Genomic DNA, 209866 nt, shown 5'->3' with positions numbered 1-209866 from the left:
TGGTGAGTGACAACACCCCGGCAGCACCGGGGTAAAGGCGAGAGGTTTCCTGCCAGAGGGAGCCTTGGCCAGAGCCTTCCCAGCTCCCGGGACACAGCCCTGGGATGTGGGGTTTGGGAGAGGCAGGGCACTGCCAGCTGCCACCGGCGGAGCTTGCTTCCCAACCTTCTCACGTTTGGTCTCTGAGAAGTCATTCCTGCCTTGGGAGAAGGTGCTGGCTGGCTCTGCACCTGTGAGGAAAGGGAAAGCCAGGCAGGGGTGTTGGGGGGAGTGGGGCAGTTGGTCAGGGGTGTTGGGGGCAGTGGGGCAGTTGGTCAGGGGTGTTGGGGGAGGGGCAGTTGGTCAGGGTGCTGGGGAGTGGGGCAGTTGGTCAGGGGTGTTGGGGGGAGTGGGGCAGTTGGTCAGGGGTGTTGGGGGAGTGGGGCAGTTGGTCAGGGGTGTTGTTGCCTCACCCCGCAGTGGATTGGGAAGCAGCAGCCTGGGGCCACCAGAGGAGCTGCAGCCCTGCCCAGGTTGGTTCTGTCTGGGGGTAGAACTGCAGCAATTGCAGTAAATAAAAGGTTCTGTGTTCCACAAACAAGGAATGGGCAGGGAGAACCTCCAAGCAGGTAACACTGCAGGGAAATGATCCCTTTTCACAAGGATCCCCAAGAGCACAAGTGTGGTGAACCCTTGGGGAAAGGAGGGAGGAGGTGGGGAACTGGGTGAATGTAGACACTCATTTATGTATAAATGTGCTATAAAGTTAATTGAGCTGTGCTGATGTTTCCCTGGTTTGAGGTGGTCATCTGCCTGTTTTACCCCAAAAATGGGAACTCATTCACCAGTGTATTCTATTTTTAAGGAAATGCTGTTGAAAAGATGAATGTTAAATTCTGTGGTAATAAAGGAAGTAAGTTCTGTGGTAACTAGGAAGTCAGACAAATTTCCCACAGCTGGCTTTGGGAGTGTACCAGGCTTTGGGCTGTTTCTTGCACAAGAGCTGAACAAGGGTTTCTGCAGAAACCTAATGAAAAGCAAATTCTTGGGCATTTTATGCCTCCAAATAACCCAGTTTTGATGTGTGTCTCCCCAAACCACCCCAGCTGCCTCTGAGGCCAGATGGAGCTTTCAGTCACTGACCCCAGTTCATCAAATTTTTATGACATTTAATCAGATAACTTGCCCCTGGCTATTTACGCTGGAGTAGCTCCTGCTTTTTTAATTTGAGTGGGATTTGGTGTTTAATCTCTTTTCTAGGACTCTGGTCATCAGAAAGAATTGTGCTGAACCTCACAGAAATGAGGGAACTATTTTGTTTGGGTAATTAATTTTTCCCCCCCTTAATAATGTTCAGGCTGTGAAAAGACTGTAACTTTTCTCAAGGGCAGGAGCAGAAGGGGGTTAAGTGTGACTGGGCCCAGATCCAGCACCCCCCCTGGGCTCAGGCTGGCTTCTTGCTGGGATACAGGAGGGGAGAGGGTTTGTTTTCCCAAAGCCTGTTAAGTAAAGCTATGTATTCAGCACTGTCCAGCTCCAGCCCAGCTTTCTGGAAATCCTGTGTACACTGGCTTGCCTTCATTTATTTTTTTAGTCAATTAAGGGATGGACTTCCCACCCTGAAAAGGCCCTGGGGTGGGGCAGGGCTGTCTGCCCTCGGTGTCTGGGCTCACCGAGGTGCTGCTGCTCCCCGGGCTCTGCACAGACCCTGCCTTTCATCCTGGGGCACAGCTCACACCCCCAGGGAGCTGTGGGGGCAAGGGGGGCTGCAGCCGCACCTCCCACTCTGTTCTGGGACAGAAATGACTTTCTCCCATCCTCCCTGCCTGGTTGTCCGTGCTCGGGGTGGGCAGCTCCGGGCTGGGGCGGGTCAGTGCTCTGCGGGCAGGGTCTGCCTGCTGCTGCCTCGCTCTTCCCGGGGCCAGAGAGCCTGACAGGCCCTGCCTGCTCCTGGGTCATCCCCGGCTTTACTGCCCCACATCTTGCCCTGCCCACCCTCTGGCTCACCAAAGCCCTTATGCACAGAGAGAGTCGCACTTCTTACAACCATCACATATTCTTCCAAAATAAAGCGTGGGGATGATACAGAAGCCAAGTTCTTCATTATGTTCTATATGTAAATGCAGTGCTACACTTAGGACAGCAGTGTGTTAGGAGGACAGCAGTGGGGCAAAGCATAGTGCTGACAATCCCTGTAGGTGACCATCTGAAGTGTCCCACTGTATTCTCTCTCCTCACTTGTTTCAACACGTGGTGTATTTCTGTCAGAAGCTGCCTCTCAAATGTGGCATTTTCCTACCCCAGGCTTCATGGTTTCCCCCTAGGAGAAGAGGCTTGGAAAGACAAGGTGCAAGGCAGGAGTGGTGCTGGGCAGTGTGTATTGGGCCAGGACCCTACACAGCCCCTGGGGGTTGTGGGTGCTGCTTCCCCAAATGCCGGGGAGGAGGGAAAGAAAAAGCCTCCTAGGAAATTTCCACAATAAATTGATAAAGCAGCATGTTTTGGACTGCTGTGGGCAGAGCTGGCCCAGCACGGCCTGCAAAGCCAAAGCACGTGGCTGGGAGGGGCTGGATGCACCAAGAGGCCACCTGGCTGCAGGATGCTCTGCCAGCACTCCTCACCCCTGCTCTCTTGGCTGCTTTCTTTTCCCCAATAAAACAAGGCTTGTGCAATGGGTGTCTGTATTCCCTGCTGCTTTTGATCCTGCTGGATAATATTTGGAGGTGGCTGAGCTCCAGGATGCCCCTGGCACTGGTGGTGTGGGATGCAGTGGGTTTGTGGGCTCTCCACATGGGAGCTCCGCAGGGCTGGAGCCTGGAGACAGGATTCCCGACCTTGCAAGAGGGGATCGCTGCTCACAACCATGGAAAGTGTGTATTTTTAGGCTGACCCTCCTGGACAGCTCCCCTCACATGCCTGCCCTACCCTGCCTGAGCCCTCCCTACTCCAAATTTGGGGTGGCCGGGCTGGGTGCTCCCAGAGGACACTGGAGCAGCTCCGGGCTGGGTGCTGTGGTGACCCAACCAAAACCCACCGAGGCTGGGGAGAGGTTTCTCTGGCTCCGCCAGGCTCTGGAGCAGCACTTCATCTCTCTCTGCTGCACTTGAGTGCAGAGGGGTGTCGCTGGAGGTGCCAGCAGAGACACGGGCGGCCCCTCCCTCACCCGGGGCTGTCCAAGGCCGGTGCTCCCGGCCGGGCCGGGGGGAGCTGGGGAGCAAAGCAGGATGCCAAGGCACACACGGGGGTCCCGGGGGCTGAGCCGGTGCATTCGCAGCCCCAGCTCACGCCTGGGAGAGGCGCACGGGGTAGGTGACCATGTTGAAGCTGTCCCAGGCGAAGAGCTGCCGCTCGGAGGGGTTGTAGTCCAGCATGCTGAGGTAGCGGAAGCGGTTCTCGAAGGGGATGCTGAGGGCCCGGCTGGCGCCCGTGGCCGTGTCGTAGGCGAAGTTGATGGTGGCATTGGGGGCCGAGTAGCTGCTGACGGTGTAGAGGGTGCCGCAGATGAGGAAGGAGTTGGCCACCCCCCGCTTGCGGATGTTGGTCTCCCAGGTCCGGCGGATCTCCAGCGTCTGGGGGTCCAGCTTGGAGAGGACGATGGCCCCCCGGGCACTCTCGGTGCTGTAGATCACCCAGAGCCCCGTCTCGTCCACTGCCAGGTCGATGTCGGTGTAGCCGCCCCAGGAGTAGGGGTACTGCCCGTGGTAGCCGGCACCGGGGATCTCCCTCTCGGCCGTCACGGTCTCTCCCCGCAGATCGTAGCGGGCCACGGAGCGGGAATGGCGGGGCTGGAAGAAGAGCCCGCCGCGGTAGATGACGGCCCCCGTGCTCTCCATGGGCCGCGGCAGGATGTGCACCTTGGCGGGGTAGCCCCGGGCCAGCTGCTCGGCCTCCTCGTACTGGAAGAGCTGCCGCACCTCGGTGCCCACCGCGTCCACGCGCCACGTGGTGTCCCGCGTGAAGGGGGGCACGGGCTCGGGGTCCTTCATCCACACGCCGTACTTCCCGGCGATGGAGTCCGCCCGGCCGAACACCACGGGCTCTCCCACCCACACGAGCTCTCCGCAGCCTGCTCGGGACAGGAGGGCAGAGAGGGGATCACCGCGGGCCCCTCGGCGGGGCCGGGCGGTGCCCGGAGCTGCGGGGCGGGGGGGTACCTGAGTCCGCGCCCCCCGGGCGGCCGAGCGCCGTCTCCTCCAGCAGCCGGGACACGGGAACCTCCGTCCGCTCCGACTGCAGCTCCTGGAAGGTGAGGGGCTGCGGCTCCCAGCGGGGCGCTGCGGTGGGACCAGCGCAGCGTGAGCAGGGCTGGGCCAGCCCCCCGCACTGCCGTGACTGCCCCCGCCGCCCCCGGAGGCTCCCTGCCCGACTGCTGCCTCCCGCAATGCCCGTGTCTCCTCGGTCAGGAGCCTGGTGCCCCCTCCCGCTGCAGCAGGGCATATCTGTTGCACCCCCCTCCTCTCCAAGAGTGTGGTTTAATTTTCCTTCGGGGAAACTCCTAAACCTCCCTAGACTAGTGCCCTGTGTCCCCGCTCTGCTCCAGGGCAGGTGAAGGGACGAGGAAGGCTCTGGCTGACAGCGCTGCTTTAGGGGGTGTGGTGCGATGGGCTGCGACCCTCCGGTAGGGCTGAGCCCACAGGGTGCCCAAGAGTGGGGAGCATCAGTGGGTGCCCCACACGGGGGCTGCAGAGGGACCTGCCCAGCGCCCGTGGGGTGCCCCGGTGCAGAGCCGGTGGTAGGGCCGCCCGGGGGTCCCGGTCCCGGTCCCGGCCCCGGCACTTACCCTTGCCGGGGGCGCGCAGGGTGTCGCGGCCGGGCCCGTCCCTGCCGGGGGGGCAGCGGCCGGCCCGCAGCCGGGTGATCTCCTGGGCGCTGCTCTCCAGCCGCCTGCCCAGCTCTTCCTTCTCCCGCTCCAGCCGCCCCTTCTCCTCCTCCAGCCGGGCCTTGGCCCGCAGCAGCTCCCCGTACGCAGCCTCCAGCCGCACGGCCCCCGACACCTGCTGGGGCTCCCGCGCCCCGCCGGGCCCCGCGCCCCCCGCTGCCCGCTCCCGGCTCTCCAGCCGGCTCAGGCGGGCGGCGAGCGCGGCCAGCTCCGCCCGCAGCTCGGGCACGCCGCCGGCAGCCTCGGGGCAGGCGGCCTCGACGGGGCTGGCCACCGTGAAGGAGTAGGTGCAGTGCCCGGCGCCGTCGGGGGCGCGGTGCAGGAACGCGGTGTCGGCGCGGCCGCGCAGGGCCAGCGACCCCCAGAGCAGCAGCCACAGCCCCAGCATGGCCCCACACTCTGCGCTCGCCGGCACCGCCGCCCGCATTTATAGGAGAGGGTCGGGACGGCGGGGGGCGGGCGAGCAGGAACCTTCCAGATGCCTGCGGCGGCACCGGCACTGCCCCCGCCGCCTCCCCGGGGCCGCTGGCCGCGCTCGGCGGCCGCGGGGCCGTGCGCCAGGGGTGACGGCGGGGGCGAGGCGGGCGGAGCTGCCCCCGCCGCGGGCGGGGAGGATCCGCCGGGCGCTGATGCGGAGCCCGCGGGGGCCGCGCGGGGATGGAAATAGGGATGAGGATGGGGACGGGAATGGGAATGGGGCCGAGGGAGCCGCTCCCGGCCCCGCCCCCTCCCGGCGCGGCCCCGCCCCGGGTCTCGCCCCGCCCCTCGGCAGGCCCCGCCCTTTCCCCGCCCCGCCCATTATCGGTAGCTCGGCGCTCGGCGCGGCGGGCGGAGCGCCGAGGTGGTCGATGTGACGGCGGCCCCTCCGCCGCACCGGCCATTTCCCGCCGGCCCGGCCCGAGCGCGGGCACCGCTCCTGCCCTGCCCTGCCCTGCCCTGCACTGCCCTGCCCTGCCCTGCCCTGGCCTGTCCCCTCCCATCCCTCCCCTTCCATTCGTCCGGGCCCACCGGTGCGGGTGACCCGGCCGCTCCCTGCCGCCCCCTCCAAGCATCCCCAGCCCGGCCATGCCGCCCAAATTCAAGCGGCACCTGAACGACGACGAGGTGACGGGCTCGGTGAAGAGCGAGCGGGTGAGTGCCGCCCCTGCGGGGTCCCGGGGGTGGCCGGGCCGGTGTCCCCGGTGCGGGTCCCTGGCCGGGGGTCCCTGTGCCGCCGCACCCCGCGGGGCCCGGGGCGCTGTGACAGCGGCGTGCGGTCAGCGAGGGGCTGTGCGAGCATCACAGTGACCCGGGGGGAAAATCAGCCACCTTAGGGGGAAGGGCTGCCCTGAGAACCTGTTGTAGTTCCTGTGCTCCGTGTCCGTGAGACCCCGCTGTGCTGCGGCCTCTCGCCCTTGTGCAGAGCTTGGCACGGCCGTGTCCTGGCTCTCCTGCCTCGCAGCCGGCCGGGGAACTCGTGTGAAGCCGCCCTGGGTTTACAGCTGAGTTCTTCCCCTGTCGCCAAGGTCCTCTGACGGCCCAGGCTGTGGGTACGGGTCACAGGGGTGCAGTTGCCTGGGTTAGACACAGCGGGTTTAACCTGACGTGTTTGTCCTGCGGTCACACTGTGCTAAAACTCCGTTTAGACCGTGGCTTTAAGTGCTGCTGCAGCTCCCACCAGCTGTCAGTGAGACCACCGCGTTCCAGGAGCGCTTTGCTCATCTTTGCGGGAAGCAGTGGCTGGAACTATTGCAGGGTCTCAGGCTTAAGTCGATCGAGGAAATGTGACAAGGATGGAAATATAGGGGAGCTTTGAAATAAGAGCATCAACCTTGCAGGTGGGGGCCTGAGTTTGTGCACAGGGGAAGCAGCAGCTGTTGGTACCTCAAGGACCGCAGTTGTGTCCCTGGGCCCCTGCCTTCAGTGTGGCATTTCCCCCTATTGACTATTTTTGACCCTGAACTGATGTTTCAAGGAGACCTAAGCTCCATTTGGAAAACCTGTGCTGCCCTGATAGGAGAAACAAACTCTAGTAAATGTCTTAGTCCAAAACTTCAGGCTTCAGTGGGATTGTGGGGTTGCTCTTAAAAAGCAGCCTTTGGACCATCTAGTGGGATCGGCAAATCTGAGCGGAGCAGAGGAGCTGTCAGACCACTCTGCTTCCCTGCCCAGGGAGCCCAGAGTTTTCCTTGTGCTTATCCTTCTTACACCTGCTCCTGTCAGGTGGCTGGAGAGACCGTGTCCTCCAAAGCTGGTGTGGATCTGACTTCCCACATGGATGGGATGGCACAGGGTGGCTGTGAGCAACGCTGATGTTTTTTGGGTGCAGGGCTGGGGACTGTCCCTTGAGCAGAGAGGGCCTTCCTGCAGGCAGAGGATGCTGACTGCATCCTAAGAGCTGGAAATGTGTGTGAAATGGTGGTTGCTTATTGTTTTTAATGTGTTTGCAGAGGAACCTGTTGGAGGAAGACTCAGATGAAGAGGAAGACTTTTTCTTGTGAGTTCCTGAATGGCTACTGTGGGGAATGCAATGTCCTGCCTGCCTCCAGCTCTGGGACTGGGAATCAAAACCTCTGATTCCTTTGGGATGATCTCCCAGAGCCTTGGCACTGAGCATGAATTAAGTCCTAATAGGCGTGGTCTCTTGTAAGATGGGGTGTCCCATTTATCCTCAGACAGGGGAGGGACTCGTGGGAGCTGTGAAAACAATCCTTCATCCACAAGGCGTGGGTTCTCTCTTGTGTATCTTTTGAGTCTGGTTTAAAAACATGTTTTCATTGTATCCTCCATCCTGACTGATCTTTTCTGCCTGCAGGAGGGGGCCTTCTGGACCCAGGTTTGGACCCAGGAATGACAAGATTAGGCAGTAAGTTGTTGTTCCTCAGTGTCACGCAGATAATAATTTATTCTAGTGCTGTGAGCCCCTGCTGCTGTCTTACCAAAGTATTTCTGTGTAGTTCTTAACAGGAACATTCCTTGTGCCTGCTTTCTTCTAATTGTTATGTCCTACCCTACGTGACCACAGCTAAAGGAAATCTGAGATTTGATGCAGGGTGTCAAGAAACTGAGCCATGACAAAGACAAAAGGATGAGATTCTATCACAGTAGCTTAGTGGAGGTTCTGCAGCCCTTGCTGGGCTCTGGTGGTGAGCTGTTCCATGCTTTGGTGAGGCTCTTTTTCTAGAGCCCTGAACTTTAGCCTTCACTAGCACAACTTTTTATTGGTTTGTGGCTTTTTTTCTTCATCCTGTAACGTGCTCCTGAACGTTTCAGGAAAGCAATTGGACAGGAACGCACCAGCACCGTGTTTTTTGGGCAGCAGCTGGTCCTCTGGCCTCTTCTCCAGATAAAAACCTGATAGAGGTGACCTGGAGATGAGCAGTGACTCAGTGGGGTCAGAGCAGCTGGAAAACAGGAAACTATTACAGCTGGAGGAGGATTAGGGCAAGAAGGAAGGAGTGAACACACTGGATCCTCCTCCCATCGAGTCATTTCCTGGAGGATGCTTGTTCAGGGCTCCAGTTTTCCCTGCCCTTTGCTGTGAGGGATGTGGTGGTAATTAAAAGTGGGGGGACACTCTCAGCCCCCTGCTTTGTGTCGCCCTGTTTCCTTTGCTGGTCTCTGTGGAGCCAGAACAGGGCTCTGTGTGGGGAGTGATGGCTGAGCTGCTCAGACTGGCTCTGAGTGTGGCTCTCCATGAGGGCTGTTTTCCATGGCAGGAAGATGCCGGTGCAGCTCTGGGATGACTCACTGCCAGCGTCAGCAGCAGGCAGTGCCTGTCTGTGCCCGCTTGCCACGGTACCTGCAGGGCTGAAGGGCACTCAGATACCACAGGCAGGGGAGAGGTCACTGTGCCCTGAGTTTTCAGGGGTCTGATCCTTGGAATAAGCCAGAATGGATAAAGCCTCCCTTCTAGGGCGCAGCCAGGCTGATTGGGAGTAAATGAGGTGGAGAGGGGATAATGTCTATCCCTTCATCCTCCTCTGCTGGAAAGGAGTTGCAGTATCTTCTGCCTTCCCTGTGTGCTGGGGAAAAACAGGAGCTCTTCTCTTCCCACGGTCTTGGCCTGGCAGAGAGGAGTGGGGGCTTGGGTAGAGGACGGCACAGCACCTGTGGAGGGGAAGGAAGATGAAAGAGGCATTCAGCCAGGAACTGGTGGGTCCAGAGGCGTGATGTGACTCATGCCCAACGCCCCTGAGACTTGCCCACTGCAGAGATTGCCTGGATAGTGGACCTGGAGCGGAATACGTCTCTTGGGGTAGCAAGTGGCTACATCTATCCAGTATCTAGAGCATCTGTTATAGAACAGTGTTTATGTTCTGCTCTCATCAACGCTGATTGCTTTGTTTAATAAGCACTTGTGTCGTGCACTCATCACCTCTTGTCATGGAGCTCACTGTTCAGTTTCTGATCTTGTGCCGATGAATCGATGCCTGGTCTCTCAATGAGCCAGTTTGCTCTGATTTCAACAAAGAAAGGGTTGGGCTGCTGCTGAAAACTTGTAAGGAAAAGACATTTTAAGGAGGAATTTGAGCATTTGGAGAGCTGGGGCATAACTGGGCAAAGCTAGAGAGCTGTACAGGGCTGGAGGAACGAGGTGTGAAGGCAGGCGTAAAAGGAAACTGGATGGAGGACTGGGGAGAGGAAGAAGTGACGGGAGCAAAGGTGTGGAATGTGTTGAATGTGGGGGTCAAGGCTGGAAATTTTTCCTAGTTATCATTGGGAGCAAAGGGGCTTGAGTGAGGGTGGAGTTTGGCGGCAGAGACCCTCGAGGCTGGCTCAGCTGTGGGGAGCGCTGCCAACCTCGGAGGGGAAGGAGGTGAACTGCAGTCGGCAGCAGTGGCAGGAGGAAGTGTCAGTCCCCTCCACACTGTGTTTCCTCCTGATGTGTCTGGAAGCTGCTTGGTTAGGGTAGACTCTCCTCTGGTAACTGAGAGGCCACATGGGGTCCCTTGGGCTCCCTCTGAGACCTCCCATTCCCAGGGTGGGCTGGAGCTGAAAGGCAGCTTTTATCCTTTTCCCCAAAGTTACCAGGAACAGGTAAGGGAAAGCCGAACTCCTTTCTCTGCCTTTCCTGAATGTGTGTGTGAGAGCTGTTAGTGCCCTCTCAGGGGAAGGTGGGGTGTTCATCTTCCACCTGCATTTCTCTTATTTATTCTCTAATCACAGGCCATCTTTTCAAAAGCACCACTAAAATCACCCCCTTTTCTGCACTGCTTGGCTTGTTTCATTGCTGCTGTTTGTGCTCTCTGGAGACTGTGTTGTTGGATTCAGGTTCCTGCTGGTGCTGAGGCTCAGCACACCGCTGGGGTATCCCAGGAGCCAGGTCTTGGTCCCTGTGATTCCCTGGTTGCTCTGCTGGGGGTGCCCAGCATCCCTGGCCCCGGGGCTCAGATTTGGTGGCTCTGCCTTTCTGCAGGCCCTGAGGAAGGAGAGAGTTTGAAGAATGGTTTGAAGGCAAGAGTTGACAGCAGCTTCCCAGGGCCTGGCTGTTCATAGCAGCTGGCTGGTTGTGCAGCGGGCCCCAGCCACAGCGCAGGCTTTCATTTGGAGGTGATATCAAGACCATGTTTACAGGAATCCTTGTTGGAAATAATCCTTTCCATGACTGAAGGGCTTCAGGGAAGCACAGGCAGCTGTTTTCCTCACAGCTGGGACGAAGCAGCAACTTAAAGCCAGGGATTTGTGGCATGGTTCGGTGCTGATACCCTGTTACTGAGCTGTGGCTCAGGGAGTTCTGTGCAGTGCTGGCCTCCTGCCTTTGTGCCTTCCATCTGCCCTGGCTCTCCAGCCTGTTCCCTCTTCCCCGGGTTACCGCCACGATGAGGGACGTTTGGGTGTCATCTGCACCCAAATGCACAGAACTGTTAATGTGGCTGGGGTGGAGAACAGAAGTGTGTCATGCTGGCTGTAAACAGGCAGCCTGGAGATGAGCAGCAGCCTTGGGCAGCACATCCTGTGTGTGCATGGCCTGTTCGTGGCATCTGGAGAATGCAGCAGCACTGTTGTCAGCCCAACACCCTGACCAGCCCAGGGAGTTTTCAGTGTGGCCAAAATGGAAAGGTTTATTCCTCCCACTCTGGCACAGCAAAGCACAAGAAAAGAGGAGTCTAAACCAAGCTCAGCACTGTTGGGTCTCCTGCTGCTTTGACAGTATATTCTTGCTGTCCTTGTTAAAAGCATCATGTTTGCAGTAATTAGTAAGAAGGAGGGTCGCGGGAGATGTATTGTATGCTTTTGTCTTTCTCCCTTTCCTGGCAGGTATTTATTGTATTTTATTTCTCTTGGAAATCTGGCTAGAGTGAAGCACATGAAGTGTATGTGTCCAAAGCCAGTAGCTCCCTGACAGGAAATATGTTTTGAATTAGAGGATTCATTCCCTCTTGCCAAATAAAGCAAGAAAATATTTTCTTCTTGATTCTTCTTGAGTTTCCAGCCTCGAGCATGCCAAACTAGTGGGAATTTTTGAATTTGTTCTAAAACTGCTGGGCATCTTTCAGCTCCCTCCTGGTTTTTGTTTTGTTTTTTTTTCCCAGGGTTCTCTTTTACACCCAATGCCAAAAGGTATCGATTGGGCTGCTCAAATGCATCTGTGTTTCACGGAGGTTCAAGACCTCAACATTTGTGGGAGTTTAGAAACCTTGGTTTCTCTGTGCCTCCATTCTCCACCTGGGAAATGTTTTGTTCTCTTGGGGACATTTAACAGCCAGCCCAGGGTTTGGGAAGGGAGCAGAGGCTCTTGGTGTTCTGCCAGCAGCTCAAGTGAGAAGGGAGGGGATGCTGAGGTGCAGCACAGTGAGGGTCTGTGCTCCATAGGTCTCTCTCAGATGGTGGTACCCACCATAGCAGCTTGAAGTCAGGTACCTGCCCACTTTGCCTCCAACACTTTGGGGTGTCCCAGGACTGCAGCAGCATCTCTCCAGGCTCTGACCTGTACTGGCAAGGATACAGGTGGTGCTGCATTGCTCTGCACGTTCCTGGATGCACCATAACCTTGCGTGCTCCCACTTGTTACTTGTACCAGGATAACTTGGTTACAAATCTGCTGTAGGAGGAAATCTCTACTTCCAAGCCAGCAAATGATTTTAGAAACATTTACATACTGCAAATGTAGACTTCTGCCTGTGAAGCCGATGTTTAAGGCCTCAGAGGTTTTGCCAAGTTGGCTCATCTGGGGCAGCAGATGTTTCTGCTTTTCCTCTCTCACCCCAAGCTGGAGCTGCGTTGCTGGCGACTCCGAGCTGGGATTTGTGCCGAGGTAAGGAAACCCCCCTGCAGAACGTGCCTCCTCCTCCTCACCTGCTGTCCCAAGGATGGGCCGTGGGGCTGCAGGGGGTGGACCCGTTGCTCCACAGGGCACTGCCACGGGTTTCCCAGGCAGCCTCAGGCTGTGTCCTCAGCGCCACCTCCCGCGCCTTCCCAACGGTGGCAGCTCTGCCACTCACCTGTACCTTGTGAAACAAATGGTGGAGCAGAACGGGCTCCTGGGCACGAGGTAGGTTCCTGCTGAGAGGTGTTCAGGGATTATCCGTGCCCTTCCCCTCCAGATAAGGAACTCCATCGCTGTGGAAGGCGGGAGCTGCCGCCGCACGGTGTAGGTGGGTTCAGAGAGATGCTGCTCCCACGGACTCTGTGATGCAGCACAGGGAAGGCAGGTTCCTTTCTGCTGCTGTCCTAAATAAAGCAAATTTTTCTGTGTGCTGCTGGAGTCCAGCATGTGCCACATGAAGGCTCTTGACTCTGAAATTGGTTTCAGAGGGGTTGCCTGGCTGTTCCACCTCTGGGAGCCGCAGTGCCGTGGTGCTACAGAGCTCAACCTGAAGGGCTAAGATGGGAAACCCCTTCATGTTCAAAAGTCTGGAACTCTTCCTCGAGCTTTCTGGGGAGAAAACAACCTTTTAATAATTCTTCTTGCCTGCTTTTGGAACTAAATAAATGTGAGCAAGGCATATGCATTTCCATTGTGACCACTCTTGCTTGTTGCAGCTGCTCCTGGTCGGCACAAGTGTCTGCTCAGTGAGAGGCAGGCAGCTGGCAGGAGAAATGGGTCAGTGTGAACCTGTGCCTCTAATTAGTTAATTAGAAGCACGGGGGCTAGGACAGAGCCCTGTTCCTGGTGCTGCAGTGCCCCATTGCCTGGCCTTGGGCCAGTTGCTCCCAGTCTGCCTTGGCCTCAGTTTCCCAGGCCACGGGGGAGGATCTGCTGTTCCTGTCGTTCCGAGTGCTCTGAGCTCAGGGTAAGGTGAAGAGCTGCTGAAGGGGCCTGTTTGTGCTGCATATTTAGCTACTGCTGGATGTATTTCAGTATGTTTAAAGTGCTTAACCGTTTTTAATCGAGGCAACCTAAGCCATCAAACCTCAGGTTGCTGCAGAGTGAGTGGCCTGGAGCTATTTCTGTTTTGTTGCCCTGTGTGTAGCGTTGCCTCCAAGATCCTGCCGTTGCCATTGACTTTCTGGGAACGGTATGTCTCAAACAATGTATTGTATCCCCAGGGCCTCAAGGAAATTCTTATTTCTTTCTCCAGGAAAATAGACGTGTATTAGCTCCAAAGTACAAACCAGAATGTAGCAGTATTTTTCCACCAGGAAAATTCTTCTCTCTTGCCAGTGTGGTGTTTTTTAACTGGAGTGAATAAATACATTTTTAATAACCCACCGGGTGTGATTTAGGCTACTGTTCACTGAAGTGACTACCCACAGAGTTGCATAACCTGTGAGAAGATGAATTATAGCTTGGTTTAGTTCATGTCAGCCATTCCTTTGCTGTCCACTTGATGCCCCTGGCAGAGTGGGTTTAATTTAGTAATTCAGTTTCCAGAGGGGGAATGCACCTTGATTTGATTTCACCCCAAGTTATTGAGCAAAGGTGTGGAAAGGTGGAAAGACAAGGCGTGGGTTTTATACTTTTTTCCCCTTTGTGAGCTCTTCTGCAGCAGAGTTGCCCACCACCAGCAAGCAGTGCCTTTTCCTACTGTGTGTTACCCTTTCTGCTGACTTCCCAGTGTTCTCTCTGAGCCCCTTGTGTTCCCTGGCCAATCCCAAGATTGCTGGAGACACCCCATGGCTCTGGCTTCCTTGGCACCCCATCGACCTCTCTCCTCTGTTGAGCCCTCTCATTTTGGTGGGTGAGCTCTGAGCTGTGATGCTCAGCCTGTGGTGCTCAGTTCTTTCCCTCACACTGCCTGTGCTCTGCCCCAGTGTCCAGAACCAGGTGGACGAGGTCATCGATGTCATGCAGGAGAACATCACAAAGGTGATCGAGAGAGGCGAGCGGCTGGATGACCTGCAGGATAAATCAGGTGCGACCCCAAATGCAGCTCTGCTGGCCTGTTCCCCACATCTTTTCCTAATGACAGACCTGGGCTTGTATTTCTGTCCTTCCTGGGAGTGGTGTTTCACAGCCATGGGCTGCGGATCCAACTCTCTGCCAACATTCTTTCCACCCTCACCTTCTGCTGCTCTGTGCAGAGGTGTTAGTTTGGGGGCCTCTGTGTGCTGTGATCTAGTAGGTCCTTCAAGCAAAGGTAGATTGGTCTGTTTCCTGGCACTGTCCACTGGCTTGCAGAGCAAATTCCTTACGACTTGTCTTGTGTGTGCTCTGGTGAAGGGCGTCACACTGGCACCTGCTGGGGCTTTGCTGAATCACGCTGTGGTTGGGTCTTTTCCCTAACACTGAGTTTATTGCATAGAACTCAGTGGAGTTAGGAGTGGGTGCTCTGACTGTGTGTGCACCACTGAATCACCTCTTTCCTTTCCTTTACTAGACAGTTTATCAGACAATGCAGCAGCTTTTAGCAAAAGAGCCAAGCACCTCCGGAGACAGATGTGGTGGCGAGACTGTAAGGTGAGCCAGAAGGGGGGGTGGGTTTGTGAGAGGGTGGTTACCTGCCTGCTCCTGGGAGGGGATGGAGAAGCTCTGCTTTCCAGCTGAAAAGATGCTGGAAGGCAAAGGCCTCCTCTTGGGTTAAAGCAGGTGCCCCAGGCACCCTGTGTAACATGCCTGTGTGCTCCCCTTGCAGATGAAGGCGATCATAGCGATGGTGGTGGTTATCCTCCTGCTCGTGATCATTGGTGAGTAGCTCCAGATCACCCCAGCCTTGTTTGGCATTGAAATATTCGTGGCATTCCATGCTGGGACACCATGGTGGTCCTTGTGCCTGGGGGAGTGCACCTGAGCCGCTCCATCAGGCCCCACTCTGCCTTAAGCCATCCTAAGTGGTGCCTGTGGGCCACGCTGTGTTCCTTCTCTGCAGGGCTCAAACCGAGTCCTGCTGACTCTGACCAAAGCCAGCATCGCCCTGCCCACCTTGTACTGAGCCAGGCTTGGCATTGACTGATGCCAAGGCTGGTGGGAGGAAATGGAAAAGTTTCAGACCAAAGCAATGTCTTCCAAAGGCATCTCCACACATATCAGCCATCTTGCAGTGAGCCTACTGTCTACAAATGCTCTTCCCCTAAGCTGCTTCATTGTCACCAAGTAGCTATTTTGGCTTTGCCATTGGTCCCTTCCCCTGCCCTCTGCCCTTCCTGGAGCTCCCCAGAGCACAGATGTCACTGCTTTTCCTACCAAACAGCTAATAATGACCAGAATGTGCTTCTTCCAGCAGAAGTAATTCATCCCTCTGCTGCAGAACGATGTGCTCCAGGGGTCCAGGCAGCCCAGCACAGCAGCTCAGCCCTTCCATGCCACTGGGTCTGGAGGGTCTTCCTCCCACTGCAGTGGCCAGGGCATCTCTGCAACTGTTCATGTTCCCTCAGCAAAGCCCTCCCGGCCTGTTGTCCTTCTGACACAGCCTGCAGCAAGAGAGAGGCAGAGCTGGCAGCAGGGTGGAGAGAGAGAGAGAGACTGATGGAAAATCCCATCTGGTTTAATTTTGGGAAGCTGGAAGGAGATGAAGGTGACAGGATATGTTGTCTAGTGTGTGTGCAGGCAGCAGATTGCTTTAGCTTGAGGTTGGGAACACACTTCTGCTTGCAGCTGCTCAGTGTTTGTCGCTCCAGAAGCAGGGGGGGCTGCCTGGCAGGGCCGGGCGTCGCACACGACGGTGGGTGGTGAGAGCTTGTTCCTTTGTGTCTTCCAGTGCCCATAGTACTGAAGTACCGTTCCTGACAGGGCCGCTGGAGGCTTCGCTGGAGCAGCCTCTGGGATATCCAAACTGCTGTGTAATTTAAGTGAGATATCTGTATATAGCTTTGAAGTTGTTTTTCTCCCGGGAGCGAGGAGGAGGAGGAGGTGGCAAGCGGCCAGTTCTAACGGTGCATTTTAGGAACTGCCAAACAGCCCTTTTCCGGTCCAGTACCTGCTCCTCCTGTCAGACTTATTTTTTATAACAGAAGATTCAGATCCCAAATCGCCTGTTTTGGGGAATTCTGGGTCTCTGGTTTGTGGAGCTGGCTACCTGCCACTACAATCTATCTGTATATATGGTTGAGTTGTAATATTAATAATAATACTGTTGGAGCAGCTCCCTGCTGTGGAAGGCAGAGGGGACTCTGTCCTTTAATCAGAGATAAGGAGGGGATAAATGTCTGAAGAGAAACATACCAATATATTACAGGAAACTGGCTCTTCTGTGAACTGCAAGGGTGTTGTTTCTCTCAATTTAAAAGAGAAAAAAAAGAAATTGGGTTTTACAATCCAGAAGACTTTCTGGTCCTGCCATGGGAATGCACAAGCTCGGTGTTTTCAGTATTGCTGCTTACAGCTGTGACTAAAGACATTCCAGTAAACCTATTTTGGACTGTACATGTGGAGTTTCTGCACGTCTTATAAAGTTTTGGAGGATATTCAGGGCTCTCCACGGCCGGGAGTCCCTGGGAATGGGCTGTTTCTGTGTTTTCTTAACCAAAAGCAAGAAGTGTGTGTAGGGCCCAGCAATAAGCATGATTATGTACAGACACAGCAGGAGAAGAGCAGCTCTCCTGAAACCAGTGCACAGGGAATGAGCCCACTTCCTACTCAGAGCCCTTGCCTTCACACTATGGTCTCAATCCCAATGCCAGCCCATTTTCCTTCCTTGTGATCCAGTGGGGTGGGGGTTGTTCTCAGACGTGCTGGGTTGCTCAGGGAGCTGCAGGGGTCCCTGTGCTGGGATAAACAGGAGCTGAACTTCTCCATCCACGGGTGGGAGTGTGGGGTTTTGGCTGTCTCTAGCCTCGGTCTCAGGTGTTGGTAGCACTTCTGTCAGCCCTTTATTTTTGGGATCCTTGTTCTTTCCAGCCCTGAGCCTGTGACTTTAGCTGAGCCAAAATCTCAAGGTCTCCTGGTTCTGTCTTTGCTCTTTTTTATGAAAGAAGAGTTGTCCTGCTTAGCACATGCTGGAAATCATTCTGGAGAGGGGAAATGGTGCCCCAGAGAATTCCCAGTGCCATGTCCCAGCTCCTCTTCTGAACCTGCCCCCAGGACCTTGTACTCAGTTTCCACCTGAGTGGTGGTGCTGCCCCAGCAGGGAAGGGGATTAGGAGTGAGCACAGCAGGCTGGAGAGCTCGATGTGATTACAAGCTCTGCTTGCCCAGCTGGAATATAAATAGGGCTTTTCCCCTCTCTGAGCCCTAATCTCTCCCGGTGGGAACCAGAAAGCCAAGCTGGGTTTTTCCTCCTAAAGTATAGGCTGGTTTTAAGATCATGCGCCCAGTGGAAGAGACAAAAATCACCGTGCCTGTGCCTTTGGCTACTTGTCTGAGTGCAAGGGATCAAGAACGTGGATGAAGAAGGGACCGTGTCTGTCTCCAGGGGGCTGCAGATCTCGCTGAACTGTTGGGTACCATGTCCTGCCAGCTGGGAAGTGAGTTAATTTACTCTTGCTGCTGGAAAGTCCTGCCAGTGCCTCTGCCTTTCTCTCTCAGCCCCGTCTCGCCTTTGCTGCTGCTGCCACTGCCACCCACGTCAGGACCTTGGTGCCTCAGGATTGGGTGAGGACTTCAGATCCCTGCTGGCACCAGGTCTGGGCAAGAGAAGGGGTTTTGAAGTTGCTTGCTGGAGGCAAAAAGTGTGGCTTTAATACTGGACTGAGGGCCTTGGAAAGTGGGTGCTGATGGGATAAAGTCTGGACCAAGCCCACTCCAGGCAGCCCAGTGCAGGCAGCAGGCTCTTGCTCGGGGAAAGATGGAATTCCTCGACTTTTTGCTGGAGAGATTTTGCAGCATTCCCAGGAGTGCCCCTGAGATGCAGGGCAGGGAAAGCTGCCACAACCAAGGCTGTCATTGCACCTCCTTGAGTTGCCAGAACTGCTTTAGGTTCGAGTCACTCCATGCTGGGGTTGTCCTGAGCACAGACCTTCCCAAGGGACCAGCTCTGGCTGGGAGAGGCACCACCAGCAGCAAACCAACAGTCCTGGTCAGAAGTTTCACAGTAATAGAACTTACTGAGCAACTTTTATAGATATTTTTTTTTCCCAAGGTTAGAAATGTCTGGTCTCAGGGTGGTACAGAGCAGTCCTCCTTGTGCTCCTCTGATTCTGTGGTCTTTACACTGCAGTCTGTGCTGTCCCATGCTGGACTGGTGGCAGGGAGAACTGCAGTGAGCAGAAAGGGTTGTTTTTTCCAGCAGTGTCTACAAGCTTGGGGGTTGGTTTTCACTTGGGAGACGTTACGAAGGAGGTTCTACAACAAAAACAACTCCTTCACCCAAGTGTGGGGTCTGTTTTATCCATTCCCTCATCGTGCAGAAGACAGACCGTCAGCTGCTGTTTTCCACATGATTGCTTTTGTACAGGGCATGGCATCTTCTGGCTGGAGCTGTGCATTCCTCCTCCCGGGCTTGCAGGTGTGGCCCGTGTGATGAGCCCCTGGGCTGCCCATGCCCGAGGGCAGGGGGGCTGCAGGGATGGGACATGGAGGGAGAAACCTCCTGTCTCTGGCAGCTGGGCAGCCCAGGGGGAAAGAAGTCCCTCCTGTGGAGTCCCCGTGCAAAGCAGGGGCTTTGGGGGTGCTGGCAGTGAGGAGGGCCTTGGGTACCACGGTGGGAGAGCTCCCAGGACCTGGCTGCTGCTTCCCAAGGTACTGCTCCCCACCAGTGCTGGGCTGCACTGACCCGTCCTCCAGGGCTCCACACCGGCCCCACGGACACCTCTTGCCTGCCGAGTCCAGGCGGCTTTGCCACGGCTGCCAGCTGGCCCTGCGGTTACCTGAGGTGCAGGGCAGGGAAAGCGGCCTCAACCACAGCCATCTCTGCACTGCCAGGAGGCGCCAGAGACGGGTGTGGTCATTCCGTGCTGGGGTTGTCCTGAGCACAGACCTTCCCAAGGGACCAGTTCTGGCTGGGAGAAGCACCGCCAGCAGCAAAGGCAACATCGACGGAACTTGATCGCTCCGACACACGAAACCAGATGTCAGCGCAGAGACGCGCCAGAGGTCGGGGGGGTGAACAGCAGCAGTGCTTAGAGCACCACCCCGTGCCCGATTCCCCCAGCGAACATGTGGTTCTACTCCAGGGAGAACAGGCAGGGGACTCCTCGGGCCGCGGCCGCCAAAGGCCGGCGCTGTCAACAAGGGCCGGACCGTGAGGGCCGTGAGGGGAGAGGTTACCATGGCGACCCGGCCCGCCCTCCGCGCGCCTCTCGCGAGACCCTCCGGCCCGGCCCCGCGCCCGCCCCCGCAGGGCTGGCAGTCCCCGCCTCTCACTGGCGGACGCCTTTCCCATTGGCTGAGCCGCGCGGGGATGGCGGGGCAAGCGCCTTTCCTATTGGCTGGGCCGCGCGGGGATGGCGGGGCAAGCGCCTTTTCCATTGGCTGGACGCCGAGGGGCGCGGCGCGGCCGCGGGCGCTGATTGGCGGTCGGGCGCGCGCGGCGGCCGCGCGCGGTGTCGTCATGGCGGCGCCCGCCCGGCGGAGCGTGGTGTTCGTGACCGGCAACGCCAAGAAGCTGGAGGAGGTGCGGGCGGCGGGGCCGGGGCTGCGGGCGGGATCGCCCCCCTCTCCCTCCCTGATCCTTCCCTTCTCCCTCTGCAGGTCACGCAGATCCTCGGGGACTCCTCTCCCTACACGCTGGTGGCGAAGAAGATTGACCGTGAGTTGCCGGCGGGGCCGGGCGGGACGCGGCGGTTCGTCCCGTCCCGGCCGTCTCCTCATCACCAACCCCTGTGTCCGCAGTGCCCGAGTACCAGGGGGAGCCAGACGAGATCTCCGTGCAGAAGTGCCGTGAAGCCGCCCGGCAGGTCGCTCTTTGCTCTCTCCCTTTTCCTGGAGGCACCCCCGGGGAGGGATATTGGGGCATCCAAACCGGCCACGAGGGAAGCCAGGGGTACATCCAGCCTCGCCTGGCCTGGCCTGGCCTGGCCTCACCGCACTCCCATCGCCCCGGTTTGTGCCGGGTGATGGTGAATTCTCACCGATGACACAGTTTTGGCAGCCCCGCTGCGGCTCCTCTGGTCTCCTGTGTCTCTGGAGCAGCAGGAGGACATGGCAGCTCCTTCAGTCCAGCCCCTGTGGCTCCAGGACACAGCATTTGCTGTCAGCCTGAGCTTCCAGAGCTGCTTCTGGGATGGGTGTCTTAAAAGAATCAAGTGAGAGCTCAAGAGAAATGCAGGCTTGCCTCCAGCACATGGACCTTCCCTTTCCTTGTCCTGCCATTCCCATCCCTCAGGAGGGTAGGGGGTGTTCAGCTCAGCCTGTTTTTCTCCATGAGAAGCCTTCCCTACTGTTCCTCAGCCACTCTGGCCTGCCTGGGGAGAGCTGGGGTCAGGTCGTGTCTGTCTGGTGTGTGTTGGAACCTTTGAGGTCAGGTGGAAATGGGAGGATGGGACAGAGCCAGGTTTGGGAGCAGTGACTTTTCTCTAGGGCTGATGTTTCCTTCCCTTGGGCTTTTGCTGTAGGTTCAGGGACCTGTTATAGTAGAGGACACCTGCTTGTGCTTCAACGCCCTGGGGGGCCTGCCAGGACCCTACATGTGAGTAGGAGGGAAGTGGCTTCCCCTTTTGTGTGCCAGAGTTGGGAGCAGAGGCTGGCAGGGTGGGCTCAGTGGAGGATTCTCCGTGTGCCAGGAGCAGTAGGGGCAGGGAGGTGATTCCTAATCCGTGTCCTGGTCTTCATCCTGGACCCCAGGGGCTGGACTGAGCTCCTTGAGCCCTGCTGGAAGTCACAGAGTGGGATGAGACACACAGACCTGGATTGTTGGCTCTGGCTCCCAACATATGGTGCCTACATGGCACTGAGCTTGGGAACCTGTCCACATAGCGGGGTCTGTGTCATGAAGGCATCAAGCCTTTCAGCAGGATTCTGGGATGAGTGGCTGTGGGTCCTCATAGGAACTGCTTTAATCCAGCAAATAAAAGAATTATTGCATTACAGTGGAGCTTCTGTGATGAAATACTGCCTCATCTCCTGGAATTAACTTTTAGTGTGATTAATTCTTCCAAACTGTCTCTGCTGTGCTAAGCAGACATGAAAGCTTTATGTTGTGGAATAGAATCATACAATATCCTGAGTTGGAAGGACCCACAAGGATCCTCGAGTCCAACTCCTGGCCCTGCACAGGACAACTCCAGGAATCCCACCATGAGAGCCTTGTTCAAACACTTCTTGAACTCTGGCAGGCCTGAGGCTGTGACCCAGTCAGCACTACAGCTGGGTGTAAAATGTGAACAATTTGTGTTGAGAAATGTGTTTTGGCATGGCTCAGGAGTAGGCACTGGATTATTTACATAGACCCCAGGACTGCTTTAAATCAAATACTCCAATGCTGTTTTCACTGTGTCACAGTCACTTTAGGAGCTAAATCTGCCCTTACTGGTAAGTAGTCCTGAGGTGATCTGAGCACATTGAAGAGGGATTCAAGGGGCTTTGAAAATGTAGGCAACAACATCTCAAGGATGCCTATATTTCTGAGAGATAATAGCAAAAATTAATCTTCCTTCTCCCCTTCCTCTTCAGAAAGTGGTTCCTGGAGAAACTCAAGCCAGAAGGTACTGCCCTGGTGTTACTGCTCTGCCTGTAACTCGCTCTTTTCCCCCTGAAGTGGATCCCTGTCCATGCTGGGCCTGCCCAGCCTGCCTGCCCACCACACTGCCCATTTCACAGCTGATTCCTTTCCTGCCTGTCCAGCTCTGTCTCTTCACATTCTCTCCTCGAGCCTGTTCTGTGCCCTCCTTCCTGGGATGTTGTTTTCCCTGGCAGCTTTATCCCTGGATTCCCAGACTCCTGCCTCTGCAGGCTGGCAGCAGGGCTTGTGGGAACTTCTTATTTGTCATCAGTGTGACCTGGCAGACCTGCTGCTCCCCGTGGCTTCAGTGCAAACCTCACTCCACTAATGCTCCCCTCCCCTCCTCTGGTGTGCAGTGACTGCCTTGACCCCACAGTTCAGAGTGTTAATCCCATTAACATGAGCATTAATCACTCTAATTCAGAGTGGGCTTATTCCTCTCTGGTGCTGCATTTTGGCTTCCTCTCCCAAAATCGTAGCAGGGCCCTGCAGCTCCCACTGTGAGGTCTGAGGCTCTGGCTTCAGTCGTAGGAGGGATCCCGCCAAGAGCATCCCTGTGCCTGAGCTCTGTCACCTCTTGCAGTTCTTCCTCTCCTCGGTGTCTGGGAATGCGGTGGGGAATGTTCCCTCGGCCCGTCCCTAGGGGGTGTGCTGCGCTCCGAGCGAGCGGCAGTAACGCCGGGATCCTCCTCTCTGTCTCTCTCAGGCCTGTACAAGCTGCTGGCTGGGTTTGAGGACAAGTCTGCCTATGCCCTCTGCACCTTCGCCTTCAGCAGCGGGAACCCCGAGGAGCCCGTGAGGCTGTTCAAGGGCCAGACCCACGTAGGTGGTGTGCCTGGGGAAGGGAACATGCTGAGGGGGGAGGGCTGGGATGTGATATGTGCCAGCACTGGCTCTGCTGAGTAAAATTTTAGTGGCTCCTGGGTCACTGAATGCCCTCAGAGCTTCTCAGTGTTGGGAACAAGCTGAGGAAGAGAGAGGGTGGTGATGCTGCAGCCCTTTCCGCAGTGGTACTTGCTGAGCTCTGCTCCTCAGCCCCTCATCTCCCTCTGACAGGGCTGTGTCTGAGTGCAGTCGTTAGCTCCGTTATTTGGAGGGGTAAAGGCCCTGCCAGGGCAGGGCAGTGTCAGTTTGGGGCTGCTGATTCTGTCACAGCCCGGGGAGGTGCTGGGAAGGAGCACAGCACGGTGCAGAGCCTGTGGGGGCCGTGGCTGTGTGCAGCTCCTCACCTGTGTTTGAAATGTGGCTGCAGGGGAATTGCTGTGAAAACACGGCTTAAGGGGCCGTTTTTGCTTTCTTGTGGCAGGGGCTGATCGTGGAGCCCAGAGGCCCTCGGGATTTTGGCTGGGATCCCTGCTTTCAGCCTGATGGCTACAACCAAACGTGAGTGGTGCTTACCTACAGTTCTTTATGTAGGGCAAGCCGGGGTGAGGGTGTCAAGAGGAACTTGCTTGCAAGCAAGGGCATCAGGGAGAAAACGCCTCCTGGATCTGAAGGTGGTGCCTTACAGGGAACCCCTGGATCAGGATGGGGTTGCTGGCTCTCCCAGTGTGTCACTACAGATGCCTGCTGAGCCAGGCAGGGAGGCAGTGAGCAGAGGGGGAGCTCTTGGTGACTAGGGGGCACATCCTGAAGTGTCTCTGCTGCTGAGACTTGTGTTTTCTGTGCCCTGCAGATACGCTGAGCTGCCCAAGGCAGTGAAGAACTCCATCTCGCACCGATACAGAGCACTGAGCGAGCTCTCTGCCTTCTTTCTTGAAAGCAACCCGACAGAGCACGGCTCCGGTGCCAGCTAGCGCCCCGGGCTGGGGGCACCCCGTGTCCTCAGATCACAGAACCCTTAGGGCTGGAAGGGACCTCTGGAGATCATCCCGTCCAACCCTCCTGCATGTCCATGTTCCACACAGCCCCGGGAGAGCTCTGTTCTGCTGCGGGCTGCCATTAAAGCTGCTCCTTTAGAACCCACCCGTGCCTCTCTCCGCCCCGTTCCTGTCGCCGTGGCGGAGCCCGGCGGGTCCGGCCTCTTGGAGCCGCACGTTTGTGCCTGTCGCCCTTTCTGCCGGGGGATTTTGAGCAGTGCCGCGATCGGGGGGATCCCGTTCGCCCCGGGGAGCCGGGATTGGGATCGGGATCGGGAACGGGGCCGGGCGGGGCCGCCGCGCGCTCCCGCTGGCCAATGGGAAGCGGCCGGGGAGAGGCAGCCAATGGGGGGCCAGTCCGCCGGCCTCGCGCGCGGCGCGGACCCGGAAGCGGTCAGCGCGGGGCCACGTGGGGCGGAGCGGGTCCCGCCATGGAGCTGCCTGCCCCGCAGCCCCGCCGAGTTCGGGGCCGCGCCCTACTGGGACCGCTTCTTCCGACACCGCGGGCAGCGAGCCTTCGAGTGGTACGGGGCCTTCCCGGAGCTCTGCCCCGTCCTGCACAAGTACGTGCGGCCCCGCGACAAGGTGAGAGCCCCCGTGCGTGCCCGGCGCCTCGTGCCCGGGCCCAGTCTCCCCGGGGCTCCTTCTGGGATGGTTTAGCATGGAGAAGAGGACGTGCAAGGGTGATCTTATCGCTCTACGGCTCCCTGAAAGGACGTTGTAGTCGGGTGGGGTTGTTGGGCTCTTCTCCCAAGCAGGACGAGAGGACACAGTCTCAAGCTGCACCAGGGGAGGTTTAGGTTGAACGTTAGGAAGAATTTCTTCACACAAAGGGTGCTTAGACATCGGAATGGACTGCTCAGAGAGGTGGTGGAGTCCTCAGGAGGTGTTTAAGGAAAGACGGGATGTGGCACTTGGTGCCATGGTTTAGTTAATATGGTGATTTTGGGTCACAGGTTGGACTCAGGACACAGGTGTGATTCAGTGTGTCAGTTCTGTGCCACTGTGTGTTGACGCAGATGATGTGAAGCCCCCAGTGTGCCACATCAAGAGGAGAGACCCCTGGGTTGCTCTGGCCTGGGGAGCTCTGGTGGGTAAAACACCCAGATCGTTCCCAAAGGACATGCAGCAGATCCATTGCTTCTGTGCCCATGTGACTTTTCTCTATGGAAATGTTGTCTTAGGGCCCACAGAGTGGTTTTGCAGGTGCTGTGGGTGGGGTTTTCACACAGGGCTCGTAGCCGTGGCTGATATTTGCCCATCAGGTGCTTTGGGGGTGCGTTCCCAGGGGTTTCTCACCATCCCACTGCTCCTGTGCCTTGCCCCAGGTGCTCGTGGTGGGCTGTGGGAACTCGGAGCTGAGCGAGCAGATGTACGATGTGGGAATGTGCGAGGACATCGTGAACATCGACATCAGTGACGCCGTGATCTGCCAGATGCGGGAGCGGAGCGGGAGCAGGAGGCCAAAGATGAGCTACCTGCTCATGGACGTGCTTCAGATGGACTTCCCTGACGCCCACTTCCAGGTGGTCCTGGACAAAGGCACGCTGGATGCCCTCCTTACTGATGAAGAGGAGGCCACTCTGGCCAAGGTTGACCAGATGTTTGCTGAGATCAGCCGGGTCCTGCAGGTGGGAGGGCGCTACCTCTGCGTGTCCTTGGCCCAAGCCCACGTGCTGACGAAAGCGGTGCAATACTTCTCCCAGGAGGGCTGGGTCGTGCGCGTCCATCAGGTGGCCGGCAGCGGGGACAACCAGCAGTTCGTCCTGCCGGTCTTTGTCTATGTCATGACAAAGTTCAGGAAGATCCCTGGCTCAGCACCACAGATCCTGGAGATCTGCCCCGAGGAGCAGGACAAGCCGATGCGGGTGGAGAGCGTGGAGCGGCTGGTGGCAGCGGTGAGGGACAGGCAGCATTACGCCCTGCTCTGCAGCCAGCTGAGCAAAACCCCCTGCAGGGAACAGGTTTCCCTGGATCTGTGTGACAAGGAGAGCGGGAAGCCTCGCTACACACTGCATGTGGTTGACAGCCCCTCGGTGAAACTTTCCCGGGAAAATCGCTTTGCCATCTTCATCAGTGAGTACAGCCTGTCCTGCCTGCAGTGAGATGGTGCTCCAGCCAGGAGCTGCAAATGGCCAGCCCTTCAGGCCCTGTTGAGTTTGGGGCTGGAGAGGGAAATAACCCACCTGTGGGGGGTCTGGTTGTTTGTTTAGTCCTGGTTTCGTGGTGGGATGTGTTTGCCTGGTGGTGCAAGCAGAGAACTGGCACAGAGCTTGCTGGCTGCATCTCACAGCAGAGGGACACTGCCTGTCCCACCTCCAAGGGGGTGATTCCTGCCTTGATGCTGGTGACAGCCACCACAGCACATTGCTGCATGAGGCCAGGGTGCAGCGATGCAGCCGGGAAGGCGTCTCTGGTCTGTGTGGGTGTCCTGACTTGCAAGGCTGGGCTGCTGGAGCTGCACTTGGGCTTCTGTGCTTGCACCTCACAGAGACGTGCCAGGCTGTGCCAGCAGCACTGTTCCCTCCCTGCACACCTGCAAAGCTGGGGCTTAGCACAGCCTGGAGACAGGTCTTGAGGCTGTTGGCCATCCCTTCGAACGAGGCATGGCTATTCCAGCCTCCTGCATGAGCCTGCTCAAAGCAGGAGAGCTCCTGGCTCTCTTGACGGTTGCAGTGCACGGCTCTAGTCACACAGTGGTACCTCCTTACGATGTCTCGCCATTCCCCGCGGCTCCTGACCCTTGGAGGTTGGGGTGGTTGCCTCTGGGACCAGGAGCAGCTTGGGCTGATGGCATCCCCTTCTGCAGTTCCACAGGGCAGAGAAACCGAGTGGCTCTTTGGCACGGAGGAGGGGCGGAGGCAGCTGGCCACCAGTGCGGGCTTTGGGCGCCTGGTCACCGTGGCTCTTCACAGGGAGCAGCACTACGAGGGCATGGCTGGCATCCAGGCCGAGCTGTCAGGGAAGGTGATGGAGCTGGCCCCGCCGGGCCTCCCTGCCCGGCAGCAGGTGAGCCCCCACTGCCCAACCCCCTGGATTGGCTTCCCTGAAACCAGGGCCAGGCTGGTTCTTTTCCAGCAATGAATCCCTCTTCTCCAAGGAAGACCAAGCTGCCGGGTGTGAGCTGGCTGCCTTGGTGGGCAGAGACTGGCTTCAGGTGTAGCTCTTCCCAGTTTTCCTTCCAGCTGTCTACCTTTGCTTGGAGGCAGGATTCAGTGTGAAATCCTTCTCAAAAAGCTAGCACTGGGAGAAGGCCATCCCGAAACCCTGAGAGCAGCCTCTTCTTAATCCTGGCTTTAACTTCTGTTCATCCTGTCTCCCCAACTCCCCAGACCTGAGCTCTTGCAAGAAGTCATGAGGTGTTTGTTCCCTGTACCCCCAACAAACGTATGGGAGTGAAGCCAGTGCAGGTCCTCAGCTCTCCTGTGGCTGCTCCTGCCTTGTGTCCGCTTCATCCTGGTGCCGTAGTCAGGACAGTGGGAATGCCAGGCTCTGGTTTTGTAGTCTTTCCTTGCTCACAGCAGCCCCTGTCATTCCTGCAGGTGCCCTTCCTGTCCGTGGGAGGGGACATCGGGGTGCGGGCGGTGCGGCATTGCGACACCAGCCCCCTGAGCGGGGAGTACGTGGTGGAGGACGTGAAGGGAGACGGCACCTGCTACTTCCGCCGCCTCATCTTCCTCCGCAACAGGAACGTGGTGCAGTCGGAGGCCCGGCTCCTGGCTCCCACTCCTCTCTCAGGTACCTGGGGCGGCCAGGAAGGGGCAGCGGCCAAGGCTGATTTTTTTGGGGTGACAGAGACTGAGATTGAGGAGAAAGGTAAAAGTCCTGCTGGGACCTGCCTGCCTTGTCCCTGAGCAACTCTGGGAGTGTTTTCTCACTGTGGGTGGGGCAGGGCTGGGGGTGGCTATTCCTCAGAACCCACCCCCTGCCTCCCACCTTGCCTGACCAGCTGATGTCTCCTGTCATTCAGGCCAGAAGAAACGGAGGAAAGACAAGAAGAAACCCAGCCCCGCTGAGCCACCTGCAGCCATTGACAAGAGCTACCTGTGCTGTGAGCACCACAAGGCCATGGTCGCAGGGCTCTGCCTGCTGGGGGGCCCCAACCCCCTCCCAGGTGACAGGGCCGGCAGTGAGAGGCTGTGCTGGGGGCAGGTGCGCCTGTGTCCTCACGCCCCAGCGCCTTAGCAATGGCTTTTCTGGCCCCATGCACCCTGCCCGAAGCGGTGTGTGGAGGGTGGGTGGGATGAGCAGTGGGAGCAGGGCATGCTGGTGGCTCACTGATTGTTCTTCATTGGCAGGAGCCTCGCTGGCAGTGCTGGTGGTGGGGCTTGGCGGTGGCAGCCTGCCCCTCTTCATCCACGACTACTTCTCACAGGCCCATGTGGCCGTGGTGGAGATTGACCCCTCCATGCTGGAGGTGGCCACGCGCTGGTTCGGCTTCTCCCAGGGCGACCGGATGCAAGTGCACATCTCCGATGGCCTGGACTACGTGGCCAAGCTGGCGGCTGAAGGTACCTTCCTGGGGAGCATTCTGGGTACCCCGACAAGTCCAGTGGGTGACACGCTGGGGATTGAGGTCCTGGGCTGTTTTCACCCCCCTCTTCCCATCCCTGCCCATCTCCTGCCATGTGTCACAGTCTCCAGCCTCACCAGGTCTCTGCAGCTCACAACCTGTCCTTGCCAAGTGTGCAGGGGACCTTAGATTTGCTGCCTCCCTCAGCACCAAGGGCTGCTGCTGTGGGTTTCATTTGGAAAGAGAAACCCTAGGAGAGAGAAGGGACCCCATAATGTGGCAGAGGGGATGTCTGGACCATCCCATTTGTTGCCTCCCTATCGTGTGTGGTTCACCTCTGTCCCCTGGGATAACAGCTCTCTGTGCTTCCTCCTGCAGCCCCAGCCCAGTATGATGCCATCATGTTCGATGTGGACAGCAAAGACCTCACGGTGGGGATGAGCTGCCCACCCCCAGCCTTTGTGGAAAAGCCCTTCCTGCAGAAAGTTAAAACCATCCTCAAGCCAGAAGGTAGGAGGGGAGATCTGGCTGTGTCCCCATGGCCAGGCTGGCTGGCTCTGTGTGGAGTTGGGGCTGTGCCACCGTTTCTCATCCTGGAGAACAGTGGCCACAGACAGCATTGCTGCATGGCATCTGCTTCTCCTGGTGGCTCCTGGCTCCGAGCGTTTCAGTGGGTGTTGTGCCAGCAGGGTGGAGCAGGTGACCTGCAGCACTGCTGGGTCAGGCAGGCTGAGACATCCCAGGGGGCCAGGAAGGGTTGTTGGAAGCAGAGGGTGTAGGCGGTACCTGAGAACAGATCGTGGCCACCCCCGACCCATGTGGCAGCAGGGACGTGGAGCTGGGCCAAGGGTACCGTGGGGATGCTGCTGCTCCTCGTGCTGCCACTGGGGAGATGTTTGCACCATGGTGGCACCGACTCAGCTGTGTTCCCACGGGGAGCAGGGTGGTGTACACAGGCTGAACTCTCACCCCTCTCCTCCTGCTGCAGGAATCTTTGTGCTCAACCTGGTGTGCCGTGATGCCCAGCTGAAGGAGTCTGTCCTGGCCACCCTCAGGGATGTCTTCCCGCTGCTCTACACACGTCGCATCGAAGGGGAGGTCAACGAGATCCTGTTTTGCCAGCCCAGTCCCCAGGGCCGGCGGGACCCTGCAGAGCTGGGGGCGCGTGCCCGGGCGCTGGAAGGGGCCCTGCGGGAGCCGGGGCGCCCCTGGGACAGCTCGTACGTGCTGGCAGACATGCTGCAGGCTGTCAGGATCCTCTGACAGGGGCTCCTCAGGACGGGCTGAGATGCTGCTCAAGAGAGTGCTCCCTGTGTGCGTGCCTTGGTCCCGTGGCTGGGACTGCCACCCTTGGGGACATGTGCTGGCCTGGGTCTGCCTGAGGGATGGAACCGGCCTGGGAAGGTGCTTCCTGCAGTGGCTCCCCAGGAAGGGGTCCAGGACTGAGGAGGGCTGTGCAGCCCAAGGGCCAGCGTTGAGCTGGTGAGGAGAGGAAGGTGCTGTGGGACTGACAGGACTGGGGGTTTGGGTCTGTCCCCCATTGTTTCCCCACTGTGGGAAAAACATCCCTCCGACCATCTCCTTCCCCTCCATCACAACACCTTCCCTCTGATGCTGCCTCTCTCTGCATCTCTGTGGAGCCCCAGCCCTGCCCCAAGCCTGCTTGTGTGTGTGTGTGGGTGGGCTGTGAGAATAAAGTGCTCAGGGCTCCTCTGAGGCCTGCAGTGCTTTACTAGGGCTAATTTCTGAAGCACCCACACCATGGAAAAGGTACAGTCACCTCTGCACCTCAAGGACATGTCCTGGGGACAGGCAGCTGCCCCTTAAGCACCATTGTTCCCTTTCCACTTGCCCTCTCCAAACTGGACCCCGCTATGTTTTCACTCTTCTGCATCTCTCCAGTTATCACCACTGAACTCAGACCTGTAACACCCTGAGCCCCCAAACTTTCCCTCCCCTGGGCCAGCAGGGACCAGCCCTGGGCTTGGGCCCCTGGCCACTCCAACCTGCTCACCGAGCTGGTGCGGGTCAGCCTTCCTGCAGGATGAAAAGGCAGCAGGAAAATACCCATTGGAGTGTTCTCACAGCACCCCATTCCAGCCCAGACACCTCATTTTGTCTCTCCCGAGGGTTTCAGAGCCTGGTTTCTCCCTGGGAAGTTTTAAGTTGAAGACCTGACCTGTGTGTCCTGGCTGGTTACAGAGCAGGAGACCCGCTGGTGTTCACACATTCATCAGAAGCTATTTTTGGGGGGCTTGTCTTTTTCCCCTGCAACAACTGGTACCAAAATAAGTCTGAGGCATGGTACCATGGACCAGCTTGCAGACAGCAAGTTGAAAACCTACTCAGGCACTGTGATGCTTTGCCACTGATCCTGCACCCTCACTCCATGCTCCCTTCTGCCACTGCCAGCCTGAGCCAGGACATCTTTCTGGCAGCAGCTTCCCAAAGCACACTCCACGACCTTTCCACAGCCCAGGGAGGTAACAACACGCCAGAAGTAGCTCAGGAAGGGATCTCACCTAGCCCTTAGCATGGAGGCAACAGCAGCTGTGTCTTGGAGCCATCTCCCACCTTTGCAGCCCATGCACCCTGTCCCACGGGGGTGCGGGGCGATGTCATGCCCCTCATCAGCCTCTCCTTCAGAAGGACCCAGCTCTCCTCCGTCTGGGAAATCCTCCTTCACTTAGAAAGCAAAGTGAGGGGGTGCATTAGCCTGAGTGTTTGCAGTTCACCAGCTCCACGGGGCCATGGAAGGACATCCCAAGGGCTCTCACCCCAGTGAGGACCCTGAACCAGTGGGGACCGTGGCCACTCCACTGATGCAGGAGATGGGGCTGTTAATGCCCAGGAGACCCCATGTCAGCTGTGCTGACAGTGAGCATGTCCCCCTGACAGGCCCCTCTGTGCCTGTATTTTAATTTTAATTTGCCAGCAGGTTCTACTTCAGGAACCACTCTTCAGATCCCTTCTCCCATGCCACCTGCTTTACTCCCCTTCACACAGAGGGACAAATCTCTGCCCTACTTCCTCCCTGGGCTGGCCTGCTTCTCTGCAGAGGGAGCAGATGCTTTTTTTACTAAGTGCTTTTGATGGTTCCCAGGCACAGGAGAGCAGGGCTGGCCTGCTCCCTGCCTCAGATAAAGGCTGCCACCATGGGTAGGTGCCCTCTGTTGCTCCCCAGTGTGTTCTCCTCCTCCTGTAGTGTGTTTGGGGCAGCTCACGGGCAATGGGAGAGACAAGGCTGGAGCTTGAGCTGGGTGCAAGTCTGCCTGCCCCCATGCGCTTAGTTTGAAAAGCTTCTCTGTGATGAGCACTGCTTTGAAAGATAAATATTATACACCCAGCTTAGCAATGGCAAATTTCTCAACTGGAGCAGCAGTGCTGCGTTTAGGCTATTTTTAACTTAGTGTGCAATTCTCAACATAATTCCAACGACATAGGTTTGTGTGTGTGCCCTTTATTTCACCAAAACCATCTCCTTTCTTCCCCAGGAGCTCATACAAAGGCTGCCTTCATCCCTCCCTTGTCCAGTCCTGCCTTTCTGTTGTGCTTCCCAAATGCTGCGTAACGCCACATCCTGGTGGAAAAACAAAAGCCATCTATTAGAAACAATGTAAGGATGAAATCTCAGCTCGTTGCAGCTGTCCTTGCAGCTACAACTTTGGTCTGGAAATAAATTTCAGCTGGAAAACTGGCAAATTCATGAGTGCTGCAAATACACGAAATCCTCCTCTGCAGGTAAAACCCTCCAAGGCTGGAAAATTGACACGTAGTAAATATTTCTCTGCTGGCAGCCAAAACGTGCAGCAAACATATATGTTTGGCAACTGTGTGTTCTGTTGAGTGTTTTGGCAACATACTCATGTTTGCATCCCTTACTCCTCACTCGCTTCCTTTGCAGCGTAGGCACGCTGTAAGTGGCGGGATAGAAACAAGCTCTGCTGTCACTTAGCAACCTCCACTGGCGCCGAGATGTTGATTTCTTCCTTTCTGGACTTCCCAGCACAAAAAAAGAGACCTGTGCATAACTCCTCCCATGGCTCAGGTTGAGGCTGTAGCCAGCTGGGGATGGTTTGGTGTGGTCCGGTCCCAATCCTTGCCAAAGCATCGCATCCCTGTCCTGCTGCCACTCCAGTGAATGAGACACAGGGAGCTGATGGGCCAGCCCTGGGATTCCTGATGTCAGGTGGAGGGATGCAGCCGGCCATGCCCAGCCATGGAGGCTCTTTGGCCCCGGGGTGACGGTGTGGGCAGGCAGCTGGCAGGGCAGTGACACTAAGGCAGGCAGAGTGGGGTGCCACACAGACAGCCCGGGTGGTGTAACCTCCTCAGGTGTCACAACACAGGTCCCTGCTCTGCAGAAGGACTGGCAGTGGCTGGGCTCTAGGGAACAGGGTGGAGGTGGATAGGGGACATAGTGTCACCAGCTGAAAGTACATCAAGCAGCTGGGAGAGATTTTGCAGTAATGAAAGCTTCAGGGACAAAGTGCTGAGGCTGATTCCCTTCACCTGGGAAGAGCCTGGCTGCCTGGTGATGCAGTTGCTGTCCAGGCATGGCAGGGTCACTGCACAGCAAGGGCTGCAACAGCCACCTCCTGGAGGATGGAAGCATATGGGAAGTGTTTTGGACATGAAATCTTCCCTTGGGGAAGCACTTGGCTTGCCTGGCTTTGTGACCAAGGGAGCAGAGATGCTGCCAGGCTGCAGTGAGGGAGTACAGCTCTTTCCTGGGGTGCTCAGAACAGCCGGGAAACATCTCTGCAGGCTGCAATGCAGCACAGTGCCCTTTTTCTACCCTGGAACTGCACGCACCCCACTAAAGAATGCAGCTGGAGGTCACAGGGCAGGAGAGAGAAGAGATGGGACAGAGATTGGGTTGTCACTGTCCCACGATCAGTGAGTCAGCAGTGCCCCAGGCTGTGGGGGGAAGGCAGAAAGCACATCCTCTTTACAGGGAGAAATGCTGCAGCCACTGCTTCTAATCACAGCTCTGAGGCCGCTCTGACTTTTTCACTGGCTTGAATTCTCTCTTTTGCAGCTTCAAGGTCTGCGCTCTGCTCCTGGCAGATTACACAGGCACAGTGCTGGCTGGCACCGTCGTGCAGCTCCGCTGCAGAGCCAGGGGCTGCTGAGAACCTGGGAGCTCCCCCTGCACGGGCTCCTTGCCCACACCTCCCCCTGCTCTGTGCTGATCAGCTGCCTGAAAAGCTCTGCAAGACTCTGGGTTTGAAGCAAGAAGGAGGTGAGGAAGGTCCCTGGGGAGAAGAGCAAGTGTGAAGGAGCCCGCCTCTTCTGAATTCTTCCTGGGGAGAGGATGCGGCCTCCTCTGTGCTCTGCTCCCCACAGAGTCCTGCCTGCTCTCCTGGCAGGGGATCCTGCCTGGCTCTTCACTGCAGGAATCTGCAAGTGTCTGCTCTGATATTTTATATATAACCCATTTTTCATGAAGGGAATTGCACTGGTGTGTGTTTATAAAGCAGCCTGGGGACCTGATCCAAATGTCCTCAGCTTTAACGTCACGCTGCCTGGTTAGGGAGAAGTGTCTGTGGGTAAGTTTGTGGCCTTGAATGCTACAGCTCTAGCCTGAATAGCCTGAAGCCAGGCTATTTTTGCCATATATTTTTCTGAAAGTCATGGCAGGACAAACTTGCTGTCTGTAGGCTTGATCTGAAATGCACTGGAGGCCTTCAACAGGGCTAGGAGCCCCTGGCCAGGCTGTGCTGGAGCTGGTGACATCTGACATCAGACCACGCTGATGGAGCTGGCACATCACCCTGGGGAGCAGGGCACCCTTACTCCTGGGCTAGGAGAGGTGGTCAGAAAAGGTTTCCTCTGCTTGCTGAGCCTGGCACGTGGCAAAATGAAATGATGCATATTGTGGGGCACAACTGAGCACAAGGTAAAAGGTTGTGTTTAGCTGGTTAACTGGTGACCAGCTCTGTGCTCCCGAGGGTCACACTTGGTGCTTCCCCAGAAAACAGTTTCTTGCATGGCCTCCTGACACTGCTTTGGGTCTTATATTTCATGGTTATTCATTACATGAAGCTTTGCAGTGGTCTCTGATAGTAATACCCCTGTGTCCTTTAATTTAGCCACTGTGAATCTTGGTAAGTTCAGAAAGCCAGGCTGGGCTCCACACGGGGGTTGGGAACAAACCGTCCAGAGAAGTCAGTCAGGAAAAGCAGAGACCTGAAGGGCGCTCGGGTGCCCTTCCTCTCTCCTTCACCGCTCTCTTGGAATTGTTGGGAAAATGAGCACCCTCATGATAATAGGGACATGTATAATGAAAATGTTGGTGCTTTTCCCAGAAGGTGGGAAATCTGTCCTTGGCTGCTTGTGGTTTTTTTTCTGTGGGCAGAGCGGATTTTTGTAAGTGATGGAGTTGCGGGGTGAGTGTGGTGATTTGACAGCTTTAACTCTGCTTCACCAGACAAAAAAAATTTGGTTTGGGAACTTCCCAGACGTGGGGAATAACTCAGACTTTCCCTAATCTAAGGTGTTTTCTTAATTTATTTTAATTTAATCATGGAAGCAAACAAAGATGTAATCTAAAGACTGGAAAGGAAAGGACAGTTCCCAGGTTATCAGTTTGAAGGTGTGCATAGTGCTGCTCCCCAGACATCGTGCCTTTTCCAATCTTCATTTGTCTCCTGTGGAGATGCAATCCTATTGCCAGGCTGCTCTTCTACGGATCTTAATTATTTCATGGGGGCAGCACAAAGTGCTCTGATGCTCAGACAAGGTGGATTTGGCCAGAACATGATCCTGTTCTTCCCAACTTCCAGCCTCCGTAGAAACCCGTGAACTGGAGGAAGGCCAGGCAGCTACTCTAGTGCCTCCTGGCATAGCCTGCTTTCTCAGGAGTGGGGAAAGAAATAATCATGCTGCTAATTGGCATAATTATGTCAATAACTCCCAGGCCCCATGTAGACAGAAATGATGGTGAGGCTTTTCCCAGACGCTGTGATCCAACTGCAGTAGCAAAGCGCCTGCGAGAGAAGCCATCCCTGCATTGTGCCGATTAAAAACTGTTCATTTGTTTCCAGAGTTTAAAGTTGGTCTGTTGTAGGGAGTCACTTTTTACACTTATTGGGAGCTCTGGCCAAGAAGTTTTGATGATCCTCCAGATCATTAGTCTCCGTCAGCCTGCAGGATGTTCACAGTTCCCTTTTGTTTTGCTTTTCACGCTGAGTGAGGCCAGTGTCTGGTTTAATACAGAGGATAACTTTTATCGCTGCAGGACTCCAAAGCCTGCATTTCAGATATTTTCATGTTGTGACTGCTGCCAGTAATCACAGATAAACCTCATCTCTGTTGTTTGCCTGAGCTCTAAGCTCAGCCTCAGTGTGTGTTTTTAACTGAACCCACTGCAACGACCCGACTTGGATCTTGTTGTTGCTTCCCAGCCTGTTCCTGAGCGATCCCCCTGCTGCCAGCCCTGCCAGCCCCAGCTCCTTGGGCCTGCCCTGCCATGGCTCAGGTGAATGTGTCTGACCTGCCAGCTCTCCACCCACGGCTGAGTGTCCATGAGGTTTGCCAGGGACACTCACGTGCTGCAGGGATGGATCGTGGTTCCTGCTGCTCCTGTTCCCATCACAGGCAGCAGCCGGGAGGAATTCAGCCACTGGGACTGCTCCAAAATTCCCCGCTCCGCAGATTGGGAAGTGCTGAAGCCAGCTGTCTGCCAGGTCCCACGGTGGCGAGTGGAACCTGGCTCCTCCATGGGCTCCCAGTTTGGCCCCCTTCCCAGTCCGGTGACAAAAGTCATCGAGGAAGAGGGCATGGAAACCTCTCCTGGGTGCTGGAGGGTGCCACAGTCCTGTGTTCGGGGGCTCTCAGGGGACACTGCAGCCGTTTCCACCAGCAGGAGTGGGTGACCAGCCGGGTTCAGGGCTCTCAGGGCAACCCGATGGTCTCATGGTCAATGTGCTGACCTGGGCAAAGTGTGCTTCTTGTGCCTGAGGGTCCCAGCACCAAAGCTGGCTTGTCCTTGGGCAGGGATAGAATCACAGAATGGGTCAGGTTGGAAGGGACCACAGCGGGTCATCTGGTCCAACCTCCTTGCATAAGAAGGGTCATCCCAGAGCACATGGCACAGACTGCGTCCGGATGGTTCTGGAATATGTCCAGTGAGGGAGACTCCACACCCTCTAGGCATTTGTTCCAGTGTGTGGTCACCCACACAGTAAAGACTTTCTTCCTCATATTCAGATGGAGCTTCCTGTGCATCGTTTTCTGCCTGTTGCCTCTCATGCTAGTGGTTGGCACCACAGAGCAGAGCCTGGCTCCATCTCCTTGTTACCCCCCCTTTAGATACTTAAAAATATCTAAAGCTGGGTGTACTTAAAGTGCTGGTATCTAAAGCTGGGATGAGCCCACCCAGCCACCTGAGTTGTCAGTGGGGGCTCCAGAATGCCAGGAGGACCCCATGGATGCTCCCTGGGAGCGGCTGCCCTGGGCCAGTGACCAGTGGGAGGCTCTGCTGGTGTCCCCACAGTAAGAGCAGAGAGGACCCCACCACCACCTCGGGCTCCCATGGCTCAACCCTTCTTGGTGGTGTTGCAAAATGTGGAATACATAATAATTCTCTTAAGAAAAGATGTTCTTTGATGTTTAATCTCCGTATACTTTCAAGCCTAATCAGCAAAAAAGGAGCTTTAATCTGTGAAACAAATAGCAAGCGCTAAGTGATGTTCTGATGTTAGAAAGATAAATTACTTGTCAGTAGAATTGCCTTGTTAAGGTTTAGGGCTCAACATATTTTAGTGATCTCAGACCTAGGGGGAGGTTACCAAAGCTTGGGAAGAAGGATGTACCGCTGATAGTGGACACAAAGAATTTAGAATTTATGGGTTACAAGGACATTTGGCAGAACCCCGAAGATGAGGAAGAAACTAATAAAGACAACTCAGCAACTGTGCTGAAATCATCTCTGACTGGGTAACAGGTAATTCTGGCAGGGGCAGATCCCAACCACCGACTCACAGACCACCAATCCAGGAAACCCGCCAGCTCAGAAGAAGAGAAAGACGGAGCATGTGGACTAATTAGCATGAGAAACGAATCATTAACCCATAGAAGATAGAGTACTAGTTAACAAGAGAACCAGCCAGCTTGTATCCGATGAACACTGATGCCGTTGTTTGCTAAAATGTGAAAACTTTTGGTAGGTGTCGTGAATGGCTTTTTGGATTTGTCACTGTAAATAAACGGCACACCTCGACTCTGTGCGTGGATCAGCCTCGTGAACACCGGGGGAAAGGACGGATTTTGGGACAGCAGCGGGACCCGCACCGGGAGAGGGCGTGGCCTCCCCACGGAGGCCCCGCCCACAGGCCCGGGGGAAGGGGCGCATGCGCGGTGTGCCGCCCGTTACCTGTCAGCGGCGGCGGCTGGGGGAGGCGGCGGCGGGATGGAGGGGCTTATCCCGCTCGTCAACCGGCTGCAGGACGCCTTCGCGGCGCTGGGCCAGAACTGCCTGCTTGACCTGCCGCAGATCGCGGTGGTGGGCGGGCAGAGCGCCGGCAAGAGCTCCGTGCTGGAGAACTGCGTCTCTAGGTGAGGGGCGCAGGGCGCGGACCCCCCTGTACACACACACACACACACACACACACACACACACACACGCGCGCGCGCGCGCATCACAGCCAGGGCGCGCGCCCTTCCCAACGGTCCCGGCGCGCGCCCCCCCCTCACAGCGGCGGGGTTGGGGGGGGGGAAGCGACCACAGGCGGGGATGGACCAGGCGGGTGTTTTTGAGGGGATATTCGCAGGGGCCCCTTTGGCGGCTCCGACATCCCCGCCAGGTGTGCTCGGTCCCCCCCCACCCCGGGAGTGCCGCGGGGGTGGCGAGGCGGGCCCTGGCCCGGCGGTGCCCGCGATGCGATGTGCGCGCTGCGGGGAAGGCGCCGCGGCTCCGCTGCGAGCGCGTTCGTGTTCCCGGTCTGTGTGTGTGTGTGTGTGTGTGCGTGTGTACGTGTGTTGACCGCTGTCCGGGGGACACACGGCGTTTAAAGCCCCCAACCCGAATTTCGGTGGGGCGATGGCGCTGGGCTGCTCATCCCGCCCATCCCATCGCTTTACAATTCGCACCGTCCCGACGAGCCCGCGGGTATTGGAATCACAGCGGCGTTAAGGTTGGAAAAGACCTCCGGGATCGCAAAGTGCGACATTAGCATCGTTTCTAATGATGGAAATGGGGAGCCTGGCGGTTCAGGTGCTGCTTTCCGACGGGCAGGCAGTGCCTCTGGAGATGGCCCGAGGTAAACACGGGCTTCACGTGCTGATAAAGTTCCTGCTGCGTTTGCCGCAAATAGCTGCGGGCTCCCGACGGGAGGGAGGGAAATGGTGCTCCCGGAGCGGAGCTGAGAGCCCAGCCTGGATTATAAGGTCAAAATACTGGGGTGTGTCGGTGATTTAGGAATTTTTATGTTTGGAGGTCTTCAGTGAAGGTAATATTAAACTCCGTGTCGCTCCGCAACCTGGCCATGTGTCAGGCTGCAGCAGCTCTTGATATACAGTATAAAAATACTGTACAGTTGTTCTTCATCTCTGGTTCAGAATTTGTTGTGTTAAATGTCAGTTCTTTCTCTTCATTATTCTTGAAAACTGTAATTAGCTACTGGTGTTGACAGTATTGCCAGTCTCTCGAGTTTGGAAGGCATAAATGAGATCCCCAGAAAGCACAATTGGTCGTCAAATTACTACCGTTTTCTTTAAACAAATCCTTAAAAAGTAATTTGGTAACCCTTTCACTTTTTGATCTGTGTGTCCACGAAGCTGTGCAAAGCGTGTGTTCTGAGGAGAAAAGGCATCTTTATCTTTCTCGTCAGTGAGGATATTCTGGTCCCTGTGGAAAAGCCTTGACTGGGGTGGCACGCATCTGGGAGAGGGGCTGTGCTGTGTAATGGGCTGTGCGCTGATGTCGGTGTTTGGATCCAGCTGTGCTGATCTTCGTGCTCCCAGATGCTTGTTATTGCTCCTCTGCCGGAGGGAGCTGCTCCATCTGATCCGCAGGTGGAGCTGTTCCTTTGAGCGCAGCGCATCCCTCCCCGGCCGCCTGGGTGCGCCTGGCTGGAGCAGAAGGTGGAAATGAGCGGTTTGTGCTGATCTGGCCCGTTTGAACAAGAGGTTGGAACCAGCTGCACAAGTGAGGCGCGGGCATTTCTGGGAAGAACTGTGAAGGAAAGCTAAGGGCAGTGACTTTTTCGCTCACGTAGCCATTCCCTGTGTAGCCCGCAGACACTGCAAGGGAGTCTCTTCAGAGAAAAGCTTACAGGCTCCTGTGAAACACCAGAGTGTCTCTGTCACGTGGGATCTGGAATTTGGATTCTGTCAACCCGGTTCCAGAGTTCCACATCGTTGTAGCTTCTCGAGATCCAGCCTGAGCTGATCTGTAGTCCCTCCCTACTTGCAACCTTGGAGCCTATTGCAGAAATGACATTAGAATGCATTGCTTCAAAACTGTTCCGTGTGCCTTTCCTCTAGATTGAGTGAGTACGTGTGGTCAGCAGATGTGCACTTGCTAAGCTGTGACAACTTGGTTGTGAACCCTCAGAACCAGATTAATAAATATCCATGAGATCGGAAGAGGATTTTCCTTGTCAGATCAGCAGGCAAATGGTCTGTGTCCCTCTTTTTAGTAAAGCCATAGGGTCTGTTTTTATGGGATAATGCAGCTGCTTTCTGCAAACGAGTTTGTTTAATCCACATCTCTCCTAATATGTTTCATAGGGGTAGCAAGTCTCCTTGTGGAGATGTGCTGCGCTCATTTCTCTTTGTCGGTGATTCGTTTCATGCCCTGTGATTACCCACACAGGAAACTTCGACTGACAGCGACACAGCCTTGAAACCGACAGCAAAATAAAAGAGTCCTTGCATTGCTCTCGAGTTTGAGCAGTAATTCCCATGGGGTTGTTTTTAGGTTTTTTGGGATTTGTTTTCTTTGCAGTTGTGGGTTTGGTTTTCTTTACCACATGAATCATTACCGTTGGTAAATTTTGAACTCTCAGCCTTCAGGGAGAGATTCAAGAGCTCCTCTCTTCAGGAATAGCTGTAATGGGTATGAGGAAGGCATGATATCCCCCCAAAACCTGTGGAGGGCAGGGTCTTGCTACAAACAAGTTGATAACCTCAGTATTTGTTAGTGGAGCTTTAGTGAGGCTGGTCAGGTGGTTCTGAACTCTAGGACTATTATTATAATAACTCAGGTTATTATTCCCTGCTGCCTGTAGCCACGTTGTGCCTGTTTCAGTCTTCCATATGGACTCTGATTGTGCAAAGGTTGCTTTTCTCCACTTGGACAGTGGAATCCTATCTTCTAGCTTGCAGGTGGTATCAGAGTTGGAGTTTCTTTGTGGAGCCCAGGAAGCATGGTTGATATTGTGTCACCCACCATCCGGTTTATGCACTGCCATCATTTTTCAGAGGGGTTTTGAGGAATCTGGCTCTGGCACAGTTCTGTGGGCTGGCAGATGGTCTGGAAGTGGGATCAAGGTCCTGTTCTTTCTCAAGCTGCTGAGTGACGTGCATCCATCGCTGTCCCCAGGAGAGCACCAAGGCTTGTTTAGGTGCATGCAGTGTCGTTAATAACTATCAACAGTTAGGGAATATTTTGGGGTTAGTTTACTTGTGATCTGCATTGGCGGTGGTGTCACATGAGGATGAATTGTGCATGTTTGTCTGCTCCAGGAGTTGTGTGACACCCAGAACTACTTGTGTTGTTGTAGGCTGGCTTTGAGCAAAGCTGGAATGGGGCACTGTCAAATCTCCCAATGTGTCCATTATTGTTGCTATTTGGATTAGCATCCTCTAAGATATTTGGAGAGTTTCCTCTTTACTTTTTGCTCCTCTGTAAGAAGACAGTGTCTTTTGGTAGTCAAGGACTGTTTGAAGGTTTTCCTCTCAGGATTCTGGTTATATTTAGATGGAAACAGAGATTCCAGAGAGCACCTGAGGACAGCAGTCGTTTCCATTTATGGGTTAGACCTTCATGTGTTCATAACTGGAGCTCATGGCACTTGTTTGAGGAAATGGGATTGTCTGAAGAGCAAATGTTCTTCCTACCTGCTTCTCTTTGTAAGAGAAGTAAATGTGCTGTGAAATGCTGGGCTGGTGTTTGAAGCAAACGATCCAGTGCAATATTGTGGTGGAATTTGGTGGGAGAGAGAGATTCAAAAGTGCAAAGGGGAGTCAAACAACAAATCCCAACAGATGCCAATGGGAGACAGGCACTTGGCCTGCTCTTACTGCTGTGCTACCGAGCACTGCAGAGCCATGAACTTAGATGTTGTTTGTGCTTTTTAAACATCTTGCTTTTGATAATAATAGGGTTACTTAAAAGAAAACTAATGGCAGGAAACAATCCCTAGAGACTGTATTTGGAGAGAAAGCACTCTCTATTATTTCCTATATCCAGAGGGGTGTTTAAGATAACTGAAGGCACAGACTGCAGGCTACCTTGTCAGGGCCTCTTTCTTCAGAAATTAGAGCCTTGTTTTATTCTTAAAAATAGCGAGAAATTAATAATTAGGTTTCCAACCTGAAAGCTCTTCACTTCCTTCCCTGCTTAATATAATATGAACTGCATGTGGCCAAATAATTGTTTCATAAGAGATGTGAAGTCCTGATTGTAAGCCTGTCAGTCATAATCAAACAAGCACTTTCGTTTTAAGAGCCTGAGGTCTGATTGTATAATTCAGCTTTACAGCTTTTTGATCTGAGACACTTCTGATAATCTTAGGGCCATTGCATGTCGTGTAGTTATTTATTATGACATATGTACTGATTATATCTTTTTCAAATTACCATTCCTTGTGTGCTCAGCTTGTTCTTTTCTTGCTTGAGATGGCGGTTGTGAAAAGACTGCGTTGAGTCATTAGGAGAAGAGACAGGACTTTAAATCTGGCTTTTAAAGCAGAGGATTTCTCCAAAGAATGTAGACACCTACTTAGATTGGATGCATCCTGGGGGAGAGGTAGTTAAAATGGTGCAGATATTTTATTCTTTTAGCTACTGGGCATTGTCAGAAAAACTTTTTTACAGAAGATTCTCCTGTTTTGTGAAACAGGCATGAAAAGCTGAGAAGTTGGAGATACAAACTGAAGTGTGGTGCTGTGTACCCTTTTTTAATCTTAACGATCTTCTGGAAATGAGAATCAGCCACTCCTTTTCCTGACTAATTAAGCCATTGTACAGCTTTGAGTACAGTATTGAGTGTATTAGCCTAGTTATCAAAATACTCCGGTGCAACAGAAGCAAGAATTGTTTCTGGGTATTTCATTAATTAGAAACAGTAGCAAATGAGACAGTGGCTCATTTGGGTTTCTTCCCTGAATAAGTTTTTACATTTACACATTGCAGAACAAACTGGCTGTTTAGATGGGATACAGGTGGCCTAGTTTTGTCCTTACATGTAACTCCATTGTGGACTTAAAGTTAATTTTTTTTTCAAGTCTTGAGAGTTGATATATACAAAGTAAAGCAAGTAAGTAATAAAAAACAGACGTGCAAACAAATCTGCTGATTCCCCCCCACCCCCATGTAAAGTACTTTTTTTCCTCTAAAACTACTTTGAGGATCTCTTATTTTTTAGCATTTAAATCTTGCCAATTGAAATATTTCTTCTATTTTAAGAAAAGCTGTGCTCTATAACGAGGCATAGTGTAGGGAGCTCTGACCTATAATCTGGCATTTAAGTTCAGTGTATCAAGCAGTTTACAGGGATTCTGAATGAACAAATAACACTTAACCCTTTTGTAAAGTATACTGTGAGAATGCACAGCCTTACTTTAACTTCAACATACTATGTATGATTTGGGTATTGGAGTATTTAGCGAACACAAGCGAAGTGTTTGAAGTCTGAGACCCAGACTTCAGAAAAACCTCAAAACCCTGCAAAAAGCAACGTTCAGAAACAGCTCAGTCTGGTCTCGAGTGCCTTCTGAGAAATCAGTGCTGTGAATTCGGTGGCAGCTGTTACTGGGAGTTCAGTCCATCAAGGTGCTGAAGGTGACTGCACTCCTCTGATGTTTTTCAAGAACAGTCATCTTGTGAGAGGTTTGTAGGGATTTTTTCTTATATGTATTTTTTTTTCCCGTTGGACCAGAGGTATCCACTTAACTTTTCCTGGTTCTTTGTACAGAGACACTTCTGAAAGTTCAACAGATTGTCTAACTCCCTAGGCTCTTGCATAATATAAATCCTGATATTCACTGCCTTCAAGAAGGAGCCCATGCTTGGGAATTTGAAGTGTTAAAGTCAACAAATAACCAATACCTTTGTTGTCCTGCAGTTTCTTGATGGACATTGCTGCTGCTTCTAGTCCTGTCACTTTCCTTTGTAGATGAATTAGCAAACAAAGCTTTAGAGTTTAGATAAAAAGGTGTTAGCAATGGGATTGTTTGGGCATTCACCAGTAAACATGGGCAGTGATGCTGCTATGGTTGACAGCAGAAACATAGAAATGTGTAAGACTATTCTCTACCACTCATTTACTGTATGACCTCAAACTGGTTTTTAAACATTAGCTGCATATGTATCCACACATGCCTTGAGTCTTCACTTGGTCTTAAGTTGCTTCTATCTGCAAAAAAGATGTTAGCGTATAATCTTAAAATCAGCGTGGGATAACTGCGATTGTAGTCTAGAACTTGCTGTTATGCATTTCTCTGCTTTGTGTGATGGCTGATTTAGATTCCTCTGTGGCATCAAAACTGAGTCTTGGATTCTGCTTTGAATCCAGCTGAGATGTAGCAGTTTCTCATCCCCAAAAGGGATCCTTGCTGTTGTTTAGTTTGTGCCTCTAACAGCTTAGTCATTGAGAGAGATCGTGTTTGTGGTTTGCCATCCATCAGTTGATCACTGAGCAAATTGATGATAGTCCTTTAAGTATTTGTGGGTTTCTTAACCAGTGTCTGCCTGGATTGCAAGCACAGAGGGACAGAGGCCTTTTTTGCTTTTTCTGATTTTGTTTGTTGGGTTGTTTTTTGTTTGTTTATTGTGTGTGTGGAGTTTTTCTTAAACAGTGCATAATAATAATAATAATAATAATAATAATAATAATAATGCCTTCCAGTAAATAGAAGCCTGTGAACTCACCTTGTTTGCTGTGCTCATGTGTAAGGGCTTACTGGGAATCCTTTTAATGCTCTATGTCTGCAGTGCAAAGCCTGTAGTGTAAATATGCTGAGAACAGGAAAGGAGCATTATTTAACTGTGACCTTGCATCTTTCTCTTCAGCAAGTCGCACCGCGATGAACAAGGCAGCATTATTGAACTAGAGAGCAGCAAAGCCCCATTTAACTGCGTGCTGGGCTTTGATGTACTGCCAAGCACTGTTGTCTGTGATAGCCTCTGGGGTGTAAAGGAGAACTGTAGTAGTAGATAAGAGGGGTTTTCAACCCAAGTGTCTAGTGATAATGTCAGCTTTTATAATTTGTGTGTGGAAGTTAAGCTTTTAATTCAGTACCTAGCATGGTATTCCTGCATCCTAGCTCCTGTGCAAAATCACCAAGGTTTCATTCTTCAGATATGCGGGAGGTTTCCTATTTGCTGTAGTACAGATAGATTTCTCCTCCTAGATGGAATCATCAAAGCCAGGCTAACCTTAGGCCCTCAGTACATTGTTTGCTATGGACGCTGCAGATGTCTAAAATTGCACGTGCATCAGGGGTGCCCAGCTCTGCAGGGGCTCTGAAGCTGTCAGTGTGTGACTCACCTGTGGATAACAGACAGGGCTCTGAGCACGGGAACAACGGAGAGACATCCCTGGTCTCTGCTGTGTGACAGTGGGGAAATGGGCTCTGATCAGAGCTGCTGTTCAGCAGCCAAGCTGGAAGCTGCTGGAGAAATCTGAGCCCAGTCCATCAGAGGCAGTGTTGTACCCTCTCGTGCTCACCTGTTAGTTTGTTCAGGTGCTAAACAAATCTTGATAGAAGATCCTCAGTGTCTGTCAGATCTGGGAAATAGGCTGGAAAGCCTCAGGAGTTTGGGCTGAGACCTCCAGCATTATGACTATGTTCTGGGAAGCAGCAGCACAAACCACTGTTTCGGTCAGAATTCTAGTATAAGTCTTTCTTGTGGTAATAATTCAGTTTCTGGTGAGCAGAGAGATGGGAGATGATGGCTGATACTAAATTTCACTATTGAGCTGAGCAGACTTTACACTGCCATGGACAATATATTCATTCTCATGTATTACAGGCTCAAAGAAGGATAAATGGGCAGGTAAAAAAGGATAAAATAGCTAGAGAAGTTGAGAAATTTGAACCACTTGTTTTGGAAACAACCCCTTTCCCCCTTTTTTTCTGTAGTTGTCTTCCTGTCTATAAATTCATGCTCTTTGTGCTGCAGTTCCTGTTGTGTATACATCTGGAGGGAGTGCAAGAGTTGAATCCAGTTACATTCCAGCTCTGCAAAATGATCTGAAATATCTTGTCCTGTGTCAAGAAGAGTAATTGTACAGCTTAACACCTTGTCCACTACAAAACAGAGAAATGTATTTTCACAATGCTTCTGAAGGGGCAAAGTTTTTTGGCCTTTACTAGGATGTATCACAGCTGATTGTGTGCTCTGCCACAGTTTAAAAAGTCTGTATTGATGGACCTGAGTTCAGGACAGTGGGATTTGGGAGGAAGGGCAGCAGCTTATTTTGTCAAGGTTTTTGAGAAAAGCACTGAAATCTAAAAGATTTTTCTCGACAGTGTATCCAGAGGTGAATTATTTGCTAAATGCTATTTATGTAGTAGTTAGCTTCATGTAGGTGATATACCTGCAGTGTTGGGATATGTTATTTTCTTTCTCATCCTTGCAGTCAGATTTTTGTTTATCTCTGATATATCTGATTATGTTATGGAGGAAAACATTGTACTCAAATCTTTTCTAAAGAAACATTGTTAGTAGTATTTGGCAGCTGGGAGTGATTTTAAAAAACACCAACAGCCAAGGTCTGTTTAGAGCACTGACAAAAATTTAAAGTGAGTACAGAATTTTTGTAGAGTTCGTTTCTTGTGTTGAGATGCTGAGTCTTGCTGCATTAGTATTCATCCTGAGAATGGATGGGCTTTTATGCACCAACATCCTATGCAAATTAGTCCTTTCCTAAAAGCAAACATATCTGATTAGGGAGAATACAGTTGTCCTGCAAAGTCTGCTTTATTCTTTATGACACAAAAATTCTGAGAATTGTTGGGAGGTTTCTTTGTATTTTGTGCTTCCTTTCTCCCCCTTCCACCCCCGCTTGGAACTGATGGAGAGCACCGTTGGGCAGGAAATAGCAGAAGCTTTTGTAAAATCTTAAAAGAGAAAGAGGAAAAAGGGCATTTTCAGCAATGGAATCAGGATGATGCAGCAAAGTGCTGGATGCCTGCCAGGGAGGACAGATGCACTGTGCATACAGTGCCTTGCCCACGAGGCTGCACATTGGCAGCTCCTCACTGTTAGTACAGCGAGCCCACAGCCCGGCACAGCCACTGCAAACAGAGCACTGTTCATCTCACCACTCCTGGGGCTGTGCCCGGCAGGTTTGGCGAGCTGAGTATGGCAGTTCTCAGTCCTGGAAGTGTTACTGAAGCTTTAAAATTTTCTATCATGTAAAAGACAATTTTTTTAGTGCTAAGAAGTGCATGTTCTCTCCTTCAGTCAGTGAACAGACTTGCTTTTTCCTGTGTAGAACTGTGATGTGGGGTACTGTCACTGCTGTCACAATACAGCATTACACTTGCTCTAAGAAGGTCTGTGCCTTCTGAGACTTCCATTCAAATGTCCTGTACTTTGGAGAACCTGTTGACTCCAGTCATGTTTAATGGAAGGCTTTACCACTGGGACTAGAGCAGTTTTTGGCCCTGATTTTCTCCATAGCCCTGTAATGTTTAATGGGGGAGATTTAATAATTTCTAGCTGATGCTATTGAGCAGAAATGACACTGCTTCTTACAGAAAGCATCTTCTAGATCCAAGAGAAACATAATGACAGTGATTTCTAAGCCTGCTTTCTCTGCAGTCTTCTGCATGAAGAGGAAAATCTCAAGCATTGCTTTCTCACCTTAGCTGTGCTCAAGCATTGTCACTGAACACTTTGTCATGGAGATGCCCAGCTAGTGTGACTGAAATCCCTTGCCATTTTATTTGAAGTTCTTAAAGGACCTTTCAAAAATACTTCTTTTCTTATGTTTAGAATTAATGCTCACATATTCCCATAGTTAGGTCTGTTTGGGTAGATGATTTTTTTTTACCATTGCCCTCTGGATTTTTGTATAGTTGGTCTCAACTCCATTAGGGACTCGGGGAAAGGAGAACCAAAGAGGCATTTTAGGTTGTAGGGCTGTGTAAGAATTCAAAATCTTTATTTTTTATGTTTCTTTATTCAACTTGTGTGCTTACCTGAAAGTGATGGATAGGATAATTGGGGTGTCCCTGCTTTGCTATTCAGATCCTGTAGTTCAGCAATGGTGATGAAGGACGGTGATGGGTTGGAAAGTGGCTTCTCAAAGACGCCAAGTTTATCTATCCTGCTTGAGAGGAAGAGATAGTTAACAGCCCTAGGAAGTCTGGATTCTCAGTTTCTCCTCTCTAAAGATGTGCCTGGTGCTGCTCCTGGGTATTGGACTGTTTGATTGAACCGGTTAATTAAAATGATCTCTCAGTTGAGGGAAGATTTACCTTGAAAGAATGGTTGCTGCAAACTGAGACCGAACATGAACTAAGCACCAAAGTGTCATGCTCAGGATGCCAGCCATCTATGCTGTGTGGTTTCCAAAAAAACACGGGAAAGATGGATATAGAGCTTTGGGAGCCAATATATCTGAGATCACTAAAAATTCACAGCCTCCTAATACATTTAACTTACCTAGTAGGCCTAATTAAGATAGGTATCATTGGTCTTCAATAAAGAGAATTAATTATCTTGTATAACTTTGTGTAAAGCCCTTGATGTTAGGCTGAGGTTTTGCAGTCATTGAACAAAGCTGTGGGAGGCATTTGATGGACAGACACTGTGCCAAAACAAAACACATTTACAGTTCTGTGACTAATTGAAAGGAGGTGAGGGATCAAGTGGTGATTGATAATAAGAATTGATCTCATTGGAGCCAATGAGGAACAGCACGTATAGCCAGATATCAGTGTGATGTAGAAAGAGATGTACACTACTGTACTACTGAAGAAAAAAAAGCTACATGGTTAGGAACATCAAAGCACAGCAGAGACAGTGCCTGAAGGCTTTTGAGACTTTCTGAAAATGTGTCCTGGTGTTATCTTTGTACTGTCACTTGGAGGGTGGAGGAATTGTGCTTCCAAAGCCACTAAGAATAAATACAGTGGTGTCCTGTGTCAGTGATAAACCTTCTCAGAGAAAGTACTTAATTCCTAAGCAGGCCTCTGCACAAAAGGAAAATTACATTTGCCATCCCATTGATGTACCTTGTTTTGTAATGGTCAAAAGTGAGTGAAGGATCTGTTGCTGAGTCCTCTGCTGGGTTGCTGAACACAGGAACAGATGAGACGGAATGACCTGCAAACAGGTCTTCAGATGTATATTTTTACAACTGAGAGTTCTCTAGTTAGAAATTGACTGGGTTTGGTTCATGAGTTTTAAAAAGTGAACCTGAGGAAAGAAGTTAGAAGTTATTCATGACTCTCTCCTTCAGGCTTACACCGGACTGTGCTTTTTCCTGGTTTTTTTTGGTTGTTTTTTGTTTGTTTGTTTTTTTAGCACTTTGCTTTGAGGCTAAATGTGATAACTGCAAGAAAAATATCATAAAAATGCAAGAAAAATGAAAGCCTTTTGAGTGGTTCTGTACGTCTTCCACAAACTGGGAGATGTTGGGCTGTCCAGGCATGTGTGAGTGTTCCTGGGAAACTGTGTGGTCTCTTGCACAAGATTTGACCGTTCGGCTGCCAGGGATGAGCCACAAGTGCTCCTGGTGTGCCAGGCTGGAGTTGTGTGAAACAATAAACACTGTTGGAAAAAGGCCCAGGAAAACTGTTGACTTTGGGCATAATTGCTTCCTATTGCAATTAACGCTGCGTTGCATTCCTTAGCAAATCTTGGGAATAAAAGGCTGTGGGGAATGCTACCACAGCACTGTTGTTCATAGCAGTTGCTGATGGATCATGGGCTTTCTACATCTGAGGGCAGGTTGGGGTCTTGGAGTGGGCTTAGGATTAGTGGAAAAACTTTTATAAAGAATGTTATCAATGTTGTTTGGCAAAATGAAATAGCATTTGTGCTCTTCTGTAGGAAAACTATGGTGCTTGTCCTAAGCCTGAGTTGTTTCTACCCTTCTTGAAAAACCTGGAGGCTTTCTCTTTGGAGGAAGTTCTGATTTTTTTTTTTTTTGACAATTCATCACTATCAATTTTAATTGTTCATAGCTCTTTAATTAATGCAGTTGCTGTGTAGTCATTGACATCTTCCTCCATTATTTGATTTCCCGGGTGCTCCCTATGTTTTGTATGGGTTTGTTATATTGGTGTTGATGGAAATTTGTTGGCATTTATCCTCTGTGATATGGACCATGTAACCGATTAAAGTACAGAACATTTCTCAGTCCTGAACTGGCAAAGTAAAGCAAATTTAAACTACGTTTTGAAAACACAATTAACTTTCGAGTAGTGATGCATCATCACTCTTCACACAAATGGGAGATTCTTCTGTTTTGTCTTTTTTAAAAAAACAAAAACAAAAACAAACCAACATAATAAATACTGTTAGTGTGCTAGAGATCTTCTAAGTGAAAGCTCTTGTCCTACCTGGAAATCCCCGTGGAACACATCATGTTTATATTTTCTCTGTTTGATCTGTGTCCTTTTCTTTGTAAGCTTAGTCCTGCATTATAATGAGACAACCTCACTGAAGGAGCCCGTCTCGTTTGCTTTTCAGCCTTTCACTGCGGTTTTGGCCCTTCCTGAGAATTGAAAGGCGTTCCCATCTCTTCCATGAAACTCTTCTTAAAAAGCTCAAACTGGCTTGTTATTGTAAACTACTAAAGTGTTGCTGTGGCCATTGATAAATTGTTTCCTCATCCTTGTGACATCAGTTTAAGAGACGTGGCTTTTAGCCAGTCAAAATCAAGCTATTATCTGTTACCTTTATGAATTAATCAAACGTGTCAGTAGATCCACCTCTCCAGGTCTGTGATACTGGAAATGAGCTGTAGTACAGAGTGAAGACAGCACAGTTTATGTTGTGCAGTAAGACATGAGTAATTTCATACCTTTTAGAGTAAATATCATTTGGCCCTGAAAATACCTTGCACTTGAAAGTATTTAATGGTATTCTAACAGATGAGTGCATTCTAAGATTGAAGAGTTACTGAGGGGATGTTCTGGCAGACCTGCCTGCTGCCTTCTTATTTGCATTTGATACACTCAGCGCTGACCAGGCCTTGCTGACACTCTCCAAACTGTCCTGTCACCGTGGTGCTGCTGCTGCTGAGCTGGTGCTCTGCTGTCAGCAGAGTGCTTTGTGCTCAAAATGCTCTGAGAATAAAGATGCAAAAGTAGTTTGATTCTTAATGCAGGATGAATGTCTTTTAAAGGTGTACAGCTTTCATTGCCAGCTTTATTCTTGCACAGTGTGTTTCTTCCTTGTTTCCTGCACCTCATCATCGTGAAGTGTTCCTGCAGTTGTGCTCACAGGTGCTCACTCCCCCCACCACAGCAGGCAGCCTTTTCTCTCCCTTGCCAGTGCCTTTGAACACAAATTCCCAGGCATGTACCTTTTCCTAGATGGGTTTATTTGCAGCTGCTTCCACTCTGATGTGATTTTTCTCCCAGCTCTCACTAAACTTACCTGTATACACCGACCAAAAGGTGTGGAAGAGCAGCTCTCTCAGACCTGTCAGAAGAATATTAAATGTGTCACCAGAGCATGGAGGGGCATCGTCCTTTTGGTCACCCTTTGAGACTTGGCTGGGTGTTTCTTGTTGTATTTCTTGCTGCTGTTACTTCTAAAAGATGTGGGGCCATTTCTAATACAGAGGGTTTATTTTTAGGAGCACTAACAAACCCTGTGGACAAAGCTTTTCTGTTCCAAGGGGAGTGGGAGAGGACCTGCATCCTGTGTGTGGATGTCAGACTAGGCATTTCTGCAGAAGCAGTTATACAGAATTTAATCTGATTCCCCTGCTACCAGAATTGTGCTGTGGTACTGTGTTGCTGTTCTTAAAGAAATACAAGTTATATTTCGGATTTGTTTTACATTTCCGTGTGTGTTTAAATACTCACTTTTTTCTAGAATTAGAGTTTAGGTATCTTATTTGAGCTGTGCAGGGAATGCACACAGGTGCTGTTACTTTGTGGCTAAAGCTGAAATTTCAAATGTTTTAAAAAAAGTAAAATACCCTGTGGGCAGATTTATGAATTTAGTTCAAAGTTTCTTTCACAGAAGTAAAATACCATTTAGTAGTTAAGGGGAGGGGGAATTTTCTCCCTGCAAACCCCTTTTTTCCCCTCATTCTTTGACTTTTCTCCACTTCAAACTCTGCATTTGAAGCAGAAACCTTATATCCTGCTGCTGCACACTTAGTTGGTTATGGGATCAGTACAGTTCTCCCTCTCACCAAGCAGGAACCTCTGCTCATGCTTTCTTGAACTTATTAGAGAGGGTGAAAGAATGCCATCATCTTTGGACATGTTAAGAGGATGTTCTGAAGGGGAATTGTTGTCTTACCTTTCTCTGTGATTTTGCTGCTGAGGAAAGGTCAGTGTTGCATCCAGCTGGGGGTTGCATTAATACAGTGTTCTTTATCGCTGAGTGTGCTTCGTCTGAAGCAGAAAATCAATAAGTCTTTTCAGCCTTTGACTCCCTGAAGGATTTTTCTGCCTCGGGTGGAGCTGTAGAGGACACTGTTTTGGGTGATCAGTTTGTCCTGAACAGCAATTAATTTTAGCTTCTTGATGGGAAAATAATAATAATAAAAGTAAATCAGATATTAAATGCTTGAAAATCAATGTTTGAAACTACAGTCTCAATGGGTTTGCTCCATCCTGGGCTGCTGTCACTCCAGTGCACACAGAAGTATGAGTATATTACTATTTTCTCCATTTCCTCATGAGAAAACATCAGTAGATGGCATTTCACTGAGAGACAGGTTTCTCTCCATTAGTAGGTACTGAAATTATGACAGACCTATTTGAAGGCCTTTGGCTTCTCCTTAAGCTCATTCCTGTATCCTGTTGCTGCCTCAAGTGTTGTAAAGCATTGCAGCAGATTTAAATCAGCATGCCTGATGTTTTTGCAGTATCATTGTTTCAGAGATTACTTAAATTCCTAATTAATTGTACTTTTGCCTGCAGGTCTGTGTTAAAGAAGTTAATGAGAAAGTTAATGAGCTAGCCGGTGTTTGAACAGCCTCCCCTTTCATGGTGTGCTTTGGTTTGCAGAGTAATCCCGCTGTAAGTGCACACTGACAGGTACTGAGAAAGGGCAACACTTCATTTAGCTGGAAATTACCGTCCTTGTCCTTTCATTCAAACTGAAGTGATGTGGGGCAGAGCTGACAACTGGTCTCGCTCCTCAGAGCCTTAGAAATGCTTGCATATGTGATTATTTTTTATGTTTTTTCGATGTCTGGATGTTATGTTAGGAAGGAAGTCTTCAGAGCCCGTGTCACAGGTAGAGTTGTCCTGTTTCTCTTCTGCAGGCTGCCAAAGCTTTTACCCTGCTGGTGCTACTCGTGCAAAGAAGGTTCACTGTTGTTGCATTCCCGAGCCCGTCCTGACTTGGGACTACTCAGACCCAATATCCTCTGATTTGCACAGATAATATCCTGAATATTTGTGTGATTTATTTTTCATAGGTCTACTCTCTAGGCTTGTTTTAAACCTTGTAGGTTTGTGTGCTGTCGTTACAGGAACTGCTAAAATCAGGCATCTGTTAAGCAGCACGAGGTGTGAACAACAGTTATAGCAAAAAGTCGTTTCTCAGGTGCCTTGAGCAGACACATCTAAGCAGTTCTGACTGAAGGGCTGACAGGGCTGTATCTTTCTTCCTTTGACTCTTGTCCTTCTTCCCACCACTCCCAAAGCCACTGCACATTCCTGCCTCACCCTTCATCCAGGCACTAACACATATGACAGCACGGTCACCCCGACCAGCTCTGCCATTTGACTGAAAATTTGTGCCCTCCCCACTTGCTGCACTGTCTGTTGACCCTGAATTTTATTCATCTGGAGATGCTGCTTTGAAGGGAACACTCTTCAAAACCTCTCACTTAAGCTTTTCTCATGGTTTTTAAGAGTTTAATACTTATGGCAGCTGGTGAATACCCTGAGAAAAAGGTATTTTATTTTGCTTTGAATTTCTAATCATTAGTTTTGCCACTAATGATTGGTTCAAAGTTTTTTTAGGGTTTCAGTTGCATGGGGAGTCTCCCTATCTTTGGGAGCATGGAAGGGTCATATGAAGCGTCATGATCAGACAGAGTTGCTGTCTTTGCTTCACTGTTTGCTTTCTGATCCAAGGACAATCCCTCCTGCTGTCCCACAGTGTTCAGCTTTCACTCAAACATTTCTGGGCAGATGTGTGACTGGAAAGGTTATCTGGGGAGTTGAACTGGCAGGAGTTAATTGTGTGAAAGAGTTGGTGCAGAGTGCTGGCAGTTTGGTTTGGCCAGAGCTTTGGTGTGGGAGGTGTGTGTGTATTCATATGTGCAAAGCCACTGCAAATCAGGTGTACAGTGATGACACAGTTATTTTAGAGAGCCTGATAAATTTGGGCTTGGCTTTTGGTACTCTTGCTAAGCAGTTTGAATTTTGAGGTGTTAAATGTAATGGTCTTGAACGGGCTTGGTAATGCCCTGAGACAATAATTCAGTTTTAATACCTGTTTGTCTAATGACCTACTGGTGTCTCAAACCAAAATTAACAGCCCTATTTTATAGGAGTGTTTAATATAAATCTGTCCCAACCAACTTTCCATTTTCACTGCAGCTCAAGGTGTTAGAGGAGGTTCCAAATTAGTCCAATATCTTATGTAAGTGGACAGTACTTTCTGGGTAGTAAGTATTTTTTTTTAATGTTTCCAGGGATTTTCTTCCACGAGGTTCTGGAATTGTGACAAGACGACCATTGGTCCTGCAACTCATCACTGCCAAAACAGGTAATTCCTTTCTCTTTTGGGGTCAATGCCTGGACAAAGTGCTGATGTGTTTCAGCAGGATGAAAAACTTTTCTAGGAAGTTTTGAAGAAAGGTGCCACCAGACTGTCTGGAACAAGGGCCTGCTGCTTCAAAGTTATATTCTCAGGACTAGCTAATTCCATTGTCCTGTCTGGGAAAACAGTAACATGTAAATCCTAGAGCTCACAGTGAATTTAGTCCAAGATCACTCCTGAAGCAGTGGAGAAGCGTCATTACATAGAATATGTTTTAGAAATGAGCTTTGATTTATTCATTTCTTGATGAGCTTTGCATCTGTATTAGTTAACACGCCAAAATTGCTGCACTTCTACCTTTAGCTCTTGCTCCAGTGCACACAGATTTGATTCCACACAGCTTGTTTTCGTAACTTGTCTTTTTTGGTTGGGCTCACTGCACTAAATAGAGCAGAAGGTAGACTGGGGGGAAAACAAGGCTTCTGTGTATTTGTCTGGTCAAAAATGTAAATATTTTTGTGTGTACCACTAAGCTGTGTGACGTATTGAGATCTTTCACCAGGATTCACCACTTTGTCCCCTTGCAGGGGGCACTTGATCTGCTGTGGTGTAGCTCGGTTCCTGGCACATAGAAATGCAGCTACGCTTTTCCATCATTCCAAATTCTTGTTGCAGTTGCTTCTAAACCAAAGTAAGCAACAAAAATTACTGGTTTAGTATTGACTTCTACCTAAATTAGTGAAAAGTAATTAAATAACATCCAAAACAGCTTTGAAAAGCAAAAAAGTGCTCTTTAAATTATGTACCACGATGAAATGGGGAAGAAATTGAACAAAATTGAAGCTGCCTGTGAAACTTCATTCTGTCCTTACGTGTGAGGTGTAATTAAGCTTCTGTGAGTATTTTTTTCTCAAAGACCTTTGCATTGTTGATCTGGAGGGTAGACTGCAGTCTGTCTAGGCTTCAGGGTTTTTTCTGCTTTTGAAGCATGTTCATACTTTCAATGCCTCTGAGAAATTTTCCATAGTGTTTATACTGTGGAAGAGAAAGAAAAATCAGTTTAATTTAGTGTTTCTGTATGCTCAGCTTAGAAACTTCAGGATTTCCAAGTGTGTAATATGCTTATAGTGTTCTCTGTATATTAAATATGAAGTTTTAGTTGGAGATATGGACACCTGCCATTTGTGCATATCTGGCATTTGATCTCTGCCAGAGCATGCAGGAATAAATGCAAGGATAAGGCCCAGCTGTGGAGAGTCTCAATCTGATTTTCCCAGGACCACGTAAGAGTAGAAGAAAGAAAGGCATTGGGCTCTGTGCTGTCATTCCCAGCGAAATGACTAAACTCTGGGGACAGATGAATTAGTAAGTAAAAACTTACACTCTGACCTCCAGTGGTTACATGCTTATTCATTGACATCCACCCTAAACTGGTCCATGTTGCCCTATTCTGTAAAATCATCGTCCTTTGGTTGAGGGGACACTGAAAGGGCTTCTCTTTTTCTGATATTTCCTCCATTAATATATTCACAGAGTATTAGTAGCTTTAGGTAGGCCTATAGTTTTTGTATAGATACCTTCTCTGCTGAAAATTAGTTCTTCATTATAACTGAAATAACACAACAAGAACTTTATAAATTCTGGAGAACTGAGCTTCAGCCTAATTTTGTGTTTCCTGGATGTCAAGGCATATTTCTCCCTTTGGGAAATGCTGTGTACTTCTTGTTTGGGATTAGATGCCAAAACCTTTAAAATGCAAGCTTTAATTATTTTGTTACTCTCTTTAAACTTTGTTCCTCTGTTGTTTTTGGTGGTGAAATTCCAAATAACTTTATCTTTTGAGCCACCTTTATCTTTGTGAACTAATTTTAAAAAAGGAAAATAAAGAAAACTGCTTAGAGAAGCACAGTGTTCTTTTACAGGAAGCTGATGCTGGACTTGATTTCTATCAAGTCTGTAAATAACTAAAATGTAGTAGAATAATTAGAGGGTTGTATCAGGTTCTTGATGCTGTAATAAGAACTTATTTCTGATCCAGGGATCTTTCTTGACTCTCTTAAAAGTAGCTATTCTTAATCTTTTCGTATTTCTGGGGAGAGAGGGGGCATTTTCTATACAGGCAGTCACAGATGAACTGCAAGATAGTTTATCAACATTTTGGAACTGGCTGAGAATCGTTTGGAATGTGAATTTGATTGACAGAGGAGATTAAAGCTTCGTTTAGCTTTGAGCTATTGCAGTTAGGGATGAAGCAGCAGAGGCATTCTGTGCCCATCAAAGTAAGAGGGAACTCTGACCATCCATTATCAGGGTTGGACATGTCCTGGAAAGGGGCAGCAGGAAATGGTTGTGAGGAGTTACCAGAGGCCCCCCAAAATCTGAAAGATCTGACAGGTAAAGAGCTGTTACTTCTGCAGGGGGTACCATGAAACAAGTCAATACAAAGACACTCCATACTCATCAGAGGTGTGGAGTATTTTTAATTTATTTTTTTTAGAAATTTGTTTATTTCCTCTTTTTAAAAAATTCTACCTAGTTAATACAAAGCTATTTTGTAGTGACCTTTTGACCTCTTTTAGTCACTAACATATTTTGGTGATCCTAGTACAATTCCTAAATGGCTTGATGGCATTTTCACTCCACATCCATGTAAATACTGTACTCAGCTGAAATAGTGGAGGCAAATAGAAAGGTTTTAATTAAGTGTTGCAACTGACAAGATAATCTTAATTAGTTTTGAGTATTTAGTCTGAACTTGATCGTGTGAGAAATACCTATTAGCATAGAAAAAGTCAAAATATGCATGTTAAAAAGATTTACAGTCCTCTGAAAGACTATGTCTTGTCCTCTGTTGTTGGCAGCCTCTGAAGGAGCTCAGATTAGACAATGGGTTTGGAGAAAATAGTCCCAGCTGGGAAGGTGCAGTTTTAGGAGGCACAGGTGCTGGCAGGTGCTCTGAGCTGGAGCCTGTCTGAGGGCCAGCTGGAACTTTTACCGGCTGGACACCACGGCTGGCACAAATTACCCATTCAGAGGAGGCATGGGAAAGGGGTTCTACCTGCTTGCTTTCGGGGTGAGAAGTTGGATGTGAGGGCAGTTTATTTTGTGAGATGCTGTTTTCCAAATCCAGGTAAAACACATGCTGGTTCTTTCCTTATTTGACTGCTGCAGTGTTGGATCCAGGGAGCTCCTGCTTTCTCACCAGGACGGCCATTTGTTTGAGATGTTGTGTAGTGGTATTTCAGCAGTTCCCAGTGAGTGTAGAGTGCTGCTCTCTCTCTTACTCATGACTGCTTTTTGAGGAGCAGGAATGCTGTATGTGCTCCTGTAGTTGGGCTTTTAGGTGGGTTACTCTCTGTGTGTCTGTAAGATGCAAGTGCTGCCACACAGCTGACCTGGGATGAGAATTTTGTGGCTCTATGAGTGTTCAGCTGTCTTGGAGCAGCACAGCATACCTTATGCACAACCCAGTTAGTTCCATGTCAGCTCCTAATCTTCTCTCTGCAAGTTTGACCAGTGTTACTGTGACTTTTAAATGGTGCTGCTGAGTGAGCTTTGAGAAGGTAATGGCTCGAACTGCCTGAGAAAGATGTTGAGCGATGTAGGCTTTTTGTTTTATGGGTTTTTTTCAGCTGCTGCACATTGTGTATAACCTTAAGCAACCCGTTCTTCCTCTTGCTGTGCTTTCTCTTGCCTGTGCAGGTGAAATAATGACTGTACTTCTTCAGATTTGGTAGTACGTTTTTTAAACAGCAGTGGCAACAGAAAGTGCTCTTGGGTTTTGGGTGAAGCCTTTGTTGTAGGTCTTCTTTCTGTCTGTTAAAAGTACATTGCCTGATATATAAATCCTGGTATTTGTTATTTGTATGTTAAATATCTTGGCTTTAGGAGAGTTATTTTCATCATTTTGTTAACTGTTTGTGGAGGAATTTTAGATTTTCTTCTTGCTTCAGTAAGTTAACAGATTTTGAAAATCATTATTGGAGTGGACAGTTTTACATGAATGAGTCACATGTACAATACCCACATTTGCTTGAGTTCTGTTAATTAGAATACTAAGTGGAAAGCAAACATAAGGTTCAAAAGACATCCTGATTTTTTCCTGAAGTCTGGCACATGCTCTCTTCTATTGAAGTTGTTGAGCTTTAATCCAAATTTCGTTCGTTGCAAGACTACTCCTTAAGCACAGCCATCTTTTGTTGCCCTCTGGTGGCAAAGCCGTCCTCTAACAGAGTATGAAAAATGTACAAAAATAACTTAGATTGGTTATTTCATCTAAAACACAAATTGTCTTAGAGACTTCACCAGCAGGAAGGCATGTGGAGGTCCTAAAGGAGAAAAACTAGGACAAATGCCACAGTGCCAGTAGTAGGGAAGAGACTGGGCTCTTGGCAAGGAGGAGAGGAAGGCAGTGGCTGCCGTCTTCTGGATGCCACTCTCAGCAGCTCCTCGTTCAGATGATGAACAAGGATGCAGGAGAGACCAAAAAATTATTGAGGTGCATAGCCCAAAAGGTAAAAAGTGATACCACCACAGGGAAAAGGAGGTAGGGCCTGGAGACCCCTTCCTGAGCCAGTGGAAGGCTCATCATCCACATAGCACTGATATCCTGGAAAAGGGATAATGCTGCTGGTCTGGAGCCTGAGCTTAAGCCCAGTGAAAGGTTGCAGGGACTGCAGATGTTCCTGTGCACCTACCAGTGTCCCTCCTGCTGCTGCTATCTGTGCTTGCAGTCTGAGCTGATCTGCAGGGACTGCTGAGCTCTGGCAGAGTGGCTTGGAGGGCTCAGCCAGTTCTCCCATCAGCACAGTGAAAGGGGCTTCAGCTCACGCTGGGACAAACGAACTGTACTCACAAATACAATACAGTGGTTTTGCGTGGAAGCTTTTGTTTCCTTGATCCCAGATTATAATAATAATGGCCAGTCTTCGCGAGCGAAGATCCGGGGAAGGTCTTTCCACCTTCCGGCCTGCGCATTGGATTTTTTAGGTGAGACACAGTGTGCGCGGAACTGAGCCCACCCTTTAATCCTAAGGTTCATCTGCCGGGGCCAAGCGAGCTTGGACGGTGGCAGTGAGGTCCTTAGGACGTAGGTGGGTTGCCTTTAAGGGCTAACGAGCCCCACCTGCCCGGGAGTGGCCCTGACCGGGAATCGAACCCGGGTCTCCGCGGTGAAAGCGCGGCGCCTTTACCCCCTAGACCACCAGGGGCTCCTTGATCCCAGATTATCTCAGTGACATCAGGAAAGATGGAATCCCCTCACTCAAAGAACGGAAAATGTCTCTGCATTTGTCTGTCTTCAAAAAGATATATATTAAAAAAAAGTGATAGAAGAATCAGTCAAAGTTCACTTTCAGGAAAAAGAAATCTGTAATTAGTTATTAACTAACAGTCTGAAAGGTATTTTGAGATGAACAGCAGCCAACACAAACTCATCATGGGAGATAACCCTGTCATATCAGTGCAGTATATTTTTTTTATTACAGGGTGTCAGGCTTGTCAATTAAGGTGTGGTGGGTGTCTTATCTTGGGTACAGTAAGGGTTTTAAATTATCTTACTTTTTAAAAAATATAATAAGCAATCTTGAGAAACATGATTTAGAAAGGACTCCTGCAGATGGATGCACAGTTGTCCCTCCAGGTCATGTTCAGTGTTTGGTATTACTGGTAGGATGACAGAATAAAGTGTGCTCATTAAGTTTGTGTTCAGGAAATACCAGTGAGAATATAAAAGATACTGGAGGGCAGAGTTGGAATTCAGATTACTTGCAAAAGAAATGCCCCCAAACTTCCAGGAAGGAATTCAGCTGGGATAAGGCTGTTTCTGCACTGAAAAGCTGGTTCTGATGTTTTCAGAGAAGGACCTGGTGCTCCCAGTGAATCTCTAACAGAACATAACTCACTGATGTTGAGCTGTTGTAAAATACAGAAGGGAATACTGTACAAGATGCATCACGCAAATGCAGTCTTACAGAGTAGTAGTTCTGCTTTTTCTCAGTCCTGGAAGGAGAGAGAGCTGTGATGAGAGCTCTACCTCTGTGACTTTAGGAAAAATTCCTGGAGGATGGCTGTGTGAGTGATGGGAAGTTTGGAAAGCATGATCAATAGGAGAAGGTTGAAGGAACAGGGATATATTTCTTCTACAAACAGAAACTTTCAAAGGTGTGAAAGATTATTGTATTCTCTGGTATGAGTGTCTATCCTTATAATTAACCATTTCATTGGTTCCTAAGAGTGTGATCTGGTATTTTATGCCAGTTATTTTCATAAGATCTGCACTATTTTCAATATTTGTCTGTCTTGTGCTGTGATATTCTTGCAATCCTCTGCACTGACAGCATTTTCTGGTTTGTTTTCTGGAAATACCAGGGTACTTCTGTTTCTTGTAGCCTGTCTGCTTGAAGGTTGGCAGGGGAATACCTCAGTTTGAGTATTTCATCTTCAGCTTGTGAGCAAAGCTGCAGAAATGGTGATGTCGAAGAGAGATTATAGATTAAGACAACAAGGGCTTTGATACTGCCTCTCTTTTCAGTGAAGCACTGTTGAATGATTTACTGCGGTCCAGATTCACTTAACTGCATTTACTTTGCTCAGAAAAAGCTGGTCCATCATCAAAGAAGAGGTGATGTACTTTTTGCTGATGGTGTTTATTTGCCTGTTTTTAAAAAGCTCTCTTGAAATCACCCTTGAAAAGCGTTCTGAGGCTTTGTGAGGGGCTTTGTTGGAGTTAACAAGACTGTTGTTGCTTGGGTGACGTCTCCCTGAGGGGCTGGCAGATAGAAGGTGCAAAAATAGCAGGTATTCCCCCTTTTCTGTATATGTTTAAAATGTTTGCTAAAGGCCTACAATTTAATGAGCCACCCTTTTGGAGAACTCACAAGCTCTTTTGAGTGTTCTGGACTGGGTACAATTACCAACTTGGAGCAACTCTGAAATCAGGTTGAGAGGAGTTCTGAGTCCTGGTCTCTCATCTGGGTGAATTCCTGACCTCTAGTAACAGATTGTTCTGTGCAGGGTGAAGTCTTTGAGCTTTGTGATGTCTTGAGCTCAGCCTGATGTGGATCAAGGATGTTTTCCAAAATATCTCTTATGTATTTCTAAGGGCTGATCCATGTCTTGTCACTCAGCTCTCTTTGGCTTAGAGACAAATCTTTGGAATATCACAAGTGTGGATATAATTTAAATGGTTTGAGAACACCAGAGGCAGTTTATTGGTAATAACAATATAAAATCATAAACAAGATCAAATCGTAAAAGTATAGGGAGATATAACTGACTGGAAAAATTAGGAGCATTTAAAAAGATGTTGTTCCATAACACTTCTTTGTATCATTTGTCTAATTTAGTAAAAATTGAAGAGATAATCACTTGTGGATGCACTGAAGGAACTATGCTGTGGTAACCTTTTTATTCTGCATTATCCAGGGTGCTTTTAATGAATCTGGAGGAAAAAAGAGAAGCATTTTACATGCAAAGACTGTTCTAATTTTGTACCTAATTGTTTCTTCTTGTCATGTAACTTCCTTTCCGTACAAAAAATACATGTCTGAAAGCTGGACATCAGGCAGGGTCATTTTTTTGTTTTCTCACAAAAATATAAGTAAAAATGTTTCCTTAGTGTTCTTCTGTGTATGAAAGCTGGAAAGTGAAGATGGCATTAAAGCATGTGCTCCTCCAGAGTGGCTGAAGGCATCACTGCCAGGGACAGGCTGAGGGCTGAAAGGAGCCAAACAAAGCACTGCTTGTCCCGTGGAGTTTTCATTCTGTGGGCTGTATGTGGCACCACAGGTTAAGAAACCCCAGCAAAGTTGATTCCTGCAGCTCTGGTGGGACTGCAGATGTCGCTGGGAGGGATGAGCTATTGATAACATTAGCACAGCTGAAAAGTAACAGACATTTTTATTTGGATTACCTGGGAACCGTTTCAGAGAGCGACTCTTTCTGTTTCTGAGTGTGAAGTGGAACAAAAAGAAAAGCTTCCTTGGCAATCAACTGAATCAGTCAACTGATTCCAACTCGACACCAAGTATTAATTGCTAAATTTAGAAAGATTTTTCTGAGCAAATCTGATGAAAACCTAAGAAGGATACATTGTTTTATGCCAGGAGCAGTGCATGAAGAACTGGGAAAAAGTATGTCAGCTCTTTTTTTAATGAGGTAGCTGTTTTCCAACTTTAAGATGACAGATTTTACAAATGTAAATTCTCAAATGTGCTAGAACAACAGAGCTCTTTTATTTTGTTCATGATATTATTTTAAATTTTGAAATATTTGAATATTCCTTGAGTTTCTTAATAAACAACTTGACAGTGAAACAAACTCCACATTCGTTGTCATTTTGCTGCTGGAGCTAAAAAAGAGTATAAGATATTCTGGAATGTTTTAATTGTTGAAGGTGAGGCAGAGGTTTTTTTGTTGTTGTTAGGTGCTCTCATTTTTAAAATAAGTTATGTATTTTTGTCTTAACAAGGATGAGTTTCCTTGCTCTTCACACTTTGACTCAGGGGGGATTATGGTATTGTATGGTATTTAGGGAATGAGGAGTTGTGTTTAAAACATTACAGTGTTTTTAAGTGATCTTATTTTCATTATGAACTTGTAAAAATTTACACGATTCCTGTGCTAAATTTGTGCATGACGGGGGCTGTTAGTGTTTGAAACAAATGCTAATAATCTTTCATGATACAGAATTTGAATTACTTTTCAATTTAGTGATGCATTACAGGCAGATGTAATCAGATGAAAAGTCAGAATCTGATTCACAATCTGTTCCTTATTCTATTACTGTAAATGGCATCTAATTGAATCTTTCAGGTTCTTCCAGAAGATGATGTGCTAAAGATAAGAGCAGCAAATCATATCCAGTCAACTTGACTTTTTAACTAAACCTTTCTCATTGCAGACTGGTTTTCATATGTGTAATCATAATAATGCTTTCCTGATAGCCATGATGGTGTGCTTCTGTGCACACACATCTGAGGAACACTAGGGCCTTGATAAGCCTGTGAAATAACAGAGTTGTGGTTGACGTTTTTCACAGAGTATGCTGAATTTCTACACTGCAAAGGGAAGAAATTTACTGATTTTGATGAAGTTCGTCAGGAAATCGAAGCAGAAACAGATAGAGTGACAGGAATGAACAAAGGCATTTCTTCAATTCCTATTAATTTAAGAGTATATTCTCCACATGGTAGGTAAAATCATTCTGCTTTGCACTTCTGTCATGTAATATATTCTGTAGCTCTGTCTGTCTAGCTATTCCCCTTTTGTATTTGTTCTCACTGCTCGATCTTCTGGGATGAAAAAGCTTCTGAGGCAAAGTTGAACCAAAAATGGGTTTGTGTCTGGAAGAATCCTTGAATTCTCCTGTTTGAAGAAACCACTCTACAGTGGAGAGCTGTTGCCATGAGAGATGGGCAGAACAGAGACTCTCTGCCCCATTTAATATTCTCTTTATTTAAAAATATTCTCACCCTGCCTCAGGATGGAACCATTCTCTCCCCCGGTACCTTCACCATTAGGTGGTAGCTCATTAGTAAAGACAAATAATAGGAGGTGAGAGACTTAATGGCAGAACTTTTTTGCCATCCTCCAGAGGGGTTCCCTGATCAGTGATCTGGAAAGTCACTGTGTCTCCCTGCCTTACTGGAAGTTTGTTGTTCCCTGTCACTAAAAACACGTTCAGACAATGATGGTGTTTGAAGCTGCTTTCTGTTTTAGACCCCCAGTATAGATCAAAGTTAGTTCCTCTGGTTACCATCTGCCCAATTTAATGAAGACAGTCAAGGGAAAATGTTTCCCATTGAGTCTGTCTTTGATAAAGGAGAAAAGTGTTTGGCTGAAGCACTTTATTTTTCTAACTGGAGAGAGGCTGAACTAAATCCCCTGCCTCAAAGCTTGTTGGTTGAACATGCTGACTCCAGGAGAAAGTGAAAATTTCCTACCTATTGCTCTTACTTTGTTTTAGTAAAATCAGTCTTTAGTTCAGCAAGTCTTGTCTGTATTAACCAGACCCAAAATATACTTCTGGTGTTTTCTTTCTAGGAATAGCATTTTTCTCATTTGTCTAAGGAATACCCCATGCCCCAGTACTGACTGAACAAGCTGGGATGCTTCTAGTTGGCACTGTGGCCTGTTCTGGGGAAATCATGCCAGAGCAAACCAGGTTTTCTTAGTGGATTAACTCCTTCATGTTTTTTATTTTTCAGAAGAAGTTAGAGTAAAAAATACCCCCAAACCTTCAGAACAACAATATATCTCCCAACCCCTTAACAACAATTTTGCTATGTAAGTTAGGACTTTCTTTTGGAATTTCTTAATTGGAGACATTGTTCAAAGCATGGTCAGAGAAAGACTATATTTAAATAACTCAGAAAGCCATGCCCATTTGTCTAAGAGCCCTCAAGGATATTTGGCATAAAATGATACTTATACCAGTTGTAACATTTAAAATATTAAATAACACTTATAAATTCAGAGGTGAAAGACCAACAGGGAAACAAACATGCTTCTCAGATCAGCAGGCATTTTGTTTGAACTGCTGACTCTGTGCCTGTGAAGGTCATAAAGGGCTTTTATGTGACTAAAATTTGTCTGCAGCTGTGGATGTGTAGACCTCTCTGGCATGTCTGGAGTGCTAACCAGGTCTGTGATCCTGTGTTTTCCGTACAGTCTTAAGCCTGACCCTTATTGATTTGCCGGGAATCACTAAAGTGCCAGTAGGGGATCAACCTCCAGATATTGAGCAACAGATCAGAGACATGATAATGCAGTTCATATCCCGGGAAAACTGCCTGATCCTGGCTGTGACTCCAGCAAACACTGATCTGGCCAACTCAGATGCCCTGAAGCTGGCGAAGGAAGTGGACCCTCAGGGTAAGCACTGATGGATTGCCACTTTGTGTTCTCAGTGTAAGAACAGAATTGGAAGTAATAGATCAACTCTTGTGTGAAATTTTATAATGGAAAACGTGTCATAGAGATGTGTATATATCCATTCTCACACAACCTTCAACATCAACCATGGATTAGCTCAGTATTGTGCTGGTAATGTTGCTGTAAATGTATTTTAAAAGTTTTGTCACTATCCCTTATAAGCAAGTGCAGCAGTGCCTATCTAGGAATTTTTGTACTACCAGGCAAAAGGGGCCATGGTGCTGATGGGATTTCTGGATACTTGCATTATAAATTTTATGCAATCATACTGTACGGCTGCTGAGCCTTGTTAAAGAGGTTTGAGGAACACGTTTCAGCAATTTTGTTCTTTCATTTCCAGATGTACCATCACTTGAGTTGCAGCTGGGAGGGTGCGATACAAGCTTTGAAAAAGCTACATGTCTGTTTTATATAATTGTAAGGTGTAATTGTTCTTCCTGAATCAAAATGATTCTTCAGTAACTTTTTCCTCCTGCTTCCACCTGGTCAGGCCTTAGGACCATTGGTGTGATCACAAAATTGGATCTGATGGATGAAGGAACAGATGCGAGAGAAGTTCTGGAAAACAAACTACTCCCTCTTCGTAGAGGTGGGAATGTTCAGTTGTCTGTATTCCTTGCAATCCAGAAAGTGGTTTGGATAAGGGCAGTGTTTGGGAGTCCTGGAGATGAATCAAAGGTTATGCTGGACTTGATAAGTTCTTTGTCTTTTATAGATATCTATTCACCAAACATAAAAGATGGCTGTGCTAAAAATATCCTGCAAGTAAAATAAGGGTTTTTTTCGGGACCTGGAAAATACACTTCGTATTCTAGAGGAAGCAAGAAATGTCAGCACAAGCTTTTAGCCGTTTTTTTTCTTCTCTGCCAGGTTACTGTCACTTGTAACACAATAATTCTTTTTCGTTGCTCGTGACAGCAACAAGCATGAGAGCTTTGGTAATCTCACTGTAAAACAATTTATGATACCTTCCAGAAATCTTCCATGTGATTGTTCTGGCAGCTACTGCCACAGTTGCTCATGCTGTTAATAATAGTAATAATTTTGATTCTAGTTAATAATTTATGGATGATAAAACCATCTCCTCCCATGAGCATATTGATAGAGCAAATGTGAAATTTTTTCTGTATTTTGTTAATATTACATCATTTATCTGTGTAGACCTGTGTGTGTGTTTTGAGTTTTGGTTTGGATTTTTTGTTGGTTTATTTTTGAAATGGTTTCTTTGGGATTCCCCAGAGTTTCATACATTTCTCTTTTTGCATTGGTGATTTAAAAATAAGTGTATCTGTTATACCTAAACAGAATGAGCATTTTAGACAGCATTAAGGGCACTTGAGTACTTGTAAACAGTATCTGAAATGCCTAAATTTGAAAGTTTAGTTCTAGTTAAGGTGAATTCAGCAGTTCAGGCAATAGCTGCATTGATTTACCTGCTGGCTTTGTCTTGTTTTAGGCTATATTGGTGTTGTAAACAGAAGCCAGAAAGACATTGATGGGAAGAAGGACATCAAAGCAGCTCTTCTGGCAGAAAGGAAATTCTTTCTTTCCCACCCATCCTACAGGCACATGGCAGATCGGATGGGAACACCCTACCTGCAGAAAGTCCTAAACCAGGTAAAACCTGAAGCCTTTGTGGGGAAAGGCAGCTTTATAACCATTTATAACCTTTATAACCATGGGACCAATACAGAAGCTTTATTAAAAGAAATGGTGGCCACTGAACCTCCCTTATTCTCTCCTGCCTTTAATGTTTTTCATTTGCACAAGGTAAAAGCAAAGCTGTGTATTACTTGTAGCACACAAAAAGTTGCTGTGAGACGTAGTTTCTGCCTTTTACTGGCAGTTCTGTACCTCCCTGTTCTCTTGAATAATGAATATGAACATCAAAAATAAGATTTGTCTCCCTTCCTTCCTGGGAGTACACCATCCTATTCCTTTCTTATCACATTTCTCTTAACGGGATTTTTAGTACTCAAATTTAGAAATCAAGGGTAAAAAAACCCCCCATTTTTAGAAGCCATGTGTCCTGAGGGTGCACTGTGTGTCTGTACTTTAACCTCAAAATGTACACCTTATTGTAGTTTTTACTATAAACATATACTGCGTACTAATGATATAAATGATAAATAGAGTAATCAGAACACTTTGTCCACCCAACTTTTACCAGAACCTCTGGTATATAAGTTCACACCAAACTGTGTCAGATCCCAGCTTCCTTCAGCTGGAAATAACTCTATTTCCCAGTCACCTGGAGGAGAAACCCACAGCTTATTGTCCTGATGGAGGCCCTGTCTACAGCAGGCTTGGAGTTCTCTTCACCATTTTGGGTCTCTGGGTGTGGCCATTTCTTAACTTGAACAGCCTGTGGTCCTAAGAGGGTGCAATTCTGCCTGTGTTTAGAATGTTTTGCCTCTTTTTATATACTGAAAGTTGAACCCACAAGTCCTAGTTTTGAGACTGAAGCACAAGCTACATATACCTTTGGACACTCTTATCTGTTGTGATTTTCATTACTTTACATTCTATTAAATTTTTTGTGAGCTGTTTCGAAGATTTACCTGCTTTGGTAGGAACTGTTGATCTTCTGGTGCTTTTACTGTGTGTACAATATTATATATGGGAAGATCTGCATAAGTTTTGTCCCTAAGATACTGGGGACCTGTCAGTGTTTGTGGTTTCAGGTAATAATTCGGTTTCTCTGCATCCACAAGGTGGTGCTCCAGGGAAACTCCAGCTTTCGATTTGTGCCTGTCTGGGAGTCTGGTGAACAACTTTGAGTTTATGTGTTTTGGAATATGACATTCTGAATTTATAGCTTGTTTGATTGGGGTTGGCAAAAGAGTTTGGGGCATAGTGCAAGAAGCCCAGTTTAGTTTTAATTAAAGAATGGGCACAATGCATGAGAAATTTATGGCACAGGTAAGACACTGATAGTGCTGTCCAAACACAGTAAAACATATATGCAAAAACAAGGGAGGTAAATTAAACACAGACCTGATAAGTCTGTTTCTACTCTTATTCAATTTATTTTCCAGTACATTTAGGTATATTTTCGAAAAAACCCTGAAACTATTGAGTGGTAGAACCTTTTTCAGCCCAAAATCAAGTGCTTAAAAAAGGAAAAGTTGTAAAATCATTAATATGAGGGCAAGATCTCTTCCCTTTAATATACTTTGCACAAGGGAGCAAAAATCACATGTGAAAGTGCCAAGAAGCTACTCTGATGTCTGTACTTTACTCCACCTCTGGAGTGATGTCCATCAGTGGGATGTGGATGCTCCGAATCTCTTTCCTGTCCCACATTACCTTGTGGCTGCAGAGGACTTGTAGTGCTGAACAAACACATACAGAACTGGGAAACACCTTTAGGAAAACCAGCAAAACTGGAGCGATGGCATCAGCACTGAGGGATGAGAGGTCATTTCAAATTACACATCTCATGTGTGTAACTTTTCCATGAGTGACCGGGCAGGTGTGTGGGAACAGGGCTCGGTGAGTGAGGGGACAAAGGAGTTACTGGAGCCCCTTTGCAGTGTGTATGCACAGGGAATATTGTATTGTTCTTTAACAACCTCCATTGCTTCAGAGATCAAAAGGAACTGCCCTGGTAAACTAGCACAGGTCGTGGCTGGTAAGCTGGGCAGTCAGAAGGAAATGGTTGTGCTCCTGCTTTCATCTTTATTAACAAAATAAAAGGACTTTTATTTGCTTTTTTAGCAACTTACCAATCATATTCGGGACACTCTGCCAGCCTTCAGAAGCAAACTCCAGAGCCAGCTGCTTTCTATAGAACATGAGGTAGAGGTATACAAAAACTTCAGACCAGAAGATCCAACCAGAAAAACAAAAGCCCTGTTGCAGTGAGTGTCTTTTGTCTGCTTTTCTGCTCTGTATAGGTTTGTTTTATTTCTTTTTTTCTTCTTTCTAATGGGTTTAAATCTAAAGATTAGGATATGATTAAGGATTCTGTATGTGAACTCCAAAGAATTCTGTGTTTGGTGTTCCTAAACACTTTATATAATACTCTACAATTTCAACAGTTTTCCCTAAATTAATTTTAGTAGTCCTAGGAAAGAGAGGAAGCAGAGCAAGGAAAAGATAAAAAGATGGGCATCAGAGATGATCAAAGGTAAGAAACTGCTTCTCATTGTATAGGCACATTCTTCTGTCTGCCAAAAAGATGACCTCAAGCAAGGGAAGGACATTGTGTTAGAAGTGTGTAAGATGAGGAGGCTGAAAGGAGAGTAGGGAATGCTTCTTTTTCCAGTATAAAAACTTGTCTTTCCAAAAGAACTTGAAGATGACAAGAGAAAAATTAATCATAGGTGGTAGTCCTTCATGTGTTGTGCACCTAAGACCTAGAGATCTTTGATAACATCACTTTGAATCAGGTGGAAGTGGAATCAGAGCTCTTTCTTGATTGTGGGTTTACCACTGTGGAAGAAGACCAATGCTGATGTTTGGGATTGAACACCACTTGGCACCTGTGTTTTGCTTCCTGCTGCTTCCTTACCTGCTCTGTTTCCAGGGATGCTTGATACTGCTCTGCCATTTTTGTTCTCCCTTTTTTTTTTTAAAAATTGTAACCCTCTGCAGCCACTTGTGTGTTCATATGCAATTAAAATGTACCCCTTAGAAGAGGAAGCTTGCAAAGGGGGAAGAGAGGTGTAAAACATACCCAGCTCTTGTCTCTTATGTGACTGTTGTCACGTTCCTGCTCGGACTGATTTCAAAGGTTTTCAGCATTCTGACTTCTCTGAGATGGATGGTAACAGTACTGGATTGTGATAATGCAGAAGTTTTGTGCAGGATTCATTCTATAATTATAAGTCTGAAATTCAGAAGGGAAAATAATCAACTGAACGAGAGAGACTTCCATGAGCCAGCTGAAGACTCCGATTTACTCCTCGTTTTTGTAACAACACTGTCCAGGAGAGTAGACATAAGACAGTTCCTCATGACTTTACTCCAGATGTTTTGGTTGCACAAACACAGGGCCATCACCTTTGGCTTTTCCATGGCTGGAAGAATTCTCCTGGGTGTTTTTCTGAATGCTCCTGCTGCAGAAGTCTAAGCACAACCAAGTGAACTGGAGCTTATGGTACTGAGAGCTGCCACGTGGCCATGTTAGAAAGATCCAAGGGTCACTGTGGAGAAATAAACTCTACAAATTATACTGATTGCCATAAAATTGGGGATGTTTTTGGTGGTGGCCATCCCTGTCTGCAGTTTCTGTAACATTGTCTGAATATGGATGTGCTTTTCTATTCAAATACGTAACTTTAATGTCAGGACTCTTATTTTCTTATCCTACTAAAAAGACTGCTATCACTTTTTCTTCTTTAAAAAAAATTAGTTGATCATCTATTTAATAAATAATAACATAATTTAAAATTGTGTTATCATTGATAGAACATGAATGTAGCCTGGTACCCTGCTGTACTTCCCCAACCCACAACATTTATGAAGAAAGAAAACAATGTACTGTGCTACCTCCTCGAAAGAGAGGGGATGTCTGTAGATATGGGTTTTATGAATTGGCAGCTTAGTGAATCAATTGTTAAAAGATACTTTTGTCAATTCCTAAATGTGTGTTTTATCAGGCATCAGTAGCCAACAGTACTGAAAGAAGAGTTAGTACTTGACATACTTAAGTGGTTGTGTTTGTTGTTTTGTTTCTTTTCTCACCCCCTTTAAAATTTAGGATGGTACAACAGTTTTCAGTGGACTTTGAAAAAAGAATTGAAGGATCAGGAGATCAAGTGGATACACTAGAACTTTCAGGAGGCGCCAAAATCAACCGAATTTTCCATGAACGTTTTCCTTTTGAACTAGTGAAGGTATTTATCCATCTTGCTGATGTGCTTTGTGCTTTATTCATGTATTCTTGTGTTCATGTCTATAATAGGATAGCCAAGAAAAGGTCTGATTGGAAGAACGTGCTCTTAAGTGGGGAAGAAATTACATGAAGTTATACTTAAGACATTTGGCTTCATTTCTAGGATTGGGTACTGAGACATGCTAAGAGTTCTAAAGCATATGAATTAGAATATAATTATAGTCCCAGTTCATACTGGTTTCTGTGCTTTTCTATTGTTTTATCACAAATGGCATCTTTCTTCTGGTTAAATGGGGCAGGCAGACAACTCCAGTTAGTAGATTTGTGTTCAAGGAGCTAATATCTATTAAAATTAGAGTTACGGAAAATAGCTGTTTTCTGTGTGTTCTACTTCCTATATTCAGTACATTAAACCAAAGCCAGCTTTCAGTCCTACTCTTTCATAGGGAGAGGTGGAGCAGGGTAGGTCCCTTCCAACCCAAATTATTCTATAATTCTATGATAGTTGGGCTTAGGTAATGACCCCTTCATTTGTGACAGCACTAACTTCTCTTCCAGCTAGCTGACTTGAAAGAAACTTAAAGAGCCTTATGACTTCATAACTGAAACAACTCCTCTCTTAAATTTGGTTGAAAAACAGTAGAGTGGGAAGGAGAGGATAAACAGACCATAATCACAGAAGATGCACCTCTTCAAGAAACCAGGCTTAAAAAAAAAAAGTGGCATTTTCCAAATCCTGTTTCTGGCTTACTCTGTCAGCTCTACAAAATTATTTCAGCTGTTTGTATATCTGGAATGCAAGGGGGTGTGATTTCCAACAATCTTTACTGCTGCCTGTAACCTTAGTGTTAAAATGTTTTAAAATATTTATGCTTTGTTTAGTGTAATTAGAAATTACTATTTTGACAGTTGAAGTTGCCTCTTTTCTGGTCATACTGGGAGAGGTAATATTTTCTGTTTTTTATTAAGAACTTCCCCTAATATGCTCTCATGTGCTGTTGTTCCTGTAGATGGAATTCAATGAGAAGGAACTGCGGAGGGAAATAAGTTATGCCATCAAGAACATCCATGGCATCAGGCAAGTGCTCCCATGTTTCCAAGCCCAGTCCCATTATACAGGTGTAACATCTTTGGAAGGTGTTGCTTCCAAGCTTTGGTGTTCTTTGTGTGTTGGAAAATGTTCCTCATGTTCCTTGCTGAGTAAATTCTCAGAAGGTTGACGTTAGTAGCTGTGGTGCAGTATTTGAGCTTTCCTTGCCTTGTTGATTTGTTTTTTTTTTAATATATATACATAATTTATTTGCCAAGGTAGACCTTGGTGAGCAGTGTTTGAAAGAGAAGCGAGGCCCATTTGTTTAGGACTGGCTCTGGGAGGTGTCTGTACATCTGGAAGTAGTTTCTACTTGTATATCTTTCAAACATATTTCTACTTGTATATTGTTACTCAGAATGACACTTTCTTGAGAAAGAAGCAAATTTAGTTCTATGGAACTCTCTTTGTGTAGAGATTGTTATCACTCAGCTCTGAAAAGGAAGATTTGAGCAATTCAGTAAAAAAAAAAAACTCTTCCTTGCATGATGTTTTTATTACTGCCTTACATATTTTTTTATGTCCACAGAACAGGTTTGTTTACTCCAGATATGGCATTTGAAGCCATTGTTAAAAAACAGATAGTTAAGCTGAAAGGACCTTGCTTGAAAAGTGTGGATCTGGTGATGCAAGAGTTAATCAACACCGTCAAGAAGTGCACTAAAAAGGTAGCTTGCACGTAGATCTGGTAATGTAAATAAAATGTAATGGTGTGGTAGAGAATGTAAAGCCTGTCTTGCATTTTGTGGTGTTGCAAGAGATTTCTGATCCAGTCACTTGATGTACAGAGTAAGACTTTCTCAAATAATTACATCTGCAAAGCTCTCAAAACAGAGAGTGTAATGATGGATAAGTTCTTTTTTTTTTTTTTTGGTTCCTCTCTTTTAAATCTTATGATGGGAGGTGTTTCTGAGTCAAGTGATGCCCCCAGCTTCCTCTTCAGAGCCATGGTTACAGTTCTTACCTGACTGACTGCATTCACTGTCTCACCTGTCCATCCCACCAGCTCCGTGCAGGGCTCAGAGCAGCAGGTACAGGAGCTGCTCTGGGATGTGAGCACAGGTTTATGAAGTGGTTCAGAAATATCCTATCACAGCCTCTGCATTTTTCTGAATAAAGCAATTTTTTTTATACTGATGAGCAGGTAAAGAAGATATTTCTTGAAACAGGAAAGGCAAAGATCATAGAGAAGCAGATTCACCTCCATATTTTGAAGGGAGTTTCTAGATTTTTTTCACTTTTGTCAAAGTTTGGAAGATACATCACTAGAATTAATTATGGAGATGCTTTTCCCAAGAGTATTGGGCAAATTTCTCATTGTATTTTGCTGTTTATATTTATTGTTATATAAAGATGTTGCCACAAGGTGGAGCCTTTAAAGAACAAGAAATTTAGAAATTGTTTGAAGTGCCACTTTGGAATTAGGCACAGTAGAAAAGAGGAAACCTCACCCCAAGGCTGCTAGGCTGTGTTTTCATATGCCTAAAGTGTCTTTTCATTTATGTTCTATGGAGCAAAAGCAGAGATACAGTCTAAGGTTTTAGGTCTCTGCAGTTTCTCTGAAGAAAAGCAAGTAAGGCTTGCTTTGCAGCATGGCTAACTCTGAGCCCAGGAATTCATAGTATTTGCTTTCTTCCAAAGAGGAAAACTGGAGGCTCCCTCTGTTTGTGTTCCACTGAAGCCACCCTGCAGGTGTAAACTCCTTACCTTTGTGTTTCAGTTGGCAACATATCCAAGGCTGTGTGAGGAAACAGAAAGAATTGTTGCGGGCTACATTCGGGAGAGAGAAGAGAAGACCAAGGATCAGGTGAGGATAAACAGGAGCTCTGACAGTTTGGAGAACTGTGTAAGGGAGGAAAGTTCTTACATGCAAAGTGCAGTAAAACAATGAAAGATTTATTTATTTTTTCTTAAAAGGCTTCATGTTTTAGAGGGGGAGAAAAACTGCTTCTCTATCACTGAGCTTTGAGAGAGGAGACTAAAATTGTTACAGAAAGGTTAAGCAGTGGCTTGTTCCTGTGCCATTGTGCCCCTTAGTGATTAAACAACTGCACACAGAAATTGCCAGCCTTTTTTCTACTTTGTTTCCAGGTGTTATTAAAGGACCCATTCCATCATCTAATTACAGCAGTGCTCACAACTAATGGTATCCATACTCCTGCAGGAGTGACAAGCTTCCCTTCAAGGTCAAAAAATGTAAAAAAACCCCCAAAAATTCAGAGAAACTTGTTTAGAACATTCATCACCCAACTAAGCACTCCAAATCCAGGAAACTGCAAAGCTTAGATTACATGTTAAAAAATCCACTGGAAGTGGGAACAGGAATTATTGTCTGGAGAGTGCAGTGTGACAACAGAAGTATTTGAGAAAGAAGAGCTAGGCAGACCTCCTAAGTTGTTCTATCCCTGTACAAACTAGAGAGCTGTGCAACACATCCTGCTTATTTTCCTTTAATCTGTGCTGCAAATGTAGTTCTTAAAAATAATTAAATTTATTTGCTGGGCTTGTACTTGCAGGGAGTTCTAGTTAGAACATTCAGTTATCTCAAAATTTGGGAGAAGATACAAGTTACTTAGAATGATTGAGTCTTGTTTTCCCGTTCTTTGTTGTTTGCACATTCCTGACTATTTCCCAGAACCAAGCACAAAGTACCAGCTTTCTGAAAATACCAAGAATTGGCCAAATGGGTTATTGTCACTTATTTATAGCATTAATTATGCTGTTATCAGTTTTCATTAATAAACCAGAACAATACTGAGGATATTTTCTGAGGTAAGAGATAGATCGAAATCCCCATTATTTTTTGCTCCAAGTGAGGCACCCCCATGTCCTCTGGAAATTGTGAAGAATTTGGGAGTGATGCTCTGTCTGAGGAGCTGTACAAAAATAATGCTACACACTTGGAAGAGATTAAGTGCTACCATTTGGTATCAGTAGGTTCCTTCCTTGCTCCCTGCTGGTACATGGAAGTCTGAAAAGACAGGGGAAAGTGCAGTCTTTTGTTCCAGGAGCTGTTGAAGGGTGGGAGTGAGCTTTTGCTAATATTTTAGCAACTTTTTGCCCTGATTTAGATTATCAAGTTTGAATCAAATTCAGTTTCTGGACTGTTGAAGGACTGGCAAGTGCTAAGTACACAAACCATTCTGTTTTGTCTTTGGTAGCCCATCTCCCAGTCCAGATGTGCACACCAGAATTGCTGTGTAGCACCTGGGCTGTGCATTTTCTGGGCCAAGGCTTAGCGTCCCCATCACTGCTTGGTGTGGCACATAAAGAAAATGGAGGTACCTGGATTTTAGGTTTACAGTTCAGGTTCTTTGCTGGCTTGGCTGGGATGCTACAGATAGACAGTTTTGCTTGACTTGCATAATTATTAAACTCTCTCTGGCTGTGGATGATTGATCTTAATGGAGTGGGCCAAGAGAGTGAAAAATGAGGTCTGTCAGGAAAAAAAAATAGGGAGAGGGAATAACTCTTCTGTAGTCTAACTTATTAAACAAGCACAGAAGCAGAAGCAGTGGAATTTAGAAAATATTGCTTTTGGCTTGAACAATTGTTAAAGCAATATTCAATAATGCAGAAAACACAAAAGTTCTGGTTTTTATTCCCTTCCTTTCCTTCACTCTTTCTCTTCTACCTTACCCATATTTTTTTTGTCTCCTCTCTCTAATAGATGCTGCTGCTGATTGATATCCAGGTTTCTTATATCAACACCAACCATGAAGATTTTATAGGCTTTGCAAAGTAAGTTTGTAGAGACTTAGTTGGAAAGATACTGTAAGGATTTGTTTGTTTGCTTGCTTTTTTTAAAATTTAATTAAATTCAGAACACGAGTCCTGAAGTGTGGCAGTGAAGATGCAAGCTGCAGAGTCCCAGACATGCATGTTCTTTCTCAATATGCAAAGTGCTGAACTCCAGCCCACTTGCAGGGGAGTCTTTCCCCAGTTCACGAGCCCGGTTTCGCTGAAGCTGAAGCTCGTGCCTGGGTCTGGAATTACACGAAGCAGCTTTGGCACATCCATTTCAGGACCACAGAAATGCATAATATTGGTGGTCTTTCCACATTGTTGCTGATGCATATTTTGGGAGCTGTGATTCCGTGTGAAACAGTTTTACTCAGAATAATGGATGTCACAGAATTTTAAGTATGCCTGCTGTTTGGCTGTAGAGAATAATAGTAGCAGAATGCCCTGCAGGGCCTGGTTTGACGTTCTCCTCGCTTAATTGAAAAGGCTGTGAGAATATTCTCCAGAATGTTCTCCCTCAGTTTCCAGCAATTTGTGCCTCAGGGACTTCATACCAGCATTTTGACACCAGTAAAAACATTAAAGATGTCTTCACTCTTTGAAGAATAAATACTCCTTCAGTCATACTGGTTTTATGAATTGTGCTGTTTGCCATAACAGCCTTTGGAATCACAACAGGTTTCGACCATGTGTGATGCTGGCAACGGTTTGGCACCAGTGTCCATATTTTACTCTGGCCTGTTCAAGTTAGCATTGTGAAGGAAGGGCCACATCTTTGGCCATATGCCTTGAGGGTTTCAAACATGGAGTTCAGTACACTGAGAAGGGAGAAGGCAAAGCCAGGCACTATTTATGTGTTTGGTTTGAGCAACTTTCTCTAGAATTGTTTGCAGATCCTAGATATCTTTATCAGTTCTCTTGACAAATGACAGGATGTTGTAGGAATGGTAGGTGGCCTTCTAGAGGTCAAGATAACAACCTGCCTGCTATTTACATCTCTTCATCCTTTTCTGACAGGAAAAAGCCTGCTAAACACACTCCATATATATTCGTGGTGTGTGCTGTGACCTTGGGAAGTCACATAGTCCAACCTCCTGCTCAGAGGAGGGTCGGCGTTGAGTTCAGACTGGGTTACTCAGGGTTTTGTCGAATCAGATCTGGAAAACTCCCAAAATGGGAGATCCTCCAGCCTCTCTCTGTAGCCTATTCCAGTGCTTACCTCTTCTCACTGGGAAAAGACTTTTCCTTGTGTTAAGTTCCATATTTTATAGTATTGGATTCTGGAGTGCCAGGTGTATCTGAAGCTATTTCAGTGTGTTTTTCCCCTCGAAAAATTCCCCTCCTGGATGCTGCTGCTGTGGCCTGTAGTTCAGTCCATGGTCCTCACAGCTGTGTCTTTCCCAAGGTGTTGCAGTGCCTGAGTTCAGTTTCTTGGGAAAGCTGCTTCCTCTTTTTCCAGCTGAGACCTAGAAATCCCCAGCCACTGTGCACAGGGTATAAGCAGTTAAGAAGTGACCCTTCACTTAAGTTCACTGGTAAGTTTAAGCAAGAGTTGCTCTAGTTTGGAACAGGTTGGAAGCAAAGTATCCTTGTTGACTTCTGCTCAGCTGGAAAAAAAAATTTGAACAGTGAAGAACAATTTAAAATATGTTCATTTATGAGCTAAACAGAAGAAAATAATAATTTGAAAATGTAAGCATGTTATTTATGTTAGAACTTGAAAATGAATAATTTTTTGGTAGCATGTGGTCTTCTCCAGCATCTGAACATCCTGGACTATGGATTCCTCAGATTCCCTGGTGTTTCCTTCCCTTTGCTGAGGCTTCTAGCCCCTTGTCTTTTGTGCCTGCAGCGTTTTAATAGTGAACCTTGGTCATAAGAATGAAAGCACAAGACATTTCAAAATACCTTGCAGCATTGCAGGGCCTGAGGCAGGTACAGTGTGATGTGAACTGTCTTGAGAGGGATTTAAGAATGCCAGTATTTAGAACAAATATGCATATTTATGCAGTTATGAAATCTTAGAATATCAATGTTTGTCTCATTTAGTAGTACAAGCAGTAAAATTTTGAGATGGGGTTTGTTTCCAGTCAGTGTAACTGAGGCACTGCTGTATGCTTCAATTTATGAAAAGAGTAATTTGTATTTAGAGCAGTAAATAGAAGACCATGAATGGGCTGTTTCTAAAAGGCATGAGTTTCTTAGTATGATGTTCGAGGTTTAATTAGCTTTTCTAACTTAAAAAAAAAACCCACAAACCAAAAGAACAACAATTAAGTGTCTTAAAGCCATCCCAGGTGTTTCAGAATTGTTGATGGGTTAGTGCTGTGTTTTCTGTGTCCACATTATTTAATCATAATTGATGCACCAAAGCTTATGCAACTCAGACGATGCACCAGGGACGTGCAGTGTCACTTGGGCAAGAGGATCAGGGTGATAGGGAGTTCCATGCAGAGAGCAGGCACACAGAATAAATATCCTTTTGGATCTTCCCACAGGCAGAGTGTGGACTGCTGGTTTAACAGAGTGCGGTCCAAAGGGCGAGGTCAGAATTTGTGGGGGGTTGAGTTGGTGCTTCAGCAGTTCTTTGGAGCAGCAGCTGCGCAGAGAACAGCGGCAGGGTTGGCCTGCAGGCTCTGATCCAAGCACATCTTTTTGCCTTTCTTTTTCAGAACAGCGTTTGTAGCCGATCTAATACATGGATGCTTTTTCCTTCAGTTAATCAGTGCCTGGTGAAATGGTATAATCTAATCCAAACAAAACTTCCTGTGGCCAGTGCCCGCTCTGGTGGTTGAGTAGCCAAAGCCTTCTCTCTGGACTCTTTTCTTCCTCTTTCCAGCAATATTTTAATGTTGTGGCCTAACACAATCCAACACATAATGCAAGTGCTCTTAGAATTAATGGCAAGTTGTTTGGTTTTGGGACAGGAGTGTGTTTTGTTTCAGGAACTGGGATTACCAAAGTTCGAGAATTGAGCAAAATACTTTAAATATGATTTAGTTTCAAATGTGCTCTATTCTTACACGACTTCAGCTTTGAACCAGCTTTGGGACAGCTTCATCCATTGGTTATATTTACACCCTCAAAGTGCATATAAATATTAGAATAATATCCAAAACAAACTGTCAAGACAAAGCTATTAAGAAGCTTCCAGCAGGGGAGGATTTTGTTGTACTGTGCTAAATAACAGAAATGGCTCTTTGTCTCCTCTGAATATTTATAGAGGCTAATGTTTCCAAAGTTACCCACATGAGCCATCATTTCTCTCTGCTTTTAGTAACCTTTACCAATCCAAATAGGATGTTGTTGCAAAGGATATGATCAGTAGGAACTGTCTCCTGTGCACATCCCTTCTGTTCTAAGAGGTGGAAAAGCAGTTGAAATATGCACATGTATGCAGTGATTTTGCTGTGTTTCTTTTGCTGTCTTGATGTAGCTTTCTCTGCTGAAATCCAGAGTAACTATTGCTGCTAAAATCTATTCCTCGGTAACTGGCTCAGTTCAAGTTTCTTCAGTGTAACTCTTCTCCTCTGCTTCCCTTAGTGCCCAACAGAGAAGCAGTCAGGTTAACAAAAGTGCAGTGGGAAATCAGGTAGGCACCTAACAGAGAATGGATAATGGCATGTGCAAGTTAACCCAAGCTGTTTGGTTTTCTTGGCTGCATTTTCCTGTTGTGTCTCATGGACCATTTCTGCTTCAACCATACATAAAACACCTCGTCATTGCTTTGTTTTGCTGAACTTTTCAGAACCACCTGACTCCCATTGTTACCATCACTTATTGCTTAGACTTTCTGCTCCTGCTTGCACTGCTGGTCAGTGTCTCCCCTCCCATGGCATTCTCTCATGGATCTCTCATGTTGCACGTCCATGTGTTTTGTCATTAACTGCAAACTTGTGACTTCCGGAATCCAAAATGCTGGTGAGTACTTGCTTTTGTGTGCTTTGTCACAGTGTTTTCCTAATTCTCACGGGTTCACAACTTAACAGCAGTGAAGGGCAATTCAGCAATCACAAGTGGATTTGCCTTTCCTTCTGCTGAAACCTTCACAAAGTTGTTGACTGTGTACCATAGGCCTTTCTCAAAAAGTAAGCAAAGAATAACTGGTTGATGGCCTCAGATTAATTAGCATTTTCACTGAGATTCATTAGTTGTTTGTTTCTTTTTGCTGCATAAGAATATGAGACTGATTCTGCAAGGTGCTTGGGGCTCCTGAGCTTTGCTGCTTTCTTTGCTTTTATGTGGGCCAGGAACTCTCAGAACTTTGCAGGATCAGTCCTCTTCTTAATATGAGATAAAAACAACAAAAGTGCTACACCTCGGAGAGTTTATGCTCACTTTGAGGGTTTTGCAAAGTCTTAAACGGAGGGAAAACAAGCATTATGGAGCTAGTACATACTTTAGAGGGAAATAAAAAATTCTAGTAAAAATAAGACAATGAAATTTTCTACAAATAATTACCAGTGTTGAACATCTTCCTGCTGTTTTCACATGTAGTTTGGTCAAACAGCGCTCAGGAGGTGAAAGGTCAGCATTTTCAAATGTGACCAGCGAGTTTAGATCCCTCAGGTCATAAACCTGAGGTTTCAGAAAATCTCCTGTTCTGCTACTCTCACAGGATGAGAGGTGTTGGCATTTTCTGAAAATTTAGTTATCTTTTGGGGGGCTAGAAATTCAATCTCTTCCTCCCACCAAGAAATTGCTAGTTATTTTTGAGACATTACTTAAAATAATCCAATAACTTCTTGGATGGGATGGTCCCCTGCAGCCTGACCAGCATGAGTGACATTTTTGATGTAATGTATGGTTTGGATTAAAATGAAAAAGAACCCTGGAAGGTCTAAACACTGAAATGGCTTCAAAGACGAGGCTCTCCCCTCTGAGGAGAGATTTCCTCCTTATCGAGCTGTGCCGGAACATGTGTCAAACACAACAACTGTCATCACTTTGGAGTGTCCCATAAAAGGAAAATTGACCAATTATCTGACTCTTCAAAAATACACAAATAAAATGAATGATTTTTTAATTAAGTGAATGTTTTCTCTCGAAAGAAGTGGAGGAAAAGCTTGACATTTTAAATTCGATGTTGAGACTTGATTAATTCTGGTATAAAGGACTTTGCTGAACCTTTTATTTTCGAGATAATAAACAGATGTTTGTAAGTTAATTGTTTGGAGTTGAAAAGAATGAGCAAATGTTTCTGAAATAAAAGTTCATTTTTGCAATTTGCTATTTCAGGGAACCAATCTACCGCCTTCAAGGCAAATTGTACGAGCTAAGTTCTGTAAGCTTTATTGTTGCTTTTTCATTGAGCTTCTCAGAGGGCAAAGTTTGTCTCTAACTCATTGGTTTGTTGAATACTTGCTACTAAACTATTTAATGTTGAGCTGTCTTGTCTGTAACACTTCCTCAACAAAGTATAATTGCAGTTCATCACTTAACTGCTTCTAACCTGCTGGTACAAGTCTGAACTAGTATAACTTAAAATGTTGTAGAAAACTTTGCATAGAATTAATATTTTTATAATTTACTGAGTTCCTCAAACTAAAATGACTAATTGGTGTTATGTTTTATTATGTAACTGGAAAGCAGTTTTTATCTGATAAAAGTGCCTCTATTCATAGTGGACCTCTTTTTGAATGGTGGGCAAATAAGTTTCTGGTAACCAAAAGGAAACAGTAGCTCCTGTGTAAATGAATGTGCTGTTTATGGGTACAGGTACTGTGCTTGTGTTTTGTTTATGCCAAGGAATTACTTCGGATAGAAAAAATGAGTTTTATGAAAGGAAATATTTAAAACTGTTTTAGCATTCTTTTCAGAGCACCAGGAGGATCAATATATCATGGACAAATTCTTTTCTAACCCTTCCACCTCATGAGTAAATAAATACTTGAATGTCTTTAATATTACTAATTAGAATTAACTGTCTAAACTGCAGTTAATTTTATAACAAGTTACTCCTGGTTCAGTGATAGGGGCAAGAAATAAATCTCTCTGTATTGTGTGCAGTCTTTGGCAATATCTGTGATGAAAACATACACTTTTCCAATTTTGTTGCCACATCAACAAATTATATTAGTTACAAATTTAAACTAAACATGTTCAGTTATGGAAAAAGGACGAGGCAGCACTGATTCTAACCAGTTGAATTGAATCCCTTGGGAGATCAAGATCACTACGTTTTCCCAAAATAGTGGGATTCTCATTTGCAATCTGTTGCTTTTCTTTTTAGCAGCTGCTTTGAACTGGAATGATGCAGATAACTTTTTAACTATTTCTGTGTATCTTGGGAATAAGATGAGCCCAGCAACACCTCATTTTTGGACAATAATGCCAATTCCTCTTAACATGTTTTTACTCCTCTTTCCTCTACTACTAATTTATCCTCTCACACTTAATCTTTGGCCTTTTTTTGTTTGTCTTTTCTTTGCTACCGCCTGAGGTTTTGACCTGACTCCACAAAGTTTCTTTTTAAGCCACAGGTTAGTCTGTCTTCTAATTTGCTTGAAGTAATCAGTGTAATGCTTGGTTTTTACACAGCACACTAGCAAGGTCTGGCTCCTGAAAGCTGACCCACTCTTAACTGTGTATGTTGTGTGCTGAGATTTGTTTGGGTGACTAAAATTTAATGTTTAAATCTCCCCTTCATGACAAAGCTTTGAAGATGAAGGTGTCACTGCTCCATGTGCTGAATTGATACTCGGTGTGAGAGAAGGCAAGACAGTCAAATTATAGAGCATTATATGTAATTTATATGTAATTTATATGACATTCTTGAGATTTGTTTTGAGATTTACTTCAGTGGCAAAATCTGCTGCTGTGCTTGATGTAGCCCCTGTAACTGCAGAAGAGGCTTAATGTGAACTGTTTCAAGTGACTGTCCAAGTGGTTTGGAGATGTGGGTCTGAAGGCTTTGTTTGACCTGCCTCTTCTGCAGTGTTACACCACCGACCTGATTCACCTGTTCTGGACACAAGTAGCATTCAGACCCCATGGGTTGGCCTGAACTTTAGTGCTAATAAATAACTTTTCCTGTAGTAACCCTTTTTTTTTTCTTTTTTCTTTTAATCCTGCTTTGTAGCATACTTTACTGCTTCTTCTCTTCAGATGTACTTAAATCCTGCTATCTTGCATGACCCAGGAAAAAAAAATGTTTATGGCATTTTTTTAAGCAACCAGATGGAAATGGAAACCTATGCTATGGTCAGTGAGGTGGTCATGAAAAGACATGACAAGGCTGCTGTCTTAAGAAATGCCAGTATTTCTGTAAAAGAAGTAAAATAGCCCAAGGGCTCCCACATTCAAGAATGTTTCAAAATTTAGCATCACGAACCATGCTGCTTTTGAATTTTCATTTATCGAGACTAGAGGAGTATTGCCATTTTGAATGACTACTTATTTTTTGGGTTAAGATTCCTTCATGTTTGACTTATTCACCTCAATCTTTGTTTAACTGTATTTGGAAACATGTTTAAGCTTTGTTACCACTGAATGCTTTGCTTCAGTAAAGACTAAATTTTTCTTTAAAGGAGACCTGTATTGGGGACTTCAGCCACTGTCATTATTTTTAAGTTATGTAATATATTGTGCAATGTCAAAAGATCTTGGTTGTGTTCAGTATCAGAACAGATCTCATCAGTTTATGCTCTGACAGGTGGCAAATTACAGCGAAATACTGTCTTAGGTTTCCCCTCTAATATGTAAAGTGAGATAATCTTCATAATTGAACACAAAGAGCCAATAGCTTATAAGGATGCTGCACAGAGTAGTTTTTCCAATTTTTATTCTATCAATGCACTTACTGGTTGATAACACGTGTTGTTATGACAGTGATTGGAAGATAGAGGAGTACTGGGAGTTGTGTTCTATGTTCAGAATTGTTTCAATGGAGTTAAGCAACACAATTTTAACAGTTATGTTAACAAGTGCTGCTGCTGGAATGTTGTGGGAGTAGCCAGTCTCATGATTTTCACACTTGTATTTCTGTCTGCCCAGACAATTTCACTTATCTTGAAATCATTCCTCAAATACTTCTTTAGAGAATCAGTAAGTGTTCCATTTCCTTAAATATATTTCTTTTACAAATACCTCGTTTGATTCAATGCAACGAAGAAGTCATGCAGCAATACATAAAATGTGCTTATTGTGTCAAATCCTGCTTTCCTGTTTATCTGTGAAGTCCTGGAGAGCAAGAACAACAACTATGATTTGGGTTTTGTGCAGCTGAACTATGAGAAAATGATTTCCTCCTGGCTTGTTCATGTGAATTTGTAGCCTCGAAGTTTCATTTTTCAGACACCCAGATTAGGTATCAGGATCCTGAAGGAAGGAACTGTCATCTCTTGTTCATCCTGTGCATGGAGTCCAACTACCGGTCGGAATATTGTCCTCATGAGCTTCTGGCAGTGCCCATGTTTTTCACCTTCCTGAACTCATGTCACTGATATCCGCTTTGCACAGGGTGACATTTAGAAATATGATAGAAAATATTGAAATGGTTCTCTTAGATTCGAACCAACCAGCAAATGAACTTGGGAAAATAATGAAACACACTGCTTTCGTTTTTGAAGCTGCAGGACTATAAAACATTCCTAACACTACAGTTAAAAAAACTCCAAAACAATACTCTAGAGATTTTTTTAACTTCAGAAGTATCTTTGAAAATCATAACTGCTTATTGCCCATAGAAGAACACTTATTTCTAAAATATAACTTTTTTTTTTCTTTTCTTTTTTTTTTTTTGAGAAATTGGCTGCAGTCTAAAGTTTAATTGAGCTTCTCTGGAAAGTAAAACTGTGTTGCTCAATCTCACTTTTGTCTTGAACTTAGACCTTGATTCAACATCTCCCTCCCCTTTATCTCTGACACTGGTGCTGAGTATTTTATGTGTGTAGCTCTTTGTAGTTAACAGAATGTACCTGGGAAATAGGAGGAATTCTATGAATAGAGCATGAGGCTTAGCATACTGAGCTCATCTTCTCCCTCTTGATGCCCCCTGGAACAGGTTCTTGGTATTTTAGATAGCTGTGAGCTTTCCCAGTGCCCAGGATATTTTAGAGGACCCTGTGTTTTCCCAGAGGAGTACAGATGAACAGGTCTAGAAATTTGCACATGTGAAAAACACGTACCCAGGATATTGCTGTAGGTTGGTGTCAGGCTCTTTGTGCAGCACTCTTTGTGGGAATGACAGCTGGATCTAATCCTCAGCACACAGGATATTTGAGGAAACAACTGGCAAATTCCTTCCTTTACGAGACAGTGACCAGTGTTTGTATTAGCAAGTCAGCTTGTTTCTGTCCACCCCGAGTGATGGTTCTGCTGCTCTGGGGAGATGTGTTGGACTGCACATGACAGTCTTTTGGAGCTGTGCAACCTAATGTAGTTCCTGCATTAGAAATATTAAAAATTTCACTATACTTCTTAAATGGCTTGCATAGTTCAGATTTAAAAACCTGGGCTTGGTCTGTTCTGAGTCCTCGACCACAAATGTGTTCTTGTCAAATGGAGAAAATTTGACTCTTATTAACGTGTTTCGGGGCTTATTAACATTACAGACCATACAGTCACAGTGATGGAATAAGCAGAGAATGTCACTTCTCTTTCCTTTGAAGTGCTCAACATGGGTAAAGTTTTTGAACCAGCTACTCAAGTGTTTCTTACTGGTTTGCTTTTAGAAACAGCCTCTTTATCCTCACTGCCATCTCTCTTCAAATCTTTTACCCTCTCTGAGATGTGTCTCCAAACTAGTTTCCCGTGGGGGGCTGCCCCAGCTGTGGTTCCTGTATGTGGATATGAGCTTTGCACAGAGCAACACTGCATTTTCAACTGCAGACACAATGGTTCAGCAGCATCCTCTCTCCTATCCTCTGATTTCAGTTTCTTTCGAGTGTGGGAATACCCACCCTTGCCCATGTGCTGTGACGTGTTTAGTCTGCTGTACAAATACAGCTCACTGTGCTGCAGAGCTAAGTTCAGGTGAATGGAGAGCCTTAATTTCCTTACTTTTCCTGCAAATCTGTTCCCTTGGCATTTCTCTGGTTCAGTGTAGAAAAAAAAATAGAATTAATTTGGTTCCACAACTTTCTCTGTGCCAGCTGCCTGAAGGCCAGTACACTGGCTGTATATACATGTTGCTTGCTTCCTGTTAAATGTTCACTTCAATAAACATCGTAAAATAAAATGAGGATTTGATGGGTAATCAAGTTCTTATCAGTGCATTTCCCTTAACTTGCACTCAGACAAGCATTCCATCTTTTTGTACTCACTAATGCCCCTCTCTACTTAGTGGTTTTTTTTCCCCAATGAACATGAATATTAAAAAATTCTGACCAACTTCTGTAGAAACCTTTGCAGAACAGGCTGTTCCATCCAATCTGCTTGCGCTGTACCCTTGAGTCTCTTTACAGGAGTTGTGTCCGATTCTCTTATTGCTTACTGAGGCTTCACAACCAAATCAGTGCTTTCTTAGATTTTTCAGGGAGCTTACCTGAACATACATGGTGAGTGGGAGTGAATTCTGATTCTGGAACTTGTATAGATGGTGAACCGTGTTCTTCTCTGCTGAGTTGTTGACAGCGGAGTTAGTGGTCTTGTAAAGCCCTGTGAGAGGAATGTCAGTCTCGAATATTTCTTTAAATCCAACAAGAAACTCATGTTTGATCATACAAGTCTTTGGCTTGTGTCTGTTTTATAAAGTTCTGTTTTACCCATTTTCTCCCCTAATTTTTATTGCTGCCTTAGGCTTTTTCTTCCTCTTTTCTATTTCTCTTCTATCTTAGGAGAAGAATATACCTCTCACATCCCTCTCCTTACCCCTTCCTACCTTAATTTTAAATTAACTCTAGAAGACCTCTCCACTTTGTCACTTGATACGACCCATTTTGAAAACTCACAATGTGTGGCAGAAGCCACTCACTTTGCCATTATCTAAGTGCTTTTCCTAGTATCCAGCTTTACAAATGACCCTTAGCAATTAGACTAGAACAGGATAGTCAGATATAAAGTTGTATGGACTTCTACAATGTGTTGTTGTACAGCAAATAAATACCCTCAAGTTTACACGATCCTTAACACACTCATACATGCTCTAAATACAATATTCTGATAGTTGGGCTTCTCTCCGTCTCCAGCCTTTTGACTGAAAACATATTCATTTTATTACTTTCTTTTTGAAGGATAGGAACCTGCAAAACCCCTTGAATTTGCCAGAGACTGAAAAAATGCACCTGTCTATGCTTTATTTAGCAAGTCTTCATTTAAAAGAATGAATACAGCAGCAGAGTGAGTAATGTCAAGTGAGTAATGATCTAAACTTGTGCCTGACTGCACCTTTGCATAGGTCATTCGGAAAGGCTGGCTGACCATCAACAACATTGGCATCATGAAGGGAGGATCCAAGGAGTACTGGTTCGTTCTGACCGCGGAGAGCTTGTCCTGGTATAAAGATGATGAGGTAAGGAATGAAGAACTTTATACTACTGGGGAAAAGAAAAGCACTAATTCAGTCTTCTCATACCAGCTAGAAATATTAAATCAACTTGTACAGCCTTGAACTGAAGGAAGATTGTTTTAAGGTTTTAGCTGTGTTCTTTGAATTTCTGTTTTGATTCATGAAGAATGCTGACTGTCTAAGACTTCTGTTGAAATGCTGATAACAAGTACAGGGTGTTGTGTGGGGTGGTTTTGTTTGTTTGTTGTTTTCCTTTTTTCCTCTCTTCCTGTGATTTCTACACATTGCTCTAAAAAAGAAAAAAAGGCAAAAAAACCCAGGCTGTTGTGAAATGTTGTGGATGTTTTCCTATGCCTGTTTGGGCTGCTCTTACACATCTCCTGTAAGTTGATCATAAATCATCTGGGTAAAGTTACTTCTAAAAGTAACTCCAGCAGTTGGTTTAATGATAACAGTTCTTCTTCGTCCTCATATTCTGAGATGACGAAAAGCCTGTCTGCAGAGTTCTGTAGCTGTTGGTATGGATTTTCAGATTTGACAAAAAATGTGCCTTTGTGGATGATCAGTAAATCTGAGGTGAGTAATGTGGGAACTGGCAAAAGCATTTCTCTGGTGAAAAGGACATCCAGGTTGCTCACTGTATTGACTGTATTGGTAGGAAACTTGTTTGTTCTATTTAATTACTTTTTCAACGGTGTTTGTAATGATGTGCTGTATCCAACCCTCCAGCAGTATTTTGAAGGTTAAAATAGGATTATTGTGTGTGCTGTCGGATTTACGGTAAGACCTTTGTGGGTTATTTTAAGGTTTGTGTTGGTGTTCTTGGAAAAATTGTGTTACATTTAAAAAGAAATCCTATTATTTTCTGAATTTTTTTTTAAGTTAAGTATTTCCAGCAAAAATGTAATGGTTTTTAGGGTGAACCAGTTCATTGGATAGAAGAACCCCAGGTAAAGAGGAAGTTTTAAATGAGCTGTAAAACATCACTCAATCTTTCCATCTTAATCTAAATAATAATCATAACACTGGTTGATCCCAGCAAAACAGGGACCTGGTTGATGGGGACTGCAGACAATTCATATTCTCTTTGAACTAGTGTAGTGTTTTACTGCAGTAGATTTTCTGGAAGCACTGGGGAGAGGTCCTGCAGTGCACATGTGTGGAGTCAGAGCTTTCCTGAGCCCTGCAAATCCAGGGTGTGGTCCTTGCCATAGGAAGTTCCCTCAGTAGCGCTGCTGATGGTGGAAACTGTGCTGGTCAGTAGAGTTTGGTTGGTTTTTTTTCCTTAGGTCAGTAGCTATTTTGGGACAGACCTTAAGATTGAGAGACAAATTAGGTTAATTTTGAAGATTTTGCCCCTTGTCCTTTTATTTATGTTTTAAAGGGATTCGAATGTATTTACTGTGACAGAAAGACAAGTGCGTGCCAGGCAGAGGGGAGGAGCCAAGGGACAGATGTTAAGAGGAGAAGTTTTATTCTCAAATTGCTGGAATATACTTTGAAAGAAATGCAAAAGTCACTTTATGAATTTGAAAATTTGAAGCTGCTGGTTTTTGTGATCTACCTTGAGGTTACGAGAACTTCCTTTCTTAGGTTTGGTGCAGATAACTGGAACTAAAACAAGTGATGGGGGGGAATTAACACCCCTCCTGTGTTCTGTCTCAGGCAGTTGGAGGTGCATCCAGGATATGCTGTGGCAACTTTTAATGTAGTTTTTTTAGATTTTTTTTGAGTGTGATTTTTTTTTTATGTGGAATATAAAAATTCCTAAAAATGCTAATGGTATGTCTTGTGCTACGCAACTTTAAAAATAAATAATTCGTTTGGATAGTCTGCTGGAGGGAGTCACCTGACAACCTCAGAATAGTACATGGAAAGAAATGGCCACTGGGTGACTTCTGTATACATATTTTAAAGTAATGTCTCTTAATTGCAAACAGTTATGTTTTGAGAGTCATGAAAATGCCAGTGGTTCATTCAGACCAATATGGCAGCTCACTGAGAAATTTCATGGAGTGGCAAGAGAAGATAATAGGATAGTACTATTCTATGCTTTGCTGGTAGAAAAAGTTCTTCCCTAAGTACAGATTAGCTGTATAATTTGATTATGTTTTCCTGGTAAAGAGTATACAAAATTATAATTTTTAAAAATTTTGTTTGTTTGTACTGAACCTTTTATAGTACTACTGAAAAAAAAATGAGTAAGGTCTGTTCTAGCTACTTTTTGAAGAAGGTCAAAGCCATAGTTTGGCTGTTAGTCAAGACAAGTGACTTGTTTCAGAAACAGACACTATGGGCTTTGAAAATAACGAAGTAAATGTATAATCTCCTGGCTGAATTCCAATTTCTATAATTGCATTTTGCCTCCTTAAAGCACTCTCCTCATTTCCAGCATGGTTTGGTAGTTGTCACATCCTGTTCTCAGCTGCCGACTGAACTGCTTTGTGCGGGCGCGTTTCCCCCAGTGACATTCACAGTGTCAGGGATGTGAGAAGTGACACCCGTGTTTGTGCCTCTGGCTGTGCCCTGAGGGGTCCAGGGGGATTTGGAGCCCCCGTCCTCCCTCTGTGCTGGTCACTGCTGCACCAGTCCCTCCCAGCAGCACCAATCTCTGCATGGCAGCTGGGCACGGTGCAGTCAGCTCTCACCTTTGTTCTCTTACCACAGCCACGGCTTTGTTCCCCCTGTGCCTGTACCCCTGAGCAAGGAATGTTGCAGCAGCTTTGGACCAGAGAGCTCTGACAATGTACTTTCCAAAACGCCAGTGCCTGCTGGGGCCTCCAGGGCTGTGTACCCCCTCTAGTGTAAGCTGAGACCATTTTCTAGTCTGGAATTTACTCTGACATCAAAATCACTCAGAGTGCTAGTGGTTGCTTGCTAGTGCCATGAGAAGGATGTAAATTGCTTCCTTTATTTGTGAGGTGCAGGTTTTATAAGTGATGAATCCACAGTGGAATGCATTTTGAAACAAGTTGCTTTGGCAAAAGGCTTCAGTTTTTGCTGATGATATCAGTGTTACAAAAGAAAAAATTGATTTCTTGACATGGTTTCATTGCTGTCAAAGATACAACAGTATTTTACTCCTGGTGAGAGGGACTCCGTGCCTAAGAATGCTTTTTAGGCTTGTTATAGAAATATTAGGCTTATTATGGAAGTATCAAGTTGATGTTTAAAGTGTGCTTAAAGCAGTTCCAGTACCAGTTCTGTGAGTACCAGCCTGGTTTAGGTTCTGATCCTGCATTCAGTTGCTTGTGTTCATCACTTTGCTGTGTGACCAGGACCATGACTTTGTGCTTTTCCCCTTAAAAATGAAACAGGGGAAATACTGTGTACACCTTTGAGGCTACTGTAAATAAGTGCAAGATTAGCACATTCAGTGGCCCTACAAATACAGCTTTATTTCCTAGAGTATTCCATGTAATCCCGACTGGAGTGTTGTAAGGCACAGCTACACACACACAAATTATTAATCTGAGCATTTTAGCTTTCAGTTGTTACTGTCTTGTTAAGTAGCATTAACAGAGGTTCATTGAGAGTCAACCTCAAATACAGAGTTTGTGAATTAGGCACTTTTCTGTTAGGATGAAATGGATTTTGGGAATGCAGAATGCTTGTGAATCCAAAAGTTCTCTATGTAAACAAATGGCTGCCATTTGTAAAGTTGTGTAGCATTTTTACAGGGCACGGTCACAGAATGTGATTTTATTATTCTTTCTAAAGCATCTAGAGATTTTGCTGGCATTATTGGTGTGCAAAGGATGCCAAGCTGCACTCTAGGATTAGAACTTCTAAAAATGTGAAATTTACATTTATCGTGAAAGTCCTCTTTGATCTTATTTCCAAAGAAAATATTTCCGTTCTGTTTCAATAGGAAATGATAACATTGTCAACATCCGGTGATAGATGTAGTTTGTATTATAATTTCACGGTTTAGTCCCAATTGTAAAATTATGTGAGATTTGGGAGCAAGATACAAAAGTAAGTGAGGAGATGAGAGAGTGGAAAGGGGAGAAGTTACTCTAAGGTGTGACATTGTGTATGTTTACAGGATTAACTTGCCCCACAACAAACTGCTAGCAGCTTCTGTGGCAGGCAGGAATGTCAGTGAGGTTGATACAGCAATAATCTAATAATGCAAGTTGCTCAAGCTATGCCTGGGAAGTAAATGGAAGGACAAAACATACGTAGGTGCCACAGAACTGCATATAAATAAAACTTACTGTTAGTGAGTTAATGAGAACAACTAGGAAAAGAGTACTATAGGAAGCACAGTAAAAATTTCAGCAGTGGGTTTTATTGTCGTTTATAGGCAGTGTTTGACCCTGGGTGGGTTGCAGCACGCGGCTTGGTACTGACCGGCCGTCTGGGATCCAGTGACTCGTGGCTGGAGCTGGTGGTGCAGGTGCTCTGGGGTGTCAGAGCGCTTTCCCACTGGCGGCTGTTCCCTCAGGCTGGGTTGTCATGCGACTGCCTGTCTGTGCCTGCTGTACAGGTGAGAGGATGTTCTGCACAGCAAGTGTAGACAGGCAGACACATGACAACTCCGTCCAGCCAGTCCCTTGGAGCCATCACCGCTGGTGTGCAATACTTTGTACCAATCCACTTTGGGGGGGCTTTGTTGGGGGGGAACACACATAACAGAATTCAACTTTAAAGCATTAGGAGCTGTAGAACAGGAACAGAACTGGATTTTATTCAGAAAAGCAGCGTTTCGGTACACGAGCTATCGTTGTGCTGACACATCGGGGGTGCGATTTCAACAGACTGGTCACACTGCACATTTGGGAAAGCGAAAAGAACTGAAGCCAGCGTTTATTTTATATGCAATTCATACAGGGGTTTGCCTGCAGATTGTACTAGCACATGGTAATTTAACCAGATGTTTTTACTCTTCATGGAAGCACAGAAATACTGAAGTTCAAGATAAAGGATATGTTTATACAGTGCATATTTTCTAGGAGCAGATAAGTACAATAATCTGGCATGTTAAAAATAAAAACCTTTCTGTATAAATGGAGGAAGCCACTTGCACATTAACCCTATTATAGGAAACATACTGGAAAGAAAACTGGTTGCATTTTGTATCAGTTTTGCTAATATGCAAGAGCTACACATGTATGATATTTCTTTTAGTATTTGTTTTGCGTATTATTTTTGCGTAGTACTTTGTAAGAAAATGAATTGACCTTGTAAAATTTCAGTAAGTTGTTTTTTTTTTTAATTAAATATAGACTGTATTATAGATCAAAAGCATGCAAATTGCATAATTTCACATCACAAGATGTGCTACTTGGCTGAATTTTCTGTAAATGGAATACACCCAGTGACTCTAATCCAGCTTTGCGGTGACATTTGCCACATCACTGGGGTGTTGTTTCAAAAGGTATAAAACACTCTGGAACATTAGGAGGGGAAAAGAATAGTTGTATCAATTGTCTGTACAGATTAAATGTCTCTGGTTCATAATGGTGTTCTTGAATCTCTGTTACTCACTAGTGCCACCATAGGTAACAACAAACTGGTGCTTTCAAAGCCTTCTCAAACATATTCCATACAGAACAGCAGCCTGAAAACTGATTGTAAAAGGGTGCATTAACCAACAGGCTAAAGGTGGGGGTAGTGTTGAGGTTTTAAACTAGACTAATGATAAATGAATATGTGATTATTCAGGTGTTCTGGCTCTAATAATTACTTTACCATAAAGAAAAATATACGTTTTAGGTAATTCGCAAGTTGAGTGTATAAGTTTATCAATTATATGAATAAAATTTTCCTTGAACCTAACAAGGTGGAATAACATATCTTAAAAAAATGAATAAAACACAAAACATGGCTAGCCAATTCAGACATGAAAAATTAATTCCGATACATTAAATAATTTTCCTTTATAATACGCTTACTTAAATTTTTGTAGCTCTAAGTAAAATTTTAAAAATATGCTTTAAGTTGACATGTCTTCCTACCCACTTTGCTATTTTGAAGAAAAACAAAAGTGGCAAATTAGAAATACTTTAAAAATAAATATAATACAATGATTGTTTCATAGATTTCATCACATTTAACTGCTTCATTTAGTTGTTAAAGATCTTTAGCCTGGAAGAAAATTAGATCTCACTTTCTGTGCTATGCATCCTTCTTGAATTAGCAAAGAATTTTACAGTAAAATTCATTGGCAATCTATAGTAAAAAGGATTGGAAGAATAAAAGTCTGCATTTTATATAATAGGTTTTCTATTAACAACTACCAGGGACGTTGTGCTGGAAGGAAAGTCGTAAGTGGAAAGTTTGTGCGGTCTTTCTAATAACTGTACACAAGGACAATTCACCAGAGAGTCAGCAAAGAGCTTTACATCTCAAACACAGGCAAACTTATTTTCCCTTCAGTTAATGCCTTGAGTGCTGCTAATGACTGGATAGTTATCTGCACTTGATTCTTATTTAAAAACTGAAATTCCTTGCAATTGTGGTAAACTTGCTAAAAGGGCTCAACATTTTTGGGTGCTGTGCCTGGTTGGCTCACTGAGTCAGTAAAGGGCTTGAGAATATTTTAGAATACTCGTAACAAAAAAAATAAAAATCTTATGATTGCTAGTATTATATTTATAGAAAACCTGTGTTAGGGATCTGACTTTAAATATTGGTACCTTGGAAACTGAGTTGAGTATTGTATTCTCTCCAATGGTGATCAGGAGATTTTATTTAAGGGAAGGTTGTTATTTTTAGATACTGCTTTGCAATGCTGCGTAAAATACAGTACAGAAGTACAGTAGCATTATTCAGGAAAGTTTCATTCTTAGCTGTGGCATTTCCTGTCTTTTTGTAGGTTTAAACCTGACCCTTAATAGTATTTCAGTTAAGATTTGTTTTTTTCCTAAATAAAGTACAGTTCAGGAAGCAAAGCCTTTTACAAGTAAAAGTAAAGTTATACTGTTGATTAAAAATTATTATATTAAGGAAAATCCAGCACACTAAGGTTTAGGGTTTTTCATTTTCCAATCTGCTTAGCAGAATTCAGTTGAAAGATTAGAATAATTTAACATTCCGTGCAGAAGCCTGGAATTTTATAGAGGTATTATACTATTTTGGTTATAATATTTTCCATATAGCAATGATACTTGGGTGGTCTGGGCACATGGTGATAGTGCAGGAAGGGGGGCAAGGAGCGTGGAGAGGGTGGCAGTGCTTTAGTCCTCTGAAAATACAGATGCACTAAATAGCACTGGGCATGAAAATACAGAAGGCAACATGCAAGTTAATGACAGGGCAGAAAAATGTCAAATGACATTGCTTTTTTTAAAAGTAACTAGTTCTTTTCACGTTTGGATGCTTGTTTGATCTATATTTATTTCTGTAAAGTTGACTGATCTGCCCCCACCCTTCTTTCTTTTTCCTTTTTTTTAACATTAAAGGAATAGCTACGAAAGGGTTGAAATACTTTATTCCTCTCCCCTATTTAATTTTGTTGAGTGCACCAAAAAAAAAAAATTACACTCCTTAAAGATTAAAGAAAGTCCGTTATATTGAAACACTCACCTATTTAAATGGTCATATTGGCTTTAAATTGCTGTTCCTGGCTTTGGGCATTTTGTGGTAATAATTAATATAATTTAGTTCATAGAACAGACTTAAGCATTGGTATCATCCTGGTTTTAGAGAACTCTCACTGTGGTTTAGTATGCACTGGGTCCTGCTAATTTTTCTAGTCCTTACAAAAAGCAATGTTTGGTGATGTTTTGGTTTCTAGTTTGTTTTTTTTTCTCTTGAAATATTTATATGCAGCTATCTTGTGTTTGTTGACATGCATATTTAAAACCTCTTGTTTTAGAACTATGGAAATCTCTTCTCTGTGATTATGATCAACTAGAAATTATTTCAACTAAAACAGCACTGCTTTAAGAACCACAGAGTCACTTAATTCACTTTGAAAATGTTTTGGTTACTGAGCCAAAGTCGATATACTTCCTTATTCATTCCTAACAATACAGGCTTTCTTTCCATATCTGTTGCTTTGCACACTGAATTCCCCCCTCCTTTCCAAGCCCCATGCCAAGGGGGCCTCCTCCATCTCAGCCTTACAGTCTAAAAATGTAACTTTGAGGAGTCATGGGTCTATGGGAGGGGAATCACTTCCTAAATCCAGAAAGGTCATTTAAAATAAAGATTAATGCAAATAGTGGACTAGAGATAAGAGAAACACTACTTCCATATGTTTTCATTGCCCTTGCTTATTTAGCAGAAGTTAACACAGACTATCTGAAGCACTATTTTCACGGAGAGCCTATTATTCCTTGGATAATACTATTTCCTTTCTTAATTTCTAGATCAGAATTATTAAAAAAAGCCCCAGCAGCTTTGCAAGTAAGCATTAGAGAGAAAAAAGTATTTGCCAACGATCGTATTCCCCTTGAAAGCAAAACCGAGCGAGTTTCTTAACAAGATTTGGAAACGCTTTTCTACCGCTTAAGCAAAACCTAAGTCATAAAACTTTTCAGATTTACTATGCCTTAAACAGAACTCAGAGACTGAGAAATATTAATGCAACTTTGAATCTGGTTCCGTTCCTTTAATTTCTTCCTGTCGCTTCAGATTTTCTCTTAATAACCACATTTAACTGTCTGTTGTAACTCCACTTTAAAGCAGGATGAGAATAAAAATTGCATCTGCTCGTACTATGAGGGATTAAACCCCACTAATTTAACCCTAAAAATAATCTTCTGCAAAATAAAGGGGAGAGAGGGCGGATAACTTCGAAGTGTATATATACATTAAAAAAAGAGGTATTTTAGTCAAAAGGCATAAGCTTTGGTGGGAGGCAGAGGGAAATGACTGTGCTAGCTCTGGCTCTGTGGGCTTTAAGGCAGCCAGAAAGGCGCTGTCACAGTAATGCTCCACGACCAGCTCTCCCCAAGAGCACTTCTATTGATTATCGAAGGAGCAGTGGGAAAGGTAATCACAATATACATATTTTAAAAATGTAAAATAAAGCACAGCATCAAGGCTGCCTAAAAACACAACATGCCTTCTGCGAAACCGCCTGGTTATAATGCTAGTAATGGCTGCATATTTATGCTGATCTTTTTATAGTATAGCTATTCCAAGCCTTCCTGTTAATAATGAGAGCCATATAGATGGGTTTTTTCCCCCGTTGCAGTAGTTTGTTACTCGTGTTAACTTTAGGAGAGCTGACTCTGGAGTTCGGCCGGTATCAAATTGCAGCCCAGACTTTTTGTATTATTTTGTCCGTGGGGATTTCATTCAGCCTGAGGGTTTTTTTCCCCTACCAGGACAGCTGGAAATTCACCAAAGCAAACTTCTGCATTCGTTTACAAATTCCATGTTTATCAGTGGGATTCAGGACAAAGTAACTTATCATTTTGAACGTTAGAATTATCAGTGATTCAAAGTTTACACGAGAGCGGCAACAATCAATTGGTGCTGATCAGTCATATGCAATGGCTGGCCAGGTATCGGGATTTAAAGCTGTTTTTTCCCTTTTATTTATTTATTGATTTCTTTTTTTTTTTTTCCCATCACATCCTGAACTTTTAAGAGGTAATTTTTCCTGACAGTCAAAGATTTTGTATTCTACATGGCAGCAGCCAACCATGGAGTAGTCAGTTTTCCTATGGTTTCCCTCCCAGTTTTCATTAGCACATATAACATAAGTTACTTGCAAAGAAGTTTCAACTACATATGAAAATCTAAGTACAGTTTTCCCAAAGGTGGTATAATATGTTTTATAATAATTTAAAATATTATTCATGCATTCTTTTCTATTGTTTTATTACTTTAAAAGGAAATAATTTTTTAAAATCGATCTTCAGATCATAGTTCACAACAGGAGCTAGGCAGAATACATACTTCTAGCAAGCCTAGAAAAATAAAATTAAATACTCCTTAAATATTTATACTGAAGGCTACAAGTAAAAAAAAAAATTAAATTTACCTTTTTACTTTGTGGGGGAAAAATACTTTATTTTAAATTAAAAAAAAAAATTACCAACTTTAACTCTACTCTTGTACACTTCTCTAGGTAATATACCTCTAGGCAGTATACCTCTCTCATTTCTTGCACAGGGTTTAGTGCACCATCAGAGCTCCATCTTTCTTGCAGTGATGACTGGAGGAAGGGGGGAGGGGAGTCACCTAGGTTCGCCAGGTCATAGGCCAGGTGTTCTTCCAAAGTAGGCCTTACCAGAATGTCTTCCCCGCTTTACTCTGAAGTCCTCCTTTTTCACAGTGTCCCTTTAGCGTTTCTTATTCCCTAGTGTGCAAAACCTGCGAAGAAAAATACTGTATATGAGATCTGAAACGAGCAATGAGTGTCTTCTCCTTGGCAAGAGCAACTTGCGTCCCCAATAGTTCCGTGCCGCTGCTTTCCCTTGCCCAGTCTAACCAATGTGCAGACTACTGTACAACAGCATTGTCCTGAACAGGTAGTCTGAACACTGGGGCGACGGAGCAGGATCTCCGGACGCGTCTATTTATTTATTTTAAATCCTCTTTTAGTCTCGGGGAAAAACTGCCTTCCTGCATCACGGGTTGTGCTCGGCTCTCCCTCACACTCTGCAGCACTCACTGAAACACACTGAAGTGCTGTGATTTCCAGTCTTGACGTGGCACATTTGCAGCAGACTGGGGATCTGGCAATGAATTTAGGACCAGGAAAAGGGGGAGGGCTGGGCCTGAGAGTCCATATATGGGATGATGTCACCCTGGGGAGGTTTGGGTATGCACTGTGCCGCTGGTGAGACCGCTAGAATTGCCTGCTCTCAGACATGGGTCTGTGTATAAAATGGTACCAGATGTTTTAGTGTAATGTTAAGCAGTCATTTCATCTTCAGGCCAGATTTTTTTCTTCAACTGGGCAGGAAGTGGGCCCCAGTATGGAAAAGCTGTAAAAAGTCAAGATGTACAGTTTCACTGCAGCCAACAGAGAGCGAGTTAATGTAGACACAGAATTTGCTCTTTTGTGAAGGCTGAAAAACCAAATTTATAAAAAGGATTCTGCTCGGGAAGCTAATGTAATGAGCCAGTGCTTATTTTCTTTCTTTTTAATGACTCTAGTTGTGCTTTTCTATTTTGGCATTTCAGACCAAGAAAAGGGCAAATAGGTTCATTTTTTCTTGGAACTGTCAGCGGCATGCAGGCTGCCGAGACTTGAACAGTAATTAGAGTTACTTCCTGAAAGTGAAGCCCCCATGAAAAGTCTGGAGAAATGTTCTTTGTCATAGCCTCTACATGAGTAATTAGTTCCACATGTGGCCTTCCTATTTCCCTTCAGCTATTTTGGCTGGCTGGTTGAATACTTTGCTATAGCTCAAGACTTAAAGAAGCTTTAAAGTTTTCATTTCAAGCATCCACTGTGAAAATAGCTATTTCTGGTGTCATAATAAATTGCTTCTGGTAGATCAGTGCTATTAGGCCTGGCATTGTTTTTCACTGGTAACCCTGCTGGTCCCATTTTTCTTTTAATGGTGCTTGGTGGAATTATTCTGCTGAATTTTATCTTTGATGTTTACCAGATCTATTGAATTTTGCCAAGTATGACTTTACCGTAGATTTTAAGATATTCTCCCCACAGGCACCCAGCCTTGTTCTCCTGTAAACTTTTTTCTTTGTTGAGAAACAACATTTTGTTGAATCTAAGTGTTGTGCTTGGTTCTGTTGTGTGCTTTTTTGAATTTTCTTGGCTTTAATTTTTTTTTTTTAATCTGCCTTAGCCCATGATCTAAGAAAACAGCTAACAGATCGAGTTAGCTGTGCTGAAGTCCAACCTGGAGGTGACTGTGTGTAGGTCTGTGTATGCCCTGTATGGAACTGTTGCCAGTGGGGTTTTTTTCTGCTTTAGAGTTCTAAAGCAAATGTCAGGATTTGGAACATATTCTGAAAGGTAGATCTCCACCAGCTTCCTCGACAGCCATGTGTGGAAACCTCAATGTGTGCCGTGATCTCTGGTGTCCCAAATACCTTCTGCAGGGTTTGGTTCTTCCGAACTGACGGCACATTCTGAGAGAGCCGTGTCTCCTAGAGGCGTGTGCAGGGCAGGGTGCAGAAGCCAAACTTCAGGGAGAAGGAATGCAATAAACTTGGACACTGGGGAAACTGGAATTGGAGTCTCAGTCCAATGAAAAGGAAATGTGACCTTCAGGCTGCTTTGTGGTGGTGGCAGGCCAGGCACTGCATGTCTTCTTCAGATTGTGCATCCTCCAGTTCTCCCATTTGGATCACACTGGGCTAGTGTGTGTCCAGGCAGTGGTGGGGTTTCTTATTTAATTAGCAAAGGTGCAGGTTTGAAGAAGCTGTGGAAAGAGGTTTAACGTGCACTGCGTTTTTGGCTTTCTTAAAAACAGCAACACCACATCAGTGTGTTGGGGAAAGTGAGTTGGTGGGCAGGAAAAAGCTGTTATAATGGAGAAAGTAGAGCACTCCATGGATAAACCAGGAGGGTTCGTCTCTATATCACTGCATGTGTAGGAGCTGGCTTTTTTATTATATTCCCACTTGGCACTTGCCTTGTGGAAGAAGAATACAATTTTGGAAAGATTGAGTAGTGATTTTTGGTGAGTGGGACCCTCAGTATAGTGGGTCAGATTTTCCCCGGTGAGGAGCTGTCAGAGATTAATTACTGCATGTGTCATCAGAGCAAGAAATTATGTTGTCAAGAAAAGACAGCATTCCAGGGATCTTCTTTCCATACTGGTAGAAGGGGATGTACGCTGAGTAAAACAGGAGGCAAAGCATTAATGACCCAAGCAGGCTCAGGGGCTGAGGGAAGTGGAGTTGGGAATCTTGCTGCCGAGTGCAGCAGCGGCAGTCTGTGAATTTTTCCCAAGATGGTTAAATGGAACCAGAATAGCTGACCACACTGCAACCTAGAAGTTTGTTCCCTGTAAGTTCTGTGTCCTGGCAAAAGCAGAGCTTCAGAGGAATGGAGGAGCAGAACAGGGGGTTTGGGTTATTCTGGGTGCCCAGAAAGATGCTAAAACATTGTCAGGGAGAACCTCATACAGTGCAAAACCATTCAGACCATGAACGAGTTTTTTGTGTCCTTCCTGAGGGCTGCTCAGCTCCTCACACACATCTGGGTTAGACGTTTAGACCCAATCCCTCCTTTTTCACTTGATCTCTGTTTGGAAAGGAATAGGCCCAGAAGGCCACTGACATATCCATTCCTTCTGATACCAAATTCAGACTAGACAGGAAGGATTTGAAATCATCCACTAAACAGCTCCCCATCTATACTGTGGGATGTAAACTGCTCCCGGTCACTGTGCAGCATGGCAGACTGCTCTCATGGTTGCAGTAATCTCCACTCACAGTCAGTATCAGTAATAAATTGTTACCCATAGTTTATTGTAAGTCCCTTCCAAAGGTAGTGATAAACTTCATTTTTTGTGAGTTTGTCATCATGCTGACGTTTCTGTCGTGCCTGTGAACTCAGCCTGATGATTAAATTATTTTGCACAAGCTTAGAACATTCTGTGGTTTTTAGCTTGGAGAAAACTAAGGATTTTGAAAAGTCCAGCTTCTACATTAATGCTTAGTTGGAGGACTACTATGACAAAGAAAATAGCTATATTTCTGCTGGATTGTTTTCTTTTCCTGGCAGACAGCAATGTAGTGCCAGGCCATTCTTCATGCTGAATGGGATGGGCATCTTTGAAATGGTCATGAAGTGTATGGTGAGCATGGGAGCTGTGTGCTTCTTGTAGTTTGTAAACCAGCCCAGACTGCATTTACACAGCAAAGTGGCTGAACTGCCACTAATGTGCGTTTTTACATTAAAAAGTTACCAGAGAAAGTGTCTGGGCGATTGTAGATTTTGTATCTCTGCTGTTCAAAAGCTCTAGATACAATCCAGGGAACTGCAGAAGAGTAAGTGGGTTGTCTGGAGCTGATAAAGGAGTTGAAACAATAGCAGGTGATTGAAATTCTACAAGAAAAAGTTCTCTGCCATAATTTACTCTAGATTTTTTTGCGCATCTGGCAGTAAAGGTTAACCCTTTTTGGCACTCAGTAAGCTAAACCATGACTTAAAAGAACTAGAAACAGGTAGGTATAGGATACAAGGATCAGTACAGATCTCAATTATGTCCACTTTTATCCAGAATGCTTGGGGTATGGACGCAAGAAAGAAGATAAGGATAATGCAGGGAGAGAAGAGGTGAGAGTGGAGGAAGCACGTGAGGCAAGAGTATCTGCTCCTTGCTCCTGCAGAGTTTGTCACCATTCTGTTAACCAACGAAGATTGCTTATGGTTGAACAACACCTAATGCACTCTCGCCATCCTGTTGTTTCTTGGTATTCCACTGCAACCTGACTCATTATTTTTTTAATTTTAAATTAAAAAAAAAAATAACATTTGCCCCTTAGCTATTTTGTTGCTTCTGGCCAATGCATGTAGGAATGATTTGTGCTTTTAAGTAGCTGTGCCCATTGTTATGAGAACATGCTGTGAAGTGTGGTGCTCATTTTGAGCTTGTACCATCATCCTCATCTGTTGATTTTAGCATTAATCCACGATGTCTGGAAAAACTGGGAGGCTGGCAGCAGTTTATCAGTGCTAAAGAAGCCCCCCTTTGGTAGGGTCTGCTGTATGAAGGCTGTGTGACTGCAAAGAGCCACATCAGTGTGCTGCACAGGTTCCCGAGCAGTCCGGCCTCAGTATTGCAGTGAGTGGTTTGATCTTCTGTAAATGATGTTACTATAGCCCAATGCCCTCTGTTGTGTAGTTCCTGTAACACAGGACTGGTGAAAACCATAGCCTCTGAACACTGTATTCCCTGTTCCCAGTCCTTTTCCTTCCCCTGTCCCTTACTACTTGTCCCCTCTGTCCTTTCCCTCCTCATCAGACACGTAGCTTGGATGCTTTAGTATATTTACCCTTCCAGATTCCTCTACCCAATCCCCCTTTCCTGCTCTGCGTATGTGCTTGCCCTCAAACTTCACTGGAGTTCATGGGAGAGATATGAATGGGGAGAAAGAGGAGCTGGAAGGGGGTTAGTTCAGCTATTCTGGGCGTCTAACAGAGTTGAAATTCCGAACAACCAAGTTTAGGAGCCTGCGTTTCCTTTGTTTTTGGTGGGCAGGGGACAACTCAGCACCTCTGAGGTGGACACCTGTAATGAGCCACTGCTGATTTCTGTCCTCAGGTGTGAGGAACTGAACAGAAGGTTCAGTACTGATGGCATTTTTTCTTACCCCATTGCAGTCTGGTTATGTTCCTCCTGATTGCAATGTGTGCCTCACTTTGTAGTCTGTATTGCTCAGTAGTTGTTTTTCCTTTTTTTTGCCTTTCTAACCAGTGGTTAAAGTTCCACATCTGGAAAATAACCAGAGTACCATAGAGCAGGTATTTTCATATACAGGTGACTTCGTGCTCACTCTGCACTTTTCAGCTTAAACTTTGTGTATGTTCTCATGCTGTATTTGAATATCTGAACTGATTTTTGGATTAAATTGTTTTTGGGGAGCCAGGCATACTCAGCACAGTGGTAGCAAATGATTATAATGACTGGCAATGTTCAGATTGCATATAGATTATTTCATTCCTTCTGAAAAAAAACAAGCAAAACAGCTGCCTTTTTGAATTGTTGTGGCCTTAATGGGAGGTATCCCCTCTGCCTGTCATGTTTTTCTTCAGGAAAAGAACAGGATACGGAATAGCTTTGACATTTCCTTAGTCATTGCTTACTCATACACAACACACAATTAGTGGGGATGCAAAATTAGATGAGCTAAGTTGATTTTCAGAATGGTGGTGAAGAGCATGATATGTCCTGGATTAACACTGTCCTCTTTCTTGACTGCTGTGATCTCCTCAACTGTGTTTTAGCCCTGGAGCATGTTAGTATTAAGCTTTTGGACCCTTTATAAAACCCAGATGTGCAGCTGAATCAAGTGTTCTTTCTCCCCACTCGGGCTGAAATGATTCAGTCAGGTTACAGCATCACTGGGAGATCATTGCACCTCTCATAGAAGATGTCACTTCTACTACAAAGTGATTGTAGTATTCAGTAAAGCAAAATAACTGCACAGGAAAGGGGGATGCCACATTTGAGTGAGGGTAGGGGCTTGTTGTTTACTGCTTCAGGAAAGCAAAGATAGATAACGGATAAACTCACAGTGGTTTATGTTTCTTTCTCCATTCTTTTCTAGAAAAAAAATCTCTTTGAAAAGAGAACTGCCTGGGTAACCTAAAGAAGTGTATACTTACAGAAGTTTCTAGTTTAAAATCCTGTATCTTGTTGGGTTTAAACTGCTGGGTTTGTCTAATTAGAATTTGGGGTTTGATTTACCCCTCAGAAATATTTTTATGAACATTCTTTCTTCTGCCCAACTGAGAGACAGTTTGTTGTTACTCTTGTGGGTTTTTTCTGGCAAAATTTTGTGTTGCAGCTATTTCTATGTTTCAGTAACATAATACACTCTGGGGGCAGATCTTGGAGATCTTTGACTCTAATGAATACCAGTCACGTGAGAGCAAATACATGATTTATTACATGACTATATTTTCCATAGTAATGCCTGGAGATTTTTCTAGTGGGGGAAGGGAGATCAAGAAAGAGAAGGATGCAGTTGAAAGAAATTAGTGGCAAAAGGATGTTAAGTCTCACCTTAGTTCAAGCCTGTGGTTTGCAATTCCAGCATTGTGAATGATCCCAAAACAAAAACATCCATCCTTTCCACATTTAAGTATAATCTCAAGGGAACTGTGTTGTAGAAGCATATCTTAAAATGAACACCAGCAATATTGCTCAGGGCCTCTAAACCGAAAGCCATTTCTTCTAGTATTTATTGTCTTTGGCAGAACTATTATCCTCCTTTATATTAACTGCTGCGTGAAGTGTCGTCTTTGTCTTGCCAAAACTTCTGTTCATAACATAATTTATTCAGGGCTTTCTTGCTTTTGATAAAGACTTAACAATAACAAGCCAGGTTCTTGAATGTGAGCTGGTGAGTTCCCTTCCCCAGGCTGAGTGCAGGGGTCTGTCATTTGTGCTGTGCAGAGGTGGAGGCTCTGAGGAGAGGGAACTGTCAAAGCTCCGTGAAATGCTTGGAGTGGACCCCCGTAAAAGAACCATTCATTCTCTTTTATGATCCAGTTCTAAATCGTGTTTCCAAAGATTAATCAGTGATATGCAAGGAGTAGTGATATCTGGCTTTTTCTGTGGGTTATGAAGATGTAATCGCCTACTGTTACTAGCTTGAGTATTTTAATTAGAATTAAGGGCCAACTTAAAAGCCTTTTGATTGCTCGAAGATCTCAAGGTGTCCTATGAGATCTGATTTCTGCAAAATTTTCACATGAGCTGATAAATGATGATGCTCTCAAGCATAACTTACATATTTAATTTTTTGAAAACGTGTGAAGCAGAAGAGTTAACAGATCAACGGAGTGTTATAATTTTTGTTCCACTGTCCCTCATGTTTATAATTTTTTTATCAACATCTCCAAGGAAGAGAGGTTTTAAAATTGCTCATTGTCACTTCATGTATCTTCCAATTAAAAGGAACAAGAAGTTTTTATTTGCCACTTGAGCTTCTACAGCCAAAGCAGAGGTTGTGTCCTGCCTTCATGGCAAGTATGTATTGGTTATTGTAAGTCAATTGACCAAGGTATGATTTATCACTTTAAAATCTTGATAAAACTGAGGTGCTGATAGATTTTCTGTTATTTACTTCACCTGACTGCTTTACAAATAAGGTTTTAGTGCTTTGCCTTAGCTGTTGCTTTACATATAGTACAGGAAGATGTGTGTTTATTGATGTCCTCTGAGCAGTTGGGACAAGACGTGTTCTAGAAACCTGTGAGCCATCTTGTTGGCCAGGTAGATATTTCTCAGTGTTTGACAAAATCCAGCTGCTTAAACTCACTGCACACTAACCAGTAGTTTAGTAAAATATAGGTTCAGGCTTGTGATGTTTGTGGTAGAGTTTCCTTTTCTCCAATTGCCAAGCATTTTCAAGTGTTTATGTAAGTTCCAGAGAAATGAAGGAAGTTACTGAGATAGTTTGAGAGATGGAGTCGTGTGAGAGAGACTATGAAGAGGTTTTTTTAATTTAGGTCTCTTTCCTTGTGGATCATCTTAGTCACAGGGGATACTTTAAAACTGTTTGGCATGGCAAAAACCTCAATAGATGCCTCTTCACACTCTTCAGAGGTCGGAAAGTTCTTCCTGTTATTGTCTGAAATCATAGCAATAACCTCACGTTTTCAACTTGGAACCCAAAAAGGAATTGTGTTCCTTCTTTGAAGTGCCTGTTACTGCTTCAGTCTCTTTTTCTGTGGGATATTTCATGACTCTTCTCTCCTTTCAAGTTCATGCCGTGCTGATCTGTGCTCTGTCATCTTTCGCTGACAGCAGCCTTCCCTGTGTATTGATCTGCTCCTTTCATGGCAGTCTCCACAGCTTCATTCCAGGCCTTCCTTTTGCTGATGGAAAGACCTTTCCTTGGATGTACAGAATTACCCCCTCTGCTGTCCAGTTGATACTTCATCCTAAAATAGCAAATACTTTATCCAAGTCTTTTATGTAGGGCACTTAACCTCTTGAGGATCTGATCTTGGCTGAACAGCAAAACCCCCAATCCTACCAACAACCAACCCACCCACCCATGGCCCTCTCTGGGTTCTTCCACAGGTAACACCCAAGATCAACTTGCCCATATCATTGTTCACATTTCACATCTCTGCACTGGTTTCCTTTTGCATTTGGTATGTGAATCTTAGTGAATTCAGGAGATTGCCTAAAGTTTAGTGATGAAGTAGACAACTATGCTCTTAATTCCCTAATGGATCTTCTGTCGTCTTTTACTCCAGCTGCAAGGTGTGTTTATTAAATGGTTTTTTTCCTAAAGCCTTACAAAAGCATTTTTGATTGAACACTGGACAAAAATATTGCCTTGTGGTGAGAATCACATTGGGAATATTGAAAGTTCAGAAAAAGAAGCAATTTTATGGATTTTAATGCTGCTTACAATATCATTCACAAACTTTGTCCATGTAGAGGGAGACCTGAAAATGTATTTTAAAGGGTAAATTCAAGAGTGACCCAGGAAAATGATGAGTATAGATGCCTGAGATGCCTAAATCTGCCTTTGAAAATCTCTTCAACCAAGCAGGTTTGACAAACCTGGTTGAGCTGAGCACCTTTACAGCTGAAAAAGTTCACATACCTGGTGCATGTATTAAAAAAAACCCTGAAGACTGTGTAGTATAATGTTATTTTTGTTAGTTTTCTACCGACTGCTTCTTTCCCTGGGTAGCATTTTTCATCTTCCTATGCGCAAATATAAGGAGGCACAGAATCATCAAAGCTGCCTTTGCTTCTTTTAACATGTCAGAGAACTCTCAGTCCACAAGTGTCCATGCTAAATAGACCTGTAAAAAGGTAACCTTTGTGCTCTTGATTGTTCTGAGCAGGTGTATCAGTGCACAGGTGCTGAGCACCTCCTAAAGCAGGGGCTGTGTCTGTCAGGTGAGCTGTGCTCACCCCATGCTTGGGCACAGTCCTGCAGAGACTCAGCGCTGGTGAGGCCTCACCTCGAGTGCTGTGTCCAGTTCTGGGCCCCTCAGTTCAGGAAGGACATTGAGGGGCTGGAGCAGCTCCAGAGAAGAGCCACGAGGCTGGTGAAGGGACTGGAGCACAAGTCCTATGAGGAGAGGCTGAGGGAGCTGGGGTTGGTTAATCCTGGAGAAGAGGAGGCTCAGGGGAGACCTCAGCACTCCCTACAAATACCTGAGAGCAGGTTGTAGCCAGGTGGGGGTCGGTCTCTTCTCCCAGGCAATCAGCAGCAGGACAAGAGGGCACAGGCTTAAGCTGTGCCAGGGGTGGTTCAGGTTGGATATTAGAAAAACGTTCTTTACAGAGAGAGTGATCAGGCATTGGAATGGGCTGCCCAGGGAGGTGGTGGATTCATCATCCCTGGAGGTGTTTAAGATGAGACAGGAGGTGGCATCAGTGCCATGGTCTGGTAACTGCAGTGGTGTTGGATCAAGAGTTGGACTTGATGACATCAGAGATCTTTTCCAACCCAGCTGATTCTATGATTGCCATATATAGTTTCCCGACCTTTTGCTAAATTTAGTCTTTGCTTCCACCTTGCAACTCTGCAAAGCTTTGGTGTCTTGTCTTTACAGAGATCAGTGCTGTGTCATTCTGGTGTACTGATCAAGCAGTGCCTCACTGAAACATTTTTCTCCACGCACATTCCCTCCTACTTGGACATTTTACCTTGAGGAGGCAAAAGGGAAGGTGTTCCAAATTTACTCCTGTTTCATTTTTGCCTCCCACTCCTGCCCCCCTTGAAGCCAATCTCTAAAGGGGCGGAAATCCAAACAATTGTTAACTCATGGAAACAACAAATGCATCTGACAAACAACAGCTCATCAGTCATCTCAGTCAGTGACATGTAAATCCCCAGAGAGTGTCTAGGGAAAGAAGGAGCTTGCTGCTTTGTAAACCTCCCTTGGTGTCTGATAGAAACATGGCATGCTTGCTTTGCTTTGCTGTTTGGATGTCACCAGGAACTGCTGAGAATGTGAGAGGAAAATAAAAAAAAAAGTACAGGCTCTGAGAAATAGGAGGAAAAGATGAGTTTTATGTAAACAAAGTTAGAAAACCCTTGGAAATAATTGTTCAGATCAGCTAGGAAAGTTGATGGAATGACATAGTTATGGAGGCTTTTTGGCAGAAGCAGTATTTATTGGCTGGGTTTAGTTTAGCACGGAGAATGTCAACTAAGTATAAAGTTGCTAGCGCTGGAAAACTCTGTATGTTAGGAACAGGCACAAAATGCTGTGTGGTGTGAACCAAAACTGGTATGCCTGAAGCAGCAAACCCTATGGCAGGTTCACACAGACACAGCCAGCGTCACTTGAGTGTGTGTATTTTATAAATACTGATTTATTACCTAAATCCAGTGGTACTTTCTAGGAATGATTTACCCTAACAAGGCAGAGCACAGACGTATTGCAGCATTTTTGTGCACACAGAGTTGTCTCCTGACTCCTGTGCTGACAAGATTCTGAAAGTGGACTTCAGATCTGGGTTTGTGGGAGGGATTTCTTCGTTGACCATCTATGAAACATTGCATGAAGGAAAATGGAAACCATATGCAATTCACTACACAGATCTGTTTTTCATTTAAATCTTTTCCTGTATTATATTTTCTGCTAGTAGAAGAGAGAGAAACAAACTGCTAGATGAATAGTATGGAGCTTAAAATAAAAGGCAGTGTGGTTTCCTTCTTTTTTTTTAAAGCAAAGAAAAAACCGGGATTTGATCAGCAGTATAATTTCGCATAGAATTCTGTGTAGAAAGAAGATAATTTGTTTATAATATGTCGGAACATCTGTTGTTTTAAGTCTTAGTGGATTGAATTGATATGATATCAACAGATCTGCAAGGCTGCTGAGTTGATAGAGCTGTACCACTGGAGTACGAGGAGCGGAGGCACCACAGTGTGAGGGTTTTGATGAACTCTGCATACAGAGCTAAAATATGCAGTGGTTTCTGATGCTGTTCAAAAAATCCTTGACCTGCTGGGGAGTTGTGGAAAATTTCACCATCTCTGAAAACAATCCAGTAGATTTACTCAGAGTCTCGGGGTTTGGATTTTTTTCTTAGTTTTGAACAGAAGTTCAGTTTTTAACAGTTCACTGAGACTCTTTAGCGCCGAGGTAGTGCCTTGTTTTTTGCACAGTCTGGGAAAAGAAGCACCAGAGGACATATAAAACAGAACACAGTGCTTAAAAAAAACCCCTGAGCTTTTCTCATGTGCTGGATATGTTATACTTTATAAATTCAGTCTGTGAATATAGGACTTCACTGGCTTGAAAGGGAGGTCATAGAGATCTTCTTCCTCTTAGACTTTTTGGAAGCTGTACAAAATGGAGATCTTCAGTGATAATTACCCAGTGCTCAGCAGTACTTGTGTGATAAACACCTACACCTGTCCAGTGATTCTAAGCAGTGTAATCCAGCCATGTAAGCAGCATGGTAAGGAATCTTTCAATTAGTCAGGGTAGAAGTGAAAATTAACCAAAGGAGATGAATCCCTAGATCCAGTTTTCTTAGATTTCCAAAAATAACGTTATCTGAATCCTCTTGAAAAATAACACTATGTTAAAGGAGCATTGCAGGCATTCGGGAGTGTTTCTGCACCTCCTTTCAGCTGCACGGCTTAAGGAAGGTTGAAGAACCAGTTTCAGTTGTTACATCTCTTTGAAAAGACTTATTTTAATATAACTGTTACAAGAACAATAAAGTAGCTTCTGAGCAGTAGAAATGCACGGATCAAATGATAGCACACACTTTATACAGTGAAGAACTGCATGAAGAGAGGCACTAAACTCACAGAAGTAATTGGAGGGACTTTGAGAAAGCCTCAGCAGAGGCTGATGACGATGCTGTCATGCAGTTGGTTGAAATCTGGCTTGATGTAATTAACACCCAAGACCTGAAGGCACATAAAGGCATAAGTGACCAGCAAGTCAGAGAAGCAGTGAATGTCTCTGCTGTTTTGTCAGTGTTGCACAGATCAGATGTTCTCTCAGAGTATTCAAATTCTAAGCAGGAAAAGAAATTGAAATGTGATTCGATGGAATGTAACTCTGAATTCCTGCCTTTTAAACATTAAATACAGGAGGGAATTGGCTTCTACTTGATTTTTTTCAAAAGGTGTTAATTAGATACACCTAATTCCTGTATTGGCTCATTTTTTAAAATGCATTGAGATTCCTGTCCAATGAGAGTAGCTGTGGAGTAACTTAGGGTTGCTGTAGTCAAAGCTTTATAGAAAACCATGCATTGGGAAAAAAGGATACTTTTATTTATGTAGTAGTAAAGTGTCAAGTGGACAGGGGATGTAATTAGTGTATCCTTGTGTCTCATTGACAAGGCATATAAGATCTTATTTTGATTGCTACAGAATAATTTGTAAATATATTTCACTCCTCAAAAATCCCAAATTAAAGAATTCTAACAAAACTATGTGAATCCTTAAAATACATTTACCTGGTTTAACTCATTTCCATTCCTTGTTTTCTGCTTGTATCTTTAAATAGTAAGCACTGAAAAATATTGATTGCCTCTGTGTGCATCCACATCTCCATGTAAAAGATGTGAGTCCAAGTTTATGGCATTTGGATCCTTCTATAACAAAAATATTTACCATTAATGTTTGGTTTGTGCTTTGTTTCACACAATCTTATTTGGTCTTTAGAAGTTTTCTATTGGGTCCCCTAATTTTGAAGGGATGGGAAATAACTTTGTTTTTCAGGTTGGATAAATGAAAATGCTGTCTTTGGTCTGAAGTTTTCCAGTTAGCTAGAGAGAAACATGTTTTTCTGGGGAAAAATTAGCTGTTTGAATGTATTTGAATTATCTGAAATTTTATTTATATACTTTCCACCTGTTGAGAAATATTTGGTGTTCTTTTATGGTGTTCTTTTAGCTTTCGTTCATAATTCAAGCCCCTGTTTTGAACCTTTATATTTGGCATACTCTGGGGTATTGACAGACTGTTGCCTTGACTAGGAAAAACAATCATGGACATTTAAAAAAAACATTCTTGGTGATGTCCTTCCCTTCTTCACTTTGAGGATTCACCAGGCATTTAATTATGTAAAGTCAATGTGCTGCTATTTTGGAGTCTCAGCTATGTTTAAATATACTGTGCATTCAATTCCAGGGCTTTTGGTGTTTCATTCTTTCATAGAAGGGCTGATAGAAAATTTCCTGTACAAGAGGACAAGCTTGTATAAATCTCCATTTAATGTGACTATTTCTTTCATGACCACAGTATATTGTCTGTTTATTACACCATTAGCTTTCTTTTTCTAAAAACTGCACATCTCTTGCAGTTGTGGTAGAATCATAACATGGGAGTTGAAACAACTATCTGAGTTGATTAGTGACAGGAGAGGGATAGTAACATATAAAGGCAATATTTAATGACTTGAAAAAGGATGACCATAACACCTGCTCAGGAACTACAGTGCCACTCTCCTCCCAGCAACCACATAGTCCCTTCAGAACAACTCATTCTTAAAGCAGGCTTGAAAAATCACTGAAGAAATCAGCTCTGATTGCAGGTGATTCTCCAAAGAGAGGCTGTGGCTCTATGTGAGGTCTGAGTAAACCTCTGCTCTTGAGGCTGAGACTAAACATATATGTATATGTACAGCACTTTGAATAATGAAGAAATCAGCAGGGCTTTGTATTGTTTTGGGTTTTTTCTTTGTTTTTTCTTCACAAGTTGTTAATTTTCATTATGGACTTGGGGATTTAAAGACACAGTGATAATGACTCTATCCACAGGAGGAGATGCTGAAAAAGCATTAGCTCATGGAAGAAGGGAAGGAAGCTTCATAATTCACCAGTGTTGGAAACAATCTGAGGAATTAAATGTATTTCTTGATGATGATAACATGTTGAGAATAAGCATCTGGATCCTTAACACCTGTAAAATTTGTCTAAGACTACTTTGGACTTCAGTGCATTGGATTCAGTTTGGAACTTGAGTGGAGTGTCCTTTGCCCTGTGGCCTAAAGGCCATATTTTTCCATCTGTTGTTTTCAGAAATGCATCACCTGTGGCATCTTAGTCTCTTGAACTGCTACTGTCACCATTTATCAATCTCTTACTTCAGGGACCTTCAGTTCCTTCCCCAAGTGAGCTTCTCTCTTCCCTGTATCTGCCAGCTGTGGTCCCCTCATAGCTGCCATCCCGAAGATGTGACACTGCAATTCTTTCTGCACCCAGTCCCTTTACTCCCAAGAACCAGCCTAGTCCCACTTAAACATTTAACCATTAATGTGTGAGTATTCTGCTGGAAAGCTGGTTTTTATTTTTCCTTTTCTTCTGTTGTTTTGTTGCTTTGCACTCAACTGGTCATAGAGAAGAAAAAACTTAGTTTGTAGCCAGTCTGTCATAATCTGAGACCTTGCTATAACACGTGGAGTTGAGTTTGGAAAGAACATCCTCTAGGAGAGGAACCTGTGGAAACCACGCCTGGGTTATTCACCTAATTAGAGCTGCAGTCTAATCTCCCACAGAATTCTACATATAGGTTACATTTATCTTTACTACCTATCGTAATTTCCATATTTGAAAATAATTACCAAAGATGTCTCCTAAAGGCCAAAAACCTGATGTTAAATTCCTTTTACATGGGGTATGTGCATGTAATTAAAGAAAACATTCTCTAGAGCCAGGAAGTCAGAATGAGGCCTTACTTTATAGTATCAGAAGGTAACGTCAGGGAGGGCTATTAAATGCATGCCCAATTTATAGTCTTCTGTGTGGAATCTTTTACACCATGCTCCAATCATTATATTTTATGAAGGTTTTGGTGATTCATTCTTTTAATGTAGCTTTTCTACTATCAGTGAATATTGTTCTCACTTATTGTACATCTGAGCACGCTTATCTGCCCAAGTCCGTATTAAATCTCTTTGGTGAGATTAATCTTAACTCTTTTGCACAGGTAAATCATAGCTGTATTTCATTTGTGTACCCCAAATTATCTTCCCGGAGATAATTTGTGGCTTGGTGTGCAGTGACAGTGATGTACCCCATTTGAGGCAAGTAAAATTGTTCGATATATCTTAAGAGAGTGTGTTACTGAAGCAGCCTCACCTTGCTAAGACCTGCTAAATCTCCAGGTTCTTATTTCTGTGGACCACAGGCTTGGGAAGGCAGAGCTGGAGAGGGAGCAGGCTCTGTAGCAGAGCCTGTCTCCTGTGGGACAGGTGGCACTACAAGTCTCAGCAGATGTTGTTAGAAGACCTTAAGGAGCCTCAGTGAGGTTGGCAGCCTCCCAGAAACCTTCCTGTGCTGGTTGTAAGTTTTTAATGATAATAATTAAACTTAGCAATAGCAGCTAAATACTCCAGGGGTTTGTGGTGCAAATGCAGGTGTTTGATGCTGAAAGAGCATCCAAAGGTTGGAGTAGGTGGGCTTGAAGACTTTGTTAGCTGATTAAGGAATGAAGGTGTTGGTATTTAGTTAACCCTTCAGTCTTAACTAAGTGGCTGCTTAGTAAAGAGTTCTAGTCCTGTCTCCTGTTGTGTGGAAACACAGATCACCAAACCTGGCACTTTGTGTCTGTTGTACCTGAATATGTTTACCTTGAGCTGGTTTGAACAGGTGAAGGACATTGTCTGAACACTCTTCCCAGGCAATTAAAGCTTAGTCTTAAGAAGCTCTCTCTGTGTATTCACTAATTGCCATTCCAACCAGTTTACTAATACTGCTCTGAACAATATTTTGAACGAAAGATGTTGCTCTAATGTGAATGTGGGGAAAAATCTTGCCTTGCTGTCTTATAATTATCTCTTATAACTTCTGAAAATGAATGAGCCTGTTTGTACTCCTCAGCACAGAGGTGACACATTGAGGCCATTGAAAATTTGTGGTTATGAGCAGTAACAGAAATCTCTACTTGCTTCCATACTGCTTTTGTAGTAAAGTCACATTTAACTGGAAAATGCTGCATTCTGGTTTCCATCTCCATTAAGACCCACTGTAAGCCATGTTATGAAAATTCCTGAATGAATTCCAATATTGGAGACCCGCTTACCTGTTTCCAATAGAAATGACAGACCCAATTTACCTGAAATGTTTAGTCTGTCTAGTGAAAATCTTGCATATGCCAAGGAAACCTCCTTCAGAACTTTCTACCAGATTCTTCCCAATGTCAAAGTTTTAGAATTCCTGCAAGCACTGGACAGCATGGGAAGCAACCAGAGGAGGAGGTAGATATTCAGAGAGATATCACACCTCGACTTGTAATCTACCTAGCGATGACCAATTTATTTGGGAGTTAGATTTGAATTTTACTGCTCTCTAATGCTCACTGCCCTACTGCTCACACAGCTGTGAGAGAGTAAAGCACAGACAGTAGTTTGCAAAGTTCTGGTTGCTTCCACTCAGTAAAAAATACTCTAGTGGTTAAAGGAGGTGAGGAGGCCAGACTTAGCTGAGTACCTGAAGCTGCAGGATGTGTGTGACTTTTGGACATGTGGCAGAGCTCCCTGGCTGAGCCAGTGTGGAGTTTATGGAGTTTCCCTCCCTGAACTCTCAAAGTAGTGCTGACGAGACCTGATAACATGGACCCTCCAGTACTATTTTTGTGGTTGTTTCTGTTTTTCAAAGCGGAACAACAGTTCACCAGGCAGTACTTTCAGCTCCTAAAACCTCTGCTTGGGGGCTATGGAGTAAAAGTCTCCTATCTCTATTTGTCCAGTGCCACCTGCTGAGCCAGCAGCTGCAGTGTGCGTGGTGTCTCTTACAATTGTAGTGTTGCACTGAACCAGCTGATGCTCTTACAGCCTCACTTAGGTGTAAAGGCTGCTACTGCCTTTGAAGATGTGTTTCTGGACATTTGTAAGAGGTACTTTCTGGTTTTTCTTTCAAGTTATGCTGGGTAAGATTTGTGCCCTCTCCTGCAGCTCAGAGCTTCTCCTTTACTGCAACAGCTCTGTGGTCTCCAGTAGCTTTAAAGGGAAAATGGGGCTCATTTTACATGCTACTATTTTCCTTGTATTTTTTTGTAAGAGTGCAATTAAAATGCTATTTACTATAGGTCGCCCTCCAACCCCCACCCCGACTCTTCTTAATTGTTTACTTGGAGCTCAGAGAGCACAGTTCATTGTTAGGAAGAAAGAGAATAATTCAGACAGCTTGGTCAATCAGTCTGCAGCTTGTTTTAATTTTTACACTGCCTCTATTGTGTGGAAAATATGACTTTTATAAGCATGATAGTGCAACCATGAAATGACAGTTCTTGAAAACGTTACATCCATAGAATGAAGGGGTTTCAGAAATGGATTATGTACTCTTAGATGATACTACCACTGAAGTGGTTGCAATGTTTTTAGGTGTGTGCCCTACAAGCATTACAAGCAGAAATCTACATGAAAGGAACAGTGTTTCCAAAGGCAAGTAGTCAGAAGCTAGGAAATACTGGATTTATGGTTGTTTGTACAAATGTAATTCTCTCCTCTTGTGTGTGCTTTCTGCACAGTGACTGAGGAGGAATCCCAGGGAAAACCAGGGCACAATCACGTAATCAGATACTCAATCACAGTGCACACCCATACGGAGCGGAGTGGAGGTTGTATGGGCAGCCATAAATCTGCAGTGCCCAGACTCGCAGGTATTGAGGTCAAAAGAATTTCAATTAAGATGTAGCATTGGTTGGTTTTAGGTACAATTTCCTAACTCTGAAAAGGAAGGCAGGCTATAAACAGACTTTCTTTAAGGTTGTTTAAGGTTGGGTGCAACTCTGTGGATGGAAGTTCAGGGTGAGGGGCTGAACTTCACAGCTGGTCTGATTCTCAAGTAACACAGTGTGAGCTACTTCAGATGGGAGCACTGCAGTGCTGGCCCCAGTAATAAACTTACTGGAACTTCTCTGCCTTTTAGACCTTCACCCTTCAGCATTGCCAAAGAAACCATTCGCAGGGGAGTTGTAGGGGTTAGCGGTGGTGGCTGGCAGGACAAGAAAGTTGTCTCACACTACAGTGGCAATTAATTGCCAGATTCAGGTATTGTGGGCATGAGGAATGCCAAACTCAATCTCTTTTCCTTCTGAGTGACGAAAAGTGAAGCAGAATTTCATGGGTTGGGGAAAAAATAGGAAATCTGCTGGCTTGAAAGGTTAGTTTGTTTTTTGGTTTGAGTTTGGTTTTTTTCTTTTTTTCCTGCTGTGTCTTATCAAGAGCCTACAGATTTGACAGATTCAAAGATTAATCCACAAGATGGATTAACAATGGGAATGTAAGGAAGTGAAAAAATTTTAGATTACTATCATCTGCTGAAATGGTGGTGTACCCAGATTGACTATCTCACAGTGCATCAAGATTTTTGGAAAAGAATAGGTGGTTGTAAGAAGATTCAATTTATCTTCTGTAAATATCCCATTAAATCTGATGGATAATTCTTCAAAAATGCAACAACCATGTTGCAAAAAACAAGCCAACCCAAAACAACCTATAGCTGTCCAACTATTCCTGTCAGTAGCGAACTGCTTTTGGGAAAGCTTCAGGAACTGGGCAGAGTTTGTCTCCACTGTTACCCTGCCTTGCTTCTATGTCACAACCTAGAACTGCCTGTGCCATTGGAGCCATCCTGCCCTGTGTTTGGGTCAGAACTCTTGAAGTCAAGGGAGAGGATCCCTGGCCTTCGCCCCCTTGCTTTTTAAAAGCTCACCTCAGTTGTGCAGCTCTCCTGTGGAACTGCACCAGTCAGGAGTGTAATGTGAAACTGATTTTGCAAAACAATAAATTGCAGAGAGCTTGAGGAAACAGGTGGTTTTGGTTAGTAAATTGCACATAAAATACAAAACATCAGTAAATGGAAGCCTTGGCCCCAGGAGAGGAGAAGCAATGTTTAGCCCCTTGCTTTCCCTGTGCTGGTGATTGGTTTAAGCTCACTTGCCTTTGGCCCCAAAGGGGGCTGTTCCAGCAGCCTGGAATAGCCAGAGCGTTGCAGAAGCCCAGTCACAACCTTCGTGTCTGCCTTTGCTGGGGATTGTAAATAGCAAGTTACAGCAGCGAGGAATCTGAGCTTCACAGGGGAATACCTCCAGTACGGGGATTTCCCAAATCGCTGGATTTGCCGACTCTACGGATCCTGAGCACAGCCAGAGTGGCATCATTCACTAGATTACCTGGACCCCAGGTTCTACAATGCTTCTGTCTTTGTAATGGCATAGGATTCTCAAAGGCAAATGAAATCACACCAAGAAGAACTAAAACTAAAAGTAAAAAAAAAAAAAAAAATCAAACCCAAAAAACCAACCAAACCCTAAGAAAAAAAAAAACTCCTGCCTTTGCAATTTACACTGAATAACTTTTCATGAGGTTCACACTAACTGCAGTAATAAAATGTAGTTGATATTTAATTAATCTTACCAATTTGATGCATGTGGTAAGGGTGATGGTTGCTTCAATCCTTACTGTACCAAAGATGTATAAATGTAAACTGTGTTTTCTGAACTGGAGCTCTCTTTAATGTTGACTTCTAGCTGTGCTGCAGCTAAACCCGTGCCCAGATCCAAGACTGCAGACGCTCACACACAATTAATCTCACAAATTTATGAATGCCAGAGCATGGACCAAAATGAAAACAACTGGAGGAATGTATAAGGGGAATAATTGGACTGTATCCAGATGTGCATGTGTAAAACATCACTGATTGACTCCTCCCCCATATCCTGCCTGAAGAAAGGAATTTTTTCAAAAATAAACTGGGGTTATTTGAAAGAAGTTGTGCTGTCTGAATGAAATCTTATAGGCAGGATTGGTGGTAATTAGGTACATTCTTTGCTCCTTGGTTTTTGTTTTGTTTTGTTTTGTTTTCAATTCTTTCAGTATCACCGAATTTAGCAGTTTCTTTGCAGTTCCAGTGTTACAGCTGGAGCTTTTGCTCCACCAATTTGAGCTGCAGGATAGTAGAGAAGAATCACAAGGATTGTCTGAGTGTGTGTGTTGTACAGTGAAAATTTTGAGTAGCATCAGGTGTTTAGAAGTTTTGCATCAGGATATTTTTGTGGTGAAGGCTGGCTAAGAGGCAGAGGGACACTTGAAAGGTTTTACAGAGAGAGAATTTACTAAACTGAAAGGAAAAAAAAAAAAAGAAATGGCCGTTAATTGTGTCGTATTTGCAGTTGGAATAGAAATGAAGGTAACAAACAGGCTGTTACACAGAATTAGTTCCATGTCTGGCTTTCAGTGCAGCAGGACTGTCACAGCATTTACAGTGTCTGCTCAGCCACTGCTGTTTGCTCTGACAGAGCTGCGATTGCAGCGGGGATGGGAAGAGAAGAAAAGGGAAGGGAAAGAAAGGAAAAAAGGCTAGACTGGAGAAAAGTCGACTTTTACTTTACTGCTTTGTTGATTTAAAAAAAAAAAAAAGCTAAATATGTCATTTCCCTAATTATTTTGAAGCTCTTTTTATATTCTTCCTCTTTAATAAATTACCTTGCCCACCTTAAAGCACTTGTGTGCTCTCTCAGCACAAACTTTTCCTAGACATTTTGTAACACTTATTTTTCACCCCAAATTAAAATAGCAGAAACTTTGGCTGAGTTTCACAAAACACCCTCACAGGCTTGCTCTACTGTCTTCTGTTTACTTTGGTTCTATACCCAAACAGGTTGAGAAAAAAGAAAGAAATAACACTGAATCTTCTTAAAAACTGCAATCGATACTTACTGCGGGGAAGGCTCGTAATGTTCTGATTCTTTTTCTAGTCCTTGCTCCCACAGCAGTGTCCCTGAAGCCAAGGACATGAAAATAAAAAAAATTCTTTGGGGTTTGGACCACGAGACTGTAGCCACCTCCCTCCACTGAAGCCTTTATCACAGAAGCACTCAGTGCCGATTTCTTTTCACAAAATCTTGTTTGGGGTTTCACCCTTTATTTTAGCTCTGCTTAAAATGGGGTTGAAGCAATATTACAGTTTGGCTCCTGGGGAAGGGATGGGTTAGAACTTGGGCTTTCTGTGCTGCACAAAGTCAGACCTTCCCCCCCCTCCTCTTCTAATGGAAAAGGACATGCTAAACTGTCCAGGCAGGCTCATATTGTTGCCAGAGATGTAAAATTCTTGTGCTTAAACTGAATGAGCACAGAGGCACGATACCATTTTTACACCAGATATAAAATTGCCAGACACAAATGTGATTTAACAGAATCTGTGAATATGTTTTTGGACTTAGTGTCACAACATTTCCACTAGAATGAAGAGAACAATCTTTGTGAAAAATAGCGATAGTCCTTGGATAAAGAGCTCCAGAGGTTCATCTGAAAATGCTTTATAGTTGGAAAGAGTCTTTAAAAAAAAGAAAATAATTAGAATTGCCACAGCTCGTCTCGTTGCTTCGCCGAAACTGCAGCAGCTGCTGAGGTGAGATGGAGTTGCCTTGGCAACAGCACATATTGTATAACAGTACCACACCACCATCAAACCAGTGAGGTGAGAAGTAGTTTAAAAGCGTTACTAAATTTTTATGATATGTCTGCTACATTTTCAACCTTGTGGTTGGCTGAGTTTACCCAGTGTAGCCTTCCTGGAGCCCAGAAGGCTCAGCTGCTGAATGCTCTTTGGTGAAGAAAAGGTGGGGGAGGGATCCCTAATTTGTGTTGGTTTTTTTTGTTTAAATGCAGAAGTTAAACTGTCTCTACATAAATGTTCTTGTTAATTAAGCTTATGCTCACAATGCAGTTATTGCTTTATATAAATTCATTGTTCTCTCCTTTTTATACCTTCTATTCCAAGCAAGCATGACTTTTTTTTCACTGTTTTGGGTAATGAAAACAGGAGATATATAGAAAAATCTACTAAAGCTTGGCAGAGAAGGCCCCCAAACGTGAAATCAGGCGGGGTTTATGGTTACATTACAAATTTGGGCATTCAAATGGTGAGGTTTCTGTCTCTTGTGATGACACACAGGTACTGTGCTTTCTTTCCACTTTGCTTGTTTTCCAATCCTTTGTGTTTCCCAAAGCTGTTTAATGTAATAAAATATATAATCACTTCCCATCACACTATTCACAAGGGATATCTGTCTGCATGCCCCTCCCTGTATATCATGGATTCAACTGGAGAACTTCAAATCTATTATTTACGAGACTAGTGGCCTCCAAAAGGTCTTTAAGGCTTTTTTTTTCCTGAATTTATTTACTAACAAAGTGTATGTTTTGGTGGAGAGATTGGTCATGTAAATGTTTCACCTACGCTCACCATTATTGCACTTCTTTTTGGTTCATTTTGACAAAGATTCAGACCACCTCGAATCTTTTTTGGGTGGTGATTTTTAATAGTTTTAATTAGGCAGAAAATAGGAGGTAGGTTATTTCATACTTTAAAACTTTAATCTGAAAAAAAACAAACCACCCTTTAACAAAAACATGATATGAACCTTAAGCTGAGGGGGGAAAAAGCAGCAAGAGGAGCAAGTGTAGTGAAAACCCTGCAAATCACAACCACCTGGTTAGAGTAGTGAGTCCCATGTAACTTAAAGAAGAACTGACTTCAGTCGCAGTGTTCGAACAAACAAACCTGCAAGATGCTGCCCAAAGCACTAGTTAATAATTATTGCAAGCAGCTTGGAGCCAGCCCAGACTGTAGAGGGCTGTTGGATCCTCTCGTGGGTTTGTGCATACCACAGCCATTATTGAATGCTTTTCCAAGGTCCATTGTATGTTCTTGCTCCCGGGATTTGGTGCCTCTAGTGCCGAGCTGTGAAACTCTGGAACCAAGTTGTGTCTCAGCAGGTATGGCCCTGTTTCTGCTCTCTCTGAACTGGTTTGAAGTGACCTGTACAGCCTTGAGTTAAATGTTTTCTTATGCCCTGGAGCTGATTGAGCTGTCGAATGTACTGTTTTATTACTGTTATTCACAGCCTACTGTAAGTGTTGTGGAGTTGCTGCTGCTGTTCCTCAGAATCAGAGGATGTTCCAAAGCATCTCTCCTGCTCAGCTGTATTTCAGGCACCTGTGCTGATAAAATCACTAAAATTCAGGACTCACTGCCATGCGTGTAGCCCCTTAGAAACAGGTCTTCATTCAGTTCAGAGCTGCCCTGTACACAATGATACCCTGCTGACAAAAAGCACTTTAGCAGGACTTCCTGCATTTTGTTCTCTTGTGTCCTTAACACAGGTGATGCTGTATTCACTCCTCCAGTACTGCTCAGTCCAGCAAAGGACATTTGATGTCTGTGGATTTTGAAGACAAGGAAGAAGAACCTGAAGTCATAGTGATGAGGGAGGGATGTTTCCTTTCAACAGGCTTTTAAGCCTGTTAAACTATGTAGTCCAAGCACTGCTTTGCTCCTAGCAGATGCAGTTTGTTGTGTGGTTGCTTGACACTTCATACTTACTTGAAGTGAGGCTGCATGGAGGCAAGTCTTAAAAACCAGTTATCAGTTTGTAAATAAACCTCATTCTCCTAACATGACATGGTTCTGCAGCCTTTGAAATAGGGTCCAGCTACAACATCAGAGGAACATGCATGTTACTGGAAGGCTGCCAGATGACCTCCAGGCTTTTAGTCATGGTGAGGGGGATTGTTATCCCTTGGGGCAAGAAATGTTACAAGTATTTAATTTACAGTACCAACTTGGAATATTCTCTAGATGCTCCTACAGTGTGAGTGAGAGTAACAGTCCTGTTACTAGCCTTGAGTTCAGCAGTAGGTTGGCAGTATCTGCATTTCTCAGACCTGCCCATGTTCTGCTCCCGTTGCATCACAGGCCCACACATTCAAATGTATATTTTTACCAGCAATCAGAATATGGCTGAGTTCTACTGAGCCATCTCTCTCGATTAACCACAACTAACAAACTTAATAACTGTAGCGTGGGTTTGGCTGAAACGTTTTGTTAATTGCTTGTTTTACTTGCTGGGTGAGTGAGCTAGCCTATTAAATCTACCAGTAGTTTTAAATAATGACTTCATTTTTGAAGGTATTTTCATTAACTGAGGCAACCAAATTATTGTCTTGGCAGTGAGAGTACAACATATGTACCAAAGCAAAAGCTATTAAGAAGGGGATCAGAAAACTGGTTAGTATGTCAGGCTGTCAGTTGTCATGAGCATTTCTGTGTTCTGCTCAGAAGTTTTTCCTGCCTTACATCTTTAAAGGTAGTTTTATCCTGGTCTGTAGAGAAAAGGTATCACTAACTTTGATTTGTTGATTACCTGCCATTGGGGAATTGTATGGAAGATGTGCTCCTTTGTTCCTCTTTTCCATTTGTTTGGGGGTTCTCTTACTTATAGATCAGATCCTTAAGGAAATGGTGTTTGGATTTGTTCTGTCTCTCTTTATAATGGCAAATGAGAGAGGCTGGTATTTGAGTACACTAATTTTGGAGGAATTACCATAATGTTTTATTTTACCATAATGTCCTTTCTCTGCTGGTACTGAGGGGACAGACCAGCATCTGCCCATGCTGTAGTCAGAGTTGTTGAATCATGTACTGAATTGTTGCTTGTGTTTCTGCCCCCGTGGTTGCCATCACCACTGGAGGTAACATCCCCTCTTTTCATGGAAGTGAATATTGCACTCCATAGCTCACTGGCTTTTGTCATGGTGGCCACCTTGGCATATCTGACTGGAGGGGAATGAGAATATCCCTGAGGCTTTGTGTCTCTGAAACTTAATTCCATTTTCAGCAGAAATAGCAGTTCCACCTGAACACCTTCACTGAAGCTCCCAGAGATCCAAGCAGGAAAAGTCAGGCAGGAGGTGAATGCACACCCCACAACCCTGCTAACACTGGCCTGCTACCTGCCCCAGAACACTGTGTGTGCCCTGTGGATGGAGGCTGCATATGTGCATGCAGTCTGTCTGCAAAGAGCCTTGACTTGGCTACCTGGCTTCTGGGAATGCTGAATAAGTGACCAGGACCCTTCTTTTCTAGTTAGGAAAGGTTTCCATGGGGTAAACAAGTATTTCCAGGGAGTGTTGTCATATGGTGCCTTAACTGGCACACAGCTGTTTTGCTGACTGCTAGAACATTGGGCCTCAACAATATTAACACACTGAAACAGGCACAGAAAGAGATCCTTTCAGCAGGAATTGATGTACCCTTGTGTTCTGGTAAAATGCAATTTGTTGTTTTTCCCATTCGTGGAGTCACTTAATAAGTGGGAGAGCCTGGAGATGGCATGAGGATGGTAAAAAAGCATCAGTGTAAGAGATGACAATGACTCTAGTCTGGAAATAAGGGTTGTATAAATAGGACTGTTCTAGTCTAATTACAGTGAGATTAATCACTGCTACAGGACTGGGTACAGTATCTCTTCTGTCATTTGTTTTTATATACCTTCTAGTCAATCCTTGGGTCCATGGCTGTTGATAAAGGTCATGCAAACAGACTGGAACTGTAATCGGTGTGAGTGGCTTTTATGTGATACATCATCTCTTAGAAGATATGTGTTTCTAAGCATATCTAATGTGCTGTCTGTTTATCTAAAATTTTTCCTTTTTATTTCCCACTTTTGCAATGCCCTTTTAATTTTATTGCCTGGCTAACAAGTGAGAAGTAAACTCAGGGTGGTGGTTTAAATATTTTGCAAGAAAGAATACTCTTGTTACTAAAACACAAGATGAAAAGTTAAAAGCTATGATTTGGTTTCTGATTTTATTGTTTATCTTTTTGTTAAACTCACTGTAAAGAGACACTGTCAACATAAAATCAGACTTCACTCTACAATTTTGTTATCTGCTAAATGTAAACAAAACTTTAACATAATGAAAAAGCAAAGGAAAAAAAAAAGATGGGTTTTGACATTGTGTATATGACAGCATTTTCAAAAGTAGCAATTCCTGTCCTGAATCAGATCAGTATGTTTGTCAAAGCAGCAAATGCCAGATGCTCAAGAGGAACTAAATCTAATAGACTGCTGCAGCCCCCACAGCAGACGGCTGGGCAGCATTTGGATCACTCCCTGGCTTTATGAAACTTCATTTGCCTTGCGTAGGTTCCTTTTTCCTTTTCTAATGCAGCTGGGGACATCCATAGGAAAGGATTCCTGGAATCACACTGAATTCCTCATCTCAAGGATGCTTGGCATCAGTGGAGCTCATAGCTTAAGTATGTGCTTTGTTTAAAGAAACTTGTGTTTATCAGCTTTCACAAAGGAAATGCAACAGTCAGAGACTTGTTAGATTTCATCTTCTGTTTATGTTGGAGAAAACAATATTCACAAACATAGGAAATTAATGGTAAAGCTACAGAGTGGTAGTTGGGTGCTTAGAGGAACAGGTAGAACCTTACACTGCTGAATACGATGTTTGTTTTAGATTGAAACATCAAATTAATGTCTCTTCGATTGCAAACTCTCGCCCATAAAATAATGTGCATCTTCCCTTTAAGACTTCAGTTTAATAGTTACAGAGAATGCAGAGATCCCTTATGAAATGCATAAAGGAAAAAAATCAATAATGCTTAAGCATTTAAATGCCCGTGCTCCACAAGGGGTTAAAAATAGTGCACATTTTTGGTAATGTAAGAAGCCCTGACGGGTGGAGTAGGCAATGGGCGTTGCAGTGTAGAGGGGTTTGCTAACCCTTTGCTGTGCAGCTGAAACACAGACAGACTGAGGCAGTGGCCAGCAAGAAAGTGGATTCTTGCGAAGCTGTGTTTCATTAAAGCCTATTTTTAAAACCCTTTTCTACAAGAGAAGTTTAGTGTTTTCTGCTGCAGGAGGAGCAATGGTTTTAACCATTTTTTAATCACTAGCTTTTTCTGGTAAATAGTGTAGAGAAAACATTGCAAGAACAGCTTTAAAGAGTTACGAAAGCTCATTAGCAACCAGTTGCCAAAATATCTGTTTCTACGTACTCTACCCAACTTAGAATAACCAAATTAAATGAAAGGTGGTTTTTGCATCTGGTTTTGAATCTGGAAATAAGTTGATACAGAGATTCACTGGACAGTTTAATTACTGTAATAAATTTGCAGTAAAACCCCATGAAAATAATATTTTCTTTTTTTCCTGTGAAGATGGATACATCCTTTGTCTCGTTGACAACTATAAATTTCCAGTTAGATTTTTGTAATGGGTAGCTACACATCAGAAATCCCATCTGTATGAAATACTATGGAAAGTGTGAGCATCCACAGAGGTGGATGCTGCTAACAGCAGAAAGTCTAGGAATAAATGTCTTTGTATTGTGCTTTTCAAAAATAGCCTCCGAAGATTCCACACGGGTGCTTTGTGGGAGGGCATTCCACACTGCGGGAGCAGAACGAGTGCCTGTAGGCATCTGAGGTCAAAATGTGGGCAAAAGGACTTCAGACATTCATAGTTGTATTTCTCCCTGTTTACAAAAAAAAAAAAAAAATTACTCAACAGTTAAGGGATAGTTTATTTAGCAAGCTTAATTTGGGGATAACCAACGCTTTATTGGAACAAGTTACAAGAAGCTTACACTTCCAAGTTCCTCATTATTTCCAAATGACCTTCTTTGCTGTGTACAATGCTCAAGTTCCTGTAACCTTCATGTGAGACATGTGAAATGATACTTTTCTGCAAATGATCTGCCACTGAGAGGATGGCCCAACACCCAGCTCTGCCAAATGGAAAAGATGAGAGCAGCTACTCCTGGGCTAGGCTGGTACCCAGCCAGGAGGGGAGTAAGGCGTGCAGTGCTTGATTTCCCAGAGTCTTGAGCCCTTTGTGTTTGGAGCAGACCCAGATGTTGACCCCTTCAGTGGAAGGTGAAGGTGTCTCTGTGGATGGAGTCTGGCCTTGCTTCTGTTCTCTGGGTTTGGTTTGTGCTCGCAACTCATTCCGGAGAGTGGCACTTCTCATGCTGGGTAAGCACAAGCTGCTGTTGCCTTTCAGCCCCACACTGATGAGAAGTTGCCACTGATTCCTGGTAAATTGAGTTGTTAGTTGTGTGCTTAGAGCCCTTGTCTCATGTGCCCATCTCAAGCACCTCTGCCAAGCTGTGTCTAACAAAGCAGGCCGAGCACCTCCCTGAGGAAAATGGCATGGCAGCTGGGACTTTGAAAGAGCAGTTCTGGAGAGAAGGAGCTGGTGGATGCAGGCTGAGAGCGTGCAAAATTGTCTGCACTGGGGTAGAGCAGAGAGGAAAAGAGAATATGCTTAAAATACAAAAGCATTTGAGAATCTCAGGCTGTATTTTCAGTGAAGATTGTGTGTCTTCTCATACAGCAAAGATGAGAACTGCAGTGTAAATAGCAGAGTAAGAGTGGGGCTTAGTTTCAAGGAGCTCTTGTGTTTCTTTGCTGTTTTGTTCCCTCTGTGTAATTCAGATAAGAGGCTTACACACATCAGTTGCAGAAGTTTTACTCTTATACCTTTTAAGATGTTGATTCAAAACTGAGGCACTTGAGAGAGCTGAGAGAATGGGGTGGGGGCTTAACTGAACTTTGCAGTTTTATACTCATACTTCGTTTTCTTTGACTGAATTTTATTTTCCTCATATCTAACCGTAATAATTTTTACTGCTTCTTAGGCATTTTAGTGAAGAGTAATGTAGAGGAAGAAGAATTGAACACTGGAGCTTTCTCAGCACTGCCTATTAATGTGCTTCCCCCTTAACCAAGCAGTGGGTCGCTTTTTTCCATGGTGTCTCTTTTAGTTAAAACATCTCATTATCATTAAGTCCTATACCATGAATCTCTGTAGAGATCAATGAAAGTCCTGGTGGTGGTGATGTACATGTTCTTTGTTCCTCATTTGCCTTTGGGAACATTCTGTTGGCCTGTGTTCTGTGAACGTTCTGTGCTGTGCCAACCCCACACCAGTACATGTGCTTTTGATATGAAAGATGACGCTTCTCCAATTATTTTCTGTCTGACTTCCTAAACAAGAATATAAAGATATGTCAGCTTTCCAGATGAATTATCTCATCAGATCTCTCTTAGATCAGTTAAGTAATAATTTTGATTCTGTATTGAAAATTTTTAATTTTTCCTGTTTATTTTGTGTGCCATTAACAAATCAGTTCACAGATACTTTAGATCCCTGTGCAACAGTTTCTTCCATAACCTTTTCCTAACTTTATTCCCACCTCTACTGGGTCTTCTCCAGTAGATTTTTACTTTCTGATTTTCATCTTTGAGATACTCTGCACTGCTTTAAAGTTGTCCTCAGTAGATTCTACTCCGCCCCAGCCCCACTTCCCCTTCAGGCCATGGCTGGACAAGGAACAAGTGTTGTGATTTTGGAGTTAACAGCTCTTTTTGAGCGAGTCCAGAGGATTCCCTGAAGATGCTCAGAGGGTTGGAGCGCCTCTCCTGTGAGATCAGGCTGAGAGAATTGGGGTTGCTCATCCTGGAGAAAAGAAGGCTCCAGGGAGACCTTAGAGCCCATTCCAGTACCTGAAAAGGGCTCCAAGAGAGCTGCAGAGGTACTTGTTACAAAGATGTGGAGTGACAGGATGAGGGGAAGTGGTTTTAAAATGAAATAGGGCAAGATTAGATTGGATGTTAGGAAGAAATTCTTTGTTGTGAGAGTGGGGAGGCCTTGGCACAGGTTGCTCAGAGAAGCTCTGGGTGCCCCATCCCTGGAAGTGTCCAAGGCCAGGTTGGACAGGGCTTGGAGAAACCTGGGCGAGAGGAAGGTGTCTGTGCCCATGGAAGGGGTTGGAGCGGGTGAGCTTTAAACTCCTTTCCAACCCAAACAGTTCTATGGTAGATTTTTTTCTTTTGAAGAAGTGCTGTATTGGGGGGTGGGGGCAGGAGTGTGTGTGAAGGCAGTGAGAATTTTCTTAAACTGCAGAGTAAGTTGAGTACTTGCAGCCTAATTTAAATTAATTAGAAATGTGTTCTTATGAAACTCAGCACCTGACATGAGTCAATTTTTGTGCTAAATGATCCAAATAATGAAATAATGAAGGTCTTTCTGGTTGTGTTGTTTAAGCTGAGAGAATTTAGAATCCAACAGTAATTAGAGTATAATTATTTTAGATTAAGGGGCATATTCCTGTTATTGTATATAAAGTTTTCCTCCTTATCAGTGAGGAAAGAAAAATTCCATGATGTGCTTCTCTTAAAGATGATTTTGTGTCCTAGTGTCCTGTAAGGATCTGGGATTTTGTTTATGCCTGCAGAAAATATCAGAGGTCACTGTGCTCACATCTCCTCTTACCTTTAAGGAGGAGGTAGTGCCAGTTTTGTACGAGTGCACTGTACAGTTTCAGTGCCTTTACAGACAGTGACCTTCTCTGCAGAAGCCCCCAGGAGCAGTCAGTGCTCTTTGCCCACGTACAGTCTGTGGCCAAAGTTGCCTTTCCATTTCTGTGGTTCCAAGCTTGAAAAACACTTCTCACACCAAACGCCCTTTAGCAGGAGATGGGGGAGTGAAGGGACAAATGGAAGTGAGTGCAAGAAAAACGAGGGCACTCTGGGTTCACCTGTAAATGCTCTCTGCAGCTGCCAAATGAATTGGAGTTTAAACTCCAGTTTTGTGTTCTTAGACTAAACTGTGTTTTTCCCCTGTCTGAAGGAGGTTCTCCCCCTTCCCATTTCTAAAGTGCAGTTTCAGGGCAGACTGAAATGTATTTGAGGGATTCTGTTTCCTTTAGGGAATGTGAATTTCTTTTAACTGTAAATTTTGGTGCTGTCACGTATTTTATTTAAATATACACACATTTAGCCTTGTCTATTGCTGTGTAGGGTTTTTTTTTCTGGGAATTACTGGTAATTATATAGTTTGGTAATGTATTAGTATAAAACCTCATTATTTCAAGCTATGTCAGTATAATGTATTATTAGACATTTAAAACAAATCCAAACTGCCAGACAATCTAGTTTTTGTAACCTTGGGAACGTCCTCAGAGGAGCATAGAATGTTATTTCAGCGAAACAAATTAATTGAGACAATAATTAAAATATACATTTAACTTGAGTAATGTGAATGCAAAAAATGGATGAAGAAAATCAAATTGCTGAATATGATGTTACAATAGCTCTTGGGCACACTCAGAATACTTTTAATGAATGTTTTATTTCATTAGTTTATTTCAATACATTTGAGGCTTTTGTAGGGCAGAGGGGAACCAGCTGAAATGTTTTCTTTGTTTTATATTGTATTTTTTAAATTGTGATGCATGGACAACTTCGCAATAAGCTGTTCCCCCTGCTTTGATCTTTGTCCCGAGAACAAAATGAGTGGAAAAAATGTTTGTCTAAAATGTTCTTTATTACTTTAGAACATGTTAAAAAATGATCTCTGATAATAGAATTAACTGTGTGTGAAATGAGCTCATTGAGAGCTCATACGATGGTTTACACCAGTAAGGCTTAGTTGTCTGAATTCAGTTTTCGGACTCAATCCTGGAATGACTTTCTTTGTGAAAAATGACGCAGCTGGGGGTTTGATAGTTTGTTTCACTGTTATGGATTCAAGTTTGTATGTATATTTGTGAGTTGGTTATCCTCTTTTTACTTGGATCTTTGTTGTCCCCCTGCCACTTTCACACTGGAACAATCTCGGTACGTCTCTTCAAAAGCAGTTGTAAATACGTTTTTTTTCAGCAGCAGTTCCTTGTTGGTTGCAGTATCTGTAAAAGCTAATGACATTAAGGAGTAACTGGAGGATATCTTTCAAAGCCCAAGTAATGAGTAATAGGAGTGTTTTGACATAGTGTTTAAAGAAAAAAAAATAAAAATGGAATTTGGTTTCCTGCCCAGAACTTTGACAGACTGTCTGGGAATTCAGTGCCGTATGTCAGTGTTATGTGGAATTAGTGTACGTACTTTGGAGTGACTCTTTACAAATATAACAGTGTCCTGCAAGTTTAGGGCCCGTGAATTGATAGCCTCCAGTATTTTGAGTCAGCATTGACCAAGACTTACATTGAGGAAATGCTGTGTTTCCTAGGAAATATTTCACTTTCTTCCAGAGAAGCAGCGGTTTTTATCTTTCCTTTCTGCAGTACAACTGTGTACTATAGAAATTCAGTGTTTTTGCAGGTGTTTCAACTTTCAGAGTTCAATCCATCTTTTTTGTTGTCTTCTGTGTTTGCAATAATGTCGTTACCTTTTGCATTACCATCGTTTGTTTAGAGTTCCTAAACTCCTGGAGCCTTTCTAAGCCATTGCACCTTCTGTAGATTCTTTGAAATAGCTGAGGTTAAGCACATATAGACAGTGCTGCTGGAGCAAAAATTTACACCTTGTTTATTGAATCTTTAAAAGTCTGATTTTCATAATATCATTTCACCAACAATAGCTATCTAAGCTGCACATTGCAGATTTTTAGAGCATGATGAAGATAGTTCTTACAGCTATTTTGATCATTGGTTGGAGGGTTTTTTTCCTTAGGAAAGAGCTCCTTCCCTAATTGTGCTCTTGGGGAGTCCAACTGACAGTATCTTAACAAAGATGATTAAGTAAATGCAGGTGTTTGTCATCTTAACACAACTCCCAGTCTACACAATGGTGTATTCAATCTGTATTTTCCTCCCTAAGCAAACAACATGGAATAAAAGAGGGTGTTAGGTATGAATCAGAGTAATACTTGATTGCAGGAATCCAGACATGGGAGAACTGGAATTCTTTAAAGATGATGTTATTTTATACAGAGGAGAAATGACTTATTTTTAAATGTCATTGCAAGCAAAGACAAGGTTTGGCATTAGTGTGGATTGGAAGAGATGTGAAGAAAAGTAGGAAAACAATTAAAAATGCTTTTGAATTATTAGTAAAGTTGTTATTTTGTGATAGCCAGAGAATATATCTAGCAGTTCCTGAAGACCTCATTTACCATGCAGAAGCAAGGGAAATGCCTCCTCCTCCCAGGTGCTGATACTCGAGAGATGAGATATGCTCATTGCTCACAGCGATGGTGATAGAGTCTCTGGTTGACTGGGAGTTTGTTGCTGCTTTGCTGGAAGTTAATCTGGCAGCCAGAAGCATCACAGATGTTGTCTTCTGCCTCGAGCACCCCACTACCCCTGGTGCCCCTCACAGTGGCAGTCCAGCTTTGTTCCCAGCTCTGGGCTGTGACAGCGCACGATCTGCCTCTTAGCAGAAGCCTCTGGCTGTCTCCTCTAATGTGGGGAAACTGATACTGCACGACTGAAGATGTGCTGGAAGTTGATGCTTGCCAAGTGTTTAATTTGCCTGTTTCTTAGCTATGTGTTCTCCTCTTGCTGGCTGCAAACACAGCTTTGGATGATCTGTTGTTGGTATGGGCATGGCCTGCTCTGAGCCTGTGGGACAAGTGCCAGCGGTGACAAGGAGGGACAGTCTCTGAGGCTTTGGTGATAGGGGTATTATCCTGTCCTTGTGATTGAGCAAGGGCACGAAGGTGAGCTTGTGTGGAACTCACAAAGGTGATCTGTCACTAAATTAATCAAGTTCTGCCATCACACAAAAGGGCAACGATAACACTTGAACAGTCTGTGATTATTTCTGTTTGAGGATGTCTCTGTCCTTCCAGAGGTGCTGCTGTAACTTCCTCAAACTGTGGTACCTCTTGCTGACATCTGCCTGAGTTCACCCCCTGCTATGGTATTTAGAGGGAGCACGTGGCCCAGGCAGTAGAGTTTGTCCCTCTGTTTGAGGTGTGCGCTGTGGATGATGCTGGAACAGGACCTCTGTTTTCTGTGTTCTACTGCAAGTGGACAGCTGAGCAGTGCAATCAAAATGATTAGCAATGTGTCTGGTGTCCGTGGTACACAAACAACATGCTGTTATCAGGAAAGAGCTGCTTGGGGGAGAGCAACACTTGGACAGTTTAATTTAATATGCAGCATCTGCAGATTGAAAACTACCGTAATAGACCTACTCCCAGTGGTAGGGTCAGTAGTAGACTGGCACTGCCTGGCACCTTGCAGTCACTTTTTTTAATGACAGTAGCTTTGCTGGAGCAAGTCCAGAGAAGGGCAACAAAGCTGGAGAAGGGTCTGGAGCGTAAGTGTGATGAGGGGCGGCTGAGGGAGCTGAGGGGGCTCAGCCTGGGGAAAAGAAGCCTCAGGGGAGACCTTATCACTCTCTACAACTGCCTGACAGGAGCTTGTAGCCAGCTGGGGATGGTCTCTTCTCCCAGGTAACAAGCAACAGGATAAGGGTAAATAGCCTTGAGTTGCAGCAGGGGAGGTTTAGTTTGGTTCGTAGGGAAAATTTCTTTTTTTCTTGGATGTTCTACTAACCATTTTTAACACGTTCCCATGCCCATGTTGGTCAGGTTCATTTTTCTGAGTTGAGTTATTGTTCAGAGTTTGCTTTGATGAAATCTGCAATCCCCATTCACGGGTGATGTACATTCAGAAACAGCTTCTGTCTGTAGTTACAGCACAGAGACAATTTAAGATCAGTTTGAGGAACAGCTTTGGCTGTGAACTTAAGAAATGTTTCAGTCTGGGACAGCTTCATGGAAACAGTCTCCTGATGAATATTTCTAGGGAGATTTCTCTTAATTTCCATGGACAGAGGGTTGCAGGTTTTCCTACACATCACTATAATTATTTTAGGATATCTCTTTTAAATTCTGAGACACATTTCAAAACCTTCCCTTGAAGATTTGATGGCATTATGCCACTTAACATTTGAAGGTAATGCTCTTGATATAAAGTAGAAATAGTACTTTGTGATTATGGTGTATTCAGGTTTCTTTGTGGATTTAATACAGGAACATCCCCAGGGCTACTTATTTTATTAAAAACTCCAGAAATGTTGTTATGATAGAGTAATCAGGTGGTTTTCTCGCTCTTTTCTTGTAATTCAACAGTTTTTCTTTGATGAAGTTAAGAAGCTGGAAATATTATGTAGAGCAAGGAAGGAGATAGTTTCAGACAGTTGTCTCAGAAGTTAATGTTTTCCATGATCCAAGTATCTTGGCTTGATTAAAAAAAAAGAAAAAAAAAAAGAAAATAAGCAAGAAAAAAATCTGAAGTGTACCTTTCAAAAAAATGCTGCTATAAAAAAAAAATAATAAAAAGGAGGGGTTGTAGGGGAGAAGTCTTGACACCAGAAACTCTGTCACAGCAGAGTTTCTCTCGGATGTCTGGAAAAAGTCTTATACTTCTGGGATGCTCTCCAAAATATTTTCAGTGACCATTGCCACAGGCGTGAACTTCTTAATGCATTTTGCAGTGATCTGCACCACAGTAAAATTGATTACTGTCTGAAAGCTTCTCATGATAACAAGCAAGTAGGGCAGTATAAATGCCGTGAATTAATTTGCGTGTGTGCATTAATGGTGCATCTTCAGGAGTCCTGCAGAGACAGATGAGTCGCCTCAGGAAAATCCTGCTTAATGCTTTTGGACATAATTCTGTAATTGCATATTTTATTCTTTGAATTTTAGTAAAAAGGGTTTTGCTTCCTCATGAGGATGTGGCATCTCTCCAGATACTTCAGTTGGTACCCAAGGAAAGATATCTGGTGGCTTCTGGAGTTTAAGCTTTTCTAGGATTCACTTGATAGAAACTGAAATGCATACAAAAACCAGAAGAGTTTTAAGAAATGCCTTTCCAGCAGAAAACAAAGGTGCTGTACCAAAGGTGCATCTTCTCCATGTACCTAACAAGGAATTTCAGAAGCTTATAAATGAGAAATTCTCTTTCTTTGTTCAACCTAGGGGAATCCAGGAGGCTGAAAATACAGTTCAACTTACTGTTTTTTTCCATATTATCTTATTATTCCTAATGCAAGAGATCATTAGAACTGGAGAAGTTCATCCACTCAGACCATTACCTTCTCAAGACTGAAACCTGAACTACACTTCCATTCAAAGAGAATAGGTTTTAAGAACCATGGTTTTTTCTGTAAATAAAAAAAAATCCCACCACTAAAACATAGGTGTGTGATATATATAAATATTTTTATATGCACACATATATGTGTAATAAGCAAAAATTGTAAACTGCGTGAATGAAAAGCTGTACACAACTGAAAAAAGCCAGATCATGCAGACACTGGTGTGTCATTGTCCCTCTGTGCCCTCTGACAGCACAGACATCCTGCACCAAAGCCCTTCATCCTCTGCTATCGCTCCCACAAACCTCTGAGGTTACTGGATGATCTGCAGTAGGTGAACAGAAAAAAATAAGAACTTGAGCACCAGTAGAGAAAAACAAGCTGTCCTAAGCAGGCTTCATTGCAAGGGATAAAAAGGTCAAAGGATACTTCCCCCCACCCTCTACCTTCGGATCAGCCACTAGACTCATCCAGCAGAATTTTTCCAGACTGTCACTGGTTCATCAGTCGGGACCTTCTCTCAGTTTTAAATGCCAGCACCACTTCAGTTCAGAGGAATTGCTGGCTTCTTTCCCAGACAAGATTTCCCAAATTCAAAATGACCTTTCAAGATCCTAACTAATAGGAGCTAAACAGAGATTTCCTCTTCATCAGGCTCTTTCTCAGATTGATCCTTTTACTGACAGCACAGACCAGTGAAAGACCAGCCCTTCACTTGTGATAATAAACACCTCTTTTGGCGAGGGGCAATCTTAAATCACATTGGTTTTGTTACATATTTCAGAAACTGTTACCCTTCTGTTTGATGCACTGATTATGTAAAGGCACGGGGAGTACCAGTGAAATCACTGGATTTCTTTTATTTTATTTAGTCCAGCCATTCAGGCTCTGCACAAAGGCAATGAAATGCCTCCTCAGCCACCCCAATTATTGAGGAAACATGGGCCCTGCTGTGCAGGCACATCCCTGCTTGGTGCAGAAGATTTTTTAGGTCCCGCTCAAGGGCAAGCTTGGTGAGCACTCTGCAAGGTTTCTGTGCCCATCCTCTCCTCCAGGCAAGGAGAAGTTGAAATTTGGGGCTGTGCAGCTCTGAGCAGGTGGGTTGTGGGGTTTTGTTCTGGTGTGTGCTCCAGAAATGCAAGCAGCAACTTCAGCTCCCTAGAAACCCTCAGTTACAGATGGAAACCTGTGCTGCAAAATAGGGATGTACAGACAACCTGATATCCTTCTGCAAAGTCTTTAAGTGTAGCAGGATAGTAAACTCCTTTCCAGAAAGACACCAGTGGTCATTTCTTAAAAGGATGAAGTATTTCAAATATAGAGTTGTGAACTCTTGTGGTTCTGTTCCTGAAGAAGTTTGGACAGAAGGAAAATGCAGAAACAAATATAATACTGATTCTTATGAAAGAAAAACATGGTGAGAAATGAATGACACTCTGTGAAATGAATGATAATACCAGACTAAGGACTGATTCAACATTAGCATCAGGTTTAGTCCCATAGTTGAATTCAGAAGAAACAGCAGAGATATAAGAAACCTCATTAGTTTTTTTGTGGGGTTTTTTGTGTTTTTTGTGTTTTTTTTTTTTTTTTTTTTTTAAATAATAATATGTTGTGGAAAAAGATACCAAAAGATTGGGAAAAAATTGCAAATGCCAGAAGTATGCATCATTACCTAGAGAAGATAGTACAAATGCAAAATATGGAAAGATAATAACTAAAAGCTGAAATAGCTTGATTCTGTCATTAGATCTCTGTTTTTTCAGCTACAGTTTGAGCTTTGATTTGTATCAGAAACTCATTATTTCAACCATGGCAAAAGATAGAGACTTTTAACACTGAAAGAATATAAGGTTTGATATTTGTGCTCTGTGCCTCGTGCTCTGTTCTTGTAACAGTCTGGCTTATCACCCTGAGCCGCTGTCACATTTTTGTCTTGAGTTTTTCAATTTGGAGTTGACTGTGGAAGACTGAAGGGAGAGGTGCATAGATGGAAGAAACATGTTCTTCTCATCTGCAACTTATTAAGTATTCTTTTACTGTGCTTTTCATAAAAACATTAGAATATTTATGTATTCATTGTTTTTCTGTTAAAGCAGCTCCTTCTTCATTTTATAGACACGTTAGAGTTATGTTTTCTACAGCTGTACCCAGGAGCACGTTCAGGCCTCAATCCCACACTAAGTTGTCTCTAATAGAATAACTTTCTTTGTTTTTCTTCAAAATTTTGCAGTAATGTATGAGAATGTCATGCTTCATTTTTCAGAGTGTGCTTTAAAGCCAAGTGTGGTGAAGCAGTGAAGATGCTGCGTTGCTTTCTCAACTGAGAGGGAAATAGAAACTGAAGTAGAAGCACAGTCAGATTCTCGGGTATATTTAAAGTTCCATGGTTAGCTCTTGGATATTGATTTAAAGGTACTGATATAAAGGTTGCTATGAGGCATGTTAAAAGTTTGCACTTTCATCAGAGCAGGCTGTTTGCACAGCCAGGGAGAGCTCCAGGGTGTAAACAAGTCTGAGCCTTTCCTTTTCGGGAGTAAACAGGCACAGACCACCCCCATTTCCTTATACTTCCTATTATTTTTCTTCTCCTTTCTTTAATATAGATCACTCTGGCTCAGCAGGTTCCTGTGTCTCTGTAAAATGCAGGTATTGATCTGACCAAATAATATAGTACAGTACTAGAGAATATCTTTATTAGGGGATTATTTTCTGCCTCTGCTGCCTTAAGTGCTTTACCAAATAGTTGCTTGGCTTTGGTGTTCCACCTACACATTTTAGTGCCCTGATTGCAGGGCATCGTTAAGGTGTCCTGCAATCAGGGCATTAAAATGTATTGTTAGGCAAGTGTTAGCCCCAATCTATGAATATGCAAACAAATACAGGGAGTAGTAGAGTGTTGGTCTGGAAATCAAGTTCAGAGGCAGAAATGCCAACCTTTTTCTCTGCTGTTCCCAAGGTTTATTTCAAAGCTGTCCTCCTTCAGTTTATGATTTTAAAGCAGTTCCCTCTTTTGCCTCGTTAATGCCTCACACTGATGGCAGAGGCCTTTTGTGGATACCTACGTTTACTGTCAATGCACGGTAAATACTCTTGGGGTTTGTACTTTCAGTACAAATAATACAGAGAATGAATCCTGCTGTAAACCAGCCTTTGTGCCAACTATCCCAGTATGGCTTCCTCTTCCAGTTGGGACCTTGATTTCTTTGAACCTGTGGTCTCCACAGTCAGCATAGACAGGTTTTGGGTTGGTGTCATGACCCTCCGTGTGGAAGCTGGTGTTCTAAAAAGTTAAAAAGTGGTGAGCAAACCAGCCCAATTCTCCTTGATGTAACATGGAAGTGTGATTAGGCCAACACTGAGGCTCGGACCTGTCTTTCAGAATCTGAGTATCGTGTGTTTGAATTGTCCTGCATGAACTTTTCTGCTGTTTTACTGGGGAGTAAAATCTGTCCTGTGGCTGGTGCTGCACTGTAGCCATCCTGAAGTGACACATAAAAATGACAATCATCTTTGATAACTGGAAGAAGCTGAAGAAATTTAACAATCTCTTTTCTTTGAAGCAAAGGTAATCTCTCCCCCTCACCATCCAGTTAGCTGACATTGTGTCCAAGGTTCCTGCTGCTGTTCTGACTGAGCCTAAAAGTTCCAAAAGCAGAGAACGCTTTTTGAAGCCGTTTCTGCCCCTGGCTGAAAATGCAATGGAGTTCATTAGCCTGGAAGTGCTGGCTGAGACCCTGCTGGGGGAAGGGGAGTCGCTCTTGTATTTTTTGTATCCCTTGTGCCATTTTGGACTTGAGGAGTATTTATTTTTAGTACATTTAAACACTGCAGAAGGAAGGGGCAGTTGTAATATGGCATATTTACATCATGCTGTCAGCTCCTGGCAGCTTGCTTGCCTGTCGGAGAACAGAACTAGTCCATTAAGGATGTGAGTGCTACTTAGGCCCAGGAGTGGTGAAAACATCGTCTCCAGGGTGGGAAGGCTCCCCAGGCCAGCAGGTTAGTTTGTTTTTCTAAGGTGGAGTATGGGGAATTTTTTTTTCATGTCACAGGAACAGGAATGGGCCATGCTGCCTCCCACTTTTTCCTTCTCCTCCGCTCTGGAAAAAGAGAGGCGAAGTCTCTATGTGGGATCAGCATGTGCTGGTTTTTCCCCTCGTGTCACGCCTAAGTTCTCTGCCCCATTATAAAAATAAAAAGCTATAAATAAAAAAGAACAAATGCTGAGGGGGACAAACTGGACCCACAGTTATGTGCATGTAGTCACTCCTAGAAGTGTGCCTAGCCCCATTCCTCCCAGGCTTCGTGCATTCCCTGTTTCTTACCCTGTCAGCTTCTCAGGGGGGGAAACATGCACAGATAGTCCTGGCTGAAGCTTTTTTCGCTCTACCACAACAGAATATTAATTGAGCTTAGGCTGAAAGGTTGTTGGGCTCATCTGCTGTTGAATTAGGTTGTTCTCCATTTTCAATATATTTTCCCCCATTTTGGGAAGGGGAGCCGGGGGGGGGGGGACACAAAAAAATGGCAGTGAGTTTTGCTGCCGCACTTTAATGTCACAGTGATCCCTTTCTCCTGGAATTAAGCAGTATTTAGCTCTGAGCTCTCATATGTGACATGCTGTCTCTGTTTGCCTCCAGCACAGGCACCCTATGATTTCCCTTTCTTGGAAACTGCCCTGTCTCAGCATGTGGGTAGGAGGCCATGTAAATAAATACCAACCACTTCTTAGCCTTCAGTAGGCATTTCCTTTTTCCTGGTGGCTGCAGAAGAAACACTTTCTCACAGTTTGGCATCAAACATTTATATAACTTTCCTGCTTGTGGAACTTTTGTTTAGACAATCAGATTCTTGGTATAGTTTTTTCATCGGTTTCTATTTTTGTTCAACTTGGATTGCTTGGCTTGCCAGTAAATAATGTCTGTCAGAACAAACACTTCATCAGAAACTTCTTGAATTTTTTGTAATTGAGTAGTAAATCATTATAAGCATATTCTGTAATACTGAAAGCTAAGTTTTAAAGCAAAAAATTAAGATTTTTTTTTTTTTAGTTATGATGGAATAAATCAGCCCAAATGGAATATTTCTATCCAAAAAATATTTTTTTGTATATAACCTGTCTTAAATTTTTGAAATAGAATACAAAGTAACTCACATTGCCATGCAGTCCAGCTTTCAACTGAAAAAACTCATTTGCTTATAATACAAAATTTAATATATGAATTTATATACTAGAATATTTTTCAAGTGTCTGTCACTTTGTCAAGGCAGCAAAGCTAAAACGCTATCAACACTATTTAGGCCTTAAGTTTATAACATCAAAACAGATCTTATCAATAAAAATCAGTATTAGAAGGCAGTGAACTTCTAATTTTCATACATAAATATCTGATCTGCAAGTTCTCTATTTAGCATCATTTACTATGACTTATTTTTTATTGCTAAGTTATGAGTTTACTTTGCTTAGTTTTATTTCCCTCAGTGGTGATACTCACTGACTGGATGAGAGTGCACTGTCCTTTCAGGGACAGCCCCCAAGCTTCAGAGAGTTTATATTCCCTGAAGCAGAAGATGGATGTGAACTGTGAGCAGCAGCTGTAGAGTGACACAGGACTAGACTCCTTCCTGGCAGGTGTGATTAGATGAGAGCGTGAAGAATATACCTGTGTGGGTATTCTACTAACTTTTGGGGGTAATAAGTCCTAGGATGGCTAAGCCAGAGGTAGTTTGCAAATCCATCAGATACTTTTTGTGTAATATACTGAATTTGATAACTTTGGGATTCAGAAAACCAAGCAGAAGCCATGCTTTTCCAGAAGGCTTTTGAAATCTACTTTTTCCTCCACCGAGGCCTGGTGTGAGGCTGTCTAGGAAAGTGAGCTGTTGTTGGACATGTCACTGTATTTTTATAGTTTCACTCTCAAGGCCTTTCTCATCCAGTTTGTTTTTGCAATCTGCTGAAGCTTAGCCAAGCTGAATTGCATCTGCCCTCCCAGAACACACAGCCTGGTGAGGCCTCCTTCCAGTTCTGTGCACTGCAAGTGACTCCGGTGATTTCTTCTGGGAAATGTGTATTGAGAAGAACAAATCCTAGTTTGGTTTGTCCCTTTGTCCTGTTTCCTGGCAGACAATAAACCATTATTCCATGCAAAGTTCTTACTTGAGCCAACCCCCAAAAGGGATATCCCAGTCCAGAGTACTCCAGCAAGGGCAGTGGTGTTGGATTTACAGCTGGCTCTGCTGGTGGCTGGGAAGGGACGAGTCAGCATTGCTTCACCACGGCAGATAAGGGACTGGAAAGGAATCCAAACATCTCCAGCTTTGGTGATTTATTGAAATTCTGTAGGGTCATTGGGTAGCCAAATTCATGGGAACCCCATTTAGTATCCACTGCACAAATTCCAGGGCATAAAGCCTCTCCCCAGTCCATCACTGCCATGGTAATGGCACCAGCCTTAACAGTACCTCGGTGGCTTTTAAAAGCTGTTAAACTGTACCCTTGTCTGCAGTGTTACTGTGATGTGCAAGAATGAGGGTACTGAAGGTGCAAATTCACCCCTCTTGTCTTTGGATCACTTCTATTTAGCATCAGGTGTGTTGGCAAAGCAAAACAGAGGGGTTTGGTTTGGTTTGGTTTATCCATCAGTGCAAGGACTTCAAGGAAGTTTCCCATAATGGAAACAGCTAATAATCTGAGGGCTTTTTTGTTCTTACATGATGCATTAGCTCAGGAGTGTTACCAGTCCTTAATTGGGAGTGACAGGAAGGAAGGAACTTAAAAAAGGTGAAATTACAGTGATTGTGCTGCAAATGAGGGTTGTGATGAAACTGCCCAAGGAGTTGGCTACAGCAAGAGTTAGTAGGTCATTCCTGTTTGGAGAAATAAGATGGTTAGATTAGGGTCTGATCTTGTTTGTAGACAGTACATATAAAACCTTGATAATGGTATGATTTTGTGTGATTTGTATGGTTTTTGTATTTTTCAGTGGAGGAACAAAAATTGACTGGTTGGCTCATCAAATGCCACCCTAAAGAATTAATAATAGTAATTCAAGGTAAAGACTGTTTTTATGTTACTGGTTACTCCAGTTGCTACATAGGCACAATAGAAGAGTTTTTTATTGATCAGACACATTTTAGTTGTCTTACCCTTTCCTTTTTAGAATTCAGAGGAATGAAGAATAATAAATGTAGATGCTTATGTGTTTGATGTGGAATTCTTTTTATTAAGAAATGTTTTAAAAGGGTCAGTGAAAAAAAACAGAACTGAAATTAACGTTTCATTTCTCTTGCAGGTATGTCTGTGAAAGATAAGCAGACATTTAAAGTTTGAGTATTTTCTTATGATAGCAAATGTACCAAGGTCACTACCAATTAAACAGAGCTTGCTGAGATCAGGCTTTTTTGAGACTTCTCACATAATGTTGTTTTAATCTATTTTTTCTAGGAGAAAGAGAAGAAATATATGCTTCCTTTGGACAACTTGAAAGTGCGAGATGTTGAGAAGAGCTTCATGTCCAGCAAACATATCTTTGCATTGTTTAACACGGAGCAGAGGTGAGAAAATGTGCTCTTCTGGAGATACTTCTGTGAAATTGTTATCTAGCTGAGCATTTTAATAACTAGAAAAGGAGTTCTGGTATTTTTACCATATTGAATACACAAGCATCTCGATATTCTTGATTTATCTGCTTCTTTGCTGTTGCATAACCGTGGGATGAAAGGTTGGTGTCCTCGGAGCCACTCACAAGGGGAAACAAGTCCACGATGAGTCATGTGGTTCTTCCGTATGGCTGAATAATCATCTCCTGATCCTATTTTGTTTTCTTTGGCAATCACCTAGGCTTACCAAAACATTCATGACTCCTGTACCTTGTGACCAGATTCAGCTGGTGCAAATCACAAAAGCATTGTTGCTTTTCACTTTCTCCAGTGGAAAATCTTGCCTGTCTTTAATCTTGGGAGTCACCTGATTGTTTGTTTGGGTTTAAACACTGCTGAATGGAGAGTGAATGAGATTCCTCCACTTCTCCAATTAATAGAATCATTGACTTTGTAGTTTTTGCCCTACACTTTTCCTTTCAGACTCCATCCTCTGATTTAAGTAGTGCAGGAGCCATGTGGGTGCCTGCTCCTCTTGCACAGCCAGTTCAGATTGCTGTGCACAAATGAGGCAAGGAAACGTGACAAAAGACGTGCAAGTGACCTCTAAATTTTTTTGTCTTACTTAGGAGGAGAGTTGCATGTGTAGCTGGTTCAGTGGAATTGTATTTTAGCGGATAAGGGACAATTTCTCTAAGTTCTTTTTCAGGAGAACAGGTAAAGTGAATTGGAGGGGTAGCAGGGATAAAATGTCTTTGTTTTCCTCTTCTCTTGTGCTAAGTCCCTTCACACCTGCTTCTCCTTCACATCACTAAAGCTTGGCGATACCTTCAGATGTTCAAGATGATGAGGGCTGGATGTCCCTGCAGAGCCAGCTGTTGTTACTCCTGGACTGGCTAGAAACAGCAGCCTGAACTCTCAGAAACAAGGAATGCCCCCCCTCCTGCAAAGCAAAAGCAAAGCACGGGATTTCTGGGCCGTTGGGTTTCTGCTGGCCCCAGAAATGTGAGGGTGCAACGTGAGTCTCACTGTGACCTCCCCATGGAGGCGCTGCCTGTGTCTGCTGACACCTCAGCCAGCCCAGATGGTCTGCAGGGAGATGGCCTGTGAAAGTATTTCGCACACATACTAGCTGGGAATAAGATTTCAAACACTTGACCACTTGCGTTTCTGAAGCACAGAAAAAGGCCTGGATAAACGAGTTGTGTTTTTAAAAACATACATGATTTTCAGATGCTGGAAGTGAATGTAGTTCTGATGATTCTGCTGTAGATATGTGTGAATCATCCCAATGTTGCCCACACATCAGTCAAGAAAGGTAACTGTCCTGGTGACCTGATATCAGCTGCACATATTAAGTTCCTTCCATGAGAAATTTGTTAATTTTAGGTCACTGTTTCTGCTTTGGTTTGGCTAATGGCTTTGAGTATTATTGTCGTCTTAAATATTGATCTCTGGACTGCTGTGAAAATCCAAGAGAAGCACGCATTTCCATTGGCAAGCTTGGGATTGGTTTGGGTGTTATATAGCTGTGCATTCACATTTGCACTTGATCTTTATACACAGTGGACAGCAAGGATTTCAAAATCACATGTCTAAAATGCTTGCCATGTCTGTAATAACCCTGCCCCTTTGGGCTTGAAGTAGCAGCCTCTGCAAGCTGCTCTGAAAACATCCTTACATCTTCCTGGGCATGTTAAGACACGACAGCACAGCAGTATGATGACAAAATACCTTTGCCTTGGGAGAGGCAGTTCTTGGAGACACTCTTGCAGCTTTAAAGGAGGCGGAAGTTGTTTTTGAAGAAATATTTATTGAATTCTAATTACAACAGCAAATTTTGCTGTTACTGTAAACCAGCTGGTTTTTGATATTTCTAAAACTCTACCTGCTGGCACAAGTAGGTCAAAATAAGATTAGTAGCACTTTCCACTCTCTCCTCAGTTTACAGATGTGTCAGTAGAAGCAGGAATATTGGTTCTTGAGTAGAGTGACCTGGCTGGGGACTCTGTCCCCTATCTCAGATTCTGAGGGAAACTGAAACAGGGAATCGATGAAGATGTGTTGAAATCAGGAGTCTTGTTGTTTTATGGTAACCTGTTGATTCCTGGTTTCTGATGGGGACGTGTGTGTGAATGTGGTTTGCCTTTGAAAATTCATGTAAAAAAGTAATTTATTTTCTGGTTGGGTTTTTTTTGTTGGGGGGTGGTGAAGTGGTTGTTTTTTTTTTAATTAGAAAAACCTTAGCAACTGAGAAAGAAATCAGCTTTCAGGTTTGCCCACTGAGGGTTCTGGTTATGGAACTATTTTGCTATTAAAGATGTAGATCGTTAAAGAACAAAGGCAAAATCATCTGTTCCAGCTTCCATGATAGCATGGAGATTATTCTGTATCTCTTCCCCTACCCCCCCCCATAATTTACAGTATTTTTTTTCCTTGACTGTGCAAACTTTCTTAGTGTTCAATTGAGTTATTTTAATTTCCAAGCAAAATCCCTTTAGGAGGAGAATTTTAATAAGCTTGTTCTCTTTTTCATTCCCAGCCCCTCACTGCTATAGGTATTTGCTCCAGCCATATGTTTCTGATACTGTACATTTCAATAGTTTCCTGGATTATGCACTGCATTTTTTCCATTTATGAAAACCTTTCCAGCTCTAAAATATGGTTACCAGGAAAATACTCCTTTCACTGCATAGAAGGAAAAACCATCTTGAGTTAGCTGAGACTGGGGGATAGATGCAGAGGGAAACTTAACAGTATCTGTCATTTTGATTTACTGCAGAAGTCAACAATTCTCTGACAGGAATCAAATGTGACCGGGTAATGTAGAGTAAATGGAGACTGTGACGATTGATTTCACAGTGAAGATAAATTCTCATGAAATGAACATAATTGTGTGTTTATGAAAAGGCTGTGTTGTGAAATAATTAAATTATTTTCCTATTACTTTCTAATTAAACCTTAAAAAAAAAAAAAAAACCAACGTGAGAGGGAAAAGGAAAACTCTTAACCTGAAACAGATCCAGCATTGCTTATAGAACAGGGAGGTTAGGTTTGTTTTTCAGCAAAAGTAAGTAATATGTTTAAAGTTTTTGATTAGGCTACTACTTAATTTATAGACACTCTGGAAGACCTTTGCAGATGGACTCCTCCAGTTTACTTACCTTGGAAGTACTAGATATGAAAACAGAGTAAAGTAGAGTGAGTGCCCTGTGATTCCTGGGTAATTTTTGGCCGTGTCCATCTACACAAGTCTCCTTTAAACAACTAAAGTTGAGCTGTGGGTTCAAGCAGCGTGTATCTATATTTGAAGCTGTCAAGAAAGTGAGTGCTATTTTGTGTTAACCATCTTTTCTCCTACACAGTAAACTGCTGGCAAGTTTTTTTTTTAGACTGGAAAGAGATCAAACATATTAAAAGTATTTGAAAATAATTAAACTATAGTGGGAAAAAAAAGAAAGTTTGCACTCCTGCTGGAGAACATGTGCAGTTTTGTAGGTGTAGCCACTGATGGACTTCTTTAGGCAGACCTAAAAATGGAGGAGGATTTTCTCAGTGCCTCTGCTCAGGGTCAGCACATTAAGCTGTGATGTCCTCATTGATGAGCGTGTAAGACTCTTGTGCAGAGTTCAAGAACGAACAAAACAAATTCTGCCCATCCCAGAAAGCTTTACTTTCCTTATAGGATTTCATTCCAAATGCTTTGTCTACTCCCCATGTATTTCCTGTAAAAGTTATTCACCAATTGGGGCTTTTTCTGTTACCTGAGTACTGTAACCCAGGACAGGAACTGTGGTCTTAAATGTGCGCCCTTTAAGATCTGTGCACCAGTTCCATCTCTCCCTAATTAAGGAGGGCAAGCAGTCATTTCTTCTCAAGATCTTGCCCTGCTGACCACAGGATCCACATGGCACTATTTTTCCAGATTCTTGCTTTCTTTAAAGTAATCTCTTGTCAGTGCAGTAGAGTAGCTGCACTTTTATGCTGATTTATTTGTTAATAAATTGTATTACTGTATTACAACTCCATCTAAATACTACTTTCCCTGTTAAAGCCAAGATGATGAGTAAAAAAAAAAGCAAAACTGTCTTCATTTGCTACAAGCAGAGAAAAAGCTTCCTTTCCACCTCTTCTCCAGCTCTGGAGAGATGAATTCTTTATCTTTTATGGGAGAAGAGGTTCTATTAGGTAAAGATTTTTGTAGTTATAAGTGGTAGTTGGCTGAAGAGTTTGTCGAGTTGGTGAATTTTCAAGCCTTTCTTACCAATACTGGGAGTAGCAACTGTAGAGTCGCCTGGTGGAGAGTCCCTGATCTTTTCTCTGTTCCTCTTCAGACTCATTCCTTCCCTTGGAGCCAAACAAGTGGAAGTAGCGTGTGAAATTCACCCTTCCTTGCAGAGGAAGATCCCCCATTTCTCCCTTTCTTTTACTTTCCTGCCCAGCCAGGATTCAGATGAAACGGAGTAAAGGTGTTGTTTTCTCTGCCTCTGTGGCAGGAGGGTGTGAGGAGCAAATGCCAAGCACGGAACTGTTCCTTTCTGCCCTCACAAGAGTGGGTTCCTGAGAGCTAAATGCCCCTCAGTAATCATGAAGCAGTGGGACAAAACCTACCACCCACCCTTACTCGAGAGCTGAGTGTCTGGGGCTGGTGTAGAAACACATCCTTAATGTGATGAATGTCCAGAGGAGAGTGATCAAAAGGCACTTCTGAGGGCACACAATAGGACTGAAAATAGAACTGCCAGATGATGAGTTTTAGCTACTGACTCCTGAGTACGCTCTGTCAGGAATCATATTGCACAAAAAACTGTCTAATAGACCCAGGAAAGTCCAGTGTCTGCAAAGAGAAGGGAGGGCTGTATTTTGGGTGCATGCTGTTGGCTGAGTGTTGCTCTAGAAGGGGATGGAGCACACATTGTCTCTGGAACTCCAAATGCACTAAAGCTTTAAATACTGGGCAACAACTGGTTAACTGCTATCCATATATAAGGGAAATTGGGCAAGAGCCAAAATAAAGGCAACTAGTGAAAGGAGACCGGGTCAGAGGAGGTGCTGGATAGAAGCCAGGCTAAAGGATAAAGCCTAAAATGAGATGTATGTTTAGTTACTGTTTTTGAATTACTCAGAAAGCTAAGCCCCAGGAAGAGCTGGACTGTAAGCTATTCAGAGCCCTCTCTGTTCGAAATGGAAGAAAGAGAATCTGTTTAATTAAAAAGCCCCACAAATTTAATCCAGCAAAAAAGCCGCTAACATTTCTAAACAAATTTCTGAGATGCTGGAGAGTACAATATTTAAGAACAGGAAAAATATACAAACCCAAGGAATGGCTAACCTTTATCCCCCAAGTCCATTCCATTAAAAAAAAAAAAAAAAAGAGAAAGAAAAATAAAAGGAAAAAAAAAAAAAGAAAAAAAGGTTGGTTCTTTTTTTTCTGGAATATTTCTTTTTGCCTTTATTGACAAGTATTCTTTGCATGACAAGTAAAGGATTGTGTGGTGGGTAGGTGGTGCAGGTATTGAGGTTTAAAACTGGTATTGCTGAGCAAAAAGGGGTTCTTGGAGAAAGGAACACCCAAGCAGTGCCAAACCCATACCTTAAATATGGAAGTTACACTGTACCTGGAGAAAATTCCCTAAGTGATTGTGTGGGATCTGAAACATCGGTGGTGCCAGTGGTGCCAACACAGGGGTGTTATAAGCGTGGGCTGAGCCGTGGATGTTCAACCTGACCCAGTACAGCTTCCCCTTCCCTGCTGACAGTGACCCAGAGCTCTGGCTGCCACTGCCCCATCCAGCAAAGGGCAGCAGTGGAGCGGGAGCTGAGCTCCCTCCCTGGGTGAGGAGGGACTGACAGCTGTGGGCAGCTTTTGTGTCTGTGTGGCCCCAGAGCAGCTTCCAAAACAGGTTTCCAGTCCTCACCACGAAAGGCATCAAACCTTCTTCTCCAGGGAGTTATGGAATATTTTAGTGGCAGTCACTGTTACTACTGTGGATTTTGGCCCATGGGATGTTAGTTTTGGCTGCATTTCTGTTCTGGGTTACATGTAGGACTTGATATACTGCATTGCCAAGGCTTGTCTGTGTACTGATCAGCATATCTTCTCTTCATTTTCACCTTAAAACTGAGTGTTTTGGGTACATGCACTTGAAAAGATCCTTATGCTTTTGGGAGAGCACTCACGTGAGTTAGGTGGCAAAAGCCTTAAGTGTTAATTTCATGGCATTGTCTCAGAGATTGTCTCTTCGGCTTTTTGGGATATTAAGAAAACAAGATCTTCAGAGACACATGTAATTAATTTTAATTAACATTCGCACTGGAGTGATCTGAAACGGTTCGCCTTGATAGAAAATGTTTGTCACTGCTGTTAACTCAGAGCAGATGGCCATTTTTGTTTCTTCAAAATATATGATTTGCAGAGCTTCTGGTGGATCTTTTCTATTTGAAATATAGGATGTGTATCCAAACCAGCCATTGTGAATTTATAGGTGTCTAAAATGGTAGACTAAGGTTGAATTAGCAGAGTGTGCAAAGTGGAGTTGCAGATTGAGTAAGTAGAGAACATACAGTTTCATCTAAGTTTATCTTTGCTAATAGTTGGAGTATCTGGATTCTTTTATTTTTTCCCTTTTTCATTTCAGGTGACTTTATGAAACCCATATTCTGTATTATTTCAATCAAATAAGAAAGACCTAAGAATTGATTTTTTTGTGGTTTTCATGGAATAAAATTGGGCCAATTTGCATTTGGTTTTAGATTTCTAATGTTGATTTCAAATCTGCTTCCGTCCTAATAAAAAGACCAGATGCTCATAAAAAAAATCATCTGAGATAAGCACAACTTTTTGTAATCCCTGTAAAAGAATATATTCCTTTATCTTTTAGTCTGTGAGTAGCTTCACTTGTGTCAGTGCAACTGCTGAAGTTAAATGTGGGTTTGTGTTCTTTAGAGGATTCAAATAGTTTATAGGCCCAATTCTAAAAAATTCACTAATAGTCTTTCTCTGTAACAGCTGTTCTGTCCCCTCCCATATTGGCAAGAATAAATACATTTTTCAGTTAACCTTGGTTTGTATTTTCTCTGTATAAAAGGAGATTTCATGCACACACATCTCTGTCTATTGAAATGTTGCAGATCCAGTGCAATCTAAAAGCTGTCTATGCACATGGTTAATATGTGGATATGAATTAATATATATGCACACATGTCAGCTGGGTTTGTTAATGTGCCTGCAGTGGTTGCCCTTAAAATCTTTGCAGCTTTGTTGGAGATAACTGTTTAACCTTATCTTAGTAGTAAGAAATTACAAACGAGACAATCCATCTTGATGTCTGGCAGTGGTGTGTGCTCAGAGAGAAGCAGTTCTGGAGAGGGAAACCCACTAGAATTGCCTCCACTGTGGCAACCAGAAAGTTCTCTCTTTGTGATTTTCAGCTGTGTTACTCACTTACTGCTCCTGGAGTGTGTAGTTGTGCTGGTTTATAGGCAATCAAATCTTTCCTGGGCAGTGCTGACAGCCCAGGCTTCTGCACTGGTGGAACAGTAACTTGCAGCTGGGCTCAGTCTTCAAACTTATCTGGTATTTCTCTGTTTCCTCTTGTACACTTTCAAATACCTTATTCCTGTCCTGTTAGGATTCTTTTGTGATAGGAGGAGTTAAAGAAATACCTATGGACAATGTCAAGGTCCTTTCTGTAAGGTCCTGAAATGTGTGGGGGAAAGGAATTCAGTCTGCTGGAAACCAATGTAATAATGAAGTGAAGAAGTTGTAGGGTAAGCAGATTTACAGCTAGGGGTCTGCTAGACTTGAAAGTAACAGGCTTGGACTAGAGAAGGCACGTCCTGAGTGTGGAACCGTTCTGGAATTGATGCTTTTAGTCCAACTACAAAAGTTCATCTCCGTAAGCAATTGTGTTGTATTTTTTCTGGAATGCGATTCCAAGTTGAGGTTTATTTATCTAGACTATAATGAAATCTGCAGATAACAAATGGTAACCTTTTGTATTTTTCGCTCTGGAAAAATGCAATATTATGTTGGTTTCCAGTAGTGCCGCTATAGGTATATTTTCATGTATTATGCCTGATATTAAATTACAATTGTGAGATTCTACAGGAGGAAGTAGAGTAGGTCGATGTGGTTTATGCACATAACTTTGCACAGTTACTCCATTTCTCTGTTCACCTTTAAAAATGTTAAATATTCAAGGGAAATGTTACACACAAATGGTACTTCTAGGCGTGTTCCCATTTATTGTGTCTGCTTGGTTTCTGAAGGCCCTTAGGTTATAAATATCGACAAGATTTGTGTTGTTGAGAGCTCATCTCTTTGGTTGCTGGTATCCTGTGTGCTGTCATTCTCTTTGATGTGTAACATCCCATTTAGCTGCTATAGAGATGACAATGAGAACGTGACTTCACGGTTTTCCATATGGAGTAGGTAGGTGAGGACTGAGTAGTAACTGTTTTCTGTGCTGATATCTTCAGTGATTTCAAGAAGTGGAAGAGAGAAGAAAACAGAAAATCTGAATTATTGTCAAGAACGTTTTTACAGCTTTCCATGAGATGCCAGTCGATTCCTACTGAGTAAAACACGTTAATGTGTTTTTGTAAGATTCTGCTGGTAACACTTTTTTCAGAAGTTACTTTGGTGTTTCTTTTTTTGTTTGTTTGTTTGAAAAGTTCCTGTGCCTATCATTCTTTCTGGAAGAAAGAATGGCAGAGGAAGTCTAGTAGCAAGGGAGCTACTTAAGAGGGAAGCATCCCTTACTGTAAGATTCCGGGGAGTGCACCCCTCAGTTCCTCTCACCTGCTGAAAGTCGTGTCGGTGGCAGAAGAGTAGAATTAGCTCCACTAAAATGGTGGAGCTCTTGGATACTACAGGGAGAAGGGCCTTAGGGAGCTGGAGACATCAGCTGCTTGGCCGTGAGGTGCCTCTAGACCCAGGAAAAGTCCCGATCCAGCGGCAGGAATGCAGGACTGTCAGCTCCTCGAGTACCAAGCGGTTGCCTAAACCCCCTGCTCGTGCAGCTCCGCTTGTTGTAGCAAGTCACAAAATGCCAAAAAGTCTAATATATGACATGACAGTCCTGAAAAAATGTTTTTACAAGCTGGTGTCATGTTGTTTTGCTCTTGCAGATAAGTGTTTTTGGAACTTCCCTATCACTGTGTTTTACAGCCTTTATTTGCTCTATTGTTATTTTTAGTCATCTTTTCTGAGAGTACCATTTCACCATTTCAGCTTCCTATTTTATCAAAGTTATAGCTGCTTCGGTAACTTAGCCAAAAAACTTATCTCAGTACAAGCTTCTCCTAACAATAAATTAAAAACATTTTCTTTTCTGGTAATTTCATGATACTTTTTTTTTTTTTTTTTGTAATTGAGTTCTTTGGTTCGGTCAGTAAATGTTGACTCAGAGTTTCACAATATTGCAAATTGAATAAAATTTGGGTGTTTTGTCATCCATTTAAGGTAACACATCTGAGGAGGTCACCCAGGCTATTATTTGTATTAAGGCAGGATTAGTACTTTCAGAGTCAGCGAAGAAAAAGGATTAATTTTAAATTTCTTAATCAATTAAAAAAAAATCCATAGAGCTTTCAGTCGTTCATATAGTCAGTTTTTTTGCCTAAACTATGAGATCTGACCCTTTAATATCTCTTTTTGACCTTGTGGGCTGTTTTCTCTGGGAAGAAGTGCAGTGTGTGCTCCTCTGAGCAGCACTGAAACCTGCTCCGGTGACATCTCCAGTCTGGATTCTTGAAGGGAGTAGTGCGAGCCTGGTGCTGACTGCTCTGATTTAGCCATTGAAATTGGTGAGAATTACATCACCAACATATGGAAATCTGAGTATGTCCTTTATTGTTCTGCAGTTTTCAATGCAATTCATAAACCTGCTAAAAATACCTGCTGTCCCTCTCTTCAGAGGTGGGTGTGCTCTGGCTGCCGTTCGGTGGTTTCATGGCTGATAATTTAATGATTAGGTGTCATGGCTGGTTTGTGCTCAGATTCAATTACATTTTTTTTTACGTGTTTCCTGAAACTCCCTCTAAAAAGCAAGGCTATGAGCTGCCTGGTGACATTGATGGTAGGGGAGAAGCACTTCTGTGAGTGGGAATTACATCAACTGGGTTGTGTTCCAGCAGTGTGACGGTGAAATCCCACCAGTCCCCAAATGCTAAAGAAATTTGTCTAGGCAGTGACAATAATAGCTTTATTTCCTGGTTCTTTAGCATATTGGGTTTCTTTCCCCCTCAAAATATGTGACAAAAATGACCTCTGTAGTTGCATGATGAAACCAGAGGACCCCTTGTCGTTGATGTGTTTGAGAGTGATCTCCATCAACCCTCTCCTTTATAGTTTGCCAAGGGAGGAAAACAGTCTGATTTTGATGGGAGATTGACTCTTGTGCAACTTTTAAGACACAGCAAAATGTAGTTTCCTCACCTTTGTCAGCTAAGCTTGTAGCCTTTCCTAAAAAGACTGTTGGCTGACAAATTTACAGTGATCTCGTCTGTTTATAGGATGCGAGTTCAGAAACTAATGGCTAAACCGTGAGGGGAAAATCTGCTCCTTTTGTTGGAGAATTTTCAACTACCACCTTGCTATATTTGTCTTTTTCCTCCTTTCTCTATTCTTCCATTAACTGATTCCTTTTATTTATCTCATTATCTGAATTACCTGCAAGAGGTATTATTTAAATGTGTCCAGTTTTCTTACCGTGGTGATGTACATCAGAGGTTTGTTTTGTTTGTTTAAAATATCTGATTATCATTACCTTTTTTCCCCCTCTCTTTTACTAATGATGTCCAAAAGCTAAAAAGGGTGCATAATGCACTCAAAGGACTTAACGTGGGAACAAGTTGTATCAGTAATTATTTTGGTATTTATTGGTTACAGCAACAATCTGTCACAAGCTGTGCAGTTATTTTGGCATGCCTTGTGTGTTTGTCCTTTGCATCACAACAGCCTTTTTTCCCTACAAATGCTCTGTTTTGGCAAAAGCAGGAAAATTGATTTTAAATAGTTTCACGGTGCTTTTAGATGTTTATTCTTTCCAGAGCTGTGCTGTAGCATTCTAAGATATTTTTAAGTACTCCATGTAATTATTAAACAAGCACCTGTCTCATAAACTCTGTTGTCCAAAACAATTACTGAGTAATTTCTGATCCCAACGGATTTTTAATTTAAAATGCTGTGTGCATGATACAGAGTAGTAAAATGCTAGTTTTACAATGTGGTGCTCTTTGTTCTAGGAATGTTTACAAGGATTACCGTTTCCTTGAGCTAGCCTGTGACTCCCAAGAGGAGGTGGATAGCTGGAAGGCATCTCTGCTACGAGCCGGTGTCTATCCTGATAAATCCTCAGTAAGTTAAACAGCTCACTGGTTTGCCAGTAGCTGCTCTGTTTGAGTCAGAAAACACAGTTCTGTCATCTGGGGAAACACAGTGTCTGCAGATATCTCAAGAAAGGGCAGCCTTTTCATTGTACTGGTCTGTGGCAGTTGCGAAATATTCATAATGAAATATTTTAAGATCAATTTGTGCGTCAAACCTCAACGCAGGGAAAAAAAAGCAACCACAAACCAAACCTTCCAACATGTTTTTCATTGGATCTGTGTAGTAAAAGCGTTGAGCAATTTGGGGTTTCCTGAGCTTCGTTGTTTCTATTCATGTTTTCTAGAGGTAAAGATGTGCTTTGAAGAGTTTGTTCCCCCAAGCTCAGAACTGACAGAAGCATTCCAGGCAATCATGTATATTTATTTTACTGATTTTGCTGCATGTTTCTTGTGCATGAAACACATGCTAAACCTTTCCAAGGGCAGTTTTACTCAGCTAATCATCATGTGAAGCAAATTGAACAGGATACAGTAAAAAAGCCTCTATTAATTCACCAGAAATGACAGAAAGCTGGGAAACAAAACATGTCCAGCTACCATTTCATATTTTTTGGACCTAGATTTCTTGATACTTTACATCAAGTGAAGGTTTGAGGAGATGTATCCAGAGGGAAGGCTGACTAACAGGAAAATCCTGTTGTTTGAGCTCTTGGAGTTTCTCTATTGCACAGTTCACCTTTCTGCCATGAGGCTGCTGCTCTGCTGGATCCCCTCAGTGCATGATTTCTCTTCGGAGAAATGATGCTTTGATTCTGATTGAATTTGTCCTTCTTCCTGGTTGCTTTCCATGGTCCCTTGTGTTCAGGATCTTCTGCTGTCTTCTCTGTTCATCTTTCTCTTCCTCATATTTCCTACATACTTGTGATGCCTGCGTGGCTTCCAGTACCATTGTCTGCTTCTCCTCCTGCTGCTGTTTAAGCAAACAAGCCTCAGCTTCCTCTCTTCATACCAAGTTTCATGGCTGCCATCAAAAGATAATTAAGAACTCCTTAAACTGCTGGATTCTCCAATTATTATAGAAATTATTATAGAAATAAACAGTGATTATGATAATGATGATAGGTTTGGTTTTTTTAAGGAGTAGTGAAAATACTCATTTAGCAGAAGAACTACCAGGTATCTGAGACCTTTAAAAAAAAAATTGGTGACTTTTCAGTATGTTGCCTGTTCCAATACATTGGGCCCTACCTAAGACCATCAGAAGTCATGTTTCAAGGATTGGTTGTAAGAAGTTGCCTAATTAATTACTAAGAACAAAATACTGTATTGTTTTGGGGTTTTCTTACTCAGGTTTTAATCATGATGTCAAAAAAACCTGTTACTGCCTCTGGTTTAATCTTGTATTCTGTGTTGGTTGTATTGTAGTTCATATATTTGTTAATTTATCCTTAAATAAGACAGACTAGTTGGATTTCTAAATTTCTCTTCTGTCTTGCTGTCCCTCCCTTCCCCCTCAAAATACTTGGTATTCAAAATATGTTTACGAAGAATTCTTGCATTTGTTTAAAGGCTGTCAAAGGAGTCTTAGATGCAAGATGAGAGATTTCCTTGAAAGACAGAAGCAGAAAGAAGTCAAAATAAAGTTCTCCTTTGAGCTGGAATTATCTTTGCATTATAAAAAGAGTGAATATTATTGTTCCAAACCCCTGTAGTTTGAAATTCATCCACTAGTCTGTCAAGCTGTTCAGGAAAGATGCTTAGTGCTACTCTAGTCTTCCAAAACTTTATTCCTCTAGGACTAGAGATCCAAATGTGGACTGTGAGTCTGCTGTTAGGATTTTGAATTTTGCAAAGCAGAATCTAAAAGGCCCCAGGTACCTTAGAAGCTCCAGTGGAACCTAAATAAAAACGAGCAGCATTTCGTTAACATCCTGTGCACGCTCCTCAGTTTCACACCTTCCTCTGACAATACAAAAAAGGTTTAAAGACACCTCTCAGTTTATTCTCCTGCAAAGATTTAAAGACTGTGTTTTTAAGTAAGAGAGACTGCCAGGAAATGGCAGCAACTTTTCCCTCCAGTGCTTCCCCACAGCTTTGTGATCCCGGAGGTAAAAGGCAAAGAGGTGTCCAAGCCCCTTCCCAGACCGACCTTCTCGCTCGCTCTCATGTGCGAGGCTCAGCCGGGAACTTTTGAGTGTCCGAGGCTTTGGTACCAGCAGTAGAAAAATTGCTGCTTAGAAATGAAAACTGGCTGGGTGTTGCTGTGGAGCTGGAGCGCTGCAGCGTGGGCTGGCCCACTCCCTGGAGCTGCCAGAGCGTGTGCGCAGCCGGAGTGGGAAAGTGGAGCTGGATGCTTTCACTGGCAGCTCTGCTGCTCGTCTGCAAGGACATGGTGTAAAACCCACAGCCATTGCCCCTAGCTGGGTTCCTTCTGCAGTGGCAAGAAAAGTAGGAATTTGTCACTGAATTAGATTTGTTCTAAATTCTCACCAAGGGCAAATCTCTCATCTAAGAATATTGATTTTTCTGTTGGTTGGTTTTTTTTAGTAGTGCTCCATTGATTGCAGTGGTAATGGGGCTCAGTACTTGCTGCCACTAATATGGCATCTCTGCTGCTACTTTAATCCTGTAAGCTGAGTCCAAGGTTTTAGATGCATAATTTTTCTTTTTGCCTAAACAATCTCATTAATATCTTAAAGGACATATATCACCCCTTTACTCCTTTTCCTTGCTTAATTTTGCCTGCCTTGCCTGGCCTGTGCACACGGTGATGCACACTCACCTTCATATATTCACTCTGTTGTGAACTGTCTCTGATCACCCCTTAATGTTGCTACATCAGCCCCTGAATTCTTTTGCAGTTTGCCAAGTCACCTCCTTCCTGCAGTCAATTTACTTCTGTCAGGCCGTGGGCTTTGACAGCCACCCGGATAGCAATGAATCAGTGTTTTTATTTTTCCAACCCATATGCAAGTCAGCTTTCTTGATATAAATCACACTGTGGCCAATTCACTTTGAAACGGGATATCCATTTACCAGCTGACTTTACTGCAGGCTTTCTGGACTGATGCATCCAAAACCCTCCTTTTTTTTTTTTTTTTTTTTTAATGACTACAACTTTGTGACTAACCTTTCCAGACTCTATTTCTCAACCGTAGGCTGGTGTTTATTTTGGCTGGCTTCCCACTGTAAAATATACACTGTTCATGCCAGCTCATGGCAAAACTCACAATTAAACTAAAATAATAGCACAGATGTTTGTCGTAACTTGCTCTGCACACTCTACCTTGCTAGCACTGTCCATTCCTCCTTCCCCCCTCCCATGATGCCATCTTCCTCCTTATTTTTATTACTAATCTAAAAGTTCAATATTTGCTTTTTAAAAAGCTTTGGATGGGGAAACTTTCCATTCGCTGGCGAGTTGTGGGGAGCGGCCGTCACGCAGGCTCAGCAGACACGTTCAGTGGGTTGCTTTGCGTACTGGAAGCTCAGCATTACCAACACACGAAAATCCCTCTGGCTTCCATCCCATCCCTAGATCACTTCAGGCCTCGTTCTCTTCTTTCTCATATTAATGTCCTCTGACTTCCCAGGAGCTGCTCCTGACTGACACCGACGGAAGCAAAAGTGGAATCAGAATGTTTGGGTGGAGAGGAAAACATTTTGAATGTTTTGAATCCCTTGCGAATGTCCTGTGTTCCCCTGGAAGCTCTTTAACTACGGGATTCAGTGAATGTTCTCTGAGTCAGTTCCTCATTTGGTTTGACCCATTTCCAGAACTGTACAAGTGAGGCTGAATGAATGTAAAATAAATGTATCTAATATTTCTTTTTTCCCCCCTCTTTCCTCCTTGCTGCATCCTACAAAGGGAAGCAACAAAGTAAGTTGTTTGTCCTTTTACAAACTCCTTTTGTATCCTGTCACAAGGGTTTTGGCATGAAAACTGGTTTGTCTTTGGGTTCACACAGCTATTACTTGCATGCCCTTAAGAGCAAACTGCTATGAGAAATGGGGATGCAAAAGCATCCTCTAGAAAAACTATTACTGGCTCTTTGTTTTAATTTTGGGGAAGGAAAAGTATTAAGTGTTGCTGAGTGTTGTTTTTTGAGGGGTTTCAATAAGAATGATACTATAAAAGTGTTGGGCCCGAAGATTATGAAGGTATAGTAATAAAGACCTTCTGAGGAAAGGTTACTACAGTCTGGTGAAACTCATTACAGCTGGATTTTTTGACCATACATCAAAGCTTGTATTAATGGGCAGTTATAAAAACCCAGCACTAAAGTCTTAAATAACAGATTTGCTGGTGTTGTTGGCTAAGCCGAACTAGATCAGTGTACTGGCTTTGAAGGTGCCTTAAAATGGATGGAGGAGGGTGGGGTCAACATTTGACTTGGCTTCTAGACCCTTGATGTGTTCCAGCTGGACAGCAGCAGAAGGGTGTGGGGTGTGGAGAGGGAGAACTGAAATATGCATGGTAGGGGTTTTTTTTTGAAAGTAAGCAGCACATAAAAAGACAGTTTTGCTGATGTTGATCTGATAAACGAGCAATACCGTGGTTCCCAGGATTTTTTTAATTCCATTTTTACTGAGCTTAAGAATGGAAATTGCACATCTCACACTCTAGAATAAGATGCAGAGAGAGTTTGTCGTACCTCAGAAAGGAGCTATACAGCTTTTGTGCCTTTTTTTCCACCCCCTCTTTCCTCTTTTGGTACATTAACCCATAGGAAGATGAATCTGGAGCATCAAAAGATGCTTCACAGCAAATGTTGAAAGTAGCCTTTGAATCTCATTGTGAGCTGGAGGCATTTCTGGGGTATTTGGGAAAGACCCAGGTGGTTTTAAATGTTCTGAGGGTTGGTAATTTCTATCTGCTTTTAATTTTTGCATTTTTAACCAGTTTTTGACCATGTCTGTCTGCACACTGGCTGGGCTCCGAGGCACCAAAAATCTTCTGTTTTGTTGGCCTGCCTGGGAAAAGGGGCTCTAAGTCTTGGGTGGGGAGGGGTTAAGAGAATTGGTGTATTGATGGCATGGATAGAGGGACTTTACATAGGAGGTGGTGTGAAATGTAAATGTTAACTGTGTACACTAAAATGTCAAGGTAGTGTTTATAATGTTTCTTTAGGACATGCTGACTTAAGGCTTTGCTGCTGCAGTGGATGCTGCTCTGATCTCAGAGGAGGGAGGTTGGACTGTAGATGCTCTGTCAAGGGAAAATGGGGATGGATGGGACGCTGGAGAGCTCTTGGGGCTGGCAGACACCGAGTCTGGAGGTTGGGAGTTGTGTGGACCAGCTCTGTTCTCCAGAACCCTGAGCTGTGGGGCACCCCAGGGAGGTCAGGACCTGTTGCATCTGACAGAATTAGCTGCTGGCACAAGACAGGATACCCATAAGCAGGTAGAGGACAAACCTGTGAGATGTGAGGATTGGAGAACTCTTGGCTCTTCTTTCACTCTGAGGAAATAGCAATTCTTGCTGTAGGTTCAGAGAGATTCTCCCTCTGGCCAAGGCTGTCAGCCAGAAGATAACTCCAAAAGAAATCTCCAGGAACCATCCTGATCCTTCTCTTTGACCCAGTTCCTTCCTTGTAAGGATTCTTGTATCTTCATCTGTGCGTGCCCTCACCCTCCCCTTCTCCTTCACAGAGGGCATTCATGCTGGGGTCCGGAGTTAGACAGACTGAACTAACCTGCAGCTGCCTGTGGAGGCTCAGATCCCACAGTCTTCTTCTGCACTGGTGGCATGGAAAATGACATGGGTAAACCTGAGAGGTGGCCAGACAGTTTTTGAGAACAGGTCAGGAGAAGAGAGGAATGGCTGACTGAGGTCGGTGATGGTTTATCACAGCTTCTCATGCAACTTCATGCTCTAAAGCTGCATAATCCTTCCAGACTGTCCTGGTACAGATTTCCTGGGTTGCTATCAGAGCTGTAACCCTCCTTCTAGTGCTGCCCAGTGTGGCATTCATACTGTGCATCCTGTCCTATGTACAAATGTCAAGATCCTGTACTCACCCATCCATTCAGACCGAGGCTGCTTTTATACCTCTGCCTTTTGCTTTGCACTCTCAGATTTACACAAGTAAAACCAAACACTGGAGTAATGAGTCCCTAAGAAAAAGGGGGAGGAAGGGAAGTGAAGAGGGTTTATAATCGCCAGCGGACTACTAATCATTTTTATTTTTACATTTTATTGTTGCACAATCATTACTGTAAGTGAGATTTCTCACATGGTAAAGATAAATATATCTTCAAAAGCTTTGTTGGATAAAGTCTGTAAAGGACTGTGTCGAATGAGGTAATGGAGACCTACCTCATTCAGCCAGCACATGTTGGCAAACCACATCTCACTAATATAAACACTGAACTCCACAGCCTTGTGCAGGAACTGGAGACAGAGGAACTGAGAGCTTCTGACTGTCTTAAGACACCAGTGGGGATGTGCTGCTTCCCCTGTGTATTTTCTTCACCCTCATTTAAAAAAACTTCATGAATCCCCTCAAGACAGCCCTCCAGATGCTGCTGTTTGAAAACAACATCTCAGCCTGTACCATTCTCACAAAGTCTATCTTCAGTGAGCTTCTCACCTTGTTAGTTTAAAAGATTAGGTAAGATGCTGTGTCCCTAGGAAATTTCGATTCCAAATCTCTTGGCACTCAAGCAATGAAACAGCAACAAACAAACAAACAAACAAAAATCAAAACCTCAAAATGCCATTTTTAATATAAAAAGTTACCTTTCCTTTGGCATGATTAAGTACTGAGTTAGTGAATCATTTCTGCTTGATTTGAAGGATCAAACACTTGAATGCTGAGCTCAGACTTGAGGAACTTCAACTTGGAAAACGAAAATCTCTTTAAATTACTTTTTATGGATAAGGTCACTATGACCTTCTTGCCTTCTAATTATTTTGCATTGCTGTGCTTGCTGATACCCTTTACAGAATGTGTAGAAGTAGAGAAGTCCTGTATTCACATCTCAGAGGAGTTATCACAGTGCAGACAATGCTGTGCATTAAAACATTCACTGAATATAAAGTCAGTGTAATTTAGTCTAAATTTTCTCTTAGGAGAAACAGAGTCCCCTTTGGAAAGAGAAAGAAAATACTCTCCCTGTCAGTCAGTTTGCCTGTTACTCCTTAAAATATGTCTTGGTGACGTATTAATTGGTTAGATTGGAGCAGTTCTTTTTCTCTCTTTGTCTTCAAGGGGAGTTAGTTTTACTGAACCCAGATTCCAACTCAGCTACTTCATTCAGGAGTCCAGATGTCCTACTGTCTCTTGAGACAGTCTTGGAAAATGGGAATGTGGTGAAGTCAGGATAGTCCTGTTCTACCTACATGTATGCCAACAGTGCTCTCGGTTCACGTATATCATGCTTGGCTATTGCCGTGTAAATGCAGGTGTACTGCCAGAAACCATCGGTGTCTTGCATTGGAATAAAGCTCGGATGTTTTCTTTTCCAAATTCAGCCATGTTTCTGCAGGGGCTTCAGTTATCTCCCAGACATAAACTCTGACTCAGCCAGTTACTGGCTGTGATGATGCTCTGCCAGTGCCCCAGCCAGATTCAAACTGGAAGTGGGTGGTTCTGCTCCGGGATTGCTCAAGTCTGTGTTCAGGAGAAGTTCCTAAACTAGAAAAAGTAAAGACTTGTTTGGGTTTGTTGAAAAGCAAACTGCTGATATGTCAGAGGGCAAAACAGCGTAGACAGAAGTGTAAACTCTGCCTTTACTGAGTTTACTTTTTTTAACTAGTGTATTTTAGAAAAGGAAGGCATTGAAGTCTAGGAAAAGAAGAATCCACTTCAGTTATGACTAAAATTGGTTTCAGGCCAACGAGGTTTAAAAATAACTTTTAACCAAGTGTTAATTTTTTTTTTTTCAAGTGGAAAAATGACATAATTTTATAGACAGTGTTTCAGTCATTGCTTCGAACAGATGAGTTGGATTTTATGAGGAAGTCCCGGTGTAAAGGAGCAGCCCAAGGGGCTGAGCGTGCATGCGCACACACGCTGGGTCAGCAGCGGCCCAAAACACAGGGAGGAAAGGAAATGGCAGGCTGCTTTTCAGTCCTTTCCTTGCTGCCTCACTCTTTCAAGGATGGGAAAACATTTTTCACATAAAAACTATCTTCTTGTTCTCCTAAATATTTACTAGCTCAAACAGAAATGAGATGTGAACCTTGTTCCCCAAATGTCCCTCAAGAAACAGAGTGGCCCTGATTCGTCTTCTTGTGAGAGCAAAATAACTGCTGGCACGAGAGAGTTAAAAATGTACAGGGAAAAGGAGGATTCATAGGATTGCATCAGTTGCCCTGAGTGCAACAAGATGCAGGCTGACAGACAGAATGATTTCAAAAGCAGTCCTGGCAAAGCTGGTAACTGCTGATCGGGGTTGGGGGTTCAAGAGCTGTCACAGGCTTTTACATTTCTGCTCTTAAATGGGGCTGCTGACATTAAGCAAACTCCAGGAACTTTGGAAATGAGCAAACATTTTTTTTATTTCTGTTATGTATTCATGGTGGGCTCTTTACTGTGCTTTTGGCAAGGCCTCTGCATATTGAAAATATTTTTAAATTCTTCATTCTTTATGGTGCAGCTACTTTTTGCACTGCTTCCACTGTGATGAGGGAACGTGAAAGCTCTCTGGTTGTGAAGTTTCAGATCATGCAGTGTGAGTATCAGCCCCATTCTGGACATGCAGTGAGATTTGTCTGGGGAAGGTGCAGTGAAGGTGTCCAACCTGTAAGGATGCTTTCCCAGCCCCGGTCAATGAGCACTGAGAGTTGACTGGCGGAGAGGAAGGTGCCTCTGGGCTGTGCTGTACAAATCTCTGCCAAAAAGGTCCTTTGGACTCCAAAGAGTCCCTGTGTCTCCAGGTCTTGGAATAGTTGCAGTTGGAAAGGTCTGGTTGCCCCTTTAGCATAACAGGATGGGATCACCCATGAGTGGGACTGAACAGAAGGGGAAATACACAAGTATCACAAGCCTTTGGGACAATCCTAAAATATCTTCCTTGTCTTCCAAGTCAGTAATTGCACAAAAGCCTACTGCTGAATAGTAATTGGGAGTAAATAAATATTCAAAACATTTTCTTCCTGCCAAAAATGTCACCAGACTCACCATTCCATAGCATTTACAGTGTAACAGGAAATGTAGTCATTGGACATGAGGGTGGAGAGCAGCTGGTGAACAGCCAGATACTGCTTTTTCTCATTTAGAAGGGAAAACAAGATGATGGGGAGAAACTGAAAGTTATTTTTCCTGACTCCATTTTGGACTAAAGTGAAGATCTACGATGTCTAGTCTGCCACATAGCTCATCCTGGATTTCTCTAACCTTTCCTAACTATCTTGTTTTGTGGAGATATGCTTTCCATATGCTTTCCATGTACCAGGTCAGAATCAAGTCCCATGTGTAAAACCCTCTGTTCTGGAGCTGCATTCTCCACTAGGGTAGCTCTCCTTCCCTGATGCCACGTGCTCCTGTTCTGCAGTCACTCCTCAGCTCCTGTCCTGCCTGTTTCCCAGCCCCATTGTGGCCTTTGGTTGCCTTCCCTGTCCTCTGGTTGTTAATTATTTTGCATTGCTGTGCTCATTCATCCTCATTTGACACTTGATGTATGGAGTGTGTTCCAGTTTTGCAGAACGGTGATTTCCCATTGGGAAGAGCTGGCTACAGACGTGTGGTGGTGTCTGATCAGTGCAATTCTGTGGTGACTTTCATACTTTTGTTCCTAAAACCCCTGTTCCTGCAACTGAGAAATGAGTAGTCTTACTCTGTTTCCTTTCCTTGAAACTCAACCTCTGCTGTTCCTCTTTTATAATCAAATTTGAATTTGATTATTTGAAATTCAAAGAGAGAATTATATGTCACTGTATGTGCTACTATGTTCAAATAACATGTGAAATTACTTGGGTAGGTATAAGCTCAGCAGTGGGTAGGTACAAAATTACTATGACATGAGGTGTCAGGCCCCTATAAGACCCTTTAATTGCAGGTATTCAAACTTTCTGGTCACATTTGTTGCAGGGTATTATCTTGACCTGTTCAACAATTGGGGTGGCAGCTCCTGGAGGTATTTAGAGAAATCAGCTAAAGAAACTAACCCAGACCATGGAAGATAAAAGTCCATGAAAAAAAATAATCTAATGCAATGTAATTTGTTGTTAAGTTTTAGTTTGGTTTAATACTGCTTGATTTGCAGATCTAGATATTTTCTCAGTGGAAGCAGGAGCCTCATGTAGTGAATAGAAGCCTTTCCAGTCCCAGACCAGTTGTCTCTGGCTGTGTGTTGCTGGCACTGTGTAGAAGTATGTAGTTTTTCACAACCACGGCCTGGAAACAACTCTGCTGTACCATAATTCTAAATTATAGTTATTAAAGGTTATTTGGCTGATTCAGACAGGAAATTCTCAGAGGTACCGTGAGCGAGATTTTCTTTAGCTCTGCTGTGAGGGCAGTGACAAAATGGCAGAGGCCACCCTTTTATTCACTTTTGCAGCTGCAAACAGGCACACATCCTCAAACAGCTCAACCTCTGTTTCTCGTCACCTGTGGCCCGAGATGGGGCTGCACAAACTCAAGAGAGAAGTGTTCACACCCGCTCTGTGCACCAAAGAGTTCTGTGGGCAGAGTTCCTTGCTGTTCCTCAGCTGAGGTCTTTGATGTACCAAACAGTCTGACTGAAGAGGGACACCAACAGGCAGCCTCAAACGTGTTGCTGCCTAGAGCTGTGGGACTGTACATGAATCAGGGCTGGTGTATTTATGTGTTGGCCAATGTGTAGACACACAAGTAAACAATGTCTTACATAAAGGTAAATTCTTACCCTCATTTGTAAGACTTGACTTCTAGACTGTGGCTTCTGGTTACGGGCTCACTAATGATTTATATGTTAAAGCTCAGGCTAACACTGAGAACAAAATGCAGCATTGTCTGCAGTCCTTAACACCATCTGTGTTGCCCTTGGTGTGATGAAAATCAAGGCTCTTGCTTTAGGAAGCTCAACCTTTGGTCGTCTTTAAGTTTGAAAACATTAACAGAGAGGTGCTCTTTGTTATAAACTGCTCTGCAGGAAATACCTCTTTACCTGATGGGTGAGTGCGTGTGTTCAGAAATGGTTTAATTGCAGCCAGTCTAGGACATGGAAAGGCTGGAAGATAGACATGGTGAAATCAGTGGCATCAGCTTCCAGAAGAGCGAGTTCACCTGCTGTGACTGGGTGTGTTGTCCTCAGCGTTATGTGTTCATTTTTCTGTGTTCTCTGTAGTCTGTTTAGTCTTCTGCTGAAACAAAGTTCCCCTTTTCTAGAAGCAGTCCTGGCATTGTCTCACTGGGGCTGTGATTTCTGCCCCATGTCCTCTTCCTTTTATTTGGTTCCATCGACTGTGTACAGTTTCCTTTGTGGGCCACAGCATGATGCCATTCCAGCAGCTGGTTTTAATATTGTGAACAGATACTGTTTGTCTAGAAGCTACAGTTGAGGACCAGGAATCCATTTTACAAACTGAGAGTAGGAACATCGTTCCTTGCAGTCGAAGAATGACATGAGAGAATTGGTGGATAATTCCAGGACAGTGTCCTGAGTATTTTGTTCAAGGTTGTCAGTACCCATTGAGTGCTTTTGGGACAAACCACCTGTTTGTCACTGGTCTGATCAGCAAAGGACATTCGTTCTTTAAAAATACCTCACTCCAACATCTTTTAAGTATGTAGTAATTTCTTTCTAGCCTGTAGGACAAGGGTTATTAATTCTCCTGTTTTGATTATTTCCCAGACTCTCTTCAATTCCTCTCTAGTTCATTTGCGTCTGTCCTTACCTGGTGGCACCACCTTACCTAAGCTGAACCACTTCAACTTAGAGTATGATTGATAGTTGCTCAGATGGATGTGTTGGGTCAGTTGTTCAAGTGATTTAAATCAGTAATCCTTGTGAACTATCCTAGGTGTAAGCATGCATATGAAGTTCTCCATCCTTTTATTTCAAAGGATTGTACCCAAGGCTGAGTGAGTGTGTGTTTTCAAAGAACCCTGGTTGGTGTCTTTGCTCAGGGATGCTGGATGGGTTTCCTGTAGTGTACATAACTATCAACATTTTCTCATCAAAGTTCTGATCTTTTCTGATGGGTTCCCACTGGGGAACTGCATTTTCAGGAGTCTGTGTCTAGAGTTAATCCGTGATTATTCCTTCCAAGTCTGGATCTCTTGGCTGTTAGACTACTTCACTCTCCCTTCATCGACAGTGTGTCCCTGGAAGTGCCGGGTTCTCAGGCAGTTGTCTTTGGGCAATATAGCAGTAAAGCAAGGAAACTCAAATTTAGAAACTCAGATTTACAATGGAGTGCTTAAATACACATCTTTTCCCTGGTGAGGCTCTCAGTGTGACCTGTTTGTCTTTTGTGCATTTCTGCGTTTTCAGGCAAACTCTTCCTGCCTGTGCTCTTTCTGGTTGAATCTGCCATTTCAGATGGTGGAATGGTTTACCTGACCTAAAAAATGCTCCTTTTTTAAAGCAGTTACTTATACCTTATTTGCAGCTGCAATTTTCTGTGAGAAGCTCGTGCTTCTTCAGTATCAGTGGCCTTTAGACTGATGTTTCATAGCTCTGTATAAAACATGTTCCATCATCTGTAGAAGAGCATTAAGCCACAGTCACAAATACCTGAGAGGTTGTGACAAATACACCATTTCTTCCAAATCCAACGCCCAACTGACAATGGAAAATTACAGTTCAAATATTGGTGACGCTACTGCTTTTGTTGCTGAGCATTTTGGTAAAAACACTGCCTTACTATGGTAACAGTCCCTTGGGAATGACTATTCAATACTTTCAACCTTCTGGTTTTTTCTTGACAAGTTTCTGGCTATATCCTGGAAAGTTCCTGGAGTCTGCTGTGGTTCTACAGCAGCTGAGAATATGGGGAGCAGCAGAAGCTAAAACATTTTCTGTTCAGTATGCAAAGGAATAACTTTGGGATGGGGAGTTTTCCAGTGCAAATTAACATGTCCACCTTCACACTTAACAAGCTAAAAACTCATCAGAGAGCGAGGTAAAATTGCTAGGAAGTTGCTCCCAAGTTTCCACTCTGTCCTCCCGGACATCTGCAAAAACTAAGTGGTTTTGCTGCAGAACGTAAGCTTGCCTTGACACAGAATGTTTTTGTTAATATTCCTACATGGAATCTCCAACAGGAGAGTTTTTTAGTCAATCCAAGTTCAGGCATCACAGTGTTCAGATCTGGTCATTTATTGGAAAACCGCTGTGACTTCTCATGTTTTTGTGAACTTACTGTACTGAGTTTAAAGTCTCTTGCTGGAAGACATGCTTAAAAACACACAACATGCTTCCAAAGTTGTTTGTGCTAATTTAAAAAAAAAAAAGGGAAAGAAAAATAAAGGAAAAAACTCTCCTCACAGATTTGGCCAGAGCACTGTTTCTTGCCCAGCCTGCTGTGTGTCTGATAACATATTCCAGAGAGGCTGTGCATGCAGAGAGCTTTTTATTCAGTGTCTTTGGGTGTAGTGTGGCAGAATATTTGAGTCCCTAACATTGAAACAGTGCTGAATGCATTGAAATCCAGGCATTTATCTATCTTCAGAGTGCACCTGCGTGTAGTCAACAGAGGAACACTTTCCAGTGCTGTAACCAAAACCATTACTTTCCCACTTCTCCCCAGTTAGCATTAGACATATCATATGAGAGCTGGAATATGAGGCAGACTGTGCAAGCAGCCACTGCAGTTCTTACTGGTTTTTGGGTGTCCCAAAAAGATCTGTGCTCAGTAGGTGGTTCTGCTGCCAGAGGCTTTATCATGTGGACTGAGTATTGTAACAGAACAGGCAACACCATCTTCATGTGTTTTTAGACATGTTATTTACTGGGGTTTCCCTGAAGAAAGCTCAGGGATTCTTTCCTTATGAGTCACTAACAAAGTGATTGTTTTTATATAAACTTTCCTTCAGCTGGTTAGAGTTGGAACACAGTGTCTTGTGCTCCTTCTGGGCTTTGACTTTTCTCTTAATTTCTTTTAATAGTTGTTCCTGCAGCCAGCAGGATGGTTTGAACCTCGTGGCCTCCCCCCCCCCGCCCTCTTTCCGAGTTCCGTAGTCTCGAAAATCGCAGGTCTGGCCAGCAGAAGTGCTGGTGGCAATCACTGTGTGTGTAAGTCCTACCTTGTGGTGCTTTATCAACCCTGCACCTCACTTGTGGCTTAGGGAGGATGTGCTCTTGACATCAGGCAAACTGGATTTGCATTTTATGTGCTGAAGCTGTAATTTTAAAAAAGGTTGATGGTTGACTCCAGTGGCATAAAGGTTAAAAGCTGTGAAGTTCTGTGTTTCCATAATGGAAATCACTAAAGCTGGAGAGACACATCCCGCTCTTACGTACCCCTGAATCCTTCCCCACCCTCTTTGGTGGCTGCAGCAGAGTGGTGCAGAGTCACTTTTAATTACCTCCTTCCATGGCTTTTGATTTCAAGCCCAACTTGATGGCGCCAGGGGCTGAACCACAGGGAGATCTCTGGGCAAGCCCTGCCTGTGTCAGCCGCCTCGACAGGCAGATGCTGCACTTCCTTGCGGGGTTTGTTTATTACATTTTAAATTTTTGAGCCTGAGACAGGAGCTATGTTAAAATCCAGTAACTCTGCAATGCTCTTGTATGTGAGAAATTCTGGGCTGTGGACACCAACCTCTGTTCTGCTCCCTGACCTCACTTAGGGATGTTGATAGTCTGCGTGTACATGGATGTAGTTAGATGTATATTTGACTTCACAGGTAACATATTCTGTATTTACTGATTTGTTAAGGTACCTGGCATTGTTTTAAGCCTATAAATATGCAGAGTTCTTTGAGTCTTTTTCATAACCCAGGATAGGATTTCTTTATTTTTACAGGAACAGGAATGGTTTAGCTGGAATGAAAATGTTCATTCCACTGCATCATTAGCTACAGGCAATTTTCAGTTGAAGCCTAGCCCATTTTTCATGCTAAAGCTCTAGTAGTTTGACCATTAATCAACATGTAGGATGAATTTCTGGGACTGAGAGAGCTTGCCTGTAACTTAAGATGAACCCTTTTTTGTTTTTTTCTTATGAAAGGAAGGTAGTCAGAAAATAAATTATATTTTAAAGAGTTCACCTCTCTCTCACCCCCTTCTACCATTCCCCTTCTGATAAACACCCCAAAAGTTTTCATTATATGGATATGGAGTTTTGGCTGGAATAGCAGATCCTCAAGTGTGTCATTTGATCCTCCAGTAATTCTAGAGCAATATTCTGTTGGATGAAACTAGACTCTGACATGGTGACTGTCTGAAGTGTCCTTTGTACTGATAGTCCAGTTCAACTTGCTTTTATCACTTTAAATGTTAATTTTAAGGTCTTAGATGAAGTTTTTTTCTCCCCTTCTCCGTTACCTGGAAGCTGGAACCAGCAGCCCATGGGAGCACCAAGATCTGCAGTCAACTATTACCTGTCTGTTCAGCTGCCTGCTCTTCTCACACAAGGTGAAAATTCAGAGCACTGATCCTCCAGTTTGGAGACAGCGGTGGGAAAGTCATGCTTGGAAAGGCAGGAATTTTTTCATTACACCACTTCCCTCCTCTAGCCTGACCAGGCTCCCTAAATCCCTCTGCACAGACCTGTGGAACATGCAGTGCTTCTCCAGCCTCATGAAGAAAGTGGTCCAACAAGAGTCTCCAAGCCCAGTGGCTTAAGAGAAGTCTTCTCCAAAGGCCATATTCCTCTTTTCCCAGGCCCACTAAGCAGCAGAAGCAGCTTTGAGTTAATCAGTGAGCACACGGGAGTTTTTGGAGACCACTGCCCAAATATGTTTGCTCTTTTCTACCAGATACACTCCCAAGCTTAATGTGAGAGCTGATGCAGAGACCTTTCCAGCTCAGAGGCAGGGAGTATGGTTTGGAACATGGACAAGGATCTTGTGGAGGAGGAAGGAAGAGAGCCATGTAGTTCCTGTAAGATTCAGAGTTATTTCAGTTTAACTGTCGAGGCTGCACCAATCTACCCTGCGGAGGTTGAGAAGCAGTTTCATTGCAATGGTGATAAAATCTCCTTGTTCTCGACATTTGATTTGATTTGATTTCATTTCATTTGACTCTTAAGGAAATAGTGCAGCAGCCCTGGAAAGCAGGCCAGTGTCAAGTGCTCTCTCTCACCAGAGGGACCGTAGCCTCCTCCATCAGAGATTCAGGATCACACCAGTACTGTACAAAATGGTGTTCCCTCTTGGATCTGCTCTGCTCTTAACAGAGACTGCCAAGGTGTGCTCTTTTCATGGCCACATCACACCAGTGTCTCAGAATTATGTCATGCCTAGTTAGACATCTTTGAGCTTTCTTTTCCCTTCTTATTGTGAACTGATGAGCTCCCAGTCCAGCACAGCAGCTGTCATTATTCTGTCAGCACATAGCTATTATTTTATCCTGTTTCTGTTTTTCCAGTCCTTGAAGTTATCTGTGTCTACCAGGGCAACGTTCAATCTTCTGTTGTGTTGGCACTACCTTACAATTTTGTCTTATGGGCAGAATCAAATTCAACTGGCAAGAGTTTGCTATTTTATTTCAGTAGGATGGATCCCTGTGACCCTTTGATGAAATCCTTCAAGGCTGCTAGTTCTTCTTCTCAGATTATAATTTATTTATCTGTTAGAGAGTTGTTTTACTGCATCATTCTTTCATTAATATTCATCTTTATAAACTTACTTGCCAGTCTTCTAAGGGTATCACTGTGCTGAACCAAATACCTGTCAAGTTTCCCTTAGTCAGAAAACTCAAGTTTAGTGTGCTCTTTTTCTTTTCTCTCTCTCTCTTTTTTTTTTTTTAATTTTATTCAAAGTCTTTCTTTAGAAACACGTTCAAAAGCCTTGCATTCAGTCATGGTTCCACTAACGAACCTGTACTTGCATCTATTTTCTTACCATTTTGTTGAGTGTGGGCGCTGCACTCGCTGTTCCACAGAAGGTACCATGCTGGACTCTGCACCCACTCCATGGAGTGGAGCTGCTGACTGGATATGGGTGTATATCCAAACTTTTAGAAGGTTCTGCACAGTGGGTTTTTGGGTTTTTTTGAGGATAGTGATTTATTTCCTCACTGCCTCCCTTCACATCTCCTGCCCTGCTTAGGAAAGAATGATGATGATACAGTAAGGTTTGTTGCCCCTGAGGGCAGTTGGTGCAGGCACTTTTGTCTGTGGAAGTTTGGTGGCCAAAATACTGTGCTCTGAGAAACCCAATGGAAACCATCTTGTCAAACAGCAAGCTTCAGGGCTGATGACTCAGGTTTTCCCCTGCTCTGGTCTGGATGACAGGAAACTGCCCATGACAGCCATGAGGAGCTGGAAGCAGTAATTCATGTTCCTGTGACACAGCATTTTCTCCTTTGATGTTATCAGTAAATTGCACCCTGAAATACAGCCTGTGATTTCAGACCAGGGTCTTTCCCCTGTGCCTCCTTTGCTGCTTCCCTGGCCACTGACTGGTTTTTGTTTTCAGGTACTTTCATTTTATACTGGTTCAATTCCTATTCCTCTTCCAGCTCTCCTAAACATACAGATGTGTTCCCTCGGGTGAGTTGATTTGTTCGCTCACATCTCACATTAAACCTTCACTTTCTTCAGCAGTGGTTGATGTGGTTCCTGTGAACTTTGGATCACATCCTTGTAGATTTTCTGGCCACTAACCTGTGCCCCTGCACTCACAAGTGGTATCTGTGTGTGGGTGTAAAGGAGTCCCTGCAGTTGCAGGCATCTGAGTGTAAGCTGTGCTGGTTTGTGCTGAGGTGTGTGTCTGGTTCCAGACAGCGTTAGGCACAAGCAAGAATTGTTTCATGTGGAATACGTAATTATCAGTGGAGAAATCTGCGCCCTCTCAGATGCCTTGTCAACACTTCACGTCTCAAAATGTGCAGTATCCAGCAAGCTGTGGTGTTAACCTTTGCTGGGCCATGTGAAAAACCAGTCCCTTCTTGTGTTTGCACGGGATCTTTGTTTGCAGTGATTAATGGTCCACTAACAGTGTCCAGTGCAAGTTCAGTGCAATGTACAAAGTGTCTTTGATGCCAGACATTCTACAGTGCTGTGCAGAAACTAAAGCTAATAGCCATAAGCCTGAGAGGACTGGAATGTTTTCAATTTACTTTTAAACAAATGACTTTATTGTGCCATTCTCACATGGGAGTAAATTCCACAGCCTCAGTGCCACATTAGACAAAACTTTTTTACCTGCTGGTTTCTGTTTATACTTGGAGAAAAGAAATTAACCTCAGTTAGGAGTTGGGGAGAATAGGACAGGACTGTTAAACTCGGTGGGAATTTTGGCAGGGGCTTTGCTGGGAGCAGAGTGGGATACAGGAGTGCAGGATGCAGCTGAAGGGTGATTTGTGGTGCAGAGTGAAGTTCAGGAGTTCTTTGTGACTGAAAATCAAACTTGTGAAGGGCACCTGTAAGAAAAGCATTAACACTGGTTTTGCCACTCCTGAAATGTAAGGAAGTGGTTGTTGTAGTCTGAGTAAATGCCGGTGGATACTGGGAAGAAGATTCCTGGTGAGTGTGGTGGGAGATGGATTGGGACAAATTCCTGAAAGGAGCAATTCTCAAGTAAGTCAGGGGTGCCTGTATCCATACAGGAATGACAGCACTTGACCTCAAGGAGAGAAAGCGTCCCTGAACTCACCACATTGCTCTTACAATGGTAGAGATATTCAGACTGAGACAGGGAAGTTTTGAGAGAATGAGACTTTGTGGTTTAATACCATGGATTTGTAAAAATATAAAATACGTGCAAAATGCCTAAGTGGGAACATGGATTCATTCAGCGTTGCTCCAAGTGGGAAACCCTCTCATGTTAATAAGTGCATTGTGATCTTCTGGTAGATATAATGCACAACCCATTCCAGGGGCTCCTTTAGATTGAAACATGAGTGTGCATTAATTACTAGCAGAACCAAGAACTCTGGATTTTGCTTTTTAGGTGCTCACTTAGCCTTTTTTTATACTAAACCTTTTTTTTACAAGGCTTTTGTTTTGTACTTATTACATGGTTTCACAGCTTTATAAATCCATAAACCACCAAGAAAAGGATTTGAGTTTTGTTTTGACTACGTTTTGCTTTTACTTTGGCCATTTACGGTTCATCAGTATTTTACATTACATGTCACTGCATGGAAATCCAAATGGAAAAAAAATTACAAGTTTAAGTGATGCTCAGGTAAATGCAGTTGCAAAAATTGGAAGAAGAAATCCCCTCCTTTGAAAATAGCTCTAAAGCCTTTTGTTTTCCTCTGATATTTCTAACTCCTATCTGGTCTTTTCCAAAATAGCAGCTCATCTCTGCACAGTGGCTTCCCATAAAACCTTACCTCAGTTGGAAAATTAACAGTGTAAATGGTGCAGATAACTTTGCAGTGTCCTCAGGGCCCCAAAGCCTTTGCTGCCACTGGTTTGGCCTCTAAAGAAAGATGCACCTAAAGGGAACTGTAAAGAACAGTGGGGAAAAGGGTCTATTTCCACTCTGACTTGTAAGGCAGGGAAACTCTGTCCACTTGGATTCTTCTCAATTTGTAGCTTTTTCTCCCATTTGAAATAAAAAGGGATATGTTGATCATGGCTGAAAAGAAACCTGTATGTGTATAGCAGGTGACAGTGTTTTTACACAGCCAGATGCTGCCATGGCCCAAGCCTGAGATCAGGGGTGGTACTTGGCAGTGCTGGGAAGCTTGTGGGGGCAAAGGCAGGGCCAGTCCTTCCCAAGTGATGCCTGCACGTGATTCTCGAGGTCTGATCCGGCCTCTGCCCCTCTTGGCAGTCTCTGCCCGCACTCTCCACCAAAAAATGTCGTGGGTTTGCTCTGGGCCAATTTCCTCTCACCCCCCACACAATTGCTGTAAGTTGAGAGAAGGTTTATGCAGACAAAAGAGATCTGATGTGGGGAGAATAACATTAAGATTTATTACTAGCAAGATAAAAACTAAAGAACTATATATACAACAATTCTAACTAGGCAAAAGTGTTGTGTATTTACAGAAATACCCCTCCCCCTTGTATCAGTTCAGGAGGAGAAGCAGTCTCTTTTCCATTTCTGGAGCTACAGGTCTTTTAAATAATTTTGCAGCACTTGAAAGTTCCTCTTCTATTATCTTTAGGATGAGAACTCCGATTCATCGCAGCTGAAACTGCCTCTCTCTCTCTCTCTCTCTCTTCTATGTTGGCCTCAGGGCTGGGCCTGCCCCCTCCTGGACTAAGACCAGAGCCTGGGGGGTTACCTGTGCCCTGTGGGGACCTCCATGGACTGCAAAGGGGACACTTGCCTACCGTGGATCTTCACCACAGAGTCACAGGGGATAATGGCTTTTGAGTCTACCCCTGTTTCTTGTGGGTTTCTGACTCCTCACAAGAGACAGTCCTTGATGGACCTCTCTAGCGTGAGTCCGCCTTCGGACAAGAGTTCTTCCATTTCCCGCTGTCCCTCAGGGTCACAAATTCAGCTGCACCAGCCTGGATCCCTCACTGGGATCCCAAATCCAACCGGGGCTGACTCGCTCCAGCATAGGTCTCTCTCTCCATGGGCCACAGGTCTCCAGCAGGACTCTGTGTCATCTTAGGCCTCCCACAGAGTCACATCTTCTTCATGCGCTCCTGGGCTTTGGCGTGGGCTCCTTCATGAGCTGCAGAGTAGGGTCTCCACTCCCCAGCAATCTTCTACAGACAGCAGGGTTTTTTTTAGTTTTCAGTCTTTTCCCTGCTGAAGGGAGAGAAATAGAGAGGGGGGAAAAGGAGCCCCCACTTTGGTCTTCTCTCTCTCCTCCAGCTGCCAGCTTTGACCTTGGAGGCTGTACTGTCTCTGCCTGGAATTCCTTTGGCAGCACGTCTTGTCCAGGTTCTTCTCTAAAGCTGTGTTTTTTTCTCTCCTCTGTTACAGGAGAGAAGGGGGCCTGGCCTCCCTTGCTGGGCAGGACTTGGCCTGGGGTGGGGGCGCACGCCTGGGCCCCACAGAGCTGGCTGCTACGCCAGCTCTTCCATTTCCTTCTGTGCCACAACCTTCTCTTCCCTTTCCTTAAATATGTAATTGGCAAAGGTGTTACTGAAACTTTTGATTGGCTTTGCTCCGGAAATTCACCTGGAAAAACTATTTTCAGTCCCGAGAGGTGCTGGTTGGCAAACCCAGGACAGTGGTTTGTTTCCATGAGCAGAACAATGATTTTGGTACAAATCTGGATTTTCTAAATGGTTGAAGGTGTGTTTCGGGAGCCTCTCTCCCTGTGGTGGGGAACAAACTGTGTAGGAGAGGACAGGATCGCTTTTGTTTAACCCAAAGCTGAATGTTCCTCTGCATCCTATCCCAGCAGCAGGTGCCCAGCTGCGCTCTTCAGATGGAAACACAACTGTGGGGAGGGAATATCAGCAGGGCCTGAGGATTTAGCTTTCCAGACTGACCAGAGTAAGGAGCAATAAGGTGCTTTTGCCTAAGACTCCTCAAACTCTCTGTAACGCACTTGCTTCCTGCCCATCTGGAAAGGCCTCTCACTTGCAAAATGTCTTGGGAAAAAAGAGGAGGAGGGAACAGGCTGGGAATGAAGCATCTCATCCCCTTTGTCTCCCACATGCCTGTCTGCAGCAGGCGTATAACCTGTGCTTAAAGGTGGCTCCCTGGGCAGCCCGAGTTTGGCAGGCAGGCTGGTAGGGAACATGTGCTCTGAAGCCAGAAGGTGTCTCAAATTAAGAGCTTGAGTCTTGCCACGCAGGTCTTAATAATCCATGAGTGGATTAATATTAATATGACCATAAGGCTATAAATTCAGGGATTTTGACCTCAAAGTCTTTGAGTGTGTTTAAAAATAGCTCACCCATCCTCATTTTATCACTTCATATACTCTGACACAATTTTGGAACCTGCTCCATCCCATCTAGCAGGGGAACACTATAATTAAGAATCAGTTTTGAACGGCTGTTCTCTCTTGGCTTAAGGCAGAATAAGGCTTTATGTATTTTGCAGGAGATTATAAACAATTCACCGGCTAAAATTAGCAGTAAAAAGGGAGCCCCAGCTCTTTCCTGCCCTGTGGTTTGTACCACAAAGACTTAGTGTTTTTAAATCATGACAGAGCTCTCTAAAAACCTTGAAAGCATATTATGTATGTGTCACTTTGGCACAGTTAGGAATAGTCTCACCTCCAAGCCAGAAGGCCATGGGTTCAAATTCCATGCCCGCCCTTGGATTGAGCTGTCTCACAGTAATTTTATTGCAGAAAACATTTTTAAGTAGAACCATAGGGGAAGAAGAGTGAACCTCTTGTGTCTGTAACTGCACTGTGGGACATTCAGTCACTGGGACGTTAAGTTAAGCCACGGCTCTCACTGCCCAGCTTTGCTCAGCAGGCAAACACCCTGGAATGGGAGACAGGGGAGCCCTAATGATGTGGCAGGTTTTTTTCTTCTTGACAAAAGCAGTTGCAGTCCTTGGGAGTGTGTGTGGGAGCTACTGCTCCCTGCCTGAAAGACCTTTGTGTTGTCCTCCTGCTGCCACGAGGACGAGGATCCCTTGGCTATACATTGTTGTGCAATATAAGGGATGTCAAATGAGTCTTGACTTCACCTTTTGCTGCTTATCAGTAACAGAAGGAGGGAAAAAGATCAATCCTTTTGAACTGAAAATGCCACAGGTCATTTAAAAAGTTAAATTGCAGGAATAACCAATTGAAGGGCGAGGTTAGGGTTGTTTGTGGCAACTGTAAAGCCAGGTGGTCTTAACCGCAGAGGTGAACTCCATGAGATGTCTGCCTGGACCTCAGGTGAGAGTCCTAATCACTAATGGCCTTTCTACCTTGCTCTTAGAGAGGAGATTGGAGTGACTTAAACCTTAAACTTGATAGTTTCATTGTGGTTTGTGCCAACAAGAATGTGGTCTTATAGCACAAAGTGTTTATGTTTGTTGCTTACAGATGTTTATTAACTTACCAGAATCTCATTGCCTCTTAAAATGTATTTTAGGGAGGGAAAAAAAAAAAAAATCCTTAATTTTCTACTGGTTTTGTAGAATACATAGAAGGGGTTTGGCATATTTATACAAAATGAAAGCCATGTCATAAATGTGTGCACCATAGTTGCTCACAACTCATTTCTTACCCTGAAAATAATTTACCCAAGAATTTTCAATTTCTGTTCTTGTAGCATGAATCCAAAATGCTTCTGGGTAGATGATTTTCTTTTGTTTAGGTATATTTGTTACACTTCAGTAAAGTGCTTGGTGATTTCAAACTCCTCCTCTGATCTGCTTTGAGGCTTTTTTGCTGCAGGAATGTTGCAGATTACTTCTTGCTTGCAAAGTTAAAGGGGATCTTAAATGGAGAGTATGGAAATGGTGATCACTGATCAGTGGGTAGGAGTTCCTGCCAGGATTTGTAGGCCACTGTGACTCTGTCTGATGAAGGGCTCATGGAAAACCCTTTAATGTGTATGAGAGCTTTGAATCTTAGGACCTGAATTATCAAATGAATGTTTTGATGAGAACTCTGGCCGAGATACGTTTTGCATGTGACTAACATCTAGGAAAGGCAGATTTAACAACACAAGATGCTGGTGGTAGTTGTATGTCCACTTGCTGAGTTGGATTACATACATTCCTGTTATTAATTTCTTTTTCAGATAAATTATCCGATTACTGTGGGTGCTACAGAAAGTATGAGAACTGGGGCAAGAGATGGGGGGCTAATCCATCTTGTCCTGGCAGGAATGTTGGCTCATTTGGTCACATCTGCATTGTAGGGTGGGGTGGTCCCTACAAGGCTTGAGTTAGTAATAGTCTGTCAAAATTCAGTGTAAAAGGTGAGCTATGGGGGTGTCCACAAGACAGATTTCTGTGCTAGGATGGGGTCCATGCTGGGAGAAAAAGATTGAGAATCCTTCCCACGGAGCCTGGGAGAGCAGTGCTGACTGAACGGGAGGCAAAGGAACGGAAACGGCACTGCTCTGGAGCACAGCGACCCAACTGTGTGAAATCAGTGTGGGTGCCATTAAAATGCCATCTTCCTCTCCCTCCCCCTTCCCTTCCTCCCTCCCTCCCCCTCTGCTGTCAGCCTGGCCGAGGAAAAGTCAAATAACGTACGACTGTGTTCCTTGGCATCCCAACTACAATTTGCCTTTAGGGGCTTCAAACTTGAGAATGGGAGGTTTTAAATCTTGCTGATTCGTGCTGTTCCAGCAAGCACATGTGTGAGGAGAAAGAACAATGCCAGTTCGAAAGAGAAATCACAAGTGAGAAATCATTGCTGCTAAATCAGGTGTTGCAGAGGCCAGTGGAAAAATCAGACACTAGGAAAAGTAGGAAATTACTTTGTTTAGAGCTGGGAAGGTAAATGAGGATGAATTAGAAAGTGTTCTCTGTGTATTCCGCCCCTAAGGATTTGAGCAAAGTTAGAGGGATTTATTTACTGATTATCCAGACTATACAACTGGCAATAAGATTAAGTGAGGAATTTTGGAACATGCTGACATCTCTTATTTGCATCATTTACTATGGAGATCATTTGTCGGTCCTGCACTGAGTTTGTGGTGAACCAGGGCTTAGTCTGGCCCAGCAGAGACGGATCTGGTACTTCTCATGGCTCGAGGGATGTGGGGGTGAGAACAGTTTAACGTCCTCTTTTGCGTCTCAGAGAGGAAACATCAAGTTTGTCTAGGTGCTTATCAGAGGAGAATTTCAGAATATTTTCCTAGACACCATTAATTACGGAAAAGAGCGGAGTTATAGGAGACACATTGCATTAGATCAAGTGAAAATAAAAGACAAGGCTGTAATTTAGAGAGCCCATGCCCTGGATGCTGTACAGAGCTCCCCCAGTGCAAGGCCCCTCCGAGCCCGGCCCTCCTGGCGTGCACAGGGATCTGTAGGCTGCCCTCCTCCTCCTCCTCCTCCTCTTCCTTCTCCTCCTCTTCTTCCTCCTCCTCCTCCTCCTCCTCCTCCTCCTCCTCCTCCTCCTCCTCCTCCTCCTCCTCCTCTGGTCACAGTTATTGCCACCAGGCTGGTGGGTGTTGAGAAGTTACCATCTCAGCTGGAGGAAATGAAGGGGGCCCATGGAATAGGAGTTCAGTACAGGATCTAGGGAAAACAGAATTGTGATTTTTATCTGTTGTTCTGGGTGCCTACTTCTAAAATGATCATTGGCGAGAAACAGGCAATTCTTGTATCACGCACACAGACACATTAAGTCATAAACTATACTTACTTAAACTATACTAACATGTAATCCTGGGAAATGGATTTCACCCACCCACTGTCCATGCATGGAGCACTAACTTGCCCCATTTTTATCTCATAAAATAAGACAATTCCTTGTTCCTAAAGGAATTCTTAAGCTGAGTCCTGTGCACTGTTTCTGGAATAAGGAAAAATTTTTAGTTTAGCTGCTCTCTTGCATAGTTGCTGCCAGGTAAAAATCCTCAGTAGTGATCAGTATGACCCACATTTCTTCTAAGAATGGTTTTTGTAAGGAGGTAAATAACAGAGATAAGAGGCAAGGTGCTAATTTAGTCTTCCTGATGACTCTAAATATTCCTCTGATCAGCCTCATGGATGACTAATTTTCTTGCTTTCTGTTTTCAGCTTCTTTTGTAGAAGCTCCTAGATTTGCAATTTTTTTCGTTCTTAGGGGCCTGCATACCACAGCCAGTAGCTTTAATCCTTCAATCCTCACATGTCCGGCTGATGCCTCCACCCATTGATTACCTCCCTTCCCAGCAAATGATCCTATTCCTCTCACTGTTAATGTCCACTGCTGGATCAGGCTGCTGTCTCTGGAAATGTGTTTAATGCACTTGGTAACAAATACACAATAAATGTCAGCCTGAACATCATCAGGGCTAATTGTTGCACTTCGAGTCTTCATCATCATGACTTGAATTCCAGGGTAACTCACTGATGTTTGCCACTTCCCAATATCCACTGACCTTCTACACTGAAATAATAGCAAATATCATGCCAATAGTATCTCACATCCTAGATTATTTTTTTTTTCTAATGTGCTCTTATAAATATGGGGCGCTTCATGTGTTGTTATGACAAGGAAATTCTTTGAAAAGTTTGCAAATTCCAAAGTAGTATTTGTTTTATAAACAAAGGTGCTGTTTTCCTTATGCCAGCCTCTTTCTGCTTTTGCTTGTCCAGCAGTCTGTTCTGAAAGGCATGAAGCAGCTGTTGGCCCCAAATCAAAACTTGCAGCGCAGGGAGGGTTATGTAAAAGTCCTTTGTGTGAGAGAGGTACATGGCAGCAAATGGTGAAACTGGAATGCAGAATCTTTGAGGGGAGAGGGCTGTTCACAGTAAGGTTTTCTTTTTTTACTTGATTTTTGCATAGAACAAAAAGTAGAAGATGGTGTTTTGTTTTGGTTTGGTCTTTTTTGCATTTTCAGAAATCCCTTTTCCTGTTGCAGTTTTAATGGGCTCATAACTTCACCCTGCTTTGCACCCAGTGTCACCCACTGGATGGATGGGCTGTAAGAGGTTGCCTAGTTCTTTCCTCCAAGGCAGGATCTCTGTACCTAGGCCATTTCTGAGGGGTGTTGGTCTAATCTTTGGGGGACATTTGCAACTCTTCTCGTCCATCCATTTCTGTGCTTCACTGTTCTTACCGTATAACACTTTCCAAATATTTATTTGGCATCTTTTTGTATCTGCAAAGACACTCATCTCTGCCCTTCCACAAGTGATTTCTTCTGAACTCATCAGTCCCAACTGATCTTAAATTTCCTTTCAGGTAAAATTTTACAGGGCCCTGACCATAATTTTCAATGATTTCCTCTGAATGCTCTCAAAACGTGCCATAAATTTTCGGTAGTGTGATAACCAGTACTGGATGCACAATTCTTGGACTGATTTCATAATAACAAGACATTGTTGACTAATATTCTGTTTATGTTGCACAGTGGATACAGTTCCTTTCCTGCTGAACTGCTCCTTGAGTGGCTGTATGTTTGTAACTGATTTATTCCTGCCCAAGTCAAACATTTTCTGTTCATTATGAATTCATCTAGATTTTTAAGCTGTTTCTCTAGGTCATTGTGAACTCTGGTCCTGCCATGTAACTTGTTCCCATTCTCTTCCAGTTTCTTCTCATCTGTGAGTGTAATAAGTCCAGGCTATAACCCACCATCCTGAGCTTTAAGGCTTTATTAAGCACGTTATAAAACGCAGCCCATATGAAAGTCCCCTTTCTCGGAGTTTTCCAGTTTGACAGCTTTTCTATGGAAATGACTATCCCACCAGTAACTGCAGGGAGAGCACACTTCCATTAATGAAAATGTCACATGAGATTGCGTCCAAAAGCTTTACTGAGGTCTGAAATATGTGATGTCTCATGCTAATACCTTACCCGTAAGATCTGAAATGAGATCGGATTGATTTGACATGATTAGTTGTCAACCTGTTAAAAACTGTAAGATGAAAGGAACTCCAGCTTGTTAGAGCTCTGGTAATACATCATTCCTTTCAGTCTCATAGTTTCAAATCAGCTTCTTGATTGAAGAAGGCAGGAAGAGAGCCTGACATAGATTCTCAATATTTGGGATGGCTAAAGCCATGTAAGTGCTTGGGGAGCAGTGTGGGGATTCAGCAGGAGGATTTAGCTAATGGTCTGTACTATGCAACGTCTGTAACCACAGAGAAGCATCTGAGCAGATGATTGTTTAAGCTGATCCAGAGAGTTAAATACTTGGGAATCAAATGGAGCCTAGGGTGTATCATTCTTCTCAGGGGTTATGAAGTGAGAGAGATTGTGTGTGTGAGGGAAAGCTGGATCATAATCTCTGCTCAGAGGAGTTCCAGGCTGCTAATGAAAGCCCAGCAGCTGAAAGGGGCAGCCTGTGGGTGGCTCAGTAAAGGGAACAGCAATACAAAGTCAGAAGATGCTGAAAGCATGGAAGAGAGTGGCAAAGTCACCCTCTGTGAGGGAAAAGGACAACTTCCAAGCTACCCGGGAAGTGTTCTTTCTCTGCTGCTTGCTTTGTTGTAAATACACAAAAGTAATGTATTGTCATTTACTTGTGGTTCCTTCCAATAAGAAAACCTCACTGTGTGAAGCCATCATGTGGTTTCAGCAGTCCTCTGGCAAAAGGCACGCTATGTACAGCTGAGAGGGTCTTAGCTAAATTGTATATACAGCATCAAACTGCAGCAGAGAGAGAACCAATGTAAAGATTTAGGAAAAAGCAGGGCGGTTTAAGACAACTGCAGTGTGCTGAGTGTTCGTGCATTAAACAAAATACTACTTGGATAGGAGTAGATAAAATAGATTCTATATACAGCAGCTGTGAATCAAAGCATAAATAAAATCTGGGGGGAATAATAAATTTTCAGGTGGTGGTTGTTGTTGTTATGAACTTGCATCTGTAAATGAAAGATCTGAAAGCAGCTCTTAAATGAGCAGTTTCTTACTGAAGCCACGGACATATTCCTTAGTGTACTGAGAATTGCTTTGCTGCTGCTCTGGCTTTTTCCCTGGAGTCACTCACCTTCCAGTCTGCTTCCTCTTGGTCATTCCTAATAGAATGCCTTTTTGATTACAGAAAATTGGTTGATAGACTTCTCTACTGAAAACGCTAGACAAATGCTCCTTCTTGGAACTGACATCAGGAATGTTATACAAGACATTCTTAAATATGCTGGCAGCTGCCCTGAATGTAATGAAATCATGGAAATTAGAAGTACTGCGCTCTCTGTGTGGCCGGCTCAGGACTGTTTTCACTGTGTTACCCAGTTTTGCTGGGAATTTTAAAAGGAATCACTTTGCTTTAGGTTTTCTTGGGATGTTCTTCAACACGCTTATAATTTCTACAGTCAGGAAAATTTATCCTGATATTCTAAGGTACTACTCCTTTGTTTTGAAATGAACACAATTCCTCATGCCCACATCCCTTTGCACCGCACTAAATTGTTCCTGTGGCAGCAGAGAGTTTATAGTCTTCAGAAGATCGAAAACTTTTCTTGTAGAAATGCATGTGTAGGGTAAAATCCTATTTCCACTGCAGCCAGCAGTAAAATTCCCACAAACTTAAGTGGTTTGGATTTCACATGCAGTTTTTAGTCTGCTCTTGTATGGCATTAGTTAATCCTTAACACATTCTTAGTAGGGAAGGTGTGTAAATGCAGGAAAGCGGCAGAGGAGCAGTGGTGTGTACTTTGGGTGTCAGTCCCTCCCATGCAGGGAGCACAGGGCAGATCTGGAAGAGAGGTGAGAACCCACAGCAGTGTGCAAGGAATGGATGGCATTTTTAGTCTTCTGAAGTGCCAAGAGCAGAAGGGAAGGACCTTCTCTCTGTGGATACGTATACATAAATGGAAGCACCGTCCTGGCTCCCTAAAGTAATTGCAGTTGTGTTTGTTTGAAGTAATAATATTCCATTCCTGTCAACAATTAATAGCAGTGTTAAGCAAGAGTCAACTGTCTGAAAACTCAACCCAGATTCATAGGCTGTCACTTAACACTTGCTGTTGGAACTAGCAAGTTCTGGCTCGAGGATGAGGAGCACTGAAAGGACTGGGGCTGCCCTGGCTGTTGGGAAAGGACACATTGAGACCTGTTTCCACCTCCTTCATTCTCCTTTCCCGTTCAGCTTGGCCATTCTGTTCAGCTGCAGGCAGAGAGATGTGGGAGGTGTGGGTTCATCCCTTGCAGCAGACTCACAGGAGCCTTTCCAGAATGCAGAGGGACAGGGTCTTGGGCTGAGGGGTGCCTTGCACTGAACCTGGAGTCACTGTGGTGCTCGGTGAGAAAACAGCTGTTGTGAGAGAATGGCCTGGAGATGGAATAGGGCATCTCTGTCCCTTGTGATGCCCGGCTTTACTGAGCAACCGCAGAGGCAGCTGACCAAAGAAAGCTCGTAGGTGTACTGCAGGACACAGAAATCTGGTGGAAGCAGGTTTCCATCTGCATGATGCGATGCAAACAAGATGGTTTCTGGCATGAAAAGCCTTCAGTTGAGACATCGAATCATTAGGAATGCTATGGCCAGAAACTTTCATAATAAATTACTGTAAACTCATGGAAGATTGATCTTTTTTGATTTCAGAGAAAATAAATCAACAGTATGAAGTCAGTTCTGTTACAGTTTCAAACAAGAGGCTATTACCCTTTGCCTTAAAGATCAGAGACAAATTACTATTTTTACTTTACATTCTCTTGATGAGGATAATGATAAACATCTGTCACTTTGCTGCTTAGCTAGCTACAAATCTTACTGCAATCTGTAATTTAAACAGTGGGAAAAAAATAAAAGAAAAAATACATGAACCAACTGCACTCTGTATAGTGAAGAAGAAAAGAAAGAGAATAGAAGTCAAATTCAGGGGAATCGGGAAGGAGCCATTTTTGGTTTGCTTGGCTAAAATCTGCAGATATATGACAGATGTATGATTTTCCATTTATTTGGTATTTCACAGGGAAACTTAACATCAGTTTCTCTTCAGACAGAGACTAAGGAAGGTAGTCTGCACGCTGTGACTTTTTGACATATGCAGTTTATTAACAAAACTATTAAGGTTTATTAGGTGTGTGCCTACTGGTGTTACAGCATAGAAAACCCTATTTTCATCAAGAGTTCTTTCAGTGTCCTCCACAGTCCCAAGATTTTTAGGAAGCACTGCTAATTATTTTTAAAGATTAGCTGTCCTTTCAGTAGTTCACCTGTACTTTTGAAACTTCTTTTACCATCGCTTGCTTTTGTTTCTAAATAGTACAAAACTGTAACTTCACAAATCACAAATGTGCCATTTAATTTAGACTGGACTGACCAAGATGTAGTGTATAAGGAGCAGATACAAAGTGCTAAATGAGCAGAAGCTGACCCTGCATTAGGAGATGAGACTAGAAATCCCTTTTTGGCCTACTAAGAAGGGATTTCTTGCCAGGAGAAGCCTCTTTGGTGACGTTTGCATATCCAGCTCTAGTGGCCTTTCACTGATGGGTGAGATACTGATATCAACTGCTCCAGGAATCTCTAAAGCGCCAGAGATGTGCAGATTTTATCTAAACACTCTCCTGTAAATGGAGCTGTGCTGATAGGGCTCTGGCTGATACATAACTAGTTCTCCTTCTTTAGTTTTGCAAGTGCTTTCTCTTTCTTCATGTCCTTCATGTTGGAGGCCAGGCTGGATGGGGCACTGGGCAACCTGGTCTAGTGAAAGGGGGTGCCTGCAGGAACCTGCCCCTGGCAGGAACAAGATGAGCTTTAAAGTCCCTTCCAACCCAAAGTGTTCTGGGATTCTGTGATTTTTATGCTTCCAGGTATCCACAGAACAGATTTAGATTTTATAGTTCAAGGTAATAAGGCTCTGGCAGTCGTTTTCAGGGAGAAGTATTATATGTCAGAGTTTGGGGAGCGTTGTTCTTTGTACTCTCTGGATAGAAATTCCATTCTTTTGGCATCTTGGAGCCTCAGAAAGCAGTTTGATTTTCACCAAAAGGCTACTATTATTTTTTTACGTTTTCTTATATTTATACAGGCCAGACTGGAGCAAAGTACAGGCCTTTTAGCTTCTACTTAAAAGTTCCTGGTATTTTCTTTAATTAGCTCAGCTGTTTACACACAAAGAAGTGTTTTTCTGTCCAATGAAAAAAAAGAGACCTCTAATATATAATCCAGCAAATGTTATGCTGAGCCTTGAGCACTGGAACCAATGATGCTTTTGCTGTTATCCTTCATGAATCTTTTGTTTATATAGGTGCTATTCTCACCTAACAAGTCTGAGGCTGAACTATGGAATTTGTCACAAACAAGTCAGCCTTAAGTAACAAGGCTGGGTTTTACCCATAGGAGGGTAACATTCAAAATTCAGACTTAGGGTGTTGCTTTCTTGCCTGGGTCAAGCTGACTGAATCTGAACGGTAAAAGATTTGTTAGTAAGTATGGCAGTAAGTGATCTGAGATGATAATTTTTTGGTGAATCATTTACCACCACTTGTCTTTGTCTGAAAATTTCTTTTAATATTTGTTTGGAAATATATAATGTACTTTGTGCAGAAGGTCTCATATGGCATTAACTTTAAAGGTCCTAATTTCACGATGCTGAACACTAATGTTAAAGTCCAGTACTTCAAATTTTAACCTCTGGGTACTCTTTGTATGAGTTACATCGCTGGATTATTACAGTTCAAGTCCAGGGTTTTTTTCCCCCAGTATATTTCCAGTTTACTGCAATCTGAAGGACTTTTCTTTTTATTTTTCTTTCATGTAGACTGAAAATGAGGAGAATGGCCAAGCAGACAATTTTTCAATGGACCCCCAGCTGGAGAGACAGGTGGAGACAATTCGAAATCTTGTGGACTCCTACATGTCTATTATTAACAAATGTATCCGAGACTTGATACCGAAAACAATCATGCATCTTATGATCAATAACGTAAGTAGCAGCCAGGCTTCTAAATTATTTCAACATGTCTGTCAGATCTCTTACCCTCAAGCACACCTCTTGGATGCAGCAGCAGCAGCAACAGCGTGTACCAAAGAGAACACGCTCCCATAAATGCCCCACTCTTAGACAAAATATCTCAATATTCCATAGCACTAGGAAGTTCTGCCGCCTTCTCAAAGGCTGGCACGCTGCCTTTGGTGCTTACCCCAAAATGCTAAAGACTGAATTAATTTACATCTCAGTCAGACTGTAAGTTATTATTTAAAGGGACATCCAACTAGGTTGGGGTTGGATTGTTTGTTGTTTTGGTGGGGGAGGAAGTTTGCTATAAGAGGAAAAGGGAGGACGCACAGGAAAAGTAGGAGCTCCATCTGGGCAGTCTGTGAGAGCAGCAAAGTGGAGTTGTGCTTCCTTGATTTTCAATCTGCAGCCTTTTGTCATGGGTTCATAAAGCAGTCCTTATTTTATATGGGTTTCTTTATATTTTCAGGTTACCATTTTAAAGGAATAAATCTAGAAACCTTGGACAGCGTTGTTTAGATAAGCAGGTGTGGTTGGTTGATTTATTGTGTGTGTCTTCCTTAGATTTGAAGATTATTTGGTTAAAGAAATGGCTTTGAGATACTGTTGTTTTCCCACTGCAGTAGGATCTCAGCCTTTGCTGCCTGGCAGAGTTCTGAATGGACCTTGTTGAAAACTAAACTTAATATTAGTGCCACTGCTACCATATAAATTACTAATGGGGAGCACAGCTCCTGCTAGCACTGCTTCTGTGAGGTCATCAGACCAGTCAGTCTTCACGAATACAATGTGCTGTGAGGCAAATCTGGTTAGAAGGTAGCATGTACTTTTGACTCAGAGCCACCTCTAGCCTTCATCTGATGGATTTCATTAGCCCCGTGGAATTTGTGTTGCATTTAAGAGTTAGGTGGTTGGACAGAAAATTGCAGTGGGATTTTTTGGTAGGTATAATACAAGGAGAATTTTTGCATGAGAGCAAGAGATATTTCATGATCTTCTTTGGGTTTAGAGGAGTCGGGCTGCAAGTCTAGCCATGGGTGAGTTTTTACAAAAAACATGGGAATAATGGAACTGCCTTTTTTTCCCAGAAATCAGCCATGCTCTTGACTTTTTAAGGTGCGTGTGTTCTCACTGCTCTTTCCAGATCACCCCTAGCAACTTGCTGCTTTGCTTAGCCCATCTCCAGTGCCTTTTGAAAGGGCTGGGCTTCAGCTCTCATTTCATAAACAGCAGAGCTCGGTGAGCAGTTCCTTTTGAAAGCTTACATTAAATTTTCTGCCACTCACCTCCTCATATGGAATTGTTTAAGGGTCTCTGAAGTGTGTGCATTACTCAGAAGTAGATGACTGTAAGATTTTGTACTTTCAATCTCGTCAGCTGTCAGTGACATTGATAGAGCCTGCCATGCTGGCTGGCCATGGCACACAACAATATAAACATGCTTAAAACATCAGCAACCTTTCAGTTGGCCTCATTTGGGCTTCCTAGTGAGCTCAGGCCTATCCCTCCATCCTACAATTTAAATTTGTGGCAAAGAATCAAAGCATTTTAAAGGACTGTGAAGAGTGGGGCTAAAAGCACTAATGAACTTGTTTCTGTACAGCATTGGCAGTAAAATATTATATTAAAAATAGCTAAAATATCAATTTAAAAAAAAATCAGGGCTATTAAAAAGAGAAAGAAATGGCTGAATTAAGACTGCTGAGCCATGCCAAAAGGTTGTGCAGAGACGTGGAAAGCTGTGGAGCTGTGTTGGAAGGTGGGTCCTATTAAATTGTGTGTGTGTTCCTTGTTGTCTTCAGAAGTCCAATCCATCCACAAAGAGTTAAGTGAAAACACCCTCGTTCCCCCCTAATGAGCATACTCTGTATTTTCTGCTGGCCCATCATGTTGCCTCCAGAAATCTGGAAACAAATCGATCCCAAGGAGTTTGTTTCCATGACAATTGTAACCTCCCAAGTTTTCCTAGAACTTCCTTTCCACTTTGTGGGCCCGTAAACAAGCACTTAAAATTTGAGGAAAGTATCGGATTCAAACCCAGTGTACAGAAAATAATTACATGTTGTCCCTGAGCATATTTTGAGACCTAAACCTAGACTATTGTATTCCAAATGCATTGCTTATTGTTCCCTTAGGGTGGATGTTGATTACCTTGAAAGAAAACACCTTTACCACACAGAACTGCATTGAGTTAGCAATTCAAACATACCCAAACAAAATACACATTTCCAGTTTGTATTTCATGGTTCCCAGGTATCCTTGGTATGTGGTCTCAGAGTAGTCAGTGTGTGCTCCATAAGCAGTGCTGGTAGTGATCTCAGCTGAGTAGAAGAACTCCAAAGTACTTGTTATTGCTGAACTGAAGGGTAAGGAATGGGTTGTGCTTGCATTTGAGGCAGTGATGTGTTTGTAGACTTCTCCCTGATGAAGTTACAAGCCTCCCTTACCCCACTTCAGAGTGACAGGGCAGGCTCCGGGGCACTGGCCTTTTGGATGCTTCCTATGGTTCATCTTTGACTGCAGGTCTGCTGTCTGTGAAGGAAAAAGTTTTAAATCATTCCTGTGAGTCTGTTTTCCAGAAAGGATCAAAGGTGTGAGTAAGCAGCACTTTCCCTTCCATTCCAAAGCTGGAGAAAGTGGCTACTGAGGAAGATCTTCCTCTGTCAAGTACAGCACATCTGATTTCAGAGGGCAGGAGGCTGATCCAAGAACCATCCTTAACACAGCAGTCAGCCCTTCCCAGAGGAGCTCAGGCAGTTCCTCGGGTCCCCTGCTAGTAACAGACAGGGACCTCTCATGATAATTGTCACAGGCTGATTTTTTTCAAACAGATATTTGTGGTTTAACAATGCTTTTACAATCAGCTCTGGCCTTAATCTAATTTTAGGACTTCTTCTTCTTCTTCTTTTTTTGAAGTGATGCCATTAAAATGCTCATTTCATCAAGCAGAATGTGATGCTGTTTAACTATGATATCTGTTTTTAATGTGGAGTTTTTGGCAATCATGAGGAAAGTAGTGTACTCTGGCTCTTGATCAGTACCATCTACTGGAAAACAGTATGAAACCCATGGAAAATTTTTGCAGGCTTTGCTAATAATTTGTGCATCTCCTGTCATACGTGAATGGGGAATGACAGCCAAGCCCAGGCAATATGGTTTTGTTTCCCTGTGAGGTCTGTCTTGGCCACCTTCTCATAGCTGGGTGACCAGAAAGGGTCCCTTGCCTGAGCAGCCTGACTGCTCTCACTGACCTCTCCTGAACACAAACGGTGCCTTAGTCAGGATTTAAATCAGCATTGCTAAAGTAGCACAAACGCTCGGAGCTCAGGTTTATGTAATCAGAATCCTGGGAATGTATTATTGTCAGTATCTCCTGCTCAAAAAAGTTTTATAGAGCAAAGCACCAGATGAGAAATAGATCAGAACAGAAACCAAAGTCTCAAATGCAAGGATTTAGTAGGTCAGCAGTTGGTCTATTTACCACAGTCTCATTTAATCAGAGTACCTCAAGCTTTTTATGTCTCTTAATGTGGCCCAGGTTTCCATAACCAGGGCAGGCATAGCAGGAAATCAATATAGTAAATTAGATTACTTGGAGACTTCTCCCTTCAGCTGGAGTGTGTGTGGATGAGATATTCAGAATCTGACAGAGTTGTTAGAAATGAAAGGCAGTGTCTACAGTAGGGTAAATTGTTGCTAAGAAAATAAGTGACATACATGTGATAAAACCTGAAAATTCTAATTCCATGGGGAATCTAAATCTGATGATACTGTCATTTACCTCTCAGTCAGCCATTTAGAATTGGACCAAAATGCCAGCTGACTCCTGGGAGCTGTTGGGAAGCCCGTTTGAAATGAAATGTAAACGTAGGTGTCACCTTAGAGATGTAGAACAGTGTTAATTCCAACCATGTCTAGCATTTCACAGACAGACCCAAAAAAAGGCCCCAGTGCACTGTGGAGTGACTGCACAAAACCATCTTATTATCAGATGTGAATTGCTGCCTCAGAACGTGGTTTTGTCGTTGCCATAAGCCCATCTGTGTGCAGGCAGCTGCTAAAAGGTGCAGTCCATCCTTTTCCAGCTGCGGGGCCCAGCTGCATGTGCCAGCCTTTCCTTGGGACACAGCTAGTCTTCAGGCTGCTGCACCATCAGCTCAGTCTGAGTTCTGCATCTTTCAGTCCCTGATGTGACCCAACAAAAACTGCATGAGCAGTAGAATTGGTGAAAACTAGTAGGAGAAGCTGATTAAATTGAGGTATGTGTATCACCACTGTATTTGTTCAGTGTTGTATTTCCCCCGCAGAGATTTTGTTTGTTTATTTCTTTGGTGGTTTGGGGTTTTTTTTGTTCGTTTTGTTTGTTTTTTTTTCTTGATGAAATAGGTAAAAGAATTTATCAACGCAGAGCTCCTGGCTCACTTGTATTCTTCTGAGGACCAAAACACTCTGATGGAGGAGTCGGCTGAGCAGGCACAGCGCCGGGACGAGACGCTCCGCATGTACCAGGCACTGAAGGAAGCCCTGGCAATCATTGGGGACATCAGCACTAGCACTGTCTCAACCCCTGCTCCCCCTCCTGTGGATGACTCGTGGCTTCAACAGGCCCGCAGGTGAGCAGCCTCCAATCTGCACTGCCGTGAAATTCGGGACAGGCAGGCACAGTGGGCATCAGTAGCTCCCTCCCTGCCTGTCTTTTTGGGAAGATGCTCTTCCAGGTTTTTAATTACATCTGTGAGGGAAATCAAAACATTTTCCCACATATACATTTTCTGTGGGTATGTATGTGACACCATACAGGAATATTTGCCTTATAGAAGACCATCCATTGGATTTGTAGTTTGCCTGATGCTTCAAATAGCAGCTGCTCCTGTCACCCTGGTTGTACATCCACAAGGCCTCTTTCTTGCAAGCTCTTACAATAATTCAGCATCTCAGGCTATGTGTCCTAGAAAACCCACTTAACAACACATTATTAGAACTTGAATTTTTTACATTTACCTCTTTGCTTGCATGTTGTTGATGAAAAAGCTGTGGGACTTAATTTTATGTGGTCCTCTGACACCGCAGCAAAGGAAAATGCCAAGAAAATGCAGTTGCCATAGGCATAAAGAAGGTTTTAACTTCTGTTTAAAGTAAAATAAAATACAACAAACAAAACCCCCATCTTAATGAACTTTTAAAATCTCTGTTTCTTCACTAGATCACCTCCTCCAAGTCCCTCAACTCCAAGGAGACCTACACTAAACAATCCCCCAACCAGACCTTTATCTGGCCGAGGACCCGCTCCTGCAATCCCATCTCCAGGCCCTCAGTCGGGGGCTCCCCCGGTCCCGTTCCGCCCAGGACCGCTGCCTCCATTCCCAAGTGCTGGAGAAGCCCATGGAGGACCCCCCCAGGTTCCCTCTCGGCCCACCCGGGCTCCTCCCAGTGTGCCAAGGTAAGATGTGGGATCTCCCCGGGGTGGCATGGTTCTCTCCCTGGCATAACAGACACACCCTGCACTGTGCTGGACAGCTGAGTGCCATTGTTGAGGGAATCTGGTAGCAAAGCAAAACTGGGCATTCCCTACAGAGAATCAAAGCTGTTTTGAGGAACCAATTTTTAGCACAAATACGACTTTTTAAAAAGATAGGAAGATTTTTTTTTTCTTTTTATTTATTTAAAAAGAAATTACAGTCAGTCAGTTGGAAGACACAGATTTCCTTACATTAAGACCCCCAGTTCTGGTTGTGTTGTTCCCACACAGGGGTTCAGAGAGAGAGGTCACCTACCCCTCCACCAGAAGAGGTTCAGGGGTGCAGGTCCTCACCTCTGCCATTCTGAATCCTCACCAGAGCAAGTAATGGCTCTTCTGGGGTAGATCAGGAGCAATCCTTGCAGAACCAGTGGAACAAACTGGTAGGAGTCTGACTCTTGTCCCGCAGGGCCAGTAATTTACAGCCAGTTGAAGACAGTCCATAGTGTAGATCATATGGTACAAAACAATTAGTTAAGGAACAGGATTTTCTTCAGCACATAGTTTCCTTTTTTTCCCAGGGCTTTGCATTTATCAGGGCTTTTTAAAGTAGCTTTGCATATTTTATAATTTTCTGTGGCATTAACTGCTTTTTTATATAGGTTATATGGATAAAATGTCCTTCATGTTTATTTTCACAATGATGTAATACACATAATCACTCATATACACATATGTATATATGAAAACCTCTGATTCCGAGGGCTTCATTAACTTCTTAAATTATGAGGGGCATGGGCAGATTAGGCAATGTTGGAACAAAGGGGTTTCTCCATTTTTGATAAATTAACTGTTACACTGAAAGTAGTCGTGGTTTTACAAAAAACTCACCAGTTAAATAGAAACAAAAATAAAATGTGCACATTTTCAATTTTAAAAATGGTAATCGAGAGGAGAACCTTTGGAGAAAAACTTTATTTTAAATAGATGAGATCTGCTGTAGTTGTCAGTAACTTAAACTTGAGGCTTAGTGTTTCAAATATAAATACCCCTATAATAGAAAGAATAAAGAAATGAGGCATATCAAAGGAATGGAGCATTTTTATGAATGTTCTATGAAAAGGGTGTTGTTGCATCAATGCCCAAACACAAAACACACTCTTTCATCTTAGTGGATATCCTGTAGCTTGCAGCAGGGACCGTTGGGGAGAAGCCTGGAATTGCCTTGCTTAGCTTTGCGCTGGAAGGGAACGAGCCCAAGGATCATCCCCTCGTGGGCGAGCCTGGGGCTGGGCCAGAGGGCTCTGGCCCTGGTGCTTCCTCTGTGCCACGGGAGGGTAAATGACAGATTAGAGACGGAGATGGGGCCCAGTGTTTTGCCAGTTGTGCTGCCGGAGAGAACCATGGCTCCTGTCACCCGCCTCGCCAGCCAGCGCGTCTCCCTCCTCCTGCCCGGCCGGGCTTGTGCATGGACACTGCTTTCCTGAGGTGGCTTGCCAAGAGCATGTCTGATGATCGTCTCTTTCGTGCCGAAGTGATAGGTGGGATGGAGACCAGAAAGGAATTTTCTAGTGCGCAAAAGACACGTGGGTAAGCGGCCTGGGAATGACTCAGTTCGGGACTGCCACTGGTGGCATGAAAAGCACTGGTGGATAAAGGAGGTCAGTGATTTTTAAAATGCTGTAGCTGGATACATAATTGAATGTGTGACTGCCTGACATTTTTGTGGAAAAAATATCTGCAATACCCATCTTCTGGGCTGGATCCTAGTTCTCTTTTTTAGAGCTATGAAAGCCTCGGACAAAAAAAAAATATATCTCAGCTGCTGAAGAATGAAGGAAGGGTTTGCTGGTCTGCTGAAACTTCAGGCTTCTCCTGCTGACTAAACTGCGAGGGAGGAAATCCCAGGGAAGGGGCTGCAGGGGAAATCACCTGAGGGGGACATTGTGGCCAGCTCCTGTGCCTATTAAACGTTTCTTTTAAGCCCTGGAATTTCAGCTACGCTTGGTCTGGTTTTAATAACAGCCTTTGCAGGACCATAGGAAATTGACTCAGAAAATGGGTCTGAGATATTAAAAGTGTGGGGGGGAAAAGTGTTTTGAGGAAGGGTTCTTGTAGAAACTTGTGCTTTTTCTGTGACTTACTTTTGAACTGGGGCTTTGTGCTTGAACTGCTCCGCCACCATTTTCTGCAGTGATTCCTTGAAGTATCGGGATCTCTCCTATCTAGGGAAATAGTTTAGCTTCCTGAGAAGAAAGCAGTGTTTTTAAAGTTTATCTCGCTCTCCAGAGGAGCTTTTTCTTGCAGCCCCTGCCATGTGGAGCTGAAAATCCCCGACATGCTGAGGAAATATAAGGTTTCCATTTTCTCCTGTTCTGCCTTAAGATAAAAGATCATTTTCAGGGGGTAAGACTTGGGACTGTCCTTTTCCAATGAGCAGCTTAGCACACGTTTGGTGTGGAAAATTTGGCACCTTTTAGTGAGATACAGCCCCTGTCTTAAAAAATATAACTTTTTTCTTCAACTTTATTAGTTGAATAATAATATTCAACTTAATATCAAAGGAATTGTACAGAAATAGCAAGCTCTCAGTGTTTTCTCACTGTTCCTCCCTTAATGTACAGGGAAAGGGAAAGAGTTAGGGGAGCAGGAAATAATTTTCTTCCTTGCCTCGCTCTGATTCTAAAGCTGTTTTGGGTTATGTGCTCTGAATATTTCTGTAAGGAAACAGAAACTATTTGCATGATACATGCCTCTTTTAATTAATCCCACTTGAGGTGGGTGGATCTCTCCCAGCAAAGCCTGTGAGTAAAGGCCTCTGGCTTTAAGGGCTTGATGCCAAAGCATATATGATTTGTGAAATATTCTCCACTGCCAGAATTTAGATTATTCCCCCTCCCTCTTAAAAGGCTGCAGTAGTATTTTGAAAGAAAATGCAGCTGTGTGCTTGCTTTGGTAAGATGGCTTTAAGCAGGCACTGGAGCCACTTCAGCTTACCGTGATGTGTGTTTGCCTGCCTGTGTGGAAAGCCCGATCTTGACCAATCGAAGTCCTACTGTGGATGCTTTGATTTATAACTTTTAAATGCCCTGAACGTGAACCTCACCTTTGCCACAAGGAAAACAATTGAATTGGAAATGTTTTTTTCCTCCTGGCAGCAGAGCCCGTGGTGTTTGTGGAGGTGGGAGGGTGCTCCCCTTTTCTCCCCTGCTCTGCAGTGCTGCTGGGGATTCATGGAGCCTTTCCCAACAGCGCCCTGAAGATCGTCACTCCCTTTGTCATCGAAACATAAGTGACCCCACTCTGTGACGCCCTGGAAAGGGTGCTCTGAGCCCATGTCACCCTCAGGCACGTGGTGCTGGTCCACAGGGGCTGGGGGTGGTCTTTACATGCGAGGCAAGTGGTGGGGAGGGAATTCATGTTGTGCTGTTCGTGATCAGCCACATTCTGTCCCTACAGTCTCCTTCAACCCACAGCCTGCCAGCATGGAAGGGCTGGTGGGGGCTCTGCACTACCTTTTATTAAGCCACTCAGGCTAATGACATGACCTGCTGTGTTGGTAGCTAATCTGCATTGTAAGCCATCATTACATATTCCAGCACAAGGAAGTACTTTTACCTGACAGTAAAATTACAGGTAGAAATTTGCAGACAAAGTCAGGAGTGCTGCAGAAAGCATTACTGCCTGGCTGCCACCTCATTGCCAAATATCAGCCATTCAGTATGTTTTCTGTGATGGATTTTTAGAGATTAGAGTTCTTTGGAAAGATTTAATGTAATGTCTAACCCTGTGCATTGAATGATAAGGGGATCCCTTGCAAAATTTGCACGTGATCCTCTGAATAAAAGGCACATAAGACCAGGAGAGTTATCCTGCCTTAGCCTGGGAATCTTCTTTCTCCTCAGAGTTTGACCTTGCAGCCTTAAAAGCTTACTACTGTATTTTTAATGGAATATAAATAGTAATCCAATAGCCATTGCACCAGACTCTACTGGCAGGATGAGTAAGTGCCCACCTTAGAGCATTTGCATGCTGACTTGGATGATCTCAGTCTGAACATCCAAACAGAAGAGCACAGCTCTGTCCAGCATCCGTGTGTCCTCTTTGAATGGTCTTCAGTGAAGGTTATATTCAAAAAGTATAATCAGCAATTAGGAGTGTTTTCATGCAAGCAAAGAGACAAGAGTGTTATATGGGGGGATTTCAAAATCCTGCTGAATTTCAGGAGAAAAGAAAGCCAAAGAATAATTTAATTTAATTCTGTATTTTATGTCTGTGATCAAAAGAATATACAGCTACATGGGTGAGGCAAAGCCCGAGCCCCCCAGGAAGGGGATACTGATCTTCTGTAGTCCATATGTTTCCAACTCTGCCTGTCCAAAGACCCCAAAATCACAAGACTTATGAGAATATCAGTTATTCTTTCTGTGATTTCTGCCCAGGGGGAAGACAACCCTGTGTAACTTGTTACCCGTCTAAAGTACATTTCTCGTTGAAACGCACACCCAGTAATATGTTACTTTGCTGCTGGCTGCTTCAAGCAGCAGCCTCCATTTATTTTCCTTTATCTCTTAGAAAGGAGCTTGCATTTCCCCCTCCTCCACTGGCTCCTTTTTCACTATTTTCCCTTTTTTCTGCCATTCCCTCGCTGTCCCTTTCCTGACCATACTGTTTGCTTCCTCTTTCACCTTTTTCCTTCATTTGGTTTCCTGCCTAGTCCATTTGTCTGTATTCCCTCCTTTTCTTCTCACCATCTTGTCTTGGTTTCTTTCCAACTTACCCCTTCCCTTCCCTGCCACCTTTGTAAATCTGTCTTCCTTGCATTTCAGTCTTCTTTTAAAGTTTTCAAGCCATAAAATGCAATATTTGGCAATCTTTCGCAACTGCCTGGCAGCAGTGCCTGTGATACCCATCAGAAACATGAGCTGCACTACTTGGGGCCATGTTTTGCCATGTGCAAAAACAGTTGAGGAATACCAGTCATCTTATGTGGGGTCATGTTGGAGCTTCAACCATGGAATAGAATCATAGAATAGAATTACAGAATAGTTTGGTTCGAAAGGGACCTTTAAAGGTCATCTCGTCCAACCCCCCTGCCATGAGCAGGGACAGCAGAAGCAATGAAAGGAGCAGCATTCTGAACGAGGATAAATATGGGAGGGATTGGCCAGAAAGCAGGTCACAGCAGGTTGTAAGAACATGTAAAAAACCACAATACAGCAACTCTTGTGGTTTCATTGTAAGTCTGCAATATGGAACTTTATGAGAAATTTGGAATGGCATTTGCACTGAAGAACTGGTCCTTCAGCTGCCTGAACTGTAATGCCATGAGGGATACAGGAGGGTCTCCATTTCTGCTCCAGGAGCTTCACTGATTGCTGCCCCTGAAAAGATGACTTTCTTTTAGACTGGCGATAGGATTTTGATGACTGTCCTGAAGATGGAGTGAAACAAAGTTCATGGGATGCCACACATGTCTGCTGCCACTGACTCTAACTCCCATCAGCATCTTCTTGCATCAGCCAGAGGCAGGCTCTCCATATCTTCAGTGGTCTAGGAATTTTCTGATGGGCACTACAATGTGGCAGTTGAACAAAAGTACCTGAAGAATTTCTTGTTGTATGTGCAGTTTAGGTTTGAATTATTTATTGTGCCTCAGGTCATTGTGATTATCTTTAGTATTGATCCTGAGCTACTTGCTCCTGCCTTATGCAACAGAAAAAAGTTTTTTAAAACAAGGTGAACTAGGAGAGATCCATTTGATTAGAACTGTCGCAAGTTACTTTCAAAATTCAGCAAAGAAGATCAGGTTGGAAATGGCTCTTCATTGCTCTTAGTGTAGACCAGAGATGGTCTACTATGAGATGGACTATGAGATGGGGAAGGGTGAGTAAAATGATGCAAGAGAGGGGAAGGCAGAAAAAGAGGAACCTGAAGAGAGTCAAAAGAAGTGTCATCAATCACAGTGGAAGCCTGCTTTGGAAGCACCAGCTTTTCTCTTCAAGATACTGCAGTAGAAGGAAGTGGGTTTTATTTTTAGCATCTCTCAAGCTGAAAAAGGAAAGTAGAGTCAAACAACAGCAAATGTTTGTCAGAAATACAGAAACCTGAACATGTGTTTTGTCCCCAGTAATTATTTAATCTCATAATGGAGTAGTTTAATAACAGTTGCCATGAAGGCTGTGCAGGATTAAAGCGAGAGTGTTGAGCAGGAAATTTCTACCTTGTCTGAAAGAGTGGGCGAATAGCAGTGCATTTCCAGCCTTCCTTATGCTAGAAAACATCAGACAGTAAATGGAGAGAAAGCATTGATGATTTGAACTTCTTGAACCTGCAGGCATCTTGAAAGGCTGTCCTTGAAACCCTCCTGTCCCCTGCAAGCTGTATTGGATCATTATTGAATGAGGGCACTCCAGGGTTACATTAACAACAGTGACACTGTAATCACGTTAGTTGTTGTCATGGACAAGAAGAGGTGCAACTCCAGCTGGAGGTGACAACCAGGACATTTGCTCCCTTCTTGCACCAAGGTAAGTAAAGAGCAGAGAGGCAAAAAGGCAGAGGCAGGCCAAATCTGAGTAGAAATAGCAGAGTGGGCAGGAGTAGATGTGCTGTTGAGGGATACAGCACATGATTCACTCTGATGCCAAACAGAACAGCTACACACAGACAAGTGCTCAAGACTTGAGCTACTGTGAAAAGATCAGATGTTCTTCCTGCTGATTTTATGGCCCTTCTGTTGTTATCTTCTGTGGACAGAAGAAAGCAGAACAGCATTCTGAGCATATCACTCACCACCCCCGACTTTCTCTTCCTCCACGGGCAGTTTTGATCCTCTTGACCATCCTGACCTCGGGTTTCTGAAAGGTCAAGCCAGTCTTCCACGAACGTGTTGCGCATTTGCTTATTTGACATGTTCCCTGCTGAAGGGCAAACAAGAACACACAGTTTCTTAAGAATAATAGTCTCTCTTGGTCGCTCTGTTGAATTAATTTTTTTTGTTTATTCAAGCTGAGTTTTCCAAATGACATGCTAATTCCCTGAAATGACTAATATGAAAATGCAGTGCTCACATAAACATACAAATATATTCATTAATTTATGATGGTCATATAGAAAATGTAGCTTGAGTTGTAAATAATAAATCATTCTGGTGAAGCATCACATTTTGGACCACTTTGCCTCTTAAAGGAGTATCTGCATTAAGTTAAATCACGCACAGTGGAACCTCATTAACCCAAATGCTTTCAAACAGTATAAGCATTTGAATTAATGGAGATTTATACTGCTGCAGTGTAGTGGTGGCTAGTGGAAGGACACATTATTACTTGAAAGAAATAGGTATCTGATAAAACAGCATAATCTAATAACTTTAACTTGCTTATACTTAGCACAGAAATTCTTCCACTGACAGAGCACTGTGCAGCTGGGTCATTTGAAGTAGTGTGAAATAGTGAGGTTCAGCTGCATGTACAGCCGAGCCAGTACAGTCTCAGCACTCCCTCTGTGCATTTGTAGAGCCTGACACGTGTGTTCAGCTGGAGAACTACTTCAGGAGTGTCATGGCCCCTCAAATGCTGTGCTGTGTAGCTCAGGGCTTCCATTCCTGCCTTGCCCGCCGATAGCAGTCCTGTGGGACTTACCAGAGATCGTTAATGTTTAACAAAATGACATTTTTCAGTAGAGAAACAAATCCGAGAAATTTCCGCTCTCTTGGACCATCACATTGGCGTAAGGGACCACCTCAGACAGATATTCCCCAGCTACTTTTTCCTTTCATCACCACTGAGTGCTGTTTCTTATTTCTCCTGCAGTCATCGTCTCCTCCTGATTCTTGTCCGCAATTCCTGCTTTACTCCTCCTAATGTCATCCTTTTTGTGCCTCTCCTGTTTTGTTATGACCTGTGACACTAGTATCAAGTGCCTTTCCTCCATTTGGTTTTCCCACTTCCACTCGAGATTCTGGCTCCTGAGTTAATGGGAGGCTCCACAGTAGCCACGCTGCATCTGCTGTAGGGCAAAAAGAGTTTTAGGCATGCAGGGACTGAGGACTAATTAGGTCTACAAACCATGTCTTGCCTCTGTTCAACCATGATGGCTACAGTAGTTTCACTTCTGGTTTGGATTTTCTTCCAAATCCAGAGGCTGATGGAGGTTGAGAGGTACAGTATAAAAGTTAGACAGGTTGATGTAACAACCAGGAAAAGCAGGGGGTGTGGGTCTCTCGGGATCTTACTGAAAAAGAGAAAACCTGAGAAACAGTATAAAAATAAAACCAGTCAAGGCGTTATAACTATCCCAAGACCAAGCTACTTACTCACTCTAAATAATATAAATAATAGGAAACTAGATTTATTCCTCACCTGAAGTAAGTTACTCTTTTGTCCTCTTACTGTATGCCTCCCATCCAGATTTGTACTGTCACCTAAAACAAAATTTGCCTGCAGTCCGTCTTAAAGCCACTTAGAAATTTTGTGTAAGCATTTTCTTCTTAAATTCTACAAAGACAAGGTCACCTATCAGGGGTGCTCCGACCGGGCTGCGTTACAGGGAAACCAAGACCATGGAAAAGGGAAAGAATAATGGACTTCTGTTCACAATTTCAGATCTATAGGATGTATAGAAAAATATAGTTGTGTGCATGCCTTCCGCAAGTGTTCTCTGGTGGTCACAAGCAAACAGGAATGTAAAATGTAAGTGGAAATGAAAGCCTTTTATTTAGCAGCACGCTGGCTGTGCTGTGAGAAGCCATCTTCTCTGAGCGGGTAATTACAGCCATGCTTCTCTCAAAGCATATTTTGTGGACTCTGTGTGGGGAGCGATAGCACTTCTCGAAAAGCAAATGCTTGAAGAACTCCCATATGTTTCTGATCGAATTTTAAGTCTAGACTTGCTTTATTTAGTTTCTTTTGCTCTGCGTTTGCCTAGCTAAAGCTTTTAGGAGTTCTTTTAAAACTGAAAACACTGAGTGTGCTGCTTAGGTTAAAAATAAATGTAAAACTTTTCCTTTTTTAAAAAAGTTTTTGCGTGGGGGTGAGAGCTACCCTCCATTCAAAGCCCCACTGAGCTCTTCAAAGGAGGAGTCTCTGCAGCAACATCAGGGAGTTATTAAATACATACTTAGTCCACAATTTTCATTGGTAAATTCTTTACGTCTGCTTAATGTGTGCTAGTTAGAAGAACTTGATTCTTTTTGCAGACTCGTTCACTCAGCTCCGGGGGGACCTATGATCCCCTGCCCCTTTAGCACTAACTTTTACAAACGCTGTTTCCCTTCTCTTTTTTTCCCCCGCCACCCAAAAAGGCAAAACAAAACACCAACAACCTCAACCCCCCCTAAGACGAGAAGGCTGAGTTAAAGGGGCCAGGCAGCGGGGCTAGGTCCCAGAACTCAAAAACCCCGCTGAAATGCTGTAGACAAGAACCAAATCGGAATTCCCGCAGCAGTGACATTTTTACGAGGAACTTTCCATGAAGCGGGAGCCGCCTCTCGGGGCCTGGGAACGAAGAGCTCCGCACCGGGAGCGCTCCCCGGGCCGGCGGAGCCGCTGCGATAACGCGGAGGAGCCGCGGCCCGGGCTGTCTGCAGCGCTATCGTGTGCTGGCCTCAGACTAAACACTGCGCTGGGCTTACTCACGTATTTACTCCCTGGGATGGCAGCTAGCGCGGAGCAGGGATGCGGGGGCGGTTGTTTTTCCCCGGTTTTCCCTCGCTCGGTCTCCGGGCAGGCTGGAGCTCCCCCTGCCGCTCTGTAGTCCCGGTTTCTCCGCGCGGGGAGGATCTGGCAGCGCTCCTTTGGTAACCTTTCCTCGGGAAGCGATGGTGCCCAAACCGCTCAGAGCTGCACTTCGTGGAGGTGCCCAGAAACTGGTTGCTGGCTCTATTGTCTCAAGGTGGCCCAGTCCTGCATCTCTCCATCCCGTGGAGCACTCCCGGTCACCCCTCTGGGTGTAAAGGACTAGGGCAGAGGCAAGAGATGTGCAGGTTGGCATCTCCTCCAATCTTTGGGGTTGAGATTCCTATTAGGGGCGAAAAAAAGTTGTGAATCCTACTCACAGTATAGGAACGGTCACAGAGTGACTTGACACATTGACAAGGAAATCTAGTGACAAGCCTTTCACTTAAGAGTTGGGCTTGATGATCCTTATGGGTCCCTTCCCACTCAGAATATTCTGTAACTTCTGGGCTTATTTTTTCCTTCACTTGGACTTGAGCTTCAGCTCGTGCCAGTTGATCCTGTGTGCCAGTGGCTGAGGAAGGTGAGGTCTCTTCCCCACTCTGCTCAGCAAGGGACTCGGGAGCATGGTGGCCCTTACTGCAGTACCAGCACAGGGAACTGCACGTAGCCCACCAGACTGTCAGCAACAGGGCTGGAGGGGAACGGTGCTTCTGCAGGTCTTCTCCCAAATGCTGCCTTTCCCAAACATCTGCCACTCCTCTGAAAGGCACCTGTGATCTCCAGGGGGAGGTCCCACTCCCCCAGTCATGGTGTGGTGGGTTAAGGAGCTGGGAGGAAGGCAGCACCCTTGAGGGGCTGGAGCTGAGGAGAGGTCTGCCCATTCCTCGTGGACATCCGTGCCCAGTGGGAAGACACATGCAAGTGTATGTATGCAGAGCATCCCAAATACACGTGTCTCCACTGGGAGGTGTCCATAGTGTGGAGTGTTGGGATAGAGCGTGGCTGGCTCTGAAGGGTCCCCTGGCTGAGCAGGCCTGCCTCTCAGGCAATGCTGTGGGGAGAGCAAGGCTGGTGTGGCTGGGCAGCAGCTCCTCTTCACAGGGTCCCCATGGGGATGTCAGCTTCTCCTTGTAGTGGGTGGTACTCTGGAGTGGGAAGGAGAGCTGACGGGGGATTTTTCTGTTTAGGTCTGCACTGGGCTTGAATAAAAGTTCAAAATGGCAGTAGGAGTGCAATACCAGCTCTGGTTCAGGGAGGAAATGGGGCTCAGACCTGATTTTGGTTCAGGTTTGGTTTGACTGATTATATCAGGAAATCCTCCCACTGTGCTCTCCAGTTTCAGATCCTTCTGTGTTAAATAGTAATTTGGCTAAATTACATTATTTGAATCCAGTGTGCTGCATTCAACCTGGTATTAAAACGCATGTTTGGGCTTGTATCTTTTAAATTTGATATGAAGACAGCTGTATGCATTTTCCCTTGTTTGTAAATTGTATACACATGATACGATGTTTTCAGTAAGCTCTAAACAATGCAATGTGAGGCATTTCAACAAAGGAATAATTTAATGCAACCCAGCAGAAATGCAGAGCCTTAGAAGTGGTTCTTTATGAAACTACAAATTTTGGAAATGGGTCCAGAAGACCTACACTGGAGCAACACAAGAAACAATGGTTAACACAGTAACATTTTTCCTTTAAGAAAAATACACCATGAAGAAATTATATTTTGCCCTTTTTTTTTTTTAACTTGTTGATTTACTTGAATGCTTCGGTTGGCATATTTTGTATTTGTTGTATGTTAGGGATTAAAATTCTCATTTCTTCACCAAAAGAGAATATTGTCGCTCAAGACACACTTTGAGCCGAGTGAGGCTTTTTTTGTCAAGTATAAGTTTGTCTCATATATTTTGTTCCAGTTCAAAGAAGCTTAACACATTGTTACATTCTTTTAATCTTTAGTTTAGCTCTAACAGAATGAGACACGTTTCCTTTGTAATCTTCCTCAGAGCCAGGCTTGTCCCTGCTCTCACAGGTGGAGGACAGGTTAGAAGGGGCTGCCCAGTTTGTCTGGGCCTTTCGTGAGCTCTGCTGGAGCTGATGGGGACTGAAGAGCCCTGGGCTCCCGACCCTGTTCCGAGCCTGGGTTCAGCTGTGAGCTCTCGTGGTGATTTGGGCTGGGGGTAAGAATAAAGTTGGTACTTCCCACTAAATAAAATGGTGAGCAAAAGCACTGTAAGAGATGGATTGGGATAACTGCAGCAACAGAACGCTGCTGGATAGCTGGCTGAGGAGGGGCTGGCTGGGAGGAACAGTCTCTTAGGGCAATTTATTCATATGAATTGCAGTCCCAGCAGAACTGTGCGAGTGGTGCAGGCACCGGAGGCCAAACAGGTATTGTCAGCTCAGACTCTGCATAGGCCTTGATCAGTGGTGGGGTGTTTTGTCCCAGGTGGAGTGGAGCATTAACAAAATACTCTTGTAACTCTGCTGATGGAATTGCCTCCACACAGCACTGATGTGAACAGTGTACCTGCACACAAAAAGGTAAAGTGTTGAGTAGCTACTAGAGAGACTCTGCCACTCCAGCAGAGTTGGTGTGTCATCCTTGGATAAGGGAGGGAGGGAGGGAAGGAGGGTCTCAGCCTGGACTGCAGGTGGGATGCACTTGGAGATCATAGTACTGCCAACTCTTGCACTGTGGTCTCTTACCAAATGATGACACAGTGTGAATTAAAGTGTAGGCGTTTGCAGTACACAGGAAAATAGAATAAAGACACATAAGCCTTCCCAAAAAATCTGTGACTTTTAAGCACTGAAGTTGATAGAGGAATGCATTAGTGGTAAATGAATGAGTCCAGCAGCCCCAGACACAACTGGCATTTTCATAACTGGCCATTGATAAACAGCTTGAAATTTGTGCCTCAACTTCAGGCACATTGACGTGACTGCAGTTGGCCCAACTGTGCAAGAAGCTGCAGGTTTTCCTGCTTCTGCAAACAGCAGCTGAAGTCACTGCAGGCTGTTTTCCCCAGTCCTGTAAGTGTGCTCTGTGGCTGTCCAGGCTGGGACTGGCCCCTAAGAAAATGGGAATAATGATCCTCCCTGGATGGTTTCCGTGGCACAAGAAGGTAACTGTGTTTGGAGAGCACGCAGGCTGTGGATCAGCAAGAAGAGCTGTCTGGTGGGTGATGGGGCTAAGGCATGGTAGGCACCTGGCAAACCCATTGCCTCCTTCCTTATTGTGGGTGCTTGTGGGTGTCGTGCTTCAGTGTTCGTGGAAGTAAGACTGTCGTGTGTACGAGCATGTGCATGTTCCTGTCACAACGGCGGAAGTGCCAGCTTTGTTCTCAGTGTTTGTGCTTATTGATTCTTCTCTCTTTCTCTCCAGTCGAAGACCACCCCCTTCACCTACTCGGCCCACTGTAATTCGTCCGTTAGACTCATCCCTGTTAGACTAAAAGGAGTTTCTGGCATGTCATTCGTTGTTAACCAAATCTGTGGAACAAATTGCTTGGTAACTGTCGCAATAACCAATGTATAGTCGCATGTATGGACATCTATAGGCAAGTAACCAATTTTACTGATATACTCTCTGTCCATTCTGCATTGTTTATGAGGTCTTAAATGTTTTGGGAAGGTCTGTGCTGCCTTGACTTTTCCTTTTGCAATAACTGGTGTTAGCTAACTTACTGACACATATCTTCACCCAGGCAACTGTGCTCACTGTCCTCTACAGCAAATGGAGGGCTTGACTTTGTGTGTGTTTGTGCATGTGTTGATTTGATCTACTGCTTTTTCTCCTCTTACCTGAAAGGAATATTGCTTTTATTTGTACCTTCCAAGTTATCTATCATTTGAGATTACAGAGTTATGCCAATTTTCTCTTGTAGTGGATAAACTGGGCAAAGAAAAGCCATGTGATTTCTTACCAAGCTCTTCTGAAGGCCCCACACCTCCATGTCTCTCTTGAAAGAAGCTTGCTTCTGCTGTAAATTCTCCTTATCCAAAGTCTAGTTTTAAGGGATGTTGTTAAACAAGAAGGGGTGTGTGGGACAGCACATTTCACTTTATGTCCACACTGGCAGCTGATGTGCCAGGTTGGTTGGGTTGGTAAGGACCAGGCTGCTGCCCCAGCTCACAGGGCTTGGTGTGGAGCTGCCTCACCCTGCAGCAAGGGTGGCAAAGGGTGGTTTGAAGAGCCAGTACGTGACAGAGCAGCGTGTCCGAGCTTGCTTTGTCCTCTGCTAGTGCTTGCTCACACTTGCACTCCCACTCAAGGGAAGCCCTGGGCCAATGTGAGTGTGTATGAATGTGCTGTGTGGCAGAATCCCAGGAACAGAGCGCTGCTTTGGGCCATTTTGTGGAACAGAAGGGGATATAGATACAGATATAGAGATATATGCCAGCTGGACAGGGCTACTGCTCCTCTGCCCACTCTGTGAGCCGATTCCCAGAGCTCCAGCCTAGACTGGCAGCTGAGTTTCCCAAGGGTTTGGGTTGGATTTGAGATATTTGCCATCTTTTCTCATGCCAGTTGATAAAGTTTCCCTATATGAAGATTTGTCATTTTGGATCACTTGGCCCTGCACACTTTATCCATCCAGGTTCTTGGAAGTGCTCAGCTATGCATCCTAACAATGGATTATTTTAGCAGCTGCTCACTTGCAGAGGTCCTCTCTGCCTCTTGTTTTGCACATTATATATTAATTGTTATAAAAACCTTTTGTCTTAACTGCATTACTTCACTTTAAATACTTAAGGGTCAGTGTCACCCTTAAAATTTACTGAGTTAAGAGAACTAAACTAGAGAGGAATTTGGCCTCGTTCCTTCAGAAAATGTGAATTGCTGCTATTGCAATTATGGTTTCAGATCCCTAGACAAAGCAATTGGTGGTTTCAAAGGCCCTCAGTATAATCAGTCTAATAAATGTAGTTATTGAGGCTGCATGTAGGGCTCCAGTATGCTGTAGCCCCTTGGTTAGGAAGAATCCAATCAAAGAGCCACAACAAATGGGGATTTAGCCTATTAAGTATTCCCAGGCTGCTGATTAGCTGTGCTCACCACTGCAGCAAATTGTGTTTCAGCTTGCATAAGAGAGATGAGCTTGGGAAAGCATCATGATTTGTATGTCAGCTTAACTTTAATTTCCTGTCAACCTCATACTTGTGAGACATGCCTGGGGAGTGTAGAGGTCACATCCGATGCACAGTGAAAATGGAGTTTGTCAGAGCACCGGCATCTTGGTGATCTCAGAAAACTGCTTAAGTGGCTGGTGTTTGTTTGGGGAAGAGGCCCAGATCTGCAACACCAAGTGCACAGAATCAGCTTTCAAGGAAAGGAAAGGTTACAAACACAACTTCAGTCATAGTGATTTTTACTACAAAAAACCAAACATATATTTTTATGATTTTTCTTGTGTTCTACACAGTTTTTCACTGCTTAGTGTTCTCTGCTGTGACCTGCAATGCATCTGTTGGATGTATTTTTATAAATAGCCATAGCAGTCCATGCTGCTGCCTTGTAAGCAAACCTTCATGTAGTTTATCAGGACTCTGTTACTGACTGGCAGCTGCCTGCTGGTGGAAAGGTAGGCATAGTGCCTCAGCCACAGAAAGTGACTTCAATCCCAAATTTTTATATTCATTCAGTGGTAGAAATATTCATGGCCAGGCTGGAAGGGGCTCTGAGCAACCTGATCTAGTGGAAGGGGGGTTGGAACAAGATGAACTTTAAGGTCCCTTCCAGCCCAGACCATGCTGTGATATTGCAAGGCTGTGCTCTGGGTTTATCCCACCACAGCCCCTGCACTCAGCTGAGTTGTCCAAGGTCCCCTGTGGTTCATTGGGAAGAGACATCACCTCCAGGAGGTGATTCAGACCGGTGTGGCTGCACGGGACACGAGGGTGGTAATGCCTCAATTAGATGACAGAGGTGCTGGCCTAAAAACATGTTTTTAAATTCTCTATACTTGAGACTCCCTAATTTACTTTAATGACTGTTTCTGCCAAGTATAAGGAAGCAGGTAGCACAATTCAGCACTGTCCTTAGCTCTGCCCCCCAAGAAACTGTATTTCTCAGCAGAACTGTAAATGAAGCTCTCAAGGGTGGATTTACCCGAAAGAGAAGGAGGAGGCAGTGAGGCCCAGCACCATCTGCTTCTGCGCTCGATGCCGAGGTCGTGGGACACAGCTGCACAGCCCTCCTTCCTCTGCATCCTCATCCAGATCACATCTAAATCTGGCCCTGTGCCTCAAATGCAACACTTTTAGGTGTGCAGGTTAATAAATAACTGTGAGCACAGATCCAGAGTTTGATAATTTCACCTCTTCTTGCATATACACTTTTCAGAATAAACTATGTAGAATTGTTTCTAGGAAAAACACTAAGAGCGTCCCAAGAAATTGCCACATCTAATTGAGTAAGTGCTGTCCTCTAACCTTGGCCCAGTTCCTCCTGCTCTGCAGTGCCTGGAACGGGTTTGTTTGTTCCACTCACCCCTGAAGCTGACGAGTTGTGCCAGTCCTGTCCCTTGGTCTCGGAGGAGCAGCCTTGGCAGCAACTCGCTCCCTGCCCGAAGGACAGCAGATGAGCACCTTGTGGATCTGCTAGAGGGACTGGCTCCTCACACTGGCCATTGCCCCCTCTGCAGACCCACTTACACAGGATGAGCCAGGTCTGAACTCTCTATTGGAGAAGGGGCAGGTTGCTCTCCCTTTCTTTGATTCCCTCTGGCAAAGCTCAGGAGACCGACAGGGAGAAGTGGAGCACTGATTAAGCAACCACAGTGTTTCTGATCTTATGTGAGGTACATAATGATCTGGGTGACATAGTTGCTAAGTTCAGGAGGGTGCTCATCTAGTATTGCATTTAGGCTCAGCCTGGGTGGGCCTGTGCGTAGAGAACATGTTCCACCTCACCTTGCCATGGCTGACCAACAGCTGAGGAGTTTGTGAATGCCATAAATAGCTCTCGGCCTTGGATCTCAAGGGGTCTTATGTTAGGGTTAAAAAGATTGTATGTTCAACAAAAAGGCTTATGTACATAGTTAATGTGTGTTTATTTTACTGCTGATTTTGTTGCACTTTCTGAGTAAGCCTCGTAAAAGTAGATTATTTATTATATTAAAGGAGATACGTTATAGATTATGGCATTTCATGTTAAAGCATAACATAGAAAATATTATCCTCTCTGTCGCAGACAGCTACACTAACCATGATGCACACAGCATATGGAGATTACTGGCTAGTTCTGTCTTTCTGTCTTAAAATAGTCCAAACCTCCTGAATTGAGAGCAGACCTCCTTTGCTCCTGTGCCAGCGGAAGGCATCCAGCCTGCTGGTGCCCTCCTGGCACAGCTCCCCCCGTGTGGCACTGAACACCCTCCCGGGGCTCCAGCAGAACAGCTCCCTTGTGTAAATGAATGTTACTCTGCCTGTCTTTCCTCTTGCTTTGTCTGCAGGCGAGCTGATACCGATGGCTCCTCCCGTCCAGACAGTCCTCCACTCTTGCTTGATCTATGATCTGTCCCGCCTTGCCGGCCGTTTGCTTTACTGCTGTCTCTTTCCTTTGCCAGGACGGGGTAAACGATGACTCCTTTTTGTAAGAAGCAAACGCTTAATTTCTTTCTGATTTTTTTTGCTCTGTGTGTTAATGCCCTACTTCATATGAGACAAAACATCTGCCTTTGGTTTCATAATCTGTAAATGGTTCCTGGTGTTGACCTTTGAGCACAGCGAGTCGATTCCCGAAACCATGGTCGTTACTGAGCGTCACATGCACCTGCTGTAAAAATGTTCTGCTGCATTTCTGAACCTGAAATAAACTGTAATTCTTGATGGGCTTTTATTATTACTTTCTGGATGTGCATGAGTGGTCTTCTGTCTCTCACACCATCATCTCAGCATTCCACACTCTGCCTGGGTCGGGACTGCAGGGAGGATTTATCAGAGATGTGTGTTGAATCTGGATCACTGGAGATGTCATTAAAGGGGAGATGGGGAAGATGTAACCTTTTGGGAAACATTCAGCCTGTTCCCTTGCAAGGGGCTTGGAGTGCTGCAGAGATGTTTTGCTGGGAAATGGATGAATGTTTTTCAAGCAGTACCTGGGATTCACTTCATTGCTGAAAGCACGTTTTGGGGAGATTCAGAGCTAAGCAGAAGGTTAGACTGAGTGCTCTAGAGCTGGAGCTGGAGGTAAAATGTGCCTCTGTATGTGCTATGTCTGGAAGGGATTTCCCCCTAAAGTGGCTGTGTACAAATGTGCAGATGTCTTGATTACTCAGTTCCTCCTTCAGATCAGTGTGAGCCAAGTAGCTGCAGCCGGTGCTTGGAGATGGTCTGTGTGGCACAACAGCTTCCTGAGGGAGCACCAACAGTCACTAAGTTGGTCCTTATGTTTTGGGAAAGTAGGGAGCAAGAGGTGGGATGAGTAAAGCAGGAACATCCCGTTGTATTCCCTTGCTTGCTGTAATGTTTGGAGGGGTGTCACCAGTGGCTGTTCCTGAGGGCAGTGTGTGCACTCCCCCTCAGTGAACAGCAGTGTCACTCATGTCCCCTCTGGCTGGAGTACCTTAGATACCCACAGGAGTTTGGTTACAGGCGTTTGGAGTTTGGTTCAGCTTTGGTCAGAGCTGAGGCTCTGTGTGGGTAACAGGAGGAGCATCTGCTCCTCTCCAGCCACTGCTCTGGGCCATCGCTGCCAAGGGTCTCCTGCTATGCTTGGCAGGGGCCATCACCCACGTTTTTAACCTTTCCCAGTGACATCCCCTCCAGGTACCCCAATCCACCCCGCAGGCCATCTTGTCTGATCACTCCCCACTTCATCAGAATCTCACTTACAAAAGATCTACTCCAAGAACAGTGTTTGAAGCAGATAGTGGTGAGAATTTTAAAGCTGGCTGGGGAAAAGCTCTTCCAGAGGATATTATTTGCTGCAAGAAAATTAGAGAGCCTGTGACCAGCGACCTCCACACCTGTGATGTGATTGTCCCGATTCTCTGGCGCCAGTAAGTCAGATGGGAAGTGGTGAGGATGAAAGCTGAGGCTGTGCTGGTGGCCAGCTGATTCTAATCTCACTCTCGCTCTTTTCCTTAATGTGCATGTTCTGTGCCTTTTTCTCTTAACCCATTTAATTAAGATAATTTTGTATATGAGTGATTTCCTTATATCTTGACCTTTTGTTTTAAATCTCCCCCCTCTGTGAATTTTGGGTTATTTTTTGTTTTTTTCCTAGGCGACCTCCACGAGCTGTTCCAGGAAGATCATCCTAACACACACATTTCCTTTGTGTTACATGCAAGGTCTTTTTTTTTTTTGTCCAAAATTACCTTTAATTTGCACTAGCCTACTTGTAAATGAAAGATTTTATTTTCAGATGCCAATGATAAGCCTGGATGTAAAGAAAATAATAAAATTCTGACTCCAAAAGGAATGTGTGGTGGTTTTACACTGAAGGGTCTGCCCACTCTTTCTCAAATGGAGCCATTCACACCCTGTGGAAGAAATTGCCTGGGCTGTCTGGAGGCTCCCACCCTCCAAGGTGGTGGATGGAGGGACAGACATTCTGCTGGGATTCCAGCACTGCTTCTGAATTCATTAACCACCAGGATTGCTTCATATAAATGGCTTTGGCTTAGCATTAGCAGGAAGGATAGCCAGCAGGGTCCTAAAACATGTCTATTGCACCAGCAGCAGCACCTGGCCGAGCAGAAACTTGAAGGAGGAGATTGCAACAGTCTCTAGACAGATGAATCTGCACAATTATAAATAAAGTGCAGCTGCTCTGACCACTTTTTTGAAGCTAAACCCCTGAATTCCTTGCAAGCTGCTCTCACTGGAGCATCTGAGCTCA

General features: G+C 44.3%; 5 protein-coding genes and 1 non-coding gene across 12 annotated transcripts; 4 read left to right on the top strand and 2 right to left on the bottom strand.

The window, feature by feature from the left end:
* Window positions 1–2064: 2064 nt before the first annotated feature.
* Window positions 2065–5446, bottom strand: MYOC (myocilin). Its single transcript, XM_050306318.1, has 3 exons — window positions 4760–5446; window positions 4134–4253; window positions 2065–4045 (listed from the first exon to the last, which is right to left on the bottom strand). Exons 1-3 carry the CDS (start codon window positions 5283–5285, stop codon window positions 3261–3263), a joined length of 1431 nt encoding a protein of 476 aa, XP_050162275.1. The 5' UTR covers window positions 5286–5446; the 3' UTR covers window positions 2065–3260.
* Window positions 5447–5712: 266 nt separating this feature from the next.
* VAMP4 (vesicle associated membrane protein 4) lies at window positions 5713–16583 on the top strand. Its single transcript, XM_050307111.1, has 7 exons — window positions 5713–5989; window positions 7288–7334; window positions 7653–7703; window positions 14036–14136; window positions 14602–14681; window positions 14857–14908; window positions 15919–16583. The coding sequence occupies exons 1-7, from the start codon at window positions 5924–5926 to the stop codon at window positions 15945–15947; spliced, it is 426 nt and encodes a 141-aa protein (XP_050163068.1). The 5' UTR covers window positions 5713–5923; the 3' UTR covers window positions 15948–16583.
* A 3050-nt stretch (window positions 16584–19633) lies between these two features.
* On the top strand, window positions 19634–23721 carry ITPA (inosine triphosphatase). The gene is made up of 8 exons (XM_050307304.1): window positions 19634–19710; window positions 19788–19845; window positions 19929–19993; window positions 20651–20724; window positions 21708–21739; window positions 22463–22578; window positions 23063–23139; window positions 23432–23721. Exons 1-8 carry the CDS (start codon window positions 19648–19650, stop codon window positions 23550–23552), a joined length of 606 nt encoding a protein of 201 aa, XP_050163261.1. The 5' UTR covers window positions 19634–19647; the 3' UTR covers window positions 23553–23721.
* A 317-nt stretch (window positions 23722–24038) lies between these two features.
* METTL13 (methyltransferase 13, eEF1A lysine and N-terminal methyltransferase) lies at window positions 24039–32095 on the top strand. The gene is made up of 8 exons (XM_050307214.1): window positions 24039–24200; window positions 24944–25691; window positions 26425–26624; window positions 27158–27353; window positions 27586–27729; window positions 27914–28126; window positions 28507–28638; window positions 29117–32095. Exons 2-8 carry the CDS (start codon window positions 24986–24988, stop codon window positions 29389–29391), a joined length of 1866 nt encoding a protein of 621 aa, XP_050163171.1. The 5' UTR covers window positions 24039–24200; window positions 24944–24985; the 3' UTR covers window positions 29392–32095.
* Window positions 32096–37504: 5409 nt separating this feature from the next.
* Window positions 37505–207849, top strand: DNM3 (dynamin 3). 7 transcript variants are annotated; one of them, XM_050306364.1, is made up of 22 exons: window positions 37505–37689; window positions 54158–54231; window positions 63266–63415; window positions 64897–65100; window positions 65651–65749; window positions 66617–66777; window positions 68881–69023; window positions 70868–71003; window positions 72013–72080; window positions 72622–72760; window positions 73813–73899; window positions 75763–75833; window positions 79380–79428; window positions 81075–81104; window positions 87175–87288; window positions 140941–141050; window positions 152346–152457; window positions 156298–156309; window positions 184676–184840; window positions 189260–189486; window positions 190077–190313; window positions 203402–207849. In XM_050306364.1, exons 1-22 carry the CDS (start codon window positions 37544–37546, stop codon window positions 203469–203471), a joined length of 2604 nt encoding a protein of 867 aa, XP_050162321.1. In that variant the 5' UTR covers window positions 37505–37543; the 3' UTR covers window positions 203472–207849. The 7 variants fall into 7 exon arrangements, with proteins under 7 accessions (XP_050162321.1, XP_050162324.1, XP_050162323.1 ...); XM_050306370.1 differs by lacking the exon at window positions 203402–207849 and adding an exon at window positions 191820–192403 and having other exon boundaries at window positions 37508–37689; XM_050306367.1 differs by lacking the exon at window positions 81075–81104.
* On the bottom strand, window positions 59363–59436 carry TRNAE-UUC (transfer RNA glutamic acid (anticodon UUC)). The gene has a single exon. It is a non-coding gene; the product is annotated as a tRNA-Glu (tRNA).
* Window positions 207850–209866: the final 2017 nt, after the last annotated feature.

This window comes from Myiozetetes cayanensis, unplaced genomic scaffold, assembly GCF_022539395.1.
Source record: "Myiozetetes cayanensis isolate MyiCay16 unplaced genomic scaffold, myiCay2020 scf12, whole genome shotgun sequence".
Lineage (NCBI taxonomy): Eukaryota > Metazoa > Chordata > Aves > Passeriformes > Tyrannidae > Myiozetetes > Myiozetetes cayanensis.
The sequence above is the reverse complement of the archived record's forward strand: the minus strand, read 5'-3'. Positions and strand labels throughout refer to the sequence as shown.

Excerpts from the sequence above, each read along its gene's own strand:
- DNM3 (XM_050306370.1), top strand. The coding sequence starts at position 37,544 with ATGGAGGGGCTTATCCCGCTCGTCAACCGGCTGCAGGACGCCTTCGCG. Across the intron at positions 63,416-64,896 it reads AAGAGTATATTCTCCACATG|TCTTAAGCCTGACCCTTATT; the intron begins GTAGGTAAAATC and ends TTTTCCGTACAG. Across the intron at positions 141,051-152,345 it reads TTGTTTAACACGGAGCAGAG|GAATGTTTACAAGGATTACC; the intron begins GTGAGAAAATGT and ends TCTTTGTTCTAG.
- VAMP4 (XM_050307111.1), top strand. The coding sequence starts at position 5,924 with ATGCCGCCCAAATTCAAGCGGCACCTGAACGACGACGAGGTGACGGGC. Across the intron at positions 5,990-7,287 it reads GCTCGGTGAAGAGCGAGCGG|AGGAACCTGTTGGAGGAAGA; the intron begins GTGAGTGCCGCC and ends ATGTGTTTGCAG. Across the intron at positions 7,335-7,652 it reads GAAGAGGAAGACTTTTTCTT|GAGGGGGCCTTCTGGACCCA; the intron begins GTGAGTTCCTGA and ends TTCTGCCTGCAG.
- MYOC (XM_050306318.1), bottom strand. The coding sequence starts at position 5,285 with ATGCGGGCGGCGGTGCCGGCGAGCGCAGAGTGTGGGGCCATGCTGGGG. Across the intron at positions 4,254-4,759 it reads CCTGCGCGCCCCCGGCAAGG|CGCCCCGCTGGGAGCCGCAG; the intron begins GTAAGTGCCGGG and ends GTCCCACCGCAG. Across the intron at positions 4,046-4,133 it reads CCCGGGGGGCGCGGACTCAG|GCTGCGGAGAGCTCGTGTGG; the intron begins GTACCCCCCCGC and ends TGTCCCGAGCAG.
- ITPA (XM_050307304.1), top strand. The coding sequence starts at position 19,648 with ATGGCGGCGCCCGCCCGGCGGAGCGTGGTGTTCGTGACCGGCAACGCC. Across the intron at positions 19,994-20,650 it reads GCCGTGAAGCCGCCCGGCAG|GTTCAGGGACCTGTTATAGT; the intron begins GTCGCTCTTTGC and ends CTTTTGCTGTAG. Across the intron at positions 20,725-21,707 it reads GGCCTGCCAGGACCCTACAT|AAAGTGGTTCCTGGAGAAAC; the intron begins GTGAGTAGGAGG and ends CTTCCTCTTCAG.
- METTL13 (XM_050307214.1), top strand. The coding sequence starts at position 24,986 with ATGTACGATGTGGGAATGTGCGAGGACATCGTGAACATCGACATCAGT. Across the intron at positions 25,692-26,424 it reads TCGCTTTGCCATCTTCATCA|TTCCACAGGGCAGAGAAACC; the intron begins GTGAGTACAGCC and ends CCCCTTCTGCAG. Across the intron at positions 27,730-27,913 it reads GGGCCCCAACCCCCTCCCAG|GAGCCTCGCTGGCAGTGCTG; the intron begins GTGACAGGGCCG and ends CTTCATTGGCAG.